At 55.5% G+C, this 279346-nt stretch overlaps 8 protein-coding genes and 1 pseudogene across 34 annotated transcripts; 5 read left to right on the top strand and 4 right to left on the bottom strand.

Annotated features, from left to right (window-relative positions):
- Nucleotides 1–48852: 48852 nt before the first annotated feature.
- Nucleotides 48853–49270, bottom strand: LOC118896428 (annotated as a pseudogene).
- A 68288-nt stretch (nt 49271–117558) lies between these two features.
- On the top strand, nt 117559–126139 carry PPP1R26 (protein phosphatase 1 regulatory subunit 26). 6 transcript variants are annotated; one of them, XM_036856315.1, is made up of 4 exons: nt 117912–118126; nt 118533–118749; nt 119664–119784; nt 120608–126139. In XM_036856315.1, exon 4 carries the CDS (start codon nt 121071–121073, stop codon nt 124638–124640), a length of 3570 nt encoding a protein of 1189 aa, XP_036712210.1. In that variant the 5' UTR covers nt 117912–118126; nt 118533–118749; nt 119664–119784; nt 120608–121070; the 3' UTR covers nt 124641–126139. The 6 variants fall into 6 exon arrangements, with proteins under 6 accessions (XP_036712211.1, XP_036712214.1, XP_036712210.1 ...); XM_036856316.1 differs by lacking the exons at nt 117912–118126; nt 118533–118749 and adding an exon at nt 117559–117737; XM_036856318.1 differs by lacking the exon at nt 118533–118749 and having other exon boundaries at nt 117912–118115.
- A 3531-nt stretch (nt 126140–129670) lies between these two features.
- Nucleotides 129671–134484, bottom strand: C6H9orf116 (chromosome 6 C9orf116 homolog). Of its 3 annotated transcripts, none has more exons than XM_036854608.1 (3): nt 133975–134484; nt 132825–132924; nt 129671–130520 (listed from the first exon to the last, which is right to left on the bottom strand). In XM_036854608.1, exons 1-3 carry the CDS (start codon nt 134115–134117, stop codon nt 130332–130334), a joined length of 432 nt encoding a protein of 143 aa, XP_036710503.1. In that variant the 5' UTR covers nt 134118–134484; the 3' UTR covers nt 129671–130331. The 3 variants fall into 3 exon arrangements, with proteins under 3 accessions (XP_036710503.1, XP_036710504.1, XP_036710505.1); XM_036854609.1 differs by having other exon boundaries at nt 132846–132924; XM_036854610.1 differs by having other exon boundaries at nt 129671–130517; nt 132846–132924.
- A 575-nt stretch (nt 134485–135059) lies between these two features.
- MRPS2 (mitochondrial ribosomal protein S2) lies at nt 135060–138730 on the top strand. Its single transcript, XM_036854604.1, has 4 exons — nt 135060–135198; nt 135323–135448; nt 135913–136042; nt 137609–138730. Exons 1-4 carry the CDS (start codon nt 135159–135161, stop codon nt 138216–138218), a joined length of 906 nt encoding a protein of 301 aa, XP_036710499.1. The 5' UTR covers nt 135060–135158; the 3' UTR covers nt 138219–138730.
- Nucleotides 138731–138883: 153 nt separating this feature from the next.
- Nucleotides 138884–143713, top strand: LOC118896607 (ral guanine nucleotide dissociation stimulator-like). Of its 4 annotated transcripts, none has more exons than XR_005020219.1 (5): nt 138884–140017; nt 140838–141037; nt 141596–141691; nt 141900–142115; nt 142488–142627. XR_005020219.1 is itself a non-coding variant. In XM_036854607.1 (5 exons), exons 1-5 carry the CDS (start codon nt 139715–139717, stop codon nt 142959–142961), a joined length of 798 nt encoding a protein of 265 aa, XP_036710502.1. In that variant the 5' UTR covers nt 138884–139714; the 3' UTR covers nt 142962–143713. The 4 variants fall into 4 exon arrangements, 3 of the variants coding, with proteins under 3 accessions (XP_036710502.1, XP_036710500.1, XP_036710501.1); XM_036854607.1 differs by lacking the exon at nt 141900–142115 and adding an exon at nt 142921–143713 and having other exon boundaries at nt 141632–141691; nt 142488–142681; XM_036854605.1 differs by lacking the exon at nt 141900–142115 and adding an exon at nt 142921–143713 and having other exon boundaries at nt 142488–142681.
- Nucleotides 143714–161074: 17361 nt separating this feature from the next.
- Nucleotides 161075–170763, top strand: GBGT1 (globoside alpha-1,3-N-acetylgalactosaminyltransferase 1 (FORS blood group)). 8 transcript variants are annotated; one of them, XM_036854601.1, is made up of 8 exons: nt 161118–161189; nt 162035–162217; nt 162519–162649; nt 162810–162875; nt 167301–167351; nt 167434–167469; nt 168194–168328; nt 169436–170763. In XM_036854601.1, the coding sequence occupies exons 3-8, from the start codon at nt 162591–162593 to the stop codon at nt 170118–170120; spliced, it is 1032 nt and encodes a 343-aa protein (XP_036710496.1). In that variant the 5' UTR covers nt 161118–161189; nt 162035–162217; nt 162519–162590; the 3' UTR covers nt 170121–170763. The 8 variants fall into 8 exon arrangements, with proteins under 8 accessions (XP_036710491.1, XP_036710495.1, XP_036710496.1 ...); XM_036854596.1 differs by lacking the exon at nt 162519–162649 and having other exon boundaries at nt 161075–161204; nt 162036–162217; XM_036854595.1 differs by lacking the exons at nt 161118–161189; nt 162519–162649 and adding an exon at nt 161377–161512 and having other exon boundaries at nt 162036–162217.
- Nucleotides 170764–174303: 3540 nt separating this feature from the next.
- On the top strand, nt 174304–241287 carry RALGDS (ral guanine nucleotide dissociation stimulator). 7 transcript variants are annotated; one of them, XM_036855111.1, is made up of 19 exons: nt 196999–197243; nt 206772–206882; nt 207818–208011; nt 208569–208664; nt 209814–210007; nt 210228–210305; nt 210354–210568; nt 211322–211537; nt 211718–211821; nt 212242–212326; nt 213712–213780; nt 214188–214283; nt 214774–214806; nt 215103–215224; nt 215422–215517; nt 215828–216029; nt 216161–216403; nt 217663–217777; nt 220418–221408. In XM_036855111.1, the coding sequence occupies exons 1-19, from the start codon at nt 197061–197063 to the stop codon at nt 220591–220593; spliced, it is 2628 nt and encodes an 875-aa protein (XP_036711006.1). In that variant the 5' UTR covers nt 196999–197060; the 3' UTR covers nt 220594–221408. The 7 variants fall into 7 exon arrangements, with proteins under 7 accessions (XP_036711010.1, XP_036711006.1, XP_036711007.1 ...); XM_036855115.1 differs by lacking the exon at nt 196999–197243 and adding an exon at nt 174304–174489 and having other exon boundaries at nt 210228–210568; XM_036855112.1 differs by lacking the exon at nt 220418–221408 and adding an exon at nt 240624–241287 and having other exon boundaries at nt 210228–210568.
- CEL (carboxyl ester lipase) lies at nt 228595–237044 on the bottom strand. Its single transcript, XM_036855117.1, is given in 12 exon segments — nt 228595–228718; nt 228720–228947; nt 229261–229458; nt 230650–230853; nt 231044–231230; nt 232799–232916; nt 233016–233123; nt 233293–233423; nt 234008–234205; nt 234387–234509; nt 234587–234737; nt 236969–237044. Coding segments are annotated over 12 exon segments (1767 nt in total). The 5' UTR covers nt 237035–237044; the 3' UTR covers nt 228595–228663.
- Nucleotides 241288–242334: 1047 nt separating the features above from the next.
- On the bottom strand, nt 242335–257517 carry GTF3C5 (general transcription factor IIIC subunit 5). Of its 4 annotated transcripts, none has more exons than XM_036856765.1 (11): nt 256885–257517; nt 254499–254718; nt 253044–253242; nt 248967–249162; nt 247736–247840; nt 246590–246704; nt 246086–246166; nt 245786–245877; nt 244744–244826; nt 243936–244078; nt 242335–243085 (listed from the first exon to the last, which is right to left on the bottom strand). In XM_036856765.1, exons 1-11 carry the CDS (start codon nt 257029–257031, stop codon nt 242805–242807), a joined length of 1662 nt encoding a protein of 553 aa, XP_036712660.1. In that variant the 5' UTR covers nt 257032–257517; the 3' UTR covers nt 242335–242804. The 4 variants fall into 4 exon arrangements, 2 of the variants coding, with proteins under 2 accessions (XP_036712660.1, XP_036712661.1); XM_036856766.1 differs by having other exon boundaries at nt 242335–242980; XR_005020444.1 differs by having other exon boundaries at nt 242880–242980; nt 244740–244826.
- Nucleotides 257518–279346: the final 21829 nt, after the last annotated feature.

Below are 279346 nucleotides of genomic sequence, written 5' to 3'. Positions count from 1 at the left end.
TTTCAACAGAGACTTAGGGTGTCTGCAGAGAAGTCATCTGGAGGGGTGCAGTGTGGGGAGGGCTTCACTCCCTGCAGGTGTGTAAAGCAGCTACCCGGGTTAACTGCCCAGATGAACGAAAGGCATGGGGTCTGATGGCTCCAAATCCCAGACCTTGTGAATCTTGGAAACTCTCCATCTCTGCTCCCCAATTTCATTCTCCAAACGCCCTCCACGCCTTAGCTGGACTCTGTCAGCTGAAAACATGTCTGAGTCACCACAGCTGCTCCCCAGCCCTCACCTTTTTTCCCCTTGTCTTCTCTTTCACATGCAAAATCAGATTCGTGCACCAGCTTTGGAAACTGATTTCTAGAGAAGTAGCTCTCTGAAGCTATGGGCACACCACATCATAAACAGCTGCAGCTGACCCACATTTCAGGGTCAGCAGAAATCATTATAACCACCCAATTCTTGCATAATGCACTAATCATCATCCTTATAAAGAATCTTCATCAACCCAAGATTCATTGGAAATTAACCGAAAGTCTGGAGCTCTCTGAAAGATGGGGCCTCATACAGCCCAAAGTGGCTTCGAGGGACCAGCGTGTAAGGACATCTTCAAAAAGGCCACCATCCAGCCTGTCTCAAATGTCCCAACAGAAAATGCCCATTTTCCTTTTTCCGCACATGTGTCCTGATGCCTGGGGAGCCTGGAAGGAGAGGAGAGACAAGCCCAGTGGACCATCTAATATGACTCTGACAGCGATGCTCAAGATCAGGGCCATCATCACACCCATTTTACAGATGAGGAGACTGAGGCTAAGAAGGTCAGGTAGAGGACTGAGGTGGCTGTGGTGTGTCTACCTGGGAACATCCAGACAACAAAGACCAGGTGAAAAAACGAGAGCAGTGGTCCCAGCTTCTTCCCCTGGGCCAGAGCCCTCCTGAGGACTCCAAACTAATGACGGGCGAGTCACTCAGAGCAGTCTCCCTGTGGCTGCGGCTGGACCATGCCCTGATCCCCTGGCCTGTCCGAGGTTGTGTCCTTGAGAGACGAGGGTCACCTTCTATCCTTTGTCCAAACCATGGAAATGGCACTTCTAGGGCCACACTTGGGCTGAAGATTTCGGGGGCTCTCTCTCCCGGCAGATTCGCTGCCTCATGTGGAAAGAAGAATCTTTCCAGCGCCAAGAACTTCCCCGTGTCAACGTCTTTCGCCTTCCCCGATAACCCGACTCCACGGCTTAAAAAGTGCGCTATGGCCTGGGAGGCACAAATACCAAAATTCCTGTCAAGAAAATGTATTGAGGTGCACGATGACATTCTGTGGGGTGCCTGGCGAAATCCCATGGAGACTCTGGCCACATGCGGTGACGATCCGTCTGCCTGGGGCTGCAGCGACACTGGGCATCGTCCTGCTGACCCCAGAGGCTGCTGGGAACAGAGATCCTACCGGCTGCAGGCCTCTGGGGTCCGGGCAGTGTCCTCAGGTGAGAAAGGAGGGAATCTGACCCCTGAGGAGAGGCCACCTGTGCTGGCTCCACTCACCCTGAGAGATGTGAAAGGGAGACAGTCTCCACCTCTGGGCACGTACAGGACTATTGCAAGAGGAAACAAGGAGAAAAGCGGGCAGGGGTGGACGGCAGCGAGATGCAAGCTTGCACACTCGGCTGTGCTCAGCACAGCCAGATGACGATGAAGATGCTGGTGGTGACGGCAGCTAGTGACTCTTGAGGACTGACTCCCATCCTCACACGTGAGATGCAGATACTGTTATTCTCCCTGCGTCACAGATGAGGGAACCAAGACTCAGAAAGGTCGAGTGACTTGCCTGAAGTCACACAGCATGAAGGCAGGATAGAGCCAGACCCACCCCAAGAGTCATCTGTCTCTACTTGCAGCCTCTGGGACTTGGTCTTCTCAGTGAGTCTATTGACATGTGACTTAAACATCTAACAGAACTTCCTAGACTTAACCACCTAGACCAGTGCTAGCCAACAAGACTTCCTGCCGTGCTGGAAATGGTCTAGATCTCTGCCATTCAATATGGTGGCCACACATGGCTGTTGAGCCTTGAAACGCTGCTGGTGTGACCGAGGAGCTGAATTTCCAATTGTGCTGAATTTTGATTCATTTGGATGTAAGGAGCCTCACGTGGCTGCCAGGGACGGTGACTCCCTGGATGAGAGCACAGGTTAACTGAGCCTTCCTCCAAGGACAAAGCCACCCAGCCCCACCCCAGACCGGCCAGGTGAGGCTCCCGAGGAAACGGCTTGCTGCCGGGCCCAGTGGCTCCTGGATGGACACACGCTAAGGCCAGCTGTGGTGGGGGGGGTCCATCTCCCACCCACAGGAAGCTCTGCAGGGCCCAGGAAGGACCATCATGTCAGCAGCCAGCTCTGGCCAAGTCACTGGTGTCCTGCCTGGCCTCCTTCCACACCTCCCCAGGGCTCAGCTTCACCCCAAGAGGCAGCTGCTTGCTCCGAGAAATGGAATAACAACAGCAGCAATAATAACTTTTTTTCTTTAACATCTTTATTGGAGTATAATTGCTTTACTCCAAACTAACTAATTGCTGTTAGTTTCTGCTTTATAACAAAGTGAATCAGTTTTACATATACATATATCCCCATATCTCTTCCCTCTTGCATCTCCCTCCCTCCCACCCTCCCTATCCCACCCCTCTAGGTGGTCACAAAGCACCAGAGCTAATCTCTCTGTGCTATGCGGCTGCTTCCCACTAGCTATCTATTTTACATTTGGTAGTGTATATATTTCCATGCCACTCTCTCACTTTGTCCCAGCTTACCCTTCCCCCTCCCTGTGTCCTCAAGTCCATTCTCTAGTAGGTCTGCGTCTTTATTCCCGTCTTGCCCCTAGGTTCTTCATGACCATTTTTTTTTTTTTAGATTCCATATATATGTGTTAGCATATGGTATTTGTTTATCTCTTTCTGACTTACTTCACTCTGTATGACAGTCTCTAGGTCCATCCACCTCACTACAAATAACTCAATTTCATTTCTTTTTATGGCTGAGTAATATTCCATTGTATATATGTGCCACATCTTCTTTATCCATTCGTCTGTCGATGGACACTTAGGTTGCTTCTGTGTCCTGGCTATTGTAAATAGAGCTGCAATGAACATTTTGGTACATGACTCTTTTTGAATTATGGTTTTCTCAGGGTATACGCCCAGTAGTGGGATTGCTGGGTCGTATGGTAGTTCTATTTTTAGTTTTTTAAGGAACTTCCATACTGTTCTCCATAGTGGCTGTATCAATTTACATTCCCACCAACAGTGCAGGAGGGTTCCCTTTTCTCCACACCTTCTCCAGCATTTATTGTTTGTAGATTTTTAATAATAACATTTTAAACCCTGAAGCACAGGCAGCAGCAGGCAGGCCCGGGCAACCCGCTCCACCTTACGGCTCCCATTTCCTGCTAAACAGCCCTCTGGTGCCGGGAGACTTCCAGGAAGATTAAGCTGAAAACCGGCTTTTCCAGCGTCGGCTGCTGGAGGAGAGGAAGTTGCCATGGAAACAGCATCTGGTTGATTCGCGTGAGTTTTAGAACAGAGGAAATGAATAAGGAAAGTACAACAAACCCCCAAACGCCAGCCTCCTGCGTTTCCCTGAACGCACGTGCGTGAGGCCAAGGGGGGGAGAAGGGAATGTTTTAAAACAAGCCATCTAGGATTGGTTTATGGCTTTCATACCCAGTGCACCGAGCCTGGTTCTGACGGTGGTGCTGCCGAAGGTGACGTCAGGTGTTTGGCATCCGGACAGCAGAGCGGCGAGCAGAGACGAAAACTCTTCTGGGGCCACTGCTTCCCATGAAACCAGCCCCTCTGTAGCCTCCGCCAGAGATGGGGGCCGGGGTGCTCTCAGCCCCCAGCGTGCTGTGGCCTGGAGGGAGAAGGAGGTCACACAGATGCCCACCCCTCCAACAGAGCACTCAGGGTGTGGGGGCATTCACAGTGAGTCTCCTTATGTCCATCATGTATGCGCATGGGGCATATTCAAAACAGAAATATTTATCTACTCCGTATGTGTATGTACACATCTGCACACACACACATGAACTATTTACTCAAAAACAGTGGGGACCAAGTCCTGCCGTTGGGGAGGTGCAGGCTGTACAAGCAGAGATCTCGGGCGGCCTCGGCCTGCAGACGCTCAAAGAAGAGTTTCGGTTCCCGGCCAGTGATTGAGGTCAGGTCGCGGCGATGAGACCGCTGAATCCCGGCCACTAGACCGCCAGGGACCAGTGGCCAGTGGCAATGCGCTGGCCCGTCAGCTGTGTAGAAATGAATTTCCACAGAGACAGAAAGTCGTGAAATAAGTAAAGTGTTTATTAGGAGGAAGAAGAGTAGAGTGCGTGCGGACAGACACACGGGCGGACTCAGAGAGAGAGAGTCGCGCCCTCCTGGCAGTTTGAATCACTTTTATGGGGCATTTTTTCCGGGTTTCCTCTGGCCAATCATCTTGCTTTGCCTGGTCCTGAGTCCGTATTTGGTATATCTCAGGGTCCTCCCATGTGTTCACGTGCATCTCTTAGCCAAGATGGAGTCTAGCGAAGAGGCCTGTGGGTAGGTTGACATCACTCCCTTTTTGACCTCTGAGGAGCCTCTCTGCACATGTGTAGTCAGGAAGGTCTCCTTGACCTCGAGAATGAGGAATATATGGTCTCTTATCTGGGCAGGGCTCAGCTCCTCCTCCTCTTCATCTTGGAGTATCTGTTCACAGGGGACAGACTCCAGCTGCTCAGCCTGGGGCCCAACTATCTCCTGCCTCATCACCACATCCGGAGCAGGAGGGAAGATGCCAGGAAGGCTTCCTGGAGGTGGCGGCATCCAAGCCGAGTTCTGCGGAATGGCTCAGCCATGGGAGGAGGAGCAGGTGGAGAAGCAGACAGCACAAGGTCCCCGCAGCAAGGACCTGAGTGACGTGCAGCCTGGCTAAAGCAGATGACAAGGACAGCACAGCTGAGGGCTGGGAAGGGCTGTCCTCGGGGCCTCCTTAGCAGGAGCGATTTGGGGGTTCAGCTCTTCCCAACCAGAGCCCCCAGGACCCCATGAGGGTGTTCAATAGTGAGAACCATCCCCAGCTGCCAGGTGGGGTCCAGGTGACCAAGGGCTGGGACTCGAGCTGAGGCCGGGTGGAGGCTGCAGCCGAGACCCAGGAGGACGCGAGGCCGGGCCCTCAGATGGCCTCTGCGGGGAGGCAGGGTTATTGGCTGCACTGGCCTCGGCCAATGAAGGCCGGCGAGCTGGAGGGTTGGAGGTCTGTTAGGGATCCAGGGAAGCCAGGGGCCGGGTCCACTCCCTGGAAGGAAGGTCAGGGCACAGCCTGACACACAGACACAAGGAAACCTGGAAAAGCATCCTAGGGCCTCTGGCGAGCGGTGCTGGAAGGAGCAGAGCCTGTGTGCGGGGACCTCCGTTCCAGCTCCAGGTGGAAGGGCTGGCAGGAAAGGCAGAGAACCAGGTCCCTGGGGGAGCCTTGGAGAAGGTATCAGCACCTTACAAGGCACTTCCTGCTGCACACTCCTTGTTTATATGCAAATGAAGACTTTTAAAATTGCATTTATTTCCAAATCAAACTTTGTAAGCCATAGATATTCATCCCGGAACATCATGGGGCATACTGGAAAGCCCCCCAGAAACATCAATGCCCACAGTCCCACCCCTGAGGAAGAGTGACAGGCCATGCCTGGGTGCAGGCCTTTCCAACTATCCCTACACATAGATCAGCCCGGGGCCACCGGCACAGTGTTTGAAGGCCGCTCTTCTTGTAACATCGTCCATCTCCTGGGAACCTGTCAGGCCCTCATCATTGTCAGTAAACATTTGTTGAATAAATGGGTGGAGGAAGGAGACTTTTCTCCTGGTCAGTACTCTCCTGCAGTCTGGTTCTCATGACCTTCTGGTGACTGCCTGGTGCTCCACGTGTGAGAAAGCCGTGGCACGTACCCACCTTCAGGGCCGGGGCTGATGCTCTGAGGTTATGCTCTGACCGTCTTGGATGTTGCCCCGTGGACTTCCTGGTGATCATATCTCTCACCTCGTCTCAGACGACTGGGTCAAAGGATGGCCACTTCTTTAGAGCTCTCATCAAAATGCTGTCCCCACAGCCAGGACGTCTGACCAGCACCCACCTTCCTACGACACTCAGATGGTTGCTTCCAAACTTCCTTTTTAAAGAAAAGTTTATTCTTTATATTTTAAATCTGTGCTTCCCAAATTCTCCGTGGCTAAGACTAGTAGTTTTTTCTAATCCACATGGACCAATACCAATTAAATGAAGTTAACAAATCATTTTGAAAAAACCCCACAAATTATAAGCCCCGATGTTTTATTATTAGCTTCAGCAGACAAAATGATCCTGCCAAATCCCTCTGAGTTTCACAGTTCGTGAACGCGCGCTCTGGTAGCTCATGGGCCACCTGCGTGGAGCTGGCCAACCATGACCGATGCTTAAGAACGGCAACTTCATTTGCATTTCCAATCCCTCAAGGTCAGCAGGGAAGAGCGTGGCATTCCGATTTTAAAGAGTAGCAAATGGAGACCAGGAAGCTTAGGCCAGGCTGTGATTGTGGGTGAGTCAGGAGGTCAGAGCACAGATCCCGCCCTTGGACTCCTGTCCGTCACTCTGCTGCCATTTTCCAAAGTGGAGGGACCTGCCCTCTTGTCCAGGGTAACAAGGCTTCCTGGCAATTGTCCAGCCCACCAGAGGCCCTCATCTTTGCTCCCCCAGGGGGCTTGTTCAGGCCAGAAGAGCCTGGACAGCACGGACAAAGTGATCAAAAATGAACCAACGGCCCCATCAAGTCCTTGGAGCTGCATTTAATTTGGAATTGAACTGTTTGAGGTCAGGTATGAGCACTTCATCCAAGATGGTTTTCCTTTATGAGGCCACGGTGGCTAATCGCTGGGTGTGATTTTATAGGCGGTGCAGGAGGGAAAAGCTAGTTGTGGAAACGGCCCCGTCCTGCTCACTCCCTGACTTGGTTGTGGATCAGCTGAAATCTACACGACAGGGCCTGAGGCTCCACTAATCCCTGGACTCTTTTGGAAGCAAGAAGCCAGACCTGGACCAAGGTGCCCTCCTGCCCACCCCGCCCACACGCCGGTGGTGGGAGGGCGGGGGGTGGGAAGAAGTCTCGCTCAGAGCCCAGGGAGTTCAGGGCTTCCTCAGTAGGTAGCACCCCCCTAGGCTCTCCTTGTCCCAGGTCCCTCCAGGGAGACGGTGAGCCTCACCTAGGGACCTCCGGCTATGACCTGGAGCCCTCCTGGGCCTGCCCCCAGGAGCTACACGCAGGAAACCCCCAAGGGTCCGAGAAAGAGGCTCTCCTTCTTGGGCCAGGCCCCTCCGAGCCGCCTTTTCCGCTAGGCTCTGCATTCATCATCGCTTTGCCTGAAAGCACATGAAAGAAAACGAGTTCGCTTTTCTCCTGTTAATGCATTTTTGTCAGTTCAGTTCCCAGGTCCAGCCACGCACCCAGGAGGGCAGAGGAAAACTCTTTCCTCTCTGCAGCACTCAGAGCTCCCATCCAAGTGAGACCCACAGGCCTCACCCTTGACGTCAGGACAGATCCAGGAGGGACTGCAGAGGGGGGCTCTGGTCCAGCGGAGAGGGGAGGCCTGGAGGAGCATCTCCTGGCCAGGGCAAAGCTGGAGGCCGCAAACTTGCACCGCCCACAGGTGGCCGGACGCCTGACCTGGGGCTCCCTCGGTGGGGTGGGAGGAGCCGTGGAAGCCCTGCCCAGCGTCCAGGCCTGCCCTGGGGCGGAGACTGCAGTAGCTCCTTTCCCAGCTCCTTTTTCCTCTGTCTCCTGGGCGTCTCTCGCCTCCGGTGGGACCAGGTCTGCGCTCAGAGCAAGGTCAAGGCTGTGCACTTGGAAGGAGGAGAGAAGGTTCTGAAGGGCTAATCCCCAGTGTCCAGCCCTGTGTCCTCCACGGCAGCCGGTCAGACAGGGAGGCGCCGCCTCAGGGCGAGACCAGAACAAGCCTCTCCACCCTGGCTGGCTGCTAAAAGCTGAAAAATAAGTCTGGGTCCCTGAGCAAAAGGGCCAGCCGAGCCCCCTCTGGAGGCAAGAAATCAACGGTGCTTTCAGCCGCTCAGTCCCTGGGGTAGCCCCTTCCACACCGAGGCAGCGAGAGGCAGAGAGGGCCGAGGCCTGGGTCCTGGCAGATCCGACCTCTCCCGCCGCCACCTGCCACCCACTCCCTGCTCCCACGTCCCTCCCACCCCAGTCCTGAGCCCTGGCGAGGCGGAGCCTCTGTCTCGAGGACCGGGTGTGGGGTCCGAGCTCCTGCGCCCCCAGGGAGATGGGCAGGATCTGGGGCACTGGCCGAGGGCCCTCTGGGGAACTTTGTGGAAGTCAGAGATGTCCCAGCTCTGAGACAGAGGTGGCCCCGGTTCAACTCTTGTTCCCCCCTTAGAGCTGTGACTACTTTGGGGGGCAGTGTGGGCGCTGCGAGGACCTCCAGGCACCATCACCGTGAGGGCAGAGCGCTGAGTGACAGTCCTTTCTCGAGTAAGATGGGGAAGTGAATCTAGTCTCACGAGAGGAGCCATCTGGAACATAACGGTCCTCCATCTAAGTTTGCCAGGTGAAAGGGTGGGATGAGGGATTAGACTTACAAAGGCACGCAAACTATGGAGAGGTGTTCACAAGCCGGAGGGAGAACGCTGGACCCCTGACCTTGGCAGAGGGGCTGCCAGCACCTGGGCGCTCAGGGCAGGGTCTCCAGAAAAGCCACCTCGAGGGTCAGCAGCATGACGCCTCCGGCATAAAAAGAGCTGATTCCACCCACGGAGGGGCAGAGACCTGCAGACACTCTCATTTCTGGTGATTATCCAAGTGTCAATCCTGCCCCGTCCCTCTCCATCCTTGTCAGACCTGCTTCCTCTGAAATCCTGAGGCGCCTCCGGGTCATTCCCGGCCGCCAAGAGCCGTCCTCAGACTTGGCAGTTAATTACCTTCTCGCTCCTTCCCACCTCCGGGCAGGCTCTGTCTTGGGACCCGTCACATGGGCACATCGCCAGGCCGTGGCTGAACAGACATCTCGAAGGCAGTGGGCAGGTGTCCCCTGGCCAGGCAGCTGGGCCCCTCAGGCCTGTCCTGGAGCGTGCACGTGGGGTTCCCCAGATCCGGTCCTTTTTGGGACAGGGCTGGCCCCGCGGCTGGGAGCCTGACGGCGCCGCCTTTCTGGAGGCCGCTAGACAGCAGGATCAAAAGCTGTAAAAGTGAAACCTCCTTCGCCGGGGCAATCACACTTTCAGGAACGTACAGCAGAAGGACCTAATAAGACAGGGACTCAGGAATGCTCACCTCAGGAGCGTCTGACAGTGGAAACCCCAAAACTCCTTCTGCGTGGGGAGTTGACTGTGTTAATAAAAACAGAATACAAAGGGAGAAAAGGAAACCATGGCCCTGGGTGCCTGGGTACCATCAGCTCTTCTCTACCTGAAATCCCAGCCTCCTTCCTACCACTTCGCTGGGATCCACATGCTTAGAAACTTGGGGTCCACTCTGTATTTAACAGAAAGGAACGGAGAACAGGAGGTGATTACTCCCGCCGCCCCGCCCCCCTGCCAACTCGCACACAAAAGAAATGTGGTGATTTATAGATGCGTTCTGATTATATACTGTTTAATTCCCTGAGCCCTCATATGGGTGACGGGGGCTGGGACAAGGGGTTCACCGCTCACCCCTCCCTGTGTAACCTCTGCCCCGCCACACCTGTGCCTGCTTCTCTCAATATTTCCTGCATCTGTTGTGTTTTCCTGCACACGTTGATTACACATTGAAACCATAATAGAGTAACCATAGTTCAGGCAGAAGAAATGGAATCGGGCGGCCACTGAGGATCTGGTCTCAGACACGTCCCTGCACAACTGAGAACTTGAACTTTCTATGAATTACATCGAATCAAGGTTGCCAGCCGTTTTAGAAACAACGTCTGCCACCGGCAGCCTCTGGTCTCGGGTCCCCCTTGTAACTATGCAACCACTTCGGACCCCAACCAATCCTTGCTTAACAAGTACCCTTACTTCTCGCGCCGGCTCCAGTTATAATTCTTGATAAATAACTCATGTAACTAACTGTGGCCTTGCGGTTTTGCCTCTATAAGCCTCCTCCATTTTGTAGTCCGGCGGAACACAATTCAAGTGCTTCTGGAACCTGTCTCCCAGGCTGCAGTCCTAAAGACCCAAATGAAGCCCTCTTTATTTCAATCAGGTCTCCATCTCTGGTTAACAATGTAGACCCCCGAGCATATACACATACACACCTCCAAACCCTGTAAAGACAATAGAGTTGTCTCCTACACATCCTAGTGTGTGATTAACACAGTCAGATATTCGAATGGATGGATGGATGAGTGGATGGGTGGATGGATGGATGGATGAGTGGTTGGATGGCTGGATGGCTGGATGAGTGGACAGATGGATGGATGAGTGGATGGGTGGATAGATGGATGGGTGGATGGATGGATGGATGAGTGGATAGGTGGATGGATGGATGGATGGGTGGATGGATGGATGAGTGGATGGACGGGTGGATGGATGGGTGGATGTGTGGATGGATGGATAAGTGGATAGATGGCTGGATGAGTGGATGGATGGATGGGTGGATGGATGAGTGGATGGATGGATGGATGAGTGGATGGATGGATGGATGAGTGGATGGATGGATGGGTGGATGGATGGGTAGATGGATGGAGGGGTGGATGGATGGATAGGTGGGTGGGTGGGTCTTCTCCCTACATATCTGTCTTATGTCCAATTCTTCCCCTTTATAAGGACACCAATCCTATTGGAGTAGGGCTTACCCTAGTGACCTCACGTTAACTAATTACATCTGCAATGACCCTATTTCCAAATAAGGTCATATTCTGAGGTCCTGAGGATTAGGGCCTCAACCTATGAATTTAGGGGGACACAGTTCAACCCTTAACACCCTCATTCATTCCTTCATTCATTTGCATCAGTGTGAACTCACGAATTCTCTTCTTATTCACTGGGTTATGCGCTATTTCTGTCATTACTCATGTTCATGCTAAAGTGTTTGCAGACTTGACTTGGCCCCTGCAAGTCCCTTTGTGCTGACTCCTATGTCCTTCTGACACGTTTCCCCACCACCCCCATCCTCTGAGCGCTTCTTTACTTTCTGGCAGAAAAACACGTTCTGGGTTCATCTTGTCCTTTCCTGACCCCCGTCCTGAAACCAGCCATCTCTCTGAGGAGCCCTGGTTCCTCTTAGAGGGAGGACATTAAAAACCAGGATCTGTGCAGCCCATGGGCTGCTGGCCCCTCAGGGATAGCACGGGGGCGTCCTTGTGGGCACGACCATCCCTGAGATCCAGTCCAACCCCACAGGCTCACCTGGCCTGCCTCCTCTCCGTCCCGCAACCCTCACCTGCAACATCACCCTTGACGCAATGCTCCTGTGCTCTGTCCCAGAAGACACAGAAAGCAGCTTCAAAATTCCAGCCCACACCACCCAGGAGAGCAAAGCTGCTGGCTGGAGGTTCCAGACTCAGGGTGTGTGGTCAGAGCACCGTGCACAAATTTGCCTGAGTCATTTCTCTGTGTCTCTTAGTGTGGTTGTGCCATTCACTTGAAATAAGTTAGATCCATTGGTCTGTTTGCTTTCTGTCCCTCCCTTATTTGTGTGTGTGTGTGTGTGTGTGTGTGTGTGTGTGTAAATATTGGCAGGATTCAAAAGTCAAAACTGTCCGCAAAAGTGTCCTCAGAGGAGTGTTACCCCCCGCCAGCCCCACCCCATTGCCACCCACCCCTCCCCGCAGGTAACCAACCTCCTTAGTTTCTTTCTTTCTTTTTATTTATTTATTTATTTATTTATTTATTTATTTATTTTTGGCTGTGTTGGGTCTTCGTTGCTGCACGCAGGCTTTCTCTAGTTGCGGAGAGTGGGGGCTACTCTTCGTTGCGGTGCGCGGGCTTCTCATTGCGGTGGCTTCTCTTGTTGCGGAGCACGGGCTCTAGGTGTGCAGGGTTCAGTAATTGTGGCTCGCGGGCTCAGTAGTTGTGGCACACGGGCTCAAGTTGCTCTGTGGCATGTGGGATCTTCCCAAACCAGGGCTCGAACCCGTGTCTCCTGCATTGGCAGGCGGATTCTTAACCACTGTGCCACCCAGAAGTCCCCCTCCTTAGTTTCTGATTTATCCTGCCTGTGTTTTCTTTCCTCCTCCTCTGCCTCTTCCTCCTTCTCCGAGAATAAGTAGATCCATGTGGACATGTTTTCTTAGTTTTCTTTTATGACGACTCAAATCTAAGCAACCTGCACACACGTGCACACGCACTTTTGCACTTTGCATGCTTTCACCCTCCCAACTGTTCACAGACGGCTTCCTCCATCTGTTCTAAGCTGTGTGGCGTGTGTTACACACGTGCATGGTTCATCCACCCACGTTCCCACCTCCTATGCAGGAGCACATAGATTGTTTCCAGCGTATCGCACATGCAGGCCATGCTGCAATGAATGTCTTCGTGCACAAGTGCTTTTGTGCTGTTGCGGGTGTGACCTCAGGGCAATTTCCCGGAAGTGGGAATGCAGGGTCAGGGTGGGCACCTGTGCATCCTGGTAAATACTGACCGTTCACCCCCACGAGGATGGTACAAATTTTCCTTCCCACCAGCCCCCTGCTGCTGGCTTTGCAAGATTTGCCAACCAAAGAGGTGATCATGGTCCCCCTGAATTTTAATTTACATCTCACAGAAGTCTTTTGGGCATCTTTTTGCTTTCATTTGTCCTTTCTAGCTAGGTAGCATGGCCTCCCATGGGAATTTCACAGCAACCTTTCCAGAGCCCTCAATGATGGCCGGGGCTTTGGGGGGCTGTGCTGAGGACCTTGCAAACACATCTCACTTGCCCCTCCCAGTCACCCCATTCTACAGACAAGAACACAGGCTCAGAGCTGAGAAGCTTCAGGGTGCCTGGTGACATGGGGGCAGGACGTCTGACTCTGACTCGGACTCCATGTCCCTGCAAATGCCCCCCTCCATGGGGATGTATTCAGACCCTTCCCTGAATGAGACACAGATGAGGAGGCTCCCTGCAGCCGTGACGCCCAGCCCAGCCCAGCCCAGTCGCCTCGAATCCCAGGTGTGTCCCAAGCTGATCAAAGATGCTGGAACAAGGCTGCCTGCCCGGTGGCCCCGTCCCCCTGCTCTCCTTACAAAGGCTCCTCAGAAAATGCTTTGATGATGAAATATTTCAAGTCCTTAAGAATTAACATGAAAAGCACCCAGGTGCCCACCACCCAGCTTTAACAGATGCTAACATTTTGCCGTATGTTCCAGAACTGTCTCTCTTTTGACGGAACTAAAGCATCAGAGACAGCTCAGGCCATCCCTGGGCACCCGCCCCCTTCCTGTTCCCTCCGGCTCTCCAACGAACGGCCCTCCTGGGATTGGGGCTTCTCATCCCCCGACGGCCTTCATTATTTCCACGTCACGAGTGTGTCTTTCAGCACCGCACAGTGTAGCCTGGGGGGCCTTGGGGCTGACATGGCGAGGGTCCCGGGGCGGCACGTCCATCTGACGCCTGTGCGGCAGCCCCGCCCTCACCACTGCATTCTGGCCCTGACCCTTTCACGTCACCGTCCGTGTGGGGTGGGGTGGGGGGAGCCTCCTGGAAGACCCCTCTGTACCCGAGGGAGGGCCCATCGGGGAGGCGCCCTGCGGTGAAGGCCTTCAGTGTCACTGGCTTTGCCCAATCGCCCTCTGAATGTTTGTGCCCCAGAAGAGCACGTGCACCTCGTCGTCATCGTCCGACGGCAGGCCCCCTTGCTGCTTTACTCACGTCTGCGCAATTCCGGGGGCGTCCGTGCCCTCCCGCACCTCCGTGGGTCACTCTAGCCTCCTCTTCCTGCCCTGAGTGCACCAGACGGGGTCCAGCAGGAAAGAGACACACAGAGGGGAGATGAGCACGATTTAAGTGCTGTGGGCAGAGCTCAGGGTGAACGGCAGGGAGGGGTGTGAAGCCCAGGCTGGAAGGGGCGGGAGGGGCTGGACCCTGGCAGGATAGTGGTCTCGGAAGAGTGACACAGCCACCTTCGTCCCCCAGCAGGAAGAAGCCTCACCACCCCCACTCTTGATTGCCTGCAGGGCCTCCTGTTGGTCAATCCACCCTGAAGCCAGAGGGCACAGGAGCTCAAAAGGAGTGTTTCCTAGAGATCAGCACCCCCCAGGACAGTGGCAAGGGAGGGGGAGGATGGAGAGGAGGCAGGAGGGAAGCGGACCTCCAAAACCCATCCTTGGTCAGTCTCAGGCAGAGGGGTTAGGCTGGGGGTCTGGGGTTGGAGAGCGAGGGTCACAGGCTGCCCACATCACTTATGTACCAGCTGTGGCCTTGGGCTTAACCTTTCTGAGCCTCAGTTTCCTCATCTATGAATTGGGAAAACAATAGAACCTCCTGCCCAGTTGTGGGATGAGAGGAGGCTGAGGTGAGGGATGTAAAGGCCTCACAGGGAGCCTGGTACCCCAGGAAGCTCTCAGAAAGTGAACGGGGGTCCAGGCAGAGTGTCCTCCTCTGGAAGAGCCAAAAGACAGCCGAGGTGGCTACAGCAGAACCAGATAAAATATACCTTACAGCAACGAGCATTAAAAGGAACTAGAGGGCTTCCCTGGTGGCGCAGTGGTTGAGAATCTGCCTGCCAATGCAGGGGACACGGGTTCGAGCCCTGGTCTGGGAAGATCCCACATGCCGCGGAGCAACTAGGCCCGTGAGCCACAATTACTGAGCCTGCACGTCTGGAGCCTGTGCTCCGCCAACAAGAGAGGCCGCGATAGTGAGAGGCCCGCGCACCGCGATGAAGAGTGGCCCCTACTCGCCGCAACTAGAGAAAGCCCTCGCACAGAAACGAAGACCCAACACAGCCATAAATAAACCCAAAGTTTAAAAAAAAAAAAATTTCACTTCCCGTCTTTGAGTGCACGGCTTCTAATTTCTTGGGCTTAAATCATGGTGTCATTTCACGTACCAAATAAGTAAATAACAGCTTTAGGCTTTTAGAAAATAAAAGTCGTGTTTATAAATTTTAAAAGTGAATGTTATAAAAAAAAAGTGGGTAAACTTTTCTAGCTGAAAAGTCACTAAAGAGGCATCAGCAAATAAGTTGTGTGAACCTTAATTGAATTCTAGTTCAAAAAAATATCTAGGAAAGACATTTGGGGACAACTTAGGCTATGTAGTTGCCCACATGCAGTGGCTACGAGGGAGAGTTGGAAATTATGACGAATTTTTAGGTGCAACACGGTACTGCGGTCACGTAAGGAAACGCCCCTGTTAGGAGGCAAAGCCTTCAAACCTCCTGACGTTTCTAACAATTTCAAATGGTTCTGTAAAAGGAGAGGGAGATGGAGACAGAGACAGAGGGGGACAGAGAAGGAGCGAGAGGCAAGTTTTTAAATAATTAGCATGACCACACTTGGGGGTGGTGTGTGACGGGGGGTCCGTGCCCAGGGTAGGCGGGGGCGGGGGCGCGGCTGGAGGACTGGTTCCCACAGGGGAGTCAGCGAGGCCACCACCTGCGGAAGGGGAATCAACACCCACCGAAGGAAGGCCAGCCCCTTGGGATGTGGACGCGGGATGGGGCACGAGGTGGGCACGGGGTCAGCACGGGAGAGCCTAGCGGCTGGGCTGCAAGGAGCCTGCGTCTCCTGCGAGCGGGGCTGGGGGCGGGCACAACCCTGCCTGGGATGAGGCTGAAACCATCATGGGACGGAGACTATGGAGGGGGCCCTGGGGCTCCCAGAGGGGATTTGTCCTGCCCAAGGTCAGGAGCCCTCCCTGACTGCCAGAGCCTCATGGTCATTACTGTGGTCACGTGTATCAACCGCTCGCTCCGTGCGCTGGAATCTTACCATCAACTGGGCTGGCTCTGCTCTGTCCCCCAGAATTTTCTTTCCTGTGTGCTCTGAGTCGCCGTGGCCACAGCAAGACACTCTGTGCTCAATATGGAAGGCTGTGCCCAAACTCGCCTTGTCCCCCGAGCCACGCTGGCACCAGCTCTTCCCCTTCCCCTCCCGTCTCCGGGGCCACGTGTGCGCCTCGCTCCTCTGGAAAGACACAAGCCAGTTGTTCCTGCCGGACTCCCGTGGCGTCACCAAGGACCTAGAGACAGGGCCAGGCCTGTGTGGGCTCCAGCCCGCCCTGCATGTCCACAGGCAGACCCTGGACACACAGGGCCTGGACCAGGGGAGGAGAGCAAGGCACGTACCTTGGGTGCCGAACTTAAGGAGGTACCGAAAAACCCCTCAGCAGTCCAGAGAGATAATATTTTAATGCAATACATTTGAAGTCAAAATTAATGTAAAAAAATCCATGATGAACAGATATCAAAACTTTTGAAGAAAGACAGGATCAGTGACGGCCAGGACTGCAGCTGTGCCCAACCATCTGCGACCCTGCAGCAAAAGGATACGTGAAAACATCGGGGATCCGGGTCCCACCCCGTCAGTGAGCCCACGTCTCAATCCTGCTACCTCCGTCCTGTCACCACTCCAGCGGGCTGGGCACACGTGCCAAGGGCCCAGGACCCGTCGCCCCTGCACCTGCCGTGATGGGGCCGGGCCCGTGTCTAGGAGGCGAGGAGGAAGAGGCTGCACCGCGGGCTGGATTTACAGTGGGTTTCATTTATTAATCAGCCGAAAGCCACACGAGGGGTGGGGTTCGTGGAAGCCGCGTGCAGTGTGTGGTCTGTCAGTTGAGGTGCTAATATAAATGTGCTCAGCTGTGACACACACAGGGTTGTTCTGGCTGAGAGAAAAATAAACACCGGCCCGTCATTTTCTTGCCGATGGAGCTAAAAGCTCTCCCGGGCCCGCTGGAGTCAACAGGCAGAGCCGGCCTCCTCCAGGAGATCAGCTGTTCCATCCGGCTCCTCTGTCCCCAGCCACAGGACCTTGGACAAGGCAGGGCTGTAGCTTCCCCACCTCTGGGTGGGGAAAGAACCCCTGCCCACTCGGGGTTGGGAGCTGCGGTCCAAAGAGGAAGGGCTTGGGCGGGGGGAGTGGCCTGAGCATGCGGCTGCAGCCCAGGAAGCCTGGACACAGGGCAGGCGGGCATCATCTGGAAGGAGGGGAGCCCGTGGTGCCCGTGGAGCAGGTGAGCCAGGGGCGGGGTGAGTGGGGGGCAGAGGCACGCGTCCAGGTGGGAGACGGTAAAGGCCGAGGCAGGATGGAGGGTTTCTCGGGGTCGGCAGACAGGAGCCACAGGCCAGCTGGAATTTAGGACATTCCGGGGGATGTGGGCCTCAGTTGGGGCAATCCTCTCTTGCCCGCACGTGATTTTACAAGGCAATTAGGCATGTATCTGATCAGGAACTTGCATCTACATTACATAAAGAACTTGTACAACTCAACAGTAAAAAGACAAATAACCCAATTTTAAAATGGGCAGAGGACTTGCATTTCTCCAAAGAAGACATACAAATGGCCAACAGGCACATGAAAAGATGTTCAACATCATTAGTCATCAGGGAAATGCAAATCAAAACGAAATGTGACACCGCCAGGATGGTGATCATCAAAGTGACAGGTAGAAACAAGTGTTGGCAGGGACATGGAGAAATTGGAGTCGCATGTGTGGCTGGCAGGGATGTAAAATGATGCAGCCACTTTGGAAAGCAGTCTGGCAGTTCTTCAAAAAGTTAAACCCAGAGTTCCTATGTGCCCCAGAAATTCTACTCCTAGGTATCTACCCAAGAGAGCTGAAAGCATATATCTGCACAAAAACTGCACATGCATATTCATAGCAGCTTTATAGATAATAATCAGAAGGTGGAATCAATCCAGAGGTCTGTCAGTGGGTGAGCAGATAAACAATACGTGGTCCATCCATAGAGTGGAATATTATTCAGCCATAAAAAAGAATGAAGCGCTAATACCTACAGCATGTGTCAGTACACATTATGCTGAGTGAAAGAAGCCAGACACAAAAGGCCATACATTGTATGCTTCCCTTTATATGAAATGTCCAGAGTAGGCAAATCCACAGGGACAGAAAGCAGACCGGTGGTTGCTTAGGCCCGGGAGGGGGGACTTAGGGAGTGACTGCCAAAGAGTAGGAGGTTTCTTTTTGAGGTAATAAAAAACATCCTAAAATTGATTACGTTGCTGGTTGCACAATACTGTGAATATACTAAAACCCACTGACTTGCACACTTCCAGTGGATGAATTGTATGGAATGTGCATTATATTTCAAAAAAGCTGTCACAAAAAAAGAAAACTTTACAGTTCATCCTGTATTTGTTACTGTTATTTTGGTGTTATAGAATTTCATCAATGACTACCTACAAAAAGATGCATTGGGGTGTGAATGAATGTTTAAATCAATTCTAATTCATTTTTCAAAGGGGATTAGGTCATCTCCATCTCTTCCAGGGTCCAGTGAACAGGGCTCAGGACTCCTGGGTTTGATCCCAGCTTGGACACTGACCGCAGTGGGGCGGCGGGTGAGCTGCCGCCCCTCTAAGCCTCCCCATCCTTGGCTGTGGGACAGGGCTGCTCTCCGCACCTCCCTGGGCTGCCAGGAGAATGAATGGCGATACGATACGACACCCAAGCCAAGACGCTCGCCGGAGGTGCCCCCAAAACTCAGCCCCATCAGGACCCACACGTGGGGGCCAGCCTGCTTTCATGGTACAGGAGCGGGGGCTGTGGAAGGGCTGCATCACCCATCCCGGCGAATTACTGAGTCACTAACACGGGTAGGTGAATGGGGTCTTCCCTGGACAGGCTGAGCACTCGGGGGGCTCCCTGCCTGCCCCCACTGTCTCCCAGGGACTGTAGTCATGGTCCCTCATAGGGCAGCAGGTGATGGGCACACAAAGGATGCTGGGAGAATCTTGGTGTTAAGAGCGTGATGGTGGCTGAGCTTTCCCTCTGCCTTCTCTCAAGTTTTTGCTCAGACAGCTAAGAAGGAGACAAGGAGCAGTCAGGCTAGTGACACCACAGCACTAAGGGTAGCCGTGGAAGAAATAGTAATAACAACAAATAATAATAATAATAAGAGTCTGGGGAGAGCACCAACTTGAACTAAGTGCTTGGCCTCAATCCTCTCCCCAGCAGGACCCTCAGTCTCTGACTCACCCACCCACCCCAGGCCCACAAGGCTCCTCCTGTGGGATGGCCCTCTTTTCCTGGCACCTGTGTGCCCTCCACCACGTCTGCCTCCTCCGAGAAGCCTCTCCTGATAAGCCCCACCTCTGGCTGTCTCTCTCTCCCCTTCGCTGGTACAGCCAGCTCTGGGCAGGCGCTCTGTTCATCCTTGTCCTAACCAGAGACTCAGGGCACAGGGAGACCACTTCAGGGGTCCCTCAGTCCAGGGAAGGGACAGGACAGGACAGCAGGCAACCACGGGAGAGGCAGGGAGCAGGGAGGCTCCCTTGCAGACACTGCTGGGCCTGCAATCTAAGACCTGGAAGGCGGACAGGCCTAGGGGGACAGGTGGGCGGGGGGAGAGGGGCCGGGAGGGTAGCGGAAGGGAGGGTGGGGGGGTGAGGGGGAGGTGTGTCCAAGGCAGAGGGACAGCACACGCTGAGCCCTAAGGCAGCCTGCAATTCCAGGGGCCACTGGGGGACAGGATGGGCCGAGGAAGGCGCCCGGACCACCCGGACATGCCCAGGATTTGGTCCCTGCCCTGGATGCGCTGGGGAGCCACCAGCCCACGTGCCTGTGCCCCCCTGATCCCCGCCATCGCAGATCACAGCATCTGTCTCTGCAGGACGCCTGGGACGTTCTGGAGCAGCTGTACTGGAAGAAGCCAGGCCCGGGCCTCCGGTGCTGTCAGGTGGGAGTGGCCGGGGTCCCAGCAGCCCCCTCCTGGCCCTGGCCTGGGACGCGTCAGGCCGGCCTCTCTGCCTTGGGGTCCAGAGGCCGTCAGCAACTCAGCATCAGCGCCTGCGTCACGGGCCCCAGGGACCTCCCAGCAGTTTCTGACATACTCAGTCGGACTAAACTTATTTATGTTTGTTTTTCCCTTTCCGCTGGTTTCTGTCAGCACTGGTGATAGATGGGTACGTGTTGATGGATTTTTCAATCTGCTCCCCATAAAAAGATTGTATTTTGACTACTTTATTGCTTTGTGTGGTGTGTGCGATCCTGGTGTGATAATTACTGAAGGAATAGCTACAGCCCTGCAACGGGTGGGGGGGAAGGACGCCAAGGGACCCTCGGTGCCCTTCCTGCCGTGTCCCCCTCCCCTGCCTGTTTTCTGGCTTTCCAGCCTTGGAATGAGAAGGTTCCCAGGCTGGAGAGGGCGGAAGCTGGGGAGACACACAAGGAGTCCTCAGATTCGCTCTCTGGAGTCTGGAATTCTCTCCAGGGGAGGGAGGCTCCCCCGCCCCCACTTCTCGACACAGGGATGCACGGCCAGAGATGGTGTGAGCGCAGACACACGCACACCCCTGGTGGCCCTCCTCAGGTTGGGGTCCTGGATGCCAGCAGATCTCCTGCACTGGGCACAGGACCTGGCTGGGAGCTGAGGATGTGGGGCCACACCGAGGACACACTCGGGCTCAGAGGGCTGCCCGGGGACTGTTTCCCGAGCCACAGACCCTGAAGGACCAGACACGGCAGAGCTCGTCTTGGCGGGGAAGCAAGGCCATGGGCAGGAACCCGGAGGGCAGACCCAGGTGAGCCCTGGTGATGATGGGCCGGAGCCCTGAGAGCACAGGGCCGGGAATGGACTGGGGGCTCGGGATGGAGGATGGGGCCACACCTGTGCCGCCCACCCGCATGTGGCTGGGGACAGACCAACAGGACCCAGGGGCAGAGGCTGAGGCTCAGGTCCCTCAGCCCGGCCTCATGCCTCCAGTATCTCACTCAGCTTCCCCAGACTCACTTCCTCACTTGGAAATGTGGATTCAAAGGAAAATGATGATTTTGAAGAGGACCAGCCCTCCAGCGCTGACTCCATGCCCGGTCCCAGCTGAGCACGTTACACATACGATGTTTTTTAATCTTTGCAAAAACGCTAAGAGGTTGGCAGGCCTTACAATCACCCTCATTTTGCAGATGAGAAAACTGAGGCCCAGGGACGTTAGGGACTCAGCCATAAAGTGCTGGGCCAGGGTTCAAACCCAGGCAATTGGATCCAGTCATTTTACAGATTGGATCCAGTAAACGTATGCCAAATTACAGAGGGCTTTGCAAACACTGCACTGCCATCCAGAAGTGAAGGCTCCTCTCCTCCAGAGCTCTGAGTCCCAGGGTGTCCCCTGAGGCTAGATTCCTCCAAGCTTCCCTCTGGGCATCACTTCCCACCTAACTGCCGTGAAAAAGCCCAGATGACTCCCCTGTTTGTTTTCAGCTCATTAAAGCACCCAGAGCACTGGGACTGTGGGTCCAGCCCGGCTGGGAAACGCCCCCCAACCCCGCCTCGTCCACAGCGTCAATGCAAAAGGACCTGGCACCGTGGCTCTGTTCACCCCCTACCCCTTCCCCACCTAGTTCAGCAGCCCCGATTCCCCGTCACGTGCTCACAGGCCTGCCGGGGAGTTTCCGGTGCACTGCTGGTGAATAATTTATCAGTCATCCATGAGCAGGGGCAGGACATATAAATATCTATAGATAGGGGCATGGCGAGCACACACGCCTGAGTATGTCTTTAAACCTTGTAAACCGTTCCTCTGATCTAATCGGGGATAAATTACCCACAGTGAAGGTGGTAGGTGTGCTTGCAGACAGTACGTTAAATCCCACTATCTTAAATCCCACCGTCTCCACTAATAGCAAGGCTGCTGGCGTGCGGGCTGCATCCATTATGATTTCGAGCAGGTTGCTCATGTTTTTTAATGCAAAAGAGAAAAAAGATCCACTTCTAAAAATCACCGTGTGCAAGCCCAAGTCTGGGCCTCCTGGGGGGTGTAGATTTCCCTCCTGTGGCTCTGTTCTGGGGATTCTCTAACCGCGGCGCTGGGTCCAGGCAGCCCGTGGCCTCTGCACATCCTTCCTCTGGTGCCTGCTCCTCGCTCCTGGCCCCGAACCCTCATGCCAATCCCTGGGGTCCGCCAGGACCCCGACTCTCACACCACAGGTCAAAATTCCCCATCTGGTTTCCCAGGCCGTGGAGCCCTACGCCTGCCTCCAGATTCCACCTGCCACTGCCGGACAGGGAAATCGCTCCCCGAGGGAAGGCCGGGCCCGCTTTCCCTAAACCTACAGGAGATGCTCCATAAACGTTCCCCTAAGGAGCACCTGCCTGGCTGAGCCCAAGCAGAGCTGGAGACTCACAGGCAGCACATCTACAGGAGGGAGGGAGGTGCGCCTTTGCCTGGGCCATACCTCCAGCTCGGCCCACGGCCACTAGGAGGGCTCTGGCCTGGCTCTTATCCTGGGATGGGGGCCTGGTGGTAACTACGGACCCCAGGCCCCAGACTGCTCAAAGCAAATGGTGCCCCCAAGCCAGGCATTCAGAGGCCAGGTGGCCAAACGAGATATCGCTCGGAGGAGAAAGGCTGCCTCCCCCGAGGCCAAGCCCGAGCCACTGACCCGCCGTGACTCCTGAGACGCACGTGGGAGGTGAGGCCATCGCACCCCCTCCCCATCCCAAGAGCAGCCAGGAGCGGTAGTGTGACCCCAGCTCCATCAATCACAGCTCGCGTGCCTCAGACCCTCGAACCTCACTCACTGTGCCTCAGTTTCCTCATCTATGAAATGGGGATAATGATCTAATTCAAGGGCTGTGCTGAGGATTAAAACAAGTTAATACACAGGCAAAGCACTTAGGACAGTGGGAATGGTGTGCATCTCACAAGCGTTTGCCTTTATTATGATTAATTATTAGTATTCAAGTCCAGTCTGCTGCTTCCTACAACAGGACATACACACTCGAAACTTCTTAGAGTGAAAATAGCACATCTTTTCCCCCCGCCACGTGGCAGGGTCTGAGCTGTGCATGCTCGGGCACTGGGCTGCAGGTGAGCCTGGGCTGGCGGGGCTTCTGGAAACTCGAGTTAACCTCCTTGGCTCCAGCCCCTATGGCATTAGGATGCGGAAATTCCATCAGGACAGTGCGGTTGGCCCGGCGCCGCCCCTGTAGGAGCCGCTCTGCCGTTGGCACCTCCGCGTGATACGTGGTTTTAAAAGAACTCTTGTTCTCACCACCCCAGTTGGACAGGTCCACTCCCTGCCGACACTGCCTCCTGCCTCATTTTGAAACTGACCAAAGTGGCCCCGGATTCATCACTCCATCAACATAGTGCACTGGTGGAAGGTACCTGGTGTGACTTCAGCCCCAGGCGAGCCCTGCGGAGCCCTGGTGGTCCTGGTGGGTCCTGGTGGGTCCTGCAGAGCCCTGGTGAGTCCCAGTGGGTCCTGGGGAGTCCTAAGGAGTTCTGATGGGTCTGGGTGGGCCCTGAGAAATCCTAATGGCTCCTGGCAGGTCCTGGTGGATCCTGGGGAATTAGGAAGTCCATGAGGGTGATGAGGATAGAACCACAGCTTGAAACCCCAGCCCAGGGCTTCTGCCTACAGGGGGGAGATCTATTTCGTTACCCCAAACACCCCCTAAAGTGGCAGAAATTTGACTGTTTTTAAAACCCAAGCTCCAAGGATGGGGAGAGTAGGACAGGGGACAGAGTGACAGCAGTTGGATAAAAGCCTAGGAATCTGCAGTGCCCAGACCCTCCTTCGCTTCCCAGGCCCCAGGCCTTCTTTTTGCCCCATGTGTGAAGTCCAACATGGGGAAGGGAGGTGGTTTGGGTTCGCACCTCTGCCCCTCGTGGTCAGGCCGCCAGCAAGGAGGTGACAGAGTCAAGCTCCCGTCCCAGCCGGGGTCGCCCTTTCGTTGAGAACATTCGCTAGTGATCCGGCCAGACCTCTTCCTTCAGAGTCGCTGTGGTCACGGCTGGGGTCGGTGACGCTTTCTCTGGACCCCAGAAGGAGGGGTGCTCTGGGAAAGAGCGCTGAGATAATTTGTAGGGGGTCCACCTTCTTCCATTACGGAAACAGGATGCTGGGAGCCTCCCACACGTGAGGGAGAGGACTGGTCACCCCACTGCGCATGCCCATGCCTGTCCCAGGGTGTGGCACACAGTAGGTGCTTGTGTGAGTTTCCCCGGGCGGCTTAGACAACACAATGTATTCTCTCACAGTCTGAGGCCAGGAGTCCAAAATCAAGGTGTCGGTAGGGTTAGTTCTTTCCAAGGCCTCTCTCCTTGGCTTGCTGCCTCTTCATGTGGTCTTTGCTCTGTGCACACGTGTCCCCAGTGTCTCTTTGTGTGTCCTAATTTCCTCTTCTTACAAGGACACCAGTCAGATAGGATTAGGGCCCACTTTAATGGGGTGTGCATCTCACAAGAGTTTGTCATTATTATTAATTATTATTAATAATATTTTAACTTAATTACCTCTTCAAATGCCCTATCTCCAAATACAGTCATATTCTAAGGTTCTGTGGGTTAGGACTTCAACATATGAATTTTGGAGGGGACAAAATTCAGCCCATAAGCGCACTCAATAACTGTCTGTTGGATAGGTGATGATGACGATGACGATGATGATGATGATGATGATAAAGAGTCCCCCTTTAGTGGACACCTGGTACATGCCTGACCCTCAGGCTAAGCACCTTATATACCTCACTCATTGTCTCCTCAAGTCTTAAAGAGGTGTCACCAACCCTCTTTCCAGATGAAGAAACCAAAGCTCAAAGAGGATCAAGAATTTACCAAAGGTCACTACCAGGAGCCAGAGACCGGACAAATCCAGGCCCATCTGACTCCAGTCCCAGGCTCTTATCCACCATGCTGGAATGCCTAACACTCTGGGACACCTCCAAAAATAACAGCCCCAGCTACCGACCCACTACCATAGCCTAGCACTGTTCCAAGTCTTTTATATCCTTCATGCCATTTAATGTGATCTTCCTAACAATTGTGTGAGATGGGCATCTTTATTCCTTTTTTACAAATGAGATAATTAAGCCCAGAGACATAAAATCATTTGACTAACTGCTTAAGAGATAGATGGAAGGATAGATGGGTGGATGGATAGGTAGATGGGTGGATAGATTGTTGGATGAGAGATGGATGATGGATGAATGGATGGATGGATGAAGGATGGATGGATGGATGAAGGATGGATAGATGGATGTTGGATGGATAGATGGATGTTGGATGGATGGATAGATCGATGGATGATGGGTGGATGGATGGATGGATAGATGGATTGATAGATGGATGGAGGATGGATAGATGGATTGATAGATGGATGGATGGATGTTGGATGGATGGATGGATGGATGATGGGTGGATGGATGGATAGATGGATAGAGGGTAGATGGATGGATGGATGGATGGATGTGTGGCTGGGTGGATGGATGGTGGATAGATGGATGGATGGATGGATGGTAGATGGATGCGTGGATGGGTGGATGGATGGATGGATGGATAAGTGCCCCATCAGGTCTGTATCCTAGGCCACAAAGGATGGCAGGCCTACTGAGATGAGGCTGACAGCACCACTGACCAGCCTGCAATGTTCCTGGGTCGATGCTCCTGGTTCAGCAGGTCTTCTTGGACAGGGCTTCATCAACGATGGTGCAACTGTAATGCAGCCCAAACATTTCAATGACAAGGGTAAATATCCGGATAAGTGCCATGCTACAGTTTAAGTTCCCTGGAAGAAAGCAGCTCTTACATGGTCACAAGGGAGTCCAGCTCACCAGGCAAAGAAATGGCAGCAATAAGTCCTGGGTCACGTTCACCTGCGCGAGAGATGGACACAGCCATTTACCGTGGTTGAGTCGTGAGGTGGTTTTTCTAGAAGCAAAAGACATCTTTCAGCCTGACTCCTCCTGTCTGTCGAAGGAGATCTTCTGGATGCTTCAAATAGTTGAAAGTAACCAGGCTGAAATAAACGTCTGTGAAATTGCAAGGCTGTTGGTGTGATGGTGGCAGGAACCAGAAGTGCCATGTCCCCATCATGTCCCCATCAGCATCCAGAACAGGGCCTGACCCAGGGTCGGCGCCACTAAATATTTGCAGAAAGAACGACAGAAGCCGCAGCCAGCTCCTTCCTCTGTGCCCTCACCCTCCCGCCCATGACCCTTTCTCAGGCACCTCCCATCCTGTGCTGCTGTGATTCTGCAGGGCGGGCATCACAAGTGGGCCTCCTTCAGTCCCAGGGTGACAGGGACAATAAAGAGAGGAGTCTTACCGTCCACTTCTGAGTGGCGCTCACGGCTGCCGAGACCCCCTTATAGGGGAGGAATCTGAGATCGTCCTCCTGGTCCTACACACAGGCTCAGGAAAAGCTCCGTGCAGCCAGATGAGAACATCGGTCGTGGCCGCTGAAGGGGCGTGGCAGCCACAGCACAGACGAGCCTCGTCAGAGACGGGCACTCAGGAAATACGGGGGGAATAAAACCATATTGGTGGCATCTTGGACTCTTCCTTCACGAACTTACTCGAAATATGTCGGTATTAGTGTGATCCTAGTTTAAGGTCTGCTCCTCGGCTGTACCTGCCCAGAAGTCCTTGACTTTGCTCCTCCCTGACCCCCTCCCCCAGCAGCTGGTCCAGAACCTGGCACTTAATAAACGTATGAGGTTCAATGAGTAGATCGTGAAAGTACGGATGAATTTTGTGAAATTTGTCACTAGCATATAAGGCCTCAAGGGCAAAAACTGGGCATTTTCCGTCTCGAAATCACCACAGTTTGATGTAGTGCTTGAAGCTTGACGCTCCATAAATGTTTAGGTTCTGAATTTTACTTAAATTTAACTGACCGGCTTCGTAAAGGAAGGGAGGACATATTACTCATAACTGAGAAAAAATTTTAAACAAAAATTCAAGAGCCCCTGGCTAAGCAGCTGGGAGGGGACATCTGGAAGGGAGGGTTTTCATAATTCGTATCTTAAAAAGCCAGACTCACCATTTCCTCCACATGCTCACATTTAATTAAATGGTGAAGGATTAGCCGCCTGGCTCTGGGAAACCGAGAACGCTCAGCCAGAGGCTCCGTGGAGCTCCAGCACCAGCCGGAAACGGGACGGGGTCCAGAAGGACCCTCAGGCTGGAGGGGAGATGCCACGGGCAATTTTCTGAGCCACGACATGAGTGGATCCTGTGAAGATGGAGAGCCGGCCCCCCGGGGCAGACACCGTGGACCCCCTCCAGTTTCACTGTGTGTGCACGCCCGTATACCCATGGGAGGCTCACATGTGCACGGGTGTGCATATGCGACATGGGTGTGCATATGTGACATGGGCACACGCATGCATGTGCGTGGATGTGCACGTGTGTGTGCATATGAGCGTGGTTGGGCGTGTGTACCTCTGTGTGCGTGTGTGGGCATGGCCATTGCGTGTGCACACATGTGTGTCCAATCCCAAACCCTAGCCAGAGCTGAGCTTCTCACCCACGTCGCACAGACTGCCGTGGTGCCCCTCCTTTAGCCGCGGAAGCCTGGCCCAGGGAAGGGCTTCATCCAGAGAAGGAGCCAAAATAGAGGACGGACAGACTTTTAAGGGGCAGCTTGGATGAGGAAGGCAGAGACCAGGTTCACGAACTTGTTTGCTGCGAAAACACACAAATTTAAGTTTAAAAGGTACCGAGAGAAAGTCCAGAAGTCTCTCTGCCAAACCTGTCGTCAGACTACTTCCGGGCGGTGGGATTCAAGATGACTTTCCTTTTTCTCTTCACTCACCTGCATTTTCTGTGTTTCTGCGATGGGTGTGGGCTGCTTGAGCTACTATTTGCGATTCTAGGAGTAACCGCTCATTTTAAGAGTCTGCCCAGGAATGTCTCAGGAGCACAGGCAGGTGGGGGTCCCGGGCCCCAGGCGAGGCGTTTGTTGAGTGCTTGCTTGCCGGGACTCGGGGGGAGACTTTTCCACGTGCTTTCTGCACGGAGCCTCACATAGACGGGGACGGTCACGTCCACCACAAGGAGGACAGGGCAGAAGTGCTGGGAGGCCACTGCTGCCCAAGACCACAGGCTGGCAAGAGGCAGGACCTGGACTCAGGCAGGTCTGTCTCCCAGCCTGGGTCCCCAGGAGGCTCTAGAAGCTGGGGATCGGCCCCCAGGGAGCAAGGCATTAAGACGGGGAGTGGGGTCCAGCACACTGCCTACCCAGACACGCTCGCTGCAGCTTGACCTCGGACGCCGCCTGCTCTCTGCGAGATCCCAGGGTCCCTGACGGGTGCACGCCCACCCACAAGGCTGCACAGGTGCGGGAAGCGGAGCCCCAAGGTGGGCACGGGCCTTGAACTTCTCCTGTCCAGAAGAGCACTGGACATTCTCTCTCACAGGTGCCCAGGGTCTCCCCAGGGGCAGACCAGCTACCAGGTGGACACCCCACAAGAGACAAGGGGAACAGAAGGCTTAGAAGGGCAGACCCATCCTGGTGCCGCTTAGGGAGAAACACCGCTGCCGTCGGGGTTCCAGTCGCAGAGCCCAGGCGGGCTCTGAGCTCTGCTTTCCTTCGCTTTTTCCAGAATGAGTTCTTTCTTCCCCCACCTCCTCCCACGGTCACATCCCTGTTTCCTCCTCGACCAAACTTCTCTGTGGCTCCAACTCGGTGACGCAAAGCGAACCAGAGGGGATGGATTTTATTATCCTATTAAAATTTCAATGGATGTCATATGAGTCTGGGAGTTTCATATCTGCACAAACCTTTGTCTCCATTGAGTCAGAAAACAAAAAATAAAAAGCCTGCTCCCTGTGGCTCTGTAGTCCAAACACCGTAAATTCCAAAGAGTAAAGAGAACACGCTGGCGAGAACCCTTCCCTGGTGCGGCTAGCGATGGCAAACAGGCCTCTGATTACATTTCCTGTTTGCAACTGGCGAATAAAATATTTAGACAGTATAAGCTGAATGTTCCAGGCCCAGCCGGCCCGCAGCTGTACTGCTCCGCGCAAATGGGAAAGCAGGAAGACAAAAAAATTAAAATAAAATGAATGCCAGATAAATACGGACGTATCATTTTAAAAATTCATCAACACTAACATCCTGTGCAAATTATTTTGGTTTCACCAGTGAAAAAACCCATCTAACGTCCTGAAGAGATGGCCTTTAAGCATGAATTTTTGAGAAATCCCATTTCCCAGTGTGTGAGGTGTGTCCCAGCAAGCCCCCGAGCGGGGGACCCCCAAAGTCCCTTCCGAGCCTGACTGACGGACAGAGTGGTGACAGCCAGCATGCCCCGTGCCAGCGCTGGGACCCGGGAGTCCCACTCAAGCCTGAGCTCTGCCTTGCCCACCCAGGCTCTGGACATCAGCTCTGCCGGTGACCCCCCGGGCAGCCCCGGGAACACCCCAGGCCTCAGTTTCTCCATCCGTAGTGTGCGGGTTCAGCAGCAAGCAACCGAGGGTCATGCGGGCCTTGAGCGCACCCACACAGGCACCCATATGGCACAGTGCTGGGTGGACGGGCATCCCGACAGCGTGACCGCCCCCGGGAGGGGAAAGTGTGCTTTGCAGGAGGTCACATCAACCGAACTGAGTGCAATCAGGCTACAATTCTGGGAATTCCTTCCTGTTTTGCAAAAAGTAGAGCCAAGTGTGGGCCCCAGAGGAGAAGATGCTGGTCCCCAGCATCCAGCGGCCGGAGGCACAGTGGAAGGTGAAGGACCGACCTCGGGGGCCGTGGGGCAGGCGCCGTGCACACGGTGACAAGCCGGCTCTGAAGCCCCATCCGTCGGAGCTGGAGCCTGTTCCCAGGAGACGCCGGCTCCACTGGGAAACCAGTCACCTGCTCCCCGCAGGGAATGTCTCTCTGTAGCCCGTAATGGAGCCCTGTGTGTGCAGGATGCCGTCGGCAGAGAAGGGCATTTATAACACCTAACGTGGGGTGGAAGGGCTCAGCCACTGCGCAAAGCTTGGGAGGCGGCTGCTGGCTGCTGGCAGGTGGAGGGGGAACAGGGAAGCAGTGAGAGGCCCAGGACCCCGTCAGTCACAGGCACTTATGGGTCCAGGTGCAGACAGCCGGCCCAGGGGCCCAGTTGAGCAGGACACCAGGATGGGTGGCAGGTGGAGGGACCAGAGGTGTGCAGGGGCCTGGCGGGGACACCCGGCTGTGGTCCATCATGAAGCCCCTCACTTTTTCTGGACTCATCCATCCACACTGTTCCCACCAACCGGGGCACCAAGGGCTTCAGGGAAGGTGCGCAGTGGGCAGGCCGGGAACGAGCAGCTCACCTGGCCGGTGGGCCGATTCCCTCAAGCTCCAAGCAGCGGGGGGCCTCCAAGTCGTGCCGGGGGCCGTGCTCTGCCCCCAGGTGCCTCTGTTTATCTTCTGTAAGATGGATAATCACGGGCCCCCAGGGACTCCCTCCTGGCTCCGAGGAGCCTGGCCGGGCTGCTTCGTAACAGGCTTCGCCGAGTCCCTGCCGCTACCACCCTCCTCCTCCCCACCAGCCACGGTGGTACCCAGGGCTCAGAGCCTAGGGCAGGGTCTGCACCCCCCAGCATCCCTCAGGGAGCTTCGGTTCCACAGAAGGGGCAACTCCTGCGTCTGATGGAGCTGAGGATGGTGTGGACTCGGGGTCCCCGTGCTCCGGGCCGGGGCAGCAGTCCCCCCGCCACGCTCACTGGGGCGTCCCCACCAGCCCCTAAGGCACCTCTGTGTAGATGGGGCACCAGGGCTCCCAGATGGCTCCCTGGATCCCCGGTGCCACCCCGAGGGGCCACACCGAGACATTCGTGGACCCCAGCACCGTCCCCGCTGTGCCTGACGGGTCTGTCCACCCTGCCCCTGTCCAGCTGCCCAGCCGTGGCTTGGGGAGGCCCACCAGCTCGCTCAGAGGACAGCATCACCCAACGGCCTGGGCCACGCCCGCTCGCTCATGGGCTTGCCGACGCCCCGGCCGCTGGGTCTTCAAATGGACAGGGGATTGGGCCCTTCTTGTGGCCAAATCTGTGCATCTGCACCTCCCTGACCCCTTCCCAGAGACGGCAGAGCCTGGCATCAGACCTCTGCAGGCCCGACCCCCCCGAGGGCATGCTCTCCAGCTCCCACCCCAGCCCGACCTCCCTATGGAGTCACCTGTCAGCCTGCCTGCGTTTGGCCCTGCGTTTTCTCCAGGTCCCTGGAGGACGTGGGGGAGATGGGGGTGCAGGAGAGCCTGGGCCCCGGCAGTCACCTCCAGCTCAAGGGAGACTCTGCCGTGGGGTCCCCATGTTCGGGCCAGGACACGGGGACCGCTGGACAGAAGTCCAGGCTTGGCGACAGGATCTGCCCACCTTGGGGGTCCTGCCCTGCCGGAGTCTGTGCCCGCTGACAGCCAAGTGCCGTGTGCAGGTGCAGCAGGTCCCTGCCCGGGGGCCCTGGAGGCCCCACTCGCCCAGGCTTCCTTCAGCTTCTAAACATTCCCAGCTGCAGGAGTGGAAAGGCCAGGTGCCAGAGACAGCAGCCAGGTGGGCACTGGGGTGTGAGCCCCCAGAAGGCAGGCCGGGCGGGTCTGGGGCGCTTCTGTGCTACATATGAGTCAACCCAACCGAGGCTCAGAGAGGGCAGAGAGCTGGTCATCTCAGAGCCCAGAGGGAGGGCTGGTCATCTCGCGCACCACAGGGCCTGGCCAGGCCCCCCACCCTCACAGCCCTCCCCCTACACACACAGGCACACGCGTGCACGCACGGACACAAGTGCGCACGCACGCACAGGCATATGCACAGAAGTCAGAAGGCACACGCACACACATGCACTCATCCCAGCTCCATTGCGGAGTGGTTTCCTGGTCAGAACCTCATTCCTCCTGGTGTGAGTGGACAAAACCCACACTATCTGTTCCCAGAACCCGGCGACGAGGGGTTTCACGCCCCCTGGGAGAGGGGGGCTCTGTCACCATCGCCCTGCTGGGGCCTTGCCCTCCCCCAAGCCCTCCTGGTACCCAGACAGCCAGACAAGGGTGTGAGGCAGCGCCATCTAGTGGGCACAGCTAGTGCTGCACAGGTGGGCCGGGGTGGCCACCAAGGGTGAAGCCACGGACCCCACCATCCCCGGGAGGACAGAGGATGTGCGGAGTCTTCCCTCCTGTGGCCTGCACGGACAGCACCTCAAGGATGGAAACAGTCTCTGCACAGAGGCCCTGAGAAATGCCATGATCGAGCAGCTGGCATGTGAGCCTCAAAAAACAAAAGAACGTGTGGCTTGAGTTCCGCGGAACCCCAGAAGGGCCTGCTCATGTGGCGGCAGCTGAGTGTTTGAAAGGATGGGCTTGGGTTTTTTTCTCCCTATTTTTAAAGATATTTTTTAAATGCCTAGCGACACCCTGGGAGCCAGTGCTGGGCAAGTGACACATGTTTAGATGCACGCATGTCCCCTCTCTGCCCCAGGTCCTGCCGAATCGTGGCAGCCTGGGCATGGGTAGGGGGTGGAGAAGGCCCCACCCTCAGAGGAGGGCAGTTCAGAATGAAATGGCACGTGCAGGGTGCCCCGCTGGAGCGCTCACACCCACGATTATTCTGCAAAGAGAACAGCGTCCCTGAGTGCTAGGGGCCCATCAGCTCTTGCCTGGCGGCTGCAGGGCTGTGAACAACGAGAGCCTCTGAGCAGTCGCCTGGGGAGAGCATCCGTCTTCACCCCGAGACTCCGGGCCTCCTTTCCAGGACCCCGCTCAGCTCGATGACGGCCACAGAGTGGGGTTCTATGCACGTCAGGCACAGAGGACACCCTCAGTGGGGCTTGGGACACCCACCACCCACTTGGACCCTCACTCCCTGTGTGAATGGAAGTTTGCTTTTCAGACACCGTTGCTGGGATCCCAAATATGCACAGGCCAGCCCTTAGCGGGGACCTCAACCTTGGGGGAGGCCGGCATCTCATGGCACCAGTAGGCTCAGAAGGAAAGACGAGGAGGGGACAGGCCGGTCATCTTTGCCATCAGATGTTAAAAGCCCCCTGTCACGCTGGTGGACACAAAGAGGTGACACCATCAGACTCGAGAGACAGCCGCCTGCCTGTCAAGCACCTGTTCAGCCCCCAGACTCCGCCGCTGTCTGGCACTCGGTCGCAGGGCTGGGGAGGGGGCGGGACGACCTTTCAGGAGAGAAAGTGGAAAGCTGCTCCTTTCTTTTTGCACCTCGTCTCCTGAGGGCCTGCACATGTCTGTGTGTATGTGCCTTTGAGTGCATGCACGTGTGTGCCTTTGCATGTGAGAGCACGTGTGCCGCGCACGTGTGTACATGCGTGTGCATTTTGAGCGTGTGTGTGCGTGTGCCTTGTGTATGTGCCCACGTGTTGCATGTGTGTGCTCGTGGGCACATGTGCATTATGCCTGTGTTTGTGTCTATGTGCCTGTGCGTGCATTTGTGTGCATTGCACACGTGTGTGCATCTATGTGTGTGCACGTGTGTGGGAATGTCTGGGTAGCTCCGGGTGGAAGCCCACCGCCCTGCCTGGGGGTCTTGAGCCTGTGAGGGCCAGAGGGATCCCCCCATCCCCTCAACTGCAGCCCCAACCCAACCCTGATCCCGAGCGGGACAGGTGCCCCAGGTGAACCTCCCACCCACAGCCGTGGCTGCTGAACCCACACTGGCCTTCGCCCCTGCAGGGACCCCCCCCAGCCCTGCCTGACTCAGGGGCGGCCACCCAAGGACCACAGGCAGCGTGGGCATCCAGTAGCAGAGGACAGATGGGGGTCTGTTTGCCCAGCTTCTCCAGAGACCCACACCTTTGACCACCCCCCCTGGCTATCCACGCGGCCCTCCCAGCAGGCTCCTTTCCCTGCTGTCTACACGGAGGAAGTGCCCCCACTCCCCGCACACCCTTCCGCCCTTGCGGTCCTGCTGACCGCCCGCGGGGTGTCTCTCTTCTGCCCCCTGAGCTGGCATGCTCCTAGCTGAGCTGCTGCCCCCAAAGACCCCAGCCCAGTGTGTCGCCACACCGACCCCCGCGAACCCGGCTCCCTCCAGCCCTCGTGGTGCCAACCCCTCTGGCAGCCGCTGGCGTGGACCTTTCCCTGATGCCAGCCCCACCTGAGATGGACTTTGCTACCTGCATCCCTGCCAGGGCCCTCATCTGCTCTTTCCCTACAGATTGGCTTCTTACATTAACGATAGGTTTGAAAAGGAATCAAGCTGGTATTCTAGAACATGCCCTGCGCTGATTGTGTAAATAAAACTGTAGAACGACAAAAAAAAATCAGAAGAATTGGCGGCACCCCCTGTCGCATTTCTCACCTCCCCCTCGCTCTGCACCCACTCCCATCTGGCTTCCAGATTCCAAGGAGTTTTCACCCCCAGCGGCTCCGCCCACCCCCACTCCCCAGGGCCTCCTCGGCCAGGGGCTCCAGGGTAACCTCTGGCCACCCCCTCCGAGAACGAGGTCCCTCTCTGGGCTTGGGTGACTTCCCATCCCCAGTCCCCAGGTGTTGGTCCTTGTACCTCTCTGGCCCCTCCTCCTCTGTTGGCTTCACTGCCCCCTCGGCTGGCCCATCACACCTGGCTTGGGTCCCCACCTGTGCCCTCAGCTCAGGCCTCTCCTGCAGGCTCTGGACCCATAGATCTGGCTTCTCCTCGTCCCGGAGACCCAGCGGTGCAGACGCCACCTCCCCGTCACCTCCATCCACCACCAAGGCCACCAGCCATCTCCCCTGGTCCCCCATCAATCCCAGCTACCGCCTTCTCGCCCCGCTCCTACGTGCCTCCCCCGCCCCAGCTGCCTTTGCACCCCGGCCCCTCCCATGGACCCACAGACAGATTTTTGTCACGGCACAAACCTTCCGTGCCACCCTCCTGCTGGAAACCCTCAGGGCTGGCCCGTCTTCTTAGGACACAGCCTGCTCCCTGCCAGGCCCCACCCTGGCCTCACCCCTGCTCTTGACGCCTCAGCGCCCTGGCGATCCTCTATTCCCCACGCCGGCCACACTCACTCCCACCACCAGACTCCGTTCATGACACCCCCTCTGCCGGGAATCCTTCGCCCTACCCCACCCCCTGTTGACATGTCTCATCCTCCAAACTTTAGCTGCAGTCACTCCCAGGGAGGCACTCTGACTCCCAGAATCAGCAGGGACACGGGGCTGTGTGTGGTGAAGGGTCACATCCATCGCCCGGCGTCTCCAGTGCCCCTCAGAGAGGGACCGACCGCATCCAGGGCACTCACTGCTGCTTCCCAGCCCCGCCCGCAGCCGGCACACCTGCGTTGTGCAGACGGCCTCCAGCCCGCGAATCAACACCCCTCCCGGGGGGCCAGACCCACTGAGACACACGGGGCCCGCATCTCGCTATCCCACGGGAATGGCTGGGAGAACATCTGAGCACAGGCAATTCAGAACATAGGACAGGATGTCTGAGCCCTGCACTCTGCCGCGGACGTGCTGGACTGTCCTGGTTCCGCCCTGAAGAGCTCTGCTCAGGACTCCACCCGAGTGCTCAGCCGTCAGCAACATCCCCTGGGCACAGCTCTCCAGCATCCGGGCCCCGAGGAACCCCTGATTCATCCTACAGAAACTGGACAGGGCTGGGGCCGGGCGAGCCTCTCTGCCTCAGCCTCAGCCTCTGCGTGGCGGCCATCTGGCTTCAACTCAAACATCACCCCTTGGTGAAGGCACCCAGGACCCCACACTAGCAATGAGGGATGCCCCCTTGCCCAGCAAACTCGCTCAGGTTTATTTTCTTGTCCATCGCAGCAACAAATCATCTGCTCCTTTCGTTCAACCACTTACTCCCTACCGCCCCTCCCCCTGCACCAGAGTTGTCTACTCCAGGTCGGCAGGTATATGGGATCCTGCACCCCTTAGGCACTCAGTACATGTTTGTTGAATGACTAATGGAAAGACTTTCGGCCCTGCAGACAGTGGCGGCCCCAGGATAAATCTCCCCTGGGCTTGGGGAGCTTGAGAGCAGGCAGTGTGGGGTGAATCCCTCGAATCCCCAGGCCTTCCCCAAGCATGGCCAGAGCCCGCTGACTGAGTCTCCAGCAAGGACAGAGCTGGGTTCCAGTGGGTGACCCCCCTCTCTGATCCTGGCTGGACCCCGCTGCCCAGAGCCTCAGGCCGCTCACAGCTGGGCAGTTTCATCCCAAGGGAGCCTCGCTCAGGAAGCCCGACCCAGGACATACACCCAGGGAGTTGCTGGCAGGGACACAGGGCTCAGACCCCTTATCACCAGTCCCTGCGCTGGAAACCACAGATGGGGAAACTGAGACCTGGCCCCCAGTCAGGACAGGGCACGGGGGTTCTGGTGCCCGGGTACTACGCCCTTCAGGGCCCAGGATAAGCCCCTTGTTCCCCCCCTGGAGGCCGGGACTGCATTTCTGCCGATCTCCCCCAATTGCTTCTGCATCCTGCCCACTGCCTTCCCGGCAGGGCTCAGTCTAGCAAGTGGTTGTAGCTTCTCGGGTTTCCCTCCCCGCCGCCAACACCATGGTCTCTGATGGCATCTGACTCACTGCAGCCGAGATCTCTGTGCAAAGTCGGGAATCCGGAGGGGAGGCAGGGGAGGCTGGGGAGACCTGCCTTCCGCCCTCCTCTCCAGGCGACTCCTCCCCAGGCAGGGCCACCAGGCAATATTCCAGGGAGACCCTTGGGCGGAGGTGCTGCTGGCCTAGCGTGAATGACCCCTAAGCACACGAGGCCCCCAGCCAGGTCTCCGGTGACACTACAGACCCTGAAGCCCTGGAGCCTCTAGAAGGAGCCGCTGCTGGATCACAAAGGATTCAGCCCTGAAGTGGGAGGCCGAGGACTCTTTCAGCTGCAGGGACCCTGGGGGGGACCAAGTGGGGGTCTGGAGAGGGCCAGCTCTCCCTGCGCCCAGGTGAAAGGGCCTTCCCAGCCTCCAGCTCAGAGGTTCCCCAACAGCCTTCAATCCCGTGCCCAGCTGGCTGTGACGGTGTGTCTCTGGAAGTCTAACCTCACTCTCTCTTGCTGCAGCTAAAGTTCTCTCCAGGAGCCGAGATCACCAGGAGGGCCCTCAGTCCCGTGTCTCAAACCCAGTGTGCACATGGCTCATGGTCTAAATGCACATGGGGCGTGCCCACCGGGGCTGGTCCCCCAGCACACTCTGACCAGCAGGGACTTGCAGGGACGGTGCTCATAGTGAGGGGGTGGGGGCCCGAGGGAGGGGCAGCATACCCAAGGCATCGGCCTCTGGTCCAGACATGCTGCAAACATTAGCCTCCTTTGGTCTACACTCATCCTTCCAGGGTTCCCGTCCTGCCCTCGGTTGGGTCAGGAGCTGAGCTGAGGAGAGAGAAGACCCAGGAGCTTGGAGAGCCCAGGGGGTACAGATTTGTGATGATCCCCATCCCGGGGACAAGCGGGGCAGGCCCAGGGTCAGGGTCAGGGTCAAGGACGCCTCGGCCAATCGAGGCACGGGGTGGACCACTGGAAGAAAACACTGACTCCCAGCCATGCTGCGCCCTTTCCACAGAGGAGAGACTGAGGCCCCCAGGCTGAGGTGGTGTGCCGGCTGCCATGAGGGCGGGGAGGAGGGCTCGGCCTCAGGAAGATTCAAGTCGTGCCTGTGCAGCCTCGGGCCTCCTCCCCTGCGCCCTGCCCCAGGTCGACCCCCCTGCAGATGCCGGAGATGTAGCACCTGCTACAAAGCCCTGGGGGAGCCAAAGGCTTGGCCGCCCCTTAAGTGTCAGGCCCTGGAGCTCCACTGGGCTCCCTCCTTGGAGCTGCCAGGACGACAGGAGCCCCCTTAGTGGGCTTGCAAAGCGCTTTTCCGTATGCGAACCCACTTAGCCTGCAACACCACCCCACAAGGATGCGGAGTCTGAGCCCCGAATTAAATTAGAGAGAAACTGCAGGAATTTAGGAGACTCAGTGAAGTCGCCTGAGGGAGCAGGGGTCAACCCAGCGGCCTGGAACCCAGGCTGGGCTTCCCCCCCCGGGGGCTCCCAGCTGCCACAGCCAGGATACCGTTCTGTGCACGAGGAGGTGTCAGGAGCCGCCTACCATTTCTATCCCCATCCGCTCCCAGTATGTGGGCAGATGTTCCTCCAGCTGCGGAGGTCAGCTACCTTGAACCATGATGCATTCGGAGCCATGCCTTCTGCACAGTACGTCAGCCCAAAGAGGTGTGTGAAACCGTGAGAGTTCTAGTTAAATCTACCAGCCTCATAAGCGATGGCATGACTTTATAAAGGAATTAATGCAGGCCAGGTTGGAGCTGAGTCTGGGCTGGGATCAGGGCTCAGCCTGGAGAAGGAAGAGGGCTCAGTCTGGAACTAGGGTAGGAAGCAGTGAGGGCTGAGCCTGAAGCCTGGATCAGGGCTGAGTCTGGGGGAAGGACTGTGCTCAGCAAGGGCTCCCAGGCTGAGAGGCGGAATTTCTTCCCCAAACAGCCAAAGCCCACGCCACCCACGTGATCCTCTTCTTGTGCTGCGAGCGGCAAGATATTTTCACCAGCTGCCCGACGCATCACCCATAAAGCCGTAAAGCAGGAACTGACTTTGAAATGGCCCTTTCTCTGCCTGTATCCTCGGGCATAAATTTAAATAAAATGGCAATTTAAATGCCTGCGACTCTGAGGAGTCCTCGTGAGGCTGTCTCTCCGGGCTGCGTGGGGAAACAAAATGCCACCCTAAACCCATCCTCCTGTGCCATGCGGGTGAACGTCGGTGGCGGGGGCGGGGGGGCAGCAGGGAAGGTGGGCAGCCCTTGGCAGATGGAGCGGACACGTGGGACCGGTGCCTTCCCTGCTGCTGATGCCGGCTCCCAGGGGGACAGGAGAGACACTGGGTCACCCGAGGGAGGGGCTGCACCTCCGTCCACCTGGGAAAATGGGGAAATACACAGCATCTATTTTGCACGCTCTTTGTAAGACTTTAACAGGCACTGAGCAGACTCCCTACCCACAGTAAGTGCTCGTAAACATCCTGCGTGTCTCCGCTGTGTTGAGAACCCACAGGGAGCGCCGACGGGGGACTCAGCTGATCCGACTTGAGCGGAGCACCCTTCTCACACCCAAGTGTGTGGAGGAACCCCCAGAGTGCTGGCTCCACCCCAGGCCTCTGAGCCAGCAGGCCTGGGAGGGGCCTGAGAATGTGCATTTCTAACAGGTTTCCAGCTAGTGCTGCTGGCACGGGGACCACACCTGGAGAGCTGCTGTGCTAGACAAAGCTCGCCCGGGCTGCGATGGGGTCGTGAGAAGCAGGCGGGTATGGGAGCAGGAAGACGGGGCAGAGGGTCTCACTGTGGCCCAGGCCGGAGGGGACCAGAGGGCCCCGCCTGCGTGGGAGCAGGGAGAACGGAGGGGCCGCCATGCCTTGGTCCAACCCGGCCCCCCAGCCCTGCCCATGCAGAGCCCCCTCGGGCAGGGTACCCTCTGCGCACAGCACGGGGCAGGGCACCCAAATCAACGGCCACCGGGCCTCAGGCTCCTGCCCACGTGCTCCTCCCTCACGGCAGCAGCCTAGACACACAGCTCCACGTACAGGTGGACAGACCAAAGCTCAGGAAGGTGAGGACCCACCATGTCCTCTTGGCCAGAGAGTGGCGGCTGCTCGCCAAATCCAAATCCTGGGCTTCCTTCCCAACCCCCTCTCCAAACTTTCTCCCTGCAAACTCGGAGACTGAGCTTCCAGCCGGGTCCCAAGTACAAGCCCTGGTGTTTGGGAGTACATGCCAAACCCACGGCACCCTTAATCTGGTCCCGACAAGACTGGACCCTCCCCTCAGCCTCCATCCTCTGGACGGCCAGGCCACACTGTTCCTGTCTCCCAGTGCAGCCCCAGAGGAGGAAAGCCATCAGGACATCATGCTGTCGGGAGCAACTTGGCTTTTATGGATGGCCTTTGCCAAGAGCTGCAGCCTGGCACAAACAGGCAGATGCAACTCACCAACAGTGAGGAAGGAAATTGGTTACAGGGATGAGCTCCCGGGACCTGTAGGGGGAGGGAATGGGGGGTGATCTGCTGACATGGGTGGGAGGTGAGGGCAGGAGCCAGCTGTCAGGAGGGGCTATGGGCTGGCGTAAGGACAGGTGTGATGGGGGTACCTAAGACACCAGCAAGGAGTAAGACGGCACAGAGCTTCCCATGGAGCAGTGCGCAGACATGAGCTCAGTGGTGTGTGCACTCAGCTATGTGCCCTCAGGTGTGTGCTCACGGCTATATGAGGAAAGGGCTCAGGGGCTTGTGGAAGGTTTTGCAAATGAGAGGGACTTACTGTTCCACAAGCAAAATCAAGGGTCAGAGTGTAGCTATGGGCAGGGCTCAGGGGCTCTATCTGGATCGGGGAGCAGTGATGAGTTGAGTGTCTTGTTGGTCTGGGCTCAGAGTCAAGGTCATCCCCCAGCCTGGGTGCAGAGTTCTCCATAGCTGGAGTCCAAGGTTGAGCATAGGTCAGGGCAGAGCCTATGCTGTGGACGGCTGGACACTAAGGAGCCAGGAGAACTTAGCAGGGAGTGCCCGTGCAGAGCGTAGATGCAGGGCCCAAGCAGCTGGGCGTAGAATAGTGTTCACAGGCAGTGGGGTGAGGGGGGACGTTCCTGCTTTTCCTCAGCCACGCCACTTGTCTACAGTCTGGATACAGTCACTCAGACCCCACCCAGCCCGAGGTCAATCCAGTGCACTCTCTGAGGGGCTCGGCAGTGGGCCAGGTTTCTCTGACTCCATTTCCTGCTTCCACCAGGCCCACCGGCCTCCCCCGGCTCCCACCGGCCATCCGTTAGCCAAGATGAGTCCCCATCTAGATCCATTCTACGTCACCACCGGCCCTGACCTGCTTCCTTCTCTCTGCCCTCTGCCAAACCCAATGAGGGACACACCCCCCAACCCTGCAACACACCACCCCCGAGACTGAGACAGAAGGTGGGGACTTTCGCTGGTGACGCAGGGTAATGACAAGGGCAGAAGAGGGGGCGCTGGAAACTGCACAGCAGGAGATGCAAAGCTGACATCTGACTTCCTTTTCTAGAATCCTCTTGGTCTCCCTGGTGAAGAGCCTGATTCCAGGGTAGAGCAGGGCAAGCGCCTGGAGCATCCTGTGATGTCAGGAAGTGAAGGGGGCGGGGCATGAGGACAGGGCAGGGAGCCAAATAAATGAAGGAGCTCCCCACTGCTGGAGCAGTCTGGGCAAGAAGATAAACACCGGGAGTGTTACATTCACCCATAACAAAGGGAATGTCTGCGAGTCCATACCAGCATTAACAAATAACTGGATAAATAATTAAGTGGAAGAGAAGGGACACATCTTCCCTAGAGAAGAATTCTAATTAACACATGTAGATGGAATGAGGGAAACTGAATATCCCGTGAGCACATCGCTGCCAGCAAGACCCACCAATGGCAGCTCAAAATCATGAACAAAAGTTTAAGGAAAAGGAATGAATTGTAAAGTCTCCAATTACTTCCCTCAAAGATATTTATTAGTTACGAAGAGAAAAATAGTAACATTCCAGTAACTTTTAAAAATAGTAACTTTGCAGTAGAGAAACCCAACAAACACCAGTTTGATGGAGGGATCAAGGTTAACACCACGTAAGACCTACAGACAGAGGACTACAGACAGGTCCTCCCCACATGACAGCTGCGGAGGGCGCCTCCTTTCTCCCATATTCCCACCCAAAATGCAGAGCCTCCATCTAATTGTGAAAAAAAAATAGTTGGCAAACCCAAATTGGGGCACATTCTATAAAATAACCGACCAGCACTGTCCCAAAGGCAGAGACATGAACAGAATGAGGGAACAGCTCAGGCAGAGGGTTCAGGAGAGCAGACAAGAAAATGCAAGGGGGCGTCTGGGGCGGGATCCACATCGGATCCTGAAACAGGGAAAGGACTTCAGTGGAAAACTGGGGAGCCCGCAGCGAGGTCTGTGGTTTAGGGAAGAGTCTCACACGCAAGGTAATATCTTCCCCTTGCTGATTGTATTACAATCAGGTAGGGATGTTAGGGAGGCTGGGCGGGGTAATATACAGAAAATCTCTGTCCTAGTGTGCAACTTTTCTTTTTATTTTGAAATGATTTCAAGTGAAGAAAGCATCTCCTTGGCCACATTTATGTGCTTGGACCCCAGCCTGGCCCGGAGCAGCTCAGTCTTCTGTCAGCTTCCCCCCTCCCTTCCCCAACCCCCCACACCCCCCAGCCATCCCTGAGCAGAGCTCTCCCTCCCCAAGCAGCTCATTCAGGTGTGTTCCCCAGTGAAAACAGTTTCCTCCCCGACAGGAGAGCTGGCACCAGCCAGCAAAGAAAACTTTCTTGCCTGAGAATTGCCAAGCAGCCCCGAGGGGGAGCCCCACACCCTCTGCCCCCAGTGGGACCAGCTCCTGGCTCCGTATGCCATGCCCTAGAAAGATGACACCTGCAGTGGGCAGGCCAGCCCTGGTAGGCATCGCTGTAGCACTGGGCCAACTCCTAGCCACTGGCAAGTCTATTGGTGGCTGCCTTGGGGTCAGGCATCCATCCTGGTCCAGGATGACAGGTCACATGACACAGGCTATAGCAGCCTTTACATAAAAATCCTTTTTGAAAAAAAAAATGCCCACCCAAACTATTCTACCACCTCCCATCTCTCCTTCTACCTAAACCCATCTCAAATTGTCCATTTAGAAATTTCTTCTAAAGGATTTCCCAATGCTCCCCGGTCCCCCTTTGGGGAATCGCAGGATGGCCCCAACAGCCACAGCCAGAAAAGAGAAAACCCAGCCACCACTCGTGGCCTCATGTCCCCATGGTCCACCCAGAAGGGCCCCCTTAGCCTCCGGGAACACAGAGAAACACCCCAGAACTGCAAGCCCACTCCCCACCCCAGTCCTCCGAGAACTGCAGCGCCCAAGTCATTTCCATCCAATCAAGGCGGCAGCAGGAGGTATCTGTGAAACACACCGTATGACTTCACAGTGGGAAATAGATTAATAAACCATTATGATAAGCAAGCTGATTATTAGTATGAGAAGGAGGTTCTGGAGCTAATTGAAGCCATCCAGCAAAATGTCAGCGGCTTCTTGGGGTATGAAATATTCATCGCACCCAAGCCCCAACCGGAGAGCAGAGGTCTGTATGTACCTTTCCTTGTATGGCCAATGTCAGACGGGACTCCTTCCCCTGTGGCAGGGTCAGGGCCATGGCTCAGAGCCACCTATTTACTGAGGTAGTGGACTTCTCCAGAGGGGCATGCGGTTTGGTTACAGATGTGGTCCTTTTCTTGATCCACTTTAAGAAAAGAGAGAAATTCTTGTGAGTATAGAGAGCTTATGGGATCTCACCTGGGGGAGGCCATTTGTCCCTGGGAGGTGGGGTTCAGGGATGCCCCTTCGGTTGTATTTCAGCTGTGTTCCCTGAGGGGCCTGTCGCATCTGTTCCACAGCCTGCAGCAGTGCCATTCTTGACCCTGGAGTAGCCCTCAGCCACTTCCCACCCCTGACCCTTCCCTCCCCGTTGCTCGGCCAGCAGCCAAGAGCCCTCTCCTCCAGCCAGGGGTCCTCAGCCAGCTCCAGTCACAGTGGGCGTGCAGGATAGGATGGCGCCACAAGGACAGGCGGGGCCCTGTGTGATGCCTTGTCTCCACTAAAGCCGAGAGCTCACTGGAGGCCAGGAGCCTGTCTTTCTCAGGGCAAGGATGGCTCCAGGCGGGATGGCTTCAGGTAGGATGGCTTCAGGTGGGATGGCTCTAGATGACTCCAGGTGAGATCAGAGTTCTGGGGCAGGAATACACTTTGCCATGTCCTTCCTTAGGGCCTTGCTTCCTGCCCATGCTAGGGAGGACGTGGGACTCGTGTAGCAGCTGATAGAGAGCCAACAATCAATGCTGAGGGTTTTATTATTACGAGTTTCTCCAGCAGAGCCCACATGGGATGCCAAGGCCAGGAGCTGCGAACCCCCCGGCAGAGCAAAGGTGGCCAGAGGCGGGGCTGGTTGAGGCAGACCAGAGCTTCCATCGCCAGAGGAAGGCTGCCGGTGGCAACGCATGACCCAAGGAGTGGGACCCAGGCGTCAGTCTAGGCAGTGGTGGGCGGGGGTGTCACTATGGGCCTAGGGGAGGCAGTCCCTGCTCCCCCAAAACCTGCCGGGCAAGGACCAACCCAAAGGAGAGGGGGCAGTTTCTCAGTCCCCCACGATGCGGAAAATATTAATGGCCTCTTCCTTACTGTCATAGCAACCGCGCTTTTTACAAAGTAGGGCTTCCCTGGTGGCGCAGCGGTTAAGAATCCGCCTGCCAATGCAGGGGACACGGGTTCGAGCCCTGGTCCGGGAAGATCCCACATGCCGCGGAGCAGCTAAGCCCGTGCGCCACAACTACTGAGCCTGTGCTCTAGAGCCTACGAGCCACAACTACTGAAGCCCGCGTGCCTAGAGCCCGTGCTCCGCAACAGGAGAAGCCACCGCAATGAGAAGCCCGCGCACCACAGCGAAGAGTAGCCCCTGCTCGCCGCAACTAGAGAAAGCCCGCGCGCAGCAACGAAGACCCGACACAGCCAAAAATAAATAAATAAATAAACAAATAAATTTTTTAAAATAAATAAAAAATAAAAGGTATCCAACCTTTCATTGTGTGTTGGATGTGAGATTGACATCAATTTTTCTAACACCAAAAAAAAGAGAAAAAAAAAAGCTGCTCTATGCCATTTTTTAATTAAGGTAAATTAAAATTCCTCTGGTTTGAAGACATTTTAAAGACTGTTGTGACAGCCTGAAGATCGTTACTGCCTCCCCTGGGCTCCGGCTGACCCCAGCTGTGACAGCGTCTGCGATCTGCCCTCCGGCCAAGACCCCAGGGCAGACGCCCCCAGCCAGGCATGGGGACAAGGACAGAGTCCCAGAATCCTCCCTGAGACCTGGAAACTCCCAACTCCTGCTGGGGGTCGGAACGGATGCTGCCCTTGGGGAGCGCCATGCCCGGTGCTTATGAAAAGCCAGATAACATACATGCCGCCTCCAGTGGGTATTACCAAGCAACACCAAAGAGTGAAGTTCCAATCCATCTTACAGTGTGGGTGACCTCAAGAACAGGGTGCTGGTGGAGGGACCCAGGCACTCTCCCCCACGTATTGTGATTCCACTTGTAGAAGAGGCAACTCCATCAAGACAGAAAGCAGATTAGTGGCAGCCGGGGGCTGGGGCAGGCAATGGAAGGGAGTGCTGGTGGGAACGGGGGCTCCTTAGGGGCAACGAAATGTTCTCCAATTGATCGTGGTGCTTGCACAACTCTGTGAATACACTAAAAATCACTGAATTGTATGGCACATGAATTATATCTCAATAAACCTGTTTTTTTTTTTTAAAAAATCACTATTCAGTAATAACGTATTTATTCTGAAAAAAGAAATGTATATACACATATACCCTCTTACCTAGCAATTCCACTTCTAGGAATTTTTTCCTAAGGAAATAATTAAGGACGTACACATAAATGTTTTCATACTTTAAAAAAGACATTTAAGTGTCAAGTGAGAGGGCTTTGAATAAATTACGGTGCATGCATTCACTAGAACACTGCACAAATAGCAACTTAACACAATGTGGTAGAAACGCATCTATTGACATAGATGTGTGTTCACGATAAACTGTTGAGTGAAATTAACAGGTAACAAACAGCAAATGTGGATACTGTAAAATGATATGCCTCACGTACGTGGGAGAGCGGTCGCTGAATTATACACAGGGGCTACTTCCAGATAAGGGGTTTGGGAGGATTTTTTCCCCTCCTTCTTTCAATTCTCAGGATCGTCTAGCTTTTCCATTTTGACCTGCGTTACTGGTGCAATAAACTGGTACAGGGTCTTTTTTGGAGATGGCCAGAGGGAGGGCAAGTCAAGGCAAGTAAAGAGAAGGATGGTCTGGTCTGAGCAAATGGAGAGTCTTTTGGGGAAGCAGAGCAGAGCGGCCTCCCCAGCAGAGAGGGCTCTTGGAGCTGAGAACCTGGGCACCTGGGCGAGACCTGCCTCTCTGGGCCTCCGTCGTGTATAAGATATATGATAAATCCCACCTGGAATCCTGGTTCCCATGCTGAGCCCCAGAGGCCCCGAGGAAGCCCCTGAAGGAAGACAGCTGTGGGTGCAGGAAGCCAGCTCCACATCCTCGCGTCCCAGGGACCAGGCCTGGATGACGAGCTCGGGCGCCGGGGCAGCAGGTCGGCACTTTGCCTGTTCCCTTTGCCTGTGCATCATTTCCTGTTAATCAGCATCACTCGGCCCGGGAGATGCCAGCCTGGGGCCGCGCCAGCTGCTGGGAGGAACTGCTCCCTGTTCCGCGCACGCTCGGCTGGGTTTGGGTAGCCTGGGCCTGAGTGGGGTTGACAATGCTGTCTGCTCCGTCCCGAGGAGAGGAGCGCTGGGAGCAGACACAGCAACACCCAGCGCCCGCCTGACGTGGGGCAGGGTCCCCCAGCGCAGCCCCGGGCCCGCCGCCCCTCCACGGCCCTGCCCAGGTGCAGGAGGCTGTGAGACAGGACCACCCCGGACACCAGCCTCAGGTGATGAGGCCAGAGGTTCCATCGGGACAGTGACAGGGCTGTTGCAGAGGGACAGCACCATCCGATCCGGCCCATGGCGTTAAGTGAGCACGTACTAACTGCTCTAATGGGCTGTTTCCCTTACCCCTCACACCAGCCGGGTACCCACCCTTACAGATGAGGGACCAAGGCTCAGGAAGGTCGTTGCCCAACTAGATTACGAGTTGGGCCCAGACTTAAGTCTCCCTGAGTGGGGAAGCTGTGCCCCAGGCTCGCTGCAGAGGGTCTGGGTTGCCAGGGTCGGGCGGCCCACCAAGCACCCGCAGGCCTCCAGACTGGGCCGGGGGCCTGGCAGCTCCATCCCCGTGGGGAGGCAGGGAAGAGGCTCCATCTGGAAGACCGACAGAGCAGGCGGGCAGGGTCCCGGTGGTCATGGCCTAGGGCAGCCTGGGGTCTCCAGAAGCTCCTGCATGACAGGCAGGGCCAGGAACCCGGGCTGGGCCTGTGCCCTTGGGGAGGAGAGGAAAAGTGGAACCTGCCCACCCGGGGAGGGCCTGTCCCAGCTGTGCTTCCCAGGAAACAGGCTGCAGGAGCGTGGGCCCTGGAGGCCCCCCTGTAAGGAGCTGAGGACAGCAGGTGGGCAGAGAACAAGGCGGGCCTGCAGTGAAGGTGCAGCAGCCGAGACTCCGCGGGTCACACGGGGTGGGGCTGGTGGGTGGGGTGGTCTCGGGGGCTAGGCCACCACCTCAGAGTTGCCTGAACTGAGGTGAGGGGGACAGGCCTCCACACGCCCTGCATCAGGTCATCACTGGCACAGGCCCCCAAGGGGGCGGCAACCTCGGACCAGGAGGGTCCAGGTGGCCCAGGGCGGAAGGTGGCGGCTGTGAGCACGTACTGACGGCAGCTGGGACCGGAAGAGGGAAGCTGGGGGGATGCAGAGCACAGTCGGGGCAGAGGCAGCCCCTGTCCTGCCCAGAGCGGGCTGGGGTCAAGGCGAGGCCCCCAGGGCCCCTGTCTGCCACGGGGCCAGAGACGAGCCCTCCTGGTTCCCTGAGCCTGGGTCCTCCCTGCTGGCCGCCCTCCTGGCTTGTGGCTGCCATGCCCACAGGTCCTAGTGGGCTTTAGTGACTCACTTCTCTGGCTTCCTTTCCAATCGCGGATGTCAAACCTCAGGGCACAGCCTGGGTCCCTTTCCAGAGGGAGCTGATGCGGGGCAGCGGGTGATGGGGGAGGGCCTGGATTCCCTTCCTTCCCCTGTCCTCCGGCAGGACCCTCCGTGCATCCAGCCCCCTACCGCCTCCCCCTAATCACAGCCCGGCCAGGCACCCACGGCCGTGCTCACCTGGTTGAAGGTGGCACGGCCCTCGACACAGCCCCTCAAGGGGCAAGAACGCTACGTTCATAAAAGCACTGTTTTTTCTCTCTATGAAGATATCGGAACTCACTGGGGGGAAATCCAAACCACCCAGCTGAGCAGAAATGAAAAGTCTCTCCAGACCCCTACCCAGCTCGAACCTTCTGCAGCTTCGGTGCCGCTCCCTCCCTGGGCCCCCTTGCAGGTTTGCAGACGTTGAGGCGTAGACCCGCGTCCGTGCTCCCACTCTCTGGGTGTTTCATTCGACAGTGTGATGTCCATCAGGTCCAGATACAGATGTGCATTCAGCCTTTCCAGTTACACATGTCAAACCTCAGGGCGCTGCCTGGGTGCCGAGGCCTCTGGGCGTGGGGCGGTCCCCCGTCCCCCGACAGTTCAGGAGGATCGGAGAGGTGGGCGCCGGGATAGAACCTACAGGACCCCCAAGCAAGTGCAGAGAGCCCACCAGGCCTTGGTGTCCTGGCCTGGGAAGCAGGGTCTGTTGACCGCACAGCTGTGACCACATCTGGTAAGTGGGAAAGCTCTCAGGAATGTTCAGATGGCAGCAGGGAAATTGGAGCCGAGGAAGCAGAGACAGCCCAGTGGTAGTAACTTCTTGCTCAGTCAATAGCTATTTCCCTGCTCCAAATTACTTTCTTTTCCCCCTGAAACCATCAGCGGCAGCGACTGCCAATCAGCTATGACACGTGAAAGAAATGCTATTGGAATTTCCAGGCCTGAGAGTGTTCTCCTGGCCCAGTGTTTGCTCAGCCATCCCTGGCAATGCCACGGAGAGGACACGACGTAAAAAGAGCTAATGGACCAGGCTGAGCGGCTCGGCTCCGGCCACGGGGCAGCCAGGACCTGCTCGAGGCTCAGGGTCCCCAGAGCGGCCTGCTGGGGCCTCCACACAACGGCGGAGTGGACGCCAGACTCTGGCATCGACCCTGTCCCTCCCTTCCGGGGCCCGACTTTTTTTGTTTGTTTTGTTTTTGTTTTCGTTTTTTGTTTTGTTTTGCTAATTGCTTTATAACCACAACAAACTAGTACAGAGAATGCCCTGTACAAAACAACACAATAAAGATCGAGGTGTTCCCTTAGGCAAGGCTGAAGATTTCAGTCTCTGGTGTTTGGAATCTAGGCTGCAGTCCTTGTTTTTGGATGGATCACTGGGTGTGTGGCCCAGTCCGTGCTTTTAACCAGATTTGAACAGGAGAATGGCCACTTGGCTCAGGTAGAAGTAGATGAAGTGTTTGTTTGGTTTCATGTGTCACATAACTACCAAAGTTCCTCCCCACGATGCAGTGCCAGGTAGGGTTGTACTTCTTGTCAAACTCCTTCTTGATATGGGCAGCAACATCCTTCTCTATAGCATATTTCTCCAGTTCCTGAGTACCACACTCCCCCGAGTCCTGTTGCATCTCTTCTGACATATTGGCATTTTTCATCACGGCCTTTCGGTCACATGTGGTTACCAAGGAGCACGGGCTGGCCGACTGCAGCGGTCTCCTGGGGGAGGGTCTGGCGAGGCTCAGACCCGTCGACAGGAGCGGTCCCTACCGAAGCCGTGGCGCATCCATGGAGCCGCACGCCAGCAGCCGCCGCCTAGCCATGGGCCCGACTGTTGATTGCCCCGACTGCATGCCAGGCCGAGCATGGGGTACGAGCCCACAGAAATGACAGAGACGAGTGTCCTGCCCTCTGGAAGCAGGCAGGATGGGAGGCCACGCAGGAGCAACTCTTGGAGGGGCTAAAATAACCAAGTTGGGGCCGTGTGCTCACAGCAAGAGGGCGTCCATCTCCCCAGCAGGGCCCCGGGGACCCTAAGCCTCCCAGCATGGATAAGAGAGCCTCTGGCAGGCTTTTCCTGGGATAGGGAACACATCTCACCTGTTCCCAAATGTAGTGGATTGAATGGGGGTTCTCAAAAGGTATGTCCATGTCCTTACCCCCAGAACCTGTGACTGTGACCTTGTTTGGGGAAAAGGTCTTTGCAGATGTAATTAAGTTAACGATCTTGAGATGAGAAGATCATCCTAGATTAACCGGGTAGGTCTTAAATCCGATGGCAAGTGACCTTATAAGAGACACGGAGACAGAGGAGAAGCCACATGAAGTTGGAACAGAGACTGGAGGGGTGCGACCGCAAGCCAGGGACACCTGGGCCACCACGAGCTGGAAGAGGCAGGAAGGACCCTCCCCCAAAGCCTCTGGACGGAGCGCAGCCCTGCCGACACCTTGATTTTGGACTTCTGTCCTCCAGAACTGGGAGACGATAAACTCCTGTTGCTTTCAGCCCCCCAGTTTTGGGTCCTTTGTTTGGGCAGCCCCAGGACACTCACAGACCAAGCACGGAAAACACTGAGCCCAGCAGCAGAGCGTGTGGTTCAGGTGGGAGTCCTGGCTACTAGCTGTGTCCTTGGGCAGGTTACTTAACCTCTCTGAGCCTCAGTCCCTATATCTTAAAATGGGAATAGCACTAGAACCTTCCAGAAGGTTGGGAGTGATTACATGAAATGACGTCTGGCACATGAAGAGCCATGTGAAGGGGTCACCATTCCTAGGCGCCCTCCCTGAGGTCCCATCCTTGCCCTATCATGTCACCTCTACCTAACTTCACCAAGGCCCCCAGGGACTCACATAGGTGAGTTTGGGTGATCTTAGGAGCAAACATGCTTCCTACCCTACCCATATCAGAAGGAAACGAGAGCCCCTCCTGTTCCTCGACCTCACATCTCCAAGCCATCCTTCACAGTGCCCGTAGCAAAAATGGCAGTGATGATAATAGTTGCAGTAGTAGAAAAACACTTAGACATTCTTCCGAGAACATCATGCTCACAAAGGCACCAGCACCTCATAAGAGACATATAAGGTCAGCACTATAGTTATTTTGCGTTTACAGGTGAGGAAACTGAAGCACAGAGAAGCTTGTAACTTGCTCAAAGTCCCAGGAGCCGGGACACCCACCAGGCCATCTGAGCCTTTATCCTGTTGAAACTTGCCAAAGTGAATATTACAGCTGTATTTATATGATGGCCCAAGAGATGCCTCTCACCCACTAGATTCTAAGCAGGGCCCGGTCTGGTTGTGCTGGCTGCCTTGTCTCTTGGCACAAAATAACTGCTTGATTAGTGCCTGAGGAATGGATAAGTAGATGGATGGATGATGGATGGATGGATAGATGGATGGATGGACGAATAGGTGGATGGATGGATGGATAGATGGTTGGATATTAGATGGATGGATGGATGGATGGATGGATGGATGGACGAATAGGTGGATGGATGAATGAATGGATAATGCATGAATGATAGATGGTAGATGGATATTGGGTGGATGGATGGATGGATGGATGGATAGATGGATGGATGGATGGATGGATGGATGGGTATATGGTGGATGGCTGGATGGATGGATGGATGGATGGGTATATGATGGATGGCTGGCTGGATGGATGGATGGGTATATGATTGATGGCTGGATGGATGGATGGATGGGTGGGTATATGATGGATGCTGGATGGATGGATGGATGGGTGGGCGGACGAATAGGTGGATGATGGATGGATGGATGGATAGATGGATGGATATTAGATGGATGGATAGATGGATGGATGGATGGAGGGATGGATGGATGGATGGATGGATGGGTGGGTGGATGATGGATGGATGGGTGGTTGGAGGCCTCCCAGCAGAGGTGCTGGCTCCTCAGGGCACACTAACACCAGAGGAGTGGAGAGAGTCAAGTTTGGAGTTTGAAGCCCTGGTGTTAGTCTAGCCCGGCCCATCCTGTTGGATTGAATTTCCGGGGCCCTACATCATCTCTTGTGGTCCCTCTGGGCTCCAAGATCAGACCTGTGAATCAGAGCTGTGAGTCCTGGATTGCTTCCTCATACACACCAGCACTTGCAGAGCAGTTTCTAAAGCATGTTTACGTGTGCTCTCTCACATATACCCCCACGATCAGATTCTGGCATGTATCCTATTAGGGGTCATAGCACGGCCCTCAGAGGAGGGTGCTTCTTTGCCCAAGGTCTCAAAGCCAGCAAATGGCAGGCATGGGAATTAAACAGGACTCTCCGCTCCCAAGGACAGGGCTCTTCCACTGACTGTGCAGTGCATCAAGAGAAGAACACAGGCTTCAGGGCCACACAAACGTGGACTTGACTCTGGTGCTCATCAACCACAAGCTGGGTGACCTTGGGCATCAACAACAATGCCAGCTTTTGGAAAGACAAGTGTCAGTGCACAGGAAGCACCCAGCACATGCTGGGTTCTGAACAGGGATCCATGTGATTACAGGATCCTGCGAGCCTGGTTCATGCATCAAGGTGTCCACAGCAACCCATGGCTTGTTCCAATAAGTTTCGCCCCTTGGGTTCCTGCAGCTCGGGGCTCAGATCCCAGTCTGCAAACAGGACCTGGAAAGATAGGTCAGCCACCAAGAGGTGCCCAGCCAGGGCACCCACAGGCACAACCATGAGGTTCATACCTCAAGTAGCCCTGAAGTACCCGGATGCATGCCCACCCCGGGTGGGGCAGCTAGGCACAAGGCAGCAAAGACGGTGCAATGTCCCCATGTTCGAGGCCGTGGACCTCTCTCTTTTTCTTCTACATGGATGCACTTCCCCAGGGGCAGAGGGTCACTCCCTGGCTCTTTCGCGGCTGTGGCCGTCACCCAAATGTAATTAAGAGAGGGAACTCCACAGTGACCTTCTAATCACCAGGGGCTCTTGTGGGCAGCGCCTGCCCATTCCTGCTAATTGGAGGGAACGGCTGCTGGACACATGGAGTTAGGCTGCTTCCCTCCGGCCCCCGTGGCAGCCCTGACCATCCCTTGCCTCCTGCTGCCTCCAGGGGGACTTTGGAGGGGACGAGACAATTTCCCCCAAATGCCCCCTAAAAGGGCAAAATGGGGTGCTGGAGGTTCTGGGGTGAAAGAGGTGCCCCAGTTGTCCTAGTTCAGACTCGGATGAAGCATGAGCTCTTTTCAGGATGCGGCGAGGCGTGGAAAGACAGCCCTGAGCACTGAGCCCTCAACCCCAGCCTCAGTGTTCTCATCTGTAAAATGGAGCAAATGTCCCCTGCCCTCGTGGGAATGGCAAGAATGAGACTCTGGGTGTCATAAACAGTGCCTAGTGCCAAAGACGTGTGATTTCATTCTGTTCCAACCACTTCTGTTTTTTATACGAAGGGAAAGAAAGGGGTGGGGGGATGGGGGGAGGGAGGATGTGAGTCTGGGCCCCGGGTACATGGGGGGATGGGGCTGGAGCAGAGGGAGTTAAAGTTGGAAAACACCCTGGGCCCCCAGCATGGCCACGCTCAGGACAGGCCCGGGCCTAGCCATCCTCCGCCCATGAATTTCTAGAACAGGAGATCCCAGCTGGGCTAGGAACCACACTAGCTGGACCAATTAACTATGGTCTACACTAGACAGTGTTTTCAACCTCGAAAAATACACTTAAAATGAAATAAATAAAAAGATGTAGGAATTAAGTGTGAAGGAGCCACACAGAGGCTTGGCCAGGGCCTCAGGAAGGGTAGCGACCTGTCCAGCTCACCACTGCACCGCCAGGCCCTGAGCTTGGGCAGGTGCCACAAGCTGAGTGGCCAAGGTGGAGGGCAGGGCCCGGGCAGCTGGATGGAAACAGGCTCTGAGAGTGTGTTTCTCTTCCTTCCAACTCCCAGAACCCAAACGGCTGAGGGGTCTGGGCTCCTGGGTTTCAGGAGGTCCCAGGCCTGGGTCTCCGCCCCAGAGGGAAGTGGGTTTCTGATGCCCTCCGAGATCTCCCAGCTCTGATCAGCCGGAAGCCCCCAGGGACCCTCACTGCCCCGAGCTCCTCAGCTCGGCACCCCAGGCCCTCCAGCCTTCCTTTCCATTATCTGCCTTGTGATCAAAAACCCCCAGCCGCTTCCTGATAGCCCCCAAGCCAGAGCAGATCCCCCTTCCTTGAATCCCCCTGAAAATCACCCACCACAGGCCCGAGTCCATTCTAAGACCTGTCGTGGAGACACCCGTGGTCCCCAAGGTGTGCACTCCCCACGCCGGCAGCAACGAGCCCACCTGGTTCAAGCACAGCGTGTCCCTGGTGGCCTCTGCTGGAGTCATCACAGCACCGCATGACGTCACACCAGCTCTGGCTGGTCCCCGTTGCCCTGAAAACGCCCCTTGTCCCCCTTTCCCCTCACTGATACCTGCGGTGAATTCTTCCCTGTCCTGTAAATCTCCGCTTGGATGATGCCTCCCCCAGGATGCCTTTCCAACTCTCCAGACTGGCTTTGCTGTGCACGTCTGTGCCCCTGCCCGCTTGAGTCCCTCTCACGGGCCTGGCAGGCTGCACCACGGCTGCCTCTTTCCCCACCAGACCCTCCCTGAAGGCGGGGGCTGGGCCCTGACCGCCTCGGCCTCTGCAAGGCCCCAAGGTCCGGCCCCACCAAGAGGAGATACACAGGAAGTTCAGGAGCAGCCTGGTCTCGACCCTGCTAGCAACATTATCAGCACACGGGTCTGTGCAGGGCCTTGGGCCACCTGCCCCGACAGTAATGAGAACAAGGAAGGGTGGCCTGAAAGCACTTGCCTTTCTCGTGTCCCCCGCCCCAGTGACTCTGAGTGGGCGAGAAACTGGGGGGACGGCTGGTGATGGGGGCCGACATTCCTCATCAGTCCTCTGGGAGCCAGTGGCCTCCTGAGGGGCAGAGACCAGGGCACGGGTGCCCCCTCACCAGTGGTGCCCAGCACAGGGCAGTCTGATCTTTTCTGCAGGACTCACGGGCACCAGGCTGGCCTGGGAGTAAAACGCCCCAAGCACAGGCGTCACAAGCAAGCACATGAGCTACTCTCGCCAGGACAGGCTGGGTTTTTAAAGAGGAGCCCTGGACATTCACACGCAAAAAAAAAAAGAATGTAGACACAGACATCACATCCTTCATAGCATTAACTCAAAATGGGTCATAGACCCAAATGTAAAATGTGAAGCTATAAAACTCCCAGAATATAACCTAGGAGAAAATCCAGAGGACCCTGAGTATGGCAGTGACTTCTCAGATGCAACACCAAAGGCACAATCCCCGAGATGATTGCCAGGGGCTGGGCGAGGAGGGGTGAGCAGGTGGGGCACAGGGGTGGGATGTTTAGGGCAGTGACCTACTCTGTGTGATACTGTGATGGTGCACATGCCATCACACAATTGCCAAACCCACAGAACGTGCAAAGATTCGATCCTCCCCTCAACTCCACTCAATTTTTCTGTAAACCCAAAACTGCTTAACAACAAAGCCTATTAATGTAAATTTTAAAAGAGGAACCCAAAAGAAAGAACGAAGCCAGAGGGTGACATTTCAGCCAGCAGGCAGGCCTTCTTCATGGTCCTGTGCTCAAGACGTGTGCCACCAAGCTCAGGCCTGGGATGTTCTCAGTCAACTGACCTCCAGCCAGGGCTGCGGGAAGGCTGAGGGTCCTGGAGGTGAGAGGGTCCTGAGGGCCACCATGCGGGTTTCTGAGGACCTCCGAGCACCTCCCGAGTCAGCACCGGTGCCTTCTGTCATTCACTCACTCATTCCTTCAGAATGTTGATGGCGTGGTGCCCGCCGAGTGGCCCGCGCGTCAGGCCTCCATTGTTCATTATTCACAGACTTAGTCATTCACGCGTTTAGTCATTTTCTTTGTCTAAAGAAGAAAGCAAATTCCACCTTCCGCCAGCCCCAGCAGAATGTCTGGGCACCCCAGTCACGGCTGTTGGGATTAATGAGGTTTCTCAGATCCTCATGACCATTTCAGAAACGCTGTCCAAGGTACAGTGGGCAGGGGCACCTCATGCCAGGAAGGTGTTCCTTTACAAGATGAGCAGTGAGAAGGTCAATTAAGACAGGGGGCCCCCGAAAGGAAGGCTCCCAGACCTCCCCAGGTGCACAAAACTCGCCCCCAGAAATGGGTGTACCAGCCGGAAACAGGGGGTGGGGGAGGTGGCAGCCGTGAGGGTCACTGCCCTGGACCACCAGCCCGAGTCCAGGCCTTTAGGGAGTGTTTGCTGGTGGCCACTATTACAAAAGCCACACGGACAGCCGGGTCTCACCTGTGCGTGTTAATGAACTAATTCACAGTCATACACGCATTCATTCAGCCACGCGTGCATTTTCAACTGTTTCATGAACGTCTAGCGTGTCCTTCCTAAGGAGCCCACACATTTATTTACGAACTCACACGTCCACAGTGCAGGCAGGCACACATGCACTCGGTCCTGTAGGCTGTGTGGGGTTTGCAGGGGCAGACAGCCGGGTGGGTCGGGGGCCACTGGGAGAGCAGGCAATGCTTCCTGGGGAGGGGGCATCAGAGTGCTGTGTGGGGAAGGCATGGAGTTGCTCTAAGTTGGCGTGGATGGCAGCCACAGCAGCAGGGAAACCCCAGGCACCAACAAGAGTGAACCTTCCAGGTGGCAGAGGTCATGCCGCCATCCAGGGAGTCGGCTGGCTCACTGGGAGAGGGCGTCTTGGTTTTGGGGTCCAAACCGTGCAGGCTGTGGGCACCCCCATACCCACAGCACATCAGAACCCACCTGGCCGGCCCTACAATGCCCAGCGAGGGGCACGCTGTGGCCAGTGCAGCAATTTACAATGAAACACTCATCACTGCTGGCAGAGCCCTGAAATGCGGCACGGAGAAAGCAAAAAGAGTCATCTGGCATTTAGTAGTTGTGTCAACAAAGCTCTGTTTGGAAGTGAATTCAATCTGATGGCATCCCAGCCAGTGAGCGTTAGGACCCTGCCAACCTGTCCTGCAGCGGCAAGATGATGGCTCATTCCCGGGACATCCAGGAGAGAGCTCGCCAACGGGAGGCACAGCTGGGCAAGGCGCAGACTTGGCTTGAGGTCATAGCCAACGGTACTCCACTTAAGGGGAGCCCATGAAATTTTAACGACATTCTGAGGTTTGCCAAAAAGCATCCTTTTAAGAGGAGAGCAAGAAATGCCCCTGCGTGGAGCCTGGGCAGCAGGGGCTGAGAGGAACTCACTCCTTCCCATCTCCCCGTCACTGAGCTCCAAGGCGGGCACACCCACAGGGCCACCCAGACTCCGGCTTCCCAGGCAACCGCAGCTCAGGCCCTGCCTCTGGCTTCATTCCCTTGTAAGCCCCTCCCCAGGGCAAAGGCACCCCTCGTCCCAAGGACCGGTGTCCCTCTGGAAAGGGCTGCCTCTGGCCCACATGCCCCTCTTGAGTTGCTTTTCAGAAGTAATTTCTATGTAATGAGAACACAGGGAAAACTCATTATTCCAGACACTGCTAATTAGGGGTGTGGGGCCAGCAGAAAGTGACATTTGCTTCCTCCACAGACAGTGCGAATTAACAACCAGACAAGATTGCAGGGACCTTTAAAGAGCCAGAAGTAGCTCCTGGCCAGCAGCTGTCAGCCGTCAGGAGCACGGTCCACGTGAGAGGTGTTAATTACAAGTCTTTCTCTCCTAGTCAGTGAGGAAGACTTCAAAGGGCGGCCCAGGGCATCACTGCCTCCAACCCCGAGTGTGAGATGCCCCAGAGCAGCCCTGGGAGGGCGACACCAGTATTATTCCCATTTCACAGAGGAGGAGACTGAGGCTCACCCTGGGTCTCACAGGGAGGACCCCACAGAGACCAGAGACCACCAGGCCCCACTGCCTGGGGTCCGGCTCACTCCCCCCATGGCAGTCGGTGGAGAGGACACAGGCTCCGTACTCCATCCTCTGGCTTTGCCAAATTCCACCGCATCTGGGAGACTGGAAAGATGGGGGCAAAGGGACCCTTCTCCTTTGGAAACTGTGAGATCCTGGGGGGTCAACAGAGAGGGGCAGCCGTACCAGAAGGATCATGTGAGCAAAAGCGTGGAGAGCTGTGTTGCTGGAATGAAGCATCTCCGAGGGGCACACAGGAGGGCTGGGCAGTGGGAGCCATGGAAGGTCACAGAGCAGGAGCCGCCATGGGCATCCCGGAGCCCGGCCACGCCATTCCTAAACGGCCCAGCCTCCCCGGCTAGATGAGGAGGGGGAGGAAACCCCTGCCCCAGGAGAGAAGGGAAGGAGGCCAAACTGAGGAAGGGGTAGGAACGGGGACACATTTCCTGAAGATTCCAGCTCCTCCCTGGTGTTCTCCCCATGCAGAGGTCATCCCGTCGTCCTGGAAAGTTGGGGCCCCCAGGCCACACTCACACTGTCAGGTTCTTACCAATCCGTCTGCACCGCATCGCTGAGAGATGTGGCCCCACTTAATCCCACACCCACTCCTGAGGTGTGACACCCATGGGTGTGCGTGGATCTGTCCCGTCCCCGCTGGGTCCACAGCTAAGGAGCCATGCTCAGGGGGATGGGGGTTAGGGACAGGAGACCTGGGAAAAGTCACATCTGCCTAAGAGGGTCCCGTGCTGGGGAGGGGGTCGGGGGTGAGGGCTGTAGCCGTCCTGCGGCAGAATCTCCATCCCATCCTCCCCCCACCCCTGCAGGTGCGGAGGCAGCTCCGCGGACACCAGTGGGGTCAGCAGGATGGCAGCCACAGAAAGGCAGACCGTCCACCCCACAGACTCTCCTGCGCGCACAGAGGCAAGAGCTTCTCCACCTTCAGCTCACGCGGGATGCAGTCGCCAGGCGCATGGGGTCTCCATCCTGTGTCCGTGGCCCTGAGCCCACTCCTGCGGAGAGCGGCCCAAAAGAGGCTTCTGACCCCTTGATTGGTCAGTAGCTGGTAGTCGGTTGAGCTGGGGGGAGGCCCACGGTCACCTTGCCCAGAGGCCCTCCTGGCTGTGAGGGGCGGAGCAGGTGGGAGGGGCTAGGGGCGGGGCTCTGGTGATGGTGGGCAGGGTGGGGCGGGAGCGGGAGGGGCAGGGCCAAGCAGGTGACCTGGCGCACAGGGGCAAAGGGCTTCAGGGGTCATCAGTTTACTCCTCATCGGATACTTGCTGGACACACGATGCAGCCCAGGCCCTGACCATCCCGGACACCCAGTCAGCATAGCGGTGAGGTTTTCTCTGGACACACCTGCAGGGTGGGAGCAGGAGGGGCCAGGTGGAGAAGGGGGTTTAACCAGGGCTGGGGTTTTGCCAGGAGAGGGCCCAGAAGGGAGAGAAGAAGGGAGGGAGTGGGGCGATATGAAGGGCATGGTAAGGGTGGCCTGGACAGAGGGCAGCGGCCAGGGGGCCTGGGGAGGAGCGGGGCAGAGATGGGGGTGGGCGGTGAGTGAGCGGGAAGCTGGGGTGGAGAAACAGGTCGGGGAGGGCCCCAGGTGCAGGCCTAGAGCAAAGTGGAAACACAGGGCCCTGTTCAAAACAGCAGGCAAGGTGGGTCATTAAAGGCATTGAGATCCAGAGCCTTGTCCTTTCCTCCGCGTGATGTTTTTTATTTGCTGCTATTTAATGTCATTCTAAGTAAAGAAAAATTTTAAATGTAAATTCTTAGCATGAATTTTACCATTTATCCTGGTTTCTTCTCTGATTATTATATCAGAGCATCTAAGTCATACATGGAATCACTGCAATTATTCAATTTGTATTTCATGCTCTTTCCTGAGGAATGTCTGCATGGAGCTGAGGAGACAAGCCAAGCCAGACTCAGGAGGGAGGAAGAGGATGCCCCCCAGGCAGGAGCTGCTCCAGGGAGCGCCCCCTCGGACCCTCGGGCAGAGCGCAGACCTGCCACCTTCTGGGCACACCTGCTCGGACCCGGCTGCTGGGTCTCCCCTCCTGCCAGCCGCCAAGGGATACACACACTTGAACGCACGCCCCCAGCCCACTCGATCAGTCGACCCCAGGGGCCTTGCAGCCTGCGCACCAGGACTCAGTAGGTAGTGGATGGGGGGGGCGAGAGGCTCACCCCCACTAAGTCGCTGCCCAACTTGCCTGGGCCGACGCCATAGCTACCACCTGCCCCAGCTCCAGAGACCAGCCCGATCCCTAGTGCCCAGGCCCCTGCCAGGACAGAGGGCAGTCATGGTCTCTGGGCAGGGATGGGTAGGGGAAAGTCGGGCTGGAGTCTAGGTGCTGACGGGTGACCCAGGTGGGATGTGGAGAGAGAAGCTTAGTCCTGTTGGTCTCTGTACAGGGGGCTGGGGGAGGGGGGAGAGAGGGAAGGGGATGGGACCCGGGGGGAGGAGGGGGGGGCATCTTTTGGGAACAAGCTTGCTCAGGGCCCTCCCTGCCCTCCTGCCAGAGCCACTCAAGGCCCGGAGGCTGGGGGAGCAGGGCCGTCGGTCGCTGGTTCTGCTCTGGCCTGGGCCCCAGCTCCGGGCTCCCGGCCAGTGTCTTCCCCTCCCCCACCCCCGAGTCCCTGTCCCCTTTGGAGGCAGGAAAATCAAGGCAGCCAGCGTGGATGCGGTCAGGACCACAGGCCACACTGCCTCCAGGAAGGGCCCAGAGGACAGGTTGCTGCTGCCCATCCTGACCCCACCACAACCCTGGGAAGGCTGTTTCTCGAGGATTCGGGATACGTGCAGACCCGGGCCCACGCTGACCCCGGGCACCTGGGCTCTGGCCCCAGCGCTGCCCCTCCCCTGCCGTTGCACCTAGCTCTGGACCTGTCTGTGGGCCTGGACACTCACTCAGACCCTCCCCAGGATGTCCTGCCCTGGACCTCCCCAGGCTCGCTCCTCGAAGGAATTTTCCATGAGTCTGCGGGTCACCTCGGTTGAGTCCCAGGTGACACCCAGACCTGGTGTCTGGCAATCAGTGAGCATGTGAGTCTGCATGTGTGTGCACATGTACACCATGCATTCACACACACACACACACACACACCCATGGGGTCTGGTCTCCACACCATCCCGCCTTTCACAAATAGAAACCCCATCTTTCCGGGGTCTCTGTCTCTCCGTCTCTCTCTGTCTCTGTCTCTCCCTCTCCCTCTGTGTCTCTCTGTCTCTTTCTGTCTCTGTCTCTCCACCTCCTCCCATGTCCTTCTCTAAACCAGGACATTTCCATCTGGGCTCCAGCCCACCAGCGCACAGGACGGGGGACCCGGGGCATCGCCCTCCCGTAAAGGGTGATCGCGGTGATTTATTCGACTTTCTGGCAACAGCTTAATCGAGTCTGGATGGGCACCTGGTTCTGGGCTCATCCTCGTTGCCAGGAAACCCTCAGCCTGTAGACCCCATCCCGTCCCAAGTAGCAGAGACAGTAGGCAGAACCTCTTGTGCCCCTTGTGGCCGAGGCTAGGGCTGGGATGGCTGGGACAGCTGGGGATCACGGTGGCCTGTTCACCTACTGACTCCCTGGGGAAAGGGCCTGGTTGACGATGCTCCCACGGGTGCAGAGGCCCTGCTTGCCCCGGCCCTCCCCGGGCCCCTGACTCAGGGCCCTGCACACCCACCCCTCCAGCCTCTCGCCGAGACTACTGCTTCCATAGACCCGGCTTTGTCTACCTCTCCAAACCGTACGGTGCCGTGGGGCACATCTCTTTGTGTGTCTCTCTGCCTGTAAACCATAAATGCCTGTGAGCAGGACAGGTCTTTCTCATCATCATCTCCCCAACATCCTGCAGAGATTTGATTTGGCACTTCAGACACTTACATGCTGGGGGGGAGGGGAGGAAACGGAAGAAGGGAAAGAAGGAGGGATGGAGGGAAGGAAGGAGAGGGGAGAGGTGCTGGTGGGAGTGAGCTGGGCAGTCCTGGAGAAACTCGGGGCAGTGCAGCATCAGGACCAGACAGGGTGGGGCAGCTGACCTCACCAGGTCATTCAGACGTGGATGCCAGATGCCAGGACCACTGCATTTCCGCCTGGCGTGGCAGAGCTGGGAGGAGCCCTGGTCCCCTCGGCCCTCAGCATCCTAGGACCAAAGACCCCCTTCCCTGGGAATCGCCAGTCCTCGGCTGTTCCTATTTTTCTCGTTTCAATAATTCTTGCAGCCAATGTTGTGTAAATAAAATTATTCTTCCCCAAAAAATCATTAGCAGGGCCCGACATTAAATCCCCTGCAATCTGTGTAATTAACTGCATGTAACACAGGGCATTAAAGGATCCATTTGCTAATCACCACTCCTCTGCTCCAGGCACCTAATTAAATCCCTTCCTGTTTATCCATTTACAGGATCCAGGGCAAAGATACAGGCCACAGGGAAAGCTGCTGTCATAAATCAGCTTTTTGTAATTGTCAGAGGGTGCAGGTCCACCTTGTGTATTTGCATCTCACTCCCACCACTCAGTCCCCTCCCTCCCAGAGTCGTGCCTCTCCACCCAGGCCCCTGCAGGGAAGGAGGACGCTGCACCTGGGAGGTGGGCGCAGGAAAGAGCACCCACGAGGTCCAGGTGAGCGCCTTGCCCGCGACACACCTACCCCCGGGTCACACCTTTGCCGCTGCGGCCCCTTCACGTGAAAACTTTGTGCCACCCTCGCCTACGTCTGTTAGATTGGGCTCTGGGACCACCTTTCCATCCTGCGCCTCCTGCTTGTTCCCTTAACAGCCGCAGCTGGGGCAACTGGGGGTGATTTTGTCCCTTCACTGAGGTCCACAGACAGCCGTCTCCTCAGAAACGGGGCCTCAGAAACACAGCTGTGGCATCTGACATGAGTTTTGAATCCTGGCACCTCCTAGCCCTTGTGCCCTTGGGGAGGCACGTGACCTCCCAAGCTCCTGTTTCCTAGATTATCAAGGGGGACAATTCTGTTGGCCAGGACGGTCGTGGAGGTGTGAGTAAGCAGTCAAGGGAAGTAACAAGGCTCCCCAGGACCACCCCCCACCGATGGGCATTGAGCACTTGCTATCTGCCAGCACCGCACATAACCCTGAAGGACGGCCTGTCACCCAGCCCTGTGAACAGGCACATTCAGGGTCCTGGAGGTCAGGCCACTTGCCCAGCACCCAGTGGCTACTGGCAGAGACTTGTACAAACAAACCCAGGTCTGAGGAAGCAGATAAACAGGGCCAGGCAGGGTGTGGAGCGACAGTTGGTGGGGACCAGGTTTCTTTTGGGGTGAGAGTCGCACAGCTCTGTGAATATACTAGAAGTCCTGAATTGCACATTTTAAACAGGTGACTTTCACAGTATGTGAATTACATCACAGTGAAACATCATCAAGGCAGCCCAGGCTGTGACAAAGCCCACCCACGGACCTCTGGGGCCCCCAGCAGCTGGAGGAGACAAGGAAAGTCCCTCCCCTGGAGCCTCCAAAAGGAACGTGGCCTTGCGTCCTGGATTTTGGACTCTGGCCTCCAGGACTGTTGTTTCCAGGCACCCGGTTTGCGGCGATCTGTTACAGCAGCGCAGGGAACTCATAATTCTTCTGAATCAGAATCTGAATTTTATAAGATCCCCAGGTAATTCAGTGCACGTTACAGCTTGAAAAGCACTGGTCTCCAGGTGCCTGGAGCCCAGGCTGTCTCTGGGCTGAGCAAGACTTGGGTCTGAACTCAATACTAATAACAATACCTCCACTCAGAGTGGGAAACCGAGGCAGGAAGTGAAATAGCTATGCCAAGGGCACACGACACAGGGCCAAGCGCCCTCCCCCAGGGCCCTTGTCCACACGGCTGCGAGAGTGATGAGGGCTCTGGTCCCAGCATCAGCATGGTCCATCCAGAGCGTAGGAGGCGGGCGGGGAAGCTGAAATCAGGTGGCCAGACTGAGTTTGTTGGAAGAGATTCGAATTCAGCCTGAAAGCACCGGCTGCCTGCAATGAGCCTCCACTGCCCGGATGCTGGCCCCCCGCAGATGCCCAGGATGGCTTCATTCCCCTCGTGGGATGGTTCTCTGCACCCTGTCCCTGAGACGGAGATGGGGATGCGGAAGGTTCTCTGGGAGCCCTCTCGGGTGAGCGCCTGTCGGGTGAAGGAAGCAGGATCAGGCAGCGGGAGAAACTGAGCTGCGAGGCGATCTTGACAAAGGCCTCAGTCCGTCCCGCAGGTGCTCGGGGCCATCCCAGATCAGGGCGAGAGGCCAAGGCTTTCGGCCCCGCACGGGCCAGTCTGGGATGTTAGCCGCCCTCAGAAGAAGGCATGGGCTGGGGCCAGGCTGCTCTCTTCGGCCAAGGGCGAGCCTGCAGAGAGCTCGCTGAGAGCGCAGGGGGTGCAGGGAATCTGGGCAGCGTGAACCAGCTCCCATCACCCTCAGCCTGGTGCCAGCCCCACGCGGTCCCCGCCATCCAGCTCTCCGTCTGAGTCCCCTCCCCCAACAGCTGCCTGCCCCCCACCAACGTGGAGGCCCCTCTTCCTGGTCAGCACAGAGGGCCTCAAGACCGGGGTCCAGTGCAGAGCTCGGGGGGCAGAGCCATTACCCACCTTGATCGGGGGGTCTGTGGCGTTAATCATCTTCCACGTGCACAGTTAAATCGGGCAGCCTGCCAAGCCCGTCTCCAGCAATTTCCTCATGTTAATAATGCTTCCATTCGCCCCATGCAGCAAATCTGTCGCAACTAGCCCCCTTCTGGCCCATATTTTTGACTTTTAATTATGATCAGATGTGGGATATTGAGTAGTGTGAGGCCTTTTAGACGTCTACCGAGATTTCTTTCTAATAATGTAAGGCTCTCATGGCTCATAACTTGGGTCATTACTGAAGTACGTATACAGCGGTGTCTCCAAAGTTGGACCCTCCTCCCCTAAGAGGGGAGTTTCAGTGGGAGAATCGGAGGTTGGAGATGACCCGGTGAGGAATAACAGAGGCAAAGACCTTCTCAGGTCCCGGCCGTGAGCCTCTGCTCCCAGGGGTGCCTCAGGTGCGCCCTCCCCGACACCTGCTCCTGAGTCTCTGATCACCTGAGAACAGGTCTCCTGTGTCACAGAAGAGCCCTCACCAGGGGGGAGACGCGGGCCACCTCCCCTGGAGCAGGACGGTTAAGGGTTAGGGGGGCTTTGGGTCAGGAACCCCAGCTCTCTGAGTCTTCCATGCTCCCCCCCAAAAAGCAGCATCAGGAGGGTCGGTGAGGGGGTTCAGTGCCATAAGCCCTGTCACCTGCTTACACAGGACCTTGCTGATGGCAAGGTCACCCCACCAGCTGCAGTCGTGGGCATTGTTGTTCCCGGGCAGCGGTGCCTTTTCCAAAACAGGAGCTCAGCACCGAGCACATCCCTGCAAAGAGCGGCAGAGACACCCACCCAGCCCACAGCCCGGCTCACACGTCTACCAGTGCAAGTTAGACGCTGACAGCTCTAAACTACAACCCTGATTGCTGGCTCTTTCCTGGCAAAACACCTGCTGGGTTCCCGAAAGACCCCTATCTTCCCTTCTACAGACCCACTCATCACCCCTGCTACTACGCCCAGGACGGGGCGGACGCCATGCCTTCTTCCCAAAGCAGGGCTGCTGGCAGGAGCCAGCAGGGGCCACGTCGTAGCCATGGCTCTCAGACACACCCTGCCTTCCGACAGCTCCTAAACATCAGTCAAAGGACACCCAAGGCGGAGCCACAGGTAGTGTCCTCGTGGCCAGTGCCCCCAGTTGATCCGCTGACCCTTGAGGCATCTTCAGCTGCTTGGCTGGACCTTTGCTGCCCCTGAGATAGTCACCACGGTTTGCCTTCCCTCCCAGTGACACCCTCCGGCCCCCGGAGTGCTGCCTCCTCTTTATGAGGCTCTCCCCCAGTTAAGAGAGTGTCCGTGGCCCACTTCCCGACTGGATGTGACTTCTTTGAGGCTGGCGGCTCCAATGTGCGCCTGAAGATGAGAACCACCGCCTGAGTGTCCGTCTGTGACCCCGTGATCTGCACATCCTAGCTCCAGACCACCTGTACAGGGACCACCAGGAGGCTGGGAGACAGCCCTGCCAACAGCCGCCCCTCCCACACCTCCCAACCCTGGAAGGGGACATGAAGAGTCCACCAAAGGTTGGAGAAGCAAGATGGGCACTTCCCCAAAGAAAACGTGGCCACGTGCCATGTTCTGCCCCCCACCCCATGGCAGGAAGGTAGGGGATCCTCCTGTCACTGCAGGTCAAGCGAGGGAACCCGGGGCTGGGCACCTGGCTGTCCCAGGTGAGGGGCTATGCCTGGAGCATTCCTTGTGACAGAGCAGGGAGTCGGGCTGTGTATGCCATGGCCATGGTGCCACATTTGGGGGCAAAGACTCCAGGGGGGGTTCTCTCCAGGAGGGCCGCTGGGTTCTGGTCATCTTGGAAGAGACCCCTCCCACAAAGACCGCTTGGAGTGGCCCGGTGACCCCAGGAGAGGGGACAGTGGTAGCCAGCCAGCCAGCAGCCTCCCTACCCCAGGAGCCACAGGCGAGAGATCCTCAGAGATGGGGTCTCCCAGGCCCACACAAGGACCCCGAGAACCTGTCACACCCGGCAGGCACCAGCAGCAGTTTACAAGGCACCGTCCAGGGTGCCCTTCTGCCCCTGGCCCCTCTCGACTCTGCTGGCGCCAGGTGGGTGGGGGAGGGAGACCAGGTGGGGCTCAGAGAATCAGCCCACAGGCGTCTCACCCCCGAAGGCAAGGGCTTGACCTCAGATGAATGTCTTGAGGTGAGTGACTGTTGGAAAGACCATTTATTACTATGTATCGCTTATCAGGGATGAGAAGCAGGGCAGGGAAAGAGCACCCAAGGGAGCAAGTCCAACAGGGAGGGTGAGAAAGAACGAATGCCGTCTGCTCCCGCCTCCCTGGTCCAGCTCCTCCAGTAGACCAGCGACCAACTCGAGTCCAGTGGTGGATGAATACAGAAACCGGACGTGGTCCGTCCATACCATGGAATACTATGCAGCCTTAACGAAGAATGAAATTCTGACCCAGGCTACGACACGGATGAACCTTGTAGACATCGTGTTCAGTGAAATGAGCCAGTCACAGAAAGGCCAATCCTGCAGGACCCACCCCTGTGAGGTCGCTGGAGGAGTCAAACCCACAGAGACAGGAAGTAGGTGGTGGGGCCGGGGCTGGGGGAGGGGAGGGGAGTGAGTGTTTAATGGGGACAGGGTATCAGTCTGGGAAGATGAAAGAGCCCTGGAGACAGACGTGGTGATGGTTGCACAATAATGTGAATGAGCTCGATGCCCCTGAGCTGTGCACTTAAAAGTGCTTTAAGATGGTATCATTTATGTTATGTTTATTTTACCGCAATTTTAAAAATTTTAATAAGCCCATTACACATGTATTTATTTTTATCAAAACTCTGGAAGCGTGGACACCCAGCCCGTCTCTGGCCAAGGTGCTGATGACTACCTGCTCTCACTTCATCTCCATCGCTTGTTCCTAAGATTTCTATGCAAACACTCATTATCTTTGTTGGAAACAGGTGGAGTCATGTGGGCCCACCCACTCAGAACGGCTAGGCGTACAGACAGCCAGACCAGCTGGTGGGACTCAGGAATGGAAGCCGGGGGACTGACTGCACCCAGGCCCACAGGTCGGGGTTGAGTCTGCCCTGAGGGACCCAGGGTGTGACTCAGCACTTAGAGAAGAAACAGAAAAGGTCATCTCTGGTGTCAGAGAGCATGGTGAGAGGCAAACGGCCCAGTCCATTCCCCACCCTGAGCCAAAGCAAGAATGCCTGGGGCAGAGCCCGCCATTCAGGGGAGCCAAGCAGAGGGAACCGGACCAGCAAATCACTGCCAGCCATCTGAGCAAGTGGGTTCTCAGGCCATCAATAAATGATGAGTGGTTGCCACAGCAACAGCCCCACCATATTTCATCTCCTGGAGACTCAGGAAAGCTCCAGCGGTGCTGCAAAGAGCCGGGCTGAAAATGAAGGGGTTTCAGCATCCCGTCTTTATGTTGGCCAGACCCCAGGGTTCTGAGCACAGGGTGGACACTGCTTGGATGAGATGGGGTTTGGAGGGAACAGAAAGGATGGGTTTGAGGCAAGAAGGGTGGTGAGCGGCACAGCCCAGGAAGCAAAAAGGAGCCAAGTTCAACCCCGGCTGACTGTTGCTCTTTGTTGTATTGTCCAGGTCATGTGACCTCTCCAAGCCTCAGTTTCCTCATCTGCAAAACGGAGATAGAAAAAATGCAATACGATACAATATGTGGAGTGCTTGGTGCATATCAGCATTCAGTAAATGGTATCCAACATCATTATTGTAGGTAAATAGATGTAAACTGTGTTTACCCACATAGTTACCATATTGGGGTGTTTTTATTCCTCTGTGTAAATCCATAATTCTATTTGGCATCACTTCTTCCTGAAAGACAGCCTTCAATATTCCTTGTGATGCAGGTGGTTGGTGGTTCATCCTTTCAGCTTGGTGTATCCAAAAAGCCTTTATTTCACCTTCACTTTTGAAAAAGTGTTTTCGCGGGGTATAGAACTCTAGATTGACAATTCTTTTTTCTCTCAGCACTTTAAAGATCTTTCCCTACTATCCTCTCACTGGTTTCCTATGAGAAATCCACTGTTTCCCTCATCGTTTTTTCTCCGAGTATAATGTGTCTTTTTTTTGGCTGCTTTTCGGTCTTTGTTGCTGCACGCGGGCTTTCTCTAGTCGCAGATAGCAGGGGCTGCTCTTCGTTGTGGTGCGTAGGCTTCTCATTGCGGTGGCTTCTCTTGTTGCGGAGCACGGGCTGTAGGCATGCGGGCCTCAGTAGTTGTGGCACACAGGCTCAGTAGTTGTGGCACACGGGCTTAGTAGTTGTGGCACACGGGCTTAGTTGCTCCACAGCATGTGGGATCTTCCCGGCCCAGGGATCGAACCTGTGTCCCCTGCATTGGCAGGCGGGTTCTTAACCACTGCGCCACCAGGGAAGTGCATAACATGTCTTTTTCCTTTGGCTGCTTCATCACTGGTGTTGAGCGATTTGATTATAACATGCCTGGCTGCTGTTTTCTTCATGTAACTTGTGCTCAGGTTTCGATGAGCATCCTGAATCTGTGGGTTTACAGTTTTTATTAAATTTGGACATTTATGAGCCATCATTTCTTCCAATAACTTTTTGTTCTCCTCTTTTCTCTCCATCAGGGCTCCAATTGCTTATGTATTAGGCCACTGAAAGTCGTCCCATGGCCCTCTGTGCACTGTTCATACTTGTGAGGTTTTTTCCTCTGTGTGTTCCATTTTGGTTAACTTCTAATGCTATATCTTCAAGTTCATGGATCTTTTTTTCTGCAGTGTTTAATCCCATTCAGGTGTATTACTCATCTAAGACACTGCAGTCGGTTGTTCTCACTTCTAGAAGTTTGATTTGAGTCTCTTTTATACCTTTCACGCCTCTACTTAATACATCCAATTTTCCAGTGTGTGTTTCATTCTGGATACCTTTTAATGCTATTCTTCAAGTTCACGTATCTTTTTTCTGCATGTTTAATCCATCAGGTGTATTTCTCGCTTCAGACACTGCAGTTAGAAGTTTGATTTGAGTCTCTTTTATAGCTTTCACACCTCTACTTAATATGTTCAATTTCTCCCTGTGTGTTTCATTTTGGATACCTTCTAATGCTATATCTTCAAGTTCACGTATCTTTTCTTCTGCAATGTTTAATCCCATCAGGTGTATTTCTCATCTCAGACACTGCCGTTGGTTGTTCTCACCTCTAGAAGTCTGATTTGAGTCTCTTTTGTAGCTTTCACGCCTCTGCTTAATACGTTCAATTTTCTTCTGGCTTTTTTTTTTTTTTTTAAACTAATAGCGGATTTTTTTTTTTTTTTTTTGGGCTGTGTTGGGTCTTTGTTTCTGTGCATGGGCTTTCTCTAGTTGCGGCAAGCAGGGGCCACTCCTCATCGCGGTGCACGGGCCTCTCACTGTCGCGGCCTCTCTTGTTGCAGAGCACAGGCTCCAGACGCGCAGGCTCAGTAATTGTGGCTCACGGACCTAGTTGCTCCACGGCATGTGGGATCTTCCCAGACCAGGGCTCAAACCCGTGTCCCCTGCATTGGCAGGCAGATTCTCAACCACTGCGCCACGAGGGAAACCCTCTTCCGGCTTTTTGAACATAGTTACAGCAACTGTTTTAATATCCTCGTCTGCCAATTCTAACATCTGGGCTAGTTCTGGGATGGTTTCGACAGATTGATTTTTCTCCTCCTTGAGGGTCATGTTTTCCTGCTTTCTGTGTGCCTGGTAATTTTTTACCAAATGCCCAACCTTATGAATTTCACTTTGTTAGGTGCTGAATCTTTTTGTTCAGGTAAGTAGTCTGAGCTTTGTTTGGGGGTGCATTTATTTTGAAACAGTTTGAACCTTTCCAGTCTTGCTTTTAAGCTTCATTATGCAGGATCAGACAGGGGTAACCTGGATTTAGTTATTCCTCATGACTGAGGCCAGATCCTGCTGAGTGCTCCCTGTAGGGACCCGTGAGTCACGAGGTTTCCCATCTGGCTGGTGGAAGGAAACCTACTCCAGCTCCGTCAGCCCAAGGGCTGTTTCCTCTCATCCTTCAGGTGGTTGATCCTCTGCTAGACCTCAGGAACCCTCCTCACACTCATGCAGCAACCAGCACTCACATGAATATCGGCGGGGGGTGGGGGGGGTGGGCTCCAAATCTCCCCTGTGCAGCTCTCTCCTCTGGGGCCCTGCCCTGTGACTCTAGATGCCTTGGTCTCCCCGGGCCCTCGGGTCCTTCTCCTCCACTCAGGGCTTCCGTCAGGATCCTCCTGGGGTCCCCTCCCTGTGCCACAGCTGGAAACCCCCTCCTGGCCATGAGCTGGGGGCAATCTTAGGGCTCACCTCACTCCTTTCAACAATCACTTGCCCGGTGTCCAGTGTCCTGAAAACTGTGGTTTCATAGATTATGTCTGGATTTGGAGAGCAGCAGAGGGGAACACCGAGGCTTTGAGCAGACTCCCACCGAGACCTCGAGTTGGCCCCAAGTCCAAGTCCAGGGGCATCGAGCCAGGCCTACGTCTGGGTGGCAGTGCCAGCAGCATCACTGTCATTGTCATTTATATTTTAAGGGGAGACAAGAAAAGGGGAGGGTCTCACACCCACCGGGCCTCGTCTTTCAGCCTCAGTCTCTACTGGTCAGTAGGAAAGGCCTGTCTTTACCACTTGGTGCAAAGGCTGCTTGCAGACTGGAGGCCCACCCATGTTTCCCTGAGACTGGTCAGGGCCAGGCCAGCAGGCCCAGAGCACGGGAGTGTACGAGCCCATCAGGAGGACAGAGCCCCATGCGGCAGCTGGGCATCCACCATACGCCCAGAGGGTTGCCCACCTCTGGGCCAGATCAGGGGCTGGGGGGAGGGTCTGGAAGCCCCGAGAGAAGGGAGAGGGCTCTGCCAGGCTCTCAGGAATCTTATTTTCATCATCGCCATCATCTTCACCTGCATACGCAGGCCGCTATCACAGAAGGCCCCAGCCTGACCTTCCCTCCAATTCCCCACCCAGCCTCCACCTCTGCCCGGTCCACAGTGCCGGGGCCCCGCAGGGGCTCTCTCTAGACAGAGGGCCGGGCTCATCCCCTGGCTCTCCTTGGCTTCCCTGAGTCCCAGGAGAGACAAAGCCGGCAAAGCCACTGACCTCCAGCCAATGGGCCTCTCGCATAAAAATTTACCACCAGACAGTGAAATGTTTAAACACCATATTTCACTACTAAAAAGCGAGGCAGAAGCCAGCACCTTCTGCGCCAGGATTTTCCTGGGTACAGACGGGCATTTTATAGACCAAAGCGATAGAATAAAATAAATATGACCGGCGAGCTGCGGGGAGCGGGGAGCGGGGAGCTCTGCCCAAGGAAGAACCTGGGGGGTCAGACCCACCCAGCGGGCAGCCTCGCTGCATTGTCTTGGGGCCACAGCGTGTCCTGGCTCAGAGCACTCGGCAGACAGGATGGTTCAAGTCTCCAATTTCCAGAGGAAGAGCCTGAGGTCCTAAGAGCTCCCATGACTTGTATAAGACCCCCCGGCCCTGTGATGGAGACAGGCTTGAGCCCGTGTGAATGCAAACCCTGCTTGCCTGTTCTTGAGCCCTCATGCCGCCCACACCCAGGCCAGGAGGGCTTTGGCCTCCTCTTTGCACCCACAAGGGAGGGCGGGACATGGGGTAGTGGTGGAGAAACACAGCAACCCCTGGAGGGACACAGAGGGATGGGGGTAGAAGTGGTGGGAGGGCCCCCCTCTCTGTTCTGGGAGGCTGGAAATCCGGAAACCGGACCCAGGCAGCAGCTTCCACACAAGCAGGGTCCTGCAGTGGGTCCTCCCACCCACCCCCACCTAGGGAACCCCCAAGGTCCTCTCCAGCCCCTGCCCTGGATGCCCTTGAACTCAGGGTGGGACGGGAGACTGGCCCCCCAGCCCAGACGGCCCCAGGCCTGCTCAGAGGCCACCTGCCCGGCTCAGCGGGGGGCAGGGGAGGTGAGGGGGATTAGCAACCAGATGCCCCCTCACCCTGGGCATCACAGGGCTGAGAGCAGCAGGAGGGGCCGGTCGTCCACCCCTCGCGCCCCTCGTGCCCTCGCGCCCCTCGCGTGTACAGCCGGCACATCCTGTGCCTACCGTGCCCCTGGCACGTGCGGGACACAGGGCATGTGGGAAGGGGGCATCTCCCGGCAGTGGACCCTACCACGCCCTAACAAACAGACAGGTGAGGGGCGCCGGGGGGCCCGCATGCCCAGGGTCCCCTGCGGACCATCTCAGCCTGTGCTGCAGCGGGTACGTTTGGGGTCGGGGGGAGCCCTGAGGGGATGAGGCGGAAGGCTGGGGACCCAGAACGGCAGCCTGAGTGGTGGGGAGCTTTCCTGAGCTCGGGGGCCACCATCAGAAGCTTTAGGCCGGAGGGGGCGAGAACAGGGGCAGCCTGTGTGCTCCCGGGGGCGGTGGTGAGAAGGGCGGGGGCACGTGGAGGGCAAGCCGCGGGGTCGGCTGCAGGTGGAGGGAGGGGTGGCAGGGGGACGAGGCTGCCTGCCGGCCGCGTGGCCTTAGACAGGTGACCCCTCTGAGCCCGGAGGGCTTGCGGGTTAGGAATTAGGAATTAGAAGTCTTGGCCCAGAGCAGGGGTGGCTCCCCGCCTCCTCAAAGGGCCACATCGAATTGGCTCACACATGCTGCTGGTGTTGTCCTCAGCCATGGCCCCCCAGGGACCCCAGTCCCTCCCCTGCCATCCAGGAGACACCCACTCCCACCAAAGCCTCGTCTGCAGACTTCTGTGCCCACGTGTTCCGCTCCAAACAGCTCCCCGGAGTCGCTTCCCAAAACTGGCGGTCCCTCCCGAGAGGCGCTGAGCCCTCCCAAGACAACCGTGTTTGCCCTCTGCCGTGTGTTCTTTATGAAACCCGAGAGCACTCCAGGGTCCCAGAGAGCCCGTCCCGGCCAGGGTCACGTTCGAAGACTAACGGTCCAACAGCCAGAGTGAGTTCGTAAAAGAAATCCTGGCCTTTATTTATGCTTCTTAGAAAAACTGGAACTGATCCAAATCAGAGCTCAGAGACTCTTCGTCAAGTCCTTTACTTCCTTCTTTTTCTCTCACAACCCACAGATGCTCCAGAACCTCCAAGAATGTCCATCCCAGAGTCCCCACCACCCTCCGCTCCTGGGTCCTTAAACTCCGACCGCCCCCCAGATGCTTCAGAGCCCGGGACATCCGGGAGATGCAGCCCAGCCAGCACCCTGCCCTCACCTCCCTTCTTCCCGCTCTCCCCTCCCTCTTCCCTCCCCCGCCCCCTGGCCCAAGATCCAGGCCACAAAGGCCCAGACTGCCCTCCCAGAGCAAAGCCCACATGTTCTCTTAGGAGGGAAGACTGGATGCAAAATTCGCAGACCTGGTCCCCAACACATCAGAGAACAGTGATTTCCCATTTGCCCCCAAAGCCCGCTGGCCCTGCCCTGTCCCCACTGGGACAGCCCTGAAAGATGAGATAATTCCAAACGGGGACATCAGGGCCACCAGGAACAAGAGGAGCCTGGCCCAGGGCCTGGGAGGGTTCCAAGACCTGCAGCCCCACCTCCATCCGGCCCCTCCTTTGGCGGTGGGAGCCTCCCATCCACACCCGTCCACCAGGAAGGGGGCCACCACCTCCCTCTGCTCCTCCACACTCCCCAAGAGAGGAGGGAAGCATCAGGGTGCCCTTGAGGTCTGGCTGACCCCAGCCCCAGCGAGACCAGCCTGCCCTGCTGCCCTCCCACTGGGCAGTATCCGGAGCGGGAGGACCAGTTCCTCACCCAGGTCTGCCATCTCAGCGGGGCAGTGAGGCAGCAACTAATTACGCTCCCCAGGGAAGGCCTTTCTGCTTTCTGTTCTTTTTAATGAGGCTCTGGGTCTGAGCCTCTAATCACCACCGTCAATTATCTGTGGGTGGGTCAGGTTGCCCACCTTCATGAGCCCCCTATGCCCAGGTCTCATCCTGCAAGGGGTGGGGCAGGCATGTCAGAGAGCAGAGAGCTGGCCAAAGAGGGCACAGCCGGGAGAGGAAAAGGAGGCCTGGGGGACCCCAGCAGGTCCCCAGTCCTCTGGATTTGAGACAGGCTGGGACCTGGGACCCTTTGCTGCAGTGCTTGCACCTGGACACATGTCTCCTCGAGCATCAAAATACAAAGAAACTATAAGGGACTAAAAATAACTGCGTGCATGCACAGTTAGGGCAAATTCTGGACAAAAGATACAAAGAGATCAAAAAGCCCAACTGCCACTTCTGAAGAGCCGGGAGCAAAAGCAGAGTCCTGCGCACGCCCCCTGCACGCACCACCACCAAGGGGGTGGGCGAACCTCCTAAGCCACCCCTCCTGCCCGACCCCTGGACACACCCCTACCCTCACCCCACAGAAGGAACCAGCTCGCCCCCCACCCTCAGGGAGGGAGCAAGGGAACCTGTTGCTTGTTCTCGCTTCCCCGCTGCTGCAGCAGGGGCCCCAGTACAGCCTCGCCTGAATTTCTTGTCTGGCCGCTAGTCAATTTCTATTGATTGGGGAAGGTCAAGAACCCTGGTTGGTATAAGACTGAGTGTCCCTTCCATAGGCAAGAGACCCACACCTGACCCCCAGCCCTCCTGTGGCCTCCCCGCCAGCTCAGCAAAGGCTCAGTTCTCCTCCCAGATCCACACCTTCCTTCCCAACCCAGCCCCTCATCAGCCAGACCACGGGCCGCGCTACAAAGGGGCCTCCTCTCTGCCCTCCTGCCACCCCTCTGCCACCCAACCCAGCCACTTTCTTCTCTGTCCCCCACAAAGACTGTCAGCACCATAAAGGCGGCAGGGGCTCTGCTGCATCCACTGCTGTAGACCCGTGGACCCCAGTGGGGACCATTCTGCCCCCCAGGGGACACTCAGCATGTCTGGGGACACTTTGGTTGTCACACTGCCAGGGGATGATCCTGGTATAACACCCTGCGATGCCCAGGATGGCCCCATGACAAAGATCAGTCCAGCTCCAAATGGCCACAGTGCCCGGGGAACGGATCTGCGAGAGACTCGCCACCTGGCACAGGGCCAGGCACACGGTAAGAGCTCTGTGATGTGTGCCCACGAAAGGCCAAAACATGAATTCGCTGGTAACAAATGAATGATGGGTGACTGCTTCCCAAGCTGCAGGGAGGGGCTGATGTGTATTTTGAGACGTGCTCACACATGTACGAAGGTTCTCTGCAACAGTAGAGTTCATCAGAGCACAGGGACATCGGCCTGACCCGGAGTGTACACCCTCCACATGCCCCCTGCGCCCCTGCCCTTCCCCAAGTCCCGCCCATGAGCTGAAGCCACACCCACCACCCTCTCTCCACCCTCCTGGGCTACATGGACCACACCCCACAGAGGAGAAGGCTCAGTCCTGCCCTTTGGGGCTCTGTGCCCAGGGACAGATCATCATCTCCCTTGATCCTCAGTTTCCAGCAATGGCCGCTGCCTGGCCACGACCCAGGACCATCATGACAAAGGAACGAAACACTGGACTTGGAAGCACCTTGCAAATCGTAGGGTGCCACACCACCGGGAAGAGCATCCCTCCCGTGCTGTTGGGCCCTCCAGGCCCAGCCCCTTCTTCACCAGGGCACCTGGGCATTTCATGGGGCTGGAGTCCAGGGCCCACGTGTGCAGCTGGCAACTGTGCCGGGGCCAGGCAGCCCACAGGCCCCAGCACGCTCGCTCAGAGAAGGAAGGAACCAGGCAGATGGCTCGTGGGCAGGCTGGTGGCACCACCCCGTGTGGGCAGTCAACGCAGACTTCTTTGTGCTGCCTCCTCCACACTGTATCAGGAGACACATGGGGAGAACGAGTTTGGCCCCAGAGATAGGCCTCCAGGATCTCAGCTAAGCTGTCTGTCTTCCAGGAAGCCTTCCTTGATCTCCCCCCGCCCGCATCAGGCACGGCTCTGCTGGCTGCCTCTGCGCCGGTGCTGCCCTCACCCCACCCGCTCCACACCCATGGATGCAGCTGGTTTGCTCATCTGTCACCCCAGCAGACTTTGGTTCCATGAGGGCAGAGACTATCTGGTTTTCCGCCTTTGGATCTCTCCCTCCCTGCCCACTCCCAGACCTAAACTGACTGTGTGACTTGCTCAAGAAAAATATTTATAGAATGAGGGGATGGATGGATAGGTGGATGGATGGATGAATGGATGGATGGATGGATGGATGGATGGATACATGGCTGGCTGGACAGATGGATGGATGGATGGATGGATGGATGGATGGATGGATGGATGGATGGATGGATAGATGGATGGATGGATGGGTGGGTGGGTGGGTGGATGGATGGATGGATGGATGGATGGGTGGATGGGTGGATGGGTGGATGGGTGGATGGATGGATGGATGGATGGATGGATGGATGGATGGATGGATGGGTGGATGGATGGATGGATGGGTGGATGGATGGATGGATGGATGGATATATGGCTGGCTGGATGGATGGCTGGATGGACAGACAAATGGATGGACGGATGGACAGAGGGACAGATGGATGGATGGACAGATGGACAGATGGATGGATGAATGGGTGGATGGATGGATGGATGGATGGATGGATGGATGGATGGATATATGGCTGGCTGGATGGATGGCTGGATGGACGGATGGATGGATGGATGGACAGACAAATGGATGGACGGATGGACAGAGGGACAGATGGATGGATGGACAGATGGACAGATGGATGGATGAATGGGTGGGTGGGTGGATGGATGGATGGATACATGGCTGGATGGATGTATAGATGGACAGATAGTGGATGGACAAACCAACAGACAGACAAATGGAGAGGATGGATGGATAAATGGCTGGATGGCAAATGATTGGTTAGATGAGTGGATGGATGGATGGATGGATGGGTGGAAAGGCAGATGGTTGGTTGGATGAGTGGATAGATTCCCGGACAGTTAACACACTCAGCACATAAGTAGAGGCCTAACATGAGGTGCAGAAAAGCAAGAGGTGGACAGAGGCAGGGCTCAGGCCTGGAGCCAAGTCAGGAGGCCCTAGGACAGCAAGCCCAGGGAAGCAGGACCATTTGCGGGGCAGAGCCAGGAGTCGGGAGTGATTAAGCCTGCATGCTCGTCCCTGGAGTCCCAGCAGCCCTGCATTCATTAAGGTGCTGATTAGGAGAATTTCATGGGAAATAGACATTGAGGTCTGAGGTGCTCCCAACCCTGGCACCGCCAACCTCCTGATCAACTGTCTTTCAGGGTCTCCCCATGGCCCCAGGGCCACACTGCCTGCAGAGAGTCTCCAGGAGTGAAGGAATCCTTGAGCCCGCAGGGTCCCTGCCCAGGATGATTCAAATGACCTTCTGAGGCCCCCACTTGTCCCCTCCCTCCACCAAAGAAAATTCAAAGATCCAAATACCAAGGACTTTAAAAACCACCCAGGGACTTCCCTGGTGGTCCAGTGGTTAAGAATCCACCTTCCAATGCAGGGGACATGGGTTCGATCCTGGTCGGGGAACTAAGATCCCACATGCCATCGGGCAACTAAGCACGAGCACTGCCCGCACGCTCTAGAGCCTGCATGCCCCAACAAGAGAGCCCGCATGCCACAACTACTGAGCCCGCGTGCTCTGGAGCGGGCGCACCACAACTAGAGAGAAACCCGCGTGTCACAACAAAGAGCCCGCATGCCACAACGAAAGATCCTGCATGCAGCAACGAAGATCCCGAGGGCCGCAACTAAGACCCAACGCAGCCAAATAAATAAATAAATATTTAAAAAAAAAAAAAAAACGCCCAGCTCAGGCTGCCTGTAAGCACCCTGGGTGGACTTCCCTGGTGGTCCAATGGCTAAGACTCCACGCTTCCAATGCAGGGAGCACAGGTTCATTCCCTGGTTGGGGAACTAAGATCCTGCATGCCCTGCGGCAGGGCCAAAAAAAAAAAAAAAGATAAAAGAAGAACCCTGGGGGGCTCAGCCCTTCACCCACGGCCCTGGTCCCCGCCCCCCCACCCCCGTCTTTCCTTTCTCACATCCTCAGGTCTGAACAGGGCACCCTTTACGTATCCTGCTCATCTGAGACACGCACAAGGCTGTCTGTTAGGTCTCTGCCTCTCAATTTCCAGATGCAAAACTGAGGCTTCATGAGGTGGCGTAACTTGCCTTGGCCAAGAGGACACAGGCCAGAGCTGACCCCATGTGTGCTGTGGGCTGTTGGGCAACGTCCCCTCGGCCAACTGCACAGCAGTTGTGGAGGTTTGCCCATCACCTGCTGATGAACCTGGCCGGTCCTGGCTCCCAGGAGGCAGGAGGGAGGCTCGGGGACCTGCCGGAGCCAAGAGCCCAGCCCCAGAAGCCAGTGGGTGCCTGGGACTCACGGTTTCCCTAACACTTGCACACCTGAGACAGGTGTGGTCACCCTGGGACACTCCCATCCCGTTCACAGGGGAAGGAGCCAAGCCCAGAGAGGTCTCAGCACCAGGCAGAGGAGGCAGGGGCTTCGGTGTCTGGCTCAGCCCTAGCGCACCGTGTGACCCCGGCGAGCCCCTTCCCTCTCTGCACCCCACCCTCATCTCCCCCAGGGTGCAGGGGTGCAGACGACCCCCCTCGTAGGGTGGAGAGTTCTGTTCCTGGGCTGCCCTGCAGCTCCCCAAGGCCCGTCCATCTCTGCACCTCTCTGAGCCCCACGGGGACCTTCGGTGTGATAAACAGACAAGGACCCTCGTACGGGACAGGACAGCAGGTTTGAGGCAGCTCAGCATGTCTTTGCTGGTGACCCCGTTTCTCAAGGTGGGGATGGGGGATTTCACGTCAAGTTGGGACAAATTAAAACATGTTTGCCATCCGTTCGGAAGGCGTCCAGCCCCCGGGGAGGCCAGGCACCGTCTTACTCCAGCTCGCCCAGTGCCAAGTCAACTGCGGGAGCAGCGAGCTTCTGGCTGAGGACACGCGGGGCAGGGCTGTGGTTGATCCCGGGCCCATCGCTCAGCCCGGACGGAGCCCTGGCTTCAGCCTCACTGGAGCCTCGTCCACACTCTGCCCTTGGCCATGATGACCGCGCTTTGGGAGGACCCTCCCTGCTTCCTCGAGGTGCCTCCTGCTGAGCGGGTGACAGCCCGGGGAGTCCTGTCACAGGCTCAGCCCCGGAACTGGGGGGTGTGGTCCCAGACGGCGCTGGTGGTGGGAGTGGCGGTGAGGACTGCTGTGTGGGCCCCACAGCAAGCCTTCTTCACCTGGATTAACTTGTTCAGCCCTCAGAGCAAACACTGTTCCCATCAGCGTCTACGGAGGGGGCCCTGCACGTCTGCAGGGCACCCCTCACCCGGAGCAGTAATTACATCACCCTCGGGACCACGGGGAGAAACACGGGCACTGGCAGAGCACGTGGGCCGGGGTCTAAGCCCATCGTGGGCCGGGGTACAGCCCTGAGGGTGCGACTGCTAAGACCGGCCCCTAAGGCTGGAGAGGCCGGAGGGTCGGAAAGGGCAGGGGCCACTGAGGCTGCAGTAGGTGGACCCTGGGCAGGACTGACGGCCAGGAGGGGTCTCAGAGTGGACTCAGGGTCCTTGCAGCTGCTGCATAGGCAGCCGGTGGGGGAAGGGCTTCATGGTCCTCAGAGGGACACCCTTGACCCGCTGAGGTGGCTGCCTGACCACAGAGGAGGACAGATGTGCTTGGGGTGCACCCTGGGGATGGGTGGGCTGGCCTTGCACACCTCACCTGGGGAAGACGGGCCCTGCACACCTCACCTGGGGAAGACGGCAGCCCCTCCGGAGCTACTCGACTTAACCGTGTGCTGAGAACTCAACCCACAGCCCACTGGCCCCTGCGTCACGTCCCAGCTGGGCGCTGTCATCGACTGCTTTGCGCACGAGGGCCTTGAACCGCCCCGGGGGGCTGACCCCAGGCCCATCCCGTGGATACGCCCCCGTCCTGTGACAGCTCCCAGCCGTCTCTGCCCAGCCTCCATCACCTCCTTCCCGGGAGGATCCCACTGTCCATCTCACGCCCCTTACAGCCCAGCATTGCCCCCTCCGCCGACCCTGGCCCCCTCTCTCCTCTGACTCCTCACACCCCAGGTTTTCCTTGCCTCCTGGAGGACTTTATCTCAGCTCCAGAAAGATGCCCAGGGGTCCTCCTTACCTCCTCCGCCCCACCCACTACCGGCCACCACCCAGCCCATCTCCCTGGCCTGGACCACCTCCAGGGGCTGCTCTCTGCTCCTGTCCCCCACCTCATCACCTTGGCTGCCCTGGCCCACCACCATCCAGGTGCACCCTCCTTCCCGTCCCCTCCCCAGGCCACCCAACCGCCCGCAGGCTCCCAGCGCCCCCTGGTGGACAGTCGCAGGCTGGCCCTGGCCTTCCCTCCCGGGTCGTGCAGGGCAGGGACCCCTCCCCACTCACACACAGGTGATGCCACGCCGACAGCAGGAGGGCAGACGGAGGTCTGAAAGGGGACCCCACGCCTGCGGAGACGAGCGCAGCCCTGCGGTGACCTGCTCCAGTGGGGATGGAAGAGCCTCACAGGGGTGAAAGGTCGGGGGCCCACATGCAGGGATGACACCAAAGGTCCCCATCTACGAGCAGCCATGGTTCTGACATATTAGGGCCCGGGGGCCCCAGGGCCACGGTTCACTTACTTATTCAACCCTCATTTTACCGAGTGCCGACCGCGTGCGTAGGGACCCAGCTCGGCGGCCCGGCTCACAGAGCGCCCCACCTGGGGGGGCAGAGGCGTGAGTGAGCCACGCAGTCACCCAGCAGAGGGTTGCGCTTGGGGTCTCACAGAGCCCCGAGGAGGGGCGCATCCCACCAGGGCTGCGGGGCGGGAGACGCACCAGGCTGGGCTGCTCACAGGAGCTCGGGGGGTCTGAGCAGAGGATGGACGTGGTCAGATTGCTGAGTTAGGGGGAGGACTCCAGCCGCCCGGGGAGGACGCTGCCCGGGGAGGGGGCCATCCCAGGGTCCAGGACGGGGCCGGGGGGTGACAATGTGGGGTGATGGGTGGGAAGAGGAGACAGCCACGTGGAGGCCAAGCTGGCAGGCCTGGTGACTGGGTGGACTTGGGGTGAGGGGGAAACAGGGAGGACCCCAGGCCAGGGCGGAGCCCCCCAGGAGGAGAGATTTCTAGAGGAAGATGGAGATGTGAGTGGGGGTCAGGGGCCGTTTAGGGGACTCTGCAGTGTCCGTGGGGAGTGGCACTGGCAGCACGGTGGGTGCTGGGGGGAGGCACACGGGACACGGCCGGCAGAGCCCCAGGGCGACCACGGGGCTTCACAGCCATCTCCTGCCCTCACGCCTGTTCACTGCCAACATGTACGAAGACCCCAGGGCCGGGAGGCTGGGGTCCCAGCACCGGTTCCCAGGCCATTTGTTGAAGGAAAGAGTGAGTTATGAGAACGCGTGAGAAAGCGGAGGGATACTTTTTCCCACGAAAACAATGTTATAGCTTCTGGTTGGCGTGAGCAGGGCAGTGGGTGTCGTTGTCGAGAAGATGTTGGGGAGAGAGCAGGACTCCACTGGCGGCGATCAGGCAGCAGCAGCAGAGACAGCTCGGTTGCCTTCACGCTCTGGATGCGGTTCTGGTTTTTATAAACTGACACATAGATGGCACTTTTTCCTGTGCCAGGCACTGTGCTGAGCAGGTCTCAAACTCCAATCTGCTTAATCCCAGTGATCACCCTATGGTTCAACGCCTGACTGTATGTATTTTGCCTTTTGTGGAAACGTCCGAGACAGGAGCAAGGACACTCCTGGGCCCCGAAGCCAGCGTGCTCCCCGGAAGGAGAGCAGGGCTGGGGAAGGAGCAGCCTCAGGGGAGGGAGCGGCCTCCGGACGGGGGCAGCTGGGAATCAGGCCCACCCTCCACCGCCCTCACTCAGGCCCCCATCCTGGCCTCTACCAGACGAGCCCCCAGAGGGCCCAGGACCAGGGTTGGGGCGTTTGCTCCTGGATCTGCGCTCGCTCTTTCAGGCTAAGTACTGCTTGCTTTTGGCCACGCTGTCTCCTTTGTTCCCCCCAGGCCCCTTGGGTTTTAAGGGAAACGGCCCTGACATCCAGGTCTGCTCAGCTCCAGGCCTGGAGGACTCGGTCTCGTTGCTGGGACAGCCCTAGCCTTTCAGCCACTCCCCACCGACCAGCTGTGGGCAGGGACCCCCGAGCTGCCCCTGACGGGAGCCAAGGAACTGAGCCCAGAAGCACGGCAGCCTCACCACAAGCAGAGTCAGCCAGACCCAGACCCCCAGGGAGACAACCTGCACCTGCACGAGAGCCACACACAAGCCCTCCCAGGGGTACTAGAGACCCGGATGCAGGGCCCACCCTGGGGGGAAAGGAGCCTGACCCCATCTGGGCGGAGTGACCCCATCTGGGTGGAGTCACCCCAGCTGCCTTCCAGCCCCTCCCAAGCCACTGCCCCAGAGGCTGCCAGGCGGTTTGCTCCCTCAGGGGCAGCTGGATGGGCTCTGCCAGGACCTTGCAGGTGGCAGGGCTGCCCTGAGCCCAGGACCAGCCAAGGCCAGGGCTCCAGCTCCTGTGCCCAGAGCAGCCTCTTCAACGGGTCTCGGCCCTGTGGCTCCCCAGGCCCACAGCCGTGTGCCCACACACTGGGAAGCCAGTGACCCAAACAGGGTCAGCAGGACCCTGGCACCCCTCCCCCAACTCTGGGGATCGGACTTGGGTCAAGTCAGGCCGTCACCGGACAGCTTCCTGTGGGCAGTAGTGGAGAGAACTTGGAGTGGACAGAACCCATCCGCTTCCACAGGTCACTCACCATGTGACCTTGGACAGACTTTGTCCGGGCCCAGCCCCAGCCTGGGCCTGTGTGTCCCCCTCTGAAAATCAGGACAGTATGTCACCCATCACAGGGGTTGAGACTGGAGCTCTGTCCTGGTAAAAGAGCTCAAAACCTTGTAGAAGAAGGGGGCGGCCGAGGGGCAGTGCATGGGGGGCGGGGGGTACCAGGGCACTCTGAGAACACCTGCCGCTACTAAGTGGGCCACCCGCCCTGGTCCCCTAGGCCACTCCAGCAGCTCTGCCCATCCCCTTCCTCTGGGCAAGGCCAGCTCATCAACCAGGCGGGGAGTGGGGTCCCATCACGATGGACAAGCATCCTCTAGAGACCGAGGGTGGGCAGGGGCCACCGCGGGCAGCATTTCCAGCTGGTTTCTTCAGGCGTCTCCCAGGAGACATCCCTTGGGTCACATAAATTTGAGAAATTCCGCACTCGGCCGCTACAGCAACTCACAAAGTGCAGGGATGTATTGACCACCTGGGAAGCATGGTGGACTTCATCAAAAACGATGTTTCCCAAACTTATTTGCCTGAATTCTTTTTTTTCTAGCCACACCTGTTAACATCTCCTGGAGCCCGTGTCCTGAGGAGCCCAGCTGGGAAATTCAGCCAAAATGTGTCTCAGAACAAGTTAAAGGGTGTGACCTCTGGGTGTGACCTGCCCTGTTCCATGACACCCTTGTCCCCTCCCTGCCTCCACCGCACGCTCAGTATGAGAAAGAGCCCGAGTTCCAACACCCCGTCCTCAGACTCTCTTTTCTCCATTCAGGGACAGGAAATCATTCAACTAACGAAGCGGCTTACACCCGTGTCCAGGAGTGGGTAGGAACCAGACGTTCACAAAATGGATTTTCCAGAAAAACAGAAATTGGCAGTCTTCCCTCAAGCTAGTATCAGGAGGGAAAAAACCATGAACAATTTAAATAATGACAGAAGAGAAAACTCACGAAATTCCCTGAATTCCCCTCTTAGACTGAACGGGGGGCCTGAAAAGTCCCAGGAAAACAATTTTAACTCTTCACCCAGCGCTTCTGCACCCATGAAGTCATTTCCATCTTGTAAACTGGTGCTCGGAAGGAGCCTGGAGGGACCAGGCAAGCATTCCCCACCATGTGGCCTCGGGCCAGCCCTTCCTCTGCACCCACGTCCTCAGCCGTGGGCACTGAGCTGGACTCCGGGGAAACCAGGGGAAGAAACGCAGAACAAGGTGATCACGTGATGAGGCAGCCAGTGTGTCCTGAATTACATTGCTCTGAATTTTAACCCTAAGCAGGTATTAGGTTTGCGGGGCAGGGTTGGCGCTCGTGTCCATTTGCCACCTGGACGCAGGGGCTCAGGGCAGATGAAGCGTTCTCCTTCAGTGACGACACACACTCACTCACACATCCACACATGGCTGCCTCTATTGTACTTAAGGATTTGTTCGTGCATGTACTCCCCCAAGTATTGATAATGCAATGAGCACCGTTAGCCCCCAGACCTTATGGGCTCCCTCCATCCCCCCTCCCCACCTTCCTCACCATCCCAGAGATAATTGCCAGCCTGTGCTGATGTTTATTTGCTTCCTTTGCTGTTCATAAACAGTTTTATCAATCCAGAAGTATGCCGAAATCATCCGATGTTCAGTTTGTCTCTCTGCTGATGAGATCCACCAGTCACTGGCACGGCTCGTCTCCTGCCGGGGGACCCTCTGCTCTTGCAGCACCACGACTGGCCCATCTTTTCCCCGGGGTGCTCTGCGGCACAAGTTGTGCACCTGTGCACACAGTCTCAGGGCGTGTGAATGTTCAACTTTGTAATATGAGCCCAAATTCTTCCGAAGTGATTGTTCAAATCTATCCTCCCACCAGAAAGAGAAGCTCCTACAGACCCAACCGAGTTCACCACTTGGCAGGCTCTAGACTGCACTTAAGACGGAGTCACGGGTGGTCCTCATTTGTGCCTCGTGTGGTGTCAGCCGTCTGTCTTCCCTCGTCTGAGAGATGCCTGTCCATGGCTTTTGCCCATTTTGCTATTGAGTTGTATGTCCTTTTCTTATTGGTCCATCAGAACTCTTTACATATGCTGGATCCTAATTCTTTGTCCATTATTTGCCTTGAGAATATCTTCACCCAGTCCATAGCTTGCTTTTTGCTCTCTTTAATCGCTCTCTTAATAGACAGGATTCTTAATTTTAATATCTTCAAATTGATCCAGTTTCCATTTACGGCCAGTGATTATGGTGTCTTGCTTACGAAATCCTTCCCCGCTCCCCCCCCCGCACCCGCAGGTTGGGGGAGGCTGGGCACTGAGAGGGAAGAGCAATAATCCTATGGATGAGGATGTCCAGCGGGGAGGAGGCTGGGGGAGACCCTGAGACACCCCAGAGTGGTGTGAGGTCTCTGAGCACAGGGGGAGCTTGGGCTGGGAGGAGGAAGAGGAGGCAGAGTGACACCCGTGGATCTGCACACCCAGGGTGCTGGGACCCTCCGCCTTCTCAGGGAGAACCAGGCTGTGCCAGAGGGGGCAGCAGACAAGTTACATTCTGGCAGAGCGCCGCAGAGAACCGGGACTGACTGTCCCCGCTGCCAAGGCCTGGGCAACCCCACATCCCCAGAATGCCCGCCCCCAAGAGAAGCTGAAGGGCGAGGAGGAAGAATTGGCCTTGACATCTCCCATCTCCCAAGAGGGGCCAGGAAAAGTCACCAGGAACGGGCGAGATTAAGTTTTGCACCCCAGATGCGCATGGGGGCTTCAGAGCCCAGTTCATTCCCAGAGAAATACTGAGTTTCTACCTTCCCCGGCTGAAATGCCCGTCTGCCCCTGCATCGGGGCCTCGGCACCTGGAAGGGCCCCTGGTGGGTTTGGAGGCAGACGTGCTGGCCCTGCCCAGAGTCTGGTTTTTGGTCCTGACTCTGGGCGCCCGGGTGGGACACACTCCGTCCTGGGCCCACCGCCCCCTCTGCGGCAGGAAGGGACCAACCTGAGTGATGCCGTCCACGCCTCCCATGTGCAGACGGGACCAGGGTGGGGTTGGTGTCGCCGCCAGGCCAGGAGGCCCAAGGTCTCCATCAAACACACTGACCCATGGCCACGTAGCTCTGCCCCAGCTGCGCAGGCACAAGACTCCTGTCCCTCCCAGACTGACAAAGTGCCACACGGCAAGGCGCCGCTCCGAGGAACAGCACAGAGCCACGTTTGAAAAGGCAAAAAGAAACAGGTGAAGTGAATTCCACTCATATATTTTATTTAGGCCAAACACACCAATTGTCAATTTCAACGTGTAGCCGATATAAAAATTATTGACGAGCTATTTGCATGTTTTTCTACTAAGTCGTTGTCAGCATCGGGGGTGTATCGGTCACAGCCGCTGTCAGTCAGATGGCCATATCCCCTCGGGGGCTGGGGGCTGCCACATCCGATGTGCAGAGCAGAAAGGACACCGGGGTGGTGGATGAGAACGAGAAAAACTGCAGGCGCACTTTTTAGAAAAGAGAAGCCAATGGTCAGTGCAGGGAATGACCAGAAAGGGGCTGTTTCCGTGCTCAGCTTCCACCGAGCCTGGCGTGACCATGTCTCTCGGGGGTGGGCTGAGGGCCTCAGGACTGATTTTTCTAGCATTTCTGTGACAGCCACAGGGTTCGCGCCAATCCAAGGGCATGACTGCCCCCTGCTGGACTCGCTGCTCCCTGCAGCCGTCCTCTTAGGTGGGGAAATCCTGGCACCCAGTGGGCACAGCTGGCATTTCTGCAAGAGGGGAGCTCCCATGGCCGGGCTGGGGCTCAGAAGTATAGGGGCCATCGGTGAAGGGGGTCAGAAGGTACAAACTTCCGGTTATAAAACGAATAAGCCCTGGGGACGTAATGTACAGCATGGTGACCATAGTTAATAACACTATATTGCACATTTGGAAATTGCTAAGAGAATAGATCTTAAAAGTTCTCATCACAAGAAAATTAAAATGTTGTAACTATGTATGGTGATGGGTGATAACTCGACTTATTGCAGCCATGATTCTGCAATATATACAAACACTGAATCATTACACTGTACACCTGAAACTAATATAAATGTCACATGTCAATTATACCTCGATTTAAAAAAAAAGAAAAAAGAAAAAAGAATGGGGCCACCTGGACCCAGTTTACCAAAAACATCAGAAATGGGGCTGGGAATAGGTTGAGGCCAGTGAGGCAATAGAATAACTTAAAGGGGATGCCAGAAAACTCAGTAATCAAGATTTTAAATATATATATATATGTACATATATAGTTTTTAATGTAATTTTAAAAATCAAAATTAACACTAAACTACCCATGATGAACAAAATATCAAATGTTAAATAAGTACAGGATCTGACCCTCGCCCAGTCCTGGAGGTGGTGGGGTCCTGCTTGGCTTTGGAGAGACCCACCTAAGCCAGCCCGGGACTCTCCCAGCTGCCAGAGGTTCTTTCTGGAAGAAGGTGGGTGTGTTAATCTGCTCAGGAGGCCATAACAAAATACTGTAGAACTGGGGGGGCTTAAACAACAGGAGTTTATCTTCTCACAGTTCTGGAGGCCAGAGTCCCAGATCCAGGGGCCAGCCAGATGGGATCTAGTGAAGCCTCAGTTCCCGGCGTGCAGATGCGTACTCTCTCCGCGTCCGCACGTGGCCTTTCCTCGGTGCAGAGAGAGACCTCTGGTGTCTCGTCCCCTTCTTTTTTTTTTTTATAACTTTTTATTTTATATTAGAGTATAGTTGATTAACAATGTTGTGCTAGTTTCAGGTATACAGCAAAGTGATTCAGTTGTACATATACATGTATCTATTCTTTTTCAAATTCTTTTCCCATTTAGGTTGTCACATTCTCTTCCCCTTCTGATCAGGACTTCAGCCCTGTAGGATCAGGGCCCCACCCCCCATGACCTTATTTAACCATAATTGCCTCCCGAAAGGCCCCATCTCCAAATGCACTCACATTAGGGGTTAGCGCTTCAACGTGTGAATGTTGGGGCACAGTTCCATCCACAGCAGAGAGATACAGATACGGGAAGCAAACAAAGGCTCCTGCTACCTTCCCACTTCTCTCTGACCCTCTGAGGCTGCCTGGGGGAGACTCTGTAGTCAGGCAGCTGGGCCCTAGAACCTGTCCAGCACCCTCCAACCTTTGGCAAAGACATGGGATAAGCATGGGCTCGATAACCCGCAAGCTCCACCCGCCTGCACAATCCTGGTGTCCTCACGGCTCAGACCAGGCTCCCCGACCCTCCTGAGCAGCCAGGCCACGGGGCCAGCAGTGCAGCCACTGCCCAGCCCACAGGGTCTCCTGGATTCAGAGCTGACAGCGGGGGGAGCAGGAGGCCCCTCCCCAAGGGCTCTTTCAGCTCCCATGAGGATCCCGACGGCGGCCTCTGAGCTCTTGGATCCTTCATTTCAGTGACTCCCCGTAGAGGGGCCCACGGTCACCCAGCAGGAAACCCGGGACAGCCCAGATCGCGCAGACTGGCAGCCTCTGTCCATGGCTGTCCAGGGCCTGCCCCGTGGGGCCAGCACACTGCGGGGATGGGAGATGGACCTTGGTTTCTCTGGGCGCCTCCAGCCAAACAGAACTGATTTCTTGGGAGATTTTGCAAGAGGTTCTAGACTCCTTCTCCCACAGAAGTGGCCTGGAGGTGGGAGGACGGTCGGGTTTACAACTTGCCCTTGAGAGGCACAGCCAGGAATGGACTGGGGGAGCTGCCCAGAAACGTAACAACCCCCCTTCACGGTCATTCCCTGCACTGACCATCAGCTTCTCTCTGTCTTTTTTTTAGTGCTTTCCCAAAAGAATTGAACACACATTCACCTATGTGTTAAAACGTGCTTAAAAATGGTTCATTTTGTGAATTTCACCACAATTTTTTTTTCAAGTGCTTGAATCCCTGCAGGACACTCTGCGCCCAGCTGTGGAGCCTGGGGTGGTTTAGAACCTGGGGAGCTCCAGACTTTCGGGGGGTACTTCGGGTGATGCCATTCATCCGTCGTGCCCCCAGACACAAAGGACAGAAGTGCACACCTTCATCACAAATGTGTGCTGTATTCCAGCCTCAAAGACGTCTTAGAGACTTGGGGTGGCAGCTGTAAAACGTGTCCCCAAAGCCACTGACCTTCTGCCTACTGAGAGCTGGGGTCTCTGTCACCTCCTTAAAGCTGGTAGATGGCTCCTCCAACAGAGGATGGAGAGGGGAGATCTCTTTGCTCAGAGGCCAGTCAGCGCGCTGCTGGAATCCGGCTCCCTGGACTTTCACCGTGGGAGACTCCCTCTCTGAATCCGGCCACCGCCTGGAGAAGCCCAATCCACATGGACAGGCCACAGGCAGGCGCCACCTTGGAGTCCGGCCTTCGGCACCACCGGGATGGGCCAGCCTCAGGCTCCAGCACTGGCACCTCCCAGCCGGGCCCAGACAACCTGGAACAGGGGCAAAGCCAACCCACTGCAGCCGGCTCGAACTCCTGACCTCCAGGCCCCTCCGTGAGTGTAATAAAACTGTGACTGTTTTATCTCACACAGTTAAGGTTGAGGTGATGTGTTTCACAGAAATAGAAAACCGGATCATCAAGAGAGTTCTTTATTTGAGTGACGGCTGCCCCATCACTTCCAATTTGAACGACCTCAAACTGATATCTTTTCCATCTAAAACCTCATGCTTTGCAGACACCTGAGCTCGCCCATGTAAAGGCTTGGTGAAGGGCAGTATTCTCAGGAAGTACGGAACCCACTGGAAAGCTCTACTGCTCAGAACCTTCCATTGCAAGGGACAGAAACACGAGCCAAACCAGCTTAGCCCAGAAAGGCAGGTGCCAGCGGGGCCAGGGCAGCCTCGGGCTGGATCCAGGGACCAAGGAGAGGTCGTGGGCGTTTCCACCCCTTCTCTTAATCTCTCTCCCTCTGATGGCCTCTTTCCCTGCTTCTGGACCTTCTCCGCATGGCCATGGGAAGGGTGGACGTGGCCACAGAGCCCCCAGTTCACACCGTCCCATGTCAGCAACCCGGATGGAAGCACCCCCTTCGGTGCGTGTCACCCGTGCAGATTCACACCCCTATACGCACACACCCACACGTGCCCACATGGGAAGGACTCTCTCCACATAGCAAGACTTTGGGTCATAATTTCTATTTCCTTAGAAGCTGCGTACACACTCATGTACATGTACACAGATGCACGGGGCCCATGTACATACACACAAGCACACACACACACACACGCTCACGTGTCCGCACACACACTGGGTCTTCTGATCCCCACACTCACGTTGGGGCCACCTGCCCTGGTGTCGCTCTGCCGTGCCCACAGGAGGTTTTCCAAGACCAGGCAGACGGCAGAACAATCGCTTTCTAACAACCCTTCCTGTGAAGGCAGACAGACCTTCTTAATAAAAGACATCTAACAGAGGGAAATATTTGCACTGAAATGTAAAAACTGCTACTCCAAAGGGCATTTTTAATTATCTCTTTGAAGCTGGAAAGTGTCTTGTGTGGGTGCGGAGCCCAGAGGCTTGTTTTTCACTTTTCACTGCGTCATCGTCCTTCGGGGGGGGGGGGCCTGAGGGATGGCAGCCCCGTCCTGGGCCCTAATGCTGATCCCCACGTTTTCTCGAGGTGCCCTGGCTGAGGACCATGCAAACCCTCCCACCTCGAGGCCTCGCTCCTGAGATGAAGACAGAGATGCTGCTCCCTGGCTGTGAGCTTGGTCCTGATGCCCCCTCCCTCCGCCTCTTGCCCCAGCCAGGCTCCCACTCCTTTGTTTATTCTACAGATACTGACAGAGCATCTTCTCCGTGCATCCATCAACTGAGACCTGCTTTCAGCTTGGAACATTTAAACCAATTAATTCTCCCGTTGCCTTGAGTCAACCATGATAGAGCTGCAACCGTGAACTTCTGAGTTGCAGGATGCTCTGGGGACGGCAGTTCAGTGGGCAGGGGGCTCTGCCCTTTACAAGAGACAGATTTTTACACAAAACCATAAAGCCTCGCATGTTATTTTCTGCCAGAGTTCAGACTCCCACTTCCCTTTTCCTGAGAAATTCATCAGAAGCGGGGTTCCCAGGCCCAGCGCGACTGACACTGGCGCTGGATCACTTCGCGTCGCGGGGCCGCTGGGGCGCCTGCTATGGGATGTGGAACATCATCCCGGCCTCTACCTGCTACATGCCACCCCTGCCCACTGTGACAACCGGTGGCATCTCCAGACTCCATCCCGTGGTCCCCTGGAAGGCAGTGCCCCCTCCTGTCCGGCACCACTGATTCAGAGGAAATACTTCTCCTAGATTGGAGTCTTTTTGAGCCCGTTAGAGAAACTAACGGCTTCCTTTACATGTGAGGAAGGTCTCTGCCCATCATGTGGCCAAGAACACCTTCCTGAGAGAGCAGACCCAGCGAGCAGGACGCTTTTACAGGGAAATCTCCGACGGCACGTTTGGCCGCCGCCTTCCCCATCGTGCCCTCTACTTCCCCATAATGATCAGACGGTCCGTCCAGGTTTCTACCTTTGACTGAGCCTTATCATTCCTGATACATCTTGACAGGCTCCCCCACTGCACACGGTTTGAGTGAATTTCCTGTGAGGAGCCTTTCATCTCGAGTATAAACAGCCAAGGAGCCTCCCTACCAGAGAGACAGTTGCTGAAACGCATGGAGCGTAATTGCTTCAAAGGAGGCGGCTTGGAGCCGGGGTGGGAGCCGGGGGTTCACTTCTGAGGACGCAGCCCCTGTTTGAGCTCTTGCTTCTGTGACTCTTTCTGCAATTTGGATCCTCTTTGTGAGTTCATGTCCCTGAGGAGGTGGTGCCCCTCGGTCCCCGGCCTCCCTTCCCCGTCTGGGGGGGGGGGATTTTTCCACATCCAACTTCACGAGCTTCTGGGAGCATCTAGAACCTTCTGGGAGCATCCAGAACCTTCCAGAACCAGGCCCAGATTCTTCTGCCAGGGAGAGATGACCTTTGCACTTTTTACTCCATGAAGTATCAGAAAGGAAAAATCATTATTTCCCCTCAAGGCTTTTATACAAATAAGCAAAATTCTAAGCAACAGGAAAAGAGAAAGGGAAGTGCCCAGTTTTGTTTTGTTTTGTTTTGTTTTTAATCCAGTGGAAGTTGTCCTCTTCGTTTGTTCTACCAGAAGGGTTTGTTTAAATTATTGGAACTTAATAAACCATAATATGTGTTTTTATTAAGCTAAAATTCTGTAAAAGATATTCCTAAAACCAAGATGACTTCAAAAATTTCTTTCAGGAAATATGATTGCTGTCTTTAGCTATAAAAATAAGCCAGAACAGAGTCTCCCAAAGGAGATCATTGTGTTTTTTAAGAGAACCTTAGATATTTACTTGAAAAGCGTGAGTTTGAGCCCTCTGCTGTGAGCATAGCTGAAGCTATGTCTTTATCTACCTAGATATCACGTTAAAACAACAAGAAGAGTTTTTTTTTAAACCCCATGTTCAGAAAAACTAGGAGATAAGTATAAAGTACAGACTCTGAAAACACACATAAGGGAGGGGAGCTAAAACTGGGCAGAAGGAGGATGGGCATCTCCGAGGTTGGTGGGCAGATCCCAGGGAGCGGATCTCAGAAAGAACCAGCAGAGCGCATCCCTTGTAGATGAAAGGGGCTCGCTTGGAAGTGAAAACACTTGATGGTAACCAATGTGGGGATTGCAGGAAGAGGAGGGAGTCACACTGTCAGCAAAAATCCACCTGCACCAGGTTGGCTCAAAGAGCCCGAGAAGGTAGCGGACACACATGGTTACACAGACCAGCAGTGTTTGTAGGAAGAGGTCCACTCAGGGCAGCGGAGGAACAAGCTTTGGAGTTGTGAGGCTGGGAGGTACGCTGAGCCCTCATCCAGAGCATCCACACGAGCAACGGGACAAAAATCAACAAGTGGGGTGATGTCAAACTAAAACGCTTCGGCCCAGCAAGGGAAAGAATCCACAAATGAAAAGGCAACTTGCACACTGGGAAAGAATATTTGCAAACCGTATGTCTGAGAAGGGGTTAATATCCAAAATAGATAAGGAACTCACACACCTCAACAGCAAAAACTAACCAATTTTTAAATGGGCAGAAGATGTGAATAGACATTTTTCTGAAGAGGACAGGCAGATGGCCAAGAGGTACATGAAAACGTGCTCCATGTCACTAATCATCAGGGAAATGCAAATCAAAACCACAATGAGATGTCAACTCACACCTGTCAGAATGGCTATCGTCAAAAAGAGAAGAGATGACAAGTGTTGGTGAAGATGTGGAGAAAAGGGAACCCTCGTGCACTGCTGGTGGGAATGTAAATTGGTGAAGCCACTATGGAAGACAGTACAGAGGGTCCTCAAAAAATTAAAAATAGGGCTACCATATGACCCAGCAATTCCACTCCTGGGTGTATGTTCAAAGGTAATGAAAACAGGATCTAGAATAGATACATGCACCCCTCCCCCATGTTTATTTCAGCTTCATTCACAATAGCCAAGATATGGAAACAATCTAAGTGTCCATGAACAGATGAATGGATAAAGAAGATGTGGTGTATATACAATGGAATACCATTCATCTATGAGAAAGAAGTACATCCTGCCATTTGTGACAACATGATGGACCTTGAGGGCATTATGCTGAGTGAAATAAAATGCTCAGACAGAGAAAGACAAACACTTTAAGATATCACTTATATGTGGAATCTAAAAAAGCCAAACAACTAAGAGAAAAGAAAATGTGAAAGAATTTAGAAAAATATTTATGTCATATCATTAAATATAAATGGGTTTAACTTATTATTCAAAGAAACAGACTTTCAGGTTGTACCTAAAAGCAAACCCAGTTCTGTGCTGCTCACAGAAATACATCTAAAATTACTAGAAATTTCGAAAATAAAAGGTTGTCAGTGGTATGTCAGGAAATGGAAAAAAGCAACTACGATTATGTGTTAGAGGATTATATGTTAAATACTGTCTACAGAAAATGAGGAATAAAGTTTAATATATACAGTTAAAATAGTAAAGGCAACACTATCACAAAAGTCAAAATCTTTCTAAGTATCATGACCTCAAATGGAGGAGAAAGGAATGAAGAACAATGAAAATGGTAAATATGCAAGTAAATGTAAATGAATATTAAATGTATAAAACAAAAAGATAGGAAATACAGAAGAGGGTGAGAGACATAGTAGATGAGAGAAAATCTAACACACATTTCACTAGGGTCCCAGAATAGGAGAGGCACAGAATGAGAAGCAATATATAAGAGGTAATGGTTAAGAACTTTGCAAAACTGATGAAAGACATCAGTCTACATATTCAAGAAGCCTTGTGAAACCCCAAGGAGGATAAATAAGAATAAATCTATAACTAGACATTCATAGTATAAACCTGTTTAAAAATCTGCAATAAAGAGGAAATCTTAAGCAGCCAAAGAAATAAAGAAGGTTGTTTGGAATTGTCACACACACAAAAAAACAATGAAATGATATCTTTGAAGTGCTAAAAATAATAATAATAGTAATAGTAATAGTTCTACTTAAAATTATCAGATAGAAGAGGTGGGGTGTTGGGAAACAATATACTCTTTACAGGAAATACACCTAAAACACAAATATACTTAAAAATTGAAAGTAAAAGAATAGGAAAAGATAGCATAAAATACCAGCCAAAGGAAAGCTGGTGTAGCTATCTATATCAATATCAGAAAAATAAACTTTAGAGCAAAAAGCATTACTAGACATAAAAAGAAAGACTTAATATTGATAAAATAATCAATTTATCAGGAATAATGACAATTCTAAATTTGTATGTACCTCATAAACAAAGAAAAATAGACAATTACACATCATGGGAGATTTTAATACAATCTCAGTAATTAAATAGAACAATCATTTGAAAATCAGTATGGATATAGAATATTTGATCAACATGGCCAAGAAAACTGAGATTTCTTACTTCTTACAACTCCACACATTCTTCCCAAATGCACTCAGAGCATTTACAAAAATTAACCATACACTGAGCCAGAAAGGATATCTCAAAAGTGTGAAAGGGCTGATATCATGAAGGGTACATTCTCTGACTTCAGGGAGTGTAGCAGATTGTAGTTTCAATAAAAATAGCTACAACAGTATTTCTGTTTCAAGGTCTTCCAGAACCGTGAAGAGATGGAGTCTAATTCCCTTCGCTTGGAACCTGGCAGGTCTTTCCCTTCAAGGACCAGAATCTAGTGGGATTGATGCTGAGAGACATCTAGGGCTGGGTTACAAAGCTGATGCCACCCAGCTAGCTCTCTCTCTCAGACAGGTCTCACCCTTAGAACGCAGCCATAATGCCGTGAGGAAGCTGAGGACACATGGAGAGCTCCTGTGAAGGTTTTCTGACCCAGCTAAGGTCCCAGCTGATGCATTAATTACTAGATGTGTAAATGGATGAAACTTCAGATAATTCCAGCCCCCCACCTTAGAGTCATCCCCACTGAGCCCTACCCAAACTTCAGTTCCTGAGCAAAATAAATACCACTGTTGTTGTCAGTTTAAACCACTATGTTTTGGGGTGGTTTGTCACAAAGCAATATGTAACTGAGACACATCAAGCTAGAAATCAATACCCAGGGCTTCCCTGGTGGCGCAGTGGTTAAGAATCCGCCTGCCAATGCAGGGGACACAGGTTCGAACCCTGGTCCAGGAAAATCCCACATGCTGCGGAGCAACTAAGTCCATGCACCACAACTACTGAAGCCTGTGCTCTAGAGCCCATGCTCCGCAATAAGCGAAGCCACGGCAATGAGAAGCCCGCGCACTGCAATGAAAAGTAGCCCCCACTCGCTGCAACTAGAGAAAGCCCGCACACAGCAACAAAGACCCAACACAGCCAATAAATAAATAAATAAATAAAAATTAGAAATCAATAACCAAAAAAAATCAGGAAATTTTCATGCTTGGAAATTACCATTACATTATTATGAGAATATTTTTAACTAAATAATAATCAAATTGTAATATATCAAAACTTGTGAGATGCAGCTTAAGTCATGGCTTAGAAATGTATAGCCTTAAAAAGTATGTGAAATTAATAAGAAATGCTAAAATTAATAGATGAGCATCATCTTTAAAAAAACTAGAGAAAGAATAGTAAAGTAAACCCAAAGAAAATGGGTGGAGTAATACAAATAATAGAAATTAATGAAATAGAACAGCATTTAATACAAAGTTTTCAACAAAGTGTAAATTTGGTTCTTTGAAAGAACTAATACAATTGATAGATCCATGGTGAAGGGGTTAATGAAAGAGAGAGAGAGAGAGAGAGAGAGAGGGAGGAGGCATAACTAACCAGTATCAAAAATGGAAAAGAGGACATCTCTACAGATCTTGTGCATATATACACAAAAGATATTAAAGTGATAGTATGTACAACTCTATGCCAATAAGTTTGAAAATTAGATTAAACGGACAAATTCTAAGAAAAATACTACTTACCAAAACTAGTATAAGTATAGATTCTAAATATTCCTAAGATCGTTAAATAACAAACCCAGTAATAGATACAAAGAATAACATAAGACACTCAAATGTGTTCCAGAAATTCCTAGTTTCTGATATTTAAAAATCTATCATTGTCCCTCACAACAGTGACAAAATAAAAATGAAAAATCATTTGACCGTCTTACTAGTGAAGAAAAAGCATTCTATATATTCAACATCTATTCATGATAAATAGCTTGTAACAAACTAGGAATCAAATGGAGCTAGGAAAATATCAAAGATATCTACCAAAAAATAATACAACACACAACCCATTTGAATTCTTGTTCCAAGAAACTGGAATGCTTATTAATTTCAGGTAGGAATGCAAAATGGTACAGCTACTTTTGAAAACAATTTGGCAATTTCGTATAAACCTACCATATGACCCAGTGGTTTCACTCTTGGTATTTACCCAAGAGAAAAGAAAATATCTGTTCATACTAAGACTTGTACACTATTTATGATAGCTTTGTCTATAATAGCCCCAAACTGAAAACAACACAAATGTCCATCAGTTGGTGAATGGATAAACAAATTGTGGTACATCCAACATTTAAAAGTAACAAACTATTGATAGATGCAGAGTCATGGATGAATCTCTAACTATTATGCTAGGTGAAAGAAGCCGTATTCAAGTGGCTACATAATTGCCCTGAATCAGAATGTCCTTCAACTTCTGAATGGACAATGAAGACAGTAATTAAGTAACTAAGACAGGGAGGTTTGGCAATACAATGTGGAACCGAGATAGAAATGTGTGCATAAATGGATACTTGATTTATCACAAAAGTGGCACTGCAGAGAATTCAGGAATTATGTCTCCACTTAATGGTTCTGGGCAATTAAGTATTCATATTTTTCTTTTTTTTTTTAAAGGAATTCCTTTATTTTTATTTTATTTATTTATTTATTTATTTATTTTTGGCTGTGTTAGGTCCTCGCCTCTGTGCAAGGGCCCCCCCCCCAGTTGCGGCAAGCGGGGGCCGCTCTTCATCGCGGTGCGCGGGCCTCTCACCATCGCGGCCTCTCCTGTTGCGGAGCACAGGCTCCAGACGCGCAGGCTCAGCAGTTGTGGCTCACGGGCCTAATTGCTCCACGGCATGTGGGATCCTCCCAGACCAGGGCTCGAACCCGCGTCCCCTGCATTGGCAGGCAGATTCTCAACCACTGCGCCACCAGGAAAGCCCAATATTCATATTTTTAAAATATGGAATCAATACTTCACATTACATACAGCAATCAATCCCATATGGACTGTAGAGCTAAATCTGGAAGGAAAAACAATAACTGTTTAAAGATAATATAAAAAAACAACTTTTTGACCTCAAAGTGAGCAAAGGGAAAAAAAGTTACCCATAAAGGAAATTATTGAAAAATTTAACTACAATAAAGCTAAGCTTCTATTCATCAAAAGATGCCCTCAAGAGAATGAAAAGACAAGCTGAAGGGTAGGATAAAATAGTAGCAATATATATAACCAAAAAAATAGTCATTTCCAGGTTACTTAATGACATTTTATAAATCAGTGAGAAAAATATTGTAAACACAATGGAAAAATGATGGACCTAAACAGGCACCTCTCCAAAGAATGTATCCAATGACCACTAACCACACGAAAAAAAAAAAAAAAAAAAAAAAAACACAATTTCTTTGGTAATCACAGAAGTGAAAATTAAAACCATAATGAAATAACACCTCACATCCATCAGAACGATTGAAAATACCATGACTAACAGTACATAGGTCAGCTCAGACTCCCGTGCACTACTGGTCAGAGTGTGGATGGTATAACCACTTTGGAAAACCGGCTGCGTCTACTAACAGAAATGCCCACTCTATTATCCAGTAATGCTGCTCCTATGTATACATCCCCCAAAACTGTGTGGACATGTTTACTGGGGGACATGTACAAAAATGCTCACAGTAGATTTACTCATAATGGTCCATCTGGAGAAGAATGGATAAAGCATCATGTTTATAAAATGGAACTTGATGGAATTCAACAACTAATATATTAAAAAAAACTTGATAAAAAAATAGTTGGATACTTCATATCCACCTTCCAGCCACATACTTTTTTTTATGGACAAGAGACTCATTGTAAGTTTAGGGTAGTGGTAGGAGCTGACACTACAAGACAGATAACAATTAAAAGTTGAATATTAGGGACTTCCCTTGTGGCGTAGTGGTTAAGAATCCACCTGCTAATGCAGGGGACATGGGTTCGAGCCCTGGTCTGGGAAGATCCCACATGCCACGGAGCAACTAAGCTGGTGCACCACAACTACTGAGCCTGCACTCTAGAGCCTGCGAGCCACAACTACTGAGCCCACATGCCACAACTACTGAAGCCCACGCACCTAGAGCCCGTGCTCCACAACAAAGAGTAGCCCCCAACTGCCGCAACTAGAGAAAGACTGCGCAAAGCAACAAAGACCCAACGCAGCCAAAAATTAATCAATTAATTAATTTTTAAGTTTAATATTAGACATCTCCACCCTAAAACGCTAGTGCTGTTTCCTACCCCGACTTTCTCACTGGCCACGACCCTCTGCTGGCCCCTGAAATCTACCTTTTTCCTGAGGCTCCTCATCCTCCTTACACTTGTCTCTTCTCGCCAGGTCTTGGGTGGCTCAACCCTTCTTTCCAGAGTTAGCAGGCATCACACTTAGTGGGAAAACACGAGAGCAATTTCCGCTACAGTCAAGGACAAAATAAGGGTGCCTGAACTAAGCCCGTGCGCCACAGCTACTGAGCCTGCGCTCTAGAGCCCGCGACCCACAACTGCTGAAGCCCACGTGCCTAGAGCCCGTGCTCCGCAACAAGAGAAGCCACCGCAGTGAGAAGCCCACGCACCGCGACGAAGAGTAGCCCCTGCTCTCTGCAACTAGAGAAAGCCCGCGTGCAGCAATGAAGACCCAACGCAGCCAAAAATAAATAAATGAAATAAATTTTAAAATAAGCGTGCCTGGCAACAGAGGTCTGGTTTTTCCAAAATCAGACCCTGAGACAAGGACTTGGAAGAGGGAAATTTACTTGAGAGTTATCTCAGGAAGCACGAGCGAGGGAACGGGAAGGGAATAGTCAGGAAAGTGTGCTTTACAAGTAGAAGCGACTGCAGCCCTTTGTTCTCCAGGGCTCTGCCCTCGGAGAGACTTTGCATTTCCATGAGAAGTTGTCCCTCTCGGTAGCTGATTGGCTTTCTCACCTTGGTTCCTACAAATTGAGTCCCCAAAAGTCTTTGTGCCATCTTGGTTCACACTGCAGTGTTTCCACCAATGGAACTCTCTTTAAAACTCTGTGCATTTCCTACAAATGACTTTAGCCCTCTCCATTCAACAGAGGTCACACCCACAATTCTTCTCTAGACAGACCTGTCTCCAGTTTCAGCAGGATGTGGAAGGTGTTTGGGGAAACACCCCTAAGATTCTTAGAAGCTCTTTAGTCTAGCGGGGAGGGTCTACTAGCCACTGCCTGGAATCTTTCCGAAGACTTAATAAAGGGCTTAAGCTATAACACGTTTGATTTAATCTTTACCCTGTGGCCATTTCTTACTGTTATCACCTTTTGCCAGGTGGAGAGATTTGAGATGGGAAACAGTTTTATTTTCCAACCCAGCAATCCAGGCTTCTCTCTACTTCCTCAAAATTCTGCTTGCAGATTGAGTGGTTCTCATTTTAGCTCATGTCTGCCTTCCCGGTTCTCACATAGCGGAAAGAAGCTACCTGACAATTTCAACATGTCACCTAGAAATCTCTCAACCAGATCCACAGGTACATTTTCTATCTTCTAAGTTACAGACAACAGGCAACATTTTGTCAATTGTTGAGCTACTGTGTTACACCATTTTTCCATCAGCTGCAGCATTTCTTCTTTAAATGCCTTTGCAGACTCCACTACCATTTTGCCATTTTTTTTAACCTTTGCTGGTAAGTTCTTTGACACTTTTCCATTTTCTGTTCACTGCCTGGTCCCAAAACTAATGCCACATGGGTTGGGTTTGTGTACTGCAGTGTCCCCCTCCCTCTTTCTGGATTCCAATTTCTGCTTCAGTCAGCTTTTGCTACATAAGTAGCAACCGCAAAACTACTGGCTAGAAAAAAACCACCATTTTATTTGCTCATCATTCTATAGTTCAGCAATTTGGTCTGGGCTCAGCTGGCCTATTCTTCTACCAGTCTTGCTGCTCTCACGCATATGTGGTCAGCTGGTGGGTTGGCTGGTGGCTGGATGACTAAGATGAGGCCCTCAGCTGGAATAGCTCCTCCTTGCCCCAGGGGTCAGTCATTCTCCATTCTGCTAGCCTGGGCTTCTTCACATGGTGGTCTCAGGACTGCAAACATCAGCGAGACCAGCAAGCCCCAGTGGGCAAAGCCATTCAAGCCCCTGCTTACACTGTGTGTGCTGATGTCCCGTTGGCTGAGGCAAGTCACACAGCCTAGCCCAGAGTCAAGGGATGGAAAAGCAAAGTCCGGATGGGAGGAGCAGTCACACCTCTGAAGACCACAGGCCTGGAGGAAGAGGAGGTGAGGATGTGGCTGGAGACGGAAGAGGAGGCCCAGCTTAGGGGCCAGAGTTGGCTCAAGAAACAGCTCAGGGAAGGCCAGCACCTCAGGCCTGGGGATGTGAGTTGTGCCCCTTCTCAAGTCATGTGTCCTCGAGCAGTCACGTGACTTCTCTGGACCTCAGTTTTCCCATCTGTGAAATGGGGGTGATGACAGTAGCTGCCCTTCAGGACTGTTGAGAGAGCTAAAAGAACTGCCTGGAGAGGGTTCTGAATACCTGCCTGGGAGGGAAGCAGTGCTCCCTCAGAGTGAGAGAAATTCTGACTGGGGAAGAGGGCAGGCATTGGAGCATGAGGGCTTAGGAAGACCCCAGAGGGAGCGATGAGGCACTGGAAGTGGTTCATGCTCACAGAGACAGGGAGGAGCAGACAGGGAAGAGGTGGCTGCATCAGGTGGGTGGGCTGCATGGCCCCCCAGCAGGGCTTTTGTTACCAAACTCAGGTTTGACTGCTCGTCACTCAAGAATCCAATACTGAGGGAATTCCCTTGTGGTCCAGCAATTAGGACTCTGCGCTCTCACTGCTGAGGGCACGGGTTCAATCCCAGGTCGAGGAACTAAGATCCCTCAAGCCACGTGGCATGGCCAAAAAAAGAATCCAATACTGAGAGACAAGTATTGGATAGAAGGAAATGTTGCTTTATTGAGGAAGCCAGCAATTCTGGGGAGAAGCTGGACTCGTGTCCCAAAGAACCAACTCTCCACTGCCAATCAGGGGGCAGAGTTTTAAAGGCAGAGTTTCAGGGGGTACACAGGCTGGGGCAGGGGGCTATGTGCAGAAACAACACAGTCAGCTCCAACACTCATCTTGAAATTGGTCATGGTGGTCTGATCAGTGTCATCTTGATTGTTTTAAGTACAGTTAATCTTCAGGTCCAGGGTTGGTTTGTGCCCATTTCCCTGAGGCCAGTTCTCGGAATTATGCAAGATGGAGCAGCTTATGTCATGGCTACAGTCTGGTCATCATGTAGTTAACTTCTTCCACTTGGTGGGATTTTAGTACCTGCAAAACAGCTCAAAGGAGATGGCTCAGAATATTATCTATAGCCCTTGAGCAGGAACTAAATGTCCTTGACTTTGTTTAATGGCTAAACTATTATCATTTTGCCCTGTTTGACTACTTTTCTTTGCTTTTTCATTTTTTTCATTTCTCTGATTAAGTTTATTCTTTGGCTAAAGTTTTTCTACAGACAAGAGGCAGGCGAAAGACATGGCAGAGGCCAGCCCGTGAAGGCCCCATAGGGTCCTGCTCCATTACACTTTCACCTGCACGGGCCACTCAGCCACAGACCACAGTGTGCAGAGGAGGCTTTAGAGAAGCAGGGCTGGAGTTTCAGGCCAGGGGACGTCTCTGCAGATGGTGTTCCTGGGAGAAACGCTTTCTCTCTCAACATGGATGGAGACAGTGCCGGGCCTGATGCCTGTGACTGCCATTTGGAGCAGTGCACGTGCGCATGCGTGCTCTGGTGGGTCAGGCCTGTGACCTGAAGGCCTGTGACCTGACCAGAAGGCCTGGCAGGAGGAGAGGCTGATCGATTACCCTGGGGTTTAGCACTCAACCTGGGAAAGGAAGGAATCCACGGTGAGCCAGCGCCTGTTGGAAAGGGAAGTCCCCTCAGAGTGTGGACATCCAGCTGTCCACCCTCTGGGAAGGGCTAGGCCCTGGAGCTGCAGAGAGCTAGGAAGGCAGGCCTTGGGCTGTGGTGAAGGGGCTCTTGAAAACACTCTGGGTTGGGGGGATCTGGCCTCTAAGGGACCCCTGAGTGTGGGCTGAGCCAATAGGCCCCAGAGCAGGGCACAGGCTGCCTGGGTGTACTTCTGGCCCTCTCCATCCCTTGGGGAAGCTTCATGTTTGATAAAGGTAGAGGGGACCTCTGGGTATCACCCCCATCACTGGAGTGACTCATTCCCAGATAACATTCTGCCCTCTGTTCTGATGTCACTTTCCCAAAGATGCCTTCCCAGAGAAAAAACGCTATCCCGCCTGCCCTGACCCCTTGACCTTGCCCTGTTGGTCTTCACAGGACTTTCCCCTCAGCACACAGCACATGATCTCTTCCTCTGATTGTGGTTATTTATTCCTTGTTAGCGCCCTCCCTTCCCTCATGGGCCACCAGTGTGTGCTCCCTTTCTCCTCCACTTGCCCTCTGGGAACCTCCCCCACCACCACCATTATCTGATTAGGGGCCATCCTCTCCACAAGCCTGTGCCTCCCATTCCCTCTTCCCAACAGGGACACCATTTACCCATAAGGACCTTGGTGTGAAATAGCCATCCTTGTGCAGTGAGCAACCTACACACCTGGACATGGCCACCCTGCCCCCTTCAGCAGCCCAGGCTGGACAGAACCACTGAACAGGGACCGAAGGTGACACCAAGCGCCAACCCAGGGGGCTTTACTCACTCATTGGTTGGGGTTTTTTCCAACAGCTTTATTGCAATATAATCCAAACACCGTATAAGTCTCCTAAAGTGTACAGTTCAAATCTCCACCATCACAGAAAGTTCTATTGGACAGACCTGTCCTAGCCCCTCTCCAGCCAGGGACAAACTACTTGCCAAATGAACAGCATCCTTCAAAGTGATCACCTGAGGAAGATGTAAGTTTATTTGAATAATGCTGCTTCGGTCCAAATATTTATAACTCCTCTTTCAGAAATAACTGCAGAGCCATTTTATAAGTTGCACCTTATTGGTGACCCAACATGGAAGTGACCACCTCAGTCCCTTGATGCCCTTCACTGGACTTGGCTTTAAAACACTACTAGCTATTTCCAAAATTTGAATCCAAAATTCTCAAAAATATAAGGATGTGCAACTACTGAACATGGCAAAAATATATCCAAGGCACAGAGGGCAATTCCAAGAGTTTCAAACATTACTCATGGCTGTATCACTGTAATAAATGAACAACACTCCCCAGATGGGGGGGAAAAAAAGGAGTATACAATTCAGTGACTTTTAGTAAAGTCACCACATGGGCGGCCATCACCACAGTCGATTTTAGAACATGTTCACCACAAGTTGAAACCCCACGCCCTTTCAACTGTCACCTTCCCAGTCCCCCAGCTCCCCCCCCCCAGCCCCTGGCAGCCCATGATCTACTCTCGGTCGCTGTAGATTTCCCTATAGGTGGCTGGCTGCCTGGCTATTTTTATTTTCCCTCTGAATGAGTGCTGTGGCTCCGCCAGGATCCCCCTGGGTCTCCCGGGTGGAGGCGGAGGACATGCCCTCTGAGTCTGGATGCCCCCTTCCCCATGGCCTTGCTCACACCAGTAGGTTTTCCTTCCAGATTCTAGTTGGTGGCAAAGGGAAAGCTGACTCCTGCTGGGTGTGTCCTTCAGAGAGTCCCAACTGTTGATCACCTTGGGATGTCACCTTGGGGGAGAGTGTCGGTAAAGAAACGGATGGTTTAGGGGAGGAGTCAAGATGGTGGTGTGGGAAGACGCGGAGTCAGTGGCTCCCCACAACTAGGGCTCCTGCCGGCCGCTGGTGGGGGACTCCGACCCCCCAGGAGACGGGAGCAACCCCAGAGTGAACCGGTAGGACGCAGGGGGACCGAGGGGGGAGGAGAAGTGGGGGCCAGACAAGATCAGCGCCCCTGAGGCCGGGGGAGATCAGGAGAGGCAGGCGGGAGGGACTCTCCGCGAAGAGCAGGAAAGCAGCAGAGGGCGATCCCCTCGTCCACTCAGGCCGGAGAGCCTGCTGAGCTCCCAAGCCGCTTGCCCCCAACCAAAGCCCCACCCAGGCCACGTGGGTCCTGGGGGCATAGGAGGGAGGCCAGGGAGAGAGCAGGAGAGGCAGGTGGGAGGGGCCATCAGGAGGAGCTGGAGAGGAGCGGAGGGCGATTGCCCCGCCCACTGGGGCACGGGGAGCCTGCTGAGCTCCCAGGCTGGTCCCCTGCCCTCCAAGGTCCCCCTTTCCCCCGCCCTCCCTCCCACCAGCTGCAATGGTCCTGGGGGCATAGGAGGGAGGCCGGGGAGATCAGGAGAGGCAGGCAGGAGGGGTCCTGCAGGAGGAGTAGAGAGTGATCGCCTGGCCTGCTCCAGCCCAGGAAGCCTGCTGGGCTCCCAGGTGAGGTCCCCTGCCCTCTGAGACCAGGGGTGGGGGCCACGCCTGGGCCCCGTTCCTTGAGCCTAAGCCCCACCCCCCACAGCCCCCAGGGCCTTTTCCAGCCCTGTGGGTCCTGAGCATTGGCCCCGCCCACCACCCAAACCTCGCCCTTGCTTAGGCCACGCTCTCCACAGCCAAGGCCTTTCCCACCCACCCACCCACCCCTTTTTTTTTTCCTTTCCCTCCTCCTCTTTTTTACTATTGTGGTACTGATGTACCTTCCAATTGTTGATTCATCTATATTCTTGTTTTTACATTCTTTCTAACATATCTGTTAGTTTCCTAGTCTAATTTTATTTTTTACTTTGTTATTGTTCTCTTTTTTTTTTTTTTTTGCCACCCCATGAGGCTTGAGGGATCTTGATTCGGGAGCCTGGGGTCGGGGGAAAGCTCCTGCGGTGGGACCTCCGAGTCCAAACCACTGGACTAACAGAGAACCTCAGACCCCAGGGACTATTCATCAGAGTGAGGTCTCACAGAGTTCCTCATCTCAGCACCAAGACCCAGCTCTACCCAGTAGCCTACAAACTCCAGCGCTGGAAGCCTCAGGCCAAACAACTAGGAAAACAGGAATACAATCCCACTCATTAAAAAAAAAAAAAAAAAAAAGTGAGATAGTAAAAAAATATGTCACAGATGAAGGAGCAAGGTAAAAACCTACAAGACCAAATAAATGAAGAGGAAATAGGCAATCTACCTGAAAAAGAATTCAGAGTAATGATAATAAAGATGATCCAGAATCTTGGATATAGAATGGAAGCACGGATTGAGAAAGTACAAGAAATGTTTAACAAAGATCTAGAAGAACTAAAGAACAAACAAACAGAGATGAACAACACAATAACTGAAATGAAAAATACACTAGAAGGAATCAATAACAGAATAACGGAGGCAGAAGAACAAATAAGTGAGCTGGAAGACAAAATGGTGGAAATAACTGCCGAGGAGCAGAATAAAGAAAAAAGAATGAAAAGAATTGAAGACAATCTCAGAGACCTCTGGGACAACACTAAACGCACCAACATTCGAATTATAGGGGTCCCAGAAGAAGAAGAGAAAAAGAAAGGGTCTGAGAAAATATTTGAAGGGATTATAGTGGAAAACTTCCCTAACATGGGAAAGGAAACAGTCACCCAAGTCCAGGAAGCACAGAGTCCCATACAGGATAAAACCTAGGAAAATCACACCAAGACACATATTAATCAAACTAACAAAAATTAAATTCAAAGAAAAAATATTAAAAGCAGCAAGGGAAAAACATACAAAAGAATCCCCACAAGGTTAGCAGCTGATTTTTCAGTGGAAACTCTGCAGGCCAGAAGGGAGTGGCAGGATATACTTAAAATCTACAACCAAGATTACTCTACCCAGCAAGGATCTCATTCAGATTCAATGGAGAAGTCAAAAGCTTTTCAGACCAACAAAAGCTAAGAGAATTCAGCACCACCAAACCAGCTTTACAACAAATGCTAAAGAAACTTCTCAGGCTTCCCTGGTGGCGCAGTGGTTGAGAACCTGCCTGCCAATGCAGGGGACACGGGTTCGAGCCCTGGTCTGGGAGGATCCCACATGCCGCGGAGCGGCTGGGCCCGTGAGCCACAATTACTGAGCCTGCGCGTCTGGAGCCTGTGCTCCGCAACAAGAGAGGCCGCGATAGTGAGAGGTCCGCGCACCGCGATGAAGAGTGGCCCCCGCTTGCCGCAATTAGAGAAAGCCCTCACACAGAAACGAAGACCCAACACAGCCAAAAGTAAATAAATAAATAAATAAAATTAAAAAAAAAAAAAAAAAGAAACTTCTCTAAGCAGGAAACACAAGAGAAGAAAAAGACCCACAAAAACAAACCTGAAACAATTAAGAAAATGGTAATAGGAACATACATAGGGATAAGATGTGGCACATATATACGATGGAATATTACTCAGCCATAAAAAGAAACGAAATTGAGTTATTTGTAGTGAGGTGGATAGACCTAGAGTCTGTCATACAGAGTGAAGTAAGTCAGAAAGAGAAAAACAAATACCGTATGGTAATGCATATATATGGAACCTGAAAAAAAAAATTGGTACTGATGAACTTAGTTGCAAGACAGGAATAAAGAGGTAGACATAGAGAATGAACTTGATGACACGGAGTGGGAGGGCGAAGCTGGGGCGAAGTGAGAGTAGCATCGACATATATACACTACCAAATGTAAAACAGATAGCTAGTGGGAAGCAGCCGCATAGCACAGGGAGATCAGCTCAGCGCTTTATGACCACCTAGAGGGGTGGGATAGGGAGGGTGGGAGGGAGACGCAAGAGGGAGGGGATATGGGGACATGTGTATGCCTATGGCTGATTTGCTTTGTTGTGCAACAGAAACTAACACGGTATTGTGAAGCAATTATACTCCGATAAAGATCTATTAAAAAAAGAAAAAGAAAAGAAAAGGGTGGTTTCAGCTACTCCAGTCTGGCCCCAGAGGACAGACTGGTCACGACTTAAGAATTTGTAGCCAGACTGTCACCTGATCAGATAAAGGTCAACTGACCAAGTTGCAGCTGCTGCCTGGGGGAGCCGGGGAGTCTTAGGCTGGGGCCAGGCTGGAGGGAATCAGCAGAGAACTCTTGTCTGCTGGTAACCCAAGTCCCTGGCATCAGGGTGTTCGGGCCCAGCACAAAAGAACGTTCCCAGTAAGGGAACCTCGGCCCTTTAGATGTCACATCTCCTTGACTTTTTCTTCTCTACTTTGACAGCTTTAAAGGAAACCCAATTATTCCCCAACTTAGTAAACTTGCATTTGTGAAATATAAGTCACCATTTTGTGGGTGGCGACCACGACTCTGAATGTCAAGGGCGTTGCGGGTATGTGCACGCGCTTGAGGTAGGACCCCTGTTTAGTCCAATTTGGTGGCTAAGACCCTCCCCTGTAAAAGGATGGGGCTTCCCCAGATGGTCTGTGAAGCCCTTCCCAGCATTTCAGACTCCCCTTAAATACATCAGCAAGCCCCAGACTTCAACCAAGCCAGCAAGGGGACTTCCCTGGTGGTCCAGTGGTTAAGACTTCACACTTCCACTGCAGAGGGCATGGGTTCGATCCCTGTTTGGGGAATTAAGATCCCACATGCTGTGCGGCCAAAAACAACAAAAAACAAAAGAACAGCCAGCAAGGAAGAGTAAACAAGCCAAAGTAAGGAGGAAAGTGGAAACGGTAAATAGAGGGAAAACAGAAAACATGAATGCAGAAGATGCACAATGAGCTGCAGAGGGGATACTTCTGCTGGGGGGTCCACATATTCAAGGGCTCTCCCTCCAGGACCCCACCAGGTGCTCTTGGGGAAGAGCTGATTAGACCCCTAGTGTCCGTAGCAGGGGAGGGGGAGTAACACGCCGGAGCCTGCCCCATTCCTGCCTTTTCCACACAGTTGATCTGGGAAGACTGATCGTCCTGCCAGGTTCTCCGCACTCTGGGTGCTGCTGGCCTGCAAGGTGGCAGCTGGGCTCCATCACTCAGTCCCGTCCCCTCGGCCAACCCTTGGGGCTGCCGTGTTCTTCATCAGGGGCACAGAACGTCTGATCATCCCCTTTTAAGGGCCACCGGCTGCCATTCCCATTAATTCCGCCAGGGAGTTGCAAAATGGTGATATTCGAATTCTACGTTCCTCTTTCGTTTATTTGTCAGAATGCTTTAATTTAAAAAACAAAACAGGGCTTCCCTGGTGGCGCAGTGGTTGAGAATCTGCCTACCAATGCAGGGGACACGGGTTCGTGCCCTGGTCTGGGAAGATCCCACATGCCGCGGAGCAACTGGGCCCGTGAGCCGCAATTACTGAGCCCGCGCATCTGGAGCCTGTGCTCCGCAACAAGAGAGGCTGCGATAGTGAGAGGCCCGCGCACCGCGATGAAGAGTGGCCCCCGCTCACCGCAACTAGAGAAAGCCCTCGCACAGAAACGAAGACCCAACACAGCCATAAATAAAATAAAAATAAATTTTTTAAAAAATTATTAAAAGACAAAACAAAACAAAACCCACTCCCTATGTACTATTTGGCTCCCCAGTGGCCCAGCTCACTCGGAAAAGGCAGGGAAAATGTGGGATTTCCCCTCTTCACGTCCTCAAGATAAGGAGCTGATTCCTGTTCCCCTCCCCGACCCCCCACCAAAGGTAACGATTTGGGTTATTTAGAAATGTTACAGTGAACTCATGGACGTAGACTTACTTTCAAATTTTACTCTATTTTGTCCTGAGTGGCCAGCAGGAGGGCACCTGCAGCCTGTCCCGCCAGTGAAGGAGGATGGGCAGTCCACCTCCCTCAAGGCAGGGGACGAAGGAGGTGGCTTCCGGGTCCGGGCAGGGAGGCCGGAGGGTGAGCCCCTGAGCACTGGCTCCCGGGGCGGGGAAAAGCCGGCTTCCGCACCAGAGCAGGCTCTCCCTTTGAACTTGTCCCCCCAGATCAAGGTCTCAGGTTCAAAGGTCAATGTTGTTCTGTCCATTTGATGTCTCCAACTAAGTCTTGACACCAGTGGTAAGAAAAGCGAGAGGGTACTCTCAGGGCTGAGGCTGTGACATGTTTACTAAAATTTTAGCATTCTTATCAAGATGGATAAGAGTCCTGGGTTAGGGGCAGGATATCTTGAATGAAGCTCTCTCTGCCTCTGGCCTGTCCTTAAAGCCTAGAGTCTCTGGGCCCCCTCGGCTGGGCAGCCCTGGAAGAAGCCTTGTCTTCTCATCAGGACCTTCAGCCAAGGGATGCGGTCTGTGCTTGGACATTTCTCCAGAAGTGGCCTTCTTCTCCACCAAGTTTCTCAGTCGGCTCTGGATTCTTCAGGAGAATGTCCACCAGGCAGCTCTCTCCTTTTCCAGTCACAAACGTTCTGTCCTCAGTTCCCTGATCCTAGAGGCCCAAGAAGGGGGGATCCCCAGACCACACAGTGGGACGCTCTCTCCAGCCTCATCCGACGTCAAGAGCAGCTTTGGGCATGTTGGGAAGATCCAGCCGACGCACAGCAGAGACACCCCTTTTCTCTCCAGGTCTCAGTGCAAAACAAAGCTCTGCTCTTTTCCCCAAGTTCAGCCAAAGGCACCAGGGAAGATTCGCAGAGCAGAAACCAGTTGTCAAACGTACTTTCTCTCTTGGGCACCACCTTTAAATGCCTGGGTTTCTCCTTTGAGGTTTTAGGTGGAGTTCCTTCTCCAGTCGGCCAGGGGTCCAGGGCAGCCGTCAGAGCAGGGGCTGTCACTGTGGCTCCCCCAGCAGCCCCTCCAGCTCCGGAAACCTCAGACTGTGCCTGTATGTTCTGTTCCAGGCTCCCAGAGCCGGGGTGGCTTCTTAGCCAGGGGTTTGCACGGCACTCCTGGCCCTTTCTATCCTTGGCAACAGAGGCTGCAGAGAATAACAGTGGCTGGGGATCCAGTGGGGCCTGCTTGCCCCCCACCCAGACAATCCACTTCTGAGCCTGTCTTCTGTGGTCCAGCTCTTTTCCCTGACGCCTTAAATGATGCTGAGATAAACTGAGCACATACAAGTCTCCACTGTGTTTATGTGCATTAAGGACGAAACTAACGCACTGCATCCTTAGACTATAAGCGAGCGGACTTTGCAGGGCAACATGAAAGGTCACCTCTGCCTCAGTCGTAAATGTAACCAACCAGCCTGTCCCCCAGCGAGTCTCTCGTATAAAACCTCAGTGGTGCTGGGCGGCCCAGGTAAAAGCTTCCTTCTCTCTGGCTTCTACTCTAGGAATTATGGCTACATTTTAAATCTGTCTTACTGGTCAACCTCCTCTTGCCTCCCAGCAGAGCAAACACCCTTCCGTTGTAACCGGAGACCATGGTGTTTGAGTGTAGGGTAAAGTGCCACAGCTGCTTTTTATAAAGGGGCTCGTCCTGCTGTGTAAACAGAGCAGAAAGTGCCAGCTGGGCAGTGGGTCCACTTCTGAGCGCTCACCCTGGCACCCCGCTGGCTCTCCCTGCACACACTATCTCCGCAGGGGCTTGGGGGCAGCTCACCTGTCCTGCCCTGCAGCCTGGGCGCTGGGTGGGTCGGACGTGTGGACGACCACACTGTGCCACCCAAGTCGGAAAAACAGCCACACTCACTGGGCACACTCAGGGCAGTGAAACACTGTCACTTGAAAACTAAGAAAGTAAAACCCGGCTCCCAGGGAAACGCTGTGTCTGATGCTCTCGTTTCAGGGAGGGGAAAACCCTATACGGCCCCTGGCTCCGTGCCCGCCCCATTCACTCCTCACTCCCAGCCTCCCTCCGACGCCTCTGTGCTCAGCCTGAGAGCCAGCCTACTGGAGCCCCCCTGGGATGGAGCTGGGTGTCCGCCCAAAGGCAGTCACCCCACCCATGCCCCCTCCCAATGGGTCTCCATCCACCAGCGCAGGCCTCACGTCCCTTCCCGGGTCTGCAAGTTCCTGACGTTTTTCCAGTTATGTGCCAGAGCGAGATACTCCCAAGATGGAATACAGAAAGTGTTATGGAGGGGAATGTTTCTGAAACCGGCTTTAGTGTGAAAGTAGACAGTGCCTTCTGGAATGGAGAGAGGGGATGGGACACAGGGGAAGGCCCAGCTCTCCACGCAGCCCGACTTTCCTCTAATGGCACCAAACTAACTGGTACACAGAGAAACCAGGACCCTTTATCAATCTGAGGAGACCCTTCCCCAACCCACGTCCTAGGAAGGGAATACATGATTCAGGGTAGAAGGAGCTTTGTATTCAAAAAAGGTTGAATTTTCCATATTGCCTTTCCAAAACTCAGAGAACGTGCAGTAGATTCCTCTTCTTTCTGCCAAAAGAAAACTGAAATAGAATCATTTTTACAGATTTGGGGACATTTTTGAGACCGAAGTGTGAACTCTCGTTTTTACTCTGTGCCAATTCATTCCCCAGGAGCACGGAAGCGCCCTCGTAACAAGTTCCGCCAGAACTGGTTTCCTTCACCACATTTGCCATCATTTTCATCCTGATTGTTAACATTCTGATGCAGATTTTCATATCTGTCTTATAATCTTATCATTTCTGGACAAATTTTCAGCAGCCTCTTCCACTGAATGTAGTTGGGATAAAACTATAGATTTAACAAGCTAACTAACTCTGCCTGAAATATGGATAGAAAGAGCGGTATTTCTCAAGTACAGGATTCGAGTAGTTGTTTCCAAAGGAATAAAGTCCTGGAGGTTTGCAGTGGACACAGGGCAGCTGCCCAGACCCCTTCAGGGTGGAGGCGCCAGGAGTGGGGTCTGCACTGGCCACACTCCTGACTGAGGTCCTCTCCTTCCCGGAGGCCGCCCACGTCCAGTGGCCTCTGTGCAGGGGGTGTAACGGCCCAGCCACTTTCTTCAATGGGACAATCTGAGGGGGTCATCTCAGCCTCGGCTTCCACTGCACCCACCTTACGGCCACCTCCCCTCGCCCAGTTCTGTGTCCAAGGCTGCTCCAGCCTGAGCCCTGCACACGCTTCTCCTTCGCATGTCTGCATGGACTGACCTGAGGGGCGCTCCTGTCCCAGAGCGTCTGGGCCCAAGACATCCGATTTCTGCCGGCCTTTTGTCGCTTTGCCTTTGCTCAGTACGTTTTCCTGCCTTTAAAGTGTTCCCCAGGGCTTCCCTGGTGGCGCAGTGGTTGAGAATCTGCCTGCCAATGCAGGGGACACAGGTTCGAGCCCTGGTCTGGGAAGATCCCACATGCCGCGGAGCAACTAGGCCCGTGAGCCGCAATTACTGAGCCTGCGCGTCTGGAGTCTGTGCTCCGCAACAAGAGAGGCCGTGATAGTGAGAGGCCCGCGCACCGCGATGAAGAGTGGCCCCCGCTCACCGCAAAAGAGAAAGCCCTCGCACAGAAACGAAGACCCAACAGCTAAAAATAAATAAATTAATTAATTAATTAAAAAAAAAAAAAAAGGGTTCCCCAAACCTGGGGGCCTCAGCCCCCAGTCTGGCCACCTCCCAGTGCCACCCCAGTTACCCACAGGCCCTCCGAGGAGAGGACGGGCGCAAACTTCCCAAAATTGCCTGATAAGAATGAGGGCCTTCATCCAATTTATTTTCTGCCAAGAATCAGAGAGAGAAAATCATTTTTCTCTCAAATCTTGAGCTGGAAGATATCCTGCCCTTGCATGAGTAAATCGGAGGTAACTTCATTCTCCGTTTATGACGGACTCTGGGCCCTCCTGAAAAATTTCGTCTCAAGGGGATTATCTTCTGCCTTAGTTTAGCTGCCTTATAAACAGACAATCTTAAAGTCTCAAGTTGGCCCCTGAAATGGTAAATAATAAACTGGGTGAAATTCATGTCAGGAAAATTCTAAGAACATGACACTCAAGAAATAAACTGAATAAAGGTCATTTCTGAGGTGAGAGATTTTTTTTATTAATTTTTATTGGAGTATAGTTGCTTTACAATGTTGTGTTAGTTTCTGCTGTACAGCAAAGTGAATCAGCTATATGTGTACATATATCCCCTCTCTTTTGGATTTCCTTCCCATTTAGGTCACCACAGAGCACTGAGTAGAGTTCCCTGTGCTATACAGTAGGTTCTCATTAGTAATCTATTTTATACATAGTAGTGTGTATATGTCAATCCCAATCTCATCAGGCGAGAGATTTTAAAAAATGGTTTTGCAGAAACAGAATTTCCAAAGACTGAATCGAGTGGGCGGAGATACTTGGACTTGGGGTGTGTGTGTGTGTGTGTGTGTGTGTGTCTACACTTACACACATGAACGTTCATACATTTCCATTCCATACTTTACATGAGTTGATTTTTGTATATATGAAAACAATGCTCATGATTTTAAAGTTGAAACAGTATAAAGAAGCCAGCAGAACAATGCAGCATCTCCCGGCCAGCCCTCACGCGGGGCCACTCCGCAGAGGAAGTCTCACTGCTAACGGTGGCTGGCAAGTCCCGGGGGGAAATGCCACTCTGTCGTCCGTTCTGCCAGGCAGGCCACCGCACGGCCACCGGTGAGATCAGCCCAGCCAAGGCTTTATGTGGACCCACCTCAATCTCTCCAGCAGAGGCTCCGGGCGCAGATGGTCAGTGTCGCCGCCCCTCCGAACAGCCGTGTAGGTGGGGTTTGCTTTGCTAAGTGAAGAATCGTCTTTGTGGAGATCCGCCTGCGTGAACCGTGTGACCATAACCTCGGGGCAGAGTCCACGAAGCGGGGTCGGCGGGCTTCACACTTCACAGACGCTGGTGGGGATGCAGTCCTTCATCCTCCCGTCAACTGGTTCGGGGGTGCCTGCATCCCCCACGTCCCCCCTAGGGACCATCAGTGGCGGGGGGCTGGGGGGGAGGAGGTGGCGCCTCCTTTCATTGGAGTTTCTTTCATTATGAGAGCACCCTTAACTCTTTTAGGGAAAACAGGCACAAATAAAGGGGCCTCTGGCTTCTGTCACTCACACTGACTCTGGCCCTGTGGTCCTGGCTGTCTTCCTGGGGGTCCCCTGCTCCGTGTGGAGAGTAACTGAGAAAGTCCCTAAGGGTTCCCTGCTCCCTTGACAGAAGGGCAAAGGGAGGGCCAGAGGGGAGCAGAGACCGCACAGGGCCCCAGAGCCTGACTGGAAGCCCACCCACCGCCCTGGTCCCTGCTGCCAGCGCTCACCCATCCGGGAGACGGCAGAGCTACTGACTGTCGTTCTAGAAGAGTCAGGCCTGGGCTGAGCAGAGATGCCAGGGTGACCCCTGCCTTGGAAAAGGGAGCCCACTTCATGGTGGTAAGAACAGGGGGAAGGCGGCCTGTGGGCGGATCCTAGGAGACCCGGAGCTTGCACAGTGAGGAGGCTGATTGGGGGAAAACTAAACGCCAAAGTCAGCACCTCTTACAACAGGAAAGTTTTGATAAAAATAGATGTCCTTCTTGTTCCTCCGATGAAGATCTTACAACATGCAGGAGATACAGCTTCCCCAAAGTTACAGTATAAATGTGTGTGTACGTGCATGTGTGTGCACACACGCGTGCCTGTGTGCACATGCAGGTGTGTGTGTGTGCACGAGCGTGTGTATATACATAGGTATCTGAAGGTCAATGGATTCAAAAAGGAGAGAAGAAAGCATTTCCCTTTCCAGAATCTGCTTATTACCCATCAAACCCTTGGATTTCTGATTTCCACAGGAATCTGTAATTCATGCCCCTCCATGTCTTCAATTGTTCTTATTTGGAAATTTAGCCATTAAATTGATGAACGCTTACAAAATCTCAGCGTGGTAAAAGCTGCCCTGGGCCTTACCCCCAAGCCAGAAACCATAAAGGAAATTTCACAGATTTGGTTACACAAATTGAAAACTCGTGCATGGCCAACAAAACAAACCAAAAGCTAAATCCAAAGTTAAAAGAAAAATGACAAACTGAAAAATAAAAGAGTATACACTGGAGATGGGCTAAATCCTTAATGCAAAAAACTCTGGAACAAGAAAAAGACACACAGCCCAATAGAAAAAATTTAAATGCTCACAGAACACGTACAGGCAATTTTCCAAATGGCCAATAGTAAAATAAAACGATGTTCTACACCACCACCAGGCAAAGAAATTAAAATCAAAGTGGAAAAGGCTTGTTTTACCTGTGAGGTTGCCAGATGCGAATGCAAGGAAACAGTCCAGCCCTGCTCCCCACTCAGTGGGTGGACGGTAGGTCAGCTGGGCGTTTCTGGAGGGCATTTTGGCCAAAATGCATCCCAGCCCTCAGCCCAGGCGAGGTCTCTTCTAGGAATTTACCCTGAGGAAAACTCAGCTGGCTTCCAAGGACACGTCAGCAAAGATGTTCTTCACGGCACTATTTAAAAACTGTGGAAAGGAACTTCCCTGGTGGCACGGTGGTTAAGCAGCCGGCTGCCAATGCAGAGGACACGGGTTCAAGCCCTGGTCTGGGAAGATCCCACATGCCACGGAGCAACTAAGCCCATGCACCGCAACTACTGAGCCCACTGAGCCCACGTGCCTAGAGCCCATGCTCTGCAACAAGAGAAGCCACGCCAATGAGAAGCCCGCGCACCGCAATGAAGAGTAGCCCCCGCTTGCCGCAACTAGAGAAAGCCCGCACCCACAATGAAGAGTAGCCCCCACTCGCCGCAACTAGAGAAGGCCCGCACCCAACGCAGCCAAAACTAGATAAATAAATAAATAAAATTTTAAAAAATAAGAACTGTAAAAAAAAAACCATGCCAAAATATTTAGAGTCCCTATTTCCGGCTCATTAGGTTATTAATTAGATATCTTTTCCCAAACTTTTGGTAATGAAAGAGTATGACTCATAGTGAGAAGACAGTGTTTATTAAACAGTTCTCTGAAGCATGAATGCTATGTTTTCATGGCTTTCTTGACACTTGGCCCCAAAATTCCCTAGGCTGATAAGGCTAGAAATAGCCCCCTTCTCATTCCTGCAGGAAAAAGCCTCTGATTTTTTTCTCCTGTCCAACTTCTGGCACTTTTTAGACAGGAAACGAAACCCCAGTTCACCCCGAGATAGGTCTGGGTCAGGGGCACGGAGGCCGGTAGGGATGGAAAGACAGACAGTCTTTGTGTCTTGCTTTCAACCTGCCCCTCCCGCTGGTCGGGCTCCATCCCCACCAGCCCCAGCACCCTGAGTAGCAGTGGGACACCACAGGCCTCCGGTGAAGATCTCTGAACTGTTAGAAAAATCACACAAAACCAGAAAGAACTTCAAGGCCACACAGTCAGCGAAGAGACCAGAAAACAGAACTTGTGTTATTGTGCGCGGGGGGGCGGGGGGGATGTTCCTGGAAGACAGTGCTCCCTGCCCATTCCCAGACAGGCCAAACGCCCAGGACAGATGTGTCTTCAACATCTGTTGCCTCCTGTTGGAACCCGGCTGCAGGTACGCCTATGGAACCAGTCACAGGGTGCCCCAGCCTCCACCCCAGCCTCCACAGACCCCCGAGTCCAGGCCAAGGGCCTACACACGCTCAGGTGCTCAGTGACCATTTCCTGAACGACTGAGGGATGCTCTGCTCTCCCAGGTCCCCTGCGGGTCTGAAGTCCTGGGCTTCCACTACACATGAGGCTGCCTACCGAGCTTCCCTGCTGCAGGACCCCGGCCCCTGGGCGGGTTGTTTATCCATTCTTAGCCTCAGGTTCCTTATCCCGAAGTTTGGGGTGAAGCAGGAAGCACAGACACAGAGAAGCATTTGGCAAAGGCAGCGGGAGGCCTGGGCAGCTTTCCTGGAAAGAAGGCTGGCCCTGCAGCACTGGAGCTTGGGGTACTGGGGGGGCAGGGGGGCACAGAGCGACCCGCTGCTTCCAGGGAGCCAGACTTGAGCTCTGCGCAGACTTAAGGCAAGGAACCACCTCCGCCAGCCCGGAGGAGGAGGAAGGAGGAGGCACGGTGCTAGGCACACAGCGGACACTGGCCGTGTAGGAGCTTCTAGTAACAGGACTGCTGATGAACATAGTAACATCATCCACGATAAAGTAGCCCATCCGTGCGCCTCCCGGCCTGAACTTCCCACCGGGGACCGCGGAGGCAGGGCGGCGTCTGCCAACACGGCCACTGACTCAGCGCGCGCCCCCCGCTCCCGGGGCAGTTGGGGGCCAGGGGAGAGGGCGCCCAAACAGCACCGGAGGGCCCCAGCCTCTGGCCGGAGTGGGCTGGGGGTCAGACATCACTCCGACTACTCACTCCGATCGCACCGGGCGCATTTCGGGGGGCCGGCCCGAGGCTGGGGAGGGGCGAGGCGTCTCCGGAGGCTCGGGCCGCCTCCGGGCTGGGCGGGCGCGGGCGCGGGGCGCGAGCGCGGGCGTGGGGGCGGGCGCGGGGCGGGCACGGGGGCGGCGCGCGGCGCCCGCGGCTCCTCCGCAGCGCGGCCGGCAGGTGGGCGCGCGCTCGCCGGGCGGGGGGTCCGGCCGGGCCGCGCGCCTCCCCCGGAACTCGGCCGTGCCATTCCCATGATGCCCAGCCACCGGGCACGGCTTCCGGAGCGCGGCCGCCACAGCCCCGCCGCCGCCGGTAGGTCCGGGGAGGGAGCTCCGGGGGCCGCCCCGCCCCGCGCGCGCGCGCCCCGCCCTCCCGCGCGCGCCCCCGGCGCCGGCGGCCCGGCCCCTCCGCGCCGGGACCCCGCCGCCTCCCCGGGACGCGGCGCGCGGGGCGGGGGCCGGCGCGGGGCCGAGTCGGAGGAGGGGGCCTGGCCGGAGGGCGGGCATGCAGGCCGCACCGCGGCGCCGGGCTGCCGGGGTAGGGGCCGCGGCGGGCGGGGCGGGCTCGGCCCGGCGCCGGGTAGTTAGCTGGCGCGGCGGGCGGGGATCGCGGCCTCAGAGGCGGCTCCTGGCCGGGCCCCCCGCCTGCGCGCGCCCGCGTTCCTCGAAGCCGGCCGGTCGCGGGGCCCAGGTGAGGCGCAGGTGAGGGCCCGCGGCGGGACAGCTTCCGGCGCGGCCGAGGGCCCGGGGCCCGGCCCTCCCGCTGAGATCGTGCCCAGCGCCCCGCCCCGTGCAGCTTCCCGGAGGGTCACCGGGCCCCTCGCCCCCAAGCCTACCGAGCCCAGAATATAACCCGGGCGCAGCCCTGCGTGGAGGCCCGACCCCTTCCTGCCAGAGAACCGGGTCGCCTCTCCGGGCGCCGGGATCTCTCCTGGCAGAGGCTGCGCTAGGGGTGAGCGCCGCCAGGCCGGGAGCAGAGGACAGGGCAGGGTCAGCCGGGAGGGTCTCGCCTGGCTTTCGGCCCCCTAGGCACTGGCAATGGCCCTGCAGCTTTGCTGGGGAGCCGTCCTTGCTGTATTGTAGTAAAGTCTCCTCTTCCGCAGGCCAGGGCCAGAATTCCAGCGCACGCCCACTTCAGGCTGGCCCTCCAGCGAGGGCCCTCCTTCTGGGCCTTGCATCCTGACCCTCACCTCCCTAACCCTGGGGAAAGTCCAGCCTGGGAGGGAAGAGCCGGAGCTGCACAGCGTTATGGCGAAGCCACATCGCGTGCGGGGAGCCAGACTTGGCCAGGGGATGAGCGTTAGCGAGGCTCTGTCCTCCTGGAGGTTGGTGTCTAGACTGAGAAGAGACCCAGGTGCCCTCCTCCACTGTTCAAATTCTGGCACCACGTGGCTTTGGGGTGCAGGGCTGGGTGTCCTCACAGCCACCCTCCAGACCTGGTCCCGGGGTTCTCGAGGAGCAGGGTGGCAGTTTGACAAAGCGGAAGCCCCCAGGCTTCAGCCCACAGTCTCTCCAAGTACAGTTTCGGGGAGTTTTCCAGAATGATTCATCTCATGTAGGTGATTGTTTTAAAGCCACAAGCTGTCGCTGGAGACGCCCTCTGAATTTTTAACCTCATTCTTGCGCTAGGTAATTTGACAGTTCAGAAGACCGCTCACTAGGAGTCCGAGCTCTGGACAGTCATTTAAGAGCTATGAACATGGTCAAGGTGATGAGGAGAGAGCAGCGTTTTTCCTGCCGCCCACTCTGCTACCTGGAGTGGAAACCACTGCAGCTTGGGTTCATCCTTGGGCCCACTTTTTTCAGATAGCAGTGCTGTTTAAGAAGTTAATATTCCTTATGTAGACTCTTCACAGTTCAAGGCCTATGCAGATGTCTCGTAATCTCTGTCATTTTGCCAAGGCATTTTGCCAAGCACAGCAAGGTGGGCACAGCCCAGTGAAAGAGCCCTCCCCCTCCCCATTGTTGCTCCCCACTGCTCTTGGGAGGGAATCTCCCTGGAGGGCGGTGCTGTGGGAGAGATCATGGACTGTTATGGGTGCTCAAATCTGAGGACTGATAAATAGCCTCACAGGAGAGTTGGGAATTAGTTGTGGTTAACAGTGTTTGGCCTCAGGGTAAGTTCTTCCAAAATTGAATTTTGAGCCCTTAAATTAATGTGATTTCTTTCCCCCAAAATACTTACCAGCTGTAGTTTCAGCCTCTGAATTAGGTCTCTGATTCTCTTTAATCTTGGCAGTCAAAAGTCTGTTTAAAAAGTGGGCACAAGATGCTACAGCGTAGAGGTGGGGGTACGAAGACCCAATCCCCGAACCGTTCTGCAAACGTCACACTGAACCTGGACTTGAAGGGAATCGCAGGTAATTGCAGCAAATTCTTTTACATTGTAGTCTCACTTTTTTGAGCATAAATAGTAATAGCAAAGGTCTTCCTTCTGAATTGGTCATGCCCTCTGGTTTATTGCTGGTCCCACCTGTTTGGGCACGTCTGTGCCTAGGTGGCTGGGCTAGGCTTTCCTGGAAAGGACTGTGGTGTGTAAACACAGGATTCTTTGCTCGTCAGGAAGGAAGCTCCTGAGGGAGAAGGATCTGCATGGGAAGCAAAGCAAACACACAGGCCACTTCCGGCCACCCCCCAAGGCTCCAGGGTGGTGACCGCCTTGCCTGGCACTGTTTTGGGTTGGAACTCAATTTCCCCGTTTCCACAAGCACTGCCAAGCTCTCCTCTTGCATCTCGGCTACTTTGCATTCCAGTTTGCAGGGGATCGGGAGAGGTCAGAGAAACATGTTAAGAACTGACAGTTATATGACGTATTTTGCGTCTTTTTAATCGGCTGCGTACAGCCTGCGTTATGTTCCCCTCCCAGACCGGTAGTGTAAAAGCTGTTGGGAGCAGGTCTTCAAAGTGTTCCCAAGACTATGCCAGTGGTTCTGCCAACCCAGCCACATTTGGTCTGAGATACGAAAGCTGTGGAGAAACCACACAGCATGAAAAGGGGCGCCTGGCTGTGTTTGGGGCAATTTCTATATTAATTACCTAAAAATAATCATACAGTCCCGTGAGACCATCTGGCAAATATACATTCGACGTTTTAAAATAAAGAGGCTTTGGTATAAGTGACTCTTTAAAGTTGTTTGGGGAGATAATGTTTAAATGCTCCCATCAAGTAACTTCTCATTTCAGGAGCTCCTGATTCGCGTCAAGGTTGGACCTACCCACGACGTCTCACTGAACCTGGATTCATACTGGTTGTTGTTTTCCACCTGCAGAGAAGCACTGAGTCTTTATCTCATTGGCACTTCCTGACAACTTTTGGAGGTAAATAAGACCTCTGTTCCTGTACCGGAGAAGATGGACAGAGGGACGGGGAAAGGACACTCATGTGAGCTTCTGCGAGCTCACTGCGGGTGGCCCGGAAGCATTTTCTCATGTAGCTTCGTGGCCGTCCTCCGTCTACAGCCAAGGGAAATGAGGCCCGGGAGGCGTGAGTGACTTGCCCTGGGACCCGCAGCCGGCTGGACCCTCACCAGGCCCACCGCTTCTCCGTGACCTGACCTAGGGTGCCATCCCGGCGTGCCCTCTCCTCCAGGATGTGAAGCAGGCAGAGAAGCAAAGTGCCGCCGCTCTGCGCGTCCCGTCGGCTAGGATGTTTCTCATGAATGCCCCTCCTGTGCTCGCTCTGCCGTCCAAATGGGAGGCCTTTGGCCCACCCGGGAGCTGTAGGTTTCCCGGATGCTTCTCAGAGCCGAAAGAGGGCGTCTCGAGAGCGGCGGTGAGCGCCAAGGTGCAGATGGTCATCAGCACGCTTCAGGGGGACGGGGGGGCCGCCCTGGGCATGAGCGGCGAGCATGCCCGGCAGAGAAGCCAGAGGGCGGAGAGGGGCCGCGGCACCAGGCTGGCTACCAGCCCCGCCTTTGCTGCCTGTGGTCTTGCTGCTGGTTTTGACCCCAGGGGGGAGGAGGAGGCCGCGGACCTTGGCCCCCTGGTGCCGGATTCGGACAGTGATGATTCCGTGGACCGCGCCATTGAGGAAGCCATCCAGGAGTACCTGAAGGCCAAGAGCGGAGCCGCCCGGCCGCCCGCAGCCCGTCAGTGCGAACCAGAGCCGCCTCCCAGCGGCACCCCGACCGCCCTGTGTCCCCCAGACCTCGCAGCTGGCCCCACTGCTGTCCCCGGCAGCCACAGGGGAGTCGGCGAGGACCGGGGCTCTGCCTCGCCGCTCAGCGTGAGCAGTGAGGACTCCTTCGAACAGAGCATCCGGGCGGAGATCGAACAGTTCCTCAGTGAGAAGAGGCAGCACGAAACCCAAAAATGTGACATTCCTGCAGACAGAAAACCAGACCCCAGTGACAGCTTGGCCAGATCGGCGTCTAGATCCAGCAAAGAGCCGACGGGCAAGGCGCAGCAGCAGGAGCTGGCGGGCGCCTGTAAGGAGTTCATCTTCCGGAAGCCTCCCAGGTCCGCAAAGGCTGGCGCGCTGCCCAGAGGCCCCAGGTCCAAGGTCACCGTTGAGCCCGCCACGGCTGCGGGCCGCCCTGCAGAAGCAGCGCCTGGTAAAGTCGGGGTCAGGAGGGGCACCGGCTCAGCGAAGAGGGGAAGGCGAGCCCGGAGCGCGGCCCTGGTGCCTGAGGCGGCCGACTCAAGCAGCGACGATGGCATCGAGGAGGCCATCCAGCTGTACCAGCTGGAGAAGAGGAAGGAGGCGGGTGGCGAGCCGCCGCAGAGGGCCCTGCCCGCGGAGGAGAAGGGCCCCGGGGCCCCTGCACACGGCACGGGCCTCTGCACCAAGAGCACCTGGCCCGAAGCCCACGGGAAGACCCCGGGCAAGAAGAAGCCGGTGGCCGCCAAGGCCGCGGACCTCAGCCCGGGTGGCCTGGACCCCGACCACCCCTCCAGGCCTCCCAGGGAAACCGTGGCTCCCGCACCTCTGGGAAGTACGGCTGCCGAAAGCAAGTTTGTGGACGGGTCCCCGTGCCGCGCAGACACATCCGCGGAGCTGATGTGCGCTGAAGCGATCCTGGACATTTCCAAAACGATCCTGCCGGGCCCCCTGGAGGGCGGCACCAGACCCCCGCCCGCCAGCCCACTCCTGTATCCCCCCGACGTGCCTTCCTGCTCCGACGGTGACAGCAGCTCTGTGGACAGCGACGACAGCATCGAACAGGAAATCCGGACATTCTTGGCTCTGAAGGCGCAGTCAGGGGGGCTGCTGCCCAGGACGGAGACGTGCCCGCGGCCGGCACACAGCCCGCTGCTGCCGCCCGGCCTCAGCGCCTCGGCCTCCAAAACGCCGGACCTGTCGCTGAGCTGCAAGAGGAAACGCGGAGCAGGCAGCACCGCCGTGCGGCCGTGCACACCCAAGAGGACCAGAGAGACGGCCGAGGCGCAGGAGAGCGCCCGGGACGCCGACCGCAGCCTGGGGAGAGCGCAGCCCAGCCAGGGGAAAGCCGGCGAGGCCCCGGGAAGGGAGGGTGAGACCTGGGGCCAGCCTCTCCCCTGCAGGACGGGCGTGCCGGGTGATGAGCACCGGGCCCCGGTCACGCAGGGTACCGTGCTGCCGGGCCCCGGGAAGGCGGCCGAGGCGAGGCGCGTGGACGAGAAGGAGAGCTCCGAGGACAAGAGCAGCTCGCTGGACAGCGACGAGGACCTGGACACGGCCATCAAGGACCTGCTGCGGTCCAAGCGGAGGCTCCGGAAGAGGTGCAAAGACCCCAGAGCCGGCTGCAAGAAGAGGGTCAGGTTCAGCACCACGGAGACGCAGTTCCTGGATAAAGTAGGGGGCTTCCCCAAAGACTGGAAAGACCGAAGCCCACATCTGCTGAAAAGCTGCCTCTCAAAGTCCAAAAAAGAGAGCCCGGGGAGACCCTCGCACGTCCTCTGCCGAGAAGCAGTGAGAGCAAAGCCAGACGGCCTGGCAGCCGAGGACGCGCCCCCGGCTGCCCGGTCCAGGGGCCAAGCCGCAGGAGGGAGCCTGTTCTCTGGTGAATCGGAAGCCCGTGAACTTCATGGTCCGGCCCCAAGCCCCAGTTCCCTGTCTGATGACAGTAGTTCTGTAGACAGTGATGACAGCATTGAACTGGAGATCAGGAAGTTTTTGGCCGAAAAGGCCAAGGAGTCCGTGAGCGGATCAGAAATTCAAGGAGGGGGCCCCACCGCTCTCGGGACGGGGAGCGGGGGCAGGCCGGAGCTGCCGTGCCGGAAAGTGCCACCTCCCGGCCCGGCCCTTCAGCCCGGCATGTGCACTCGGAGCCAGAGGTGCAGGGGGCCCTTGCAGCCGGCCGAGGGACCAAGGGGCCCGGGCAGAGCCTTCGCTCCGGCCGGGAGGAGTAGCCCCCGTGCCGAGCCGGCCTGCAGCCCTGCAGCCCTGGCCAGATGCGAACTGGTGCCGCCCAGGGGCACCAGCGGGACCGCATCTGCCAAAGGGTCACCAGCCAGTAGGAGAACCGCCTACGCGCCCAAAGATAAGAGCCCGAGGGGGGCCGAGGCTGCCGCGGGGGAAAGCGCATTGGGTCAGCTCCCGAGCTGCATGGAGGCTGGCACTCGGGCAGAGAGCCGGAGCCCACTGGCACGGACCCCGGGCGCCGAGCGGGAGGGGAGGCCCCGGGCCGGCCTCGCCCTGCCCTGGGCTGACTTCGCCCCCCAGAGCCGGTTGCAGAGCACCTGGGCGCTGAGCACGAAAGGCAGGGACGCGGCGGCGTGGAAAGGGGGCTTCAGGGGCCAGAGAGAGAAGGGGCTGGAGGGCCAGGCCCGGGGCTCGCCCAGCCTCGCCATGGACCCCAAGAGAGGCCTGCCCTTTGCCGGCTTCTCGCCGCTGCTCTCCACACAGCTGTTTCACTTCGGGAAGAGTGTCTCCTGGGGGGGGAAGCAGGCCAGCCTCTTCAGTACCCCGCTGAGTCTGCCTCTACAGGGCCCATCCTTCTCGGCCTTCCGAGAGACCCAGGCTGGCCACGGCCCAGTGTTCGGAAGCTCACACTTGCTGGTGAAGCAGGAGGGTGGCCGCTGGCCGCCCAGGAAGTCCCAGGCAGGGCTCAGTCTGCCCGACAGGAGGAACTCGGGGCCGGAGGAGAGCATCTTAGACCTGCGGTACAGGCGGAGTCGGGTGGATGGAGACGACGAAGACCAAGAGGCCCTGGGCAGTGACGTCAGCGAGTTCAGTGATGCGTCTGTGGAGGAGGGCGGCAGCCCCTTGGCCAAGGGCCCCGTCCTCCAGCTGTGAGCACGCTCCTGGCCGCGGCAAGTGTGGGCGAAGCGTGTGTGTGCCTGTCCCCACGTGTCGCACGCTCCTGATGAAAGGGCGGAGCCCTGGAGGCCCCTGTACAGCCTGTATATATGTACACTAACGCGAAAGGATGTTTTTATTTAACAGGTGTGTCCTGGTAAATACGATTTTTTGTAGGCTTTTTGTAAATTATTTAAAGTGCTGTAAAAAATATTTTTGGCGAATACCATTGTTGGATTTTGTAGGGCGTTGCTCGGGGCAGTTTTCCGTGGTCTCCGCACTAGTCTTAGATCAGCAAACGCCTGGTTACGACTGCCCCTGCACTTGGGGTTGATCGCTGGTGGCCATGGCCCGTCGTGGCCACAGTTCGGGCCTGAGGAAGGCAGCGGCTGGTGCCCGCCTGAGACGCGCCAGAACGCCCCGGCCATCTTGGTTGGGACGCTCCTGGGCAGCACTTCTTACGTAAAAGAGGCCGCAGGCCCCCAAGAGGCCCGAGATGTCTTCGATCGGAAAAGCGTTTCAAAGCACAATGACCAGCGAGCAAACCGGCCATGCCAGTTGCACGTAGAAACCCTGAGTGAGATCTCAGGGCCGGCCACCAGTTCACACCTGAAGCCTGTGTTGTTTAATGTCCAGTCCTGTTCAATTATGACATGATTCTACCAGCTCAATAAACCTCTTTTTTATACGGGAGCTGCCGTCCTTCGTTTTTAATCACAGCTCTGAAAAGGTACCAGGCAGCCCGTGTGTTTTAAATGCCCTTGTCCTGATCTGTGCAAAGCAAAGAGGCAGCGGCTGCTTCACGGGTTCTGGTGCCCGGAGTCCTGAGGACCGAGGACAAAGCCCAGCGCCCTCCGGGAACTGGGCTCGCTGGGGCTGTGCTCCACCAGCAGGGGCGTGCCCGTGCTCTCGGTGTGTTTGCGCGGCAGTGCCACGCACACAGGGAAGAGCGTGGCGTCCTGTGCCTGTGCTCTGAGCCTGCTGCGGTGCCCACAGCTACAGAAGAAGCAGGTGGGAACCTGCACACGTGAGGCTGAGCACTGACGTTTACCCGCGATCATCCAGCAAACTTCGATCGGCTGCCCCGAGTGTGACAACTCAGCAGTTTAGCTGCAGTGGGCCTGGAGCAAGGTTTAATTTGCAGCTGAAGTTGTTATTCTAATGTGCAAGTGAATTTTCTACATGTTGTGCCCCCCTAGGTCTTAGCGGGAATTCACTTCTGTACCCAAATGGGGACGTGTGCCAGCACCCACAGGCAGTGTCCACTGGGTCAGATGCTGTGACAAGCAGGCCCTGTGGACTCCGCGACCGTCCGGTGCCTACAGGCTGTGCATTCGATATTTCCGTTGTCGAATATTCATTCACTTAAGTGCTTCCCGGAAAAGCAATTCATTAATCCATGCTTTAAATTTCATTTAATTTTGAAGGAGTGCTTTTAACACTTGAAAACAAAAATCAGCTTGTTTTGTATATAAGAACTGGTTTTTTTGGTTTTGGTTTTTTTTTTAATGCTAATAAATCAAGCACTGCTCACAAATCAGTTGATGTAGTCTGTCCTGTGCAGAGTGGCCTTTGCAGGATGTTGACGTGAGAACCCAATGTCTAGGACCTGCCACTGTGCCATCGTGCATTTAGTCCTGAGCACCTCTGCTCCAGCGGCCCATCCCAGTCTCCCCCAGACCCTTTGCACCTTCCTCTCCCCCTGCCTCCCCAGCCCCGGTCTGTGTGCTTACTTGGCAGTGCAGGCCATGCCTGGTTTTCACAAACTGGACATAAACGAGATTGTGCGGGCCCATCCCTGGATTGCCAACAAGCCACGCTGCGTGAAAGCTTTTGCCTTCCCTCTCCCCAACATCCTAGGTCAACTCTGTCACACACTGGGGCCAAGGTCCGAGGTCCCCCTGCACCCTGTCTGCAAAGGGGGCTGCAGTGGGGGGCAGACGGGAGCACTGTCACAGAGTGATGGCCGTCTAGACGTTTGCAGCCCTGGTACAGCTCCTCTGATGATCCGGGCCCGACCCCGCATCCGTGCATCACAGCATCCCCGGAGCTGCTGCATGAGATGGCACACGTGCCCGCACTTGTAGGAAGAGTCTCGGGGAGGATGCGGTACCAAATCAAGCTGTAATTACTAAGACCTACAGATAAGTCCGAACCAAAGAGCCCCTCTTGCTTCCCAATGGGGAGGGGGTGGGCGTCTATGTACCTGGGGCCACAGGTTCATTTCACCTAATGCAAAGAAGGGGGAGAGACCCGGTTTTTGAGGTGTCTAATGCTCTGGGTTAGGTCATCCTGGGGTCACTGTGTCGCTGCAGGAACTGCCCCCTTTTCTGGAAAGAATGGGCCCGTTTCAGAAGTCCCAGCAGAATAGGATGGGAGTGGGAAGAGGGGGAAGTCCTGGAGGTTAGTGTTTGATGTTCACCACCCACGTCTCCGCATCAAGGAGAGGGTCTTCCTAAAGAGAAGAGTCATGGACTTCCCTGGTGGCGCAGTGGTTAAGAATCCGCCTGCCAATGCGGGGGACATGAGTTCGAGCCCTGGTCCGGGAAGATCCCACATGCTGCGGAGCAGCTAGGCCCATGTGCCACAACTACTGAGCCCACGCGCTCCAGGGCCCCTGCTCCTCAACAAGAGAAGCCACCGCAATGAGAAGCACGTGCACCGCAACGAAGAGTAGCCCCCACTCACCACAACTAGAGAAAGCCTGCGCGCAGCAACAAAGACCCAATGCAGCCAAAAATAAATAAACCTTTAAAAAATAAACAAAGAGAAGAGTTGCTCTGAACTTTCTCTTTTGCTCAGAATCTGAGTTATCAACAGGTTTTCCCAAAAGCTGAGACACACTCGCAGTGGGAAACCAGGCCCTCAATTTAAATACTAGCACTTTATCTGCTCATATAAAAAGTATTGCCACCTTGATCCTCCTCTCTCCTTGAAATTAATTTAAAGGCCTGTGTAAAGGGGGCGGGGAGGGGGAAATATTATATTATTTGCAGAATCTTTGAGATTTCTGGTGTTTTGTGTGCTGAACAGAGGGATTTTTTTTCCCAGTGTCAACATATTTTACTATGTATTTGAAACCATTTATTCTAATTGACTGTAAATAGAAGATTAAATGGCACTGAAGAAAAATAGACAAACAAATGAAAATATACTTTTAGAGTAAGGAGTTACTGGTTTTAAGCCAACTCAGCCGCTAAATTAAGCGATTAGTAAAGTCTTGTGAAGCTTTGTCAATGTTTCATTTCAGAGTGGAATAGAGGCCAGAGAAAGTAAAGACCTACTCCTGGATGGGGAAAGAGTTTCTCTGGAATTGCTGTGCAGTTTATTTAATAACCTGTGGAAACTGGTTTTTGTTACCCTGTTTGGATCGCCTTTCCCGTAATTGTTCTGATTCGATTTCAGATTTCAAAAGAACTCAGTACAAAGGTCAGAAGAATGATGGGTGTCATTTTCTTCCCATTCTGTATGCTATAATGCCGAACAGAAGGCGTGTTCTTGTAACTTAGGATTAGACCTGTCAATCTAAACTCTTTTATTTTCCCTCACACATAAAGATTCCAGTTTGAAAATATGTTAAAAAGATAAATTTCATGATAATCACTGGAGTTCCTATATGACTCGTGCAAACATGTAGGAAGTTAGGGTGTGTCTATGGGGTCAGATGCTGATGACCTGGCCCCTCCCAGAACCCCCCAAGGCAAGTTCAAGCCCAGGACCTGCTGCAGGGCACCCCCTCTGGACCCTAATTTTCCCATCCATAGATGGAGGTACAGCAAGACCTGCCCCAGGCGTGAGCATCAGTTGAAGTGACACTGTCAAAGCTCTTCGAAAACCGTGAAACAGCAAAGTGGAGGGGAGCACGGCACCTCACGGGGGCCCAGGCGCCAGGAGCACGTGGGAATTGGGAGCCTGAGCCGGAGATGGTGGGTGAGCTTTCAGGAAGACGGGCATGTACGTTATACCAGAGGTACTTCGGTTGTCCATCTTTCCAGACATTTATTCTACGTACAGAGTCTAACATTCCATTAACTCATTAGCAACTGATACAGAAATATTGGTTATTGGCTACGACAATTAAAGCACTTCAATGCCCGATTTTGATGCCAGAAGTAACTTCGTAAAGCTCACTGGCGTGCTTGGCATGTTTTGTTTGTGGATGTCAGCTCGACTGACCGTCCCAGCCCGGGCCCTGACCTACACACGCTGTCCTGTTCCGGGAGCGCAGGTGCTCACCGGGTCTAGCTCGGAGGAGAAACCCCTGACGGCTGCATCCTCCCCTGGATCCCCTGCGCTTCCCAGCCAGCCGCAGAGGAAGGGATTTGTCCTTTTCAATGAGTTTAGAAATTGGATTGGTGAGCTCCTGTTTTTCTTTTTTTATTTCAACAGAGGAGAAATACAGAAACATTCTGAGGATTTTGGTATTTTTAACGAAAAGTTGTTTTAAAAAAAAGGCATTTTCAGTGTGATGCCTGAAGTCTGTGCTACTTTTCCAGCTAAGGAGAAGGATATGACATAGACCCTGGCTCCAGACTCAGCTTGGTACCTTCTCTATTCAATAGATTGATTTTCTCTGGAAACCATTTCCACCCCAAACTGAACGTTAAGAATGTTGCTGAAATGTTTACTTTTGTGTAATAATAAGTTTTTAATGAAGAAATAACCGGTCACGGTATTTCATTTCTTCCCAAATTCATATGTGAGTAAAATCTCTTTGGGTAAAAACCTTTGTAAACAAGGTAGCGACGATGGTCTGTAACAATGATTTCTTCTGTCTGGTTCCAACACCTTCCAGACTTCCTGTGATGACCTGTCATAAAGGAAGGTGGGAGGAATCTATGTCTGGAAGATATATATTGTCGTAGAAAATGTTTTCTTATTGAGGACCATCTACATCATAGTAAACATTGATTGAGAACTAACTACATGGAGAGAGAAATCCACTTTATGTAGCTATTACCCCCACCTGAGAAAAACATGGTCTTCCCCGCCTGATTTTTTTTAAACTTTTTATTGAAAAGGGGCAATGAACAGCGAGCGGGGAACCCCGACATACACCTCACCCCTCAGCAACAAGCAGCACTCACCAACCTTGTTTATTCCGCCTCTGCCCCGGCCCTGTTCGTGGCCAGGGGGTGCTCAATATCGCTCCAAGCTTGGCCTGGGTCAGGGCCAGTAAGGGCCCTCCTGCCTGGTCCCGCCTGGAGCTTTCCTCCTGAGGTCCCCTCTGCCTCCTCGCCCAGCCCTCGTCCACACCCAGGCTGAGCATCCTACCCTCCCTCCGTGGCTCGGCAGGATGCTCGAGAACAGAAACCACGCGTAGTTTGTCATGAGTATAAAAATGGCTCCCAAATAAAGATGCAGGTGGGGCTCTCCGCGCGTTCCCAGCATTCAGACTGAGATCGGGGTCCCGGGATGCCCACCGCCCTACTCATTGATTATACCTGAGTCAGGGACTGGGGACACGGAAAGGTTTTTAATGGAAAGTCAAGCCATCAGCTCTTTTTCATCTAGATGTAAAACAGAGAAAGTAGGGCATCATAGCCCCGTTTGCAAATTTTTTCTAACCTAGAGAGGAAAGATATTTTCAGGGAAAGCAGTGAAGTGTGTCCCTTTACAATTGGGCAAATTATCAAAGATTAGGGCCGCCAATTGTCCAGACTATCTCCGCCAGAGCCGGGAGGCCCCTCAGTCACAGATGGACGGCTTGCTGACCCTGTAGCTGGGGTGGAAGTTGAGCCGGTCGTAGAAGGTGATGTAGTTGTCCGGACCCGTCACAATGCTCTTCTCCATGTAGACGTTGAAAGTATTGTTCTGGAACATTCCACCAGCTGCAACTTGTCTGGAAAATTTATACAAATTTGGATAAAATACCTTCTGGAAGTGAAAAGGGGACACTAGGGTTAGTGATACATGTTAACACTCTTGAGCAATCAGTCATTAGGTATTTTTGGCAGAAAAATAAAAATTTGTAAGAAAATGTTTTTAAATTCTTATTTTGTAAGAAAATGTCCTCTCCAATCCTAGGAAGCAGAGAAGCCGGGGTGGGCAGGATGGCTGGCCTAGGTTGCCCCAACCATCCCAATTTATGCCTAATGTCAGGGAATAATGCTTAATGGTGCCTCCTTTCACTATTACATGGATAGAAGAATCAATTATGGGGCCACCTGAGCAAGGCATTGCCACACCTGAATATGGTTACAATGGGTCAGGCCCAAAGCTGTTCCCAGTTCAGCTTTTGCCAACTGTACAACTAGGGCAAGTTACTGGACCTCTCTGAACTTGCGTTTTCTCTTCGGTGGAAAAGAGATAACATCAGTAGGTTTCCACCTCGATGGTGTATTAGAATCCCTTGTAGAACTTTAAAACAATTCTGATGGCCACACCGCCCCCACCAGCCGAGGGGTCTGGGGAGGGGATGCCCTAGCGAGGTGGAAGTGCAGTGAGAACACAGATGAGGCCGCTGGTGTGTGCGGGCACCCAGGGGTAGGAATCATTTCAGCAATACAGCATCCCCAGGTGACCTCGAGGTTTCTGACAGAAGTGGCCTGGACCACTGTCAGATAGTACACTTGGGACAGGTGGCCTGTTCTAGGCTCCCCTCGTGTCAAGTAGATCACTTGATGTTTTGTCTCCTTGGCAGGAAGCAAGTACCAAGAGAAATGGCCTTCAGTGCATTTTTTTGTTTGTTTTTTGTGGTGGTTGTTTTTGTTTTGTGCTTTGTTTTGCTTTGTTTCGTTTTTGGCTGCATCCTGCAGCTTGTGGGATCTTAGTTCCCTGACCAGGGATCAAACCCGTGCCCCCTGAAGTGGAAGTGTGGAGCACTAACCACTGGGATGCCAGGGAATTCCCAGTGCATTTTTAAATAGACTTTATTTTTTAGAGCAGCTTGGGATCTACAGAGAAGCTGAGCAGAGTGAAGAGTTCCCACATCGCCTCCCCGGCAGCACACGCAGCTGCCCTGCTGTTCAAATCTCCCATCAGTGTGGTGCATTTAGAACAACTGAGCCAATGGCGACGGGTCATCATTAACTAAAGTCCACAGCGTACGTAGGGTCCACTTTTTGCATTGTACATTCTGGGTTTTGACAAATGAATAATGAATGACGTGTATCCACCACTACAGTGTCATTAAGACTAGTTTCCTTCAGTATTTTCTAAAACCCAAAGAATGCATTTTTATTTTCTGTTCCCATGCGGGAAGGAAACACTGAGTGCTGCTGGTTGAGTCCCGTGGCCACACTCAGGTCAGGAAACTGGAAACCAGGTTCCAGATAAAGCAGGTCGATAAGCAGCAGGAAAAACTTCTAAACTTGCCTCCGGAGAACCTCGGTGCTTCACGTCCCACTGCCTCATAAGACCAGCAAATGGCCTTTTTTATAAAAGCAAAACATCTGGACCTATGTTTGTAAGTGTGTCGGTCTTTTTCATGGAAATACCTGATCCCTTGATCCTGGGACAGTGACCTTTAAATGCTCTAGAAACTTTCTAGATAAATAATCTTCTCATAAAAGCTCTATCTCCCATGAAAAACAAGTAAATAAGCAATTATCATGATCTTTTAACATGAATAATTTGGAAGAGAAACAACAACACTGCCAGCCCCAAAATGGGAGGCCCTCCTGTCTTGGGTACCCACGGGATGCTTACACTGGTCCATCTGCCCTTCACCTGGACCCAGCAGGGGCATCAGGGGGTTCTAGGAGGCTCCCTGCCATGTGAGGTTGATCAGGGGGGTCAGGTTCCCCAAAGGTGCATAGATCCCGGGGTCCTTTTGTAACCTGTGCTTTCATCAGCCAGTGCTGCCTCTTAAGGTCACAAGTTAAATATTTCATAAAATACGGTATTCCTCCAAAAAGAAGCCAGTTCTTCATTTATTTGCCTCAAAACCTGCTGCTTTAAGTTACGAGAGTTGGCTGGTTGTACGAGTGAATGGGGCCAGCCCTTCGGGATGTTGTAAGGAAGGCTACATGCCCTTTTTTCACCCTTTAAATCATTTCATTGCTAAATTCATTCGTTCGTTTATTTCTACGCTGCCCTGTCCCAAAAGGAATTGAGGTGCGCCCTCCCCCTTCATGATGTTGGAACTGCGGGCCTCTCTGCACCTCCCCCTCCTGATGTGCTGCTCTTTTGAGAAATCCAGAGTCTCAGCCTCCTCCTAGAGATGCCCCACCTGCGCACCTTTCCTTGCTTCCTCCTTACCGGCATCTCGTGCACGGTGGGTGCTCTGCTCCCATAAGCTTGGTTACTGGTCCTGTACACTGAGGGGGGCTCCTTGGTCCTAGCAGATGAGAAGAATACTCTTTTCCACTCATTTGTTTTAATTCTGCCCAAGCCACAGCTTTAACACATTTGGTTGATGGAGCTTTGTTGGAAATGCCCCAGATGGGCGATGCAGCCGTGAACCTGGGCTCCTGTGGAGTGCAGGGCTGGCCTTCCTGGCAGGCTCAGCCTCCCTGACTCCCTCTGCTGACCTCTGCCAAAGCCCTAAAGAACTCCCAGGTGGCAAGTGCTGGCCCTCAGCCTCAGCGGGACCTGGGCCCATGCTGTCATTTCCTGGGTGGGTGGGTAGGCTGGGAGCTGTGACTCCGCCTCCAGGCCTGCCACTCGCGGGGGCGGCGGGTGGGGGGTCCCTCCACTTCTGAGCCTCCAGGAGAAAATGTTCTTGCAATCTCTATGCTATTGGTACAACAGTTTAACTAGTGGCTGTGGGCTCAGATACCCCAGCTCTGCCTCATACTAACTCTGGGATCTGTCTTTCTACAACCCAGCTATCCCTCCGGGGAAATGAAGATGCTAACAGAGCCAACTCTGTGGGATCGTGGAGGGACTAAGGGGGGGAGGGGGGGAGCAGGGAAGGCGCGCACAGCCTGCCCAGCTGTGTCTTGAGAGGCTGCAGTGCGCTGGAACAGCTGGCAGGCCACGCCCCTCGGCAGCCTGGTGATGGAGGTGTTGCCATGCACCTCAGGCGGACAGGTCCTCTCCGCCTAGAAAGGAGAGGAGACTGGCCCCGCCCTAGAGGGTGCGGCTGGGATCAGCCCGAGTTGTGTGATTTCCCCTGGGCAAACCCCGTCCCACCTCGCTGGCGGGAGGCCCACTCACTCCACCCGCGAGTCGCAAGCCGCAGGCAGCACCTCCGCGCTCATTTGGCGGTTAACAGCTGACCCCGCTTTTGACTTGGGGGCCAGGAGGGGGCCTGCGGGTTCTTGCACAAAGGGCCATCTGAGCAGAGCGCAGGACCAGCTGGGCACCTGGCTGGCGGCTGGACCAGGAGCCCTTTCTTTCCTCTTCGTATGCCAGGTGGACCCTGACCGGACTCCCTGGTCCTCACCTGTAGCCCCGAAACCATGCCGGGTTGTTGAACCTGGCCGGCAGGTCCTCGCTCACGCGGTAGTAGTCGCTGGTTTTCTCCGGGGAAGCCTTGGCCTTGGGCTCCTCCTGCTCCGCGCACCCCTGGGGGTCCTCCTCGGACATCTCGCCTCGGTCCACCCGAGTTTCGGGGGGAAGAAAGAGCAGGCAGGAAACAACTTCTCAGCCCTGGGCCGCGAGGATCCGCGCGGCGTCCTGTTGCTAAGCGACGGCCCGGTCACCTGACTGGGTGGGCGGGATCCTTAAAGGCGCCGCGCATCCTGGGCCTGAGGCCGCCCACCGCCGGCGTGTGGGGCAGAAGTCCGAGGTCCTAGAACCTTCCGTGGCGAGCCACGAGGCCCTGGGCTGGCTGGGATAATAAGGCATTACTTCCTGGGGCCGCAGTGCCGGGTACCCTATGATCAGTAGCCTTCGGCGCCAACATTTTCCCAAATGCGGTGGGGGGCAGATTTCCAGGCAGATGAAACCCCGGGCCTGGGGCTTCATCGGCAAATTGCGGAGTTCAGGTTCTCTAAGGCCGCTCCGCTGTAACGATCCGACGCTCACCGCGTGGGCCAGGGCTGCTCCTTGACCCCCACCCCCGACTTCAGGCCCCCCAGTACGCTGCATCTAAAATTAAGACTCCAGATTTGCCTAACTTTATGGAATCTTTCTAAGCCAAATGTTTAAAAATTAAAACACTTTTGGACAGCGGGAGGTTGTGCTGGACTGGCCGCAGGTGAAGACGGTCCCCATCTCCCGGCGAGTTCCCGCGGGACGGCTGGGAACCTCCTCGGCAGCCGGGCACTGTGCAGGGAGGGGGCGAGGGGAGGAGTATCCAGACCCCGCGCTCGACAGGACCCCAGCCCCGGCCCCGGCCCCACGCTCCTTGCGGGTCCACGGTGCCCGGCAGACCTGGGGCGCAAGGCCCCGCCCTCCCCAAGGACTGCGTGCTCCGTCCCGGGGGGCAGGCGGGGGCCAAGGGGCGGGGACGCGTCCAGAGCTGGGGTGCCCGAGAGAGGCGGCGGGCGCTCAGTGGCACCCCCGGGCCTGCAGGTGGCGCTGCGGCGAAGGCGCGGGCCGCGACCGGAAGGAGGAGCCGCTCGTGGGGCCGCGCCTGCCCGTCTTCCGCGTCCGTCCATCCGTCCTCCTCCCGGAGTCCACGCCATGGTACCCGGCTCGGTCCTACCGCGGCTGCTCGGCGCGGGTGAGGCGCCCGGGACCCGGGAGTGGAGAGCGCGGCGGGGACCCTCTTCCGGGCCGGGCGGCGGGAGGGAGGGAAGGAGGGAGGCGGGCGGCGGGCGCGCGCCACGAGTTTGCTGTCGCCGCAGGTGTCCGGCGCCGGCCGCTCCAGCTGCACCTCGTCCAGACGGCGACCCCGGGCCCGGCGGGGCCGAGCGGCAGGACGCTGGGGAGCGCCGCGGCCTCCGCGGCCCGGGAGCCCGAGCTCAGCAGCGGTAATGCCAGCCCTGCGGTCCTGGGGGTTTGAAATTGCCCCGCTGCTGGGAGTCCCGGGCGCCCTGGGTCTCCATGGGGCCCCTGGAGGATGCGGGACCGGGGAGGGCGAAGGGCGGCCTTCCGCCCCTGGCAGCCCACGTGCTGGGCCGCACGAGCTTGCAGCCCTCCGAGCAGCCCCACCGCCGAGTAGGGCCGAGGCCCGCCCCCCACCCCGAACCGCGGCCGGGGAGCTCCCGCGGGCGGCTGGCGGGACCACGGGGACCTCAGACACCACCCGGCTCCCCTCCTCTCCGAGTGAAGACTCGGCCACGTTTATCCAGGAGTGAAGCCGGGGTCAGATCCCGGTCTCCGCCCCGAGCCTCCAGAAAAGGCCCCTGGGGACCCTCAGCATCTGCCCTCCCGCAGCCCCCAGGCTTGGGAGCCGGGGTCCAGACCCTGCATCCTCTCCCCGTCCCCGCCCCAGATCTCAACGAGAGGATCCTGAGTGAGCCCCTCAAGCACTTCGACTTCTTCAATGTCAAGGAATTGTTTTCTGTAAGAAGTCTCTTCGATGCCCGGGTGCACCTGGGACACAAAGCTGGCTGTCGGCACAGGTAGGTGACGCCCCTGGCGAGTGTAGGGGTGCCCAGGGGGCTCGGGACCCTTGCCTTGGGGTCCAGGGCCGCTCTTTCAGTTTGTTTTAAGAGGGTCTAGCTCCCTTTTCTTCCAGATGGGATCACTGAGCCCCAAGGAGGGGCAGATGTTTATTCTCAGGCCCCGTTTGCTACCCCCGACCCCCAGGCCCCGTGGATCTTGCTGTGGGGTTTATGGTCCTCGGTGGGGTCAGGCCCGCTGCTGCTGGTTCCCAGACAGGCAGGCCAGCCTGGAGGGCGGTGCTGGCAAGGCCGTCGGCATCTTGAGGGGGGGTCTCCAAGGGCACGCAGAGGAGTGGTGACTGGCCCAGTCTTTTCACGTGGTGACTTTGATGGCTGGGTTGGGCGTGGATTGGAGGAGCCGTTAGGAGGCCGGGGAGGGAGGCAGTTGTAGACGTTCAGGGGGAAGGTGAGGGGCCCAGCGGCGCTGACAGAGCCGGAGCAGTGGTTGGATGTGGGGTGATGGGGGCAGAGCCGGAGGTCCGGTTGAGCAGAGCCCAGAACAGGTGTCGACGTCCTTCACATCAGGAACTTGGGTGTCGACATCCTTCACATGAGGAACTTGGTTGTCGACATCCTTCACATCAGGAACTTGGGTCCGGTGAGGGTGACCCTTCGGCCACCCCAGTGGGGATGTCACGCAGGCACTAGGGAGAAGCAGCCTGGGCCGGGGGCCACCACGTCAGGATCTTTTGAGAACATGTGGAGTGGAGGATGGAGGAGAGAGGAAGTCCCAGGCGGGAGCCCTGGGCAACCAGCGTCTGAGAGTCTGGGAAGAAGGGGATGGGCCGGGGCATGGGAGGAGGGTGCGCCACTGTAGGTGCTGCGGGAAGTCACCCGAGGTGAGGGCACGTGGGGCCTTGGGAAAGCTCTTTGGAGAGGAAGAGACACAATCCAGGCGGGAGTGAGCAGAAGAGTGAACGGGGCGAGGGGGTGCAGGAGGGCGGTCTCGCACCCCGTCCCTCAGCCCGGGCCAGCGGGTCTGTGCCCTCAGGGTTCCCCTCCGAGGCCTGGCTGGCTCCTACTCCAGCCCGCCACACTTGCAGCCCGGGGCACCCCACTGCCTTTCTGGTCCCCCAGCCCACCCCGGGGGCGGGGGGGGCCTTAGTTGTAAAGTCTCAAAGATGATGATAATGACAAGGGTGGGAGCCAGACGAGCAGCACCGGGTGGGACGCTGTCCGGACGTTACGTTTGAGTGTCCAGACGTCCGTGAGGGCCCAGTCTGTTAGGCACCCCACGCGGTGAGGTGTGGAGGTTCAGAGGGTTAAGCCACTTGCCCGAGACGTGGAGTGGCCTGCAGCCCAGCCTGCCCTGCTCGCCCACCCTCACCCTCCCACTGCCCGCGGCTGTCACTCCTGGGACAGCGTCCCCGCTGCCGTCGTCATGGTGAGGGCTGCGGACTGTACCAGCCCTGGGCTTGCCGTGCCCGCCGTGCAGGGGCCCGGGGCTGGGGGGGCGGTGAGAAAGGGCGGGTGGAGGTGGCCACGTGGGGCTGGTTCACACTGGCCTGGGTGGGTGTCCGGCAGGTTCATGGAGCCGTACATCTTCGGGAGCCGCTTGGACCAGGACATCATCGACCTGGAACAGACGGCGACGCACCTACAGCTGGCCTTGAATTTCACGGCCCACGTGGCCTATCGCGGGGGCATCATCCTGTTTGTGAGCCGCAAGCGGCAGTTCTCACACCTGATCGAGAACGTGGCCCGGGACTGCGGGGAATACGCCCATACCCGCTACTTCAAGGGCGGCCTGCTGACCAATGCGCCCCTCCTCCTGGGCCCCATGGTCCGCCTGCCCGACCTCATCATCTTTCTGCACACGCTCAACAACGTCTTTGAGCCGCACATAGCCGTGAGGGACGCGGCCAAGATGAACATCCCCACCGTGGGCATCGTGGACACCAACTGCAACCCGTCGCTCATCACGTACCCCGTCCCGGGCAACGACGACTCGCCCGCGGCCGTGCAGCTCTTCTGCAGGCTCTTCCGGACCTCCATCCGCCGGGCCAAAGAGAAGCGCAAGCAGGTCGAGGCCCTGTACCGACTGCAGGGCCAGGAGGGCGCCAAGGGCCGCGGTCCAGCTGACCCTCCTTCCCCGGGGGTGCAGGCCGAGCTGGACTTGGGTCATTCCCCTTGACCTGCCTGCTCTTCTCCCGAGTGAAACAGCAGCCGAGTCTGTTCCGAAGCTGGGAACCAACCCCCATACCCACCCCCACCCCCAGCATGGTCCTCAGCACCTTCCCAGTTGTTCCAGGCTTTGGGTCCCTGCTGCTAGGAACGCTTCTCAGCAGCTGCCCACCCGGGGCTCCACTTCAGACCCGAGGGCCCAGCAGGCTCACTGGGCAAGTGGTCCGCCTGAAAAGGACCTGTCGGAAAACATCCCGTCCCTGGAGTCTGAAGTCCTTGCTTCTAACTCGAGATGAGTCCCTTGTATGTTAGGAAGGTTCTCACCAGGTTGCCTTTTCTCAGCCAAAATACCCCTAGGTTGGGCTGCTTCCCTGCTGCCTGGTTTCAGGGGCTATTTTATAACGTGAGGTTGCAGGGTGAGCCACTAAGAAGATCCCATCCGGGTTGGGACAGGCTGGGCAAAGCAGACAGCATGATTTCAACAGGAATAAAACTTAGATTTGGGCAGAACGGGGACCTGGACCATTGGTTTTGCAGTGTGGTCTGTGTGGTTGGTTTTCATCGGCACCCACGGGGCCCCTGGAGCACACGAGACACGTTCCTGCCCCCTGGATCCTTGAGCTTCAGGGAGACAGGCAGGCATGTGCACGTGGGTTTGGATGGGACAGCACCGGCTGCCCCTCGACACCGTCTTCGGTGTTGAGGCTCGAGGCCCTCGTGTCCTGCCCGTGCCCTGAACAGGCATCCTCTCCAGGTGGTCGGGTAAGATGGGACCCTGTTCACAGGAACTTTTTGATGCCCCCTCATTTGTGGGACCTTCCTTGGCAACACTTGTGTTGCTGGGATGAGGTGTGGGTCCCCGCTTTCCAGGACCCCACCCCGTGGCTCCTGGTGTACCTGACCACCCCAGGACCCTGTGTGCTGCCGAGGGTCCAGGCAGCAGGGTCTGGTGGGGTCAGGACAGGATGGCCTCATGTGGATGGATGCGTGCCACTCCACGTCCTACAGTAGCACACGGGGGCAGGAAGACTGGTTTCACGGGCCCGCTCAGCATCATTCGGGGGGGCACGCAAGGTGGAGGTCGCTGATGTTTTCTGGAAGGGTTCACAGTTCGGAAGGTGCAAGGAGCTGAACCCCAGTTTGAAACCACCAACTGACAGGCATTGCTTTAATTTGTGAACATGAAGTATGGGCATGCAAATTCACAGGCAGGTAAATTGAGGGGTCCCCCCAAGACTTTCCCCCCACAAGATACCTCCCTCGGTGTGTGTGGGTGAGATTTCCCGAACTCCTCTGGAGAGAGCTGGCCGGGCCTGTCGCTCGGCGCTCCAGGGAGGCCGGAGTGGGCAGCCAAGACCCTCGAGATCAGCGCAGTGTGAGAAGGCTCACTGGCCGTGGACGGGAGCCCTGGAACGTGAACTGGGCCTCCTCAAGGCAGAGGGTCCACACCGCCCTTCAAAAGCAGGCCGTCTGGGGAGGGCAGCACTGGGCAGGACAACGAGGGACATGCAAGGGGGCCCTGTTCTCTCACCCTTGACTCGGGCTGGGTGGAGGGGAGCAGCCCTGGAGGGCGGGCTCCCCGGAGCGCCCCTACCCCACCGCATTCCCCATGGTGGCCTGCCTGGCCCTGGCCATCCTCTGTTCCCTGAGGATCCCCCTAGAACCTGCACCAGACACCGGCCGGTGAAGACCAGCAGGGACGATGAGAGTGTGTATCGGTCACTGGCTGTGCTGCCGGTCCTGGGGACGCTGGGAGCAGGGCGGACGGGTGGCCACTGCGCAGGTGACTCGGCGGACGATCGGACACAGGTGAGCTGGGCGGTTTCAGGTACACGAGGACCTGGAGGGAGGCATGGGCTGACGGGGCCCAGAGCCTGGATGGGGGCAGCTCCAAGAGCGGCCAGGGCCGGCGGGGGGGGGGGCACTTCCAGAGGGGCTCAGGTGAAAGGAGGGGGGAGGCAGAGCACGGGCTTCCACCCTAGTCGGGGGGTCAGCCAGCCCCGATAGACATCACAGCAGGCACAGTAGATGTGACAGCCTCGGGGTCTCCTCTAGATACAGATGCATCCTCCCTGCAGGAGGGGACCTCCAAGTTTGCCAACCTGGAGATAAACACCAAGAGAGGCCAGAAGCCCCAAAGGCCTGGAGAGCAAGGGCCTGAGCCCTCCCCTCCTGCTGCCACGGTGACAGCTTGCCCATTAGACCTGACCTTTCTTGGGGTCTGGCAGGGTCGTGCCCTGAGTGGTTGGTGTCCCAGGGGCCTGGAAGAGCCAGGTTCAGGGGGGGATTTGGGGCCAGGGTGGGTGAGGGCAGGTGCACCACGCCACCCACTCGGGCCAGAACAGGCTCACAGTGCGTGTGGGCGTGGAGGGGTCTCTAGAATCAGGCCTGCAGATGGCTGGGGCCAGACGCCACCTGGGGCCACTCCCCAGGGTCCAGCCCAGGACTTTGCCTCCAGTAGCCAGTCCCAACCCAAGGAGCTGGGTTCCTCCCTTCACCACCAGTGCTCTCCAGGCCTGGCCCTGGCCACGTGCAAAGCCAATTCTTTATAAACTGTTGCATCTCAACATACGAGCCTGAGTATTCTCACACTGTTTTTTGAACTGTCTGTCCTTTGTCTGAAAATTAGCCCGTGTATGAAAATGAGTCGGCCCTGAACCTGTATGAGACCTGCAAGGTGCGGACCGTGAAGGCAGGCACGCTGGAGAAGCTGGTGGAGCACCTGGTGCCCGCCTTCCAGGGCAGCGACCTCTCCTATGTCACCATCTTCCTGTGCACCTACCGAGCCTTCACCACCACCCAGCGGGTCCTGGACCTGCTGTTCCAAAGGTGAGCGCCCCGCCCCTCCCCGGCACAGCGGCTCCCCGCCCACCCACTGGCTGTGTGTCTCGGGAATGTCGCTTTACCTCTCTGAGCCTCAGTTTGCTCACGTGAAGGCCGGGCTGCCCAGAGGCCCGACCTCCCAGGGCTGTCAGGACTGTCGGATAAGCGTGGACAGTGCGGCCCCGCGCCGGCCCTGTGGAAAGGGCTGCTGAGGGATGGGGTGGTTTTAATTAAGGTTTTCCTCTGCCCCGTGGAGAAGCTCTCTGCTTCCAGCCCCTGGGCAGAACAGTTTTCCCATCTGTAAAGGAGGTTCCAGATTCTGTCTGAGGGGTCCTTCCTGCGAGTAGCCAGAGCAGGGCTGGCTGGGGGCCCAGGACCACTCAGGCATCTGTAAGGTGCTGGTTGGGCTCATTCACTCAGCAATACCTACGAAGCACCTACCGTGTACAGGCGCTTTTCTAGGCATTTGGCTTAATTCAGTGAACGGTGCAGACAAAAATCCCTGCCCTCCCGGGCTTCCATCCTAGTCGGGGGGTCAGCCAGTAACACTAGACGTCATAGCAGGTACGGTAGATGTGACGCCCTCACGGCCTCCTCTAGATACGGGTGCATCCTCCCTTATTCCAGCGTGGACGGCGGACCTCAGGACCAACTGAAAAAGTGAGTAGACTTTGCGTCCGATGAGAGGGGCTGGGGGAATCTTGGCTGCCACATATCTTGTGATTCCCGCTAGAGGGCTGAGGTCTGGGGGCTCCTCCTGCAGGAGGAAAGGAGTCAGAGAGCTGTGGCTGGGGTCCCATGTCCCCAGGAAGCAGAGGGGAGGCTGGGGGCTGAGAGCCAGCCCCTGAGAGCATCCATCCCCGCTCAGATCCGGGGCCCAGGACAGGAGGTGTGGGGGGCAAAAGCTGCTGACACTTCAGCCTCGCAGCCCAATGTGAGTGCTCAGCTGGGGCTCACGGGAGCTCAGTCAGGGCCGGGGGGCCGGCTACGTCCCCACCACCAAGAAGAGCGTCCCTGGGAGGACGAGCCCCGCACTCCAGCGCGGAGACTAAGGCAGCCGCCGGTGCGCGAGCCTCCGGTTCAGGTGCGCGAGGCCCGTGAAGGCCGGGCAGGGGGCACGCTCTGCTTGTCCCCTCCTCCCTCCCCTGTTTATGCAGCGCCTACTGTGTGCGGCCAGCCCAGCGCAATGAACAGAGCGGGCGCGGCCCTCCCTGCCCTCCTGCAGTTTCCTTTCCAGGGGGGAGGGCCCGGGGGGCTGGGGGCAGACAGGAGAGAGCCAGGCTCCCCCGAGGAAGGCAGAGGTGGTCACCAGGGATGGAGGGCCCCTTCCTACCAGGCCTGCCCCTGCCTGGCAGCCCGGTGCCCAGAAGCCCGGCCCCCATGGGGGAGCCGGGGGAGGGCCGCGTGGAAGGAGAGGCCAGGCCCCTGACTGCGCTGCCCACCCGCCTGCCCCCAGTGCCGTCTCCTCCATCCTGGGCACCTGGCTGGACCAGTACTCCGAGGACTTCTGTCAGCCCCCGGACTTCCCCTGCCTCAAGCAGCTGGCGGCCTACGTGCAGCTCAACATGCCCGGCTCCGACCTGGAGCGCCGGGCCCGCCTCCTCCTGGCCCAGCTGGAGCACACGGAGCTCACCAAGGCAGAGCCGGAGGGTGAGGAGATCGGGGTGGGTGCGTGTGAGCGTGAGGGGAGGGGCCGGTGCTGGACACGGAGGCGCCCCCGAGGCTGCCTCAGGCCGCCCACGTGGGGACCGCTGTCGGGGAGGACGTCCTGTCGCAGATTCCTGGACCCGAACTTCTGTAAAAGGCAGCGGGTTGTTTCCTTTCTTTGGAAAGGCACGTTTGGAAGGCAGGCACGTTGACCTCCTCCTGCACCTTCACTGCCATCTCAGGATCTAGAACTGGCTCCAGCACCAGCCCCTGTACAATCTGAAGACCTAGATCCAGCTGCAGAAGCAGCAACAGAACTAAAGCCAGATCCAGAGCTGGAGGCGTTTCCATCAGTGGCTGGAGGGACACCTCGAGCGGCGGCACCAGAGCAGGAGCCAACATCACAATCAGTTGCATCAGCACCTCTGCATCCAGGGCCTGTGGCTGCACCTCCAGAGGAGACCCAGAGCCGGCTCAGGACCCACTACCCCTGCGGGGAGAACCAGCTCAGGCACCATGCTCAGTGTCAGCTCCTGACCCACTTCTACCTGCTCCCCGCCACCCCCGAGCTCTCCTTCCCCTCCCCTGTTACTGTTTCTGATTTGGTTTTTAATTTTATTTTTTCATTTCACATTATTTATGGTGTCTTTTACGTCTTCATAGAACCAAGTTTAATTTTTTTAATTTTAAATTGTGCGTTTCAGGAGCATCGACTATATTCACAGTTCTGTGCAACCTTCCCCAGGGTCTCGGGCAGACTTTCACTCCCCAGAAGGAACCCCTGAGCCAAAGCGTTCACTCTCCATTCCTCTCTCCCCCAGCCCCTGACAGCCTGTAATCTGCTTTCTGTCTCTGTGTCTTTACCTGTTCTAGATGTTTCCTATAAATGGAATTATACAAGGTGGCTTTCTGTGTAGGCCACATATTTTAAGAGGGGAGTAGTTAATTTTTGTTTTCTTTTTTCACGTGAAATAGCATTTTTGTTATATGAAAGGGAAATGCCAGATGGATTAAAGATGAGAGGTACAACTTGAAGTCTCTTTTGTAAATATGTGTGCGATCTCAGGGTAGAGACCCCTGTTCTGAGTACGGTCCCAGAGCCAGAAGACAGAAGGGAAACGCCTGGCTCTTCCCATGGCCAAACAGAAACAAGAAACACATAGAAAGCTGGGAAGACAGACCACAAACTGGAACAGCATTCCTCACATCCCAGGGCCAGAGAAAGGTTTGACACCCCTGTGGTGCCCCAAATCTTGAAAGTCAATGTTTTAAAAAGGGACAAAGAACAAACACGTGCATTTCCAACAAGAGGCCACACACGTGGTCGGTATAGGTCAGAGATGCTTGACCTCCCGATGAGGACACGCAGATGTAAACACCGTGGAGACAGCGTTGTCAACACCACACTGACAGGTTTCTAGTCTGGTGGCAACCAGCCCTGGGGAGAGTGTGAGGAAGCAGAGGCCCAGCAGATCCTCTAGAGGGAAGCGTGGAAGGACACTCCTCTCTGGGAGAACAGTGCGCAGGACCCCAAAGCTCCACAGATGCAACCCTTTACCTGCAGAGCTAATCCCAGGAGTTTACCCACAGGAATTCTCGCATGGCGTGTGTGCCCGTGTGCACATGTGTGCGTGTGCAGTTGTGGGTGTCGGGTGGGGAGGATTCTGGGGACGTGTGCCCTTCTGGAACCTGGTTCCCCCGGGGGGAAGCTGATCAGTCCATTGTCTTCCTCCTTCGCATTTTCTGGGGCCCCGAATCAGAATTTCCAAAGAGCCCCTGCTATGGGACATGGGCCATTTGCCATTTTTCACTCTCAGAATCATGCTGAAGGGAACATCTGCGTCCATAAATCTCTATTTAGGGCAGAATCCATGCGGCGGATTTTCTGGGTCAAAACATATACAGTTTTTAAGGTATTGGCCACAGTTTCCAACATAGCAGTCTCTGCCCACTTTGAGCCTTGCTTGGGAAAGCGGGGCCTCAGACGCCCCGAAGGCCGAGACCTCAGGGAGGGAGGAGGAGGAGGAGCTGGGAGTGGAGGTGGTGAAGGGACCTGGGAGTGACGTACCCAGAAGGGACTGTCCCGCCCCTCAGCCCCACGCCCAGCCCCGCCCAGTTCTAGAGCTGGTGCGTGGCTCTGCTCCTAGAACTGGCACTGGAGCTTATGCAAGAGCTGATGCTGGACTTGGTTCTAGCTCTGGGGAAGGCGCTGGAGCCGGATCTACCTCCAGAGATGGTCTACACCTGGTTCTGCAGTTGGACAGCGCTCTTGAGCTGTCTCTCACACTGGCACTGGAGCTGGTGCTACAGCTATTGCGGTCGTTGGCTCTGGCTCTGGCTCTGGAGCGACCACTGAAGCTGACTCCTGGGTGGGTACTGGTTTGGCTTGAGCTGTGGATCTGGTCCTGGAGCCGGCTGTACCTCGGAGCTAATGTTACAGCAGGTGCCAGAAGCAGCTGTGGATTTCGCTGTGGATAGGGCGCAGGAGCTGTCCCTGGTGCTGGAGCTCTCGCTGACTGTGCGGCTGACTCCAGCTCCGGTCTGGTGCTGGATCTGCTTCTTGTGCCTCTAGCTGTACAGCCAGTCCTGGCTCTAGCTCTGTAGCTGGTGCTAAAACTGGTGGTGGAGCTGGTTGTAGCTCTGGCACTGGTTCCACCTCTGGAATTGGTGTCAGGGCAGATTCTGGCACTAGAGCAGGCACAGAATCTGGCCTAGGAGTTGGTGGTAGAGCTGCCTCTATCTCTGAAATGGCATCATGCTGGTGCCAGAGCACGATCTAGCTCTGATGTTGGTGCTAGAGCTGTTGCTGGAGCTGGCTCTTTCTCCTGAGCTGGCATTGGCTCTAAGTCTGCTACTGGTACCCAAGCCAGCTCTTGCTCTGGAGCTGCTGCAGGAGCTGGCTCTCATGGGCGCTCTGGCTCTGGAGTTGGTCCTAGAACTGTGGCTGGAGCAGGCTCTAGCTCTGAACTTGGTGCCGACTCTCGCTCTGGAGCTGGTGCCAGGAATGGCTGTAACTCTGGAGCTGATGCTACAGCTGGCGCTGGGGCGACCTCCTCCTTGGCACCTAGCACTGGCTCTAAATTGGCTTTGAGCTGGTTCTCACTCTAAAGTGGGCACTAGAAGTATCACTGGGGCTGGCACAGGAGTCAGTGATAGAGCTGTCTCTCTCTTCCAGAGATAGAGCTGACATGACAGCTGGTGTTCAAGCCAGCTCCAGCTCGTGGGATAACACCAGCCCTGGCCAGGACCAGCACTGGAGCTGAAGCTGGAGCTGGCTCTGTCTCAGGAGTTGATGCCAGTGTTGGAGCCTGAGTTGACTGTAGCCATGGAGCTGGCTCGAACTCTGGTGCTGGAGCTGACGCTGGCTATGGAGCCAGCTCTGGCTCTAGTTCTGGAGAGCCAGAACTATTAGTGGTCATAGAACTGGCTCTAGCAATGGATCAGTGCTGAAGCTGGTGCCGGAACTGACACTGAGTCTGGAGCTTTGGCTGGAGCTGGCTCCAGATAGATATCACTTGCGCTCTTGAGCTGGTGCTTGGAGCTGGCTCTAGACCTTGTGCTGGAGTTGGCTCTAGCCCTGGAACTGGCAGTGGAGCTCTCTCTAGTTCAGGAGCTAATGCTCGAGCTAGTTCTGGTGCTGACACTAGCTCTAGAGAGAGCTCTACCTCTAGAGCTGCCTGTAGCTCTAGCTGTGTTGCCAGAGGTGGTGCTGGAGCAGACTCGAGTTCAGTTCCTGTTGTTATCTGTTACTATGGAATTTGTGTTGGGTCTGATCCAAACTCTAGAGCTGGTGCTGGAGCTGGCAAATAGGTTGATGATAGAGCTGCTTCCATCCCTGCAGGTGGTGAGACAGCTGGTGCCAAAGCTGGTTCCAGCCCTGGAGCTGGTGCTAGAGCCAGTTATGGAGCTCACTGGAGTTTGAGGGCTTTTCCATGAGCTGATGTTGGAACTAGTTCTCTCACTGGACTTGACTCTAGATCTAGTGATAGAGCTGGCTCTCATTCTGCACCTGGCACTGGCTCTAAATCTGGAGGTGGCCCTGGAGCCAGCTCCAGCTCTGGAACACTGCAAGAGCTGGTGCTGGAGTTGGCTCTAGCTCTGGAGCTGGTGCTACCTCTAGCTGTCAGGCTTGTACCAGAAATGCCTTTAATGCCAGATCTGGCACTAGCACTGGTACAAGATCTGGCACTGACAGTGATGCCAGCTCGGGAGCTGGTAGTCGAGCTGGCACTGGTGCTGCAAGAGGACAAAAAGTTCACCAACCTCATGACTGTAGACTGTGCGTGCACACACTTGTGCACGCATCAAATACATTTCTTTTCTTCCCTTCCTTTATCTTCTTACCATATAGCATAACATAGACCATAAGATGCACCAATAACTGTTATCCTCACATCACAGGGTTTAAGTTACAGGTCGTCAAGGAGAAAAGTAAGCATCACCCCAGCACTCTGAATGCCCTGGGGAGAGTGTCCGCGTGTCTCATTAGGAGGGAGAACGACTCTCTTACTGTCTTCACTTAGAGACTCAACATGGCTACAGCAGAGCTGTGGGTACCAAGTCAAAAGAAGGTGGGCCGTGACAGTTGGTCTCACATGTCAACCTGCCCAGGCCATAGTGTGCAGTCATTCGATCAAACTGGTGATTTAGTCCACACATGTTGTGAAGGTACTTATAGGTGTGGCTGACTTGCCTTTAAGTAAAAGAGATTACTTAAATGGTGGGCCTCATCAGGTGAAGGCCTTACAAGCCATCAAAAAACCGAGGTTTCCTGAAAAAGAAAGTCTGCCGCAAGACACAGCATCTAAGGATAGCTTCAAGATGGCGGAAGAGTAAGACACAGAGATCACCTTCCTCCCCACAAATACATCAAAACTACATCTACATGTGGAACAGCTTCTACAGAACACCTACTGAATGCTGGCAGAAGACCTCAGACTTCCCAAAAGGCAAGAAACTCCCCACATACCTGGGTAGGGCAAAAGAAAAAAGAAAAAACAGAGACAAAAGAATAGGGATGGGACCTGCCCCAGTGGGAGGGAGCTGTGAAGGAGGAAAGGTTTCCACACACTGGGAAGCCCCTTCACTGGCGGAGATGGGGGTGGCGGAGGGGGGACGCTTCGGAGACACGAAGGAGAGCGCAGCAACAGGGGTGCGGAGGGCAAAGCGGAGAGATTCCCGCACGGAGGATTGGTGCCGACCAGCATTCACCAGCCCGAGAGGCTTGTCTGCTCACCCGCCAGGGCGGGCGGGGGCTGGGAGCTGAGGCTCGGGCTTCGGTCGGATCGCAGGGAGAGGACTGGGGTTGGCTGCGTGAACACAGCCTCAAGGGGGCTAGTGCGCCACAGCTAGCCGGGAGGGAGTCCGGGGAAAAGTCTGGACCTGCCGAAGAGGCAAGAGACCACTGTTTCAGGGTGCGAAAGGAGAGGGGATTCAGAGCACCTCCTAAACGAGCTCCAGAGACGGGCGCGAGCCGCGGCTATCAGCGCGGACCCCAGAGATGGGCATGAAACGCTAAGGCTGCTGCTGCCGCCACCAAGAAGCCTTTGTGCGAGCACAGGTCACTCTCCACACCTCCCTTCCCAGGAGCCTGTGCAGCCCGCCACTGCCAGGGTCCCGTGATCCAGGGACAACTTCCCTGGGAGAACACACGGCCCACCTCAGGCTGGTGCAACGTCGCGCTGGCCTCTGCTGCCACAGGCTCGCCCCACATTCCGTACCCCTCCCTCCCCCTGGCCTGAGTGAGCCAGAGCCACCTAATCAGCTGCTACTTTAACCTCATCCTGTCTGAGCGAAGAAAAGATGCCCTCAGGCGACCTAAACACAGAGGCGGGGCCATATCCAAAGCTGAACCCTGGGAGCTGAGCGAACAAAGAAGAGAAAGGGAAATTTCTCCATGCAGCCTCAGGAGCAGCGGATTAAATCTCCACAGTCAAATTGATGTACCCTGTATCTGTGAAATACCTGAATAGACAATCAATCATCCCAAAATTGAGGCGGTGGACTTTGGGGGCAAATGTAGACTTGAGGTTTGCTTTCTGCATCTAATTTGTTTCTGGTTTTATGTTTATCTTAGTTTAGTATTTAGAGCTTATGACTATTGGTAGATTTGTTTATTGATTTGGTTGCTCTCTTCCTTTTTTAAAAATATATATATATATTTTTTTCCTTTTTCTCCTTTTGTGAGTGTGTATGTGTATGCTACTTTGTGTGATTTTGTCTGTATAGCTTTGCTTTTACCATTTGTCCTAGGGTTCTGTCTGTCCATTTTTTGTTTGTTTGTTTGTTTAGTATAGTTTTTAGTGCTTATTATCATTGGTGGATTTGTTTTTTGGTTTGGTTGCTCTCTCTTTTTTTTATTACTTTTTTATTTTTTATTTTTAATAATTTTTAAATTTTTTGTTTTAATAACTTTATTTTATTTATTTTTCCTTCTTTCTTTCTTATTTTTTCTCCCTTTTCTTCTGAGCCGGGTGGCTGACAGAGTCTTGGTGCTTCAGCCAGGTGTCAGGCCTGAGCCTCTGAGGTAGGAGAGCTGAGTTCAGGACATTGGTCCACCAGAGACCTCCCAACTCCACGTAATATCAAATGGCAAAAGCTCTCCCAGAGATCTCCCTCTCAACGCTAAGACCCAGCTCCATTCAACAACCAGCAACCTACAGCACTGGACACCCTATGCCAAACAACTAGCAAGACAGGAACACAACCCCACCCATTAGCAGAGAGGCTGCCTAAAATCATAATAAGTTCACAGACACCCCAAAACACACCACTGGACGCAGACCTGCACACCAGAAAGACAAGATCCAGACTCATCCACAAGAACACAGGTACCAGTCCCCTCTACCAGGAAGCGTACACAACCCACTGAACCAAACTTACCCACTGGGGGCAGACACCAAAAACAATGGGAACTACGAATCTGCAGCCTGCAAAAAGGAGACCCCAAACACAGTAAGTTAAGCAAAATGAGAAGACAGACAAATACACAGCAAATGAAGGAGCAAGGTAAAAACCCAACGGACCAAAGAAATGAAGAGGAAATAGGCAGTCTATCTGAAAAAGAATTCAGAGTAATGATAGTAAAGATGATCCAAGATCTTGGAAATAGAACGGAGAAAATACAAGAAATGTTTAACAAGGACCTAGAAGAACTAAAGAGCAAACAAACAATGATGAACAACACAATAAATAAAATTTAAAATTCTCTAGAAGGAATTAATAGCAGAACTGAGGCAGAAGAATGGATAAGTGACCTGGAAGATAAAATAGTGGAAATAACTACTGCAGAGCAGAATAAAGAAAAAAGAATGAAAAGAATTGAGGACAGTCTCAGAGACCTCTGGGACAACATTAAATGCACCAACATTCGAATTATAGGGGTCCCAGAAGAAGAAGAGAAAAAGAAAGCGACTGAGAAAATATTTGAAGAGATTATAGTTGAAAACTTCCTGAATATGGGAAAGGAAATAGTCAATCAAGTCCAGCAAGCACAGAGAGTCCCATACAGGATAAATCCAAGGAGAAACACGCCAAGACACATATTAATCAAACTATCAAAAATTATATACAAAGAAAAAATATTAAAAGCAGCAAGGGAAAAGCAACAAAAAACATACAAGGGAATCCCCATAAGGTTAACAGCTGAGCTTTCAGCAGAAACTCTGCAAGCCAGAAGGGAGTGGCAGGACATATTTAAAGTGATGAAAGAGAAAAACCTACAACCAAGATTACTCTACCCAGCAAGGATCTCATTCAGATTTGATGGAGAAATTAAAACCTTTACAGACGAGCAAAAGCTCAGAGAATTCAGCACCATCAAACGAGCTTTACAACAAATCCTAAAGGAACTTCTCTAGGCAGGAAACACAGGAGAAGGAAAAGACCTACAATAACAAACCCAAAACAATTAAGAAAATGGTAATAGGAACATACATATCAATAACTACCTTAAGTGTAAATGGATTAAATGCTCCAACCAAAAGACATAGACTGGCTGAGTGGATACAAAAACAAGACCCATATATATGCTGTCTACAAGAGACTCACTTCAGACCTAGGGACACATACAGACTGAAAGTGAGGTGATGGAAAAAGATGTTCTATGCAAATGGAAATCAAAAGAAAGCTACAGTAGCAATTCTCATATCAGACAAAATAGACTTTAAATAAAGACTATTACAAGAGACAAAGAAGGACACTACATAATGATCAAGGGATCAATCCAAGAAGAAGATAAAACAATTGTAAATATTTATGCACCCAACATAGGAGCACCTCAATACTTAAGGCAAATGTTAACAGCCATAAAAGGGGAAATCGACAGTAACACAATCATAGTAGGGGACTTTAACACCCCACTTTCACCAATGGACAGATCATCCAAAATGAAGATAAATAAGGAAACACAAGCTTTAAATGATACATTAAACAAGATGGACTTAATTGATATTTATAGGACATTCCATCCAAAAACAACAAAATACACTTTCTTCTCAAGTGCTCATGGAACATTCTCCAGGATAGATCATATCTTGGGTCACAAATCAAGCCTTGGTAAATTTAAGAAAATTGAAATCATATCAAGTATCTTTTCCGACCACAATGCTATGAGACTAGATATCAATTACAGGAAAAAAATCTGTAAAAAATACAAACACATGGAGGCTAAACAATACACTACTAAATAACCAAGAGATCACTGAAGAAATCAAAGAGGAAATCAAAAAATACCTAGAAACAAATGACAATGAAAACACGATGACCTAAAACCTATGGGATGCAGCAAAAGCAGTTCTAGGAGGGAAGTTTATAGCAATACAATCCTACCTCAAGAAACAAGAAACATCTCAAATAAACAACCTAACCTTACACCTAAAGCAGTTAGAGAAAGAAGAACAAAAAAAACCCCAAAGTTAGCAGAAGGAAAGAAATCATAAAGATCAGATCAGAAATAAATGAAAAAGAAATGAAGGAAAAATAGCTAAGATCAATAAAACTAAAAGCTGGTTCTGTGAGAAGATAAACAAAATTGATAAACCACTAGCCAGATTCATCATGCAAAAAAGGGAGAAGACTCAAATCAATAGAAATGGAAATGAAAAAGGAGAAGTAACAACTGACACTGCAGAAATACAAAGGATCATGAGAGATTACTACAAGCAACTATATGCCAATACAATGGACAACCTGGAAGAAATGGACAAATTCTTAGAAAAGCACAACCTCCCGAGACTGAACCAGAAAGAAAAAGAAAATATAAACAGACCAATCACAAGCACTGAAATTGAAACTGTGATTTAAAATCTTCCAACAGGGGGCTTCCCCGGTGGCGCAGTGGTTGAGAATCTGCCTGCCAATGCAGGGGACACGGGTTCGAGCCCTGGTCTGGGAAGATCCCACATGCCGCAGAGCAACTAGACCCGTGAGCCACAATTACTGAGCCTGCGCGTCTGGAGCCTGTGCTCCACAACAAGAGAGGCCGCGATAGTGAGAGGCCCACGCACCACAATGAAGAGTGGCCCCCGCTTGCCGCAACTGGAGAAAGCCCTCACACAGAAACGAGGACCCAACACAGCCATAAATTAATTAATTAATTAATTAAATTAAAAAAAATAATAATCTTCCAACAAACAAAAGTCCAGGACCAGATGGATTCACAGGCGAATTCTATCAAACATTTAGAGAAGAGCTAACACCTATCCTTCTCAAACTCTTCCAAATATAGCAGAGAGAGGAACACTCTCAAACTCATTCTATGAGGCCGCCATCACCCTGATACCAAAACCAGACAAAGATGTCACAAAAAAAGAAAACTACAGACCAATATCACTGATGAACAAAAATGCAAAAATCCTCAACAAAATACTAGCAAACAGAATCCAACAGCACATTAAAAGGGTCATATACCATGATCAAGTGGGGCTTATCCCAGGAATGCAAGGATTCTTCAATATACACAAAGCAATCAATGAGAAAAACCATATTAACAAATTGAAGGAGAAAAACCATATGATCATCTCAATAGATGCAGAAAAAGCTTTCGACAAAATTCAACACCCATTTATGATAAAAACTCTCCAGAAAGTAGGCATAGAGGGAACTTACCTCAATATAATAAAGGCCATATATGACAAAACCACAATCAACATTGTTCTCAATTGTGAAAAACTGAAACCATTTCAGGATCAGGAACTAAGACAGGAACAAGACAAGGCTGCCCACTCTCACCACTATTATTCAAATAGTTTTGGAAGTTTTAGCCACAGCAATCATAGAAGAAAAAGAAAAAAAAGGAATCCACATCGGAAAAGAAGAAGTAAAACAGTCACTGTTTGCAGATGACATGATACTATACATAGAGAATCCCAAAGATGCTACCAGAAAACTACTAGAGCTAATCAATGAATTTGGTAAAGTAGCAGGATATAAAATTAATGCACAGAAATCTCTTGCATTCCTATACACTAATGATGAAACATCTGAAAGAGAAATTAAGGACACACTCCCGTTTACCACTGCAACAAAAAGAATAAAATACCTAGGAATAAACCTACCTAAGGAGACAAAAAGACCTGTGTGCAGAAAACTATAAGATACTGATGAAAGAAATTAAAGATGATACAAACAGATGGAGAGATATACCATGTTCTTGGATCGGAAGAATCAACATTGTGAAAATGACTCTACTACCCAAAGCAACCTACAAATTCAATGCAATCCCTATCAAACTACCAATGGCATTTTTCACAGAACTAGAACAAAAAATTTCACAATTTGTATGGAAACACAAAAGACCCTGAATAGCCAAAGCAATCTTGAGAAAGAAAAACGGAGCTGGAGGAATCAGGGTCCCGGACTTCAGACTATACTACAAAGCTATAGTAATCAAGACAGTATGGTACTGGCACAAAAACAGAAATATAGATCAATGGAACAGGATAGAAAGCCCAGAGATAAACCCACACACATATGGTCACCTTATCTTTGATAAAGGAGGCAAGAATATACAATAGAGAAAAGACAGCCTCTTCAATAAATGGTACTGGGAAAACTGGACAGCTACATGTAAAAGAATGAAATTAGAACACTCCCTAACATCATACACAAAAATAGACTCAAAATGGATTAAAGACCTAAATGTAAGGCCAGACACTATAAAACTCTTAGAGGAAAACATAGGCAGAACACTCTATGTCATACATCACAACAAGATCCTTTTTGACTCACCTCCTATAGTTACGGAAATAAAAACAGAAATAAACAAATGGGACCTAATGAAACTTAAAAGCTTTTGCACAGCAAAGGAAACCATAAACAAGATGAAAAGACAACCCTCAGAATGGGAGAAAATATTTGCAAATGAAGCAACAGACAAAGGATTAATCTCCAAAATATACAGGCAGCTCATGCAGCTCAATATCAAAAAAACAAACAACCCAATCCAAAAATGGGCAGAAGATCTAAATAGACATTTCTCCAAAGAAGATATACAGATTGCCAACAAACACACGAAAGGATGCTCAAAGTCACTAATTATTAGAGAAATGCAAATCAAAACTACAATGAGGTATCACCTCACACTGGTCAGAATGGCCATCATCAAAAAATCTACAAACAATAAATGCTGGAGAAGGTGTGGAGAAAAGGGAACCCTCTTGCACTGTTGGTGGGAATGTAAATTGATACAGCCACTATGGAGAATAGTATGGAGGTTCCTTCAAAAAATAAAAATAGAACTACTATATGACCCAGCAATCCCACTACTGGGCATATACCCTGAGAAAACCATAATTCAAAAAGGGTCATGTACCACAATGTTCACTGCAGCTCTATTTACAATAGCCAGGACATGGAAGCAACCTAAGTGTCCATCGAGAGATGAATGGATAAAGAAGATGTGGCACATATATACAATGGAATATTACTCAGCCATAAAAAGAAATGAAATTGAACTATTTGTAGTGAGGTGGATGGACCTAGAGACTGTCATACAGAGTGAAGTCAGAAAGAGAAAAACAAATACCGTATGGTAATGCATATATATGGAATCTGAAAAAAAAAATTGGTACTGATGAACTTAGTTGCAAGACAGGAATAAAGAGGTAGACACAGAGAATGGACTTGAGGACACGGGGAGGGGGAAGGGTAAGCTGGGACGAAGTGAGAGAGTGGCATGGATTTATATACACAACCAAACGTAAAACAGATAGCTAGTGGGAAGCAGCCACATAGCACAGGGAGATCAGCTCGGTGCTTTGTGACCACCTAGAGGGGTGGGATAGGGAAGATGGGAGGGAGACAAGAGGGAGGAGATATGGGGATATATGTATATGTATAGCTGATTCACTTTGTTATACAGCAGAAACTAACACACCATTGTAAAGCAATTATACTCCAATAAAGATGTTAAAATAAATAAATAAACAAACAAACAAATAAATTAATTAAATTAAATGCTCTACAGGAGAAAAAAAAAAAAAAAAGAAGACACAGCATCTAGAAGCCCGCCGGAGTGTCCAGTCCTGCAGACTTTGGACCTGCCAGCCCACTTGCTCACATGAGCCCGCATGTTAAAATCAATTCTCTCTATATATACACACAACATATACACACGTGTCTGTGTGTCTACACGCACATGTGTATAGGTCGTGTGTGTGTGTACACAGGTGTATCCTGGTGGAGCCCTGACTTGCCTCTGTCCTTCCTGCTTCCCCTTTACAATCACTGTTATCTGAGGCCTTAGACTCAGTGCCCGGTGGTATGCAAGCCTGGTGTTGCCTTCTGGGCTCTGCCAGCACTGCCCGGGGTTCCGAGAAAAGCCTGGCTGACACTGTCCTGGCTAAAGACACACAGAAGACCCCCAGAGCCCTCTTACCTGTAACGATCCAGAATGTGGTCAGAGAGCTTACACTCATGAGGCTGGCCAACAACACGGTCAGCATGCAGACTCCTGGAACAGAGAAGCGGACATACAAGGCCTCAGAAAAATAAACTAAAAACAGGATTTTCTGAATGCGGACTTCCACAACAGGAAGGTCTGCACAGAATATGTTATCATTCCTTTAATACATGTCTTGGGGAAGTCAAGTCTTTTGCCCATTCATTGTTACCTTTTAGCGCACAACTTAATACATGCTATTTCGTGCACAATCCTCTCCTCTGATGCTAAATATTTTCACTCTACGGTCTGCAAAGAGAAGAGGCAATCGTGGCGTATGCAAGAAAGAGGGAGCCACCACCCCTGGAAATCATCATTAATATTTGAATTTCTAGCTGTCACTTGTTTGGGGTGTCCAATAGGCTGGTCCACCCCCAGTTACACAGCAGCCAGGGCAAGGATAACAGGATCAAGAGGGCTACACTAATCATTTAACCATCTTGCAGTGAGTGTTTAATATTTGGATTCTGATTTGTTTCCAGGGAGGTTCTGTGTGTTTGGCGAGGGAGAAACACAGAGGAAGAGGGGGAGGCAGATGATTTCATGGTTTAAAAGCTGCTTAAAAGCTTTTCCCACTAAGTGCAGAAAAACATTGGACAAAACCCAACGTCCTTTCATGAGAAAGACACTCAAGAAACTACAAACAGAAGGGCACTTCCTGAGCCTGATATAGGGCATCTGGGAACAATCCACAGCTCACGTCACACTTAGTGGGGAAAGACTGAAGCCTCCCCTGAGATCAGGAACGAGATGAGCAGTGACCAGTCTTGCCAGTTCAGTGCCACATTTCACTGGAGGTCCATCAGGCAAGAAAACGAAATAAAAGGCATCTAGACTGGAGGGGATGAAGTAAAACTATCTCCATTTGCAAATTACATGACCACGTATATAGGAAATCACAGAGACTACGGGGGGAAACTATTAGAACTAATAAACAAGTTCAGCAAGGTTGCAGGATACAAGATAAATACCAAAAAAATCAATTGTATGGGAATGTAAATTGATGCAGCCACAATGGAAAACAGTACGGAAGTTCCTCAAAAAATTAAAAATAGAACTACTATGTGATCCTGCAATCTCACTTCTGGGTATTTACCCAAAGGAAATGAAACTCAAAAAGATACATGCACCCCAATGTTCATTGCAGCACTATTTACAGTAGCCAAGATAAGGAAGCAGCCTAAGCATCCACTGATGGATGCATGGATAGAGAAGATGTGGTATGTATATAATGGAATATTATTTAGCCATAAAAGAAGGAAATCCTGTCATTTGCAGTAATATGGATGGACCTTGAAGGTATTATGCTAAGTGAAACAAGTCAGACAGAGAAAGACTAATACCATATGATCTCATTTATACGTGGAATCTTAAAGAAAAAAAAATAAGGGCTCATAGATACAGAGAACAGATTGGTGGTTACCAGAGGTAGGGAGTAAATGGGGGCAAAATGGATGAATAGGGTCAAAACCTACAAACTCCCAGTTATAAAATAAATAAGTCCTGGGGATGTAGTGTGCAGAATGGTGACTAGAGTTAACAATACTGTGTTGAATATTTGAAAGTTGCTAGGAGAGTGGTTCTTGAAAGTCCTCATCAGAAGGAAAAAAACTGTGTAACTATGTGAGATGGTGAATGTTAACTAGACTTACTGTGGTGACCATTGGGCAATATATATAAATATCAAATCATTATCTTATACACTTGAAACTAATATACTGTTATATGTCAATTTAAAAATCGATTGTATTTCTAAAACTAACGCTGAAAAATCTGACAATGAATGTAAGAAAACGAGTTAATTTACAATAGCATCCAAAAGAATAAAATACTCAGAAATAAATTTAGGATCAAAAGTATAAGACTTATACAATGAAAGCTACAAAACATTATTGAAAGCAATTAAAGAAGGCTGAAATAAATGGAAAGATAGCCCACATTCATGGATCAAAAGACTTTATACTATTAAGATGGCAATACTTCCCAAATGGAACTACAGATTCAATGCAATCCACAGCAAAATCCCAGCTGCCATTTTTTTTTTTTTTTTTTTTTTGCAGAAATTGACAAGCCAATGCTGAAATTCATTTGGAAATGCAAGGGATCCAGAATAGCCAAAACAACACAGAAAATGCAGAGCAAAAGTGGAGGACGCATACTTCCTGATTTCAAAACTTGTTACAAAGCTACACTAATGAAGACAGTGTGGTCCTGGCATAAGGATAGACATAACAAATCAATGGAATAGAATTGAGAGTCCATAAACAAACCTTCGCATTTGTAGTCAATTGATTTTTGACGAGCAACCAGACAATTCAATGGGGAAAGAATAGTTTTTTTCAATAAATGGTATTGGGACAACTGGATATTCACACGCAAAGGAAGAAGTTGGACTCTTCCTCACAGCCCTCACAGTGGATGAGGGCTTGCCCAAGAGCTGCAAGGAGGCTGCTGGGGCCAGGCTGCTAGGTGACCCAAGAGCCTGCCGGGCTCAGAGCAGCTGGCTGGGTGAGGTCACTGCCTGGTGAGGCCCTGGGACGAAGCTTCAGTCATCCTCCAGCTGCATTAATGTGGGCCCAGAGCTTGAGGGCAGACCTCGAGCATCTGTACAAGAACCTCTGAGCTGGGGACTACAGTTCCCCCTCGTTCTAAGTGGGAAACTGAGATGCCAAGATCCCTCCTGGCCTGTAAGTAGCAGCCCTGGGGTTAAAGCCAGATCCCTCTGGTCCAAAGGCACAAGGCTTCCCCTCCCCTGCATCCCCTTTCCCTTGACTGGCTCCGCCTCCTCTTGGGAAATGGAGTCCTGAGCAGGGATGTCAGAGGCCCTCCCGGACACAGACAGGCTGTGGCCTGTTCCCTGGCCTATCCCCATCTGGAACACACTTCACCACTTCACATCTGAAACAGTGTATACACACACACACACACACACACACTCATAGGCCATGAAAACACTGGCTCATCCTGGGAGGGCTACCCTCCGATGTTTTCTATTTTACTTAAAAGTCCCAGCTATCCCACTAACTCGGTCATAGCCCACTAAGCGGTGGTGAGGGCACTGCCAGCCCCTGGGGGTGTCCCCTACAGGGCTCTCAGAGACAGGCACAGATGACCATCGATGCATATAAGCAATTTATATATGTCTCTAGCTGTTTTCTCTGGTTTCTAGAAGTAGATAAACTCAGTTGAAGGGGAGGGTATCAGGGTCCTATTGCCGAGTCACCCCCCAAGAGGAGAGTCCAGGGACCTTTTATCTTCCCTCACCTTTTCACCCAGCTCCTCCCAGACCAGCCTTGAGGCTGTCCTTAGGCTGAATTTGTCCTCTCCTGGTGGGAGGGGTGACAGGAAAAACAGGGAATGCTGGTTTGGCCAGGGGATGGCTGTTGCCTGTTGACAGAATGCTGGTGTGTCTGCCAGGACCCCAGGGCTGGGCCTGCCCCTGCGCACAGCATGTGGGATCTTAGTTCCCAGACCAGGGATTGAACCCACGCCCCCTGCAGTGGAAGCGCAGAGTCTTAACCACTGGACCACCAGGGAAGTCCCTGGCTCACCTCATTATTACCAGGGAGGGACCAGTGTCCAGAAGGTACACCAGAGAACTTTGTAAAAACACAAACTGAATGAGAAAAACCAATCAGTTGGTCCCAGACCAGGTCCCAGGGAACCAGGTGTTTGCAGCTAAAAATGGAAGCACGACCTTTCAGCCATAGGTCACAAGTTCCCCGGGCCTGTGCCTGGCCCCTGCAGACTCTGGGGGAAAAAAACCTGCCTTACAGGAACCTGAGGTCCTCAAGGGCAATCCCAAGGACACAGGCAATGACACCCACAAAGGACCTGGGACACTGTGCCCATGCGCCAGGCAGATCTGCGTTTGCAACTTTAAGCTGCATCATTGTGACCTTGAACAAAGCTATAACCTCTCTGAGCCTTGATTATTGTTTTGTCTCCCATGCTGTTTCTCTGCACAGATATTCCTCGACCTACAGTGGGGTTACATCCTGATAAACCCATCCTAAGGTGAGAACATACTGAACATCATAGCTTAGCCTAACCTACCTTAAACTTGCTCAGAATACGTAACTTAGCTGGCAGTTTATATTATAATAGAGCTGAACATCTCATGTAATTTACTGAATACTATACTGAAAGTGAAAAACAGAATGGTTGTCAGGGTACAGAATGGTCATAAGTGTATCCTTGTTTAGCCTGGTGATGGAGTGGCTGACAGAGTTGCCACCACGCTGCCCAGCACCACGAGAGTATCCCACCGCATAATCCATAGACAGCCCAGCCGGGGAAAGATCAAAATTCACAATTCGAATCGCGGTTTCTACTGAATGCCTATAGCTTTCACCTCATCCTAATTGTATCGGGTTTCTCCCCGGCCCTTGTTACTGCTCCCGTATTTACCATCAGGGGGCCTTCCTTTTTGTCCCTCTGAATGCCCCCTCCGTCGCCACGCCTCTGCCTCCACCCTCTGCGCTTGGCCTACACTTGGAGACATATAAGACGGTCCCCCTGGGGCTCCTGGAGTCCCTGGGATGAACCAGGGTCAATATAACTCGGACAGGCCTTGGTAGGAAAGTATGGCCAACTCCCTTCACAGGGGAGGAAACAGAGGCTCCGAGGGATTCCGGGAGCCGCTCACGGTCTCCAGGCCGGCGTGCCAGCCTCAGGGGCCCTGAGCAAAAGAGTGATGATCCTAACCCCGAAAGTAAGTACGACGTCCAACTGGTTTCCCATCCGGTGATTGCTTCGAGGCTCTTCTAGAAACAATAAAGTTTTTCCCTCAAATCGTTTCCCTGATTTCTCAAGCCCGCACCCCAGCCCGGAGTTTCCCTGACGCGCGCTCCTCGCCTGGAAGGTGGGTCCCCTGCGTCGGAGGCCACGGCCCAGGTAGCCAGCAGAGGTTAAAGGCCCTGGGACCCCGGCGCGCGTGTACCCCTGGCGACTGGGGGCTGCAGCTGGTGGGCGGGGCGGGGCGGGGCGGGGCGGGGCGGGAGGGTGGGTAGGAGGAGCAGCGGTAGGTGGGCGGGGCACGCAGGAGGGTAGGTGGGGCTGCGGCCGGTGGGCGGGGCGCGCGGCTCCTTTCCCCTCCCCCGAGCCCCGCCCGGCCCCGACCCCGGCGGGCCCTGAGTCAGGCCCCACCCAGCGCGCTACTAAAGAAGCCCGACAGGCCCTGGGTTTCGCCGGACTGCAGGCGAACCGAGACCCTGTTTTCAGGGCCGGGCTGCGCCCCTCCCTCCGTCCTTTCTAACGCTGGTCCGGCCGCAAGGGGCTGAGTCTGCAGCCCGCAGGGACAGTCGCGCTCCCCCGCCGCTCCCTGTCCCCGCCCCGCGCCCGGCCGGAGGAGCAGCGCCGCGAGCCCGGAGCCTGTAGTGGCCGGCCGAAGTCGTGGTGCGCGTCTCGGCCCCAAGCTCCTGGGTGCAGATCCCCGGCTGGGGCGGCCGAAGCTCGGGCGTGGTTCTGCGTCGGCGGAGCGGCCCCGGCGGCCTGGGCCCCACCGGAGGAAGAAACCAGCGGAGCCGACGGTCGACGCGGAGCTTTGGAGGACGCCGCGCCCCAAGCCCGGCTGGGGAAACGGAGGTCCGCAGAGGGAGGGAGAGGGAGAGGGAGCGGGCCTGCCAGAGGCCACCGGGCGAGCCGGGGCCAAAGCCCCAAAACTCCGGCCCGGGGATCTTTGTCTGACCTCGGGCGGACCCCCGCAGAGCTGTCAGGCGTCCCGCGCTCTCAGTGACCCGGGCCGGACCCAGCGCTTTAGAGCCCTTCCCGCACATCAGGGGCGGTGCGGATTGCGTCTTGCCACCGCACCAAGCCCCCTGTAGCTGAGGAGGACGCCGAGGCTGTGGTGGAGCGGGCAGGAGAGCGCCTTGCCCAAGGTTACCGCCGAGCGGGTGAGAGCTGAAGCGCGTTCCCGCGGTCCCGGGAGAGCCCAGGCCCCCTCTCCCGGAGGAATGCGCTGCTACCACCCCTGCCCCCACCCCCATCCCGGGGGATCTATGCCGCCCCTCTCCGCGCACCACCCCCTCCCCAGGCCGAGTGTGTCCCCGCGGTGCGGGCTCTGGGCTTGATTTCCGGCGTCCTCGCAGTTTCCCCTGGAATCCTTCTCCAAGCCCCGCCCCCCCCCAAGCGCTGTTGCCCTAGTCCCTAGGATGGCCGCCCTTAGCTCATCACAGAAGGAGGTCAGCAGGGAGACCTGAGAGACAAGGCAGGGAGCCGGTCGCCTTTCGCAAGGCACAGCAGCAGGCTTTGGCTGAGTCCTGAGCCTCTGTCCCTCAGAACTGCCAGATCTGGGCCTGGGTCCAGCAGGACCAGGAGACAACTGGAATCCACATTCCCCTGGTGGGGCCGCCCAGGGGAGGGCAGGGCAGCAAAAATGGGGCCACTGTCCTGTGGCTAAGGAGCATTCCTTTGCAGGTGTTTCCTGGACCCCGGAGACACAGGCTCCGAGCCTGACACCCCTGAGAGAGGTGGGCTGGCACGCCCAGACTCCGCAGGTACCCAGGCTCAGATGCTGCCCACCCAGCGATGCACTGCCCCAGAATAGCCCTGGGCCTGGGGTTCTGCCTGCTGGTGGGCATAGCCCTCTGCTCTCTGTGGTGAGCATGCCCCGTGGAGCCCTCCCTCCCTACCCCAGACCCCTGCCTCTCTCAGCATCTCAACCCCCAAACCTTGACCCCTTCACAGGATTCCCAGGTCCCACCCACCTCTCTCGGTGCACCTGTCCCTTCACCCCAGCCCCAGTAAGACTGAACTAGCCTGGCTTATGGATTTTGCTTTGCAGTGGCCTCCTGGCCTTTGCACTTGCTCTTTCCTCTGCCTGGACTATTCTTCTAGCCATGTTAATGAGGCACTCCTGTTTATGCTCCAGAATTCACCCTATGTGTTCTTCCCACAAAGCTCTGGGGGCTGCCCCCCACCACCAGCACCTCGTGTGCAGGGCCTGGCGTCAAGAACATTCCTGTCCCGGGAATGAATGGCTGCATGGCTAATGACTCATTGCAGAACACCAGGAGGCTTTGTCCTCCGAGGTCAGCCGGACCCAAGGAATGATTGGGCGGGGGCGGGGAGGGGGAGGGGAGGTGTATCCCAGGTGCACCACTCGGGGCCTGCATTCCCGCTAACATGCAGCAAAGTGAGTTTTCAGCCTCAGGTGCAAAGTCAAGTCAACAGGTGTTATTTCCTTCCCAGGGTGTATGTCGAGAACTGGCTGTCGGTCTCCTATGTCCCCTATTATCTCCCCTGCCCAGAGATCTTGTAAGTATGGTCCAGGGAATATTGGGGGCCCCCTGAGTGGAGGAGATGAGAGGGGTTTTAAGGTCACTTTGTAGGTTCTTAGGTCCTAAGCTCATGATTCTGAGCAGTGTGATAAGCATGTAGGTAATTTATGAGCTGCCACAAATGTGGAGTGAAATTCCCCCGTTTCAGTCCTTGGGTGTCCTTGCAGTGCCCCCTCCACAGTTCTGACCTTGAGCACGTTGCATAGCTCTGAGCCTCACTTTGCTGTATCTGTAAAATGGGATGATAGAGGTGCCCCTCCCGAGCCAGGCAGAGCATGGGGTACTGTGATGATGCCTGTAAATATCCTGGTGTCGCACCTGGCACGTAGGAGATGCTCAGGAAAGAGTGCTTTTAGGACTTGACTTTTTTTTTTTAATAAATTTATTTATTTATTTTATTTTTTATTTTTATTTTTGGCTGCGTTGGGTCTTCTTAGCTGCACACGGGCTTTCTCTAGTTGTGGCGACCGGGGCCACTCTTCGTTGAGATGCGCGGGCTTCTCATTGCGGTGGCTTCTCTTGTTGCGGAGCATGGGCTCTAGGTGCACGGGCCTCAGTAGTTATGGCACGCGGGCTCAGTAGTTGTGGCTCACAGTCTTAGTTGCTCCGTGGCCTGTGGGATCTCCCTGGACCAGGGATCGAACCCGTGTCCCCTGCATTGGCAGGCGGATTCTTAACCATTGCGCCACCAGGGAAGTCCAGGACTTGACATTTTGCTCAATTTTGTGTTCTCTGTGGCTTCAAAGAACAAATGGACACATGATCAGTCTCCCCCACATAACAAATCTGACATTTTGTCAGTTAAGAGTGAAAAAGATTTGGTTATAGATGAATCTAGAACTTGAAATGATTCCTACTGATTGCGTCACTTTTTATATCCGATATCAAATGTATCTCAGACTTGCCAAGATGGGATCAAACAGTCTGCCGTTCAGATCGCCCCAGCGCTGTTGTCGTTCAACTGTCATTAGCGAATAATTCTCTGCCCTGGGCAGGTTGTTCTGTGGCAGCAACGGCCTGATCCCAGTGGCCTCCTCTCACCGTGGTTTGTTTCATGCCCCAAATAGGTGCTGGTTTATAAGAACCAGTGTGTTTCCCAGCCAAGTCCTCCATGTCATCAGACTAAAGCTAATAACAATAATTTTCCAAGTCCAAAAAAAAAAGAGTGAAAAAGGTGATTTGGGACAGTCTCAGGGGGACATTTGGCCACCCAGTCTTGTTTTTCATGACAGCAAAAGGAAAGTTTAAAATCTGGGTCATAGACTACTAACTAACAACAAAGTGTGTTTCACTATTATAAACATAGAATACAGTAAATTAGGAGGCTGGATAACAGAAAAGACAAAAGAAAAGAAAATACCCTCTTGTGTCTTGCTGGTCCATGTCATACTCTGACTCCAAAGTTCATTGTCAGCTCGTCGGTCGCTACGCTTTCTATTTGAACAGATTGTTCTAAAAAGCAGAAAGGCAGCTTGATATTGAAAGTAGTTGTGGCCACAATGTTTTTGTGATTTTTATCCAGTTTCCCCAGAATTGGCTTTCTTTTTTGGCGTCTGGTCACCATCCTTTTATTCCACCCAGGGACTGGGCCCTAATTCTTGAATCCCTCTCCCTTTCCCACCAACAAGTTTGCGGCATTTAGGTTGTTTGCAGTTTCCCAGCATTCTAAATTAGTTTGTAATGAGCAACTTTGGATATGCAGCTTTTTCCATCTTAAAGATCCTATCCTTTGGTAAGTTTCTGAGCCAAAGGATATGGCTGAGGTGTCCATCCATCGCGTCAGGTTGCTCTCCAGGGGGACCATGGCACACACACACTCGAACTCACACAGATACACCACCACCCCACCACCCCACGGCAGCTGCATTGCACCGGGGCTGGTGCTGGAAGTATTAGGTGCTACGAAAAACAAAAAGCAAACCACCTTGCTGACTCCAGACATGGGAAATGTGATGTGGTTTAAATTTCATTTCTTTGATTCCTACCAGGCTCTCACCTCCCCCACGCCTTCCCATTAACTGAATTTCCTCTTTGGTGACTCACCTGCTCCAGCACCTTCTCTCCTTGGCCTATTGGTGGGTCCTCTATGACCACCCTTGGCCGAAAGTACTCGCTACATTTTTTTTCTTTGCAGTTTGTCTATCTTTTGGTTCTACTGAGTTATTTTTTTTTTAATAGATTAAAGTTGGAGATTATTGTTTGTTTGAAATGGTCACATCTTCCCCTCTGTTCATTTGGATCTCTTCTTTACTTTTAGTTTCATGACCTTCAGAGGTTGGGAAATGTGAAGTTCCTTTTTTTGGCTCTGGCTCATCTGTGGCTTTGGAATTCTTATGTCTAACCCTTTAAAGTGGCCAGAGCAGAGCGTGTCCAGGCTGGTGGGGGGAAGGGAAATACCGATGGCCAGGGAAGTGTGGAACAAGGGCCCCTTTCCCCTTCTCACTTCTGACCACCTTCTCAGAGTCCCATCACTTTCTTTTCTTCTTTCTTTCTTTTTTCTTTTTGAAGATGTTGTCTTCTTTATTTATTTTTGGCTGTGCTGTGCAGCACGCAGGATCTTAGTTCCCCTGCCAGGAATCAAACCCACACCCCCTGCACTGGAAGTGTGGAGTCTTAACCACTGGACGGCCAGGGAAGTCCCCCTATCTCTTTCTGAACAGGGACCTGAAATGTGCTTGTCTCTGTGAAACTAGAGCAGGGGGCCAACTGGATGGATCAACTTTTAAAAATTGTTGCTTCCAGAGTATAGACTGATCACAGAAGGAAAACTATAATAGGGTTTCACTTCTAAGAGATCTCTGGAAGAGTCATATTTATAGAGACAGAAGTAGGAATAATAGTTACCAGGGGCTGGGAGACGGAGTGGGGAGTCAGTGTCTCAGGGGCACAGGGTCTCAGTTTGGGACGATGAAAAACTTCTGGACACGGATGGTGGTGATGGTTGCCCAACAATGTGAATGTCCTTTAATGCCCCTGAACTGTATACTTTCAAATGGTTAAAATGGGAAATCTTTGTTATGTATATCTTACCGCACACACAAAGCACAGACTGAAAAAACTAGGAAAGCTCCAGGAGGCTTAAGCCATCCCATCGTAGGAGACGTACTGAAGAGACCCAAGTGAATGGCAGGCACCCACGTCCTCAGGTGGTCTGAGCCTTACAGGCGAGCTCAGGCCTCTGCCGGAACAGGTTCTGACCCGGTCCCTGGGTGGCCTTGGGCAAGCCTTTCCCTTCCCCAGGCCTCACTTCCACCCTGGGGAGTGACATTATTGTCCCCATTTTAAGGGTGAGGGAACTAAACCCCGAGGAGTGAGATGTCCGGCCCCTGGTCTCTCCAGCCAGCTGGTGGCAGAGCCAGAGGCATGTCACCGGCAGCCTCCTGTGTCTGACCCTGTCGCCGGCCACCTCCTTCCTTAATCAGCCCTCCTTCCTAATCCCCCCAGGTTGGCCGCAGCTAGTGGAGGCCGGCCACACAGACAGCCTGCCAAGAAGGGGCCAGGGTGCTGCCCTTACCATTCGCTCCGTGCTGGGCCCTGGCTGACAGGCCCCGACTCACATACCTGTCTTACCTCTCACGACAGCTCTAAGGGTTAAGGGTGCTGCCTCATTTTACAGATGAGGGAAAATGGGTGTATCAGTCAGCGTTCCACTAAAGAAACAGGACCAGGAAGAGGGAGGGAGACTGACTGACTGACTGATTGATTGAAAGCAATCAGCTTACACGACTGTGGGTGGCTGAGCCAGTCTGAAATCCACGGAGCGGGCCGTCGGGAAGGGTGGGCTGGAACTCTTCGGCAGGAGCTGACACTACTGTCCACCGGCAGAATTTCTTCTTCAGGGAAACCTCAGTTCTATGCTATAGCTTTTCAACTGACCGTATCAGGCCTACCAGACTATGGAGGATGATCTTTACACGAGGTCAACTGGTGTAGATGTTACTGACATCTACAAAATCCGTACCTTCACAGCGATGCCTTGATTGGTGGTTGTGTAACTGGGTCCTTCAACTGACCATCACCATAGGTTCAGGTTAAGTAACTCGCCCACCCAGGCTAGAAAGTGGCAGAAGTGGGCTCACCGGACTTTTGCAGCTCCACAAACCTTCTCCCCAATGCCCAGGCTCTTCCAGAGCAATATGTTTGAAAGAGAGACAGAAAAAGACTTTGGAGACAAATGGTACCAGGCTGGAATCACTGCCCTGCCACACGGTGACCCTGGACAGACCGCCTCTATAGGAGTCCAGCCCCGACAGAGTGGACAGAGCAGTGGGGGAGGGTCAAGGGTGTCTGGGGGGTTGGAGGTGCCTGTCCCATGGGGTGCTTCACCTCGACCTCATCCTTCCCTGCTGAGTGTTTCTGCCCCCCACCAGCACTAATGGCTCTGTCTCACCTCTCCCACCAGCAACATGAAGCTGCAATACAAGGGGGAAAAGCCATTCCAGCCCGTGACACCGTAAGCAGACTGTTACTTCCCCCTTTGTGGCCCCGGGGTTGGGGGCTGCCTCCCCTTAACCACTCACCCTTCTTGGTTGCAGGTCACAGTACCCTCAGCCCAAGCTGCTGGAGCAAAAGTAGGTGTTGGTTAGGGCGTGGGCACAGAATGGAGAGACCTGGGGTGGAGGCGGGGGCACAGGCCTCTGATCTGGAAGTTGGGGTACTGGAGGTGTCCACTGGCCTCGGGGTCTGGGTAGTCTGGGACCTGGGCTCCAGTCCAGCTCTGTCACTAGCTGTGTGACCTTGGACAGGTTACCCAACCACTCTGGGCTTTTTCTGCACAGGTGGATAATAATAATACCCACCTGATAGGAGGTTGGAGGATGAGATGAGACGGTGTTTGCAAAATGCAGAGCAGGGAATTCCCTGGCAGGTCAAGTGGTTAGGACTCCGTGCTTTCATTGCTGAGGGCCTGGGTTCAATCCGTGGTCAGGGAACTAAGATCCCTCAAGCTGCGTGGCGAGGCCAAAAATAATGATAATAATAACGCAGAGCACTGTGCCTTCTGCATAGTCGTGCTCGATCCATCGTTGATGATGATGCTGATGACCCCCGTCTCCGAGGCACTTAGCGGGCACCGGAAATGCCAGGCTCCTCTAGACACTGGACCTGCATTAACTCCTGGTCCTCTTGACCACGCTGGGAAGTAGCTATGACTATCCCCACTTTCCACATGAGGATCCTGGGGCCCAGAGACAGGGATGAAGCTGCCCAGGGCCACACAGCTTTGGCAGGGCCAAGATGAGAGGGAGGCTTTCCCCAGGGGAGGGTCTCAGCCCCCACGGCCTCCTCTGCTGCCAGGCCCACAGAGCTCCTGACCCTCACACCCTGGTTAGCGCCCATTGTCTCCGAGGGAACCTTCGACCCCGAGCTTCTGCATCGTATCTACCAGCCGCTGAACCTGACCGTCGGGGTCACGGTGTTTGCCGTGGGGAAGTGAGTAGTGGGCTGGGCTGGGCTGGGGGGAGGGGGGGTTATAAATTCTGAACCCCAGGAATTTATAGTCTGGGGAGAGACAGGACCCCAACCCGGGCACCAGGGAGGCCCTGAACCAGGTGCTGTGCAGGTGGGAAGGTACAGAGTGGAGTATGCTGGTGGGAGGGGAGCTTCCTGGAGGAAGGGGGTCTGGCCCTGGCATGGAAGGGGGGAGGGGGAGGCAGCCCAGGTGAGGAAGCAGCGGGAGCCTTTGTCAGGAGGCACCCTTGTCCCTTCACCCCTTCTGCTTCCCCTGAAGCGTCCAGGCAGGTGTGAAGGAGTGGAAAGCCCCCCAGACCACCTCATAGAATTGGGGGTCCGTGGTCAGGCCACAGGCAGGTCAAGAGACCCAGGCAGAGCTGGCCCTGCCCTGGGGACCCTCTCTCCTCCAGCCTCCAGCCTGCGGGCTCTCTGGACACCTCCTGTTTTCCCCTCTCCTTCCTCACCCCGCCTGCCCTTTCCTTTAGGAGCCATCACCTGGCAGCTGCCCTCTGGGTCCCTTTCTGGGACTCCTGAGAGAGGGACCCTAATGGGTCCCCAGCAACTAAGCACTGGCCAGATGATGGATGGCCCAGCGGGGGTCAGGGGACCCCCCCCACCACCGGCCCAGTCGGCACCCAGCATCCGGCACCACTCGCCTTCCCTTGACTCAGCCACTTCCCCGCTTCTTGGCTACTTTCCTCTCTCTGAGCCTCAGTGTCTGTGCCTAGGAAGTGGGGACTGTGGTCCCTGCCTTCTAGGGAGTTTATGAGGCTAGAAGCAGAGAAGAATCCCTTAGAACACTGCCTGGCACTTAGTAAGTGCTCAATAAAAGTTAGCTCAGTCTGTGAATATGAGTCATCAAGTATCATTATTAGGACGGTCTTAAGAGGTTGGTACTAAGATTGTGGGAATTTGACAGACAAGGACCCCGAGGGGCAGACCTGAGTGACTTCTTGAGATGGGAAGCTGGGAGGTGGACCCCAGCCTGGCCAACCCCAGCCCTGTCCGTGTGGTGCCAGCACACAGTGGGGACCCAGGAAGCGGCCCTGCTGAGGCCATGGTGCATGATGGGATTCTCTCCACCAGGTACACCCAGTTCGTCCAGCACTTCCTGGAGTCAGCCGAGCAGTTCTTCATGCAGGGGTTCCGGGTGCACTACTATGTCTTCACTAACGACCCCACGGCCATTCCTCGGGTCCGGCTGGGCTCCGGCCGCCTCGCCAGCATCATCCCCATCCAGGGGCACTCCCGCTGGGAGGAAATCTCCACACGCCGGATGGAGACCATCAGCCAGCATATTGCGGAGAGGGCGCACCGGGAGATCGACTACCTCTTCTGCCTCGACGTGGACATGGTGTTCCGGAACCCGTGGGGCCCCGAGACCTTGGGGGACCTGGTAGCTGCCATTCACCCCGGCTACTTCGCTGTCCCCCGCCAGCAGTTCCCCTACGAGCGCCGGCCTCTTTCCACCGCCTTTGTGGCGGGTGGTGAGGGGGACTTCTATTATGGCGGGGCGGTCTTTGGGGGGCGGGTGGCCAGGGTGTACGACTTTACCAGGGGCTGCCACATGGGCATCCTGGCAGACAAGGCCAACGGCATCATGGCAGCCTGGCAGGAGGAGAGTCACCTGAACCGCCGCTTCATCTCACATAAGCCCTCCAAAGTGCTGTCCCCCGAGTACCTCTGGGATGACAGGAAGCCCCAGCCCCCCAGCCTGAAGCTGATCCGCTTTTCTACCCTGGACAAGGACACCGACTGGCTGAGAAGCTGACAGCTGAGTCGGGGCTGCCGTGGATAGGGGGGACCCCAGTGAGCGCCCAGCTCACCGGAGCCTCACTTCTCAAGCCTTAAGTGAGACCAGCCCTGTGCTGTCTACCTCTCAATCTGCCGGCAGAATCCAATGGGAAAATGGGCCTGTAAAGGCCTTTGTAAACTGTGAAGGGCGGTGTGCATATGAGGAGAACGCCAAGATCACACAGCCTGTGGCCCAAGAACAGCAGGACAGGAGGAGGGGAGACCAGAGGTGGAAGAAGACAGGGCCCGGCAGGCCTCACCCAGCACGCGTGCCTTGCGGCGGGCTCTGGAGTCTCAGCCCCGCCCAGTACCTCAAATTCCCCCTCTGTCCCCCTTCTGTTGCCTGTTGCCCTTAAAGTTGCACTTCTAACACTCGTGTGCAAGGCATCCCGGACCCCTTTTCTCTGGCTGCAGAGGTCCTGGGTGCTGTGATGTCCCCCAGCCACACGGAGCCAATTCCTCGCTCAGGACCCTGAGTGAGCCTTTGAAATCGACCAGGTCTAGGCTCTCTCTGGTTTCATGTCCCACCTCCCTTGAGGTGCACCACACTCCCTGGCACCAGCCGCCTCCTTTGTAAGAGGGTTTGGGCAGTTTTTAATAAAGGTGGCGTATGCTCGGCCCTAACCGGGGTTTCTTCACCTGCACATCCAAGTATCTTGGCCACCAGCCCGCAGGGATGCAGACAGCCTGGATTGCAAATACACTCAGCTCGGGTAGGTGTGGTCGGGGTACAGTTTTCCAGAGAACCTGGGCTGATGCTCGCCGCTGCAACAGACAGGGTTTCACCCTGCTTCTCCTGGGAGATGGGTGAAGTGGAAATGTCGCCGGATACGCTGCTCCCCTGAGTCGGGGCGAGCAGAGCCTACCAGCTGGATACCCTGTGGGCTCTTGGTCCCTGAGCACACAGCAAATATGTCTGCCGGGGTTCCTGCATCCGCGGTCAGCCTCAGCCCTGGGATGCCCCTGGCGGGCGTGGGGCCCCAAGGCCGTGGTGCAGGCCCAGGATTAGAGGGGCTTCAGAGCCCTGCGGTGGTTCCCTCTGCCTGGTGGGACAGAGATGCAGTGGGGGCGGCCCAGTGTCCACTCCCCTGGGGGAAGCAGCATCTTTGCCACGTAAGGCAGGGGCGGAGGGCGGGGGGCGGTGCAGTCTGTGGCCATGTCTGGAGGAGCAGGAACCCACCCTCCTGACCACCCCTGGCAAAACTGGGGCCAGCCCCAAGTCCACTCTTCCCGCAGCCTGTGTTTTGGGCGGCAAGCGAGGACAGACTACAAGAGTGTGGACAGACTGAGTGACCGCTGTGAGGAGACAGCCTGCGCTGGAGAGGATGGTCAGGGAGAGGCCCCGAGGGGCTCCCTGGGCAGAGGGACAAGGGCGGACCCATGGCCCATGTGTCCCTAGTGGGGAGCACCTTACCATGGTGCCTGGACCTGCCCCAGGGTGTGTGTGAGGCCAGCAGTGTTGAATGAGCAGGCCCTGCCTTCACGGAGCTTCCATGTTGGAGCAGGGAGAGGGCCCTTGATGTGGAGACCAGAGAAGCCCTCAGGAGCAGGTGGCCCTGAGGCCCTGAGGCCCGGGCAGCAGCATCCTTGCAGCGGGGAAGTGAGCCCCTTCTCACTCCCAGCCCAGCTGATGGGCCCTTCTCAGCCGTGGCCCAAACCCCGGGCACTATGGCTACCCTGGTCTCCATCCCAGGGTGCAGGCCTCAGACACAGTGGAGTGAGTTACAGTGCCCAACTCCTGGACCCAAACCAGGGTCCTGGCTACCTTCCACAAAGGAGCTGAGGGCTTGGGGCCAGAGCTGCTCCGTGGGTGGGAAGAAGTAAGGGCCCTGGTAGGAGTGGGAGGGGTGGCAGGAGACAGGCCCGACCCGGCAGAGGGAGGGGGAGTGCCGGAAATAGAAATAGACGAAATTACAGGTGCAAAATGTCTGCAGTGCCCCCTGGCATGGAGGCCCCTGAAACGTAAAACTTGCCATCCCCTCATGGCCACCTACCACCTCCCCACTCCCTACGGTCCAGCATCCCTGCTCTGCCACAGGGCCTGGCCCTGCACACGTCCACTCACACGGCCTGCTGGTCAGGCCTCCCTGTCCAATCACCAGGCCAATTCCTGGGGACAAACTCCTGACATCTCCTCCAGGAAGCCTGCCTTGATTTATTCCCCCCTCCAGGGTGGGTGCCTTTCAGTGTTCCCATAAATCCTCATCCCTGTGTCATCATTGACAGTGTTCTGCCCATCTCCACCCCTTTCCCCAGTTGGTAAACCCCAAGAGGGTACAGATGGCAGTCAGCCAGGTTTACCCTGGTACCCGAAACCCAGGAGGCATTCCATGAATGTTTGTTGAATGACTGCATGAATGTGAGGCAGCTGAGAGAACACGGGTTTGAGTCTGTCCTAGCACACGAGGGATGCTGGGCAGGTTACTCCATCTCTCTGAGGCCCTGGGGTGACGATCAAACGGGATTATGGCTGGGAGACCTCTGGGCACTGACTTCTGGGCAGGTACTTGGAGAAGTAGCTAGGTCTGGGACCTAGCTAGGCAACATGCCCAACCCTGGGAGGGGGCAGATGACCACCATAGCCCCCACTGTGCACAGGAGGAAACTGAGGCAGACCCCATCCCTGGCTGCATCTCAGGGATGCACGCTTGGGTGGGGTGAATAACGCACCCACTAAGCTCCTTCCAGTTGAGATGCTGTGGCTCTGATAAAACCACATGGATCGTGTCCCCTGCTGCCCCCAACCTGCAGTGACCCCCAGCTCCTTGCCCCACACTCAGACAGACCCCTGTGTGGTCTGGTCCAGACACCCTCCCCAGTGTGTGCACCCCTCACGCCTACCCCAGCCTCCCTACAGCCTTCCTCCCCCAAGGACCTCACCAAGCCCTCCCCCCTCAGAGCCCCTGCCTGCAGCAGCCCTCCCTGAAGCCCCCCATCCAAGAGGGACTCACCTCCAAGGCTGGGCTCAGAGGCCACCTCCCCAGACTCCTGTGGAAGCACAGCCTTTGGGGTCAGAATGATCTGGGTTGAAACCCACAGCGGGGCCACATCACAGCCCTGTGACAGGCAAGCTCGTGTGGTGACTCTCAGAGCCTCAGTTTCCTCCATTGAAGATAAGGCCAGTCACTCTGACCTTGGGAGGGAGTGTTGGGGATTAAAGCAGGGGGAAGGTGCCCAAAGTGCTTGGACTCAGGAGGTCGCCTGGCTGAGGGCGCCCAACACAGGACAAGGCCTCTGATGGTCAGCGCGGGCTCCGTGTAAGTGAAGAGCAATGATTTTGAGTCCCCCGTTCACTTAGAGCTGGTCACTTCGTCACTTAGAGCTGAGTGACCTTCAGTGCTGGGGCCACTGTTCACAAATAAAAAAAGTCAAAATCACTGAGCACCCAGAGGGTGTTCTTACTAACACTAACTACCCCCGACAGCCATTCACCCAGTGGGGGGCCCCTCCTCCCTGGGCTCCTCCAGCCCCCTTTCAACAGCCAGGGCTGCAGCTGGCGGCAGGCTGGACCTCGTGTCCGGAAGTCCTGCCAGGAAAACAAGGAAGGGAGTGTGGCGGGGGTAGGGGCGGCTTGACCTTCTTTTCTGTACCCCGTGTCCACTGCCGCCTCCAGGACTGCCTGTCCCAGCCATGCACTGAGCTGGCCCCAGCAGGTGGCACACGGGGTAGGACAGAAGGATGGGGGTGCACAATCTCACATCTCCAGGTCTACACTACCACCCGGCCCAGCCCCCGCCCGGTTGGGTTTGGGGCGGCTGGAGGTCCTAGGGGCACAGGAGAAACAGAGCAGGTGGCGGAGGTGGGAGATGCGCTGTGACTCCTGGGTGCGCTGCGCGCGAGCGCGCGGCAAGGCGGGGCTCACGTGCACGCGCCGTCCACGGCCCGCGCAGGCCCCGTGTGCGCTCCCGGCCGTAGACTCTAGGCCCTGCTGCCCCGGCGGAGTCCACCCACGTCACCCAGCGAGAGGGAGACCGCTGCGCGTCCCCGAGCTCGCGCTGCGGGGTCCGCCCCTCACACCTGCGGTGGGCAGGGCAGGGCAGGGGCGGGGCGGGGCGGGGCCGCGGAGGTCCCCGCCCACCCGGCCGGAGCCCGGGAGCCCGGGCGGAACCCAACAGCGGGGCCCGAGCGGCCGCGCGCGGCGCAGACAATGGGAGCGGCGCTGGCGGCGGCGGTGGCGCTGGCGGAGCCCCGGGCCCGGCGGGGACGGGAGGCCGCGCCATGAGCCCCGCAGCCGGGCGCCCCCCTGCGCCGCGCGCGGGCCGAGGCCAGCGGCCTCTGCGAGCCCTGGGCCCCGCCCTGGGGCCGGCGATGTGCTGCCAGGGCTGAGGATGATGGTAGATTGCCAGGTGAGTGCCCCGCCCGGCCGCGACCGCCCTCCCCATCGCCAGGGGGTGGAGGAAGGACCGCGTGCCCGCCCCCGCCCACACCCCATCCAGCCGGGAAGGAGCACCGCGCCGAGTCCACGCTGAGCGCGCGCTTACGCAGCAGTTCCGCGTCCAGCCCTTCCTGGTACAGTTGGGAAACTGAGGCCAGGAGAAAGACACGGACTGGCCCGGGGCCACGAGGTGGGCAGAGTCCAGAAGAGAAGGGAGGGTTCCAGCCTCCAATGCCAGGGCTCAGCCACTACCATGGGGTTTCCTTTGGGAATGAGAGCCCCTAAGATTCTGGGGGACCCCTGGCCACCCCCACCCATGAGGGGCCCTTTCCTCTTGGCATCCCGACGCGCCCACAGGTGCATACACACACATTGACTTCACAGGTGGGGACCATGGCGTAGATTCAGAGGAGAGTGGACACAGAGGTGACAAGGGGGAAAGAAGAAATCGGTTGGAGGCAGCTCTACCACGGGGCAGGACCATCTAGTCTCCTGGCAACATGCTCAGGGCTCAAAGCGTGAGGGACAGAGGTGCCAGGCAGACGGGCTGGGCGTCTCCAAGGTTCCCACGGGTCGGCGTAGGCAGGGACAATCCCCAGGGCAGCCTGGACAGGACAGTTTCTGGGGTCCTGCATCCACCACTCTGGGCACCTGGAACTAGGATGAGATTTCCCCCCTAGTGTGGAGGGAATTACAGGAGAGAAGTCCTTAGTTTACTCCACTGTAATTTGGGGTGCATAGATGGGGTGATCCCAAGGGTCCTGCAGCTCGTAGAAGAGTCTTTTGGCCTTGGTTCTCCATCCCTGACCCACTGTGCTCCAAGTCTTCCGAGTAGAAAATGCTTTCTACTCCTTCGAGGTCCTTCTGAGCAGGGAGCAGCCTGGGGGCTTGGGGAACTGGGGACCCGGGTGGTACAGAATGAGGCAGAGCACTGGACCGCATCTTTGTTGGCACCTGGGGTTCCTCATTTGGAAGTGGGTGGAGTCACTGCCCTGGTGGGAGTGAGGAGGCCTCCGGAGTGAACTGGACACCAGGACAGTGGCGGGAAAGAGGGGAGCAAGAGAGGCTTCTGAGGTCCTGCACATCGTCCCTGGAGCCGGCAGGTCCTGCTCCTTTGCCCCTCTGGGGTAGGGAGAGTCGCTGCCTTGACTACACCCAAACAAAGGTGTGTGTTTTGTTTTCTGGTTTTCCTGCCTGGGGCTGCAGTGCTGGGGCTGACCACCAGGGGGCGGGCTGTGCTCACTCTGCTCAATGGAGCAACTGGAGCAGGGAAGGGACACCCGGGAGTCATTCTGGGCATCCCCCTGCCTCCGACCCAACAGGCACCTTTTATTACTAGCCTCCAGGTCCACAATATGAGCTGCTCAGAGGCAGGAGGGGGCTCCAAGATCCTCTATTGATTCAGCTACTGTGCCCTGGGCACTCACCCAGGAGCTCACAGCTTAGAAGGGCAGATGGACAAAAGCAGGAAAGCAACTCCACGTGAGAGAGAAGAGCAAGTGCTCTAGGGAATGAGTCAGGGCCCTGGAAGGAGGGCCAGGAGCCCCTGGAGGGTCTAAAAGGCCTCCATGGTGACATTGATGCTGGGACCAGAAAGACAAGAGCAGCCAGCCCTGCACACTCTGTGAGCGGTGAGCCTGGGGGAAGGTCAAAGGTGCAGAGACTTGGAAACAGAAGATTTTGTAGCCAGGAGGAAGTGAGACAGGAGCCAGTGTGGCTGGGAGAGCTGAGGAGGAGAGCAGGGAGGAGGGCAGGGCAAGACCTGGAAGGACGTCCCGGTGTCTGTGCCATGTGACAGCATTCCCCTAACTTAGCGCGTGCAAGGACAAACACTGACCCTCTCACCGTCTGTGACCAGGATGCAGGCTCAGCTCAGCTGGGAGGCTCTGCCTCGAGGTCAACCAGGAGGCTGGGCTGTGGTCTCAACTGAGGCTCAGTCAGGGTGGGGTCTGTCTCTGAGATCATTCTCGGGTTATTGGTGGGATTCATCTAGGCAATGGGTGGGTGCAGAGGGATATTCCGGAAGGAAATGTCCTGTGGTCAGGCTTGATTTGAGGAGGGGAAGTATGATGCTGAAGATGAGGATGGTGATTGGGTCTGGCATCTATTGAGTGCTCACCTGCACTCCATCCTCACTGCCCCGGGTCACCTGCGTGGCCATCAGGTTCCTGGGCTCTGCCTGGAACACTGGCTTGGCTGCACTTGGCCGGGGTAGCAGAGGTGGGACTTGGTCCACTGGAGGTGGGGTGGTGTATTAGTTTCCTTTAGCTGCTGTAACAAAGTACCATAAACTGTGTGACTCAAAACAACAGAAATTTATTCTCTCTCAGTTCTGGAGACCAGAAGTCCAAAATCGGATGTTGGTAGCACCATGCTCTCTGAAGACTCTAGGAGGGGATCCTTCCTTGCCTCTGCCAGCTTCTGGTGGTTGCCAGCAGTCCTTAATGTTCCTTGCCTTGTAGATGCATCCCGCCAAACTCTGCTTCCATACTCACGTGGCCTCCTCTGTGTGTATGTGTCCAGTTTTCCCTCTTCTTACAAGGACACTGGTCATTTGATTAGGGCCCACCCTACTCCAGTATGACCTCGGCCTAACTTGATCATGTCTGCAAAGACCCTATTTCCAGAGAAGGACAAATATCATGTGATATCGCTTATATGTGGAATCTTAAAAAATGGCACAAATGAACTTATTTACAAAACAGAAATAGAGTCACAGATGTAGAAAACAAACGTATGCTTACCAAGGGGGAAAGCGGCGGGGGGGATAAATTGGGAGATGGGATTGATGTGTACACACTACTATATATAAAACAGATAACTAATAAGAACCTACTGTATAGCACAGGGAACTCTACTCAATACTCTGTAATGGCCTATATGGGAAAAGAATCTAAAAAAGAGTCGATATATGTAGATGTATAACTGATTCACTTTGCCGTACAGCAGAAAATAACACGACATTGTATATCAACTATACTCCAGTAAAAATTAATTTTAAAAAAAGAGTGCTCCTAAAAAAAAAAAAAGACTATTTCCAAATAAGGTCTTATTCACAGGTGCACAAGGTTAGGACTTCAACTTATCTTTTGTGGGGACACAGTTCAATCCACAACAAGGGCATTGGAGTGATTCTACCCCCGAAGGCCAGGTACCCAGGTGTCCTCAGGGATGGGGGCAGCAGTTGGGATCTGATCAGGTCTCCGGGGCTTGGCCCCCGGCTGGAGGTTTTGGGGTGTGAGTGGAGCCTGGGGGTGCCCTGTCAGGGACAGCCCGGCTCCCCAGCTCGGTGCGTCCTGGCGCAGCACCAGCAGGTGGCGCTGTGCCCTCCTTGCGACCGCCCCGGCGCGGCTCTGAGCAGCCGCGGCGCGTAGACAAAGGTCTCACCTTCCAGTTGCGAGGAGATCACAGACACAAAATTGTAAACAGACCAGGAGAACAGTCAGTTCAGGGGTGACGCGCTGTGGAGGAAATCAAACAAGGCGGGGACCCGGGGTAGTGACTGAGTGGCGACCTGGATGGGCGGCCACGGAGCCCGGCCCGGTCAGACCCACAAGGGTTAGTTTTTCGTTTCCTGCTTCACCTGCAAGCTGAGCTGGCCCTTCTCAGCTGCTTGCGGGGGCCCTGCAGCTATGATTACACTGGCGGTTTCCAGACAGCTCTCCCATTACCGCCGGGCCGGTGACCGTGCCTCCCAGATGTTGGGGGGAGCACAGAAGACAGCCATGGGGATGGGTGGGCAGGCCGAGCAGGTCAAGGCTTGAGGGGTCCCTTCCCCAGAGACCCTGCCCAAAGAGGGGGCGATGCTGCCTGAGCTCTCCCACGGCCCGCCTGGTGGGGTTCTGCCTGGTTGTACAAAGCGGGGAGTACCATCTGGAGCTGAGGAGCAGGGCACCTGGGCTCCCCGAGGCATCAGTGAGATGGAGCAAAGTGCCCCGCGTGGCCCTGGCCCGGGAAGTGGAGGCCGTTTCTTACTGTGTCCTTTGGGCGCTTCCGCATCTCACAAGGCCGGGGCCAGTAGCCTTGGCAGTGGGTCACTGAGGGATTTACGCAGCAGATGTTCATCGAGGGCCTCAGAGCTGAGCACTTGGCCCATGTGGAGCACCTTGGCTCCCATCTGAGGGGATCAGACCATAGACACAAGGGACAAGGGTATAGGACAAGCAATAGATCCAATGGGGAAGGCATTGGGCTGGGAGCCTGGGGACCTGGGTTTGGTGGCCGCTCGGCCAGCAGTGGCACACTGGCCATGGGGCCACGCTCTGTAGAGTTCTAGGCCACTCCCACACCTCCATCCCGGGCTGCGGAGATGCCTGTTGTAACGACAGCCAGCCCATGGCACTTTCCCTGCGCCCGGCCTTGGGCTGCAGCGTCTCGTTGTATCTGCAAGATCAGCACTGCTGCCATCCTCCCTTTTGGGTGGGGAAACTGAGGCCCTGGAAGGCCAAGGGACTCCCACAGCTAGATAGTGGCAGGGCTGGTGAGGGCGCGTCCCTGCGTGCAGACAAGCCTGGGAGGGGCCCGGCATGGGCACTGGGGGCAAATTCCTTCCAATTACAGTGAGCTCCCAACGGTCAGGGCAGGGCAGGCCCCAAGGTGGTGGTTAACAGCGGGCGTGGAGACGTAAACAGAGCTAATGAACCCCTTTCATCCTCAACCCGCTCTAATGAAGGCCTTGGACTCTGTTCTCTGCATTTTCTTAGGGTTCTGGGTTTTTGAACCTCAAAGAGTCTTCTCTTAGGGTCACGGCTGAGTGGTCTCCCTGGGGGTGGGGGAATAAGGTTTTGGGGCGTCAATATCTCCTCCCAGGGCAGCCAAGCCAGGGTGAGGAGGTGGAGAGGAGAGGGCATCCCCCTAAAAATGATAAGTCCCAGGAGAAAGGAGAGTTCCCATGGCAACCTGGAGGAGTTGCTTGGCAACTACAGGTCCCCAAAATACTTGCCTGCAGGAAGGCCCAGGGCTGGGGCTTTCCCGTGGCCTGTGTGTATGCCTTAGCCACTCTTGTGGCTGATCCCCCACACCCTCCTCTTCCACCCAGCAGCCTCACCCTCTGAGTCTTCCTGAGGGAAACCCTAGCCTGCTCCCCCCTCCCCATTGCCCCACCCTGCCAGCCAGCCAGCGGGCATCAGGCCAGTCCCCTAGCAACGGCTATTTCCTGGACACCTGAGTGACAGTTGATGGTAACAGAATGTCATAAAATGCAGGGTCAGAGGGCACAGCAGATGGAGCCCAGTACCAGCCAGAGTTGGGAGGAGCATGGTGTCTTGTGCTTTGCACCCCCTGCATCCTGAAGCCATGAGTAACCTGGGCCTGGAGCAGGATGGCAAGGCAGGGTGTTGCTGGAGGGGGTCGGCGGGTAGAGCGCTGAAAATAGAGGATGTCTGTTCTGGGCCACCTTGGAGACTGGCTGTGTGACCCTGGCATGCCCCTTCTTACTAGCCTCAGTTTCCCCATCTGTAGTCACAGCTACCCTTGTACCCGTGTGTTCACCATTCAGTGCATAAATTATGCCACCTACGGGGCCTTGGGGTGGGAGGGTGAGGGACCAGGACCAGGCCAGCCACTGCTTCTTCATCTGCCCATCTGCATCCATCTCCATGGTCCAGGGGAGGCAGGCGGCCTCGTGGTTAAGGCCATTCACTGGCTTTGGAGATGGACACCTGAGTCTGTATCCCAGCTCAGTGCTTAGCACTCAGTGTCCTGGAACAGGCACTAAACCCGTGGAGGCTCACTGCTCCCCAGTGTGAGGAAACGGGGTGCCATGGGGATGGAAGGCAATCGGCCCTGTGGGCCTCTTAGGAGCTGCTTTAGTTTAGTTTAGTTCACAGGGATGAGGGCTGTGGGTAGCCAGGAAGGAACCCCTTGACCACAGGACAGCGTGGCGTGTTGGAAGGGAGGAGAGGCTGGTAGGGGCCAGGCTGCCCAGTGGTTGGATTTTGGAGCTGGGCAGGGAGGGGTGGGACTGCTGGTGACACCCCCACCCCCACCCCCCCCCCACACACACGCACAGGGGTTTCTGGGTGCCCTCAGGGAGCCAGGATTCTAGACTGACCGTGACCATTCACTCTCTGAATGACCTCGGGCCATCGTCCCACCCCTCTGTGCCTCCCTGGCCGCATCTGTCAAACGGGGAGGGGGCGTGCCCACCTCCGGGGTTGGGGGAGGCTCCGGCGGCACCCGGTAACCCGGTGCTGGGCACCTGTGTTGGGCGTGCTGGCAGCGCGGGGCTTCCGGACGATTCTGGCCTTGACTGCCCAGCTCCCGCACCCCAGTCCCCCGCCCTCGCTTCGAGCGCAGCGGGAGGAGGGGGCGGGGCGAGGGCGGCGCAGACAATGGCCCGGGACCCGGGCGCGGGCAGTGCCCGGAGCGGGGCGTGGCGGCGCGCCCCTGCCGGCGTTCATGCTGGTGGCCCCGCCGCCGAGCGCGCGGGCGGACGCGTTGAGCCCCAGCCCCGCGGGAGGCCGGGGAGGAGGGGCAGGAGGCCACCGGCGCGGGAGGGAACCAATACGCGGGGGGCACTGCCCCACCCACCCTGGGCTTTCTGCAGGGAGGGAGCTCAGTTCACCGAAGTGAGGCAGCTGGGCCCTTCCCCCCCTCCACCCAACCCTGCAGGGTAAGAGGGGACGGGTCTACCCCGGGGCCGGGGGGCGGGGGGGCACCCCAGATCGTCCCCGCTTTCTGGGTTGGAATCCAGAGCCGGTTCACTTGGGGAAGGCACAGGGCCTCTTCTCTGGCACCACCTGCGAGTCCAGGTGTGCCCACCTGACTCTTTGGAGCTGGGGTGGGGAGGGGGTGACCCTGGACGGTGGAGAGGAAAGTCCCCTTGGCCAGTGAGTGACCCTGAGCCCCAAAGCTTACCCACCTCCCGGCCCCTCCCCTCTTGGAACTCCACCCTGACCACAGGCCTTTGTCGCAGGAGGCTCTTTCCCAGTAACTGTCCAGCTCAGAACTGGGAGGGTGAGGATGTGGGGGGGACGTGAGGACAGTGTTGAAGCCCTTGGGGCTGCCGCCATCTGAAATGAATCTGTTCCAGCGAGATTCTTGCTGCTACCCACCCCCATCCGTCTGGGCTTCGGCCCATCTCCATCACCATCTGTAAGGGAGGCCCTGGCCCCCCGGGCATGTGGGAGGTGAGGCTGTCTAGAGGTCAAAGGGGAGAGAGAAGTCTGGGGCGGCCTGGGAGGCTGGCTAGGATTTACAGCATCCAGACAGGTAGATGCCTTCACTCCTCCCTGCCTTGGTTGCCTCACCTGTGGACTCCCTGGATGTCAAGGTGTGTGAAATGTCCCTGAAGCACCTGGCACGGGCACAGGCAAGCCCTCTGCAGGTGGCAGGAAATGTCTTTAACCCTTCAAGGGAGGCAGGTGGCCGTGTGGCCCACCAGCTGTGTAGACAAGCAGTGTTGACCACCCTTGGAGAGCTGTGGGCGGGGCGCCAAGTTGAATCCCCGCCTATTTCCAGCTGGGGAAACTGGGGCCCAGAGAAGCTGAGAAAATTGTCCAGGCCGTACGGTGAGCTTTCCCTGCATAGCCTTCTTCCCTGAAGCCAGCGTTCCAGGCCCCTGACCACCCCCCCACCGCCGCCCCCATCGGGTGTGCGGACTGGAAGTTTGCCCTTTGACCTTCTAGTTGCTCGGAGTTGAAGTTCAAGGGCGAGGCAGTCCACCTGGCCTGAGGCCCTGGGTGGCCAGGGAGGTGGCAGCTGCGGACTCTGGGGGCAGGGAGCTGGTAGGTGGGCAGTGCCGCGTCACGGCAGACGACTGCAACGACTGCCATTCTTCAGGATTTCAAGAGCAGTTTCTTTCACAGCCACTTGGGACCGGGACATCCCAGCACAGAGTACGGGCCTCCTTCCTCTCTCACCAGCCCTGCCAGGAGCAGGCATGGGGTGTCCCTGAGGAAGCGTGCTCACTGAGTCTGGGGACGTAGGGTGGCCATCACCTGGCAGTATGGTGTACAGGCGAGGCTCCTGGGGTTGGGTGTCCCATCCTGCACATGGACATGCGAGTGTCTTGGGAGCATGCCCCTGCCTTTGGGTGAATATGTGCACGTCTGAGTGAACTTGTGACCACGTTTGTCATCATGTGCCAGTAGTGTGCACGGCAGCCCGGCAGTGGCTGAGCGAGCACACGTGTGAAAGGGCATGTGCAGACTCACAACTGGTGCCTGGGGAGGGAGCGCGTGCATCATGAGAGCACAGGTGTGTGTGCACACGCGCATGCACGCAGGCATCTTGTGTTTTCAGAGCACCAGGCCCGAGCCTTGACCGTGAGGAAGCCGGACCCCTCAACCTCTCATCTTTAAATGGGTTGAGAAGTGTGCCCAGCTCACAGGGCTCTAAAGTGCTTAGCACATGCCTGGCACGCGTGGGCGCGCTCTTGCCTGGCGGTCGCGTGGAGACCTATACAGCTCTTAGAGGGTCCCCAGGCAGAGGAGGCCACCTGGTGCCTTGGCGCCCCTGTCCCTTGTCCCAGGTATGAGCAGGTGAAGGCCCTGGAGTCTTGCCTTCTGTGGGAGGAACCAAGGAAGGAGCAAAGTCCAGGGCTTGGCAGAAGGACAGTGGGCGGCGGGAGGGTGGGACAAAGGCCGTGGAACCGTCACTCAGCCCCAGGGCCCGGACACCCAGGGCATCCTCTCGCCTTCCCACCCCCCACCGGCCTGCTGGAGAAGAACTGTGGGAAAGAGGGCAGTGGGCACCAGCCCCACCATCTCCCGCAGCCAGCTGGAGCCCCAGATCCTTTCCAGAGGCCAGGACAGCTCAGGAGGTCCCCCTCTGAAAGGGCAGCCCCGCTTCCCAGGCCCTGGGCCCCCGCAGGCGGGTGGGTGGCGGCGCCGGGTACGCAGTGTCCCTGGCACGGCAGGCAGCCTCCTCACCACAAGAGCCCGTTTGTCCTGACTCCCCTGGCCCTGAAGCCCTGAGTGACCAGGCCCCGCTGGGCACAGGGGCCTGACTGTGGGCTCAGCTCCCTCCCCCACCCCACCCTCAGTAGGCCTGGCTGTGCTTTGGGAAGGGGCTTCTTAGGCCAGGCCAAACCACGCCAGAGCAAGCTCTGCTTACCCGATGAGCAGAGACCCATTCCCGAAGAATTGTTACTGAGCTGGGGATCCACGAAGGAGAAAAAAACCCCAGGTTGAACCAGAGCTGAATCGACTGCCCGCCTCCCCCCACCGACATCCCCAGGCAGGCTGGCTTCTGGGAGCCTCCAGGCTCCTGTTTTCCAGAAAACCTGGCTTCCCCATTGCTCCGGCCTGGGCATGCCCCCCCACCTCTGCTCCTAGCCTCACTCTCTGGAAAGCGTTCTAATGGCAGGTTGGCAGACAGGGCCTCGCCCTTCCTCTTTGCCATCCCTCAGACTGCTCTCTAGCCTCACCACCTCCTCCAGGAAGCTTTCCCGGTCATCTTCCCAGATGGAGCTCATTGGCCCCGAACCCTGAATATTTTCGAGTCCAGGAACTTAGAAGCCGGAGGAACCACCTGGACCACGGGGTATTTTTTGAGAGCCCACAGTGTGCCAGGGACCGTTCTAGGGGTCGATACGTCAGGGAACAGAGTGTCTGCTCGCAAGGAGCTTAGACCCCTTCCAATTTTAAAGAGAGGGAAGAACTGAAAAAATGCTTAGAACACAGTGGCCTTTGCACTCCTGTGATGGTGTGTGTGTGCACGTGTGAGTGATACAGTCATCCATCTGCCCATCGGCAGTGTGAGAACGCACCACGGGCCGGTCATCAGTCCAGGTACTTGGGTATGAGGGGCGAACAGGGCAGATTGAGCTTACAGCCCAATTGAGTGGGGAGACACAAACCAGTCCCACAGTGGATGACTGTTTTATTACCATTTTATTAGTGTTACTTTCTCAGCTCATCCACCTTATTTAAAGTTGCAGCTCTCCAATCCCATTACTCTATTCTATTTTTTTCTTCTATAGCATGCTTGCCTTCAAACAAGTTTATTATACTGCAGGACCAGAAGCTGATCTTTATCTGTTTTATTCCCTGGCATATTCCCAGCACTTGAGCAGGGCCTGGCATCTAGTACCTGCTCAGTTAGTCCGTTGTGGTCTGAGTGTGGTGCTGTAGTTGGGCCCCCGGGGCCACTCTGGTCTGCGGATGGTGCAGGCTGCAAACCCCGTTACCAGTCCCTCAGGGATGCAAGATACACTGAAATTGCTTAGGGATTTTTATGGCAATTGGATGTTGCCGCGACATTTCAATTGCATTTTACGACAGTGTCCGTCAGTCCCCGATTTGGGGATTAAAAAGGAAAACCACTGATTCTTCCCCACAGAGTATCCTAGGCTACTTGAGGGTAAGGTTTTTTGAACATGTGGCCTATGCCAGGCCCCATCCTAAGTGCTTCCATCCGACATTGCATTTAACCCATGCGAGCTTTTGGAAGCAGAGGTCATCCCCATGTGTGGCTCAGGACCACGCTCAGCGGGGGGTGGGGAGAAAGTCGCTTGCCAGCTCCCCCCAGCCAGTGAGTGGCAGGCTCTGGGTTTGAGCCCAGACTCCGTCTACCTGGAGCCCCAGCTCGTGGCTGCCGCTCTAACCCACAGAGTTGGATGTTGGGCTCCTTGCCGAGCTGGACGCGGGGGCAGGCCCGAAGGGGCGGGGAACTGTCCTCGGCTGCCACGGGAGGGGTCCGCTGGCACCCTTGGCCCGGCTAGATCCTGCTGGGCGCAAAGCCAGGGGGAGCAGCTGGGGCAGGGCCCGGATTCTCGCATCCTCAGCTTCTTGACAACCTGTGTGACTCAGTGGGCTGGTAAAAGGGGCCGGCGGGCGGGCCGCCCGAGCAGGGGAGCCCTGTGGCCGGTGAATCAGCAGTCAGAGCAGCTGACCGCTGGCTTGCTGTCCTGCCTGGGGCGGGGCCAAGCCTCAGCTGCCAAAATAAGCACCGCCCCTCTGTCTCCCTCCCTCCCAGCTCCCCTGGCAGAGGCTCCCTATGTCTCTGCCGTTCCCAGGGGTCCCCACGTCTCCCCAGCCTGGAAGAGGAGACAGAGCCTCCCGGTTCGGGCGTGTGGCCTTCCACAAGTCACTCTGAGGTTCTGGCCCCCGATGGCCTTCCTGTAAAGAGGGACCCCCTGCCCATGAAAGGGCACCTCGAGGATAGACTCTCCCTCGGCTCTTATAAAAAGCTGGGAGCAGCTTGGGAACAACAGCCTCAAAGCCAGACTGCTGTGTGGCTTTGGGTGAGTTCAGTGCCGTCTCTGAGCTTCTGTCCCCAAGCTCACCTGCAAAACTGCCTCACACATTGTGACGATTAAATGATATCCACGCTGGCACATCAGTGAACAGCAGAAATACTAGGGAGGTCACTGACTCCGGTTTAGGCATGGAGTTGGGGGTGGGGGAGGTGAACAGGGAAATGAATGTCAGAATCTCAAGCTGGGCCTCATACAGCGGACAGACCACCCACCCTGCTGACAGGGACCCAGCAGCCCCAAACCTGCCCGTGCTGCCGGGAACAAATCCACTTTAACCCAGTGCACAGTGGAGGAAAGCAAGCTGCCCTGGGGACCGGACAGGCCCAGGCATATACCTGGGGTTGGCACTGACCAGCTGTGCAGCCGCGGGCAAGTTGTTTGCCCTCTCTGGGCCTCGGTTTTCTGTTTTACAGCAGAGGTAGTTACCGTGGCTTCATCTGTTTCACAAATGCCGGGTGGAAAGGTGTTTTGTCTATCAGTAGCTGCTTCTGCCTGCAAGGCTTCTATTTGCCTTAGATGAACCCCCCCCCGGACCTAAGCCCCTCTCCCAGCTTGCGGGGCTGGGTCACTGGCGTGCACAGCCGCGGCATCACCCCTACCTAGCAGAGCCAGGCTGGTAGTGACTGTGTTGAGCGACCTGACGATGGGCCTCAGGTTCCCAGAAATGAGAGGGAGGAGAACCGGGCTGTCCCCACCCCCAGCAGGACCCCAAGTCAGGTCAGGAGGCTGCAGGAAACAGGAACGAAAGCCTGGCCCCAGGCCTCTCCTGCCTGCTTCCTGGACAGGATGTTGTGCTGAGTAAACAACTTGAATAGGAGTCACCGCTCTGGCTCTGAGTCACAGCTCCTAGCGACAGCCACGCGGTGTTTATAAACAGTGTGCTTCCCACCCACCAGGGCCTGCCCCGACTCCCCGCCCCCGGAGTCTGAAGAGGGTGAGAGGACCCCAGATGCCGCAGGCAGCAGGCTCCCCTGGAATCCCTCCCCCGCCCAAAGGGCTTGATTCGGGGCACACGTCTGTGCGTACACGTGTGTCCACGAGTGGGGTTTTGCTATGTCTGGGCTCGTGTGTCGCTGACCAGGTGCCTTATCCCGGGGCTACCTGCATCGTGGGCAGAGCGCCGTTTGCAGGTCACGCGACCTTGGTGTCCTGGGACAAGCGTGGAAGCCGTGGTAGCATCTCAGGGCTGGTGTGAATGTTCCCCGAGGCCACGCCCACCCAGAGCTCCGTGCACAGTATAGGGGCACAGGAATGGAGGTGGAGACGTGGCGGGGGGTGGTTTGCAGGTGGAGCGCCCCTAATGGGTCCCAGCCTCAGAGCCCTGGCTCTCCGTGGCCGGTCTCCGTTCCAGGCCGTGACAGTGATGGTGTGGGCCATGTGGTGACACAAGGCCGGCAAGGAACAAAGGCGCCTCTGCTCTCCCCTACACGGGTGGGAGGAGGGGAGGCTGGGCCCCGCCTCTCTCCTCCTCACCCCTCCTCCTCAGGGCTCCTGCCTTTCTTGCCTGCAGCTGGTCCTGTCCTCCCTCCTGGCTGTGACTCAGGCCCTCGGCCTTCCCAGAGCTCAGGGCCCAATGCTCGGGGCCAGCCCTGCCTGGGCCTGGCCTGGCTCACAAAGGAATGGCCCAAATGGCTCTGAGGCCAGGCTGACCTGTGCGGGGGCCTAGGGTCATTGGAGAAGAGCCCAGGCAGCCTTGTCTGGGGCTCAGGAGCTCTGGGAGGGAGATGTGCCACCCGGCACGGATCCTGGTACCCGGGAAGCACTCAGTAAATGCCTGTCCAATCAGAGGCGTTAACACACAGACACGCCTAACTGGGCAGCCTGGCCCCCTACTGGCTCCTGTGACCCCGCCCCCGCTTCTTCTAAAGCCCTCCTGAAGCTCTCCGCCACCCCCAGGTATGTCCACACAGTTGGAAAGGCTTTCCCATCCCCTCGCCCACCCGCTCATCCCTGCCACAGCGCTGGGCCCAGGGACCAGGAGGCCATGGCTCAGGGAAGGCCCTCCCCCATTTCATCCAGTGCCCCCAAGGCTAGGGAGAGTTCGCTGGTCCACGTCCAGGGCAGCCAAACCGCATCGAGGGGTGCCCGAGGTAACATGGCCAGTCAACTGTCAACACAGGGGAGAGAAGCCAAGGGTGCGGTCAGCCTAGGCCCCACAGGGCTGTCTCCCTCCTCGGAACTCTACTGCCCCCTGCCTCACCCACGTCCTGCTGGAGCCTGCACGGGGCTTCTCCCCAACAAGGCTGAGCACCTGGGGGAGCCCTGCCATGCCAGCCTGTCCTCGAGAAAGTGGACCAGAGTGTGTCTGCCAGCCCTCTTGGCCTCCCCTCTGCCGGGACCAGGGTGACAACAAACATTTCCAAGTTCTCCACTGGGATCCGGTTGCAGGGCTGCATGTCGAGCACCCAGCAGACCTCGCAGTGCCATCTGGAGCTCTTGGAGGTGGAGCCAGGCCACAGCACCCCTGGTGCAGGGGCAAGCTCCGCCCACATTCACTGAGTGTATATTACACGCCAGGCCCATGTCCATGGGACACGATCAGAGTGCAGGTCCCCCGAGTGCCAGCCACGAACCAGGCCTGTGCTGAGTTCTTGTTGAATCCTGCAGCGTCCTTGTGCCCATTTTACAGATGAGGAAACTGAGGCCACTAAGTCGCTGGCCCAGAGTCCCAGAGCTGCTAAGAGAGAGCCCAGTCTCCCAAACCCACCCAGTTTCCCAGAGGTCCAGATTAAGAGCCACCATGTACGGAAGGGGTAAGGTGGCTGGGGAGAAGGAGCACGGGGTGCCTGAGTGGAGGTGAGCACGGGGCGAGTCAGGGCCGAGGGAGTGGGAGGGGGCTGGGGGCAAGGAGGACTTTGGATTCTTTTGTGGGTTGGACAGAAGCCTTTGGAGGGATTTTAGTGCCGGGGAAACATGCTGCACTCTGGGTGCAGCCATGAGGTGGGCACCTGCAGGCAGGAAGGCGGCTGCCTCAGGGTCCACCTGGAACCCCCTGCCACTCAGCCCCCCCACCTCCAGATGCCCACCCACATCCCCTAGAGAAGCCCCACCCTAGGGGCTCCTGTGTCCGGGGAATCCTTTCTTCCATGAAAGAAATTCTCCTGCCCCAGAGGTGGGGGGGCGGGGAATTGAATTTGAAAACCTCTGTACATCACCACCCCTTCCTATAACAGATCAGGAAACTGAGGCTCAGAGAGAAGAGGAACCTGCGAGTCCCAAAGGGAGGCAGCACTAGGCGGGGGCAGGAACCAGGTCTCCGTTCCCCGGCTCTGAGCTGCCTGCTCTCGGGTCCCCTGTGCCCCACAAAGCCACCGGAAGAGGATGTGAAACGCTTGCTCAGAGAAGCAGAGCAAGTGCTGGCGGGGCTTGGCGTCAGGGCGGCATGCTGGGCCCCGGCCACCCCGCCAGGGCCCCGGGGCCTGATGTGCCTGCGGGCCGGCTGTGGACCCCCTGTCCACCCCCTTCTCCTCTCGGCCTCCGCGATCCTGCGTGCCCAGCCGGCTGCCCACCAGGGTCCGAGGAGGGTAAGGAAGCAGCCCTTGGCCTCTGGGTCATCCTGGCATCTCCGGGTCTGGGGATCTGGGCTCTGAATGCTGATGAAGGGAGGGTATGTGGGCTCTGCAGAGGTGCGCACAGACACAGGACCTGGATTCTCCCTGTGACATCTTGGGCAGGTCCCTGCTCCCCGGGGCCTCAGTTTTTCCATTTGTCAAATGTGTGGGTTGGACTCATCCCATGGCGTCCAATGTCTGGTTTGCAGCAAAATGAGAAAAATGGAGACAAGGTCGTGAGTTTTCCTTAAAGCCAAATGTATTCATTTAACAATTATCCATTTTTCTGATTGTATGCCCTCCTTGTTACTTTTGGTGGGGTCTTTTCTGAAACGATGGTAATGATAGTGGTGATAGTGGTAATGATAGTGGTGGCATTTTTTTTTTTTTTTTTTTTTTTTTTTACTGCCCTACTTGGCAAAATAAACAGTTGCCAACCCTAGGTTGGTCCCCACAGTTTAAAATTAAATCCCATGTCTGGGTGCCAGGGGTGGAGGAGCTCCGAGGGCTGAGTGGCGGGGAAGGCTTCCGGAATGAGATGGTGGCCTAGAGAAAGCGGGGTCTCCTGCGCACCCTCCACAGGGCCTGGCAGGGCTCACACCTGCCTGGGGGCCCCACTGGCCAAGCTGCTTTGACCTCTGTGACATGTACTCGCCACCTTTTCTGACTCTGGGTGGTGATTTCCCCCCAGGCAGGGGGAACGGGGACAGGGCCTCAGGGTGTTGGGGGACACAGCTGGGCCCACCCTAAGACAGCAGGTCTGAGCTGCAGCTATTGGCCCGGCTCAGGACAGAGCCCCGTCCACCCACCTTTGGCTGGCCCTCAGCCTGGTAAGAGCGGGAATTCCTGGCCCTGCTCATCACAGGAGCTGGTATGACAGCCACGCGGGTGACACCAGGCCTAGGCACTCGGGCGCCCGACTCCACTGGGGCCGGCAGATGGGCAGACAGACTGGCAGAGGGCCTCCCTGGGAGCCCAGCCCCAGCCTGGCTCCCACCCCATGATGGCCCAGGAAGCCAGGCCTGCCGAGCCCAGAGGCAGGAAGGGTAGGGTGTTCCTCGCCTGTGTCTCTGGGGTGACCACCAGACGGAGGGCCGTCGCCCACCGTGCTGCTCTCCAAAGCCCCACACCTTGGCCGAAGACACCTCTGCTGGCACCAACCACCGAGGTGAGTTTCCAGGGCAATCGGTGCCTGTGCCGAGAGGCTGGCTAGGCCACTGCCAGGGCCCTTGACTTCCTCCCCTCCCATCAGAAGTGGTTGAAGAAGTTTGGCTGGAAGCTGCCCGGGGAGGCCCATCTCCCATTCCAGGTGTGAAAGAGGAGGCGGGTGGGGGTGGGGGGGCGGTCACCCTGGTACCCGTGTCTGCCCACCTGGCCGGCCTGTCTATCTGCTCCCTGCCCAGGCGGGTTGGGGTGGCTGCGGCTTGTCCTAGCGGCTCCGCAAATTCATATGATGCTTCTCAGATTACAAAGCGCTCTTGTGCATTGTTTCATCATCTGCTTTCCTGAGAGCCAAGTGGTGGTGGTATTACTACTACTATTATCCCCCCCTCTTACTGATGGAGAAACTGAGGCTCAGGGAGATGGAACTGAGGCTAGGAAGGTGCATAGCAGGGACTTGAACACAAACCTAGGCTCTACATTTTAAGAGAGAGTTTCCCAAACCTACAGGCCCACTCCTCGGTCGTGTGTGCCCAATGTTCCACCGGCGTGGTCCCGGGACCCCTCCCTTTCTGACCTTCCCCTCCGTTATTCTCGTGTTTCAGGCTCAGTTTCCACCTGTTTGTGTCCCCTTCTGGTTCTCTTCCTCTCTCCTCTCCTGCACTCCCACCTCGGGCTCGTCGCACGTTGGATTGGTGGCCTTTGGGGATGTCAGGGACCCCTCAGGGTGCTGGGCCCTGAGCGCTCTGGGAGTGGAGGACAGTCGTCAGAGTGGCTCCTGGTCTCACTCTGTGACCCTGGATCACACGTGTGCTCCCCCGAGTGTCCCCTTAGCATCCCAAGAGTTAGCGTCGGGGCGTCTCCAGGGGAGGACAGGGAGGCCGCCTGGCGAGCTCACAGCTGATCTGGAGCGCCCGGCATCCTCGTCCTGAGCCATTTCCACGGCTCCGGGCATTGATTCATCTTGTTCTGGTCACCCTGGGACAGCAACGCCCTGTGAGGTCAGAGATTTGGGGTGATGATGATGTCAAACCCCTCCACCCAGGATGGTCTCCTAGGTGTTTGGAAGCTTCATTTCCCGCCTCCTGACCATTTCTGAGCCTGGCCTCCAGCCTGTGAGGCCAAAGAGGAGGAGGCGGTCCCTGGAAGTTCCCAGGGACCAGTGGCAGAGGAGGTGGGGCTGAGCTGGGCCCACTCGCTGTGCCAACAGCTCCCACGCTCAGCCCGGGTGTATCACCTCCTGCCAAGGTGTGTGCTCCCCCGCCCACAGAGGGCTACCCCAGGACTCAGGCAGCCAGGAATGGTGACATCAGGTCAGGGAAATGACCGAGGAGCCTGGCCAGGCCACACCCCATCCATGACCTCCCCAGGCTCTAAATATAGACCAGAAAAGACAGACAGACCTGGTGACCTCCACCTGCCCAGTGAGAGGTGAAAGGTTTTCCACAAAGGCCTGATCCGAGTTCGGGTACCTGTTCCTCACTGGGCCACCAGCTCCCTCCATCACCTTGGCCGAGCCCAGGCTGGAGGAGGCGATGGCCAAGGCCCTTGTCATCTGGACACGTCCTTGAATCAGTTCTCGCTCTGAGCCACCGTGTGCCTGGCGGGCTTCCCCAGAGTTGCACCCTGGGCCCAAAACCCATTCCCTGGGACCCTGTGCTGGGCTAAGTGGTGGGTGGGAAGTGGGAAGCATGGGCCAGGCAGAGAGGGGCTGGCTCGAGGCTCTGAGGACCGCAGCTGTTCTGCGTGAGCCTCACCGGGCGTGGTGAGAGAGGACCCCAGAGATGCAAGCTGGGGTTGCACCCAGCAGTTGGTCTTTTGTCTGAGGGCGAGAGGGGCTGGGGGGCTTTGAAGGGTCAAGACCCCTCTGGTTGCTGTGCATCAGGGGGACCAATGATCGGGTGACAGCGGGTAGGAAATGGGGCCCCAGAGGTTTGGCCTGAGCACACCTTTCCCTGAAACCGGAGGTGGCTACTCAGGGGCCTCTGAGCCAGGGAGTGATGGGGGGCCCAGGGGGTCCTGGGGCAAAGCCACAAGCAGATGGCCCGGCTGGAGAGGACAGCTGCCTGTCAGCTCCCGCCCGGTCTCCTGTTGCGTGGGAACACAGACCAGGTGCGGCTGGGTTGTCCGAAGTTACAGGAGCAGCCAGAAATGTGGATTTTTATATGAAATCACCTGACCTTTTACTGTTGGCTCAAAAATTGAAAAACACTTTGCAAGCCAACCAAAACACACGTGGGCTAGATTTGGCCCGGTTCTCTTCCCAGCTGTCAGCTAGAGACCTGTCTTTTGAGCTTCCCATGCGAGGAGCATCCTGCCTACAGGAACGGTCTGTATGGCGATGTCGCCCAGGGCTCCTTGTGACCCCCAGGGAAGGACAGCTGCACTCTCCAGGGAAAGGTTGTACGGTGCTTTGTGCTTGCTCTCCCTCCCAGCAGACCCTCCATGGGCCCAGGTTAGCATAGACTCGATTTCAGGCTTGCCTGAGGTCCCTGGGTTTGCCTCCAGCCCCATCTGAGCTGCATGATTCAGTTTCCCAGCTGCCCACTGCCTCGGGCCCCTTGTGTTGTAAGGATGCTCTGGGTGCCCCTTGGGTGTGGAGCGAGGAACATGGGAAATGGTGAAGGTGGGGGGCTGGTCACTGCGCTGGCCCCGGGTCTGGAGATTGTTCCCCTCCCTCCAGGGCTACTGGGTGCCTCAGCAGCATTAGGGGATAAGTCCCAAACTGTGTCCTTTTTCTTTTCTAACTTCTATTATGGAAAATTCCAAAAAGACACAAAAGTAGATAAAATGGCATAAAGGCACGCAGCTTTCATGATCACCAAGTGCAGGGGCCACTCTTGCTGCTGCTTCTTCTCTTACTGGCCCCATGTCCTGCCCTCCTTCCCCACAGCAAACGATATTGACACAAATCCCAGGCACATCGTTCCCTCCATCAATATTTTAATACGTTTCTCTAATAGTAACCAAAATCCTGTGATCACACCCCAAAAATGATGTCAGCTATCATCAGATATCCAGTAGTGTTCAAATAATCCCAATTGTTCCTCGGGGTTTTCTTTTTTTGCTTTCTTTTTTTTTTTTTTTCAACAGTTGCCCTGTTCAAATCACAATCCAGAATCCGCACGTTGCATTTGGTCGTATGTCCCACCTTTATTTTATTTTATTTTTTAAATATTTATTTATTTATTTATTTTGGCTGCGCCGGGTCTTAGTCATGGCACGCGGGCTTCTTAGTTGCGGCATGCATGCAGGATCCAGTTCCTCGACCAGGGATCGAACCGGGCCCCCTGCACTGGGAGCTCGGAGTCTTACCCACTGGACCACCAGGGAAGTCCCTGTCCCACCTTTATTTTAATCTACAGTTTCCCCTTTGTGTTTTCCCCTGAAATGTATTTGTTGAAACTGGGTGGTTTGTCCTGTGAAGATTCCCAGAGTCTGGAATTTGTGGGGTGCATCCTTATATGTGTTTAACATGTTCTTCTGTGCCCTGTCATTCCCCCAAAAGGTTGTTCCATGCAGAGGCCTGGTTGGATTCAGGTTAGGTTTTTGGCAAGGGCGCTTCGTGGGTGGCTCTGTGTTCATCCATCAGGTGGCACCTACTGTCCTGGCCCCCTCCCTTTTGCCCTTGGGAAGAGATCTACCCCACAGCTTTGGGGGAGGATCATGAGGGGACGTGCTTGAGGGCCGGGAAGAGGGCCTCAGTGAATTGCAGTCCCTGTTGAGGTGCTTTACCTGTGCTGTCTTCCCTTTGCTAAACAGGAGAAAACTGTGCCTTGGAGATCAGGTGACTCTCGGGGGGCCGAGGGCTGAGGGGGTGGGTGGCATTGGCAGGGAGGGAGGGTCACACAGTAAGAAAGGGGTGGAGCTGGGCTTTAAACCTAGGTATTTCAGTGCCAGCACCTGGCTTCTGTGCTACCCTGCCCTGCTGGGAACTAAGGGTGTGTGCGTGTGTGTGCGCGCACGTTCCCGCAGCTGGAGCAGCGAACAAGCTTGCCAGGACCCAGGAGGGGAGCCCCAAAGCGGGGGGAACAAGGCGGGGAGGGGGACAGGCACCAACAAGACAGGCACCAACCAGAGGGACCCCCCCCACCGCCCCCTCCATGCAAACGATGTCCAGGTAGTCGGGTGGGAGGCAGCCAGGCCGACTGTGTTGGTGTGTTGTGTCCTGATGGAACTCCTCAGTCCTCACCTCCCCAGCCTGCTTGGGCCCCCCTAACCCCGGCCCCCTTGACCTTCAAGGTCAGAGAGGTAGTGACCTTGGTGCACTCAGGAGTCACTTGGCCTCCATGGGCCCCTTTCCCCAGCTGTAAAATGGGCACGAGCTTGTTTCCCAGGCCCCTCCCTGGGAGAAAGAGATAAAGGGAGCAGAGAAAAGAGATAAAGTGAGTTCAGGCAGGTGCTGGGTTCTCCAGGCACTGAGAGCTTGGCCCCAGGAGAAGGAGTGGGAAGAAAAGCTTCTAGCCCAAGGCAGTGTCCAGTGTCCAGGTCACCCCTCTCTTGCTCTTTGAAGACTTCATTCCTCTAAATATGTCCCACCCACCTCACCCTCCCCTGGGGCTTCCTCAACAGCCTCCTAGGGGTCTCCACCCCCAGCCAAATCTACCCATCTTGCTTTAAAAATGAAAACAACAAACAAAACCCAGCGTTTATTATAATGTATGTGTGATTACTAAAATATTTTAGAAAAATTAGCAAATTCTGAGAAGTAAAAAGAAAACAATGTATAGCACTGCCCAGAAATAACCACCATTCCTTTTGCAAAGTAGGTCCCTCTAGTCATATGCATGCGTGGAATGTCAGCTTCTAAAAGCATGCTCTGCATCATGGTTTTCTGACTTTACAGTTATAGCCGAGCATCTCCCTGTATCATGGTCCTCCTATGGTAGGTAATGGCACACGGGGTCCCTACAGTAAGTCTGCATAGGGTGTTTGAGTTGATTCCTTTGGTAGAGTTGTAACTGAGGTTTCCATAAACATCGTTGTATAGAAATCCATGCCCACATCTCTGAATGCTTCCTTAGGGTTAATTCCCAAGAGTGGGATTATCGAATCAGAGCCATGAGTGGTTTTTTTTTTTCCCAAATTTATTTTACTGAAGCACAGTTGATTTATGTTGTGTTAATTTCTGATGTACGGCAAAGTGATTCAGTTATGCATATACACATTCTTTTTCATGGCATGAGTGTTTTTAATGCCTTTAATAGAAATCACCAAGTTGTTTTCCGTGCGTCTTTGTCAAGGCCTCGCCTTGTGCCTGATGGAGAACCGTCCGGCAGGTGCTCAAGCTGCCCACATGGGCACACAAGTGGGTGGGAGCTGCTGGGCCCCCACTGTCCATGGGTATCTGAGGCCTGGCACACAGTGGGTGCACAAGATATGCTTACGGAATGAGTAGTCTGGACCTGCCCTCTCATTTTGCAGATGGGAAACTGAGGCCCAGCGGTATGGAACCAGTTCTGGGGAGGTTGGTGGCATTGCCGGGGCTGCTGACAGCAATTGCAGGCCTCTGTGAGGGCTGAGGGCTGAGGCCGGGGCAGGCCTGGGCAGTGTGTTGGTGTGAGTGAGGGTCCCATTCATTCATCTGTCTACTTGCCTCCTCACTGGCTTCTAGAAAGAGCAGCTGAGGCTTCCTAGCCCTGGTTCCTCCCCAGCCCTCAGCAACCTCACATCCACCCTGAAGGCTGCCCTGAGACCTTGAGCACTCAAGCCACCAGTGAGTGGCCCCAGGTGACCAGACCAGTGGCAGGTGCCCAGCTGGCATGTGTCCCTCCTGATCCCTCCTCACTCTTGAGTGCAGGCCCCACCTGGTGAGGCCTGGTCTGGGTTCTCCCCCTTACCCCCAACTGCCCCACCTCTGCTGCCTTCCTTCTGCCTGTACCTCCTCAGGGTGGCCTTAGGGCTGAGCCAGTGCAGGCAGAGGCCCCTCCCCCCTGCACCAAATACACACCCCAACCCTCAGGACTTCCAAATGCACGCGTGCACTGAGGACCCGGTTCCAGGACGCGGGAGCACACAGCGAGGCACAGGCATCGGCAGAGTGAGTGCTATATATGTCAGTTACCCACTGTGATCCTCTCGGGTGACGAAACTGAGGCTCAGACAGGTTAAGCAACTTGTCCGAGGCCACAGAGCTAGGCAGGGGCTTAACTGGAATTTATGGGAGGTGGAAACCCATTGCTTGGCCACACGTCGACACTTACACAAGTCACACAGCTACACAACCCGTGCGCTGGGTCCGCGCACGCACCCACACAAAGGGCCTAACCGTGGTACCCGCAGCCCCACGACACACGCCCCACGAGCACTTCCTAACACGCAAGCCGCCATCACTCCAGCCGGGTTGCGCGCGCGCAGGCGTACACACTCTCCTCCGGCGTCTCTGGCCCGCCCCCTCCTGGCCCCGCCCCCACGCCGCAGGCCCCGCCCCCCATGCCCCCGCCCCTGGCGAGCCGGCCCCGCCCCCGGCCTAACCTCAGCGGGGCCGGGCCGCGGGCGCAGAGCGCAGGCAGAGCCGAGCCGCGCGGGCCGCCGCCGCCGCCGCCGCCGCGCGCCGGGCCGGCCCCGCGCCCGCGCCGCCCCGGGTCCCGCGGCCCGGCCGGCCGCCCGCGCCGCTGCGAGCCGCCCATGGTGCAGCGCATGTGGGCCGAGGCGGCCGGGCCTGCGGGCGGCGCCGAGCCGCTGTTTCCGGGCTCCCGGCGGAGCCGCAGCGTGTGGGACGCCGTGCGCCTGGAGGTGGGCGGCCCCGACAGCTGCCCGGTGGTGCTGCACAGTTTCACGCAGCTGGACCCCGACCTGCCGCGCCTGGAGGTGGGTGAGCCAGGCCGGCCCGGCGCTCGGCCGAGCGAGGAGTGGGTGGGGGCCCAGCGTCCTTAGCGGGTCACCCACCTCCGGTGGTGGTCGTCACCACCCCCCAGTCCGGAGGTTGCGGGGGGGAGGGTCCTTCCGCAGAAATCCCCCTCCTTGCGCCAACCCCAAGGCAGCCAGGTGGGCGTAGGGCCTGCCGCCAGCCGGTCCAACAGTTTCGGGGCCAGAACCGGGTCTTCGTGCCCCCCTCTATCCGTCCCAGTGCCTGACCTCACCGAGCCCAGGTGTGCCACTCCCGCAACCCTGCAGCCCAGGTAGACTTCTCCCGCGGGCAGTCGCTGCCTGTTTGCGTCTGTGCCTTTCCCTACAGCAGGGCTGGGCCGTACTTCGTCCCCGTGGCCAGGCCGGGGCCGGCTTAGGCAGTTTGGCTTGGAAATGCAGGTGGTGAACTAGTGATTAGGGCAGCAATCTTCTAGAATCCTCAGAGGCGGCTGGGAGCACAGTGGCCTTGTGGACAGCCCCCCTTGGGGGCAGAAGTGGACTCCGATGTTCCGGGCTGCTCAAAGCGGGGGAGTGGGGAGACGGGCCTCCAACCTGTGGGGCCCGGTGTCCAGGCGGGAGGTTGGGACAAGGGCCTCTCAGGTGGAGGGGTGACTCACTTCTGCTTGATTAGAAAATGCGCCGACACCCTGAATCTGTAAGGATTTGGGAGGATTCAGAACGGGGGTGTGCCTATCGTGCATGTGGTTGGGGGAACTAGGTGAGGGCTGGACTCCTGTTTCCAGTGTGCTCTGGGCAGCGGGGGGCGGGGGAGGAGTGCCCCCCTCCTCCTCCTACCTGACTGTGCACCAGACTCCAACTCCCTGCGGCCAGGGTGGCAGAATCCAGGGTTGGGGCCTGGACAGAGGCCATTCCTGGGTCAGAGGGCTCAGCGGGGTTCCTGAGCCCCCGTGCTGGCGAGGGCCCCTTGGTATCCCCGCTTCGTCACCTTAGGCCCGGGTAAGCTGTAATTGCCAGCCTGGGTCTTGTGCCTCTGTGTGTCCCCAGTGCCTAGACGGGGCCGCGATGCATATTTACCCGAGGATAAAGCGCATCTCCCTGCCCAGAGTGGGGGGAAGGCAGGGGGTGGAGGGAGCTCTTGGTGGGAGAACCTCGGGCCCGGGAGACCCTTTATTGCTGAGCTTGGCTGGTGGCCCGGCCAGGCACACTCCCCGACCCTCATCCACCCACAGCTCTGGTCTTCATTGGCGGCTGGAGCGAGACCCCTGGGAGGGTGGGGGTGGGCGGCATGACACCAGCCCAGCACTCATCTGACTTTCATTATGTCTGGCAGCTCCTCGGGCTTTGTGTGCTGGAGGGTCCGGCCTGCGTGCTCGCAGGGGTGGGCCGCTCAGCTGCTTCTCTCCCTCCCTCCCTCCCTCTCTCTGTCTGTCCGTCCGTCCGTCTGTATCCCTGAGGAACCGAGGGAGAGGCAGATCTGAGCCCTACCCCTGCCCAAGGGTCTGCCTTCTCTCCCTCTCTCTCTCTTTTTCCCCCTCTCCCCCTCTCCCTCCTCCTCTTCCTCACTGGCCCCAGCACTGAGATCCAGGCCATGGCTGCTATTTAGAAATCAAAGGGGAAGCTTCTGGCTGGGGCAGGAAAACCAGGGTCCTGGCAGGAGAGGAGGCCACTGCCGGAAACCAAACACAATGACCATTTACCATGAGCTGGGGGAGGGGGTGGGGAAGTCCCTGTCCCTCCTGCCAGCACCCCCCGCCCCCTCCCCCATCCTGGGGCCGATTTCCTGGTCGCTGGGGCCTGCCAGAGCTGAAGCGGGTGCCTGTGGTCCCTGTCCTGTCTGGAAACCACTAGGCAGTTTCTGTTTCCTTCCCCAGTCCCCCTTTCCTTACCAAGTCTCCACCCCGTCCTTCCCTCTCTGGGCTGCCAGATGTCCTCACACATCTGGGCATCTGCTCATCATCGTACTTCTAAGCCAAGCCACTGCTGACCCAGCTCGGCCTGCACAGTTCTGTGCTTTCTGGAGGTCACCGGGCCCACGCCCCTGCCTCCGTGCAGGCCACTGCCTCAGCCAGGCAGGAGGAGCTCCGGAGTCCATAGCACCTACTGTCTGCAGACACCACCCCCTCGTTCCAGCTGGCTTTGACCAACCCTCCCGAGTAGGTGCCAACCCCACTTTATAGGAGACTGGCGCTCAGAGAAGTGAAGTCCCTGAACTAAATGTACCCACAGCCAGCGAGGATGCAGCCAGGATTTGAAGCTGGGCGGTGTTCTGTGCTGGGCGCCTGTTGTGTGCGAGAGCCCGCAGGGATCAGAGGAGGATACCTCGCAGGGAGACAATTACACATGCCCCGGGAGGATGGTGGAGCTGTTAGGGGAACGGAACCAGGCCCAGGCAGCCCAGAAGTCCCCATGCTTGGTGAAGGGTAGGGGTGCTTATAGGCCAGAGGAAGGTGAAAGTGCTTTGGGCCACAAGACACTGGGGAGAGCTTCAAGGAAGAAACAAGCCCACAGCTGGACCCTAAAGGTTTTAAATAATAGCTAATATGAGCCAGCACTTGGTGGGAGGCCGTGTGCTGAGTAGTTTGCATGCATTATGTCTTTTCGGGGTCAGGATCATCCGTCGTCCATTTAACAGATGGAACAACCGAGGTGCTAGATTGCACAAACTCACCGAGCCAGTAAGTGGCAGGGGCGGGATTCCCACCCAGGCAGGGGCCTGCAAGCCCTGAGCGCAGTGCACGTGGGTGGAATGAAATGAGGAAGCCTTCTCGGACCTTCGGGCAGAGACGAGCAGGGGAGATGCGTCTCCCTCCAGCCTCCCCGCCTCCTTCCCCGTTGTCTGGTCTCTTGATCTCACGGTGTGCAGGGCTCCAGTCTAACCCCCAGGGCTCATTAGCCTTAGGCCAAGAGGCATGACCTGAGAGGTAGGGGTGTGTGTGTGTGTGTGTGTGTGTGTGTGTGTGAGTGTGTGTGTGTAAGTCTGTGTACTGTCATCTTCCAGCCGGGGCTTCCTGGCAGACTCCAAGGGGGCAGCCTCCAGCAGCTGCACAGCCTGTCAAGTTCAAGAGGGGCCTGACCGGCTGCCACCTGCCGGGCCCCCATGGACTCTCGGGTTCCCCTCTTGCTTTACTCCTCAGGGGCCAGGCTGGCTGGTACTGGGTCCTTGTTCCTTCTCTGGCGGGGAGGACTTCTCCGGACTGGGCACACTGAGCTGTTTCCCCAGAGGCTCCGGGATGGCCCTGGAGCAGGAGCGGGGGCGGGGGCGGGGGGGGTCAGTGCTGAGAGGTGTTAGACCGCTGGCAGGCAGGACTGGGGCCCCATCCTCAGCCTGGAGGTTAGCCGTTTCCAGGCCCTTCTTCACTGCTGGTGAGGAGGGTTTGGAGGAGACTTAGCACTGGCCACCTGCAGCCTCCGAGCAGGCCAGTGGGCGCGGCTTGGGGAGGTGGCACCCCAGGCAGTGGAGGACTGGCTGCCTGTAAGGCCCTCACAGCGTGGCACCATGCTGTGTCCGCCCTGCCTCCGGCTCGGCGTCCGGCCTCTCAGGCCCAGAAGGGCCGCGTTCCTGGACACGTGGCTCCAGTGAAGCCACTGTCCCCAGCCCAGGTCTGAGGAGGTGGGAGTTGAAACGTGCAGCCCAGTGCAGGAGAAGCAGAACTTTGAGCGGCCCCCAGTTTCCATCCCCTGACCAGCCTGTAGCGGGGGGCGGGGGAGGGGGTGAGCCGACGATCGCCAGAAGGGTGCTGGGTGAGCAGCGTGAGGGCACCCAGCACGGGGGCCTGCATTCTGGGAGCTCAGGGAGCGCGTGTTGCCCGGCGTTTTCCTCTCCTCCCCAGGGAGCCCCCGGATGCTGGCACAGCCAGCTCTGCGGGCCCGAGGGAGGCAGGCACGATGTTGTCCTTTTGACCCAAGGGGCAGCGTCGCGCGTGCTGGTCCAGAGCTTGGGCCCTGGAGGGAGGAGAGCTGGGCCGGAAGGCCAGCTCAGCCTCTCGCAGCCCTAGACGTGCTCTCGTTCCCTGAGCCTTGGTTTCCTTATCTGCACTTGATGCCAGTTGCCCCGCTTAGGCTTCTGGTGAGGACCGAAAGAGGCAGGCAGCCTGACAAGCGGTCCCCATGGCGCCTGGTATTGCGTCAGAGCCGGACAGGCCGTGGCTGCCACAACTGTGTCTTCTGACAAGGTGCCAGGGGAGTGCCCGTGCCCAGGGCTCCCGGAGGACGCTGGCCGGCCTGGTCAGCATGGTGCTTCCCAGGCCTGGTTCTCGTAGCTGACCCCAGGCCTATGGGTGCCCTGGCCATCCTGTGGCAGGAGCCCCGACCAATCCCCTCTCAGTGGGGAGGTGCGGGTGCGAGAGAACTGCCACTCCCCCCCCCCCCCCCCCCCCCCCCCCCGGCTGGCTGTGTGACCTGAGGAAGCCTGTTCTGTCTCTGGTCTCCCTCCCTCTAGCATGTGTGTGACCAGGGGCTGGACTGCACTTTGAGGCTGTGACCGTGGCAGCCACCGGTGGAGCGAGGCCTAGGTGTGTCTCCACGGCACGTGACTGTCACAGGCCAGGGTTCAAATCCCTGCCCCGGCTGCCTCTTCCTGGCTCCTGACGGGGATGAGCTCCCCGCCTGGCTTTCCTCACCCATCAGGTGAGGTGTCGGGAGGATTAAACGTGATGAGTGTGCGAAGGGCCTGACACCTGGGAAATGCCCTCAAGTGCTGGATGCTGTGGCCAGTGGTGTTGATGGCAGCTGGCCCTCCCTCCACCCCCTCGTGAGAGGCCACCCTCCTCCTCAGCTGTCACCAGCCACGCCCCCTTGCAGGCCTGGCCCCTAGAGGCCTGACGGTCGGGAGCCGGTCCTGGGGGGGCAGGAGGACGAGGTGGGCAAGGCCAGCCTGAGGCCTGGTCTCCGCTCTCCACTGGCGGCACGTTTCTCTCCTAGATGCCGACGAGTAGCCGGGCTCGGGCTGGCCGGGAAGGTTCTTGGGGAGATGGTCAGCCTCTGTGGAGGCTCAGCACAGGCTGGTCCCCACACTGCAGTTTCTGGGGTCACTGAGCTGCCCGGTTGCCCTGCCACCCAGACACCTCGTGTGGTCCCCTACCAAGGCCACCTCTGGGCTGCGGTGCCTGGGGACCAGGAGCGAGGCCACCCCCATCCAGGGCTGACCTTGAGTCCTCATCGGGGGTCTGTTCATGTCCTCGGGCTCAGGGTGCAGGACACCCACCTGAGGAGGGGGCAGGCCCAAGGGTGGCGCCCCGTCGCCCAGCGGGAGGGCCACGCACATTTGGCGTTTTCTTTCTCCCTCCCTGGGCACACAATCTGAGAGATGAACCAGGACTTGGACACTTTCTACTTGACCATCTCCCCTGGGCCTTGGTCTCCACCTCTGTAAAATGGGTGCTTAACTTTGTATTCAAACTGTCCCGGCATCCTGGGATTCAGAGAGACTGAGCAGCCCTCTCTGATCCCTGATCCCTCTCCTGTGTTTTGGCTCCTGCATTCAGACAGAAGGCTAAAAGGTCGGAAAGCCGCAGGCCTGATTCCCTCCTCCCCACAGTTTTAGGATGACCCGCCCTCCCTTTCAGCTGGCCCTCCTCCAGGTCCCCGGGCATCTGGCAGGTCTCCCGGGAGGTTTTCCCCTGCCCGGTGTCCATCGTCAGCTCCCCAGCCACAGCGTCCTCAGGTCCTTTTCCTGGGTGCTTTGGATGCCTGGCGCCGAGCTGGTCCTGCCGCTCGTGTCCCCTCTCGTGACCCCTGCCGCCTTCGTCCCCTTGGAGAGCTGCTGCCCTTCGCCCATCTCCCAGACAGGCTCACTGAGGCCAAGGGCTGCAGGGCTCAGCTGAGCTGGGAGCCAGAGCCCTGCAGGAAAGACAGTACCTTTGGGTCCGGGGGGCCCTGGAGGAGGGGCCTCGTGTGCCCAGGGCTGCAGGGTGCTGGCGGGTGGCTGGGTCAGGGCCTCGGGTGACCTCTGTGACTCAGTGGACCTGAGCAGCAGCTCAGCGGGGTGCCATGAGGTCCCCGGGCGGTGATCTCATGCACGTGGAGGCCACCACCAGCCCACTCCCCCACCCTCGCCTGAGTGAGACCAGGTTTCTCCACGTGCGGCCCCAGGGAGGAGACCATGGTGTGGCTTCAGGTCCTCCTCCTCCGTGAGCCCTTGGCCAGTGAGGAGGAGCCCGTCTGCAGCCAGAGGCGTCTGTGGGTCTGGAGGCCCCGCGTGGTCTCTAGTTGTAGCTTCCACAGGAAATGTACAGCTGAGCGGGAGGAGAGAGGTCACCAGGATGGGAGAAGGCGCCACCCCCGTGTGTGCAGGCACGAGCCGCCTTCTGGGGGAGATGGCAGGGCTGGAAAAGGCCCAGTAGGTCCCCTCTGTTCTCTCCAGAAATAAGGGTGGGATCGGCCCCCGGCAACCTTGTTATTCTGTCTTGCGGGAATCGGGGCTCGGCCTGCAGTCAGCTGGGGACACGGCATCCTGCTGGCCCATCACCCCAAGAAGGCTGATCAGGTGACACACTAACATGTCACCCAGGCTGTTTCCTTGTCCCTGGGGCTCCGGGCTGTGCTCCGAGGGACAGCGGGGTGTGGGGCACCCTGGTGCCCATTCTGCCAGCCTCTGCTCACGAGGAGCTGGAGGCATCTCACCACCTTCACTCCAGACCCAAGTGGTGGAAGGCCGAGTGCTGTGTGCAAGGCCCAGCTGCCAGCTGTGTCCCCGGGCCCTGGGGACATCTGTGGGTGCCTGCTTGGGGCGGGACAGGAGGATCTGTCCCCTGAGGACACAGCCACCCACCTGGCGTTCTTTTTCCCTAAGAGCTCACTGCTGCCCTGTGGACGCCTCCCCCCCAGGGCATCTGCTGTTTGCTCGGCCATGCCCTCCCCCGGGAGCTCCCCAGCCCCTGCCAGAGCATCCCCGGGGCTTGGCGCTGCCCACACGGGCCGCCTGTTCCCGGGCCTGTGTGCTGTCTGCTAACAGGATGGGACACCTGTGGGGGCCAGGGCCCAGCCCTTCCTGCCCCAGAGGGTCCCGGGGCAGGCGCCAGGGCTGTCGGCCGCTGTCCTTCTCTGTCCCTGGAAGCGCGGCGGGAGCGAGGAGCAGACGCCCCACCCTGCCGCTTTGTGCCCAGGACGCGGGCAGCTCTCTTTGGGTCCCGCTCCGCCGTTGTCTCTTGGTCGACGGTTTAAATGGCGCCTGCTCTCTGCGCTGCTTGGACGATCTGGTTTTGCTCCCGCTGCTGGGCTGCGGTGAAGGGCCCGGAGAGGACAGGGTTAGCTCCGCGGGGCTGGAGCAGCTCCCCATCTGTGCCACAGGGCGGTGACTCCCCCTGGCCCAGCATGTGCGGCTCTGGGCGTCCTGCCCTGCCCCCCACCGGGCTGGCAGAAGGGGGCCCCTGGGGTGGGGGAAGGGCTCGGGATCGCATGACGCCCGGGCAGGGCAGCCAGCTGCTCGGCTGCCAGCGAGGCCCATGGCTCACTGCAGAGCCGCGGTTTGGACCCGCTCAGGGATGGCGAGGCCTCCCGTTGCTTGGCCTGGCCAGGAAGCGCTTCTGTCCAGCAGGCCTCGATGGGGGCCCCGCTGGGAGCCAGGTGCCGTGTGCGCTGCCACGGGGCTCGAGTCCCGTGCCCACAGGCAGGCAGGTCCAGCACGGGAGCTCTAAACTGCTGCCGGTGACTTGGGTGCTCAGGACACTGGCTCCAGGCTGGACCAGAAGTGGCTGGAATCCCCCGGGGAGGGACGGGCCTTTCCAGGGCGGGCAGCAGCCTCTGCGAGGGGCAGTCGAGGACCCCTGGGGAGAGGTGGGGGGGTGTGGACAGGGCCCTGGTCTCGCCGGTGGATGGCAGGCCCCTGGCATCACCCATCACCGCGGCCTCCTGTAGGCCGGGGAAGGATGTGTGACCCAGGGGAGGAAAGTGCGCATCTGTTTCAGTTCTCCTGCCTCAGGGGGAGGAGTTTCCCCTCCTCGATGGAAGGGCTGGACCTCCCCGGGCGTGGGCTCTTGAGGTGAGGGCCCTCTACCTGCGGGTTCCCTGCTGACTTCCAAGAAACGCCTGGCTGTGTCTCCGGAGAAGGCGAAGGGTCAGGAGCCCCGGTGTGATTGCACTGGCTTTCCCGTTGGTACGATGCCCAGAGTGGGAGGGCGGCCTTGGGTCAGAGGAAGTAGATTTCCGGAGGATGGCTCCCAGGCCTCCCAGAGCCCTTGAGGCAGGAGGTAAGAGGCGCAGGCCCACCCCAGCTCCCTAGCCCCTGACCCCAGGGGTGCTGATGTCCGGGGGTACAGCCCACAGGACACTGGGCACCTGGTTCCTACCCAGGGGCCCAGCTTAGGCCGAGGGACTTAGGGAAGGGCTGTCGGTGGGGCCCAGGCTGAGTCAGCACTTCTACTGGGCCTTCTGTGAGCTCCACGCCCACCCTGAGCTGGGGCAGCGACCCGTGATCCTAGCTGCTGGCACTGACCATGTGACTGATGGCCCTTTGCCAGCTAGCACCTCCCCCCTCCTCCCTATACTCTCAGAGGTCTGTCTCTTTACTCCTAGGCCCCCCTCCCCACTGCAAGCTCACCCCGTCCCCGGACACGGGCAGTGGGAGAGGGGGTGGAGAAGCCCAGGGCAGCAACGACCGAGTGGCCTTGGCCAGGCCTTGACGCAGCCCCCGGGCCAGCCTGCCCAGCAGGAGGGATCACTGCCTTTTAAAACAAGGGTCTTTCTGCCCGGGGTCCAGGGAGCAGCTAGATGACACCCCGCCCCCCCCCCCACTTCCTGGCCTGGCAAAGTCCTGTGGCTTTGAAGTTCCGTGGAACCCCAGGCATCAGCCCGGACGCCGGCACTGTCGTCATTCTCGTGCTGTCCCCATGCACGTGATGACGAACAGGGAACTGGGAACTCCTCTGTTGCCCAAGAAGGCACAAGAGCCTGAATGAGCAGAAAGGGAAGGAAGTGGCCTTGGCTGTGGCCGTCGAGGATGCCCACACCTGCCCCAGACCCGGGAGACTGACTCCGGGGCTGGGGCAGCTGTTGGCGGGGGCCGGCTGGGCACGTGAGGGTGAGGGGGCCAGGGGCCTCACGCCCTGGGGGAGGCATCTTCTCGGGGGGCCAGAGCCCCCTAGGTGCAGTGGGCTGAGTTAGGGCCTCGGGGTCCCGGCTCCGCTGTTCACCCGCAGCGGCATGGCTTTGGATGCGTTGCTCTTCCCTCGGCTTCTGTGTAGTCACCTGTGAAATGACCGGATAACAGTACTCGCCTTGGGGTGTGGACGGGAGCGGGGAGACCCCCCCTGGGCAGGGGCAGGCTGTCGTTGGAACCCCAGTGGGTGCGTCTTGTTCACAGCCAGCCATGGCTGGTGGGGTGAGGAGGCGGGTGCTGGGGGCAGTGCCTGCCGCCCCGATAGTAACCCCCGGCCCTCCAGCTGTCGTCCTGTTTCATTCTGGGCTGGAGGTCTCTGTGGCCACCGACCTTCGCCTCATCTAGGGAGCAGGAAGTGGCACGGGGCGTCCCCCTGCTGCACAGCCAGGCAGGCCCCGACACCCCCGCCCGGCGTCCGGGCGCTGTCTTTGCAGAGCTCCACGCAGGAGATTGGCGAAGAGCTGGTCAACGGGGTCATCTACTCCATCTCCCTGCGCAAGGTTCAGGTGCACCACGGCGCCAACAAGGGCCAGCGCTGGCTCGGGGTGAGTGTGGATGGGGGGGTCTCCGTGCCCAGAACCCCGAGAAGGCCCGGGATCCAGGGGCCACCCTGGCCACTCCACTGGGCTCCCTCCCAGGGCTTTCCTGCCTGAGGGTCCCCCAGTCCTGCTCCCAAAGGAATCTGGGCCCTCACCCCTCCCCTACTGTCCAGCCCTGGGCTGGGCCAAGTGCATAGTTCATTGTTCACTTATTTGTATGAACATCAAAAAAGACACTTTTATACTATTTCCCCTTCATGTTAGGCGGGGATTATTTATGCATTTTGCCCCAGTATTTCTTGTTTTAACGACTGTCCTTCCACACCTTCTCCAAGGCTTTCATCACCTTACTTAGTAGGGCTTTTTTTTTTTTTTTTTTAACCCAAAAAGGGCTCAGGCTACTATATATTGTTCTCTGCAACTTGCCGTCACGGAACACAACTCCATGACCCCTCCAGGTCAGAGCGGGGGCCTGACAGATGCGTAACATTTCAGAAGGGAGGCTGGTTACCAACCATAACTCAGCCTTTCACTGCCGTGGACCCTGACGGGATTCCTTTCTGCAGCCATTTCCACAGTGCCGCCCTGAATAGCCTCTGGGTCCTAACATACCGTGCCCTTCCACCCCAGGCTGAGCCTCTGTTTTCTCATCTCTAGAACGGGGATGCTTTGCCAGGGATCACGGAGATTCTGCCCTTAATGTGGCGAGGCGCTATCATTACTCAGCTAACAGAACCACCTGAAGGTGCTGGTATTGCTAGTTTCATCATCCCCCACCTCCAGTTCAAAAGCTGAGACCCTTTTTCTGTTCGGGGCACTCACGTCCCATCTCCATCCAGAAGTCACCGAGCGCTTGGGACTTTCTCTGAGTTCCAACCCCTGCCCTCCTAGTGGGCCACGGTGCTGCCGCTGACCATCTGTCCCTCTTTGTCCCACCCCAGTATGAAAATGAGTCGGCCCTGAACCTGTATGAGACCTGCAAGGTGCGGACCGTGAAGGCAGGCACGCTGGAGAAGCTGGTGGAGCACCTGGTGCCCGCCTTCCAGGGCAGCGACCTCTCCTATGTCACCATCTTCCTGTGCACCTACCGAGCCTTCACCACCACCCAGCGGGTCCTGGACCTGCTGTTCCAAAGGTGAGCGCCCCGCCCCTCCCCAGCACAGCGGCTCCCCGCCCACCCACTGGCTGTGTGTCTCGGGAATGTCGCTTTACCTCTCTGAGCCTCAGTTTGCTCACGTGAAGGCCGGGCTGCCCAGAGGCCCGACCTCCCAGGGCTGTCAGGACTGTCGGATAAGCGTGGACAGTGCGGCCCCGCGCCGGCCCTGTGGAAAGGGCTGCTGAGGGATGGGGTGGTTTTAATTAAGGTTTTCCTCTGCCCCGTGGAGAAGCTCTCTGCTTCCAGCCCCTGGGCAGAACAGTTTTCCCATCTGTAAAGGAGGTTCCAGATTCTGTCTGAGGGGTCCTTCCTGCGAGTAGCCAGAGCAGGGCTGGCTGAGGGCCCAGGACCACTCAGGCATCTGTAAGGTGCTGGTTGGGCTCATTCACTCAGCAATGCATACGAAGCACCTACCGTGTACAGGCGCTTTTCTAGGCATTTGGCTTAATTCAGTGAACGGTGCAGACAAAAATCCCTGCCCTCCCGGGTTTCCATCCTAGTCGGGGGTCAGCCAGTAACACTAGACGTCATAGCAGGTACGGTAGATGTGACGCTCTCACGGCCTCCTCTAGATACGGGTGCATCCTGCCTTATTCCAGCGTGGACGGCGGACCTCAGGACCAACTGAAAAAGTGAGTAGACTTTGCGTCCGATGAGAGGGGCTGGGGGAATCTTGGCTGCCACATATCTTGTGATTCCCGCTAGAGGGCTGAGGTCTGGGGGCTCCTCCTGCAGGAGGAAAGGAGTCAGAGAGCTGTGGCTGGGGTCCCATGTCCCCAGGAAGCAGAGGGGAGGCTGGGGGCTGAGAGCCAGCCCCTGAGAGCATCCATCCCCGCTCAGATCCGGGGCCCAGGACAGGAGGTGTGGGGGGCAAAAGCTGCTGACACTTCAGCCTCGCAGCCCAATGTGAGTGCTCAGCTGGGGCTCACGGGAGCTCAGTCAGGGCCGGGGGGCCGGCTACGTCCCCACCACCAAGAAGAGAGTTCCTGGGAGGACGAGCCCCGCACTCCGGCGCGGAGACCAAGGCAGCCGCCGGTGCGCGAGCCTCCGGTTCAGGTGCTCCTGTTCAGGTGCACGAGGCCCGTGAAGGCTGGGCAGGGGGCACACTCTGCTTGTCCCCTCCTCCCTCCCGTTTTTTTGTTTTTTTTTTTTTAAATGGGATTTATTTATTTATTTATTTATGGCTGTGTTGGGTTTTCGTTTACTGTGCGAGGGCTTTCTCTAGTTGCGGCAAGTGGGGGCCACTCTTCATCGCGGTGCGCGGGCCTCTCACTATCGCGGCCTCTCCCGTTGCGGAGCACAGGCTCCAGACGCGCAGGCTCAGCAATTGTGGCTCACGGGCCTAGTCGCTCCGCGGCATGTGAGATCTTCCCAGACCAGGGCTCGAACCCGTGTCCCCTGCATTGGCAGGCAGATTCTCAACCACTGCGCCACGAGGGAAGCCCCCTCCCCTGTTTATGCAGCGCCTACTGTGTGCGGCCAGCCCAGCGCAATGAACAGAGCGGGCGCAGCCCTCCCTGCCCTCCTGCAGTTTCCTTTCCAGGGGGGAGGGCCCGGGGGGCTGGGGGCAGACAGGAGAGAGCCAGGCTCCCCTGAGGAAGGGAGAGGTGGTCACCAGGGATGGAGGGCCCCTTCCTACCAGGCCTGCCCCTGCCTGGCAGCCCGGTGCGGGTGGGGCAGGGGCGGGCCCAGAAGCCCGGCCCCCATGGGGGAGCCGGGGGAGGGCCGCGTGGAAGGAGAGGCCAGGCCCCTGACTGCGCTGCCCGCCCGCCTGCCCCCAGTGCCGTCTCCTCCATCCTGGGCACCTGGCTGGACCAGTACTCCGAGGACTTTTGTCAGCCCCCGGACTTCCCCTGCCTCAAGCAGCTGGTGGCCTACGTGCAGCTCAACATGCCTGGCTCCGACCTGGAGCGCCGGGCCCGCCTCCTCCTGGCCCAGCTGGAGCACACGGAGCTCACCAAGGCAGAGCCGGAGGGTGAGGAGATCGGGGTGGGTGCGTGTGAGCGTGAGGGGAGGGGTCGGTGCTGGACACGGAGGCGCCCCCGAGGCTGCCTCAGGCCGCCCACGAGGGGACCGCTGTCGGGGAGGACGTCCTGGGCTGGTTCTTGAGCTGAGGCTTGTCTTAGAAGGCAGTGGTGTGTTTTCTGTCTTGGAAAAAAAGGCAGGCGTGTTGCTGAACTTTGCTCTTCTTGCAGGTCTGTCTCCAGCTCCGAAACCAACTCCAGCCCTAGAGCCAGTGCCAGCACCAGCTCTAGCACCCAGGCCGGTGCCAGGTCCAGACCTTGAGCCGGTGCCAGGTCCAGACCTCGAGCCGGTGCCAGGTCCAGACCTCGAGCCAGCTCTGGCACCAGCACCAGCACCAGCTCCAGAGCTGGAGCCGGCTCTCTCGCAGACTCTAGAGCTCGGGCCAGCTCCAGCCCCAGAGCCTTCCTGGCCTTCGCCTGTGGCTGCAGAGAACGGGCTGGGTGAGGAGAAGCCTCACCTCCTGGCATTCCCGCCCGACCTGGTGGCAGAGCAGTTCACGCTGATGGACGCGGTAGGCAGCTCGTCTCAGCAGGGCGGGCAGGGGTGCACCTTCCTTCAGGCGTCTGCCCTGCCCTGTCCAGAGCTGATGTCCTGCCCCAAATCCCATTACAAACCGTGTCGCCTGGGCAGGTTTCCTCACCCGAAGGCCTCGACTCCCCTCCAGGCTGTGGACCCGGGCCCCATCCCTTGCACACGGTGTCTGGGTGGAATGAGGTGGAACGGTAGAAAGCTGGGCCGGGTCTGGCCCACCTGGTAGCGGACGGGAGCTCACTCCATGGGCCGCCCCCCCCTGCCCCCCACGTCTGCTGAGGAGGCCTCACCAGCTTCAGCACTTAGCAGGCACCTGGTGCGTGCTAGAAGCCGTGGCAGACGGCAGACACAGCCTCAGGTTGTAGTGCCCACGTGAACGGGCATCTGGACAGGGGACAGACCTGAGGCGTGATCAAGGGCTCAAAGCACCACCTGGTATGGGCAGGTGTGAGCCGCATCTGGTGCTGGGAGTTAGGGTGGACTGGGGAAGGTGGCCACCTCTCTTTCCTGCCAGGGTCACCCTGGGTCACCTCGTGCTGGGTGCCCACAGTGGGCAGGGAACAAAACGAAGAGACGCCACCTCCCCGCACCTCCCCTGGCCGGGCTCGAGCCGCCTCCCCGGCTTCCAGAGCTCCAGCTCTGACCAGTGACCCTGCCTGGGCCTGGTGGTGGGGGGACTGTGGGCGTTGAGCTGGGGTGCGGCAGAGCCGGGTGACCTTCCCCTTGCCCCCAGGAGCTGTTCAAGAAGGTGGTGCCCTACCACTGCCTGGGCTCCATCTGGTCCCAGCGGGACAAGAGGGGCAAGGAGCACCTGGCTCCCACCGTCCGTGCCACCGTCGCCCAGTTCAACAGTGTGGCCAACTGCGTCATCACCACCTGCCTCGGGGACCGGAACGTGACGGCCCGTGCCAGGGCCAGGGTGGTAGAGCACTGGATCGAGGTGGCCAGGGTACGCGGCCGCTGAGGGCGCGGGGGAGCCCTTTCTGCCCCTGGGTTGATCTCATCCGACCCCAGGAGCACCTCCCGGGGCATCTGTCCCATCCGGGAGGGGGGTTCCCCCCTAAGAGGGACTGAAGCTGGAGCAGGCGGGAGCTCGGCCCCCTCTCACAGCCTGGCCCCTCCCTCCCAGGAGTGCCGGGTCCTCAAGAACTTTTCGTCCCTCTACGCCATCCTCTCTGCTCTGCAGAGCAACTCCATCCACCGGCTGAAGAAGACGTGGGAAGAAGTTTCCAGGTGGGCAGGCTTCTCCCTGGAGGAGCTCCAGGGTGGACCCGGGGCCTCCCAAGGGGCTGGGTGCTGCCTGGAACCTGCCCAGAGACAGTGCATCCTGGGGGGGGCGGGGTCTCTCAGGGCCAGCAGTTCTGCCTCAGGACCTGGTCTCCTTGTCTGGCAGGTACTGGATTGAGCCACGTTGGGGATTTTCATGCGTCTGCTTCAACCACGCGATTCTGTGCACTTAAAATCAGAACTAGCCAAAACAGAGCCGCTCAGTGGGCTCTGAGACCCACCCCTCCAGGCCTACCGAGCCCTTAGGGTCCAGCGGAACTCTGTTTGGAAACCACCCATCCAGGCGGTTGGGGTCTCTGGGTCCTCAGATGTTTTCGCCGCCACCCCCCGCCCCACCGTGCGCTCCTTTCTCCTTCCTTCCCCCAGGGACAGCGTCCGCATCTTTCAGAAGCTGTCGGAGATTTTCTCAGATGAGAACAACTACTCCCTAAGCAGAGAGCTGCTCATCAAGGTGGAGCCTGGGGGCTTGGGGTGGACGGGCTTACGTTCCCACTGAAAGTTGCTTCGAAAACTTCTCATGAGATCACTTGGGTCTGTGGGCAGGTGGGGGGCAGTTTGGGAGACAGGAGGCCCTAGTACAGGGCTGGAGCAGGGCAGCTGGGCTGTTCCAGAGCTTTGGGCGGGGGAGGAGCAGGATTAGAGTCTCCTGGGTCCTCACTGGTCCCGCACCCGGGCGCTCGGGCGCTCGGGGTGGATGAGGTCGGGGGGAGGGTCTCTTCCTTCCCCAGAGCAGCCCAGCCTGTCCCACAAAGCCAGGCCCTGCTACTGCTCTGTCTGCACTCACCTCCGAGGGCCAGGCACCCCGCCTGCCCAGGGATGGTACTGCGGCGGCCGCCCAGCCGTCCTCCAAATGAGCAGACCCAGGAGGTAGATCTGGGGGCTGGGGGCTCTCCCCTCTGCCTCAGGGCAGACACTGCAAAGGAATCCAGGGAGTCTTCTCAGAGTCTCACCACAGGGCCTTTGTTGGCCGTGACAAATGCCCCAGATGGCTGGTGGCAAGTGCAGGGGGGGGTGCTAATGCATTCACGGGGGTCCTTCCGCAGAAACTTCCATGTAAAGAGGAAGCAAAGTGTCACCACCCAGTGCCCCCAGCAGCCCCAGCTCACCGTCTCAGAGGTGGCACCAAGGAGACCCCTGCTGAGTGGATGAAGGCAGAGCTCTGTGCAGGGGACGTCCCGAGGGGCTCCGTGGGGATGTGACGGCTTCGGCCCGGCAGACACCCTGCTCAGCCAGCACCCCGCCCCCCGGAGTCCCTGTCCCTCTCCTGATGGCTCGCCCGGCGGGGGGCCGGCACACACCAGAGGCTCTGAGCCCGGGACCTGGTCCGTGGAGGGCGGGGGCGTGGGCAGCAGGGCCTCCTGCTCTCCTGAGTCCTTCTGAGGCCCATTCAGAGGCAAGGCGCTGCCTGTCTCTGGGCCTCAATTTCCCCATCTGGAAAGTGGGGGAATGCTGACCCCGGGGTGCCAACCTCACGGGAAGGCAGTGAGGTTCAAGGGGGAAGGGAAATCTGCGTGAGTTTTGTGCAGGACCTCTGCCCTCCTGCAGAGACGGGGGGTCGGGGGGAACAGCACAGCCACAGTGATGGAGACGTGGCGCTGAGTCCTTGGAGACCCCAAGGGGCAGGTGTAGCCCTCATCTGTACTTTCCAAGGAGGCCAGGCTGCTGGCCCACGTTCCCACATCCCGTGAGCACCCGAGCAGGGGTGCAGATCCAGGAATAGCGTACGCTGGGGTGGCTGGAGCATTTGCACCAGTGACCAAGGCCAAGGTCGGGTCTGCTGGTGGGTAATGGGGGGAGGGGCAGAAGGCCTCACCGACCCTGTCCTCGGCCCTGCAGGAGGGGACCTCCAAGTTTGCCACCCTGGAGATGAACCCCAAGAGAGCCCAGAGGCGGCCGAAGGAGGTGGTGAGTGTGCCCGAGGCTGGGAGAGGAGGGGCCGCCCCGAGCCCCCGCTCCTGTAGCTGCGCTGCCTGACATGACCCTTAGACCGACCTCCTCCGGGGCCTGGGGGCGCTGCGCCCTGACCAGCTGGTGTCAGGGGGACTCTTGGCCACCAGAGCAGGGGCCTGGAAGTGCTGGGCCCAGTGGGATTTGGGAGGGGGCAGGGGCCAGGGACCATGTATCTTGGGGATTTGCCAAATGCCAGGCCTGGAAGGTGGCTAGAGGGAGTTTGGGTCCATGCACGCTGGGAGGGGGACTTGGGGGCAATGGCTAAAGGTCCCCAGGCTGCTCCAAGTGGGAGGCCTGGGTAGGGCCGAGGGCTTTTCAGGGGAGGGGCGTTGCTCATCAGTCCCCCCCTCCCCCCCGCCCAGTTGTCACAGGGTGTCATCCAGGGCACCGTTCCCTACCTGGGCACGTTCCTCACAGACCTGGTGATGCTGGACACCGCAATGAAGGACTATCTGTATGTGAGTGAGCCCAGGGCCGGGGGCGGGGCGGGGGTCCTGAGCCCCGAGCTCTCACCAGAGGGTGCACCTCATCTTACGAGAGCCCCCTGGCCGTCCCTGTGTCCCGGGGGCACCTGCCCATCTCAGCAGTGAGTGAACAGAGCTTGGTGCCCGGCTGGTGGGGCTCAGAACTGCAGGGGGTTTGACCCAGCAGGACGCAGCCCCTCCCTCAGGTGGCGGCCATGGGTGGAGAGGCTGGGCCCTCCAAGGTCGGGCACGTGTGGCCAACCTGGCGTTCCTGCCCAAGGCCTCGGTCTCTCTAGCTGTTCTCAGACCCCTGAGCCTCGGCGCCCCCCTCCCACCCCGCTCTGGCACCCCAGTCCCACCCAGGTCCAGGTGTGTGCTGTGCTGCCCCCTGGTGTGTGCTCTGGGTAGTGCAGCCTGGGACCCGTGAGGGGTGGTCATGGGCTAGGGGACACTTTCTGATGGACGCTGGCCGTGTGCTTTCCAGGGGAGACTGATCAACTTCGAGAAGAGGAGGAAGGTGAGCAGCCGCAGCCTCACGGGAAGGGGGCCCGTGTGGGGGATGGGATCAGAGAGCCACCTGGCTAGAACACCCGGCTCCGACCCTTCCCTGTTACATTTTTGGGGAGAGTTGGATACAGAGAGGGGGGAGCCTCTCCCACGGGAGGATGGGGCAGGAGGTCGAATCAAGGACACCTTCCTGGAGGGGCTGTTTGAACCTGGCAGTGAGGACAGGGTGGGAAGTGGGGACCCAGAGGCTGGCACAGGCCCGGCCCACCCAGACCGTCAGCGTCCTGTCCTTCCCTCTGGCCCCAGGAATTCGAAGTGATCGCCCAGATCAAGCTGCTCCAGTCGGCCTGCAACAATTACAGCATCGCACCCGAAGAGCACTTTGGGGCCTGGTTCCGGGCTATGGAGCGGCTCAGCGAAGCTGACAGGTGAGTCCGGGCAGGAGCTGGGGCGGGGGCACACGTGGGCTGTCTCTGGGCAGCTCCGGAGAGCCTGTGGCTTGGGATCCTGGGCAGCCTTGGATGCTGTCGCTGGTGACGGCCGGGCCCCTGGCCTCTAGCTGCCGGGCAGGCACCGGGAGGGAGACCCGAGTGCGGCTCCTCACAGCCGCCGCTTTGTCCTGTAGCTACACCTTGTCGTGTGAGCTGGAGCCCCCTTCCGAGTCGGCCAGCAACACCCTCAAGGTCAAGAAGAACACAGCCATCGTCAAGCGCTGGAGCGAGTTGAGTGGCCGGGTGGGCAGGGGCGCTCCCTCGGGGCTCGGGGAAGCTTCGGGCTGAGAGTGGGCTCAGGAGTCAGGCAGCTGGCACTGGGATCCCAGCTCCCCCGCCGACAGCCCTGTGACTGGGCCACTTGCTCCACTCCTCCGGGCCTCAGTTTTTCCCCCTGTGAAATGGGGTGATGCTAAATGATCTGTCGGACGCTGGAGCCAATGGGGTGATTGCCTGAGCACTCGGCCCAGAGTGCAGGGGACAGGGGTGGGCTGTGTCCCAGGAGAGGCCTTCCCCAAGTCAGCCAGCCCTTCCATGCAGCCGCCAGGCCCCCAGCACGGAGCTCAGTACCAGCAGCAGCTGCCACTCCAAGTCCTGTGACCAGCTCAGGTGCGGCCCCTACCTCAGCAGCGGGGACATTGCCGACGCACTCAGTGTCCACTCGGCCGGCTCCTCGAGCTCCGATGTGGAGGAGATCAACATGAGCTTTGTCCCAGAGTCCCCTGACGGCCAGGAGAAGAAGGTGAGTGCCCCACCCCCTCCCTGGCAGCCCTTCTCAGCCCTTCCTAGGGCCCGAGTTCCCCGCTCCACGCTAGAAGCCCCCAGAGCTGGACAGTGGCCCGGGGCTTCTGCTGACCGTGCCGTCCCCCGCAGTTCTGGGAGTCCACCTCCCAGTCGTCCCCGGAGACCTCCGGCATCAGCTCGGCCTCCAGCAGCACCTCCTCCTCCTCAGCCTCCACCACGCCCGTGGCCACCACGCGCACCCACAAGCGCTCCGTGTCGGGGGTCTGCAGCTGCAGCTCCGCGCTGCCCCTCTACAACCAGCAGGTGGGCGACTGCTGCATCATCCGGGTGAGCCTGGACGTGGACAATGGCAACATGTACAAGAGCATCCTGGTGAGCCGGGCAGGCGTCCCCACGGGCCCCTCGCTCTGCTGGGCAGCAAATCCATATTGAACACCATGGACCGTCCCTGCCCTCCCAGAACTGGTCTCCTAGTGGGTTGGGAAGGACAGAGGGTCAAGCAGAAAAAGGAGTCAAAACAGCTAGTGTGTCGATGGTGATCAGTGCCGGGGCGGTGGACTAGGGGTTTACACCAGCAGTGGGGCAGGACCTCACCGAAGAAGACGGGCCCGAGTGTAGCGGGGTGGGGGGGGCGGGAGGGAGCAGCGTGCAGCCTCCCAAGGCGGGAGTGTGCCTGGGGCTTGGAGGAGCGGCTGGAGATCCGCAGTGAAGGAGCGGGGGTCGGGTGAAGAGTAGGGGTCAGGAGAGCAGGACAGCGTCGGGGGCCTGGGTCTCGTGGGAGACAGGAGCGCTGTTAGTTGGAGCAGAGGAGGGGCAGCGGTGACTTGCGGCCTCTCCGTGGGCGCTGGGCTGGTGCCGGCAGATGCAGGGTGGCCAGTTAGGCGGCGGCTGCTGCAATCCAGGCGGGACAGCAGTGGCTGCGCCAGGCTGGTGGCCGTGGAGGTGGCCGGTGGTGTCAGACACCGGGGCTAGTTGGAGGTGTTGCGATCTCGCCAGCGGGAGTTGCCCGCAAACACTGTGTATGTTGAGGGGGGGTTGGGGGCTGGGGGGACTCCTCTCATCCTCCAGAACTCAGGCTGCCAGTGAGCCATTTGCACCCCCAGAATCCTCCCCCATCCTCCCACACTGGGTCAGGTGCCCCGTTAACGCCGTCACCTGTGTCACCCCGAGTCTGAGGCCCGCCTGTGCTCTGGCCCTTGGGGTCGAGGCAGCCGGGGTCGGCCTGCACTCTCCCCCACTGCAGCCTCCAGCTCCTCCTCTCTCACCTCCAGGGCTGGGACTAGATGCCTCCTGTGCCCAGGTGCAATGATACCGTTGTCCTGGATGGGCAGGGTCAAGGGGAACGGTTAAGGGGAGCAGCCCCGGGGGCAGGCAGTTGCCCTCGGTGGTGTTGGGAGGAGGCGGCAGGCTTGCAGGAGTTGGGGGGGGGTAAGTGATTGGGGTACATGGAGGCCTCCCCAGAGGGGCAGGAGGAGGAGGCGCGACCCCCCTGGACCCGGCGTCCGGTCAGAGGCTGTGTGCCCCTGTGCGCACAGCGCCGAGGCAGCTCTGAGGGCCCTGGGCTGCTGCGCCCTGGACCCTCAAGCTACGCCAGACCCTTGCCCTGATGGCCTGTCCCCCACGCCGTCCAGGTGACCAGCCAAGACAAGGCTCCAGCTGTAATCCGCAAAGCCATGGACAAACACAACCTAGACGCGGATGAGCCGGAAGACTACGAGCTGGTGCAGGTTATCTCGGATGATCGAAGTAAGTCAGGGCCGGCCAGGTGGGCGGTGGGGCCGGGGGGCAGGGGAGCACGGTGCCCCAGGCCCACCACCCCAGAAGACGTGCCACCAGGGTGGGCCTGGGCTTTGTCCACACACAGACCTGCCTAGGGGCAGCTCTGGATGCCCCCAGTGTCTCCTCCCTGGCCCCTGGTGGCTGCTGGGCCCTTGTCCCATGCCCTTCCCTGGCCGTGAACAGGCAGTGGGAGACCTCGTTCAGTGATAGCGTCGTCGAGGAGGGGAGAGAAAAGGCTTTTCTCCTGGGGCCAGGCAGCCAGATGGCCGAGCCCACAGGCCGTACAAAAGGGCGTTTTCTGGCTAAGGTGGGAAATGTGTGCTCCAGAAAGGATCATGACTGCCGTGGAGTAAAGCATCGAATTTGTGAAAATCCATGAACGTATGACACTGTCTTAGTCCATTTTGGCTGCTATAACAAAATACCACCACTGGTGGCTTCCAAATGACAGAAATTTATTTCTCATGGTTCTGGAGCTAGAAGTCCAAGATCAGGGTGCCAGCATGGTCAGGTTCTGGTGAAGGCCCTCTTCTGGGTTGCCGGCGGCTGACTTCTCACTGTGAACCCAAATGGTGGAAGGGCGTGGGGAGCTCTCTGGGGTCACTTTCATAAGGGCACGAATCCCATTCGTGGGGCTCCACCCTCCACCCTCACCTAATCCCATCACATTGGGGGTTAGGATGTCAACGAATTTAGAGAGGACACAAACTTTCAGCCCATAGTAGATACTAAACACGGAGGCCACTAGGGAGCAGCTGGGTATTCTAAAAACCGGGAAAGGGAAAGGATCAAGAACAAGCACAGACTTGGAACCAGACAGCTACGGCTTGTAGACCTCGGGCAAATTCCTTAAGTCCTCTGTGCCTGTTTTCCCATCTCCACAACGGAGATAAAATAGGTAGTGAGTTGATCCATATATACATGGCTTATATGCTCATGTGTGTACGTGTGCCATAGATGTGCCATAACTGCAAAGATTATCGTCACTCTTTCCTTTCCCATGAGCTGATCCCGCATTCACAGCCATTACCCAGACAGTTAGCAATGACCCGCCACGATCCCTAGAAGTTGTTTCCTATATCCTCTCTTACCTTGTTGCACCATTTTGGTGAGGTAAGCAAGGCAGGTGGGACCCCCATCTTACAGAAAAGGAAGACTGAGACCTAGACAGGTTAAGGATCCCTAGAAGTTGTTTTCTAAATCCTCTCTTACCTTGTTGCACCATTTTGGTGAGGTAAGCAAGGCAGGTGGGACCCCCATCTTACAGAAGAGGAAGACTGAGACCTAGACAGGTTAAGGACCAGAATAAGAGACACACGATGGAGCCCAGAGTACACATGTTCCAGCCCAGCAGTGGAGAATAGCAGGCTCAAGGCCAGAGGAGAGGATGGGAAACAGAGCCAAGAGCAAGTACCTGCTGGGAGCCTGGCACCCTTTGAAACCCTATGCAGGAGGCCTGGGGCAAAGCCCGCCCTTCACTTGGCCCCAGAGCCCTTGTCCTGAGTTGTGCAGGATTCCGGGGAGGTGGTCTAGGTTCTAGAAAGCTTATTGCAGCTGGAGCTCCTGATCAGTGAAGGCAGTAGGGGGCAGGATGGGATGACCCTTTACCAGCTGCAGACTGAGGTGGGGCTTCCTGGAGTCGGAGTCCTTTTTATTTTTATTTTTATTTTTATTTTATTTTTATCTTTGGCTGTGTCAGGTCTTCGTTGCTGCGCACAGGCTTTCTGTAGTTGTGGCGAGCGGGGGCTACTCTTCGTTGCGGTGTGCGGGCTTCTCATTGCGGTGGCTTCTCGTTGCAGAGCGCGGGCTCTAGGTGTGCGGGCTTCAGTAGTTGTGGCACGCGGGCTCAGTAGTTGTAGTGCATGGGCTTAGTAGTTGTGGCGCGCAGGCTCTAGGGTATGCGGGCTTCAGTAGCTGTGGTACATGGGCTTAGTTGTTCCATGGCATGTGGGATCTTCCCGGACCAGGGATGGAACCCGTGTCCCCTGCGTTGGCAGGCGGATTCTTAACCACTGCACCACCAGGGAAGTCCCCAGAGTCCTTTTTTTTTGAATTCCTTTTTTCTTTTTTTTTTTAAATTAATTATTTATTTATTTATTTTTGGCTGCGTTGGGTCTTCGTTGCTGTGCGCGAGCTTTCTCTAGTTGCGGCGAGTGGGGGCTACTCTTCGTTGCGGTGCGCGGGCTTCTCATTGTGGTGCCTTCTCTCTTTGCAGAGCATGGGCTGTAAGCGTGCAGACTTCAGTAGCTGTGGCACATGGGCTCAGTAGTTGTGGCTCGCGGGCTCTAGAGTGCAGGCTCAGTAGTTGTGGCACATGGGCTTAGTTGCTCCGCGGCATGTGGGATCTTCCCAGACCAAGGATCAAACCCGTGTCTCCTGCATTGGCAGGCGTATTCTTAACCACTGTGCCACCAGGGAAGTCCCTCAGTGCCTCAGCAGAGTCTGTCCCAGGCAGGTGTCATTAAGAGGGGTCCTTGGTGGTCCTGGAGTTGCATTGAGGGGTCTCAGGTCTCTGGATCAGGCCTGCCCTCCTGGGGGCTCTCAAGTGGTGGGGTGTCCAGTGGGGCCCCCATAAGCACAGCTGACCCTCTGCCCCTCCCCGACCAGAGCTGAAGATCCCTGACAACGCCAATGTGTTCTACGCCATGAACTCTACTGCCAACTATGACTTTGTCCTAAAGAAACGGACCTTCACCAAGGGGGCAAAGGTCAGGCATGGAGCCAGCTCTACCCTCCCCCGCATGAAGCAGAAGGGACTCAAGATTGCCAAGGGCATCTTCTAACTTGTCCCTAGCTGGCCAGCCACAGAGCTGCCCTTTCCAGGGTCTAGCTGGCTGGGCAACTAAGCACTTACAGACTGCAGTGGCTCAGGCCAGGTGGGCACCTGTGCCCAACCTGCCAGCCCAGGCCACCCCCAGACTCCAGTTTCCCCCTGAACCTCTCCTGCTGCCGGGATTGATGCCTGCCAGTCGATGGGCTGACCTGGCCTCCCGTGGACCACTCGCTGCCTTAGGTGCCTTCTGCTTTCCGGAACCAGAGGACTAGCTGACTTTTGCCAAGGAGCACTGCCAATGGGCACGGAGCCCTGCGTGCCGCCGGGCACTGCCCTCCGTATACTTCCCTCACACCTTGCCAGGTGTGGGCCACTGCCACCTGTGCCCATGGGCACCCCAGGGCATCACTCATCCACCGGGTCTGACCACTGCAGTTCTCTCCTCCCACCATTGTGGCCTTCCTCAGGCTGCACCAAAGATTCCATCATCAGGGCCAACTGAAAGTGAGGGAGTCTCGCCCACTGCCCACTCCAGCCCTCCCCTGGCAGAGGAGAGAGACACCCCCTTCACGGACCACACTCTTAACCGGTGAGTGAGGACGGTCTCGGCCCAGTCCCACTGATGTCAGATTTCATGACACTGCAAGTGCCATTCACCACTGCATCCTGGGCTTTACGAGACCACACGAGACGGGGATTGGTGGGAAAGGAGGTTTTCGGGGGGAGGGGAGGGGGATTGAATATTTGTATAAAAGGTGAAAAAAAATGTTTACCAGTTGGGGAGGGGCAATATTTATTTGTTGTAAATAGCAAATGCTAGACTTGAATATTATATTAAAATCCTGTTTCTACTATAGCCTGGGAGTTGTGGTATTGTTCTTTCATTGCCTGTGCTCATTGAAGTGAGATACAGACTCTCACATTCCATGTTCAAACAGGAAATCTTGCAGGGTTATTGGTTTATTTTACGCAGGAAATAAAGAAGGGCAGGAAAAGCAAGAAGGGCCAGCCACACTTCTCTGGCTCACTTAAGGAAACAGAGAAGTCCACCTTTCACAGAGCACATGTTCACTTCAGTATCATTAAACTGGGCCATGAGCTGAGACAGCCCCTCAGAACCCCTGGTATTTGAATTTGGAAGTGCTTTCACACGGCATAGCAGCAAGCTATGAAATTCCAGTGTTTTTAAAAACAGCGTTTTTGGGACTTCCCTGGTGGCGCAGTGGTTAAGACTCTGCGCTCCCAATGCAGGGGGCCCGGGTTCGATCCCTGGGCAAGAAACTAGATCCCACACACATGCCGCAACTAAGAGTTTGCATGCCACAACTAAGGAGCCCGCGTGCCACAACTAAGACCCAGTGCAACCAAATAAATAAATAATCTTTTTTTAATAAATAAATAAAAATAACGTTTTTAACAGAAAATGGTGGAGTAAAGATCAGTCTCTCCATGGAAACAACAGTTAAGCTGGGGAAAAAAACACAACTATCAGAATCAACGATTTTGGGACTCTGGAACCTCATCAGACACAACAGCCAGGAGAGTGCTTGATGAAGGGTGATGCTGCTGAACTTCAACTGTCAAGGAAATCTCTGCCAGGTCACACACTGACGCCTGAGACAATGGGGCAGAAGCTGCAGTGACCACACAACAAAGAATATAGGCCTTTCAAAAACAGTTTGGAAAAGTCACTACAGAAACGGAAGACAGCAGCCCTCAAGCAACAGAAGCGATCCCTGAGGAGGGGGAGGATCTGATTTCCAGAGTTATGATGTTATAATACTCAATATCCAGGTCTCAACAAATCACAAAGCCTATCAAGAAACAGAAAAATAGGGCTTGTTCACAGGAAAACAAAAAAAGAATTGGACACAAACTATCCCTGAGGAGGCTCAGACATTAAAATTACTAGTCAAAGACATTAAGTCAACTGTCTTGAATATGCTCGGTGAGCTAAAAGGAACCATGGACAAAAAACTAAAGGAAATCAAGAGAACAATGTAAGAACATATAGGGAATTTAGTAAAGAGATAGGAATTTTAAAAATAAACCAAGTGGAAATTCTGGATCTGAAAAGTACAAATAACTGAAATGAAGAACTCACTAGAGGGGTTCAGTGGCAGATTTGAGCAGTCAGAAGAAAGAATCCGTGAACTAAGGCAGTTGAAATTGTTCTGCCTGAGGAGCAGAAAGGAAAAAGAATGAAGAAGATTGAACAGACCCAGAGGGACTATGGGGACACCATCGAATGTAACTGCATATGCATAAAGAGAGTCCCAGAAGGAGAGAGATTATTTGAAGAAATAATGGCTGAAAACATCTCAAATTTGATGAAAGACATAAATCTACACATTAAGAAGCTCAGTGAACTCCAAGCATGATAAACTCAAAGAGAGCCACACAAGACACATTACAACACAATTGTTGAAAGACAAAAAGGAAATCTTGAAAGCAACAAGAAAGAAACAATCATGCAAGGGGTGGGGTGGGATCCCTCCACAATAAGATTAACAGCTGGTTTTTTTCATCAGAAACCATGGCAACCAGAAGGCCGTAGGGTGACATAGTTAAAGTGTTGAAAGATGAGAATTCCCTGGTAGTCCAGTGGTTAGGACTGTGTGCTTCCACTGCAGGGGGCACAGGTTCAATCCCAGGTCAGGGAACTAAGATCCCGCATGCCGAGCGGTGTGGCCAAAAACAATAAAATAAAAAATAAAGTGTTGAAAGGAAAAGAATTCTATATCTAGTAAACTATTCTTTAAGGATGAAGGGAAATTAAGATGTTGCCGGATAAACAAAGTTAAGGCAGTTTGTTATTAATAGTCCTGCCTACAAGGAAGGCTAAAGGGAGACTGTTGGGTTGAATGAAAGAGCACTAGACTGTAACTCAAAGCCATATGGAAAAGTAAAGAACACTAGGAGAGGTAACTAATAGGTAATTCTAAAAGCCTGTATTGTTGCACTTTTGTTTGTACCTTTTTTTCTATATGACTTAAAACACAGATTCATAAAACAATAAGTATAAGTCTGTGTTAATGGGAACAGAATGTATAAAGACATAATCTGTGACTACAACAACAAAGGGGGAGGGATGGAAATCACAGGAGCTGCATGTTTGTATACTACTGAAACTAATTTGGTATTATTCAAACTAGACTGTTATGAGTTTAAGATGTTCCTTGTAATCCCAAAGGCAATAAGAAAATATTTTTTTAGAAATACACAGGAAAGAAAAGAATCAGAATGGTGCACTATTAAAAAAAAATCAACCAAGGGAATTCCCCAGCGGTCCAGTGGTTAGGACTCTGCACTTTCACTGCCGAGGGCCCAGGTTCAGTCCCTGGTCAGGGAACTAAGATCCCACAAGCTGCGAGGTGTGGCCAAAAACAAAAAAAATTTCGTTTAATTAAAAAAAAATAAAATCCTTAAAAAGCAATAGTGGTGGAATTGAGGAACAAAAAGCATAGAAGACATACAGTTATACAAACAAATAGCTAAATGGAAGAAGAAAATTCTTATCAGTAATTACTGTAAATATAAATGGGTTAAACTCTCCAATTAAAAGTCAGAGTAATAAAATGGATTTTTAAAACACCTGATCCACCTATCTACAAAGATATGAAAAACTTGAAATAAAGGATGAAAAAGGATATTCTATGAAAATAGTAAACAAATGGTCGCTGAACGGCTATATTATTATCAGACAAAATAGACTAAGTCAAAAAGGTAACAAGAGAGAAAGTATATATCGCTTAAAGATTCAATCCATCAAGAATATAGAACAATTGTAAACATATACACATCTCCAAAACACATGAAGCAAAAATGGATGTAATTGAAGAGAGAAATAGACGGTTGGAGACTTCAGACCTCACTTCCAATAATGACTAGAACAACCAGACAGAAGACCAGTAAGGAAACAGGGCTTGAACAGCACCATACATCAGATCAGACCTAGCTGACGTGTACAGAATATAACAGAGAACACACCTTCTCAAGAGCACGTGGAGCATTCTCAAGCATAGACCACATATTACACCACAAAACAAGTCTCAGTAAATTTTAAAAGACTGAAATCATACAAAGTATCTTTTCCAATCACAGTGGAATAAAGCCAGAAATCAACAGGAGAAGAAAGCTGGAATACTCATAAATATGTGAAAATTAAACAACACACTCTTTAACAACCAGTGGGTCAAAGAAGAAGTCACAGGGATATTAGAAAATGCCTTGAGATGAATCAAAAACAATGTACCAAAAACTTACAGGATGCAGCAAAAGTAGTACAAAGAGGAAATTTTACTCCTGTCAATGCCTACATTAAAAAATAAGATTTCAAATCAGTGACCTAACTATACATCTTAAAGAACTAGAAAAGGAGCAAACTAAACCCAAAGCTAGCTGAAGGAAGGAAATAATGAAGATTATAGTGGAGAGAAACAAAACAGAAGAGTAGAAAAATAGAGAATATCAACAAAACCAAAAGTTGGTTCTTTGAAAAAAAAAATCAGCGAAATTGACAAACCTTTAGCTAGATTGACTAAGGAAAAAAAAGAGGAAAAAGACGTTCAAATTAACTAAAACCTGAAATGAAAGTGGGAACATCACTACCGACTTTACAGAAATAAGGATTATGAGAGAATACTATGCACAATTGTACGTCAACAATATGCAGAGGAATATTATTCAGACGTAAAAAGGAATGGACCTCTGATTCATGCTACAACGTGGATGGACCTTGAAAACACTGATTCCACTTGTAAGAAATATCTGGAACAGGCAAATTGATTGGAGCAGAAAGTAGAAGAGATTACTGGGGTGGAGGTGGGGGGGAATGGGGAGTTATTGCTTAATGGGTACAAAGTTTCTGTTTGGGGTGATGAAAAGTTTTGGAAATAGTGCTGAATCATACTTTTAAAAATAAAATATTTGGGACTTCCCTGGTGGTCCAGTGGTTAAGAATCTGCCTTCCAATGCAGGGGACGTGGGTTCGATCCCTGGTCGGGGAACTAAGATCCCACATGCCGCAGGGCAACTAAACCTGTGGGCCACAACTAGAGAGCCTGCGTGCCGCAACTACTGAGCCCGCGCGCTCTGGAGCCCACGCACAACAACTAGAGAGAAGCCCGAGAGCCGCAACGAAGACCCGATGCAGCCAAATAAATAAATAAATAAATCTTTAAATAAATAATCTATTTAATAATTTAATATTTAAATAAATGTTCATTTGTTTATAAAATTAACATTTTTATGTTATATATAGTTTTATCCCAGATTTTTAAAAAATAACTTCCTCCCAAGCTGCTTTTCTTTTTTTTCTTATTGGCAAAATTTTTTTTTTTAATTAATTTTTATTGGAGTATAGTTGATTTACAATGTTGTGTTAGTTTCTGCTGCACAGCAAAGTGAATCAATTATACATATACATATAGCCACTCTTTTTTTAGATTCTTTTCCCATATAGATTATTACAGAGTACTGAGTAGAGTTCAGAATGCTATACAGTAGGTTCTCATTAGTTATCTATATTATATATAGTAGACTGGGACTGACATATGCAAGCTGATTTCTACAGCTTTCGAGGAAGAGGGAACATTTTCTCCTTGTCCTGTTAGAGTGTCTTGACCACCAGTCTACCACTTGTAGATTTCAAGGTCAAACTCTGGAATTTCATCAGCACTAAGTGGGGAGAAATTGTCAACAGATCAAAAAGTGCAATGTGGGAAGGAACAGGCCAGGGGGTCATTATTAGCCAGTGGACTATGGACAGCGGGGGCTCTGCATCCTCCAGGGCCCTGTGATCGACCCTTGACCTCCTGGAATCCTTGTCTCTGACATCAGAATTCCTTTTCCTGCTGGTTTCACATCCGGGGGAAGTATTTGTGATGCAGCTTTTAAGGCTACAGCTGGGCCTCGTTCCTTAAGCATTTCTGCTCGTGTGAACTAGGATTTCCAGCAACTCTAGGATTTTCTGCAACTCTTCATACAATTGATTTCACCCAGAAACTCGCTAGAAGGCGTCCTGCCTCTCTCTGCCCGGCACACGGTGGCCACTCATCCGGGCTGGCGTCTGATGAATCCCGGGTGAGTGCTGGTTTGCCAGGATAAGGAGGCTGATTCCTGCCAGTGAAGGACCCCTGCATTGTCCCTCTCTAGCCAAGATAAAGTCAGAGGCCGTGTGGTTCTGAGGTCCACCGTCTTACGCACTCACCAGTTTACAAGTGCAGTTGTGTTGGTACTGACTTTGTCCTGAAGGTTAGCTGGGCCGGAGCCCTTAGAGCTTGCAGTCCCCTAGAATGGCTGCGTTCTTTGTCCAAGTCTGTGTTTTGGTTATATCATGGGGAGGGGGGTTGTTTGAACCTTTCCCGTGGGGAAAGTTGAAAGATGAGGCGTGGGAGCGGGGAGGGGGGATGCCCCCAGGACTGCCAACCCACAGACACGCTTGGGCACAGCCTTGCCAACGACATGCGGAAGCACCACGTCTCGTCAGGGTGATAAGCAGACTCTGACCTGCGCTCACCTGTGTGTTCCCCCGGGGCTTCATCATGATAGGGGTTAAAGGGTTACCACTTGGCCCATCAGGGAGCCTCCAGGACTCTGGACAGGCCTCTGGCCTGCACCTTGGTATTGTCAGCTTCATCCCCTGGATAAAGCCTGGAAAGGCAAGAGCCAGACGAATTACGAGGCGTCCCCAAGTTGTCCCGACGGCTGCAGGTGTCACCCAGACACACAGCAGGGCTCGCCCCTGCCAGGGAGGCCTTCTCCGTGCAGCCTAGGGACTGAGCACACAGCTGGATGCCGGCCTTTGTGATGTGGCCCAGCCGTCCAGGGACATGATTTCCTGAATGATAGGCACAACTGTTCTCTCCCCCAGCAAGGGAGAGAAGTACCATGTCACAGCAGTGTCCAGGCCCAGAGGAGGCTCCTGAGAGCAGACCCAGCAGGTAGAAACACTTAGAGAAGTCATGCGCGTGCAGAGCAGGGACACACTGCATCCTTGGGCTCCATCGGCCGAGAGCAGGGCTAGTCACCGGGAGAGCCCACGCTGCAGAGAGGGGCTCTCTCCCTCAGTCTTTCACACCCGACCAGGCCAGGAAGCCCAGAGCTGCCAAGGTGGTCACAGGCCAGCCTGGGGTGACCCCTGCTCCTCGGGGGGCCGGGTTTGCCCCCTGTTCAGCTCTGCTGCGTGGGGCTGCAGGACTCGCTGCCCGGGCTCAGTCTTCCATCTGTGGCTGGAGAGGGAGGGTGGCCGGCTGACCCCCGGTGCTGCTGCACCCCCCCTCCCACCCCCCAGCCCCCAGGCTGAGCTGCTCAGGGCTCCGGAATCTCTGATCCCTCACCCCCACCCAACAGTGACTAAAGAATGGAGGGGAGCGGGGAGAAGAAGCCCCAACATGGTTGCAAGCACTGGCTGTGGCGTCTCTGGGTTTGAATCTTGCTCTGATGACCGTGGGCATGTGCCTGGGCTAGACTCCCAGAGGTGGACATGACCCTGACTCTGACCTCTGCCTGCCCCCCGCCGACTCTGCCAGAGACATCGGGCACTGCCCAACGCCCAGTTCTCCTGCACCCTTGGCTTCTGACCCTTCCAGTACAATGCTTCACCCTCTCACTGACTCTCATCCAGCTGAAGGCAGAATTCGTTTCTCTCCCCAGACCGTAGTTAGAACACAGAGGTCCCTCCCCGCACCCCAGAGGACCTGGCCGTGGCTGGGCTCTACTGGTCCAGAGGCGGCCACCGCCTGCAGAGCCCAGCCCCTCGGAGCCAGCAGCCTTGTGTGGAGGGATCCACGCCGGAACCCCAGTCCTGGCCCTGACGCTTCATTTCTTTGAACCTGTTTCCTCCTCTCCAAAATGAGGATGGTCCTGTCGGCTTCCTGGAGCTTGAGGGCTGACAGATCAGGGTGAAACCCTTGGGCTGGGTGCTGTCACTAGAGCTGAGGGCCCCCCTTCCTCCAGCTGGGTCTTGGGAGCAAAAAGAGATGCCAGACAGAGAGGGATGAGGCTTTATTCAGGAAGAGCTTGGGAGGGAAGGTGGGCCCTGGGGTTCCCACCCTGTGGCCTCTGGAGGCCAAGGACATTAGAAGCCGATGACTATGGGCATCTGAGCCACCTCAGAGTCGCCCGCGGGGGGTCACGGGGGTGGGCTCAGAGTCGCCCGCGGGGGGCGCGGGGGTGGCCCCCTCGCCGGTCTCCGTGGGCAGTGCCTGGTAGGTCACGGTCCAGTACTGCAGGTAATTGTTCCTTAGATGCTGCTTCATGGAGCTGCCATCCATCTTCTTATTGATTTCCAGGTAGTTGCCGCTTTCCAGGGTGTAGGGATACCAGTGCGTGGGCACAGCCGAGTGGCCCATGTTAGGGTCCCTGCAGAGTGAGAAAAAAGGCTGGGTAGCTGGCTGGGGCCGAGGGGCTCACGGCAGGCTGGAGACCCAGGTCCCTGGCCCAGCTCTGCCCCGGCTCTCCTGGGCAGTCCTCCACCCTTTGCCCCGTAAGCACTTCCGTGTCTCCTGGGCACTGGCTGGGCACGTGTGCATCCTGAGGCCCAGCCAGGAGCTCTGAGCCTTACACAGACGGGGGTACCGAGGCTCAGAGAGGATAAGTGTAAGTGAGGGAACAGGGACTGGACCCCAGGCCTGCAGGACAAGGTGGCAGGAGGCCACCCTCACCGCTGCCTTACCCAGTTCTGGCAAAGTTGGTCCAGTAGGCGATCATGGCCTTGGAGACAGTCCTGTCTTGGGACCGGTAGCCCAGCGGGGTGGCGAAGGGCTTCCCGAAGACGTACTGGAGGTCGTCTGCATGGTCAGCCCCCACCCAGCTGGGGTAGAAGGGCATCCGAGACGGGTGGGAGAATAGGTAGGTGTAGGTCTTGGCGCTCCTGAGGAGGGCATGGAGGCCACCCAGGTTGGCCGGGTCCTCACCTGGGGCCGCCCGCCCCGCACATGGGGCCCCAGGGGAAGGCCATGGGGAGAGCAGGGAAAGGTCTGGGGAACTCCCACAAGACTCAGAAGGGGACTTCCCTGGTGGTCCAATGGTTAGGACCCAGCGCTTTCACTGCCGAGGGCTCGGGTTCAATCCCTGGTCGGGGAACTAAGATCCCGCAAGCCACGCAGGGAGGCCAAAATAAATAAATAAATAGATACATAGATAAATAGAAAGTATTTTTTTAAAAAGGACTCAGGAAGGATCTGGATCATTACACCTAGGGGAAGGAAAGCTGTGGCCAAGTTTATGACTTCATGGGTTCTACAATTTCAATTGTATTTATACTTCGCCTCCACCAAACGTAGGGAGGCATCTTCCTTTCATAATTCAGGATCAAGAAAGATTGTTTTTGTGACTTCCCTGGCGGTCCAGGGGTGAAGACTCCACGCTTCCACTGCAGGGGGCATGGGTTCAATCCCTGGTCGGGGAACTAAGATCCCACATGCTGCATGGCACAGCCAAAAAAAAAAAAAACAGATTGTTTTTCTCTGCAAGTGAATTTGTATTCTTGATTTGATTGGACAAGGTAGTATATCCCCTCAGATGTTTCCCTTTTTGCTTTGACTGACAGGAACCTCAGAGCTAAATTTATTGCAAAGCTTTCATCCCAGACTTCTAGGTGTAATTTTATCTTTCTACTTTTTAAACATTCCTAACTTATTTTTTATTTTCACTGGCTATCATTATATGGAGGTTTTTAATGTGGCCACAGGCTTATTTTGAAAGTTGGCAAATTCGAAACCCACAGCAGAGAACATCACCCAGTGTTTCCCTCCTTCTACACAGCATGAGGGATGGAAGGCGGACTCAAGGACTTTCCGATGGGAAGAGCTATGGGGTGTGGGAGAGCGTGCAGGGCTGCGCTGGGCAGAGGGTCACAGGAGGATTATGTAAAGCCCTCAAGGCTGGGAGGGGAAGAGGGGCCCTCTCAAGCTCCGTCAGGCCTGGCAGATGGTGCAGGCACAGGCGGGCACTGAGCATGCCTTTCCCAGGCCTCTCGGACACCTGGGAGCCGCCCACCTGCCAGGCCTCGCTGGGAAGGTGGGTGATCCCAGGTGGGCCAGCCCCGCGCCCCCCTCCTCACTTGGCCTTGGCCTTGTGCTGGGCCACGGCGATCTCCGTGGGCATCAGGAAGAGGACGTCGGTCTCAAAGTGCACCACGGTCTTCTTCTTGGTCTCCTGGGACGAGTCTTGGGCCCAGGGCTTGGTGTAGACGTCAAAGGTGGCGTTGGCACCTCTGGGCCCCTTGGTGATGGTGAGCCCGCTGACCAGCTTGTAGAAGTCCTCCCTGCAGAGTCCAAGCTGGCACTGGATCCTCCAACCCCATGCCCACAGGAGGGTATCTGCACCCCTATGCTGCAGGAGGCCGCGGGCGACCCCCCCCCCCCCGGTCACTACCACGGTGCTGACTTCCTCATTCTGTCGATGCCTCCCCCAGCTGCCCTGGGGCACCGTCCCTGTGCCAGCCCCCCACTTACTCTGTGATGGCCTGTTTGTCCTTGCTGATGGCTGGCATCTCGACTCTGGCAAAGATGTGGCCGTCCATGTCGTTGGTGCCTGCTATGTAGTCGATGTCGGCAGCGTTGGCGTACAGGTTGACGGGGTCACTGGGGATGAAGTCTCCATCGATGACAGGGAGGAAGCCCAGATAGTGCAGCAAGGGGTCTGGGGTGGGGGAGAGCAGCAGGTTTTCACACCTTCCGGTACCCACCTGCCCCGCCCCTCAACCTCCGGGGCAGGAGCTGACTCCATCCTGAGGCCGCTGCGGAGACCTGCCTCCTTTGACGGAGACCAGGGCTCCTCGACTTCAGCGCTGCTGCCATTTGGGCCCGATCGTCCTGTCGTAGGCGCCGTCCTGCACAGTGCGTGGTGTTTAACAGCCTCCCTGGCCTTGACCCACTGGACACCAGTAACACCCTCTCCCCAGCTGTGACCACCAAAAGTGTCTCCAGACTCTGCCACGTGTTCCCTGGGCACAAAATCGCCCAGGTTGAGAACCACTGGTCCAGGGGCCAAGACTGTCCTCTCGCTGCAGCTGATGTCCCTTTCCTGTCCCTCTTTTCTTGCTGGGCCTAAATCAGGGAGGAGGAAGCCCTCGAAATCATTGAGGGGACCGGACCGATGGAGAAAGAGTGCCCCCTCTCCGCGCTGGGTTCCAGCGTGTTAGCCGGAAATGGTGCGAGACCCCCTGAACTGGCCTGGAAAGGACCATATGGCTGGCTCAGGGCAGAGGGTTGCCCTGCCTTCATGAGGCCTGGCCCGTTTCCCCTCCAGTTCAGCTCAAAAGGAAATAGAGTCGCATTTCTGCAAATCCACGGGTATTGCTACCAGGACACCAACATCCAGGTGCTCAAGTCTCTTATATAAAACGGTGCAGTGTTTGCATATAACCTACCCACATTCACCCGTGTACTTTAAATCATTTCTAGGTTACTTATAATACCTAATGCAATGTAAGTGCTATGTAAATAGTTGTAAATGCCATGCAAACGCTATGTAAATAGTTGCCGGGGAGAGGCAAAACTCAAGTTTTGCTTTTGGGAACTTTCCGGAATTTTTTTTTTTTTTAATGTTTTCCATCTGTAGTTGGTTGACTCCCCAGATGCGGAACCCTCAGATATGAAGCTGGTTTGCATTTGGGGCCATGTTGTTTGCTTTGGTTTCGTTTTGCCTAGCACTTATGGTTTAATTCACATTAGGTAAAATACAAATGATGGGGTCCCATTATGCTTTGCCTTAGAAGAAGGAGCAAGAGAGAATCCTCACCTACTGGGCTGATGAGACTGACACTCACACGATTCTGCTGCTGGGGTCCCCCTGACCTTCCCGGGGTACAGAGTAGCAGAGCTGGAAGGGCCAGATGCTACAGCGGGTGTTCAGGAAATGTTGTTGAATGAATGAGTGGAAGAGAGAATGAATGTTCGTCTAGTACAGAGGCTCTTGGTCTGGGGTCCATGAGTCTGCCAAAAATTGTGCACAGATGACTGCATATGTGTGCATTGTTGGGGGATGGGGACCAAACTTTCATCAGCTTCTCAAAGGGGTCGTGACCCACCGAAGACAAGAGGAAAGAACGGCCCCTCCTCCCCTTACGGCCGAGGCCACTGAGGCCTGCAAGGGCAGTGGTGGCAGCAAGCCGCCTGGGGACGCCAGCGAGCTGGCGACAGAGCCAGGATCAGACCTGGCGCGCAACGTGGAGCCCCCGTGTCCCCCGCCCAGCAGCCCTTACTCACACTTCATGCCTGCCAGGGGCATCTTATAGGCCAATGTCAGGGCACGGGGGTCAGTGATCTTCAGACACCTGGCCATCCTGCCAGTATCGTTCAAGGGGCAGCCCACCTTCTCTGCGATCTGGGGGTTGGGGAGAGGCAGTGCTCAGGGCAGGGAACACGGGGTCCAGGACAGAGAGTGGAAAGGAGGAAGCCTCCTCCCCCCACAGCTCCTCCTTACCCTTTTGGCCCAGAAGAGGGGGTTCTTCTGGATGGCCCAGGGGCACAGTGCCACGCCACTCTGGCTGATGGCTCGCTTGATGAGGCCCTTGTTGTAGGGAGAGAGGGTCTGCAATACACAGAGGTCCTGTCACCAGCCTCGCCCCACCCCCCCGCCCCCCGTCTACAGGGCTCGGCCAAGGACACCCCACACGTCAGCTCCAGCCCCGCTCCTCCCCATCCGCATCACCTCCCTCCCACACCTTTGGGGGCAGGCCCCCCCTTAGGGGTCCCCAGACCTGCAGAGAGGCGCTGGCACCTCCAGCTGATTCCCCAAAGACGGTGATGTTGTCAGGGTCTCCCCCAAAGGCTGCAATGTTCCTCTTCACCCAAGCGATGGCCATGTGCTGATCCCGAAGGCCATAGTTACCTGGGGACAGGGTAGGGAAGGGCCTTCATCGGGAACCCTCAGCCCAGACCGGGGTGCTAGGGGCCTGGCCCACACAAGCTGCGCGGTCCGTGTGGGCGGGATGAGAATGTCCCCGACGTGCGGAGACCCTCTGGAGCCCCAGGATGTTACGTCCTGGTGCGTCCCCGGGAGGCGGGTTGGGTGAGAGCCGGGGGAGCGGGTCTCAGGCTCGGGAAGGGGAGCAGGAGGGCCAGGGCTGCTCAGCTCTCTCCCGCTGGGCCATAGTCCCTCTTGTCTATCCTGGGGCTTCTGTGTCCCCGAGTCACTGCCTCGGGGTCCCAGCTCCTGTCTCTTTCACTTAGCTCCCTGCCCCTGCCCCCCGGGTCTCTCTGGGTCTGGCTGGCAACCTCTTTTCTTTCGCTACAGCTGTGTCTCACGGTCCAGCTCCAGCTCCCTCACTCTGCAGACAGGATTCTGGGCCTTTCTGGGGGGATGTCGGGAGTTGTTTCAGGACAAGGGCTGCTGAGGGGCGTCCCCGCTGGGCTCAGAGCTTAGGGGCCGGGCATGCTCACTCCCACCCCCAGTGCCCCAGGTGCCCAGCGGACCTGGCAGGTTGGAGTCCCCGGTGCTGAGGAAGCCCAGGGGGCCGACGCGGTAGTTGAAACTGACCACGATGACGTTGCCCCGAGTGGCGATCTCCTCCCCGTCGTACAGGTAGTTGCTGAGAAAGTTGGCCCCGTGGCTGGACCCCATGAGGAAGGCACCTCCGTAGATCCAGATCATGACGGGCAGGTTCCGGGAGACTGAGGTGGGGGGAGCAGGCACGGGGACCCCAGATGAGCCCCCTCCCCGCTCTGTGCTGATGTCAGGGAAGTTCAGCTCTGAAGCCCCCAGACACAACCCAGGGGCAGGGACGGGGCCTCTGGCTACTTGGGGGCTTCCTGCGGGGCGCGGGGAGCTGGAGGGTGTGTGGGGAGAGCAGACCTTCCTTCCTGCCCTGGGGGACCCAGATGTTGAGGTAGAGGCAGTCCTCTTTCCCGTAGGTGCTGTCCTGGGTGATGGTGGCCTGCAGGCATCGCTTCTTGAAGTTCTTGGCCTTCAGGGTTCCTGGGGACGGCCGGAGGGGTTGGGGTGAGGATGGGCCCCCCAGCCACAGGGCCTGCCCCACCCTCACCCACTCCCACCTTGCCAGCCGGGGTGTCGCTGGGGGTTCTCCAGGGGCTTGGGGGCGGCGGCATAGGGGATGCCCTTGAAGATGTCGACATAGTCGCCGAGGAGGCCCAGCTTCTTGTTGACGCCTTCCACGAAGCCGCCCTCCGTGTACACGGCGCCCAGCTGGGATGGGAGGCAGGAGATCAGGGGGGCTTGGGCTGGTCAGCCCCTGGGGGCAGGGAGCCCACCTGCAGGCCCCGGGTGCCCAGAGGCTCCCCAGAGACAGCTTCAAGGAGGGGCCCATCTGCACCTGAGACCGAGACCCCTGCCACCTGCCCCCATTGCTTGAGGAGGGGGCTCACTCCCCACTCGCCCCCTGGGTGTCCTGCTCCCTGAATCTCAAAGGAGGCTGGTTCAATCAGTGTGTCCTCAGGAAAGCCTTCCAAGAAGGCCGGGACAGGTGGGGTGGAGGTTTGGGTTCTCACTGTGGCCGCCTATGCCCTTGAGTCTCAGTTTCCCCTCCTGTAAGATGGGTGACGACTGTATCTCCCTCGTGGCCCGTTTGCTTGTCCAGCTGCCAGCAGTGGTAGGTGCACCATGGACACTGAATGTTTCACGCCCAGCCGTGCGCTCCCTGAGCGGTGGGCCCGTCTTTCTCGTCCGCTCATCTCCCCCGACGGTGTCCCCTCAAGTCCTCACAGCCCCTGTGCTCCAAGCCGGGAAAGAACCCTGCCCCCCAAGGCCACCGGAACCGCCGCTGCATATCCAGCCCTTGCGCAGAGCTGGCCCCCCGTGGACCAACGCGTCCCATCCTCACCAGCAGCCTGGGGGCTGGTGCTCATCTGCCCATTGTTCCTGGAGGGAACACTGAGGCTTTCCTGTTTGAAGTCGCTGCTGGGAAACTGCTGTCTGAACTCAGAGCCAGGCCCTTCTCCCCTCCCAGTGCTCCACCCCGTGGTCCAGGGTGAGCACAGGTCCATGCTTCCTGGCTCTCACCTGCGCTAGGTTCCAGGTGGGTGAGGGCAGGGCAGCCCCACATCCCAGGCCTGGCGGGATCCCAGCTGCCCTCTGAAGTCTGTGCTGAGAGGGGCCCCCTGCCCTCCTGGGGTGGGGATGAGGCCGGCTGGAACTGGAGAGGAAGGGGCTGGAAGCAACACCTGCCAGGTGCCTGGGGGTTGGGCCCAGGCGGCAAGCCCAGGCTGGCCCCTGTCTCTCTCTCTCTCTCCCCGGTCCCCGAGGAGCCTCCACGCCCCCGGCCTCCAGGCATTTTTCCTGATCAGCCTCCCTGGCTGCTGGGAGAGGGCACGGGCCAGGTCAGCGCCTGGCGGGTAGCAGCCCAGAAGTGTCTCTGTGTGACTGAGATCAGCCTGAGGGCCCCGGGGTGGGGCAAGGCATGGGGACCCTGGTCATCGAGGCCGGCGGGGAGGGGTGTCGCTGGCTCTGGAGCAACACGGAGGGAACCAGGGCCCCCTCAGCACCCAGAAGAGAGCTCCCCTGAAGGAGAGTGACCTTCTCTCGGGGGCAGAAGGCGCCCGGAACCAGGCAGCAGGGGTTCGAACCTCCAGACAGCAGAGGTGGGAAGAGCCCGGCCTGAGAGAGCAGGCTGAGGGGTGGAGGGACCAGCGCGGTCCCGTCTGCGTGCGGCTGTTTCCTCCACCCTGGAAGTGTTTCCCTGCCCTGTCCCGCACACTGCAGGAGGGCAGTGAGGGAGGTCAGACATTATGGCTGCCCCGGGAGGGTCAGCTGGGCCTCCTGACTCTCACTGGGGAGGGGAGCTATAGCAAGCTGTAGCAAGCAGGCGGCGGGAGGGCCAGGAGATGGAGGTTACACTTCGAGCCAGACTCCAGGGCTGGACTAGCCCAGGTTCCAGATCCCTGCTCAGCCACTGGGGCTGTGTGATGCTGGGCACACCCCTTGTCTGCTCTGGGCCCCTGTCTCCCCTTCTGGAAAAGAGGGACAACGTTGACATCTCTAGAGAGAGGAAGGAGCCAGAGGGGTGTTGTGGGTTAGGTGGCCGACTCAGCAAATAAAAATTCAGGTTGCCCAGTTACACTTGAATTTCAGATAAATAATGATTTTTGTTTTTTTTAGTGTATGTCCTACATATTGGGTGGAACATATACCAAAAATTACTCGTGGTTTATGTGAAATTCAAGTTGAATTGGGCACCCAGTATTTTATCTGGCAGCCTGAGTCATCCTGCGAAGGGCAGAACACAAAATGCAGAGTAAGTGCCCGGGAAAGGCTGGTACGTCTGTTGTTGGGTTCTCTTTCTCAGTCTGGCTCTTTCTGCCAGTGACTCTGTCTGCCTGTCTTCCCTCCGCTGGGCCCTGTCCCCAGTTTCCAGGTCTGGCTCAGCGGAGGAGAGAGGGACCCCTCCCCTGGCCCGGCCCCTCTGCTGGGCTCTCACTTACCTTCGCCGCACTCGCTACAGCCAGCCAGCAGGCGAGGCCCAAGACCACCGGCTCCCAGCGCCCCATGGTGTGTGACCCTCCCTCTGGGCCTGAGGGTATTTATGGGGCTGGAGCCAGCCCAGAGCTGCCTGAGGAGAGACCCTCTCCCCCGCCTCCTACCGTTACCCTTTCCTCCTGGCTGGCCGAACTCCAGGTGGTGCACCTGGGGTCAGGAGACAGCTGATGTTTCCAGCCGGGCTCGGGCTGGGCCAAGGTCACGTGCAAACACACATATACACACACACACACACACACACACACACACACGTGGGGACAGTCCATCTTTCCCAGGGTTGGCTGCTGCCGTGTGACCTGGTCCCCACAGGGCACCTGTGCAGGTTACTGCCTACCTGGGAACAGAGGCAGATGGCACGGGTGCAGGGGGGTGGGGAGGGCTGGGGCTTGGCTGGGTGCAAAGTGTGCTGCCTTCTGGCGCCTTGACAAGGGCTTGCTTTCGCCCCTGGGGAAATGGGCATGCGTCGTCCCCATGCCCTGCCTGCAGCTCAGCAGTGGGCGCTGAGAGGCGACTGGGCGCGTGACTCGTGGGACAGAGAGGGCCACGGGCTACTGGGCAGCGGCTGGTGTGGCGGCCCTTGTTACCCAGGGCGCCCTGGCTGTGCGGTTCGAGGGGGGTGGGGACCTGAGCATCATGAGGTGGCCCCGCCCTCAGAGTGTGGGGGCTCCTCGCTGTCGGCAGCACAGTCCTGGGAGGGCAGGACGAGAGGTCCAGCCCAGCCTTGAGGGCTTCCCGGGGAAAAGGAAGGGCCGGGCTTGCTGGCCACAGGGAACCTACGGACACACAGCTGTCCATCTGTCTGCCTGCCTGTCCGCCTACCATTTCCTGCGCCCAGATTTTTTGTGACGCAGAGTGAATGGAGAGAGGCTGGAGAAAGGTGGGGAGGGGTGGGCGGCTGTAGGTGGGAGGAAGGAGTTAGGACACTGGGGAAGAAGGGGCCGTGCAGGCTGGGCTGGCGAGTGTGGGGCCGGGTGCAAAGGTTTTGAGGGGTGCTGCCAGTGACAAGGAAATGCACTTGTTGACTCACACCTTTGCCCAGCTCCTCCAGTTCTAAGAATCTGTTCTAAAGGAGGTAATTCTGAATAGGGGGGAGGGGAACGTCCAAGGACATTCAGTGCAGTGTTATTTACAGTAGCCGAGGAGGAAAGGAAGGGGGCAGGTTCACGGCAGAGGGAAGGAGGCCTGCAGTTCACTAATAGGGGGCGGCTGCCTCTTCATTTAATAGTGAGGGCCTCACCTGGTCCTGCACAGAGTAGGCGATCGACAGACACAGGACGAGCATGCCCAGAAGTGCCTGGGAGGGTCTAACACTGTCTGTCCAGTAAAAAAATCCGCCCTGGCTTCCTGGCTGGGTCTGTCCAATGTGTTCATTGGTTGACCCTGTGTTAGAGACCGACTTCAGGGGCATTCATCTCAGCCAAGAAAGCTTTGGCCACTGTCTGAGGTCTGACAAAGATCCTCTCCTTGACCAAACTCTACTCAGGCTCCCTGACCTCTTCTTCAACCCTGCATTGTCCAGTTTTAGCAAGAATCTCGCCAAATTGCTTTAACCGGAATGCCCCGCCCTCCATATCCGCCCCGCCTTGATCTCTGATTGGGGTCCCCATCCTCTGCCGTCCCCTGCACCGATGATCGCTGACCGCCCTGGTCTGTCTTCAGCAAGAATCCTGTTAGGTCAGTCTCTCCGGAAGCCCCCTCTCCCCTGGTGTTTCCTCTTAGTAAGTTTCCATCCACAGACTCTCACCCTTGTTTGGCTAGGAAACCCCACTTGCCCAGGCTGTATTTGGACTTGAGCTCAGCTCTATGTGGAAGTCTCTCTTCCCCTATTGCAATAATCCTGAATAAAATCTGTTTTGGGGAATTACCTGGCGGTCCAGTAGTTAAGACTCCGCGCTTCCCCTGCGGGGGGCCTGGGTTCCATCCCTGGTTGGGGAACTAAGATCCCACAAGCCGTGCGGTGTGGCCCAAAAAAAAAAAAAAAGTCTGTTTTTACTGCTTTAACAACTGTCCAGCTCCGTTTGTGTGTGTGTGTGTGTGTGTGTGTGTGTGTCTGTGTTTAATAATTTTTATTGGAGTGTAGTCTGGTTTTTCTTTGACAGATCTCCTAGGAGCCCTGGGACTCTAAGCTGGAGGAGGGGCTGGCCTGCGTGCCTGGGCTACCTCGGTCCCCCTGCTGTGGATTGTGTGGGATTTGCTGTGCACGGCCTCGGCTGTAGCTTTCTCCTCTCTCAGGCAATCTTCTGACTCCTTGGTTCTCACAAAAGAAAACTGGGAAAATCAGACAAAACATGGAGCAGTGTGGTTGTTACGTATCAGCTGCATTATGGTAATTTGGTGGAGAAAATTTAATCCAAATGTCTGAACTGGGAGTTTTGAATCCTGGTCCATGGACCTGTTAGGAAGTTTAAGGACAGGCCATGGGAGCCTGGATACCCCTGAAACTTGATGCACGTATTTGTGGGTAAGCATATCTTCCTTCAGAAAGACTCCATGGTTATCACTGTATGCTTGGAGCATCTATGACCTTCCAAAGAGTCTAGGTTGGAAGTATCAAAAGTTCTGAATTGGTGTAACTGACAAAGTAGAAAACTAATTAAATTGATTTAATGGCACAAATACTTTTTAAAAATGTTTTTCTGTATGCTTGGAGCATCTATGACCTTCCAAAGAGTCTAGGTTGGAAGTATCAAAAGTTCTGAATTGGTGTAACTGACAAAGTAGAAAACTAATTAAATTGATTTAATGGCACAAATACTTTTTAAAAATGTTTTTCTGGGCTGGAGCACATTCTGTAAGGGCAAATGCACCTGTGTTAACATTTGCAGACATTGTAAATCAGACAGACACAGGTCCAACCCTGACACTGCCACTCGATAGCTGTGGGATCTGGACATGTGTCTTTACCTCTCTTAACTTCCCTACTGATACCTTTGCTCAGGGAATGACGTCTGAGAGGTTGATAGCACAATAATTATCAGGGTCTACAGTTCTTACTGTTTACAAGGTGCTCAAAAGGAACATTTGAAATTTGTTTTCAGGCAGAGAAACGTCCATTTTAAGTTGTAGGGAACCTAACTATATCAGTAGATGTTCTAGGCACAGAGAAAACAGTTACTTCAAGTGACTTGGAGGCATGACTGCATGTTCACAGCAGCATTTGTCCTAAGGAGAAAGCAAGTGCAACACACTCTTAAATGATCTTTGATGGTCATATTATTTTATCAACTATTCCTTTATATAATTTATCACTTGTTATTTAAATTTGTATACTTGATAATTTATATGACCTATTATAATATTTTCCATTTTGAAAATATATGTATGTTATAGGAGGAAAAGTAGTTATGCTAGTGGTATAAGATTTTCAGCATAGGTGGAAAAAGAAATAAGAGTAAGATCAGAGAGGGACTTTCCTGGCGGTCCAGTGGTTAAGACTCTGCACTTCCAATGCAGGGGGTGTGGGTTCAATCCCTGGTCGGGGAACTAAGATCCCACATGCTGCACAGAGAAGTAAAACCTTATAATCTTACATTTTCATTGGGAGATATCTGTATGAACTCATAACTTATTTTTTTCTGTAAAAAAATGTCCATTTCCTAGCTCTGTGTAATCCAAACCCTAGAGGGAAAGAAAACCCAGGAGCAACAAGCACCCCCTGGTGCCCAGATTGGGGTGTCTAAACACCATTTCCACACCAAGGAAGGTGGCACCCTGGAGCAACGGCTAGGCTGGATCTAAGATAGGAAATGCAGTGGAGGAGCCTGGGCCATCACGGTGGCCGGAAGCAAGAAGGCACGGAAGACCAGAGGGTGCGTCAAAGGACACAGGACCCAACCTGGGGCTGCTCTCAGTCCAGAGATGAGACAAGTAGGGCAGCAAAAAGCATGACTGCGACTGATTGAAACAGATCATTACAAAGCTAAAAGCATCCCCCTGGTCATCACTGGTCATTGCTATGGAGCCGTAAATGAGGCCAGTGATGCGGCTGACAGCAGCCGAATCTGCCGGTCAATCAATGCTCATGTCACTAAAGGGACCCAGCAGACATCGGTGCCTCCCAACTGGATGGGCACATTCGAAGCTGAATTGCTGTTAAGTTGTTAAGTGTGATGACAGCGTCACTGTGTTTTGAAAACAGAAAGTCCTGATGTGTTAGACACACACTGAAGTATGGGATTTCCTTAAAACAATTCCAGCAAAACACAAATACGCAACAGAACAAAAACGTGGGGAATAGATGCAACAAGTTTGGTAGAAGGTAACTGGTAAAGCCATATGATGGATAAATATGGGCTTATTATACAACACTCAGTACTTCTGTGTATATTTGCTGTTTTCCATAACAAAATGCTTTTTAAAAGGGGTCGGGGGTGTAGGTATTTAGGTTTCTAAGTAGGGAATCCCTGAATACTTCTCAAGAACCTGGGAAGCCCGTCCAATTCGGCACATAGAAGGCAGGTTCTGGGTAAGGTGGGGCTTAGCTGCAGAGGGTGCGTCCCTGCCCCCACCCCCGTCACCGCCGGCATGCCTCTCTCAGCTCTGCACAGGGACCAAGGCGGCTTCTGGGAGAGGGGGGCCAAAACCCAGACCTTCTCCCTCTGAGCTTCGAGGTTAGCGGCATGGCTCAGAAGTGGGACCAGCCGCAGCTAAGATCCACCAGCAGAGACCTCGGCCTGAGGGAAAGGGGTACAGAGGGGAGGGAAGGGGGAAGGCCCAGGCAGCTGCACCTCATCCCCAGCGGGAGCGAGAGGCACATCGCGGCGCTCAGCTCTACAGGGCCGGTTCCCAGAACTGACCACTTCAGGCCAACTGCGAGCCACTGGGGTTTCTGACCTGTCGTGGGAGGGGGCTTCTGTCTGACTTTGGAACTTGTGGTCACGCTCTGTGGCCCAGCCTGCTGGCTGAGGAAGGGGGTGACGGGGCTCATCTCTGGCTCAGGCAGTGTCGGGGGGGTACTCCCCGGGGAGGGCAGGTTCAGCCCCACCCAGGGACCCTGCAACCCCTGGAACCTCTGGTTTCACACCAGGCAGCCCTGAGACAGGGTCTGTCTCCCGTGAACCTCTCAAGGACACATCCAGTTGGAAGAGGCTGTAGGGCCCCCGGAGGCTGGAGCTGCCGCTGGCTGCTCTCACCGGGCCCCCCTGGCGAGGGGCATCAGGCCCGCTCTCAACCAGCATCACCCACCACAAGGCCACTGAACGAACGACTGAAGGGACAAACGATGTCCAGCGGGAGCCCAAGCCCAGAGGCAAGAGGAAACCCCTCTCTGGCTCTGACATCCCCACTGAGACACCAAGACTCCTTGGGAAAATGTGTTTAATTAGGACAATTCCAGCTGGGGCTGCCCTTTGCCAGGTTACCCCGAACGGATGGGGTCCAAACACGATGACAGTCTTGGCCACCTGTGACCATGGACCAGGCTCCTCGCCCCGTCCTTTCTCAGCAGCAGCCAGGGCCGGCCCCTCCCCCGCTGCCCCGTCTCCACCTCCAGCTCTTGCTGGTCTCAGCCAGGGGGAGGCGCTGGGCGCTGGCTCAGCCCGAGGGACACCGGGCGGGCTCGCGGCTGTGCAAAGCCGGGGCACAACCTTCGGGATGTCCCCAGGCACCCAGGGCCAGAGGGCAGCCCCGGGCAGCACCAGGGTCACCCGCAGCCGGCTGCTTTCCTCAGCGGGGCCGCCTAGGGCCATTCTGGCAGCCCCGGGCAGCACCAGGGGGCCCTGGCTTGTGCTGGGTCCCTCATCAGGCCTGGTCGGGGGTCCCAGCCTTGAGCCCAGGGCTGCATCACACGTAGTCCAGAATTTCCGTCTCCATCTCGTTCTCACTCCCGTCCGATGGCTTGAAGTCCTCCTCCTCCTCCTCTTCCTCCTCCTCCTCCTCCTCGTCCTCCTCCTCGTCCCCAGATTCGCAGGTCAGCTGTTCTTTCCCACCATCAGCTTTGGCTGGGCTGGAGAAGAGAGCTGGGCCAAAAGACAGGCCGTGTGTGTCCCGACGTTGGCTCCTGGGTGCACCCGCACCAGCTGTCGCTGGTCTCAGCCAGAGGCCCTCGGCTCCTGGGGGCCTGTCTACAAATACGGGCGTCTGGGCTCAAGCTCTAGAGAAGCTGCTTTGGGAAGGATGGATGGCTGGGGGACCTGGGACTCCAGTTTAACAAGCACTTCAGGGAACACTCAGGCCAAGGGCCTTGAAAACCTCTTCCCCGGAGGAGCCTCGGGCAGCTCACGGGTCCCGTGGACTCCCCAGGAGTGTGCAGGGCTCTGTGTCAGTGCTTTTCTCAACTGGACTCCCAGGGGGGGCTGCGTCCTAAAGGAGGCTGAGAACCCCTACTCCCATCAGCTCCATAGGGGCTGGTGGGTCTGGGACGCCCCCTCCCCGAGCCTGGGAGGAACCCCCGAGAGGGGCCCTTTCGCTTGCTCTCCCCCAGCCCCATCAGCCCTGCCGTGCAGCAAGGGCTCACTCCCCTTGCTCACAGCCCGTGCGGGGATGCTCATCCCGGGGAGGGGCAGGCAGTGCCGGGAGACAGGAGCCCAGGCCCCGCCGTCCCTGCCCTCCCGGGGGAGACAGGAGCCCAGGCCCCGCCGTCCCCGCCCTCCCGGGGGAGACAGGAGCCCAGGCCCCGCCGTCCCCGCCCTCCCGGGGGAGACAGGAGCAGCATGCCCACACGTGGCCAGAGATGTCGGGTGACGTCAGGGCATAAAGCGGTGGCCCCCCTGGCAGCACCGGCCCCGTTCCAGCCCCACCCCTCTGGGCCCGTCTCCTGCCTTCAGCCCCCAGGGCGGAGCCCCGGCTCTGAAGGCCTCCCTCCCACCACGGCCAGGGCAAGAGGCTCCCAGCTGGCTGCAGTTTCTTGGGGAGCAGGCCCACAGGGACACCTGCTCGGGCGCCACGGCTCCCCTTCACCCCGAGCGCGCTCACCAGGCCTCTCGGAGCGGATGGTGTGCCGGATCATGACGGACATCACGTCCCTCAGGTCATCGCTGGTCTTGGGGAGGCACCAGCCGTCCCGCTCTGTGCAGAGACTCTCAGCCCCGTCGTTGCGGTGAATGATCTTCTGCAGCCTGGGCGTTGGGAGACAGAGTTCCAGGGTGGGGTCTCTGCTCACAGGTGCCAGTAAGCGGTTCTGGCAGAGCTGGGGTTGTGCTCAGAAAAACCGCACTCAGAGCGCCACGCCGAGGGATGAGCACGGTCACGAAGGGCATCCACGGAAGCCGTACGCCCCCAGCCGGGGCCCCGATCCCCGCACCGCACACAGGCGGGCGTGTGCCGGGGCCCACTTGCCTGCTGAGAGCCTGAGCACTCAGCAGGTCCCAGGCTGGGTTTAACACGCTCCCGTCTCCTCCCGCCCCAGCACCCCTCCCCCAGGTTTTTAAACATCACTAGAACAACTGGCTTAAAGGTTTCTGGGAATCTCATCAGCTCCAGGGACTGGGGACCGTGTCAGGAACCCCGACGCGGGCAAAGGAGGAGGAAGGCAAAGACCCCGGCCCAGCGCTGTGCTCTGCGCGCAGCACGGCTGGCTGCCGTGCACCCGGGAAGCCGCTCCCGAGGGCCGCGCGAGCCCGGGCAGAGGGCTCCCAGGCGGCCGGCCTTCTCGCTGAGGGATTAAGGCTGACGTGAAGTGGAAGAGTCGCAGGAAACACTTCGGTCCCCGGGTGGTTTCTCTGCACTGACCCTGAGCCCCACGGTCCCCACCTCGGCGCCTCGGGGCCCCGCACGTACGTACTCGTCCACGTTCAAGTCGCAAAACTGGTAGAACATCTGTCGGTACGGCGGCAAGGCCCCCTCCCGGAAGATGTAGACCGAGTCCTGGGAAAGGAGGGCCGAGATGGCAAGGTCGGAGGGAGCGTCCCCGGGAGCGGGTGGCACAGGACAGCCCCACGCCGTGGCTCCCACGGGGCCTCTCCCAGGGCGGCTGCCCTTCCTGCTCCCAGGACCTGGCAGGCCTGGCTCTTCTCCCCGGATTCGGGCGAGGCAGACGGGCCACAGGCCGGGGAGCCGGTGTGCAGAAAACGAGCTGCGACTCCCCGGGCGTCGAGGGGTGGTCCTGGGACCGCGAGCCGCCGGGGGCCGGGGCTGGGCTCTGCCTCGGCGCCTCCCCGCAGCGCCCTTCTCACATCTCGCTTCCACTGCTTGGTCATCTTAGGTGGCCCTGCAGGCCAGTTCCAGAGGCGGGGATAAAGGCCTAAGACAAGCGTCCTGGAGGAGGACGGCTGCTCTGGCGAGGATCCGGCCCGCCCTGAGGAGCAGAGACCTGACGCTGCTGGGAGACGCCGCCCCACGCCCTCCACGAGGCAGGTGACTCCAGGGAGGCGGCCACGCTGCCGGCCTCCCCCCAGCCTGGAGCAGCGCACGTGGGCCAGGCACGGGAAGGGCCCCTGGGAGTCGCCGGCCCTGTTGTTCGACTGTGCTAACGAGCGCCTGAGGCCGCGAGGGCGCCCCGCGTCCAGCCCGCGGCCGGGGTGCAGACGGTCCGCTCTGGCTCCGGGCTCACAGGGCCTGACGCTCACCATCCCCGCGGCTGCCACGCGGGGCTGCTGGTGTCTGAGACCCCTCCCTAAGACGTGCCCAGGCGGTGCCCAGCACCCACGCCCAGAGGCTGTCCCGGGAGGCGGGAGTCACGTAAAGGCACTGGGAGGGCAGAGCGGCCTCCTGGCGTCACAGGCGGGGCTGGGGGCTGTGAGGGGTCCTGGGCCTGCCCGAGGGAGGGGCCGCCGCCCCGCGCTCCCTGCGCTCTCACCCAGGCAGGCAGCTCAGGGGACACCCACCTTGAGCTTGTACTTGTTGGAGGCCAACTTGCGTGCACTGGCCGAGGCACCCAGGCCCTGCTTCAGGTCGCGCATGGTGACGAGCTGGCTGGCTGCGAGGGGACCACGGCAGGGCTTTGGAATACGGGGGGTGTTTCTCCCGCCCCCCCGCCCTGACCTCCTGGCTGCGCCCTCCCTCCCTGGGGTGCGCGGGCCAGCAGTGCCCTGGAGTGACCTCCTCGGGAAGCCCCTCCCCATCCCGCTGTCCAGATGCCCATCTTCCCCAGCGCCTGATCTGCAGAGGGAGCCTGAGCCCCTTACTCGTTTTTTTGACGGTGATGGGGAGGCTGTAGTTGTAGGTGCTGCGCTTGGCCTTGACGGGCATGTCGCTGGGGGCGTAACCTGCCGGAGGGGGGCGCGCATCAGGTGGGGTGGGCGCAGAGCCCCTTCTGGCAGCCACAGGCGCACCGGGGCTCCCTGGGGCGGCTCCTGAGAAGGGGACTCAGGCCCCCCGCTGGAGTGACAGGAGCCGCCGCGTCCTGGTGCTTTGTGTGCGGGGGGGGGGGGGGTGGTCACCGCGGGCCGGGGACAGGACACTGACCGGACGCCTGGCCTGCATCACAGGAGCTGTAAGTAGCCACTAGAGCGTCACCACAGGAGCCAGGACGAGAGCTCGGGTCCTCGTGTCTGTGCTATCCTGTCCCTAACAGTCCCACCAAGGGGGGAATATATTCTCTCCACGTGGATATATTATTACAGAAGAGAACGCTGGAAACAGAAAGCGATAAAGGGAAAAGGAAAGCAAAGGTTTCAGTAATTGTTTACCGTATTTCATTCCACAACGGATTCGGAAGTCAAGGACTTGATAAATCTTGGCCTCTGGGTGTTTTCGGGGGTCGTACCCGAATCGAATCCACAGGCTTCTCCAGGGGCCTGTTATCTGGAGACAGAAAGGGCGGGAGTGCGAAGTGCGGTCAAGGCCGATCCCCGGCCCCCCTGAGTTGCAGGCCCAGGTGGCTTCCCAGATGGGGCAGCGCCACACCCCCAAGAGTCGGGGACAGGCTCTGGAACCCTGCCCCCCAGCTCGCACGTGTGGCTCGGTCACCTCGGATAGGTCACTTGGCCTTTCCAAGCCTTGGTCTTCCTGTCAGATGGCGTTTTTGTGAGGATTAAATGAGACGGTGCCCCTGAAGCCCTCACCGCAGTGCCCGGCACAGAGCAAGAGCTCAAGAACTGTCACAACTGTCACAACTGTGCTAATGGATGGGACGCACTGTCCCCAAACAGTGCTCCCGAGGTCCTTGTGTCCAGAAGGCCAATGCTGAAAGGCAGGCAGCAGCTCTGTGATGTCGGGTCTCAGCCCAGGAGGGAGGAGCCCGTCGCATGCCCCCCACCTCCTGGCCACCACGGTCACGGTCACGCTGTCCGCTTGCCTCCCCGGGCCCCAGGTGGGACCCCTGGCCGGCAGGAGCTCTTCCTCACAGCACCTTGGGGACTCTCAGTGATGACAGCCCCACCTCCATGCCCTCCTGGACTGAGTCCAAGGTGCATCCGACCCCCACTGAACCCCCCTCAACCCAGGGAGAATGCGTGAAGGCAGGTGGCACTGTGGTTAGGGGCTCAGGCGCTGCAGCCAAACAGGCCGGGGTCCCCGGGGGCTCTGCCACTCCCTGGCTGTAGGATCTTGGCCCATCAAGTCACCAATCTGAGCCTAGCCTCTTCATCAGAGGTCCAAACCCTGCTGCCATCCCCCACAGAAGAAGAAAGGATGCTATGCACATAGCACTTAACCCAGCGCCTGGTCCTTAGAAAGCTCTCCACACAAGGCCATTAAAAAATGTATAATCCCTTTAACAAGCCATCCTGTGGGTGCTGGGACAGGGCCGCCTGCTCTTGCTGGGGCTCTGAGGTCACGTCAGGGATCAGGACAACCCTGGTGGGAAGCAAGGTGGGCGGTGGGCGGACACTCACCATGTAATAGGCCATGAAGGGCAGCAAGACCTTGAGCTTGTCGGGGTGGACGCTGATGTTGGCCTTGACGGCGTTACGTGACCAGATGGGGCGGATTTCAAACAGCTGGAGGGTCAAGGCAGAGGCTGAGATGAGCACAGGCAGCTTTCCCGCCTGCCCCAGGCTCCCCGCACGGTCTGGCCCCAGAGGACCTTCCCGAGAGGAGTGGCGGTGGGGAGAGCAGGGGCCCGGCAGGCGGGGAGGGGCCTCCGCGCACGCCCACTCGTCCCGCCCTCGGAAGCGCCCTGCCCGCCCAGCACGTGTCAAGTGCGGTTGCAGGCCCTGGGGGTCCTGAAATGACCACGAGGGACGCTGTCCCTGTCCTTAGGCAGCTCAAAGGGCAGCGGGGAGGCAGAGCACCAAAGGAGCCAGAGCAGGGCCAGGAGGGGGACAGGCCAGAGCTCTGGGACCCTGAGCAGCCCCAGAGGGCAGGGGCCTGAGCTGGGATGTGATGAAGGCCGCAGGGGACGGCCCAGCCCCCTCCCAGTGGGAGGACTGTGAAAGACCAGTGGGGCTGGAGTGGGAGGGCCAGGGTGGGAGCGGCCCTGAGCCAGGTGGGAGATTGGCCTGTGTCCAGAGGACAATGGGGGGCCTTGGAGAGTGGCCCCCATTTCCCCCCGACCTAGTGACTGCTAGAAACACAACAAGGTGTCCAGCACTTAAGAAATAACATCCCACCCCACCCCCGTCCCACACCAAGGGGACAGTCAAGTTCAACAGGGGCAGAGGCAAGCGTCGGTCAGCAGTGATGTGCTGAGAACCTACTGTCCACACCTGTGGCGACGCAAGGACCAGAGTCCCCTGGCCTGGGTCTTCCAGAACCCGCAAGCCGGCGGGCAAGGCAGAAGGCCACCTCCTCCCAGGGCCCCTGTCCACCCCGACTCTAACGGGGAGGAAGCGCCGGGCCTGGTACACCAGGTGCCCCATCTGGTGTGTTGCAGCCAAGGACCGGATGAACAAAAGCTTCCGGAATCCCGGAGCTCCACGCCGAGGTCATATCTGGACAATGTTTACCATCCCAAAGGGACCTCTTATGAGTTTTAAGGAGCACTTTCAACTCTGGGAAGGCAGGGCTTATACTGGCATAGCTTTAGACGTAACATCTGGAGGTGAAGAGTTCCCATGTGTTAATAAATGAGCTTAAAACAAGGATGGGGCCAGTGCAGAGGTGGCCGGAGGGGGCAGGGCTCACCTTCCTCAGATCCTCCTCCACCTTGTGGTCCACGGGGTTGGTGCAGACCTTCCTCCAGGTCTGGGCCGCAGCCTCTAGCGGCTGCTCGGGCGCCTCGTCCCCCTCGAAGTTGACAAAGATGGCATTGTGAGGGCGCCGGGCCCTGCTCAGGCCGATCAGGTTCTCCCCGGAGACGGAGGGGTTGTTGTAGCCTTCCCTAGGAGCAGAGAGCTGCTGAGGGCGGGAGCGCCAGGCGTGGGCCCGGCTGGACACGGGTAGCCCACGTTTGGGTGCTTTTCCCTGGAATCTGGGTGAGGAGTGGATCTCAGCCCCGGCCGCTGAAGGCAGGCGCCTGTGTTCTCAGGCTGATGACCAGGAGAAGAAGGGGCCGCGAGTCCGAGTCAGCTCAGAGAGGCTCTGAATCAGGGCCAGGCCAAGAGGCCCAGAGGCTGGGGTGCGGGGAAGGGCCCCTGCCGCGAGGCCGGTGGGCTCGCAACGGCATCGCGTCGTGCACAGCACCGTCCAGCTGGTGAGAAGCTGCAAACGGCCCAGATGCCCCTCAGGCAGGGACAGTGGAATCAGCTGAGGCGCGGGCGGCCACCCAGGAACCACTAATCAGCTGTCAGACCACAGCTGTGCTTACCGATGTCCACAATTCACTTATCTAACCCTCGAAACAATCCTACGAGGAAGGACCCATTTCCCATGAAGTCACTGAGGCCACAGGGCTTGGAAACCTGCCTGGAGCCAGAGCTCCAGGTGACGGAGCTGGGTCCTGAGCCCAGGGAGGCTGGCGGGGCCGCTAACCTCCGTCCTGCTCGGAAGCATCTCGACGATACCGCGGTGAAGGGGGACGGATACTACCAGACGCTCTCGTCACAGAGCACAGAGGCTAAAAGAAGGGCTCTGGGGACCTCCCTGGAGGTCCAGTGGTTAGGACTCCGAGCTTCCACCGCAGGGGGCCTGGGTTCGACCCCTGGTCAGGGACCTAAGATCCATCCCGCAAGCCACACGGTGCGGCCAAAAAAAAAAGGGGGGGACGGGGCTCTGCCACCAGCTGTTAGCACAGAACACACAGGGCCAACGATTCCTAGGAGGCTCAGAGCGCCTCCCTCTGAGGTGGGACGTCAGGAACATCACAGCTTCACTGAAGCAGGGGGAACAGTACGAGGGGCCCCCATAAGCCCACCATCAGCTTCCACAATTGCCGCCACAGGGCCAATTTCACGCTCTCCAGGCCCCACCCCGAACCCACTCAATTATTTTGCAGTGCATTTCAAAGTATGTCCTGGATGTCACACAGGTGATTAATACCTTTTAAATTTGTTTCCATTTTACCGTAATTTTCTACATGAGTACATACCATCTGCATATTTATAAAGAACAACAAAGTGATTTTTCACATTGGGAAACAAAATTACAAAGACGGGATCAAATCTGTGCCTTTTTTAAAAAACACGACTCCATTTGAAACCATCCTGAACACTACCCTGTTTTCCAAGACAGCTCCCCGAAGCCCCAGACACCCCCGAAGGAAAGCCCCAGGTGCTCCCTCCGGGCCGCCGGCCCTCCCCCCTCAACTGCCTCGAGGAGGGGGGACCCCCGTCAGGCCGGCTTCCCAGCCTGTCCTCTGCCCACTGGCCATATAGGAAGCTCAGCCTCCCTGGACCCAGGAAGGCCAGCAAGGCGGGGGCCAGGCCTCCTCTGCCAGTCCTCGGTACCCGTGAGGGCCATCAGAGCAGAAAAATCAATGGCAGCCCTGGGAGAAAAGGCAGGTTCCTTCCACGCGCTGGAAAATCGGATAAACGACATGGGAGAAAAACAGGGCCTGTGAGTTCAAGGGCAGCCAGCCCTCCACCCTTGTCCCCCTCCCAGAGGCTGGGGGACAGCTGTCTGCTGGCCCTACAGGACACAGCAGTAACTCTGACGCTGCCATCCAGCATCAGGGCCAGCAATGCGGGGCGGGGGACGGGTGCCTCTAGTTCCTTCTACATATTTTTGTTTCTGACTGTAAGAGTAAAATGCTTGTGGGGGGGAAATAACTTTCAAATTTCAGAAACATGTACATTTAAACAATTTGAAACTCTCACAATGAGTATAACATACGCACAGAAAACTGCACACACTAGGGTTTTCAGCAGGGAGGGAATGGACCCGATTCCTGGCAGTTATACACTTCTATAATGTCTGGTCTTTTCTAACAACGATCTACTCCTGCAATCAGAAAAAGGGTGGGGGGGTGGGGCTATGGACTCAACTGGCCTGAGAGACATCGACCCTTGTCTGACTCTCGACTTACTTTTGAGGCAACGGGGAAACGGAGCGAGGACTGGGGCCTGGGTGGCGTGAAGGACACTGTTCACGTTTGCCCATTCTGATGACAGCACCACAGCTAAGTTAAAATAAACCAAGTCCCTCCCAGTTAGAGACACACACTTGTTTCTGGAGGACGCGCTGTGATGCTGGGGGTGGAGGTGGTGGGGAGGTGAAACCAGCAGCAGAAAGTTGAAGCTGGTGACGTAGGTGGGCGTCCATCAGACACTCCTCTCTCCTTCTGGAACTCCCCAGAATATATATATATATTTTTTTTTTTTTTTTTTCAGAATATATTTTTTAAAGGAAGGGAACAATACACCTTTCTCCTTAGCATAAAATCTAAGCTCCTTTCTGTGGTCCGTGGGACCCTCAGCCCACCCCTCTCTCGGCTCTCTGTGCTTCAGGGGCAACACCCCCGACTGTTCCTTTGCATGCGCCAGCCCCCTGGTCTGGAACTTTCTTCCCGGATCTTCACCTGCCCGGCTCTGTCATCACACAGGTCTGCTTCAAAGGTCAGCTCCCCCGAGGACCCTCCCGCACCCCACGCACTGTCCACGACAGCCCACTCCCCACTTAGCTTCTTTAAGACACACACCTGCCCGCAGGCTCCCACCGCCCATCATCCTTCACTGGGGCTCCACCGGTTCCCCAGCCCCCGGCCCCGCGCGGAGCTGCCTCTGCCGCGTCCCCACTGACACTGGCTCCAAGGGGAGCCCCGGGCCCTGACAGGCGGTCAGTACTCGTTGATGGAAATATTTGATGAGGGAAGAGAAGCTTCTCGCCCTCCCGCCCCTCTGCAGATAACTGTTCTGGGCCCAATCTTCCCGATCTTTCCAGGCTTCTATTATCACCAAGTTTACTTTTATAGCACAGTCTGCTCTAACACCTGCTTTTCGTAGAGCAAGGTTCTCTGGACACAAGCCGCGTTGGCCCATGGAGCCCGCTTTCTTACAGGCTGTGCGGTCTTCCTTGGCACAGACAGGCCGTCGTTTAATTAACTACGTCATCCCTATTAGTGGAGTGATCACTCACTCGTCCACTTTATCAAACTCTGCCCGGCACTCAGTGTTCTGAGTATTTCCAAAAGCTTCAGTCATTCAGCCCTCTAACAACGCCGAGAAGTGAGTACTGTTACTATTATTATCACCCCTGTTACAGGCGGGGAGGCTGGCGCAGGAGGTCGAGGCTCATGTGGAATCGCAGGTCCAGGACCTGAACACGGGCCCCCGCCCACCCGGGCTCTCTCACCGCATCAGGCCCTCTCAGCTTCTTGCTGCTGCCCACAACCAACCAGGAAACGTTCTTGTCAGTGTATCTTTGAGCACAGAGGCGACAGTCATTGTGGGATAAATTCCTACAGGCCGCCTGGTCGTCAGGAAAGAACATGTAAAAGTGTAATAGATTCTGCCAGGTTGCTCTCCAAAAACTGTCAACCTCGTTCCCAGGGCTCCTGCGGTAGGGGGTGTGTGTCTCTCCACACCTCAAGGTACATGCTTTTGGGGAGGGGTCTAAGTCCAAAGGCAACACCCTGAGTCACACTCTGTGGCGTGAGGACAGCCCTGAGCAAGGCCTCCGGGTGGGGCGCAGGGACCAGGGCTGGTTCCTGACACCCCTGGTCAGGGCCCCTGGTCACCAGCGGCTCTGTCGCTGGGCCCACGGGCCTGAGTAAAGCCGGCCGCCCTGGCCGCCTGACCCGTGAGTGGAAGAGCCCAGCCCTCTGAGCGCAGGGCCCTTGCCCTGAGCCCCGGTGCTGCGGGGCGGCGGCCCCCGGGAGCTACTTACCGGTGCTGTGTCTCTGGGCGGTAGGAGTAGTCCACCGGGGTGTCCAGCCTGGAGAAGATGGGCGGGGGGATGTAGAGCGGCAGCTCCTGGTGGAAGAAACTCTCCTTCTCGGGCTTGAGCATAAGGACCTTGCTGTACATGGACATGTGCCTGCCGCCCGCCTCCGTGTGCACCGCCAGGTACTGGAAGTCGGACATTCCTGGGAAGAGAGGTAGACAGACGGCGGACACCCTACTACACCCGCCCAGGCACTGCCACGAACCAGCACCCACGTCTTCTCGGGTGCACTGAGCGGGCCTCGCAGGGGAGGCTGCCGGGCAATGGTAGCAGGACCCAAAACAACACGTCCGAGTCGCTTCTGGGAACTCAGCCCAGTCGCTTGGATAAATACTACTTTGGGGGGTAGGGGAGTTACATGACATGTGAGGATAAAGTCTGGGTCAGTGCTTCTTAGACTGTACCGTGCACGTGCCTCACCTGGGATCTTGCTAAATGCAGATGCTGAGGTGCTGCATTTCTAACAAGCTCCCAGGTGAGGCCCACGCCGCCTGTCCGGGACACACACTGAGCGGTGAGGTAGCGGCTCAGTTAGAGCGAGAAAGAACCGGATCACTTTGGAAGCCCCGTCCCGGGAAGGACGGCCCTCTTTGGTGAATACCACTCTCCACCAGAATGATGGACGTTCCAAATGCCCAACTTGTGGGATCCCAGGCCCTGTTTTAGTTTCTTTATACTTTCTATCCCCCTCTTCCTTTTTAGTCTTTATTCTCTTCAGTTTCTATCTTAGAACTGCAGCTGCAACTACAGATACTCTTGTTAGTAATTCGCCAAGTGCCACACATGTGTGTGAACCGGCAAACGGGCATCCTCTCTCTGAACCTCCCCGAGGGCCTGAGGAACTCTGGGCTCCCACTGCACAGACAGGGAGACCGAGGGAGGCTGAGGCAGGCACGACTCCCCCTCTCCACCCCACGCCTTAGCACCTCCTCCCAGGGGTTCCCTGTGGGGAGCAAACTCGACTGGGGACCCCACGGGAGACATCCAGTTGGCTGAGAGTTCAAAGGACATAAGGTCCCGAGGGGCTGAGGTGATCTGGGAAGGCTTCAGAGGGTCGGCAAGACCAGCAGCAGCCAAGACCAAGAAGATCCCCAAACACGAGGGCGGCCGTGGGGTTGAAAACTGGAGGCCTGCGGACCAGTTTTATTTGGCCCCATAAAGCGGCTTTAACAACGAGATTTCTCAGAGAACTCCAGCTTCTCTTAAGAAGGCAGAAAAGCGAGCAGCAACGAGCAGGGCCTCCTGGCCAGGGCCTGTGCTCTGCCACTCCCCTCACGCCTCACACCTGGGCATATCCGCGCCCCCTTCACCGTGTGGATGACCCACGCAGCTCCTGCAGGCACGAGGGACGCAGGCCCTGAAATAACCCAGTGCGGTAAGAATGCATTTTGCAGTTACCTTGAAATTTGTAAACGGTGGAGACAATGCCAAGGCTCTCTATGTCGAACGTGACCTTGGGGTGAGCCTCAGGCCCCGGCGCCCCCCTCTGCCGCCTTGTCTTCCTCTTGATCCGGAGCAGCAGACTGCTGGTACTGAAGCGGTTGGCACACACGGGGTGGCAGTAGGGGTCCTTGGGCCGGAAGTACAGCTCCAGCCTCTTAGTGGGGTCTGCATAGATCTGCGGCGAGGTCAAAGGAGACAGTGAAGCAGAGGGAAGCAAAGCAGCTGGCGGCTCCTCCCTCCGTGAAAGCCCGACGGCGACCCAGGTGGCCAGGGAAGGGCCAGGAGGTGTTTCCTGTTTCGTTCTGAGCTTTTAATTCCCAAAAGACTTATTTTTCAAACCCAAGTATCTTAGCTTTTATCTGGTAGGGAAGATGAGGACAGTCTCTTCCTTCCAAGAGGTTGTAAAGTTGGACACAGTAACTGTCAGTTAAGTAAAGCCACTGTCTCTCGAGTGACAGGTCAGTGCGGGTAACCACCTACTCTTCTGGCGGCACTTCACGGAGGTGTCACCCCCGTGTCTGCCGTGGAGAGCCTGGGTGGGAGCTGAATGACTTTTCTAGGGCTTCTTCTCTAGGAACTACCCACCCCAAAGGGTCCTGGTATTCAGCCTCATATATACAAAAGTTTCGAGGTCCAAAGGAGATGAAATCAACAAGTAACAAGCACTTTGGCCCTGACTAGTGTGACTTATCCTTTCCACGCCTTGGTTCCTTCTCCTTAAAATGGACATAATAACAGTACCTACTCGTCAGATTGTTACAATGATTAAATGGAAATATACGTAAAGCACTTAGCCTGGCACCTAAATCATGGTAATGTGTCATCGATATAGGAATGCTTGTCCCACATGGGGTGAGAGGGACACAGTAAGTGTCAGCTGTAAGCGTGTGGAAGCACCAATAATGTTCACTAGGCCAAGGTCATCTACTTGCTGGTCTGCTGGCTCCCCAACACCCAGGGCACAGCCTGGCCCTTAGCAGGAGCTCAGGAAGCATCTAGGGAAAGAAGGTTAAAAAGAGCCCCTATTGTCAGGAAACAGGTCTATGAGCCTGCTGCGCTGGGAATGACCCCAGATGTGGGCCTGGCACAGAGGAGGTGCACAAGAAACAGGAATGGAATGAATGAATGACCAGTCTCTTCCCAAAGGGGTCACACTGTAACTGGGTCCAAACACCCCTGGCGTTAGCGGGAGTAAGGGTCCTGGTCAATGCCGCCGTAAAGTCAGTCAGGATAAAAGAACAAAACATGACTGACTGGGCCTCTACTGGCCTCCTGTGCTTAATGACAGGTTCAAGGTTTTTCAGTATTCATAAAGGATGAGGAAGCAGAATTAAGAGTTCAGACTTCAGAGGGAGGTGTGCATGCGTTCAAATTCCCACTGTACCATGTAGGAGCTTGTTTGACCCAACCTTTCTTCCTGTGTCTTTATCAGAAAAATGGGAATAATAATGGTAACTAACTCACTAGATTGTCGTGAAGATTCAATCATGCATTTGACGAGTATTTTGGAAGCAGGCACAGTTATGGATATTAGGACCGCGGGAGGTCCCGTTCTCATGGAGTTTACAGCCTCAGAGCCAAGGGTCCAAGACAGACAATAAACACATTAAAACATAATTTCAGATTGGAATTAGAGGTTAGCTGCTAGCAGCCACTTTAGTAAGGGCAGTCAAGGAAGGACTCTCTAAAGAAAAGACACTTCAAGATCTGGTGCACGTAAGTCACTTACATAGAGCTTTGCACAAGGTAAGAATTCATCCCAGCTCCATTGTTTGCTGGGTGAACTTGAACAAGCTGATTCGGTTTCCTTGTAAAATTGGGACAATGACAGTTCCTACCTGGCAGGGTTCTAATGCGAATTGAATGTAAGTAAAGCACCTAGAAAGGTAGCTGGTACAGAATAAATTGTTAGCTATTATTACTTTTAACCCTAATAACATAATCCTTCCTCCCTCTCTCATTGTAGGTCAACGGTTCTTAATCTCCCCGTACCTCAGTTTTCTGCTCCGTGAAATGAGGATGTGGCAGCCCAGCACATCCTGGGGCGCGGGGGGGGGGGGAGGCGGTGCAGTCGAGCTGCGTTCATGGCAGTAATGATGGGATGGAATGGACACCCTCTCCCCTCTCTGGGTCTCCCCTGCAGTCCTTTTCCCTCTGATCCCAGGGATAAACTGTCCACGCCCGGCGGTCTTGAAGCAAATCCCCGCCCACTGGCCGCTCCAGAGCCGACCTCGAACTCCGTTGCCAAGGAAACCTCACATCCCTGGGTGGTCCCGCCCCTTGGCCTTAGTCTAGCGACTCAGACCTCCCCTCTGGTCCCCGGAGACGCCCCGCTCCTCACCCGGGAGACGCCTTCCTCGCCGCCCAGGGTCTGCAGCACCTTGGACACGTCGCGCACCACGCCCGGGTACTCCACACACACCATGTGCCGCTCGCGCCGCAGCTCCACGGGGACGGCGACCCCCGGACCCCCGTCTGCCGCCGCCATCCTGCCAGTCTCGTCGGGCCCGCCGCGGGCCGTCCCTCCCCGAGCTCCTAGAGGCCTCGCCTGAACGGTTCCGCGAAGGAATCGTTCCGGGCTTCCTCTCCGCTCGCGTTTGTCTAAATCCCTGAGTTCCGCGAGGCCCGAAGGCCTCTGGGAGCACACCCCCGAGGTGAGGCCCCGAGGCTCGGTGTAGACGACAGCCCGTCCCTCAACTTCGTGTTTAAAATGAGGAGGGTTGGGACCCGAGGGGCGGGGTAAGGACCTGTCTCTTCCACCAACCCGCGAGGGACCCGGAGGCTTGTAAGACACGCCCACTCTTTTAGCCAATGAGAACCCGAGGGACACGCCGTACTTTTTAGCCAATGAAGAGTCAGAAGGAAGCGAAGTTTCAGCCCCCTCCTTCCGCCTGCATAGGTTTTTAGCCAATAATGAACCAGGACTAGGCCGGGTCTCCGCCCCTTCCTCGGATCCCACCCAATGACAGCTCGAGGGCGGGCTCGAGTCAGACTTCCGGCCTGTCTTCTTTTGTGCTGAGGTCCCAGTAGTGAATTGGATTCCTGACGCCGGGTCCGCTGGAGCGGTTTCTTGGGGGCTCGGACCCCCACTCCTGCTGGCCGCCGCAGAACGGAGGCCAGGAGGAGTTTAATCTGGAAATGGGGAGCGCAAGGGAATTGCACTTTGAATCTTTTTTTTTTTTGGCCACGCCTTGGGCTATGCGGGATCTCAGTTCCCCGACCTGGGATTGAACCCCCCGCCACTGAGCAGCGAAAGCCAGGAATCCTAACCACTAGACGATCAGGGAACTCCTGGGAATTGTGCTTTGAATGCTCGCCCACCTCCACATACGGAAAACCGGGAGCGCCCCCCTCCCCACCGTGGGAGCTCGGGGCAGAATGCGGGTGTCTGTCCTTCGTTTCTTAGACAGTTATTTAGCGCCTGCTATGTGCTGGGCACTACTCAGAACCTAACAGAGGAGAGAAGCATTAAGTGAGCGGCTGTGGAAGACCCTGAAAGGAGGGACCGGGACCATTCTAGGAAATGACGGAAGACAAAACTGTTAACAGCAAGCAGGTAGCTAGGTATGAGCAGAGAAAGAGGGGCAGGGGCCAGGTGGCAGGGGGTCCATGGGCAGACAAAGAAAAACAGGAACCTCCAGACTGACAGGAAACCACACATTTTGAGTGATAAGTGTCCTGTAAGCAGACAAAGAAAGATGAGGAAAGGCGGGAATCTCTTGCGTCCAAATGTAACCTGTTGCTCATTTTGCTCTCATTACAATAAAATTAGCCTCACAGAAGTACCCATCATGCACCGACGCCATGACAATTCTCATCTAAGCTAAATAAGGACAAAAATCCCTCCTACCCTCGGGAAGACGGAGCTGGGGTGAAAATCAGGGAATAGGAACCCCAAACTCCTCCTTCCCCAGTGACTATTCCGCCCCTTCCTCTGTCTGCCCCTCGTAACTGGCTTGCCAAAGAAGCCCAGGGCAGCAGCTCTTCACCTGTCTGCTCGCTCTCCCTCTGAGAGGGTATTCTTGCTTAAATAAATTCTCACTTTACTTTCTTAACCTCCCTGCTTCGTCTCTGAATTCTTTCGCGATGAAAAAAGAACCTTAAATTCACCAGGAACAAACCTATAGGGAGCAAAGTAGGGGGAGATGAAGGGTCAGAGATCGACATAGGCCAGACCTAAAAAGGATGTACCTAACGGATTGGCTTTTTCTGAGTGCGATGGAGAGCCTTTGAAGGGTTTTATGCAGGGAGTGCCAGAATCTGATTTATGCATTTAAAAGACTCTATATGGCTGTTGTGTAGAGAATAGACTAGAAAAGGCAAAAGTGGATTCAGATAAACCAACAGAGGCTGCATAATCCAGGTAAGAGATGATGTCTGGGGTCAGGGAAGTGGCAGTGAGGATGGAAAGAAGGGACTGGGGACTTCCCTGGTGGTCCAGTGGTTAAGTCTCCGCACTCCCAATGCAGTGGGCCTGGGTTCGAGCCCTGGTTGGGGAACTAGATCCTGCATGCATGCCGCAACTAAAAAAAAAAAAAAAGGATCGCGCACTCGGCAACTAAGTTCCCGCGTGCCACAACTAAGACCCGGTGCGGCCAAATAAATACTTTAAAAAAAAAAAAAAAGGAAAGAAGGGATCGGATTTGAGGATGTCAAGGGATAAAAATCAGTAAGAGCAAGGGACCCCTTGCATATGGGTACCCCAAGTTTCCGAAGTGATTTCTGAATCGAGATTACCTCATTATTCTAGATGGATTTAAGAAGGCCAAATAAATGGCTGCAAAGACCACGAAATACATTTTTAAAAGACAAGTGTGTAATCTGAGTGTGAGATATATGTCATCGGCTGGGAGCCCCGAGACTTTGAAAAGAAGGCCCCTCTGAGAGCACCGTGAGGAATCAACCGAGAGCACATGGAGGACGGGCCAGAGGAGGCAGGACATGAGGGCTTCGCAGTCCCTGACCTGCCTTCTCCTGTGGGAACTGGCATATTCTACCATCAAAGGAGATTCTGTGCTGTGAGGCCAGGATAATTCTCCAGGCTTTTCCATGCCTTGAGATGAAATGTCCTTTTACACTTCTCATGTCCTTTGCTCTCATTCCATGCTCACCAAGCAGTATTCTGGGTTGGTTTAATTTTCCAGAAAGGAGAATCTGAATAACAGATGTATATTTTTACCCCTGCCCACAATTGTAAATTAGTAAATTGGTGTGTTTACATCAGCCCCTTGTGAGTTTGGTACACATGAGTCAGTCCTGAGGGCTGTTGCTGTCGGTAGCGTGACTGATGAAATATTGGATACACAGTTAAATTAGATTGGATACATACATAATGTTGGGGACATACTTATAATAATTATTTATTTGTTATTTATCTGAAATTCCAACTTAGCTAGGTATATTTTTATTTGTTAAATATGGCACCCTTACCTCTGGGTATTGAAGGAATTGAGTTTCTGAACCTGCAAAGCTGATTCTAAACTACCCACAGCCTTAGGGTGTCCACTGAGGTCCCGATCAACCTCTAGCCCCCAATCCAATGATCCTGTAGTTTTGTCTGCTCTAATCTGTTCTCTTTATGGAAGCAAGAGTGATCTCTCTAGAATGAAATCTCACTGTGGCTTTGTCTCCAGTGACTCCCCCACCCATTCCCCATCCCACCACTCACTTGGCTGACCCCTCAGCATCCTTCAGGGTTCCACGTAGAGATCACCTTGCCTGGAGAGTTTGGTGTCACCCTCTGCACCCCTAACATCCAAACTCATCCTGTCACACAATCTGCGGTGCTGTTTTATTTCTTTTTTGTTTCTCTTCCACCAGAGCTGCAGCCTCCTGAGGGCAAGGACTTTGTCCTACCTGCGATCCAAGGTGGTGAGGTCAGAGACAGGAGTAGGGCAGTGAGGCCAGGCTGGGAGGAAAGGGAGGCCAGGAAGGTTCAGGAACCCAGTTAAAGAAGCAGCTGGGACTTTCCCCAAACATCACAGCATTGGGAGCAGGTAACAATGACACTTAATACTTGCACACTGAGGGGGTCTTTCCCTGCCCCGTTTCCAGGCATCCTTCTCCACCCTCGTCCTCCTGCAGTGGGAGTTTTCATCCCTTTGGACAGAAGGGCTTGGGGTCTCTGCAGCTCTCGCCACCTCCTGTGGTCTGGATTGGGGTGGGGGCCAGGGGCGGCTGGTGCATACCACTCCCACCCAGCAGAGATGCAACCGCCAAAAGAGACCTGGGTGTTGATGACCAGTGTTTGCTGCTCAGGAAAAGGTGGGGACCCCGGCACGAGACACTGAAGGGTGCGCCTTCCACTGCCCACTGTGGTGGCTGAGCTGCCCTTCCCCGGCTCAGAGACCCTCCGCGGGGACAGGCAGAGGAGCCAGCTCTCTCCTCCTGGGTCTCAGGCTGAATCCTGGCCTCAGCCTAAGCCTTGCAGGAGCTTTGCCATCTCGAAGCTTTGAATATTGTCTGTCCACCCCAAGTGGAGTTTGGCCTGCTTCACCCACTGGTCCTCACTGGGGTGTCTGGAGACTGGCCCACACGGTTTGAAACTTTATGCCTGCTTCAATGTTTTCTTTCACATGGCATGCCTGAGTGCTGGGGAGGAATGCAGAGGTAGGAGGTATTAGATAGATAAAGCTCTCATCATCAAGGCGAAACAGGTTATTTCTATCTTGGGAGTGTAAAACAGGACTCAGTGTAGTCAAATACGAAGACAAACATTAGTTCCATTCATCAATCATTCAACAAAAACTTTCTGAGTCTCCACCATGCACCAGGCAGTAGGTCCCTTGGCAAGAAGGGAGACAGGTAATAAACACGTACATAATTCTCACACCTGGCATGCTGTGTATTATATATGCTAAGAAAAAAGGCAGCCTAAGGGGGTGTAGTGTGCTGAATGGGGGTCCCTAGGACACGCCCGCATCCTAATCCCTGAGATCTGTGAATGTGACCTTATTTGGAAAAAGGGTCTGTGCAGAGTGATTCAGCTAAGGATTTTGAGATAATGGGATCTTCCTGGATTATCCAGCTGGGCCCTAAACCCAATGACAAACGTCCTTAGAAGAGAAAGGCAGAGGAGATTGGACACACAGAGAAGAGGAGGCTTTGTGATCACAGAGGCAGAAATTGGAGTCATGTGGTCACTAGTCAAGGGTTGCTGGCAACCAGCAGACGCACTGGACAAGACAGGAAGGACCCTCCCCTCCAGCCTTCAGAGGGAGCCCGGCCCTGCTGACACCTGGATTTCGGACTTCTGCCCTCCAGAGCTGTGAGAATACATTTTTCTTGGGTTTTAGGCCACCTAGTTTGTGGACATTTATTACGGCAGCCACAGGAAACTCGTACAGGAGGACAGAGTCATTGGGTTTTAAAGCATTTTCAAGATTCATTTTTGAGTCGTGACACTTTCTGTCACGAGTGGGGCAGTTTTTCTGCTGTTGACTTTAAAAATATATATGCACAATGTGAGAGTTGCGAGTTAAGTTTTATTTGGGGCAAAATGAGTACTGCAGCCCGGGAGACAGCGTTTCAGATGGCTCTGAGAAACTGCTCCCAGGAGGCCAGGGGAGGGGCCGGGATATACTGGAGTTTTACAACAAAGGGCAGGTAGTGGGGAACTGTCAAAGGATTATTGTTAATTAAAGAAAACCAGATATCTCAAGTTAAGGAAGTTAGCGCTTTTCTATGTCTGGGAAGATGCAAGAGTCTGGGCTCACTGAAATCATTCCTTGATTGATGTGCACCTTAGCTATCTGGAGCCTGTATTTTCACATCCTGAATTTCCTCAGCGCTCACCGCAGGGAGTGGCTGCAGTCTGATGGCTACTAGATGGCAGGTATTCTTTTCAGCCCTGAGTTTCCTCAGGGCTCACCAGCTCACGTTGGAGGGCTGCAATCATTGGTGACTGTGACATCCTTTGTTTATTGATATGGCAGGGAATATTCCATTTATAAATATTCCATTTATCACTGCTCTCTCGAGTTACTGGAAGTCATTCACTTCATGGCAGGCCTCCCCCTCATCCCTCACCCCTTTCATGAAATCAGAGACCCCCCTGTTGATCACAGCACTATTTACAATAGCCAGGACATGGATGCAACCTCAATGTCCATTGACGGATGAATGGATAAAGAAGATGTGGTACAAATATACAATGGAATACTACTCAGCCATAAAAAAGAATGAAATAACACCATTTGCAGTGACGTGGATGGACCTAGAGATTATCATACTAAGTGAGGTAAGTCAGACAGAGAAAGACAAATATCATATGATATCACTTATATGTGGAATCTAAAAAAATGGCACGAATGAACTTATTTACAAAACAGAAATTAGAGTCACAGATGCAGAAAACAAACTTATGGTTACCAAGGGGGAAAGTGGTGGAGAGATAAATTGGGAGATTGGGGTTGACATATACACACTACTATATATAAAATAGATAACTAATAAGAACCTACTGTATAGCATTCTGAACTCTACTCAGTACTCTGTAATGACCTGTATGGGAAAAGAATCTAAAAAAGAGTGGATATATGCAGATGTATAACTGATTCACTTTGCTGTACAGCAGAAACTAACACAACATTGTAAATCAACTATACTCCAATAAAAATTAATTAAAAAAAAAAAAAGAGAGAGAAAGAGACCCCCATTCCCAGGCTGGAGGCTCTCTCTGAGGTGGCACAGAGTGTTGAATGCCCCATGCACGACCTAGGTGGTTCAATGGCAGCAAGAGGCGTTTCACAAAAGCTCGTTGGGCAACCTCCGTGTGCAGGACCCTGTGCCAGGCACCGATGACCAGCGGGGAAGACGGTGAGATGGGCAGAGACCACGTCTGATCAGCTGAGACAGACAGCAAGCAAAGGAAGCAAATCAATACCTAATACAATACCAGGCAATGAGGCTGCAGGGGAGAAACAAAGTCCAGTGTATGTTGTCTTCTCCTGCAATGGGTCCTGCAGCGTGTTTCCCCAGCACGCCCCACCCCACTCCTCCAGACCCCAGGGAGTCACAAGGTGAGTTCTCCACCAAGTCCGCGCAGGCTCAGATCCTCCCTGGGTATCTGGGCACCCCGGTTTGGGAGTGGGTGCGGTGGTCGGCACCCTCGACATCTTCCTATCCTCTGTTCCCGCCCCTGGGCTGTCCCAGCGTCCCAGTCCCCCTCCCTGATTGAGGACACATAGCTGTCCTACCCGCAGAGGTACCCCAGGGCGTTGGAAAGGGGCTCCTGGCTGATTGGCAAGGCCGAATCCCATGGGGCGGGGTGGGGAAGCAGCCTGACACCACTCTAACCCACACCTCCCGCATCTGACTCCGGTCCAGGGTCTGAATACTGAATCCTGGCCGGGGAGCCCATTCTCTTTGTGTGTGGGTGGGATGGTACCTGGGATGGGGGGTTTATTGATCCTCTATTAACCGAGGGCAAGGAGGGTTTTGGAAAATGTTTCCTTTGGGCCCCAGAATCTGAATATTTCTTCCTGGGCCTCTGGGTTAGTCCATGGAGCACACAGTGAGGGTTTAACACTCCTTAGCCGGACCTGGATTCTCACTGCGCCCTTAGGACGGGACAGAAGGCGTAGTGTTCACTTTCGGCCACGAGGTGGCGACAGAGCGTCCACGTAGGCAAACACCGCCACCTGGTGGTCACGCTACGCCCATGACACCCTGGAAGAAAGGGCAAAGTGGCCGCCGAGGAAGGGAAACGGACCAGGGGCGCCGGGAGCAGAGCCTCCTAAGAAGTTCGTGCTGGGTCAGCAGCCAGCTCCCTCTCAAGTCCCACCGCGGGGGAGCGTGGCCACCCCTCTCCCCGGCTGCACAGGTACAAGCCCGCCCAGGCCCAGGCATCCTCTCACACAGCCCCGCCGCTGCGATGCAGATGATGGGGACGTGGAGGATGGGATTTATATAGCGGTTTCCGTTTTCTTTTTACTTCCAAGTGGGACACACTGTTCCAGAGGACATTCGTCTTCCTAGTCAACTGGTTCCAAAGCAGAATTAAACTAAATATCTACAAGGCTGAACGTCAAAGACTGTTCGTAAATAGAGTTTATGTGGCCTAGTTAAATATTTCCAAAAATGTGCCAGGCAGAGGCAAATTTCAACGCAGCTAATAAAATTTAAGCATCAGGCTCCCTCAGTTGCAGGTACCTTCCTTCAAGGCCCCTTGGTGTTGTGTTCACAAGGGCAGATGTCTTTATAAAAAGGGAAAAGGTAAGATATTTCAACTGCCGTTGGTTAAGACTGCTGTCTCTTTCCATCTAACCTGCCCTCCTGTCACACAACCCCTTGTGTTGGGAGGCATTGAAGTGGTCACTGGTATTTGGGAGGCTTGATTAAGGGGAAGTCACATTGGGAGTACATTCCGTTTGGACTGAGTGGAATATATGTGCCTGGTCTGTAGTCACTTTTGAGGGTGAGATCTTAGAACAATAGAAATTTATTCTCCTATGGTTTGGGGGCTAGAAGTCCGAGATCAAGATATTGGCAGGGCCGTGCTTTCTCTGAAGCCTCTGGGGGAGAACCTGTTCCATGCCTTTCTTTCGGCTTCTGGAGCGGCCAGCAGTCTTTGGCATTCCTTGGTTGTATATAGATACATCACTCCAGTTTCTGCCTGCATGGGCCCAGAGCTATCTTCCCTCTGTGTATCTGTATCTTCAAAGGATTCTCCTCTCTCTGTGTCTGTTTGTGTTTCTCTCCTCTTCTGTTTTTTTATTACATATATGATTTTATTGAAGTATAGTTGATATAAAATATTATGTAAGTTACAGGTGTACAATATAGTGATTCACAATTTTTAAAGGTTATACTTCATTTATAGTTATTATAAAATATTGGCTATAGTCCCCATGTTGTACAATATATCCTTGTGGCTTATTTATTTTATATAGAGTAGTTTGTACTTCCTAATCCCGTACCCCTATGTTGCCCCTCCCTCTTTCCCTCTCTCCACTGGTAACCACTAGTTTGTTCTCTATATCTGTGAGTCTGCTTCTTTTTTGTTATATTCTTTAGTCTGATGGGGCTTTTTGGTTCCACATATAAGTGATATCATACAGTATTTGTCTTTCTCTGTCTGACTTATTTCATTTAGCATAATGCCCTCCAAATCCAACCCTGTTGTTGCAAATGGCAAAATTTCATTCTTTTTTATGGCTGAGTAGTATTCCATTATATATATATATATATATATATATATATATATATATATATATATATATATATACACTCCAGATCTTTATCCATTTGTTTGTTGATGGACACTTAGTTTACTTCCATATCTTGGCAATTGTAAATAATGATTTTATGTACATTGGGGTGCATGTATCTTTTTGAATTAGTGTTCTTGTTTTTTTCAGATATATACCCAGGAGTAGAATTGTTGGGTCATAGTTCTGTTTTTAGTTTGAGAATGTAGTCACTTCTGTGATAGGTAAGTTATTGCTGGCCAACCCATGTAAGAATGGCTTCCAGAAATACCCTCTTACCACCTTCTGCGACGGTTTGCTGGTGGTGTGATATGAAGATCCACGGCCAAAGGCAGTATAGCAGCCAGAGCCAGAGGCCTGTCTACGGAAAATTCCTCCATCCTGCAGACATGTAAAGCTGTTAGCAGAGGAATATAAAATGGTGCAGCCACTGTGGAAAACAGTATGGCAGTTCCTCAAAAATTAAAAATAGGATGGCCATATGAACCAGCAATTCCACTCCTGGGTACACATCCAAAATAATTAAAAGCAGGGTCTCAAAGACATATTTGTACACCCATTTTCATAGCAGCATTATTCACAATAGGCAAATGGCAGAAGCAACCCAAGTGTCCTTCAACAGATGAATGGATAAACAAATACAGTCCGTTCATACAATGGAATATGATTCAGCCTTAAAAAAGAAGAAAATTCTGGGACTTCCCTGGTGGCGCAGTGGTTAAGAATCCGCCTGCCAATACAGGGGACATGGGTTCGAGCCCTGGTCCAGGAAGATCCCACATGCCGTGGAGCAGCTGAGCCCGTGTGCCACAACTACTGAGCCTGCGCTCTAGAGCCTGTGAGCCGCAACTACTGAGCCCACGTGCCACAACTACTGAAGCCCATGTGCCTAGAGCCCGTGCTCCGCAACAAGAGAAGCCACCGCAATGAGAAGCCCGTGCAATGCAACGAAGAGAAGCCCCTGCTCGCTACAACTAGAGAAAGCCTGCGCGCAGCAACGAAGACCCAACACAGCCAAAAATAAATAAATAAATAAATAAATTATTTTTAAAAAAAGAAGAAAATTCTGACATATGCTACAACATGGATGAACCTTGAGGATATGATGCTAAGTGAAATAAACCAGTCACAAAAAGACAAATCCTGTATAATTCCACTTATATGAGGGACCTAGAGAAATCAAATCTATAGAGACAGAAAGTAGATTGGTTGTCAGGGGCTGGGGAAGGGGGAATAGGGAGTTAGTGTTTAATGGATGTAGAGTTTCAGTTTGCAAGATGGACAGGTTCTGGAGATGGATGGTGGTGATGGTTGCACAAGAACGTGAATGTACTTAAGACTATCAAACTATGCAGTAAAAAATGGTGAAGATGGTAAATTTTATGTGTTTTTCACCACAATTTTTTTTAAAAATTGTAAGCAGAAGATTTGGTTCTCATCGACAGTGAAAATGGAAGTTCTCTCCCATCAGGGATAGATGTGATAATGCAAAGTATAAAGGTATAAATGCAGCATACATTTTTGATTTTGATGAAGTTCACACAAAATAGGATTTATCAGAGTTCTGTGCGGGGCCCAGCTCTGTAGCAGCACCTCAGAGAGCCAGCACGTCTGGGGGCAAAGTGGCATATTTCATGCTCCCTAAACATATTTGACCAAATCTTACCTCAGGATCCTCAATCGTAGGTTATGAAGCTGAAAAAAAAGTTCTTAACTAACGATAACAAAAGCCACTTTTAAAAAAATAAATTTATTTATTTTATTTATCTATTTTTGGCTGCATTGGGTCTTCATTGTTGCACGCGGGCTTTCTCTAGTTGCGGTGAGCAGAGGCTACTCTTCGTTGCGGTACGCGGGCTTCTCATTGTGGTGGCTTCTCTTGTTGCGGAGCACGGGCTCTAGGCGTGTGGGCTTCAGTAGTTGTGGCTTGCGGGCTCTAGAGCGCAGGCTCAGTAGTTGTGGTGAACGGGCTTTGTTACTCCGCAGCACGTGGGATCTTCCCGGACCAGGGCTCGAACCCATGTCCCCTGCATTGGCAGGCGGATTCTTAACCACTGCGCCACCAGGGAAGCCCCCAAAAGCTACATTTTGATCAACCATGCTAAAGAATTTCCATTCTCTCTGTAGAAAATATTACAACATCATTGTTGTAAGAGGAGGCGAGCAAAGAGTGTGGAGCCAAAAAAATGTAGGGAAACGGTACTGTAAAGAGAGGTCCAACAGTTAATTCACATACATATTTTTCTGGATTTTAAAACGTTTCTTTCTTTTTTTCTTCTTTTTAAATTTCTTTTTCTTTTTTACTTTTTTTCGGTTTGTTTTTGTTTTGTTTGTTTGGGGTTCTTTTTAAATATTTGTCATATAGAATTTATCATTTGTTAGGATTTCTTCTCTCGTCCCACATAGCTATTTTCTTGGATACCTATTTTTTATTCTTAATTTTGTTTTCTTTGGCCTAAAGAACGACCCTAAAATTGTGTAAGCATCAAGTCCCCCAGATCTTGGAACTGTCTGCAATTTTTTCATTGTTATGATGGAGGCAATTGTCCTTCACAACTTTCTACATCCTAACTGAAATGGAAACTTCTCTTAGGGTCTTTTAAATGTCTGTAGCACCTACATTGCTGTCTCCCTTTCCTTCTCTTCCCTCCCCCTCCCCTCCAGCTCCCCTCCCCTCCTCTTCTCTCCTCCCCACTCTCCTCCCTTTTCCTCTCCCTTCAGCTAAAAATATTTTCCAACAGACTTTGTGATTGTTTTCTTTGATCAAAGGGTTATTTTTTTATTATTATTTTATTTTATTTTATTTTTGGCTGTGTTGGGTCCTCGTTGCTGCACACAGGCTTTCTCTAGTTGTGGCGAGCGGGGGCTACTCTTTGTTGCGGTGCACGGGCTTCTCATTGCGGTAGCTTCTCTTGTTGTGGAGCATGGACTCTAGGTGCGCGGGCTTCAGTAGTTGTGGCGTGTGGGCTCAGTAGCTGTGGCTCATGGGCTCTAGAGCGCAGGCTCAGTAGTTGTGGCACATGGGCTTAGTTGCTCCGTGGCATGTGGGATCTTCCCGGACCAGGGCTTGAACCCATGTCCCCACTAATAAATAGTTGTACATACTTTTACTGGTTACCCTAGAGATTATAATATGAACCCTTGATCTATTAAAGTCAAACATAAATTAATACTTTTATCACTTCCATGACACAAAGACACATTGAGACAGACCCCTCTTGTCTTTTGTGTTGTTATCATGTCATGTATACATATGTGTATATGTATTAAATCAATTTCATTGAGGTATAATTTACCTGCAGTAAAATACATCCAGTTGAAGTGTACAGTTCCATGAGTTTACAAATATATGAATGTAGTCACCACCTCAATCATGACACAGGATATTTTACCCAAAGGATTTGCTAGTTCCCTTTGCAGTTAGTCACTTCACCAGTCGGGGCCGAGAAAACAGACGTGGGTCCAGGGGCTCTGGGGGGTGACCGAGGAGGCATTTGAGCCCAGGGCTTACTCAGACTTGCAAGGATGGCCTGGAAACTGCCCTCGCCTCGAGACCACCTACAGGAGGAAATTTCTCCACAAGGAAGGTAGAGGGCGTCCTGGACAGTCAAAGGGGGAAAAAGACAAATGAGCCCAAACTGGACTCATCCGTCTCCCTCCAAGCCCCCTGCTCTAGGATTCCCTTTCCCAGGAATGGCAGCCCCAGAAATGTGGGCATCACCCTGGATTCCCCGCTCTCCCTGGCCCCTCACTTCCCACAGCCTCATGGTCTGCTCTACCTCCTAACAGCATCGGGAATCCACACCTTCCCACCCCTTCCATCACCCCAGCTCATGTCGCCTCTCAACTTTACCACCGTGACAGCCTCCTAAAGGGGGTCCCACATCCATTTATATATTTTCCTTTCAGGAGGATGAGTAATGGGATACACGTGGTTCAAAATCTAAAAGACACCAAAGCCCTTTGGTATAAAGACCTCCCTCCCACTCCTTTCCCCAGACACGGGAATCATCATTTCTCTGGAGGTGTTATCAGTTTCTTATTTCTCTTTCTGGAGATAATCTACATAGTTATAAGCAAAATTGTATAGATATTGTTCATCCCCCTTAAAAAAGTGAACTAACCCACAAAGGAGTTTTTTAATTCTCTTTTCCCTCTAATAAATGGCTGCACATGCTTTTGCTGGCTTCCTAGAGATTATAATATGGATTCTTGTTTTGAAGTCAACTCTAGGGAATTCCCTGGTGGTCCAGTGGTTAGGATTCTGTGCTTCCACTACAGGGGACACGGGTTCGATCCCTGGTCGGGAAACTAAGATCCCGCAAGCCATACAGTGGGGCCAAGAAAAAAAAAAAGTCAACTCTAAATGAATTGAAGACAAATGATAGCTTACTCTACACTCCCTTCCATACCCGCCTTTTTCACGTGACGATATGTCATGGAAAGTAGTCCGTATCAATTCACATGGCACTTCCTCATTTCTTTGAACAGATGCACAGTGTTCCACTGTATGGTTGGACCATGATTTATTTAACCAGCCCTCTTTGAGGGATACTTAGGTTGTTTCCAACCTTTTGCAAATACAAGGTAGCAATGATATTGCTGGCTCAAAGGGCATGTTCATCTGTGATTTTGTTAGAGGGCACCAAAGGTTCTCCCATTGGGGCCACAACCCTATATGATCTCTCCTTCCCCACCCCCCACGAGGCCAGGCTGTGTGAGGGTCACCGGGGCCTGTGGGGCCTCAGGCCATCCTCCAGCCCTGACCCCCTTGGGCACCTCCACCTCCCCGTTTCCTCGGCTTCACCGCCTTCGCAGGGCTTGGTGCCTGCCTTTCCGCCCCGCGGAAGCCAGGGGGCGCTTCTCGCTCAGTGAGCCTTGGCTGCTCATTGCTGGGGTTGAGGGAGGCGGGGACCCCAAAACCTTTAACAGAGATTCTGGGGGTCCTGCTCCCCCAGACTCTCCAAACCACATCCATTTTGCCCTCTCCCCCCTCCCGCCCCCAGTTCCTAACCCTGCGGCTCCAGGGGCCCCCCAGAGCCTCCGAGCTTTTGCCCCCGCCCTCCCCTTCTTCTCAGGGCGACCTCTGAGAACAGGTGTCCCTCTCCCACTTTGGAGAGGCCCCTGTACACGGCACACGTGGTGCCCACCACCCCGAACCCCCCACCCCCGCCTGCTTGCTTGTGGTTGGTGGGGTCTCTTTGGCCCGTTTCCCGGCGCCTTTCACAGACAGACAGAGGGCGGCTAACGAATGAGATCGTCAGGGAGCGAAAGCAGAGCCGCGCCGGGAGTCCCGCGCGCTCCCGCCCTGCGCGGCCCCCTGCGGGCGCGGCCACCAGGGGGCGCTGTACCCTCCCCACTCCGCAAGGACCCCGCCCGGGTCCCCGGGGGAAAGGGATGAATGACCCGAATAATTCAGCATTTCCGGCCTCAGGACTAGCCAGGGCTACGGCCCCACCTGACGCTTGGAAGAGGGGGAGGGAGATGGGGAGGGAGAAGAGGTGGGCGAGAAAGGGGGGAAGGGGGGAGTGGGGAGGAGGAGGGGGAGAAGAGGGAGGAGAAGAGGGAGGGAAGGGGCGCTGCGGTCCTGGATGCTACCGCCAGCGTTCCGGGCTCCGTCCTTCCTGACCCCTCGCGGTCTGCCCAGCGCAGGGATGCCACCTCGGTACCCAGGACCGGGGGTGTGCGGGTGTGGGGAGGAGAGCGGGCCACGGAGCCGGGACTGAATCCCCGATCCTTGGGGCAGGGCTTACCTTCAGATTAAAAGGCCTTTGGGCAGAGGTCCCTTAAAATTCAGCCAAGCTATGGACAAGCCTACGCCTCGGTTTCCACGGCTGTAAAACAGGGATACATAGCGGCAGCTGTTTACACGGGAAGTCCTCCGTGTGGATGCAGGGTCCCATTTGGGATGGGTCTTCCAAGACGATCGGATCACATTGAGGGCTGGTCCTCCCGATGGGTAGTGGTGTTCTCTCCCTGCGGCAGGGTCTCACATCCATTCGCTAATGGCCGGGAAGTCCATGCAGCTCAGGTAGGACTGAACGGGGCTTCCGCACCCCAAGTCACAGCCCCCCACCCCAGCCCTGGGCCCTCACCATGCACTAGCCCCTTGGGGTGGGGAGGGACAGGCCTATTATTTTGTTTGCCCATCCATCCATTGAAAAATATTTACTTGCTAGATGCAGGGGAAGCAGGGGAGACCTTCATGGGTTGTGTTCAGACAATGGCATAAATGGTTATTAGATGACAATTATGATCAATGTCAGAGGGGAGGATCACTGAGGGCTGTGAGAGTCTGTCCCTGGCGAAGCCAGGCCTCCTCGGAAGGTGCATGTGGGTTGAAACTAGAATGAAGAAGGAACGAACCTGGTGGAGAATTGAGGGAACCACCTTTCAGGCAGAGGGAACAGTTTTCTGGGAGACCCTGAGGCCAGCACATCCCCTCTGGGAGGAAGAGGAGAAGGACACTGGGATTCTGGTGCAGCTGCATTGGGGGCGCTCACTTGCTTAGCCCTGGAGGGAAGGGGCCTCTCCCTGAGCTCTCCCGCAGCCCCGAGGTCCCTTCCTGCTCCATTCAGCGCGTGCCTGGCCTGGTTGGCCTCGGTGGTAGAGGACATTGCTGCCCGTCTCTTCACCTGCACCACGAGCTGTTTGCTGCTGGGCTCTGGTTCCAAAGCCTTTGTTCAACAAACACTAAGACTACACTCTACCCGCTGGCTTTTTTTTTTTTTTTTTTTTTAATGGTGCTAAAATATACATGACATACCATTTGCCATTTTCACCATTTTTAGGTGTACGGTTCAGTGTATCAATTCCATTTGCATTGTTGTGCAACCATCACCACCATCGATCCCCATAGCTCTTTTCATCTTGTAAAACTGCAACTCTGTCCTCATTGTACCCTAACTCCCATCCCCCCTCACCCCCAGCCCCTGGCACCCACCATTCTACTTTCGTTTCTATGAATTTGACCATTCTAGGTCCCTCATAGAAATGAGATTTGTCCTTTTGTGTCTGTCTTGTTTCACGTAGCATAAGGTCCGCACGGTTCATCCATGTTGCAGCATGTGTCAGAACTTCTTTCTTTTTTAAGGCTGAAAGATAATCCATTGTATGCACAGATCACACTTTGTTTATCCACCATCTCTCGATGGACACGGGCTGCTTGCCTTTTGGCTGCTGTGACCCCGCTGGCTTTTCTTGCTTCTGGTTCAACACCTTGGGCCAAGCACACACCCCATGAGCAGTTGATATTTTGCAAACTTGTAGCATGTAGGGATGGTAGACCCCTCTTAAACAGCTCTCTCACTTTTGCATCTTGGGAAACTGAGGCCCAGAGGAAGAAGACTTCCTCAAAGTCACAGCAAAGGCTTGAGGAGCTCCAAGTTGGCTCAGAGGACTTAAATAGGCGTAAGGCCCTTGGACCCAAGCCTGTGCCTGGAGGTCCCCTCCAGTACCTGTTTCACTCTAGCCATCTCACCCTTTCCCGAGAAATGACCTCAGAAAGCTGCCAGGTAGTCGGACCCTTGGCCCTGGGTGCCAAGCACTGTGTGGGCATTTGTCCCCAAGCCAAATGCTGACCTCCACCCCCAGCCTCGGAGACGGAGGTCAGAGCTGGGGGTTGCTCCTGCCTGGCATGTGCACCTTGACTCCCCAGGACAGCCCTGCCATGGGTTTTGTGATCGCTTTTACAGACGGGCAGATGGGCCCAAAGTAGAGAAATGACTTGCCTAGGATGGCAGAGCCCCACACAAGCCCTAACTTCAAACCCATCATCGGTCCATCTGTCCGACCCCCCACTGGTAGAGGAAGCCAGTGGCCTCAGTCCCCCGCCTCCTCCCATGTGCAGAGGCCTCCTGAGACGGAGTCAGAGACCCAGGGCGGGGCTCCAGGTCTGGCCCGACTTTGGCCTGGAAGCCTGGACTCCCGCTGGAGAGGTCTCCAGGGCTGTTATGGCTGAGGTGGCCTTGGTCTCCCCCTGCCCTCCCCAGAGGATGCTCCCAGCCCTGCAGTGGCCCGTCGCTCCCTCCACCCGGGCCTGCAGAGGACGGGCACCCTCACCTCCTCACGTGGCTGGGCGCGCACGGAGCAGGGTTTGCAGGCCGAGCTGCAGAGGGCCACCCGGGGTGGAGGGCATCTGTGGGTATGCTCCCACTGAACTTTCTGCGAAGGCCCCCGCCCTTCTCTTTCTCCCTCCCCGGTGTGGGTGGGATGGTAGCACCAGCTCCAGCTGCTGCTGTGGCGGGGTGCTTCCTCTTTGCCTGGCTTGCTCTGCGGTGCCCCTGGGCCCTCTGGCCACCCAATGGCATGCCTCCGTGACTTCCTCGAGGCCAGGCCTCCACATCCCACACCTGCGGCAGCCTTTGCTGCTTCAGAAGGTTTATCTGCCAGAGGGGCTTTGAGGGCGAGTGGGACCCTTATCTCCCCGCCAGGGGCCTGTCCTACAGTTGGGGCTTTGTAATCTGACATTGTGATTTTTTTTTACCCTTGTTTTTCCCCCCAGGGAGGGAAGATTTGCTGAATCATCCAGGGGAGGTGGTTGGAGGGGGCCGTGGGGTGAGGCAGCTGGAGGGCAGTGATAAGTCTGAGGCTGGGCTGAGGGGCGCAGGGAGCCGGGCAGGGAGGAAACCCCGAGCTGCGACGGTTTCCAGCTAAGATTGTTGGCTTCTGCAGAGCTGCCCTGGGGGCGCTCGCTCAGCTCAGGGGCCTGAACCTTGCTCCCAGAGGAGGGCCGGCCGCAGGTGGGCATCCTTGAGCCAGCAGGGACTGGCCAGCTGGGACCGGGAGAGCCGACAGCAAGCCCTGGTGAATGTGACCGGGCACCGAGAGCCCCGGGATGGCTCCTGTCACCCCTCTAGGTCACCTTGCTCTACACTTTGGCCTCTGTGGCCCCCACAGGGCACTGGCTGGCGCCAAAGCCCCCAGCAGGTTGGGAATGGAGCTGGGAGCAGATGGAGGCCTTATGTCTCCCCAGGGCCTTTGCACCTGCCATTCCTCAGCTTGGGGCAACCCTCTCCACTTTTGACAGATCAAATTCTTTTCATCATGGGCCTTCCCCGGCTGTCCAGTGGTTAAGACTCCGTGCTCCCAGTGCAGGGGGCAGGGGTTCGATCTCTGGTTGGGAAACTAAGATCCCATATGCCCTGTGGCCTAAAAAAAAAAAAAAAAAAATTCTTTTCATCTTTCGGATGTCTGCTTCCTCCAGGAAGACTTCCCTGACCCAGGGTTGGGCTTGGTGGCCTCTCAGCCTCCTAGAGTCCCCTAGATGTCCCCTTTTTGGGTCTTGCTGCATCAGGGCCCAGCCCTGAGTGGATGCCCAGGTTGTTGTACAGAACCTTGAGGTTCTCTCCTCGGAAACACTGAGAGGAAGTTGCCTTCTATTGGGACTAAAATCCTGGGGCCTGCAAGGTGGGAAGGAATCCCCAGAGGGGGTGGGCTGGCCCCTGGGCCGCTCTCTGCTGCAGAGTGGACCCCCTGGCAGGGGGAGGTGGGCCCCACCTGGGCCCTGGATACCGCAGCCTCTGCCTCCGCGGCCCTCACTCTCCCTGCAGGCTGGCCCGACCTCTGGGAGCGGCTCTCCCAGCCTCCGCTAGAGTTGGTGGTCTGGTGGAGACTGACGTCCCATCAGCTTTGCAGGGCAGGGCGTGGGCCACATACAGAGACAGGGTGGTGCTGGGTGCAGTGGGAGGTCCAGGGCAGAGGCTGGGCTGGACGAGCTGAAGGCTTCCCCAGAACGCTCTCTGCCCCCCTGATTTCTGATTCCCCCCGGAGTCCGGTGGGCGACCGCAGCCCCGGGGAAGAGGGGTGATTGACGCCCCTGAGTCAGGGGCCACATCCCCTGCTGCTCCCAAAAGGGGCTTCTGGGGCAGGAAGAGCTGGCCGCGGTGGTCGCTTCTCTCCCTTCCTGCTGCCCGACTGAGCCCAGAGATAAGTCCTCGCTGGGCTGAGGGAGGCTCGGGGGGGTGCAGTTCTTCCCCAGAAATCATGTCAGGGTTCCTCACGTGGAGGAAAGAGCCTGAGGACCACGATAACCCCTTTATTTTTAAGAGATCCGAGAGGAAGTCCCAAGTCACCCTTTGCAGAAATAGCTCTGAACTTCAGCCTGGCGTCTGTGGCTCAAGCTGTCAGCAGGGACAGCCCACGAGCGTGGCCTGGGTCAGTTCATCACATGGTGGCCGGGAGGGTGCTGGACCCGGGGATCCAGCCCGGGGCCTGTGCTCCACGGTCAGAGCCACTGGCTAAGGTGATAACAACAGCTACGTTTATTTGTGCGTAACGTGGACAAAGGGCAGAGGCTCAGAGTCCAGGTGTGACCAGGCGCGAGCAGCAGAGGTCTAAGCTGCAGAAGTGCGTCAGGCACCCCTTTTCTATCTTCCCGAATTTCAAACCGTGCTCCACGTCTGGACACTGGCCTGAAGCCACATGCGCTGCCGGCCCATGAATGTGCAAGCTCCAACCGTCTGTCTCCGACAGTTGTCACCTGCACCCTCCATTCCCTTGTTCAAGAGTCCACGAGGGGGCTTCCCTGGTGGCGCAGTGGTTGAGAATCTGCCTGCCAATGCAGGGGACACGGGTTCGAGCCCTGGTCTGGGAAGATCCCACATGCCGCGGAGCAACTGGGCCCGTGAGCCACAACTACTGAGCCTGCACGTCTGGAGCCTGTGCTCCGCAGCAAGAGAGGCCACGATAGTGAGAGGCCTGCGCACCGCGATGAAGAGTGGCCCCCGCTTGCCGCAACTAGAGAAAGCCCTCGCACAGAAACGAAGACCCAACACAGCCATAAATAAAATAAATTAAATAAATAAATAAATAAATAAACAGGAGCTGTTGTTTAAAAAAAAAAAAAACGAGCACGAGGGGAAGGGGAGAAGGGATAAATTAGGAGTATGGGATTAACAGATACACATTACTATGTGTAAAATAGATAAACAACACAGACTTACCACATCACCCAGGGAACTATGTTCAATATCTTGTAATAACCTATAAAGGAAAAGAATCTGAAAAATTCTATGTACATACAGCCGAATCACTTTGCTGTACACCTTTGCAGCTCGTAGATGTGGATACCGGGTTTTAACTTACTTTTCTTTCATAAAATACTTTGTTTTCCTAAAAAAAAAAAATTGTGGGGCTTCCCTGGTGGCGCAGTGGTTGAGAGTCTGCCTGCCAATGCAGGGGACACGGGTTCGAGCCCTGGTCTGGGAGGATCCCACATGCCGCGGAGCAACTCGGCCCGTGAGCCACAACTACTGAGCCTGCGCGTCTGGAGCCTGTGCTCCGTAACAGGAGAGGTCGCGACAGTGAGAGGCCCGCGCACCGCGATGAAGAGTGGCCCCCGCTCGCCGCAACTAGAGAAAGCCCTCACACAGAAACGAAGACCCAACACAGCCATAAATAAATAAACAAATAAATAAAATTAAAAAAAAAAAAAGTTCTAAATTACTTCTTCTCTTCAGAACAACCGATGGGACAGTCACCATCCCAGTTTAAAAAAAAAAAAAAAAAATTGTGTATACCTGAAACTAACACAATATTGTAAATCAACTATACTCCAATAAAAGAGAGAGAGAGAAAGAGAGAGTAGATCTTAAAAGTTCTCATCACAAGAAAAAAAATTTTTTACTATGTGTGGTGATGGATGTTAATTTCACGTACTGTGGTGACCATTTCACCATATATACAAACATCGAATCATGATGGGCTACACGTACAACTTACAGAATGTTAGATGTCAACTCGATCTCAATATTAATTAATCCATTAATTAAAATGCAAAAGACTGCAGGAAAAAAAAAAAGAAAAAGTATAAAAAGAGTCGACGGAAGGACATCTTGAGACCTGGAGGGTGCGGGCCGAATCTTGAGATCTCTGAAGACCACGGGTTTCATTGCACAGATGAGAGAAACTGAAGACCAGAAGGAAGTGCCTGAAAGACTCCGGGCCAGGCAGGGGCCAGAGCGACATCCCAGCCTCCCGGCACCCCGTCTGGGCTCTCTCCTTCCCCGCCTCTCCCAAGGCCGGCTCCAGGGTGAGGCCGCCCCAGTACCAGGCGCTGCGATCCCCACGCCGACACCCCACCCCCTTCCCTGCATCCATTCCTGCTGGCTTTGTCTGTTTTTCCTCTGTGTCCCCATGAGCACGGGCTCTGTGAGCTTCTCCCACTGCCCTATCCTCAGCCACTTAGAAAAGAGCCTCGCTCATGGCAGGTACTCGGTAAGTAGGAGTTGATGAATGAACGCTCTCTGACCCATTAGGGCAGCCTTTGTGCCTCTGGAAGGTCCTGGACCCGGGCTGTCATATGGGAGTCTGGGGGACTCGGCTGTCGGCTCTGCAGACACTGGCAGGCCTGGCCCTATGCCTGTGCCCCAGGATGGGCAGAGGCGAGGCGTGGTGCTCCTGGGCTGGAAGGCCCGGCCAAGCATTCCTGGCCCTCCAGGGACCCTTGCCCTCTCTCCTTCTCTCCCTCTTAAAGTAAACAAATCACTTTTCTTCCCCCAGGCCCCCAACACTCCCACATTCTTATCACAGAAATCATGGAAAAGTCAGGAAAAGTCTAGAAAAGGGAATTATAAAAATCCACCGTGATGCTGCCCCCCAAGATAGCCCTGCAGACCTGGGGGTGTGCCCCTCCCTCTGATGGCCATCGCCGAGGGCGGGGGCCTGGGTGCATGGCTCTGGGCCGGGAACCAGCACCACGTCTGGAGCGGCTGCCCTGAAGAGCACAGGCTCTTTGTGCGGGAGCTCTAGACCCGGGGGGGGGCGGGGGCAGGGTCCCAGGCCTCAGCCTCTCATCCCTCCTCCTTCCGTCTTCCCGCTCCTGGCCTCCTGGGTCCTCGTCCTCCAGATCCTCGTCTACACTCACTCTGAGACTCAGTTTCCTCATTCGTAAGGCAGGGATGACCATGACCCGACTCCCTGAGGGGTTGGTCCCTAATGTGAACGGAGACTGGCTTTCACCCCGAGACCACAGGGGCTGCGAGAGGAAAGGCTGGAGTGGGAAAGAATGGTGGAGGGGTGCCCTCCTGCTCCCTTGTGCTTTCTGGGGCATGGAACTTTCCAGAAAAGGGGACTTTTTCTTTAAGCCTTGCTGAAGAGCAGGGCAGCATCAGGCCCGTTCTGTGGCCTGGAAGGCTGTGCCCAGGGAGAAATGGAGGCTCCCACCCACGCCTCCGTGGTACCGATTCCCAGCTGCATCTGCCCATGTGGCTGGGATGCCGAGGTCCCGCCAGGACCCCCAGAGGCCTCTTTTCCCTGGCTCTTGTCATTTGGGTGAAGTGGTTGGAAGGCTCCCTCCCTCTCTTTCTCTCTCATTCTCCCTCTCTCTGCTTCTCCCTTTCTCCCGCTCTCTGGGCCGCCAGGCCCCTGATAACACGAGGAAGGCACTATCGGCCTGGGAGCAACCTCCCGCCAAAGCCCGCTGGCCTGCTCCATGCTGACGGTTGGCAGGCGGCACCGTCTGATAAACTTATCAGGCCAAACCTGAGCACGGGCCGCTCAGCACAAGCCTCTGTCTCAGATTTCCCTCCTCCTGCCTTCCTGCAGCCCCCCGGCCCCCGCCATTGGAAACCCAGGCCCTGCCCAATCCCAGCT

This window comes from Balaenoptera musculus, chromosome 6 (genome assembly GCF_009873245.2).
Source record: "Balaenoptera musculus isolate JJ_BM4_2016_0621 chromosome 6, mBalMus1.pri.v3, whole genome shotgun sequence".
NCBI classification, from domain to species: domain Eukaryota; kingdom Metazoa; phylum Chordata; class Mammalia; order Artiodactyla; family Balaenopteridae; genus Balaenoptera; species Balaenoptera musculus.
Note: the sequence above shows the minus strand (reverse complement) of the source record. Positions and strands in the feature narration are given on the sequence as shown.

Bases quoted from the DNA above. Each gene is read 5' to 3' on its own strand.
- PPP1R26 (XM_036856319.1), top strand. From the start codon at position 121,071: ATGTTTCTCATGAATGCCCCTCCTGTGCTCGCTCTGCCGTCCAAATGG.
- C6H9orf116 (XM_036854608.1), bottom strand. From the start codon at position 134,117: ATGTCCGAGGAGGACCCCCAGGGGTGCGCGGAGCAGGAGGAGCCCAAG. The intron at 132,925-133,974 runs GTGAGGACCAGG...CTCATCTGCTAG, and splicing joins GCATGGTTTCGGGGCTACAG to GACCAAGGAGCCCCCCTCAG. The intron at 130,521-132,824 runs GTGCGCAGGTGG...TTTCACTTCCAG, and splicing joins TAAGGAGGAAGCAAGGAAAG to AAGGTATTTTATCCAAATTT.
- MRPS2 (XM_036854604.1), top strand. From the start codon at position 135,159: ATGGTACCCGGCTCGGTCCTACCGCGGCTGCTCGGCGCGG. The intron at 135,199-135,322 runs GTGAGGCGCCCG...CTGTCGCCGCAG, and splicing joins ACCGCGGCTGCTCGGCGCGG to GTGTCCGGCGCCGGCCGCTC. The intron at 135,449-135,912 runs GTAATGCCAGCC...TCCCCGCCCCAG, and splicing joins GGAGCCCGAGCTCAGCAGCG to ATCTCAACGAGAGGATCCTG.
- LOC118896607 (XM_036854605.1), top strand. From the start codon at position 139,715: ATGCAAGGGGGCCCTGTTCTCTCACCCTTGACTCGGGCTGGGTGGAGG. The intron at 141,038-141,595 runs GTGAGCGCCCCG...ACGTCATAGCAG, and splicing joins CTGGACCTGCTGTTCCAAAG to GTACGGTAGATGTGACGCCC. The intron at 142,682-142,920 runs GTGAGGAGATCG...CTGCCATCTCAG, and splicing joins CACCAAGGCAGAGCCGGAGG to GATCTAGAACTGGCTCCAGC.
- GBGT1 (XM_036854596.1), top strand. From the start codon at position 162,147: ATGCACTGCCCCAGAATAGCCCTGGGCCTGGGGTTCTGCCTGCTGGTG. The intron at 162,218-162,809 runs GTGAGCATGCCC...TTTCCTTCCCAG, and splicing joins ATAGCCCTCTGCTCTCTGTG to GGTGTATGTCGAGAACTGGC. The intron at 162,876-167,300 runs GTAAGTATGGTC...CTCTCCCACCAG, and splicing joins CTCCCCTGCCCAGAGATCTT to CAACATGAAGCTGCAATACA.
- RALGDS (XM_036855109.1), top strand. From the start codon at position 197,061: ATGGTGCAGCGCATGTGGGCCGAGGCGGCCGGGCCTGCGGGCGGCGCC. The intron at 211,538-211,717 runs GTACGCGGCCGC...CCTCCCTCCCAG, and splicing joins ACTGGATCGAGGTGGCCAGG to GAGTGCCGGGTCCTCAAGAA. The intron at 211,822-212,241 runs GTGGGCAGGCTT...TCCTTCCCCCAG, and splicing joins ACGTGGGAAGAAGTTTCCAG to GGACAGCGTCCGCATCTTTC.
- GTF3C5 (XM_036856765.1), bottom strand. From the start codon at position 257,031: ATGGCGGCGGCAGACGGGGGTCCGGGGGTCGCCGTCCCCGTGGAGCTG. The intron at 249,163-253,043 runs GTAAGTAGCTCC...CTCTGCTCCTAG, and splicing joins CGCCCAGAGACACAGCACCG to GGAAGGCTACAACAACCCCT. The intron at 244,827-245,785 runs GTGGGTGTCCCC...CTCCTTTCCCAG, and splicing joins CCAACAAGTACAAGCTCAAG to GACTCGGTCTACATCTTCCG.